Source organism: Phaenicophaeus curvirostris, chromosome 15 (assembly GCF_032191515.1).
Source record: "Phaenicophaeus curvirostris isolate KB17595 chromosome 15, BPBGC_Pcur_1.0, whole genome shotgun sequence".
Classification (NCBI taxonomy): Eukaryota; Metazoa; Chordata; class Aves; order Cuculiformes; family Cuculidae; genus Phaenicophaeus; species Phaenicophaeus curvirostris.
The window spans coordinates 10,839,827-11,128,184 of NC_091406.1; the positions used below are offsets into that span (position 1 = coordinate 10,839,827).

Here is a 288,358-nt window from a genome sequence, read left to right on the forward strand (position 1 = left end):
TCAGTCAAAAACGATGCTCCTACCAGAACAGAGGGCAAATCTGCAGCTGAAGCCCAGCGGAGCTGGGATTACCCACCGTATCACTAGGGCTGGATTGCACCAATTCTCAGCCTCCAGCAGGAACTATTTTTTCCACTCAGTATTGCTGGTTTTAGTTGTGTGGTGTGGATGACACCCATCGAGGTCATCCTGGCAGCAGATTGCACCCATCCTGCATGGAGGTATGATGGCAGGGAGAAGCAGATCTCGTGGAGGGGGTGCTCAGCTGTCAAATGAGGGGAGGCTGTCCTGGCACCCAGGAAAATTCCCGAGGACAACGCTGGAGGGTGGAGATAAAATACTGAAGCACCGATGAGAAACAGATCCAGTGAAAGGTGTCCCATAGTCAAGGACGGACCTTGGAAAGAGCGAACAAACATTCCAGTGGAAGAGGGCAGCTGTTCCAGTGTGTGTGCCATCTAGCGAACAAGAGAAAGAAGAGCAAGCATCACCCCTACATCCCTTGCAAGCCTCGAAACCAGGCCCACGGGAGTCCCAACAGGTCCTTGTGGAGGCAGATGTGGTGCCAGGGATACGTGTCCACGCCACCCAGCCAAGGGATGACAACAACAAACTCCATCAATGAGGCAGAGCCACCAGCCTTTGGACAGGCTTGGCTGGCTAGAGTCCTGGGCAGTTTGGAGAATTAAAGCAGTGGTCAGTGCAGGAGGAGAACACACAACAGCATTTGGTTTAACAAGGTGCAGATGGCTTTTGATGGATGTACCTATGGCAGAGCTCACCTGCAGCTGCCCTGCTGCAGTGAGGGAGGGAGAGCAATAGGAAGAAGGCAGGTTAGGGACAAGCTCCAGCTCCATGACTGTCCCTGCCTCCCTGCTTTTTCTCCCCCCAGAGAGCTGCATTGCCCCTATTGCCGTACAAATGCTGCAAAACCCCCTTTGGGCAGCCCGGAGCCACTCAAGAGCCCAGAACAGGGGAGGTAATGAGGAGATCTGGGAAAAGTGCAGCTTGTGCAGCACCAGTAACTTTCCAGGGCTGTCATTTCTATTTTAAAAATTAAGACAGATTTTCACTTTTGCTCCCTTCAGCATTGCGCCAGGGCAGGATGGTAGTCAACAGTTATTTCTGGAATACACAGTAATTTCCACTTATTTATAAATATAAGTATTCTCACAGTTGAAGCTCCCCTCAGGCACTGCCAAAGACATGCAGATGAAGTCAAGTACTCCCATGAGATCTTCTGCTTCACTGGGAGACACTGAATGAGGCCATTTTTGCCCATTGTGTCCCAGGAGATGATGCAGTCCTGGTACATGTAAATGACAGAGATGGCAAATTATGTGTCCTCAGCTACTTCATTTCCTACTATCTCATAGACTAAGGAGACAGGCACCCTCATGCTTTGCTCTTGTCCTTCTCTCACCAGAGATGCCCATGCAAACCCCCAACAACTTAACCACCTCACATCTGAAAGCACAGCCTGCAATATTATCTAACCAGGGTGGACATAGGTAGCAAGATAATTTCTCGCATGAAACACAAGGTAGAAGGTGGCAGGCACCAGAGCAACCTTAAAAATAAAGTGGGGGAAACCCTACCAACTCCCTGGGCTCACATCAAAGCTGCCCTTGTATACTGTGTGTCCTTGCTTGGCCTCGGACATCTAGATGAAATAAATCGTAACTAAACCAGCAGGTAAAACCTTCAAGTACAAAATGAAAACCACACAGACCCTGTAGTTGGGTACAGAGGTGGTGGGAGTCTTTCTTTGTAGCCCAGCGGAGCAAGCAAAGGTCTCCCCCTGCACTTACAGGGCAAGATGTGATCAAGTGTTCTGGCCTCGTAAGGCACTTCCAGGATCCAAGTGCTCCTCAGCTGAGGACAGAGTGAGAAGGTGATGGGGGGCATCCCTAGAACCTTCTTGCCTTCAAAAAACAAGAAGGCTAAGGCATTTAACTGGTATCTTCCGTTACAGCCAGACAAGCCAATAAAAAAAAACAAAACCCAAAAAAACACAGAAGAAAAAGCCAGATGCAAGTGGTTTGCTCTCCTCAGATGACAGGATGCAATACTCCCTCTTCACCAAGCAGGGTCAGCCGAGCACTATTTTAGCACACAACAAAGCCATGGAGACAAGGCTGCTTCACTCAGGTCTGTCAGAGTTTGACCTTCATAGCAAAGATGTCATTGACACTGAGTTGCAGCATGCAGCAAAAGTGTTTCTGAAGCAACTACCTCCATTTTACAGAACCGAAAGTTCAGCTTTGCAAGGTTCACATGCCAGAACTGGCTCTGGAGGTTTCTGTAAGTCAGCAAGAAAAGCAAAATTGATCTGGGGCCACAGCTGGCCTTCAGGCAGGAAATCAGACACAGCCCAGGGTTTCTCAGTCTGTTACTTTATTAGAAGGGTCTTTACATCATAGCGGTAGCCCCATGGAAGGCACTTTACAAAATATTAAAAAAACCCTTTTAATTCAAAGCCACATTTTAAAAAATGGCATCCCCTCAAAACCAAGCTGGGGTTAGTCATGGTTCCTTTTGAACAGGAAACAACTAAACATTTTCTTTTGAAAGGGAGGGGAAAAATATAACCACTCTGTAAACATGTACTCCCTGCCCTCTTCTAGGAGAGGGAGACATAGTACTGGAGCCCCAGCACACCCAGAGAGGGAACAGAGAACAGGGAAAAGGCAGGGGACAAAACCATTCCCACCCTCTATTAGCAAAAGTAGAACTATCTGGCTAACTCCAGGCTGCAAATAAGCTGGAGAACAGGACAACCGATTTACCATAAGGGCATCACATCAGCTCTTTAAAAGTCCCCAGAAATAGTTTCCTTCCTCAGAGCTGCACAATATTCAGAGAGAGCTGGGCTGGGGCAAGGCAGCAAAGCTCTTGAGCTGGAGGAGGTATGTTATGAACAGAATGCTACAGGATATCCTTTTACAAAGTCACACCTAACATGTGAAAGGACGGGCATGGGGTACTGATTTCTGCAACAACAACCATTTCACAGAATATGTCCAGCCTGACCCCAATGGGACCAGGAACAAAACTACTGGGGTTGCCAGCGTGCATTTCTGATGCAATTAAAAGGCTCAAACCAGCACATTGCTCAGGAACAACACCTTGCATTCGTTCATTTTACATCAGCTCCCTGCCCAGAGGTATCGTATCTGAAAGGGATACTCAATGCTTTTGGAGATGGGACAGGTGATCTTCCTAGGAGGGCAGGCTAGTTATGGAAACGCTGCTATGCAGTCTGCTTGCAAAGGGTCCCAGCCCTTAAGAACTCCCTCTAGGTTATATTCATTAATAAAGACATCAGTGGTATGGATTCAGAAGAAACTTGGACTGGCCCAAATAGATGTAGTCTTGCTAGTTTACAGGAAGCTTATTAAATATGTGTTATGACCTCTAAATGGGTAGAAAAGGTAAATCACTCCTTAGATAAAAGAGGTGTTAAAGATCTGGGGGCTGACTCCTTCACCTAGGTACCTAGAAGTGTAGCACATCACATTACCACCTTTTCCTGAAATGCCAATGTGTCTCTAAATCAACACTTGAGACTTTTTTTTTTTTTTTTTTTTTTCAAGCAGAGACATCTTTTTCTTGCTTGGGAAGCAGACCAAGAAAGGGAACCAGAGTTGTCCAGAGACCAACAGAAAGAAAAACCTAAATGCTATCTTACATCTTTTGGTTGTGTAAAAAAGAAAATGCTGCCAGTGAGGTCTTTGTTGGCCTACCCAGATCTGTGCTCTGGATCTCACCTAAAAGCTCAGCCAAGCACTGCTTCATGCAGGCAGAGGAAGGCAGCAGAACTGAGACACACTGCCACGGAGTAGAAAGGACAGGGAGCTGGACCTGCAGCTGCTTTGCTGCTCTGCAGCATGACTCCAAGCTGAAAGCTGGGCAAATCATCCAAAAAACTGTGGGACACAATAAGGAGATAAGACATTCAAGACTCTCTTGTTCCTTCCAAATGATGCTTTGCAGCTTATAAACCTGATGGCAGAGCGGTCAGGCTGGCTGACCTGCATGGCCCACACATATATAACACTTAAAAGAATTGTCTCAAGCACATGTGTGATCATGAGAGCTCCAGCTATAACAGCCTTCGGCCCCTTACCTGTCCTTACCAGAAGGCACATGACCGTAACTGATACCTCACTGTGTCACCGCAGGACTGAACACTGTTACAAACCTCCTCCTCTGCACATGCACATACATTTCTTCAAGAGACGAAAGCCTGCAGCCAGCTGAACAGTTTAATTATGCCATAGTCTGGTATCTGATAAAATAGTGTTTCCTACGTGCCAGAGGGACTGTGGTGCCAGCAATCATAGGAAATTAAAAAGCAGAAGCATCTTTGGAAGGACATTGAGCTGGTCCCTTTTCTGCACAGTCTGTACAAGGAGGAAGACAAAAGAAAAAAACCCGACCCTTCCTCCTCAAAGGAAGAATAAAACTCTTTTATCACTGTCTCTCCCTTGAGCAAAAAAGGGCCACAGCAGATAGAAATAAACCTAAGGCAAGTGTTGGGGGGCCACAAGGGCAAGGTTAGCCTAAGAAAATGCCAAAGTTGCCCTGCCCCATACTAGTCCTTACAGAGGACAGGGAGGAGGAGCAGCCACAGTGGAGAGAGGCTGATAACCCCTGCGCAGGGGGCAAGAGCCACTGCCTGTTTCTCCTGTTATTGCTTCAGTCTTTGCTGACAAGCCTAGTGAGCACCAGGCAACACATCCAGCTAACAGTGCAAGTACAATTGCAGAAAAGGGTCCTGCCTGGCTTCCCAGCATGGAGCTGTGCTAAGCAGGTGAGCTCCCGGGAAAGCCACCAAAATTTCCAGTCAGTGTCCCCCAGTGCTGGACAGAGGCCTTGTTTATCTCAGACAGAGTGAAGGGATAGGAAGGTGCGGCTGTGAGAACAGGCTGCTGAGGTGGTCTTCCAAGTCCAAGTTGCCCACCTGCAGCCCACGAAGACACAGCAAGTACCAGCTGGTGGCCTGCCAGCTGTGAGCTGTTATGAGCTCTCTGCGGAGCTGAATGGGAAGAACTTTGCATGTTTAGTTGGGGATACCGGTGTCTGTCCATCTGCCTCCTCGCTCAACTTGAAGAACATCTCCTGCTCACGCTTCTTCTGGTTCAGCTCATCCTCCAGTGCCTTAAGCAGAAGGGAACACACAGAAGAGATGTATTTGAGATTGTACTGGAACTACAGACACTGTTCCCTCCAACCAGCCCAGCAGAACACTCAGCTCACACCAAGGAGATACTACCTTCTTCCGAGGCCTCAGCTTGTCCCGCCACTCCTTCATGTGCTGGTTGTGGTTCTCATCCAGGGACTTAAGCTTCTGCGTTTCATGCTCAATTAAGAGGTGACACTTTTCATTCTAAACACAGACCACAAAACAGAACACCCATTAAGCAGCTGAGATTGTAAAATTCAGTGATCAAACAGAACTTGCATCAGCCAGAGGCATTCAGAGCTCTGAGCTCCAGGGCACGATTAGACATGGCCACAAAAGCCTCTCAAGGCAGAGCAAGACAACATCATTGTAGTTCACTGACAGTCCTCTGCAGCCACTTCTTACAATGTGCTGGAGCAGCAACAACATACAGGCAGCTCTGAGGGGTTGACCACAAGGGATGGATACCTGAAGCTGCTGGAGCTCATTTGTGTTGCTCTCACACTGGGCCTGCATGTCCTTCATCTGTGTCTCATGCTTCTGCTGTTGGTGCAGCCGCTCTGCTTTTTGCCTCTTCTCTTCCTGCTGAGCAAACTGAAAGAGAGAAAAGCAAGTGCTGTGTAGGTAGCTCTGATCTCTGAAGCTGGTTAAGACACCAGTCAGCTTGCACTTACATATGAAAGAAACAAAAGCCCCAAAGATGTTTCCTAACACTAGTCATGATGGGAGCAGTGCTGAAAACCACACCTGACGCCACAAAAGCAAGGACCTCTGACTCCCTACAGTACATTAAAATTCAGGAACTGTTGCCTTTTTCCAAATTCCCTTCTGCTGGTAAAGAGAAGTACTTCACCACCAAGCCACGCCCCAACCCTGGTGTCCTTTGCAGGACCTGACCTGTTTTATCTTCTCCCGCTGCTCGGATGCACTTCCGCTGGAGTGGATGTGAAGGCTCTTCTTGTACATGGCCATGCGTGTCTTCCCTTCGCTCCGCTGGATTTTGGGGAGCCGGGCTTTCTCCTGCTGCTGCCGAATTTTCAGCTGCTCTATCATGCGCTGGTTGTATCGCTGCATTTGCTCTCTTTCCTGCAATGGCAGAGAGACAGGTATCAGAGGAGGAGGGACATCTCAGGCCAAGAAGAAAGTGCTAAGGAGACCAAACAGAGCTGGAGAGCAGAATGGGGAGATGCATGGTGATGGCTGGTGATAGACATCGCCAAGGGGGACAAGAAGTGAGGGCAGCTACTGAACATGCTATGAAAGCAGAGGAGAAAGAGGTGGAAGGAAGTAGAATCAACTGTGATGTGCCACTCTTCACTCACTGCTCTGGGATCTACCATCCCACAGACCATACAGTGACAAATTTCCAGAAAAGTCCCCAAAATGCACAACTGATTCTTGTATGTTAAATGTGTGAAGCACAGAACGTGTATCACAAGCATGGAGGCTCATCTGAGTGTTATTCTGTCCCTTTTCAACAATGATGAACAAATCTCTTAACTCCTAACTCATGCTTCACACCCTACTTACAGCCTGGAAGGTACCCTGCCAACCAGCACCCAGCACCAGAGTAGAAAGGTGCTAACTTTTCACCTTCTCATGTTTCCGGAGCAACTCATGCCTCTGGAGGAAATACTGGTCCTTCAGCTGCTGCTTGATAAGCTGGTGTTTTTCTTGTTGCTGATGCTCTTCAAGATCCCAGATGCACGCTTCCCGGTCTGAGGAACGGAGAAGGGTCAGGAGACAAACCATCCTGGCCCCCCAGGCTTGATCATATGCAGTGCCTCAGGCACAAGTGAACTCTACACATGGGAGCAGCACAGCAGATACAGGGGGTGATCATTCACCTCCTGCTTTCCAAGAGAAATTGTTTGGAAACCATATCAGAGAATAATTTCTTGCAATTATGAAACCTAATTGGTTCATATTTGTAAAGTGCCTTGAAGATTAAAGTGCTAAGTATTATTATTGTTAAACATTTAGACAGGATCTGGCAAGACTGCTTTTTCTAATCCTATCTTGCCAGCTTGCAACTCTGTCACAGCATCTGTTGTGTGGGAAGAGCCAGCGTTGGATAAACCCATCGTTACAGCATTTGCTTCTCCTTTTCAGCCTTTGCCACCCACCTCTCATGAGCTGCTGCTTTTTGTTCAGGCACTCGCGTTCCTTGTCGCAGATCTCTTTCTTGTTCTGGGCAGTTATATTCTTCATGGCTAGCTCCAGGTCCTCCTTCTGCTTGGCCAAAAACTCCTGTTCCTGGAAGAAAACAGCAGTATCACCATGAGCCCTCCTTCTGCTGCAGCCTGAAAAGCATCTGGTGGTATTTTAGAAACTGCCAGTCCCTCAAGGAGGAAAGATACTTCTGCCTACTATGCATTTCCAGTTGTGGAGTTGTGACAGTCTTGTGTCAGCCTTACCATGGTTTGTTTTTTCTGGGCAAAGTCATCCATCTTCGCCTTCATGTTCCCTTTGCGCTGTTGCCGAGGCAGCTTCTCAACCTCATTCTTGACCTTTGGAGAAGGAAATGAGATTTATCAGCAGGTAACTTTAGGCCAAGAACAACCCCACTTAATGTCACCAAATAGCTGGACCTCGGGAAACGCCCAAATTTACCACAGAAAAGCAAGAACTTTCTGCTAAACACCAACTGCTTCCCTCTCAAGTTCTGCTATGTAGAAATGCTGAAACTCTCCTGGAAGAACCAAATACAGGAAATCAGCTTTCCTCCATCTTATCCCCATTTTTACCTCCTTCTTCATCTGTTTCAGCTGCTCCAGGAATTTGACATAGTCCCGCTCCTGCTCCAAGCGAATGCGTTTGGCCTCCTCCCGCCGGCGCAGTGAGTGATCTTGTTCCATCTTCTCAATCTGCTGCTTCTGTTGCCGTTCGAGGTTTTCCAGTTCAGTGTCATAGAACTTCTTCTTTGCCTGCATGGGAAGGGAACAGAGGTCAACTTCAGCCTCCTCTGTGCTTCGTTTCCTTCCAAAAGTTTAGAAGAAAAAAAGAAAAAAAAAGGAGAAAAGAAAAAAAAAAGAAGAAAATAAAGGCAGGGGGTGCTGGCCTTGCATGAATTGAGCCTCTTTACTAAACATAGGGGGGAGAAATTAAAAAAAGAAAACACCCCTTGAAACACACAGAGCAGAGCCAGCTCTAGTGTGAGCACAAAGCATTTAGAGCTTGTTCTAGCACTGATGCATCTCAGCCCTTTCTCCTTGCTTATGTCCTGATCTACAGCATCCCACTGGGACCCATGGCCCTAGGCAAATATTAGCAGGCAGTGATGCTCAAGAATAACAGTTCTTTCTCTGCAGACAAAGATTTCCAAGTTTAAGGGCACTGTTTCCATCATCACTGTTGTGTCCAATCTCTCCCTCCCTGCAAGCTGCAGGGATGGAGCACCCAGGTATCAATGGGGGTGGGTTGCAAACTGCCCCAGGGAAAGGGCGAAGGCAGCAGGTTTTGGGGCTTTTGCACATCACACTGCATGGTGAGTAAATCTCACAAATGAGAAGTGACTTGCTAGGATGGGAATTCACAGATGTGGCATGTCAAGGTTTCAGAAATATAATACAACACATGAATGAGTGATGGCTTGCAGCCTGCTGTGAGGGGATGGAGTTACCAGGTACACATGCTAGGCAAATTAATAAAGGGATATTTAAATATAGCTCACAAAAGCTTTAAAGGGACATACCTACAACATTATTTTACTTCAAAGCAAGCTGCCCATAGACAGACAAAGAATGTAAGCCCGGTTTATCTTCATTCAATTTACACTCAGACTTGCCAGTTTTCCTGTTCTTACATCCTGGCCACACTGCTTTCTGATTTAAAGGTATTTCTGTGAAATACAACAGCACTATAAACTGTTTCTCACAGTAGCCATGAAAAGACATACAAGAAAAGATCATTAAAGAAGGAAAATCCAGAACAATGCTTCCTCTGCTGCAGCATGCCAGCAACAGCAGTCAATGCTTCTCAAGCTACAAGACACATGTGCCTAGAGCCCATAAAAGACTCCGTCCTCCACAAACACATCCCATCCCTTGCATCCCAGCAGGGTTTCTCAGCTGTCCATCTCCCTCCAGACATGATGCCCCAGGACTGCTGCAAGCTAGAGAGCATCACACTGCATAAGGGTTTGCCGGGCATTTCCAGAGAGTTCAAACCACCTGAAACCCCACGAGCATCCCCTTCCCTGCCCACGTACTGTCATTTCTTGCTCAAAGCGCCTGAGCATCTGCTCCAGTTGCAGTTGGTGTTTGCTGTTGAGCTGTGCCTGGTTTCGGTGCTCCTCCTTCTGAAGGAGACGCAACTCCCGCAGTTCCTGGCGCCTGCAGAGGGTTAAAATCGAGGGGGAGAGAGAAATACAGTTTAAGACAAGTTCAGAGTCCTGTGCCTGAGCAGAGATGGCAGAATCAATGACCAGAGCACTTCAGTGAGGAGTGAAAGCTGCACGGCCATCCTATAACACCCTGCCACTTGCTTCCAGCACAGGCAGGAGGTAAATGCTGGCTGACTGATGCGCTCTTGGGCTCTGTGACACCTGAACGCTTCCAGGAAACGGGATGCTAATTACATTAACTGTTGGCAAACTGTCAGTTTTCACAAGTAAGGCCTATTAGCATTCACAGCTTCTCAAACAAGCCCTTTCAAAGCTCCTAAGGTGAGGTGATGCTGCTGGCACCACTCTCCCAGCCCGCATCCAAAATGCTTGGTTCTGCCAGCTGGGTTAGCGCACACTGGTCTTTGAAATTCAGCTCAGGTAAGGCTGTGTTACCTTGGCCTAGCTCCTGTGCTCCTCATCCCTTCTTGCCCACACCTGGATGGTAGAAATTGTGGTTTTCGCAAATCCTGACCTATCTAGCATGATTTTACACTGTTACCCAGTCACCCAGCTTCACATCCAGTAAAAGGGAGCTTCTGCTCAGATGGTTGTGTTTGTGCCCATTTATTGCGTATGTGCTCGAACGAGCTGGAAATCACTGATATACCATGCAAAAGGACCACCAGCAGCAGATTCCTTGTGCAGAATACCCACCATGTCCTCAGCTGCTGTGCATTAGCCTTACACATTGAGTACAAACCTCTCTGGGAGCCCTCCTGGGAGAATCACTTTGGAATGATTTCTTTCAAAACAAACTCAACCACCGTGAAATCAACTGGTGCAATGTGACATGCTGTCTTCTAAGATGGTCCTCAAATCAGTGCCTTGGCATGTTCCAAAAAAGCCAGAAACAAACTCCTTAAGTGCAAATCAAGACACCAGGAGAGTTGATCCTATCTGCTAGTTCCTCTTAAAGGAATAACTGCTTCTCCCAAAAGGTGTTCACAGGGACTCAGTGCTTTCCATCCCAAGCCTCTCCACCCCTTCCCCCACCTCATGGACTGAACAGGCACTATTTAAAAATTTAAAAGGCTGTTTTCAGGGATGCCGCCACAGCAGAGAGTGTGCAGCAGTGCCTATTCCCTGTATGCTGGCACACATGCTCCCCGGGTTTTATTTGGTTTATATGCACTTCTCACACAAAAAAACCTAATAAACTTCTGCATAGACACAGTATTTGGCCTAGGAAGGCTACCACAGGGACATCTAGTGCTTGGAACAGATTATGTTCTCAGGGAGGCCCTCAGAGCAGCACAAGGGAGCCTAGAATAGGGCATCAAATAAAACAATTTGTATTTTAATGATTTTTAAGTTTTTTTTTTTCATTTCAGTGCTGCTACTGACAGAAGCAGAGCTAGAAACAGTACTTCCTCTCTCTGAGACAGGGTTATGGAGGTTTTGAGAGCTATCAGATCTACAAAGAAGTCATAAAGGCTTAAGCAGAGAGGATAAATCCATGAATATTAAGTGATGCTCAAGGTGTTTACAATTCCCTTGGTCTTTCTGTTAGTGAACAAAACAAGAACAAAGGAACAAAAGGAAAAGGAGCATCTTGAGAAGATTTCTGTGCTTATTTCCATTAAGCCAGCACTTCTACAGCCTTGGAGATGCATTCAGTCATGCTCAGAGGACGGAGCCAGCCAGAGCAGAAGCTTCCCTTGTCATAGCCTTGCTGCATCTCATCCCTGAGATGCATCCCTTGTTCCCCTGCATGCCAACAGAGCTCACCTTATGCAGTACAGCAAGCCCTCTGCAAGACAAGGAAAGGCTAAAAGAAGTGGCGTGCACACTGGACAATCATCTTGTCCAAAAGGGACCAAGACAGTATATGAGAGGACTTTAGGTCACTCCCAGATTAGCTTGCAGAGAAGAAAGCTCTGCCCTGGATTGGTGCTCTGCCCTCCATCCCAGTGACCCACTTGCCTGAGAAATCTCATCTCTTCATCTTTCTTCTCATCCTCGCTGATGATCTTTGAGGTGGTGACGCTCACCTCCACTCCATCCACCACAAACTTGCGAGTGCGCTTCAGTGTCTTCTTGTGCAGCCGGGAATCCTGAGTTCCACAGGGGAGGAAAAGGACAAGAGGAGGCCATGAAGCGGCTTCCAGCCTTGCTGCATGAAGTGCTACAGCTGAAAGCCTCAGAGCAATTTTGATGCCATTGTTAACGAAGAACATAAGCAAGGAAACCACATCAAGCAAAAAATGATCAGCAAATTTGGAGCTGCCACTTAAACTATGCAGCCATTGCTGCCACCCCGCAGAACAGTGCGATTGCCACTCTATCCATCTCAGTCTGCCTGCACCCTATTTTCTGACTGTGTTCTGCCAGCTGCAGCCCCTTAATCTCACCAGTACATTTCTTATCCTTAATATATCTAAAAAAAAAGAGACATGGATACTTTTTGCCAAAAAAAGAGGCAGTTTGGCCTGTGATAAAAAGCATGTAACAGTTCATGTCTACAATCAGAAATGGTTTAACTCTTTACCACCCCTTGTCTTGCTGCTAACTGCCTGTGCATGCAATCCAGCAGCACTAGGACGAACATAAGCAAGGGCAGAACAGGGGAGTTTGACCCCATGAAGCTATGGCTGGGCAAGAAGCCTGGGTGAGGAGGGAGAAGCACAGCCTGGTACCTCCCCCATATTCACAACTTCTTGTGCAAAGCAGAGGCTCAGCAGGGCACCTTTCCCAGGGCCCTCCAGCACATCACTCCTGGAGAACAGCTTTACGTGAGCACCCTGCCTGGAGAGATGCCATTTACTTTGTTCTGAACATTGCCTCTGGCTGGGACAATTCAAACTGTGATCTAATGTGACCATCTCTTTGAAAGTTACTCTGTGTAAAACCTGAAAAACTCCTTTCCCCTTGCAGAGGACCAACTGGGGAGAGAATTTCAGGTGTGGCATCACATGCATCTTTGGCTGGCCTCAAGGAGACAAAGTGTCATGGGAAAGGCAGTGAGGAGGGGTGAATTGCTACATAAGAGCATCACACTTCCCTCATTAGGGATCCACATTGATTGTAGGCTCCTGTGGGGGATGCTAGCTCTCGTGCACAGCAGGAGACAGGAGGGGAAGAAAGTTTTGCTGAGAATGTTTTTCAGGCACGTTTCTGTGCTGGGAAGCAATCATTCATGCAGGCATTCAGATAAAGATCTTGTGCAACACATCAGTCTGCCCTCCCAAGTCACACACATTTCTTCTTCTGCAGCTCAGCAAATATCATTCCAGTTATTTTGCCTCTTCCTCTAAGCCATGCTGACCTGGCTGCCTTTGGCTCATGAGCATTCCCAGACTCCAGAAAGATTTAGCAAAAGCCAAGAAGCCTGGGAGGTCTTTGTGCAAGTCACTGCTGACACAAACCAGGCCAGATGCATGGCAGGTTGGAAAAACTGAAAGCAGCACCAGCTCAAACAAACCTTCTTCTTGGGCCAGGTGTTCTAGCTACGAGTAGAGGGAGTGAAGGCCAACAGGTAAAGTTTAGGAAATCACATTTTGTCCTTGCCCAGATTGTTTATGACTGCACAGCTCTGGTAAGTGGCATGGTTATTTCACACTTCTCAAGGACCCAAAATAAATCTGACTTCAATGAGATTTCAGTGGCCTGGGACAGCAGAGGACACAAGCATCTGCCGCAGCTCCACTGAGAGCTTCTCCTCCCTTTGAGGACATGCTATGTGCCCTTGGCAGACCTTAACCCAGCACCATGTGCTATACTAACTGTGAGCCCAGCTGAGGCAGGTATCCCATAGACAAGGAAAAAAACATCAAAAGGTTTGCCTGGAGATGGGCTTCCTCCCTCTTTGCTGGCCCTGTATTTATTTCCAGAGCTCCAAGCTGGACTCTGGCAGCTCAAGCAACCTCACAACCCTTACTGTCCTTCTCACTGAGCAGCACTCTGCACCAGGGTGACACCTGTCTGGTCCTCAGTATCACACGCAGGGACTGAAAGCAAGATTCCCAGATCCTAAGAAAGCACGCTGCTTTCTTACGTGGCTATGGCTGATGCATGCATGTGCACATCCTCTCAAGGACAGGATCTGAATGGCAGGGATTTGGCTGAAGAGAGGAAAGAAACCTTGGCACTTGTTAACAGGGGGTTGCTGCCCTTCCTTTCCTACATCCTCTGCCCACCACTCACCTTCAGGGAGATGGAACCACTCTCTCTGTTGAGGGACAGGTCAGCAGACAGGGAGATGGTGAGGTCCATGCTTTCGGAGGCTGAAGTGCTGCCAGAATCTGAATCCCCTTTGGACCGGATAGTGGAGAACGGAGCTGGGGGATCTAAGCTCCCATTGGCAAGCTTCTCCTCCATGAAGTTCTCCAGGTAGCTGCTTTCTGGTCGCTCCCCAACACTCTTCCTCTCCTTGCTGCCTGGCCTGGGCTGCTTGTCCCCCTCTGTTGAGTTACCCAGCTGTTTGGGCTGCGAGATGATGTCTGGCTTGCCCTGGGTGGCCAAGGTAGCAGAGCTGGCAGGGGATTTTGAGGATTGGTTGCTCTTCAGTTTGTCACTGTCACTGCTGATCCCTTCATCTGAGGCTTTATTGCTCTGTCCATCTGCGGTCTCCTTGCCAGTCCCCACAGGACCATTGACTGCTTTGGGCAAGGGAGAGTCTGGAGGCTTCTCCCCATCAAAACTCAGCTGACTTGCATCAGAGGGATCCCGCTTGTGCTTACCAGGGGGCTGGAAAGACAGTGAAGAAGAAGTGTTGGGTTTTGCATCACCACTTTAACACAACTGGAAGAGCTGCAAATCCCCATACTTCAGAGCAAAGTCATCAACAGCTAAAAAGTCATGGGGAAGAAATCTTCCCTTTTAGGACATCTGCCCTGGGATACTTCTACTTTTCTCCAGGTTTGTGGTCCCAAGGATTATGGACACTGGCTGGAAGGAAAGAGCACAATCAGGGAGCTCCAGAACCTGCAAATTCTGAAGATGCAGCTTAGGAGTTTGTATATTGCACACCTTTTCCCATTTCCTTTGCCACAGATGACAGAAGTCTAGGCATGTCCCCCAGCAAAGCTGCCTAAGCAGCCTTGAGGTGTAACCTTCAAAAGAGCCCAGATCAGAGGCAGATTTGCCCAGCTCCCTCCTAGCACTGATGGTGCCTCACCACTGCACCACGTGCTGCTGGTGTTGCTTCCACTCCAGTTTCTCCAGATGGTACCAGGCCCTATTTTCACTACTTTTTTCTAACAACACTTTTTGCAAGCCCCTCCTGTGAGTGGACAGCAGGGCCACACACCAGCATCATTGTTTCTCCATGCCCTTGGTAGCCACTAGAAAACAGCCCCTCCTCAACCAAGCAACTGCTTCCCTCTCCACCTGACAGGGCCCAGAATAGCTCTAAACCAGACTTTTAGAGCCTATAGCACTGCCAGGCTCTTCCCCCCTCCACAGCCACACTGGCAAACTTGCCAGCATGGGGCTGGGAGAGCTCACCGAGGCAGACTCTGATGAGTCATCTTCTTCCACATCGTCCCGACTGTCCTCAATCTCTTCCATCACCTCAGCCTTGGCCTCAGCCACCAGCTCGCGCAGGGCCCGGTTGCTGGTCACCTTGCTGACGAAGGGATGCTGAAAAGCCAAGCACAGTGAACATGCATGACACAGCCAAAAACCAGACCTCATGAGCTCCCAGAGACAGTGACAGCAAGGATTACTGCTTGCTTTAAAACAACTGTGAAGATATAAGGACACCATTCTTGCCAGTGTCACCAGGCTTAACCTCCAAGATGACTTTATGGATATGTGCTGCATATGTGAGGGAAAGCAAGAGAGAACATGGTGCTGAGGTTAAGCGCCAGCTCTGTACACAGCTGCTCAAAGCCTGGAGCTCTGCAAAGCTGCTTTATGTCAACATCTTCCAAACAAGAGCACCAGCTACATTTAAACACGGGGCTCTTGGTGCAAAGGAGACGTCCCTCTACACCGCAGGCAGGCCGAGCTCTGGGGTGCAGGTCTGAGCCCACAGACCATCACCCAGAGTGAAGCAAAAGCAAGTCTGCAGGATTCCTGTGTACAAACAGAGCATGAGGGAAGGTTTAATCACAACTGGTCTCAAATCACTTAGTGCATATGGTGAGGTGTTTGTGCTGAGCTTCAGCAAACGGCTGAGGAGTCCCTTGGGTTTGCAAAGATTGTTGCATGTTTCTTTCTGCTGCTGCTGGTGCAGGATGGGAAGCGTATGGCCAGTGTGACAGTATTGCAGAGTGTGAGCATCTGCAGTCAGTGGGGAAAAGCATCGCCTAAGTTCTTGCTGTTGTTTTTGGAAGGGGACAGGAGGAGAGGAAAGGAGTGGGATTTAAATCTGGGATAACCAGGTACAATCCAAGCTGGCTGCCACACAGACAACTTTAGGCAATGGGAGTCATTTCTATTCCACCTGGTATCCGAAAGGGCTCTGCAGTTTGCTGCAAAAGGAAACACATTGCTGTTCCTTTTTGGAGTATTTTAGTAGCTGAAAAGTACTATGAACTTTCTAAAGACAAAAATAATCTGAAATCAGCCCAGGGCTCATCAACACTTTTTTCGTTTGTTTCCCTCCTTAAAGATAACCATGGTGTACGGATGTGGGTGGTTTGGACACTTGCAGACCAAACACCAGCAGCAGATCCAGCCCAGGGGCTGGTGCTGGTTCCTACCTCCAGCAGCTGGGTAGCACTGGGACGGGTCTCCGGGTTCTTGTCCAGCGCCTTCTTCAGGAAGTCTCTGAACTCCAGGGACCTTAAAACACAGTCACTGATGAGAAGCTTAGAAGAAGGAAAGACCTCGAACACCCCAGGAGTCTCCTCGATCTCTCTGCAGGCCATGTAACAGTTTGCAGATGGTCACTATCACCGTTTCATTCCCAGCAGGAGAAACTCTGAAACCTCAGTGTTCAGTTACTCTGATTATTTGTAAGAGAATCAGCAATGTGACTAAGTGAAGGACCAGATTTTTCCTTAACTGTGATGGTAACAGACAGCAGGACTGAATGCCAGCTCCTGCGCCCCACAGCCAAGGCAGAGAGATAGGAGAGAACACTGGCAATTCTCCTTCAAAGGGAGCCCATGGGTGCAGCTGCTTGGGGACAAGGATGCTCCAGGACCCATCCCCACAGCTGCAGTGTGAAAGGATGGCTGTGAAGGACCAGGAATCCCATAGGAGGGCACCCTCAGCCTGCAAAGCGCAGTGCTGAATCATAGAATAACTAGGTTGGAAGAGACCCATCGGATCATTGAGTCCAACCATTCCTATCAAACACTAAACCTCAGCACCTCGTCCACCCGTGCCTTAAACACCTCCAGGGAAGGTGAATCAATCACCACCCTGGGCAGTCTCTGCCAGTGCCCAATGATCCTTTCTGTGAAAAATTTTTTCCTAATGTCCAGCCTAAACCTCCCCTGGCAGAGCTTGAGGCCATTCCCTCTTGTCCTGTCCCCTGTCACTTGGGAGAAGAGGCCAGCACCCTCCTCTCTACAACCTCCTTTCAGGTAGTTGTAGAGAGCAATGAGGTCTCCCCTCAGCCTCCTTTTCTCCAGGCTAAACATCCCCAGCTCTCTCAGCCGCTCCTCGTAAGACCTGCTCTCCAGCCCCTTCACCAGCTTTGTTGCTCTTCTCTGGACTCGCTCCAGAGCCTCAACATCCTTCTTGTGGTGAGGGGCCCAGAACTGAACACAGGATTCGAGGAGCGGTCTCACCAGTGCCGAGTACAGAGGGAGAATAACCTCCCTGGACCTCCTGGTCACGCCGTTTCTGATCCAAGCCAAGATGCCATTGGCCTTCTTGGCCACCTGGGCCACTGCTGGCTCATGTTCAGTCACTGTCAACCAACACCCCCAGGTCCCTCTCCTCCAGACAGCTTTCCAGCCAGACTTCTCCTAGTCTGTAGCACTGCACAGGGTTGTTGTGCCCCAAGTGCAGGACCCGGCACTTGGCCTTGTTAAACCTCATGCCGTTGGACTCTGCCCAGCAGTCCAGCCTGTTCAGATCCCTTTGCAGAGCCTCCCTACCCTCCAGCAGATCAACACTTCCACCCAGCTTAGTTTCGTCCGCAAACTGAGACACAGAGCATTTCCCTGATCCAATTCTGGCTTCTGAGTGGCTCCAAAGGAAGTGTTCCCTGCCTGCTGGGCTTTAACAGTGGGGTCCTGCCTGCTACCTAAACAATGCTTGTGACTCCGTGTGCTCTCAGGAATTTGCCGCTATTATGCAGCAGGTTTTGTCATGATTTAAAAACTAACAACAAAATAAAAACAAAAACCCAAAACCTGATGGGAACTGTTTAAGTGCAGAATTAGGCTGTTCAGATGCCAAGAAAGAAGTTCTGGAGCTCTTGAAAATCTCTAGGTTTAGAGGAAAATTTGCCTTTTCTACAAAACTGGGATGTTAAGAAAACAGCCAAGGGATCACCCCTTACCTCAGCAGGGCCACAGGTGAGCAGCAGCTCCCTCAGTGCAGCCCACACACCAGGAACATGGTCACAGTGCAGGCAGCACTGAGCTCTCAGCCCGCAGTGCTCAGGGGCCCCTAGCACACAGCTGGACCTAGGATGCAGCTAGGCCATCAGGCTCTATATTAGGTTCTCAAATTAAACAATACTGCTATAGACTGCTATTTTTCCTCTTTTGAAATACTGCCTAAGTAGGGAGATGCATACCCCAGGCTTTGCTTCCCAAACCCCCTCACCATTTGGAAGGGCAGCTGAGCGTGGGGGGGTCGGATTTGGCAATCTTCAGCAAGACTCTCATGGGGTTAAGCTCATGGTGGGGTGGCTCGATCTGGGCCATTTCGATCAGCGTGATTCCCAGAGACCAGATGTCCGCCTTGTAGTCATACGGAGTGTCCTTCATGGTCTCGCACATCACCACCTCTGGGGCCATCCTGCAAGAAACAGAAAAGGGCAGGGAAGGTGAGGGATGACACCACAACCACATGTGAGCCTCCCAGCAGTGAATAAATGCTTTAAATAATCCGCAGCTTTGCACAAGAAATGGTCTTTCCTCCCAGCTCTGGGTTTCAGAAGCAGCAGTATCTTTTCTAAGTGGTTTCAACCCCCTCCCCTCTTCCACAGACCAGCCGAGACAGCCATGAAAACCCCCAGGCCATTGACATCTGGCGCGGATGTTGCTTCAGACAATAAATTAATCCTCACTGATTCCATTCCTTCAGCAAGTCGGGTGATTTAGAGATTGTATTTCTGGAACGAGGAGCTGTTCCCATGTGCTTGGAGCTGCTTCAAAGCCCACCCCAGCCCCCAGGGTTGGGGAAGCGGTGAGTACACACATGCGAGCACATGTGTGTCCCTCGCTCCTCCAAGCCTGCATCACGGTGGCCCCTCAGCCAGCTCAGGGCACTGTGACACCAGGCAATGCTCCCACACTGCTGAGGCTGCTCACAGATTCCTTCAGGCATGGGAAACCCTTGCACGTGTGGACACTGGCCCAGACTCCTTGTGTAAATCTTCCCATCCAAGCTTGGTAAGGCACTATGATCCAACACATCCCAAAGGCCATCAGCTCACCATTTCTGAGCAAGCCTGATTTTCAGGGAGTGAAGCTCCTCATGAAGACAGGGTTTCTCAGCAACAGGTCACTCACCAGTAAGGGGTCCCAATGAAGGAGTCTCGCTTCTGCAAGGTTTTCATGTTTTTGGCAGACACTCCAAAGTCAGCTGCAAAGGGCAATAACGTTATATGCCATAGAAAAAACAGAAAAACCCTTCTGAATCAGCACACTTGGTTGAAATGCAGATTCAAAAGCAAATACCCTTTTAAAGTAAGAATGTGATATAATGTGCTGTTCCCTCTAAACTGGGCATCAGAAATCAAACTTGCTTTTGAGTACAGAACAACCAGGGACCTTCCCCTCCCCTGTACTATAAGACAGGGTCATAACAAGCCACCCGAACTGTAACCCAAATCCTACACATCTAGAGAAAAGTCAAGATCTTTTCCACAAACAAACAAAAGGTAGATTACTTTCAGGACTGCAACTTCACAGCACAAAGTTTCATTTTACACCAGAAACATCAAAGTGCTCTTACATTCTCTCACTTCCCCTCAGCCTCATGCATAGCAACCACTGCACGAAGCCTTTCCCTGATTTCACCCTTTCCACAGAGAGATGCTGAAGCCAATCAACCCAAATCAAATTGGTAAGACCTGCAGAGGGTACCAAGCCCATTCCAGGTCAGCTTGCTCTCTGAGATGGTCCTGGTGACCTCCTGAGGACCTGTTACATATCAGCATGCTAGGCTCAGGGTGTCCCTGACTGTAGGTCATCCTTAGCCCAAGCCAGCTGAGCACGTCTTATGTCATAGCAAAGCCCATGGACACAGGAAGGTTTCCATCTTCCCAGGCTGGCGGGTCTCCATCATCTCAAGACCCATCCCAAAAATGTCCCACAACTGCCAGCACCCCTTGCCAGAGCCCAGAAAGAGACCTGCACCTTTCTAACTAGATCATACAGACATAGCTACCTTCTCACCCCCCAGGAGGTAGGTGGGCACTAATTTAACTCAAGCCCATAGCAAGCTGGCAAATCAACCCTTTGGCAAAACTCACCCTGTCACCACTAGACCTGCTCTGGAGATAAGACGAATTCTTCCAGCTCCCAGCCCTGCCAACTGGCACCCTGCACAGGATGCGCAGCAGGCCAAAAAGTATAAAAATCAAGTTCAAAGAGGGATTAAATAAATAAACGAAAGGCAAGTGTATCAAGGGCCTGAGCACGGCTGTGGCTTTGGGAGTCTCCGTGCCTGGCTGGGGGTTAAACACAGCACACAGCTTGACGGCAGATTTGGCCTCCAACAACATGAAGTTCTCCCTCTACCTTTTCCTGACTGAGCTCATCAGCCAGTGGGCAAGCAGGCAAGCGAGAAGACAGAGTATCCCTCAATCACCTCCATGCTCGTGCATAGCCAAACACTACAATCCTGGTCCCAAAAGCAGCAGCATCACCCATGGCCTCTTTCCCAATGAGCTTGGCCATGCAAGTGCCTGCCATTCTCCTGCACCACGTAGCTCACCGAGCTTTATGTCCCCATCCTGGGTGAGGAGCACGTTGCCTGCCTTCAGGTCACGGTGGATGATCTTTTTGCTGTGGAGGTATTGGAGAGCTTCCAACATCTGGCGGCAAATCACTTGAATCTGGGGTTCGGTCAGGCCCCGGTCCAGCTCTGTGGGAGGGAGAGAGCCATTAAACAGGATGGGGTTATGAGAGATGCTCCACCTGAGCAGCAGGAAGGCATTGGCTACCCAGAAGACCACTTAAGGAGCACTCTCCATGTGTCAAAGCAGCAGGAGACCAATGCAAATCGGCTTGTTAAGGTAATTTATTCCTTAAGACACCACTTGCAACACAATGCCTGCCTGGAGCTGCTGGTTTATAGCTCCCTCCCAGGGATCTGCAGCTGAGGCTTCTGGCCCAGGAATAGCAGATGAGGAGGATGAGGAGGGGGACCCAGGTACACATGCAAGTTCCCTCCTGATTTAGGAAACGGGTATCCACAGACAAGCTGGATCTCACCTGGTGCAAGAATGATGCTGCAGAGAGGTGGGAACTGAACTCAGCTGCAGGTGGCAGCAGGGTGAAACACAGGCATGAACATTCTACAGCTCCACATGCAGCTGCTGCTCTTATTCCCCAGGGAGTTACCGCTGCCGCGGAGATGTGGCAAACCCCCTGTGTATCAGGAAGGACACAGCACTTCCCAAAGCAACAAGTAACGAACTGTTCACCAGCACCATCCCTTCCCCCTACTCTGAGATATTTTTCATTTAGCACCGTGTACCAGCACACCAGTTCATACCCTGCTGTCTGTCCCTATTTCTGAAGCTTGTGGGGGCACATGACCACCAACGTGACCTCTCTGCTTAGCTCTGCCTGGCCACCTTCACCATCTGAGACCACTTTCCAAGGCAATGGCTCTGCAAACCATCAAACCTCCAGATAGTTAGCATTGTCTGAGCTTCCCTCTCGCCCTCTACAAGCAACTCCAGCACAGCAGAGCACACCAAGCCCAGACCAAGCCAACCACCCTAGTTATGTGGCCAAGATGAGGGCTGATGGATGGACCCCAGCAACTGGGATGGATACTGCTTCAGAGTCAGGATCTTAACCACAGGCTGAGTGATGCTGGGTCAGCCACTTTGTGTCTCCTCCTCTTCTTTACCAACACCTCCCTTCCTCTAGGGGAAGATAATGATTTTCACTTTCCCTGGAACATCTGGCAAAAGTGAGGCTTATTACACTGCAAAAGGCCACAGGTTTTGTTCAAAAGATTTCAAAGGCAAATGCCAGTTGCCGGTGGGGATAGAGAGGTGGGATAAGCAGCATTCAGCAACTCTGAATTTAATAATGTCGGGCGCACTCCTGAGCTCTGACCTGCAGCTCCTCCTCTCACTCATTTTGGGGTGAGCGCATTACAGTGAGCTCATGGTTTTCTAAGCATTCCCTTCCCACTCTAGCTCCCATGTCCTCCAGAGGCTGACTGCCATGGAGACAGCCCCATGAACACAGCTTGGGGTAGGGTTTAATGTCCCAAGAGGCAGGGCACCCCTGTTGAGGTTTTCCACAGTGAGTCATCATTTCCTGCAGCATTTCAGCAAAGGTACTTCTACTCACAGTGATTTGGACCTGCTTTACAAAAAAGATCCCTAAGACAGGCACAAGTTTTGGGGGATGAATCAAAGATGACAAGTTTGGGTCCACGTTTTTTTTGGAAATAAAACGATGGTGAGCCCTTTGGAAGTATCAGAGCTGAAAGGCAGAAACAGCTGGGGAGACGTGGCTGTGCCACACGGGCTCCGGGGAAGTGGATGCCAGAACACTGCGTTCACCGTGCAGAGGGGACGTCACCCCTTGGGTCCGCACAGCCTCAGCGCAGATGGGCTGTGGCATCAGCCAGGGTAACACCCACATGTTCCTGGTCCCAGTGGCTCTATGTGAAAGGGAGAAGTTAAAAATGGGAAGATTCCTGGAATTACTGCAAACTGCAGTTTATTTGGACGCTTCTGCTGCTTTACCAGATGACAGATACCATACAGAGAAGTCAGCACAGAGATCCTGGGAGATTCATCATGACTGACACCCAGATTAAACATCTCAGCCTTGATGCTTTTCCTGGGAAACTGTGGGAATGGGATCCCAAGCACTCTGTGCCTCCAGTAGAAAAATATTTCAAGCCTTTTTCCTCCTCCAGCCAGACTCTCCCTTCTCTCCATGCCTTGTGATCTGCTGATCCCAGCAGCATTTAAATCACAAAAGGACATCAAAATAGCTCAAGAAACCCCCCAGGGCTGCCACATCTTCCACTTCAGTATGAAAACAGACAAACTCATGTGAGAGAAACAGTTGCTGGAGAAGCTGGGACACCCAAGTCTGCGTCCGTCTGAAGGACACCCCTGAAAGCAAGCCAGAAGGCTGGAAATGCTTTGTGGGCATTACCCTGAGCAGAGAGCAAAGACTGGCACCGCACGCTGCACTCACCCAGCATGATGGCATCCACCGCCCCGCCTGGGCAGAACTCTATCATGATCTGGGGAAAGAAAGAGAGGAATTAAAGTCAGATCTGTGCCTCACTGAGCAAAGCCTGTTGGAGTCCATTGGGTAGGGAAGAAGAGACAAAAGCATTGGGTTTTGCTTCCTCGCGTGGCAAAGCAGCTCCTTTGCCCACCACAGAATGCAGAAGCTTCAGTGCTTCTCAGGAGACATCCCCAAGGAATCCCCAGGATGATCAGAGCCCCAGGGCCAGATTGTGCACCCCACCTGCAGCAGCCATCTCGGAGGGACCATTCCCAACCCCAGGCTCATGGACCCCCCCAGCAGTTGTGCCTGACCCCATACCTGGATGCCCACCCTGAGCAGCAAACTTCAGCTCCGCTTCCTCTCTGTTTACATCTCTTCCCGTTGCATTTTGGAGCGAGAACTGCTCCAGAGAGCGGCCTTGCCAACAGGATGAGATAGCTGTCATAGCTGGGAGCTGACGTGGCTGGGAGAAATCAGGCAGCATTTTCTTTGGCAAATGAGAGATGGGGAGGGCTGTTGGGTGTTTTGTTTTTTTTTTCACTTTTGTTTTTTTCCCCCGCCATCGCTCAGTAGTTCGTTGCTCTCTTGATTTTGAGCAATTTGAGAGGAAACTGATGCTGTTTCTCTCTCCGGGATGTGCACAGACTCCTGCAAGTCCCCCACCCCTGCCTGGTCCCTGCTGCCTCCCACCTAGTGTGGGCCCTTCCCCATCACCTCGTGGATGCAGGTCCTTTTACCCCAACACCTCCTCACAGATTCAGCCAGAGCTTTCCCAGTCAGGAAGGGCTTGGTGCCAGCCCCAGCTCCCTGCTCACCTTCAGGACAGGTGAAGCTGCTCAGTTAAACAGATTAAAATTTCAAGCAGCCAGGGGTTATGAAGGACAAGGGATGCTTCACCTCCCTGACAAGCTCTTCTCCTTGTTGAGGCAACACAGGGCAACATAAATGGAGAGGTGAAATGCCAGAGTTTATTTTGAGGACAACAACAGAACAAACTGAAAGCAATGTTTACCAGCAAGCTCTCTAAGCCCTTCAAGTGGAGGTCATGTTACTAAACACTGCTTTAAGCACTGGACCAGGAGCCGAGGGCAGAAGGGTCAAGTTCCCTCTTTCCCATGGTTAAATCCTGCAGCTCCAGGCAATCCACATCCCTCCCTTTTGTCCTGCAGTTCCTTCATGTGGACAAGGGAAACACTATTATTGACCTGAATCGTGGTGGAAGACACAACTGCTTTGTTTTTGAGAAGAAGGGGGAGCAAGATCAGGTGCTAGAACACAGCAAACCTTGAATTGCTCTGTGAGAACTGGCTCAGGACCAGAAGTTGGAGGGGAGACAATGCCAAGAAAAGAAAACGAGGCAGCTTGGGCAGCCTGAGACAGGTACTGTCAGAGGAAGCAGAGAACAACCAGAGGCCAAGGCTGGGGAAGCATTTGAAGCATGTAGGTAGAGAGAAGCAACTGGGAAGATACTCAAACCATCTACAAACTGGGAGAATAAATCTACAGCCACCTGGAGCTGAGCAGAAGCCTGGCAGGGAGGAAAGCAGTGGGTCAGCAGGGCCCTCACACAGAAGGGCCATGTTGTCAACACACATTTTTTTTGTACCTTGAACCAGAGTATCAGTAGCTTCACCAGCAAATGGAAAGGCCAGAACTGCCTCCTGCCATAACCTCTCCAGGCACAAAGATCCCCTGTTGGACCCCTGTGTCCCATCATCACCCAAACACAGCTCTAGAAGGCCCATTTCAACCAATTATTTTCACAGTGTTCCTCATCGTGTTCATCAGAGCAGACTAATACTACCAGCAAATGCAGACCATCCTGGGCTCCATAGAGCCCAAAGTGCCAGAAGCAGACCCCAAGCAAGCCCTGTACCAAGGCCAGCTTGCCAACTGGGATGGCAAAGGCTTTCCCTTGCTCTGGGAGGCTGAAGGGATGCATGGGGCTCTGCTGGCACTACCAGCCTGAGGACAACACCTCTGCACAATGATACCATAATCCCTTCTGTGGGACCTGCTCTCTGCCAGACCATCCAACCTGCCCCTAGCCCAGACCAGCCAAGAGTGGTCGACTGCTGGCTGCGTTACCCAAGGCCATGGCACAGGGTTTGCAGCAGCTGCAGAAGGACAGTGCAGACTGTATCCCATGTAAACCTAAGTATCACAGCTTTACACTGCTCTGGCTGGCATAAAATTTGCTTGTACAAATGAGCCCATCTCATCACTGAGCCACAGCCCAAGGCTTTGTTTGTCTCATATGAAAGATCCCTTCCTGCTCCTGCTGATCCAGGCACCTCAGGAATTCACCTGTCCAAAGAGGGAGATTTCCAGGTTCAAGTAACAGCCTCTCTTACGTTCAATCAGTAGTGAAGGCTTGATGAGAGGCTCATCTGTACTATCAGGCTCAGCTCTTGAATCTAAACAGTCCCAAAACTTCAAACAACCCAGCCAGAATCAGCTGCTTTGTCATCCAGGTGACCCAAGTGATTTCACTGCTAATGCTCAGCCAGCAGCTTTACAGCTTTTGCCTCTGTATGTTCCAATTCAAGGAAGTTTCCTGGCATCCCACACAGCTTCTCTTACACAGTCTTTAGAATGACAAATATAGTTTTAATTTGAGGGGGTGCACACACATTCAGCAGCCAGCTGGGTGACAGCCACAGCAGCCCCTGTCAGCAGAGCCCCTGAGATCCTGATCAGATTTTACCCACAGGCAGATCCTGTCTTCAGATTTGCTACCATAGGCACAGCCAAAATGAGCTCTGGTCACACACACCAAGCTTTTAAAAGAGGAAGGGCCAAGTACAACACACCCTACTTTGGATCTGTATGGGATGCACTTCATCTCACGAAGTTTTGTTTGGGTTTGCAGTTTAGCAATGAGAAAATTAGGGAAATCAGTCCATCTGAACCAGCACAACTGTGGATGTTTATGCAGGCACATAAGGCTGCAAGCCAGGTACTGGGAATATGGGAAACATGGAAATTTTAAAATTATGCATTTTCGGGAAGGGCAGAGATGCCAAAAAATAATCATGGGTGTGGCCAGATAGTCTGAACATCCAAAAACCTAACGGGCTCGTTTCAGCCCAGAAAACCCTATTTGAACAAATGCAATTGGCAAACTCATAGCTCATTCACCATGCCGGTTTTCTACCAGGAGCAGGGCCAGCTTGAAAAATGTTTTACCATTGAAGCAGGTAGGAAGGCAGGCCTGGTGGCAGCAGCACACAGCTGTGTCTGTGCAAGCTGGGGGATGCAGAAAGCTCCTGGAGAGGGACAGCTGTGCAGTTACCCTCCCCAGAGCCACGATGGGAGAGGAATGGGTGCTGACACCCTGGGACGGGCAGCCTGCTGCTCCAGCCATGATGAGGAACACTAGATTGTCTTTTCCAACCTAGCGATTCTGTGACTCTGTCACGGAAAGCGTCATTGGGCACTGGAACAGGCTGCCCAGGGAGGGGGTTGAGTCACCATCCCTGGAGGTGTTTAAATGACGGCTGGATGAGGTGCTGAGGGGCATGGTTTAGTGATTGATAGGAATGGTTGGACTCGATGATCCTGTGAGTCTTTTCCAACCTAGTGGTTCTGTGATTCTGTCACGGAAAGTTGGGAGGATGCTAGAAAAGAACTGTAGAAAGCCTGTGCAGCCAGTAGGCGGATGATTTACCCAAGGGCTGCAAAGAGGGCTGTTGCCACGTGCTTGAATATATGGGCTGACTACACCTTTACCTAAGGTGTCCCCAAGCCATAGCTGAAGCAGTGTCCACCCTAGTGACAGGATCGACCTTGCTACTGCATTTCACCTCTCAACGCTGCAGCAGGCTGCTGCCTGCACTGCGCTTGGCTGCTCCCAACAATCGACCTGCAAGACCTGGGACCCAGCACAGTGCTTGCTGCAGAGGCCCAGCAGCGTTGTAAAACAGAGGGTTTTGAATACCTGGTCCCAAAAAAAAGCTCATGTGGTCTTGTGAACCAGCATGGGGGTCTCTTCCCTAGTGCTGACATCCTGAAAGTGGCTTCTTCATACTAATCAGAGCTGGCGGGAGCACCCACACCTCCTCCTCCTGGGTGACGGGGGCTGCGCACTGCGTCAGGGTTTGCAGGGAGCAGCCTGGAACAGGGCTGGAGCAAACATCCTGTTTGGAACAATTCCTTCCACACAAGAAATGAAGGAACTTCCTCGACAAAGGCTGCCCAGCCCCTCAACAGCAGCAGCTCCGCCTCCTGCCACCACCTTAAACCCATTATAAATCCTGGGGATTTATACCCACTATCAGCATTTTAGGTTTTGGTTCACAGGCATTTGCAGCTACCCCTCACAGGCATATGCAAAATTCACTTTTAGCTATCTGAGCAATGTGACCGACTGACAGCTGCCTTCCAGAACAGCCAGGGGCTGGTGGTCTCAGCTCCAACACCATGGCCAAGAAAACCAGCCGCCACGCTGGGCTCATTCACACCTCAACTTGGATGCATGAGCTGCATGCACAGGAACAGACTTGGGCAGCAGATTTATAGACAGAGAAAGGAATCGCTTTCACTACCTCTCAAACCTTCGTACCATATTTTGAGCACTGCTATTTAAAAAGGGCCCTTTTCTCCTATATCTTTAGTGAAACAGTATGAATGAAGACATCTGCATGGAAACGCCACATAATCTTTCCCTTTCAAGAACCTTTTGCATGGGCAAAATCACATTTAAACTTAAATTTGAGAGCTGAAGTCCACTAAAGCTAAAGGGCTTTATTGGTCACCTTGATTTTTCCCACAGCTCATCCTAATCCTGCCTCTAGGCACAGCAGCTCCTGGAAGTATCCTGCGGCCCGAGTGGGAGGGGGCACGCAGAAGGGCTGGAGCTCATTTTTAGGGCTGCTTGAGTAATAAGTGACTGCCTGGGAGGAGAGGCAGCAGAGTCCAATGAGCCTGGGGCTGCCCAGGAGAATAAATATATATATGAAACAGCTATGGCTTACATTAAACGCTCTTAAAGATGCAGGCTTGCAGGCTGTACCCTAGTGAGAGGGCAACAAATGTTATGAAAAAGCATTAGATCAGACACTTTGCCAAGAGAATCCCTCCAGCACCTCATATCAAGTGAGGGCCAGCTGTACACAAACCCAGAAAACAAACCTAAGACAGACTAGAGCCCAGTGCAGTTTCTGTATCTGACAAACCAGGAGCAGGAGCAGCATCTCCTGCCCAGGTACTGAAGTCTTCCCAGGTAGGACTGAGCGCCTGCGTGCTCCTGCCACCCTGGGCAGCACTGGTCCTGCCTCTTGGGTGTGTTTGAACACCTAGAACTTTCTACAGCATTAAAAAAAAAAATAAAAATAAAAAAGCTTATCTGGAAAGGTATTTTTACCAAACACTGCACAATCACCAAGGGTGGAACAGCTGATGTCCCTGAACTGAGTTTTGCAATTGAACCCCAGTTAAGAGGAGAGGACACACCCTCAGCCAGGCGTTACTCATCTGATTGGCATGTCACAGGGCAGAGCCCCATGAACTGTTCGCTCTGCAGCAGTGCTGGAGAAATGCCTCTTCCAGTTAAAAAGGGAGGAGAAAAAAAAGCCATCAGCTGGGAAAGTTGGGGGCAGCTCATCGCAGCAGCCCTGGGAAGCCAGGCATCTCCCACACATGCTGTAGGCTGCACAAGGTCCCTTCAGGATGGAGGAGCCCTTGGCTGGCAGCCCAGTCACTCCCAAGTCACTGGAGGTGGTGGGCACCTGCCAGCTTTTCCTGTGCTCTGGCAGCTGTATACTGAAGAGCCCCATTGCTTTGGAGGCAAAGCGGTGCTTCAGAACACCCAGGCCACTACTACACGGGCGCACACACCATGCTAAGCGCTCTAACCACCTGGCTACCTCCTTTGCCACCGAGCCCTAAGCATCAGCGCTGGCAGGCACAGGAGGTTGCCTGTGTCCCCACGTTCTGTCTGCCTCCAGATCTACCCTGCCTGGTGCAGAAATGTCTTCAAAACTGAAGTAATTCAGCAATTTCCTCTCCTAATCTGCAGCAGAGGGTTTCATTTTGTTTGTTTAAGCAGCTGCCCACTGCTGGAGAGAAGGTAACCCGCAGCATCCTGCTGCCACAGCAGCCTGTCGCCCACATACAGCCTTGTGGCTGTGCCATGTTTGTGCGGCAACTTAGAGGCATCTTTGTCACCCAGAGCAGAAACCACCCTGCAGCACAGCCACCACCTCGCCTGCCTTGCACTGGCACGGAGCGATGGGGGAGATAAAGAAAGTAAACATGGTAAAGTAAACTGTGCTCCATTTATAGACCGAGGTGGTGAAAGGAAATGCTTTCCAGGATGCCTTATTGCAAGCCATCACACTCATTCCACCTCCCCTCACCGGGATGCTGAGTAGGTACAAAGGAGGATGCTGCCATTAGCAGCAGTCACTTCCATCTCGGTTTTCTCTGTGGTCAAGCAGGGCATGGAGTGCCTCAGCCACGCTCACCATCAGAGGTTTTGGTCCTTCCCCGTGCAGAACTGCTATTGCAGGAAAACTGCAATGGGAGGAGGTCAGCGGGTCCCTGGGCTGCCCCCCATGCGCAGACCCAGGAGGGAGAGGCAGGAGGAAGGAGCTGGGGGCAGATGTGCCTGTGTGGGTACTACAGTGAGGGGAGTAGGGCTTTCCTGGCATCGCCAGCCCATTTACAGGAAAAGCAGAAGAAAGGCAGTAAACAGCAACCACTCCTGTAATTCAGAGGCAGCGTGGCAAGGTGGGGGGAAGAAATTCTTCACAATCAGCAAAAATGCAACAAAGAGAAAGGAAAGAAAAAGAATAAAAGGAGCATGAGCAAGTCGAGGGACCCGGCTGTCTCCAGGCTCTCCTAGTGCTGCAGAGGGAGATGAGCTGCCCAACACAAAGGGTGGGTAGGGAGGATGGTGCAGAAGAGTTAACAAGGACTCCCACCTAGAAACCCCGACATCCCCCTGCGTGCTGTGTTGGCATCCCCCCTGCTGTCAGCAATGCCACCTGCAGAAGCCACCCTTCCTCGCAGCGCTTCCATTTCCAAAGTCACCTTAGGTAGAAGGCAGCAGCTTGCTCAGCCCCATGACACATCCCAGAGCAGGGGAGCGAGAGGACCCCACTTTCACTGGGGTGCAGGAGGGAAGGAGGAAAGAACCCCTCTTACGATGACTTTTACAAAGCTGCTCTCTACGGCAACAAAGCAGGCCCTGCTTTTCTGGAAGGGGACTGCCCAAAGCGGGAAGTCTAGATCCTCCTCCGGCCACTGCAAAACTGGTGGCTGGGAAGTGAGACAGCAGCCGAGGCAGCACCCCGAGGCATCACCAATTCGTGTGAAAACCACAAGCCATGTTCCACTGCCTGAATTTCAACAGACAGCTGCATTGAGCAACAATCGCTGCCTTTGCAGCTGCAGAGCCCTTCCCTTCTCCCTGCCAGCCCCAGCCGGGCACAGGCTGGGGACATGCCACAGGTTGGTCCCTCCCGCAGAGTTCAGCTATGAAACCAGCTGCCGTTCTTCTGCCATCCCAAAGGGAGCCTGCAGGACCTTCCTCCCCCACCTCGATCCCTGCAGAGCAAACGCGCAGGCCAGGGTCCCAGGGTGCAGGAGGACCAGGGTGCTGGAGGAGAATCCTCCAGCAGTGCAGGAGGAGCCCACCTTCGGAACATCACCCTTGTGTGCACACCCACAACCCACTCAAAACATTTCCTGGTTTCAGCAGGTGATGACTTAGTCCCACCTTAGCACGCTGAGCCCAGGGCAGGATGGATGCATTCCTGGAGGTCCCTCACACAGGCCGCACGGGTACCACGGCCCCTCACATAGCACAGGATGACTCCTCTGGCATCACAGGCAGAAGGCAGGAGGGGTGAGAGGAAAGGGGGTATGGAGGAGTAATTGCAAGACAGAGCTCTCCTCCTGGCATTTGGATCACACACTGCAGGCAAGGTAAGCTACTTCCTGAGCCCTGCAGGACTGGTGGGAAGCTGAGAGCCGAGACACTCTCTAAGGCTTTTGGTCTCAACTCTGAGGCTGAGGAGACAGAGCAAGTCCAAGAAAGCATCTTCCTACAGCCCTCAGTCTTCATTCTAGAAGAGCAGAAAGTTGCCTGCCCTGTCGCCCATGACAGTTGTTCATCAGATGCTGAATGTCAGCTTTCCATCCAGTTCTTCAATACAAACTCCCACGGCAGCCTGCTGGTGGCCATCCCACACAACTGCTCAGTTCCATAATATACACACTGTGGGAAATAAAGGTCAGAGGAAACATCTAGGTCTGTTCTCAAACTGTGTTACTGCAGCACTGAGAGGACTTAGACAAGGTAAGGAACATCAGGGCAGGGGGTGCAAAATTTGCACAAAACCATGGAGAGGATGCCTCTGGTCCAGAAATGCTGGCTGCAGTGTGTACCACAATGAACACAGATGTCCATGTGACCAAAAGCTCCCCAGATAAATGACAGACCTGGACCTCAATCTCCCTCCTGAGACCACTCTGTGCCAGAGGCACACAGATGAAGCCCAGTCTCACATGAAGAGTGGCCACAGCCTGGCTACAGCCTGGACACATGGAGAGGCTGAAGCTCTCCCCATGAACACCTTGTATTCAGCCCCACTTATCTGTCAGGGCTTCCACCCACACTCGGCACTTCTGAATATTCAAGCTCAGGGTGGAGAGCCACTCCCTGTGGTTCCATCCTCTGGGCTTCCAAGCCCATCACGTCCCTGGGGTGATGGGCTAAGTCCATCCTTACAGCTCCAGCAAAAACTCTGGACACACTTTCTGCATCCTAGGACTGAGAAAGGGGCTTCAGCTTCTGAGTGACACAAACCCCAAAGGACAGAGCTGTTCCTTGCTGGTGGAAAGAACGCAGTGACATATTTAGGCACAGAAACCACATTCAGTCATGGTCAAGGGGCATGTCCTTTACTCTGTCTGTTTGACATCTGAACCCAAGTTCTGGTGCTTAACTGTGAAACTATGCTGTCCTGCTGGCTGCAAGAGGAGGGGTGATGAGCAATGCTGGACCAGTGCTCCCAGCAGCAGGTCCCTTCATCCCCTTATGGCACAGGGACATGGCAGGACCACATAGCCTGTTTTGGGGAGTACCATCTTTGTTTTTAAATACCATTCATTCAGATCTACTTTCTCCTTTAAAAATCAAGGCCTTTGCTGACCAGTGACTTTTTGTTTGTAAGCATGTCAAGTCTCCCCATTATCTCCGCCAGCCTGTCCTGCTCCAACTGAACGACTGAAGTCCAAGGATTAAGTTTACATTACAGAGCAGAGGGAGGAGGTGGTTCACATTCCTACGCCCGCTTAACTTGGCACTTTCCCTGCCACTCTCCTGCCCAATGCTTTTCACCCAACACACGTCAAAAGGCTAGAAGAAAGCAGGGAAGAGATTATTCTAGCGTTGCTCATAAACCAGATGGGCTGATTCAAAGCAAGGATGAGCTGCTCTGGCTATTTGCTGGGGGCTAAAGACAGAGCAAGCCACTACAGCAGCCTGCTATGCACTGAGGACACACGCAGTCCTTCCCAACCTCGCTTCCAGAGCCCCACGAGACCACAAGGGGATATGAACACCCAAAACCCACCAGCACATATAAAAGCCAGCAGCTCTGTGCTCCCCTCTGGCTGCCACTGGCTCTCAGCACAGACTGCAGAGGCCACAAAACAATACAGAAGCCACTAGAAGCCTCTTTGCTCCTACAGCGGAGCACAAATGTCAACAGCTTGTCTGACATGGCAAGTATGCTGTAGGTGGAAAAGAAATAATTAGCTCTCTGTAAGAGAGTCCTCCAAGCTTGCCAATTTTCCCTTACAGACAAGGACACTATTCAGAGACTTTTAATATAATAAAACTTTTATCCCCACTTTTCTGAACAGAACAACCTACAGGGAAAAATGTTTGAAATAAAAAAAATAAAATAAAAAGGTCCGTCCCCATAAACAGTGTAGGAAGGAAGATGCAGAGCAGCAAGTGGTGAAATCCAAGGCTTATGGAGTTTCAGGGCAGGAAAGCTTTATCAAGAACAAAATCAGGTAACATTGCATACCCCTCTTAAAATGCAGAGCTCCCCACTGATCACAGGGAGACTAGAGATGAGTTTTTCACACCTAAGTTGTTCTAAGATGACAAAATATTTCCTTGAACTGCCACCCCACAGGCTGGCAGAATGACAAGTATTCCCATTCCTACTGAAATTTGGGCAGAACAAGTCAAAACTCCTTTTAGGCTAAACAGATGGTTGTGATGTTGTAAGAAGCATCCTGTCCCTTGCTAGAATCACATGGGGCATTTAGTTTATTTTGTCAGGGGCTGATATCCAACCCCTTTGTATTCACCATCCCGGCTTGCTAACCAGCTTCCTAAGGGGATGAAAATCCAAGAACACCCATGGCCAGGAGATGCGGAGTAGAGAGGGTCAGCATGGCCACAACCAGGCAGCAGTACCTGGGATGCCAAGCACCGCAGGAAGGATTAACTGCAACACACACAGGCTTGTTCATGAGCCCTCCTTTCAGGGACCAGACCACAGCTCTATTCCAGGCACCTCAGGCTCCCAGCATCACGGTCTGTGGAGCTGGGACAGAAGGAGAAAAGTCACCACTCTGGTTTGTTATGGAAACCAGAAAAACACACAGGGAATGGCTCTCTGCCTAAGCCATTTCTGCTTTGAGGCTGTGACTGGGATTCCCCTTCTCTCACCAAGTTAATCAGCATTTAGAGGCCACTCAATTCACCAAGAGCATTTGTTCCTGGATGGGCAGCAAAAGGCATAAAATGTTTTCAAATATAAATAGCTAAAAGGAACAAGCTTCTTCTTCAGTGGGAAGATTCACCAACTTCAAGCACCCTAAGTTTGTGCCAGCACCTAAAATAGATGATGCATTTCAGAAGGGCAGAGCTCACCATGAGAGCTGGAGTTTAACCCAGGACAAGTTTCCTGATGTCTTTTATTAACAGCCAGCGGTTCCAACACAGCCTCAAAGCCTCGCCTGGCCAGGACTATGACTTAATGAAGGGATGGCAAAGGACTTTACAAGTTTTTCAGTCCTGCCTGGCATCTCCCTAGAAACAATTATTTGTTCTGATATCCCCCAAATCACAACACATGGTGCCTGGATCCATCACAGAAGACAAGAGTATTGCTATTTAACTGTTTCAGTGAGGGCTTTGAAGTCAATGGGAACCACTCCAAGCCATAAAGTCTGCAAAAGGCCACCCATCCCTCCCAAATAACAGCTTTTAGGCTATACCCTAAACAAAATAAATAAGTCTAAAACTGCAGCCTATTGCTTGTTCCAGGGAACAGGCTGAAGCTATGTTTCAAGGCGCTGCCTCCTATACACAAGTAGCTCATAGATATGCAAAAATGCAAACATTGTTCCTTAGCATTTCCCTTGCTAAGCCAGCCAAGTGAGAATGTGGCTTATTGCAATTCATTTCTAAACAAAGTTTTAAAGTGCTTTGAAAACTGATTTGCCTACAGGCTTCTTGTGTGTTGCTTTCTTTTCATAAAACTACGGCCTTATGGTTATAACCCTGGACTGGGATCCAACACAGAAGACTTATTCCCAGGTACCATTTACCTGCTGGGTAAACTTTAGGCAAATTCTTGTCTGTGCCTCTGCTCCCTTTTCTAATAACAAGGATAATGACATCAGGTCTCTTTTATAAAAATACCCTATGGTGTAGAGATGACAAGGGTATGTAATCACAAGGCATTATTTTTGCTTCAATAACTTTTTCTTGCAGCATTATCCCATATAAAGGATGGTAGACAAAGGTTCCTATTCCAGTTTGCGTTGCCATGTTGCTGCCTGTAGAAGCGTATTGAACTTGGCTGGCTTATGGTAACTTGGCTGCTGCATAAGTCATTCTTGGTGGTTGATCAAAATCACTCAATTTCCATCCCTGCTTTAAGGGAAAGCCCCAGTTTTACCCAAGATTTCCAGTGACTTGCCAGGAGTCTGAATGCTAGAGCTCACGTTCACAAGACAGAGCAGATACATTGATCCCATGCAGCCTGCTGGCAAAGAGGAGGGCAGAAGACTTAGACCTCCATGTCTTTGGGAAATGCTGTAAACAACCTGTATGAGGGTGACGCAGAGAGAAGCTTTACTGATTCACAGGTAGACAGCAAGTGGCACAGACCAGAGAGAAGAAGCCACCCAGACACCTGCTCCGACAGCATCTCAGCTGGCAGACAGCCCCAAGGTCAGCGAAGAAGTGACCACCCACTCAGACCAATTATACTGCTCTGAAGAGCAAATTGCTTGACCCTGGAAACCAAGGGAAGAATTAGAAAAAACACTGGGCTACATGGATTTTTCCAGTTTCCATCCCCGGCCAAGATGATGTGCATCCAGCTGACCCTAAGGACAGGGAGGAATCACAAGGAAATCTCTGCCTCACTCCCAACCTCCTGGGCACAGCAATGCCCTATCCTGATGCGTGCCGATGTCCGCCCACATCTGGTCGTCGCCTACCCACCCTGCAGAAGCTACTGTGCTCATTTTGCAGTTTTGCCCAAATTGTGGACTGGTAGGAATTCAGAAATTGATCCAGCAACCACCACCCCCACACCGGGTTGCCCAGTGGAGCTTATCCTGCTGCAGCTCATGGGTACCAGAGCTCATGGCAGCACGGTGCTGGGTGCTCTCGAGGGCCTGAGCCGGTGCAGCCAAACCTGCCATGGATTTAAGCTTTTGCAGCTGGGGGAAGGAGGAAGAGAACGGAAAGTCTTGCTCCTCTAGGAGGTTGGCAAGCTGTTTAACAAAGTTTGTAGGTTTGGGATTGCTTTATTTTTCCAGGTCTCTCCTCTACAATGCTCTAAGACTACGCACAGTTCAATGCTCGTGAGCTGCAGACGACTGTTCAAGCACTTTGGGGGGATGTTTGGTATAAGGCTTCAGGAGCACAAGGCCAAGCAGGAAGGGCCAGTTTAAACTGCAACTTTCCTGCCAAGTGAAATATGAAGAGCGCTCAGGTTCCTCAGGGATGGACGACTGAGAAGCCTGGAGAGCCCACTCTGGTACAGCATTCGTACAAAGGGGTCCCCTGCAGGCATCCAGTCAAGGCTCAGGCTGTGCACTCTGTGAGAGATCCCTGCAAGTTGCAATGAACTCCCTTTGCTTAGAAAAACTTTAGGGAATCTGGCAATGTTATTAGCTTTCTTTTTTGTTTGTTTAAAACAAAAGGTATTTCCAACTTAAGAGAACTAAAAGCTGCAGATGCTTTACATAACCCAGCAGTCTAGTGCATGGGATAATGAACATTTCTTTACGATACAGGATTTTCAAGAATGCCCAAATCTCCAGTCAACATCCATATCAAAGTGGTGGCAACCTCAGAAGTCCCTGGCTAAACAGGTCAGGGCCTGCCCACAGAAAATGCAAAGTGCTTTTTACAGGGAAGTACAAAGACCAGCTACAAAGCTGGTGCCTCTCTACAAACTGCACTAGTTAAATACCCACACAGCAGGCCAGTGAGAAGGACTTTAAGTTGATTAAATTAACCATCTCCAAAGCGCTCCAGCGAGGCAGGGTTACCTGCATGGTACAGTGATTTTCACTTTGATCTCCAGGAAACGTCTGTTTATTCAAAAGCCCGTTTGCTACAGCAACCTCAGTTTATAGAAAAGGAGGGAGGGGGAAGAAAATTCCCCAGTGCTTCACTAGAAAAGTTGTACGACCACTGGCAGAGTCCTGCAGTTAAATACCTGGGGCAAAATGACGTTTCAACTAATTTCCAGAAAACCCTTACAGACTTGATGCTGGAGCATCTGGAGAGGCTCCCGCAGGAGGCATCCCAGGTTTCCTGCCTCACTCTGTGGAGCAGCCACTGCAGCATGTTGGGTCGTCCAGCAGAGACACCCACTGTCCCCTGAGAGCAGAGATGTCCCACAAGAAAGTCAGAGTTCATCACTGCAAATGAGACTCTCCTCCTTGGTCATCTTATCACTCCTCTGTCTGTGAGAGGAGACACTCGGAAGCAGCAGAGATATTCAGAAGCAGCAGAGCAAAAGTTTCTCCCTTCCTTTGAGGTCTCAGTCTTTCTTTGTTTCTTTGGAAAAGGAAAAAATAGCTGCATAGCCCTCAAGAGGGACATAACACACAAAGTGTGCTGTTTTTCTTTCCCATGTACTAATAATTATCAGCACAAATTCATCACCGCCGATTCAAATATTCAAAACCCATATCTTGGTTCCATTTCTCAGTCACAAAATAGCTTTAAAGAATAAATTTTAGTTGCAAGTGTTTCGGGTGAGGGGGATTTGTATTTCCAAGTCCTACATCACACTTCAGAGAAAAAAAAAAAAGACTTTAAAATGTGGCCCAGCCACAACGCCTCAAACCAGACTTTTTTTTTAATAGCATGAGATTCTCAGCTTTCATTTGGTGCCCCCATTTCCAGCAGCTGGGATTTATGCAAAAGAACATCAAATGCCACAGGGCTTATAATAAAAATAAAGTAAAATCAGGAAAGCTCCCACCACTGCAGTTTTGAAAGCTTCCCTGGGCTGTTTTCCACCAGCAAACGAGTGCTTAGCCATGAGCAAAGAAAAGAAGATGAGGATGGAGGGGAATGGAGTGAGATAGCAACTGCTGGTAAGGGCACAGCATCTCTGCAGTTTATTTATATGCTGCAGGAGTTAATGCTGGATGTTGTTATCTCACCAGTCCTGGGATCTCCCAAGACTTTGCGGCTCACAGTTGGCTTCTGCTCTGTCCTGCGTAAGAACTCGGGCTTTCCTCCCTCAGCTTGATGACAGTCAGGTATAAAAGCAAGAGGAATTTTCTCGTTTATGCTTTTGTTTCAGTGCTATGGATTTCAAAGCAGATGCTGTAGGATAAGCCACTTGAAAGATTTTTAAGCACAGAAAGGTTTTTTGCTCCATAAATGTTGCATGTTACCTTCTGGTTACTGAAGTGAAAAGTTGAAACTTGGCAGAGAGGAGACACGGGGACCTAAGGCAGCTCAGAAGGACAAGGGAGCCGCTGCAGCAGCCACCACCAAAGGCCATGTTTCCTCACATATTTTCCTTGTTAGTTCAAGACTCAGAGAACAGTCAAAAGACTGATTTAGCAAGAGCTCTTCGCAGTGCCGAGCCCCTCTTTAACACTGTTGGCTGAGACTTGTGGCGCAGACCAAGCCGTAAATTATTCCGAGCCAAAGAGCTCCTGCACATCTGGACCCCTTGCCAACTTGTCTGCGTGCTCCTACTCCTGCCCCTTTCTCACTTTGAACATTGTCTTTCCACGCCAGGCTGTGAGGACAAGGAAACCACAGCAAATCACTGACCAGACATGCACCCACCACAGTTTTACTCAAAGCCTGAGCCACTTGAAGCTCAAAGTGCAGCAGAGTCCATCCGCCCATTGTGTGAATGGACCATTTGCAAATGGTCCAGGAAAATGTTGTGCAGACAGAAATGGGGATTGGGTATGGACAAGACAACGAAAGCTAGTGTCTATTTTTGGCAGCAAATTTTCCCCAGCAGTGCTGGTGACCAAGAAGTGGAAGCCTTTTGACTTTAGGGAAAATCTGGTAGTGACTCAAAGCCCTCCACAAGTATAACAGCCTGGCTTATTTACTTCCCTCAAAGCTAGTAAAACACTACAGCATTAATAAGAACAGCCTGAACAATGAAATGCAAATGCCACTCAAATAATTAAATAAAGGGAATGATCCTCCTCCCAAAACAACGGACAGGGCTGTAACATCTACCCTCATGGGAAAGCCTCATACAGGAGGCTCTTGTTCAAGTAGTTTCAAAGAGGCTGTTTAATTTTAGTAGGTCGGCAAGCATATGACATTACAAAGCACTTCTTAGACAAAAGGAGAGCCGGGGAGATCTGCAATCCATTTTCCCTACGGGAAGGAAGGCAAAGCTTCCTATTGCAGGGAGGAGGTGGAAGGGGAAAGGGGAGCGGGCTGACATTTTAGAGAGAATGAGCAAGGCAAATGTAAAAAAAATCAGGCAGACCAGGCACAAAAGAGGGAGGTAAAACAGCAGAACAGGGTGGAATATAAACTGGCCCAATCTCTCACCCAAGCTTCGTATACATTTGCCTTTTTAATTATGCAGAGAATAGTTTTGCTGCAGTTGCAATCTATCCAAATCCCAAGTCCCCTCCTAGGAGAGATGCTTGCCTTTCGCTTCCTTCGGAGGGTATATATTTACTTTGTTCTTTAACAGGGCTCAGCATCAGAATTAGCAACCATCCAAATGCCAAGCCTCTAGACAACTTGCAGCCCAGCTCCCTCAAAGCAAGAAGATGCACAGAAGGAGGCGCTCAGCAACGAGCATTGCAGGACTTGGAGCAGAGTGTCACAGAGAAGTTGGGGGCTTTATCAATGGATTTTAAAATAAAATTGGACACTGACCCATGCTGACATTGCAAAAGGTGGTTGCTGAATAAGCACCAGTAAAACATTACCTCTCCTGCATTGCTTAACTGAGGAATGAAACAGAGGATTGCGTTATTCCACCGACAGCCCTGCGGCTCAGCCTGCACTCTGGCCTCAGCCCCCTCGGCACAACAAGCAGGGACCAGTGGCTCTGACAGCTCAGCTCACATAAGTGCAAGTCTCAACAGCTGAGATCTCTCTCGTAAGATTACCCTCAGAGGCCACGAAGGCATCTGAAGCATGAAGAAGAGGAAGGAAAAAGTATCAGAGCTGCTGAATGCATCCTTTGACCCTCCCGTCTTGCCAGTAGTTACAAGAAGCAGCAGATGAACTGGATGAGAAGATGGGTTTGAAAATCCTCATATTCACTTGAGTTCTACCAGTTTGACAGAGGCATACTTCCATGCACACAAGTACACAGGTAATCCAGTCTAGCATGGGGCAAATAAACAAGAGTTCATGGCTTCACCTTGTCCAGGCCCCTGCACCTTTCCCGAGGCAACACGCAAGAAGGTGCCTTTCACACTCACCTTCCTCTGCTGCCAGGGACTCAAATAAAATAGTAAGCTGGGAAAAAAAAAAAAAATATATATATGCATGCCTGTCAGGCTAGGGGAAAGAGATGCAGGAACCTGCTGTTCCAGGTGCAGCACAACTAGCCATTGCACTAACCTGCTGGATTTTATGTCCCTGTGCCTCCACAGACACGGGAAACAGAGCTCTTGCTGTCAGCTGCCTTTGCATTAGCGCCAGAAATGAGGCACCAACTAAAAAAACAGGGTTATCCTTCCATCTGATCCTTCAAAAAAAGGACTGAGGAGATGGAAGAGATGCCCTTACTGGTGCTGCCTTTTCTACCTTGATAAACTACAAATGGTGAAAAGAACCCCCAAACAACTCCAGTTTTCACTTCACAGTGACGATCTCTTGATTTCCCCGGTCTATTTATAAACAGCTTTAGTTAGAAGACAGTTTTCTTATCAAAGAAACTGGGGAAAATCCAGGCACTAATCATGCAGTGAGTAGAGTGCAGCTTGTGAGTAATTTCTAACTCACATTGATGCTTCAAGCAGCTCCAGAGGTTTTGCTTCACCATAAATTAGCCATTTCCTCTCTACAGAGTGAGAAATGCACAGCTGTGCAGGTCACACACAGCAACAGCCTCTTACCCAGAGCTTGCCATCCCAATAAAATGCTCCCAGCAGCTTGACGATGTGCTGGTGATCGCAGGTTGCCAGTATTTCAATCTCCACCATGTAATCCTCCAATTCATCTTCGCTCTTTGTTTCGATGACTTTGGCAGCCGCTAAAGCACCGGTTTCCTTATTCTTAGCCTGCAAGACAAAACCAGCATGAGTACAAAAGCAAGGAGAGCCAGGAGCATACAGTGCTTGCACAATTCCTGCTCCTCAAATTCATGCTTAGCTTGACTGGTACCAGCCACAATACAAGCACGGAAACTTTCAGATGCATTTCTGCTTCCTAAAGCTGCCTGTAGCTTTGCAGACAGCATGAATGCTGCATTAGGGCCAAAGCATCCTCCACCCTCCCTCCAGTCTCTAATGCCCACACCACTTCCCATCATGGGGGGAAAGAGGCTTTTAGAAAAGGAGGTGCATGCTATTGTTTGCAGCATGAAAAAGATGGAAGGAAGAAAACCCCAGAGCACAGAGGCTCTCTGCTAATAGCATAGGTGATAGCTCCATTTAACAGACAATCCAGACAAATTCACAGTACAGCTGTGAACCACCTCCATCCTGACCATCCCTACACTCCCTTTCCTAACCAGGCCCGTCACCAGGGCAGTATTCTGTAACAAACAAGGAAAATGTAGGGATTATCTCCTTGGCAGGTAAACCGAGAAAGGGTGCACTTTGATTTTCCCAGGACTTGCTGGCATTCCTGGTGTTGCATATTAGTGAGCTCTTCAGATAACAGTAAGAAAAACACTACACATTTTCTCCCAGCTGCCCCTTCCATTTTATATAGTCCCTTTAACCAATGTATTCACCAAGTAACTAGAAAGCCATCAAAATCTCTTTGTCCTAGTCGCTAGAAAACGTTTGCCAACTTTCCATTCATTAGCAGCTTGCTCATAGAATCATAGAATAACCAGGTTGGAAGAGACCCACCGGATCATCGAGTCCAACCATTCCTATCAAACACTAAACCATTCCCCTTAGCACCTCGTCCACCCGTGCCTTAAACACCTCCAGGGAAGGTGAATCAACCACCTCCCTGGGCAGCCTGTTCCAGTGCCCAATGACCCTTTCTGTGAAAAATTTTTTCCTAATCTCCAGCCTAAATCTCCCCTGGCGGAGCTTGAGGCCCTCCTTCTCCTACAAACACCCTCCCCAAACACCTACCCCCAAGGAAGGGATCACCAATAGCTGCACATGTGCTGCTTTGCATGTAGGTGCCACACACGAGCAAAAGGTTATTAATGCTGGACTGGAAGCATTTGCAGACACGCGCCTTATCATCCCACTCTCCCTGTGCCCCCATCTCACATAGGGAAAGGACGGCTGAAGAAAAGCAAGCATCTGTACGCATGCAGCACCAGGCAAGCCTTGGAGCCAGTCCCATGGAGGAGCGAGCGCTCCAGCATCATCCACCCAGCACTGCCCATTGCTTCTCCCAAAATTGCCAGGGCAAGTTTCTATTTTGCAAATGCAAGTTGTACAAATTGTTGCAAAAATTAGAGAAGTTTGCAGCCAAACACTAAAAGGGTGTTTGCGAGACAGTCTGCACACAAGGGTTCACTGAGAGACGTGTCACGCGCTGCGAGAGGGGGCGAGGTGGGAGCTGTTAACTCAGGAACTCCCTGCTATTCCCACAAGAGCATTGAATCAGCAGATCAAGGGACAGGAGAAATTTCTATAGCTCGCCCACTCTGCTCCCCACTGACACAGGAGAGTCCCCATGGTGTGATTACGGTTCATGACCCATTTTCCTTCCATCACACCCATTCAGGGCTGCCTCTCTCCCAAGGGAGAAAGTCTCACCGTGGATGTTATCACCAGAGGAGCTGGGCAAGCTCTGATTGTGACCTTCCTTACTGTTCTGTAGTTTACATATCTGTGTTTGGAAAATCTACTTTGGGGCTGAAAGGAGGATTAATTCCTAATATAAATACAAGTCCTATGAACATTTTTGTATAGCTTAGGTGACAGTTTAACTGTGTACCAAGGAACAGGCTGGTGAGGGGGTGGAAGGAATAAGAGGAAAACCTTACAATGGAGGGAGGGAAAAAAGGTGACTCCTGAGTCTCTGCTGGGTTTTAAGACTTGCGGCACTCACATGAGTTGGCATGGACAGCCGTGTCCTTACCACAGGGAAAAAATCCATTTCCATCTGGGCTTGTTGCCCAAATGCAAGACACCAGCTCGTGTTGGTTTCAGAAGAAATTAGGTTGGCTTTTTTTTTTGTTCAGACTGGTCTGTTTCCTACCAAGTTGCCAGCAGACGCCTAGAGAAGGGCAGGCAGAGTGGAGCAGGGGGAGATGTAGAGCAGAGCAAGCTCAGGGAAATGCTTGGTGCTTCCAAACTGGAGGAAGAAGTGCCCCACTGTGTTTGCTTTGCACTTATGGTGTTGGGAGAGGTCCAAGGAGGGGAAGTAAATATTGTGAGAAGAGGTGGGGCTTCCCTTGGAGTTCAGCCATCACACGCTTCCCATCGGCAGGGTCGCAGGCTAGCTCAGCCCTTCCAGGACGCTGGGGCCCTCCAAGTATCTGGAAAAACCTGGGAGCCATGTGTGCCCCAGTCCCCACCAGCCTTATCTCTCACTGAGAGGTCTGAGCCAACCTGCCCATCATTCCCAAATCTCGAGGGAGCCACTTGGCAGCCAGGCTGCCACTTCTCATCCCCTCCTGGGCTTGCTAAGACACGCAGGGATGCCTGATGCTGAGCTGGAGGACATGGTTTTGCAAACTGGGCTGCAGCCCACACGTTCACTGTGGCAGCCTGACCTCATTCACTGTTACTCCTACGACTACCGGGTGAGCAACCCAGCAACACCCAGCAATTGCGCCTTTTTAGATATGAGTCTGTGCACACCCTGCCTGGTGTTCAGTCCCTAAAGATGTCCCTAACAGAATTAGCTGCTGCTTCTAGCACTTTAGACCATCCTGATGAATGTATTTTCCCAATTAATCTTAATTTCCTTGCCCACTCTAGCAGGGGACACAGCTAGGGGAGGGAGCCTGGAGAAGAGGAGGCTGAGGGGAGACCTCATTGCTCTCTACAACTACCTGAAAGGAGGTTGTGGAGAGGAGGGTGCTGAGCTCTTCTCCCAGGTGACAGGGACAGGACGAAAGAGAATGGCAAATGGAGAACCAGGGGAGGTTTAGGCTGAACATTAGGAAAAAAATTTTCACAGAAAGTGTCATTGGGCACTGGAACAGGCTGCCCAGGGAGGGGGTTGAGTCACCTTCCCTGGAGGTGTTTAAGAGACGTGTGAACAAGGTGCTGAGGGGCATGGTTTAGTGTTTGATAGGAATGGTTGGACTTGATGATCTGATGGGTCTCTTCCAACCTGATGATTCTATGATTCTACGAGCTGTGTGAGGTGTGCTTCCACCCTAAAGGGAGAAGATCACTGTGCTGTCCCTCATCCCCCCCAGGCCAACCAGCACAGGGAGGTCACACTGCTCAGGTCATATCACTGGAAGTGAGACCACCATCTCCAAGGAGAAGTCAGCTCAGGACACCGTGAACTCATGATGCAAGAACAGGAGCTTTTGAAACAGCAACCTCACGTGGGTAGGGGTGCCACGGGCACAAACCTTGTACTTTCCTGTCCCTGTGGTAATGTCACTGCTACAACTGAGTGCATTCACGGCACTTCCCAGATGGGACCAAAGTGCCCCGTGGAACAGCAAAAGAAGCTGCAGCAGGAACGGGACCTGAGACCACGAGGTCAGTAGGGGATGGGTCTCCTCCAGCACGGCTCACTGCAGCATGGAGAGGAGGCTGGTTGCCCCACACAGCTGCCTTTGAAAGAACCAACACTGGTACAGGCTGGAGAGTCTATCCCCTCCCAAGTTGTCCTCTGAACCCAAATCCAGTTTGTAGCGTTTCTGCCATATAAGATGGAGATGAACTCTGGCTGCTGTATGCACTCCTGAACCGAGCTCAGCAAGTCATGTTTGTCATTGCAAGAACTTTAGAAACCTAAGGAGCTTCGGCCCATTTTCTCCACCTTCCCTTTCTCTCCATCTGCTTGTCCTCCAGCCCTGATGCTAGGCTAGGAGCCACGTTCCCAGTGGCCTCCCCAGGAATGGCAGCTGCCTACCATCAGGCAGACAGCTGCATCACAGCCCCTCGTAGCAGCCAGCCAGCTCCAAAAAGCTGCACACAGCAAGATAGATTTGTACAGAGAGCATCAGATTGTGGCCAAGTACACCAAGCGGTCTCTCTGCAACTTGCATCTGGCAATTTCCTTCAGCTTCTCCACTGGTATTTTCCTGCAGACAATGTATTCAGCCGAGATATTCTTTCTGAAAGGTTGAGATCCTAAATGGGCCAAATGCAAACGTCGCCAGCCCTGGAAGCTGGTTTCAGACATCCCAGGCATGAAATGATGCTTTGGGGTTTAAAGCCCTTTCCTGATTTCTGCTTATCTTTCTGCAATAGATTAGAATCTGCCTCAAGACATTAGCAGAAAGCAAAACACAGCCTACTCTGACCTCAAAAAGTCAAGATAGGAGTTAAGCATAAGGAACCAGCATCTCCAAGTCTGTAACCTGCAGACCTGGACCATACTCTTCAAGGCAAGGGGTACACAGCACCAGGCTGAGAAGAGGCAGCACCTGCTGCTTGCTCTCCAGAGCTGCGGGAGAGAAGAAAAGGGTTCCCAGTAGCCTCCTTGCAGCTCCACCTCTACCTTGAGGAGGGATCATGCCCTCTCCTTGTAGGCAGTGAAATGAAAGCTTCTCTCATGTTGGCTGCTTTATCTTTAAATCTCAAAAAAAAAGGAAGAGACAATGATATGGAAGAAGAAAATCAAGAACTATCAAGAAAGCACCCTGGGGTGACTCATCAACAGTGAGTTCGTTAGACAGCCACATCATTTTAAATGTAATACTGCAAAACATGCAGTTTGTTCTACAAATACAAAATCTTCTGCAAGCCTTAAGTCTCCAACCCAGTTAAGTCCATGCAGAGAATGTAGAGACGGGCAGAGAGCTTCTGTTCTTAGGTAAAACACCCTAAGTGCTCAGCCTTTGAAGAATTCATGGTGTTTCCTTTTTTTTCCAGTGAAATTTGTGGATAGAAGTGAGAGAACCACCCAGATGGTGAGACCTCACGAACAGTAAGTGTTTGATGCCAGTCTGTGGCCTAGAGCTCGTCATTCAAAACCACAAATCCCGTTCCATCTTTTAGCTCCTCCACTCCTGGGCATTTTAATGCCATGGATAATTTGCCCTTGGAGTGCTAATTAGCACCAAAAAAAAATAGAGTAGAAGCAGCCAGCGTAGTGCCCAGGATGTGCTGCTGAACTTTAGTTAGATTCATTACAGTCTTGGCATTTAAAAACCTGAAAAGCCCTTCTGGCCACTACCAGCTTTGGTATCAACACACCACAGAGACCATGGCCAACAGGTCTACACAGAAACAGGACTGGAACACATATTTCATGAAGGAAAATATATACAATAAAAGTTATCCAGTAAACCACTTCCAGAAAGTCATGCCAGGAGCCAAGTTTCAGGATACAAAGCAAAGGATTTTGCTGGAGCCCTCTGGAGCAAGACAAGCGCTGTCCATGCTACTGCCAAACACACTGGGAATACCAGGGAACAGGAGATGAGTAGGATTATTCCCAGAAGGCAGAGCCACAGGGAAACCACTGCTCAGCTTATGGATTTAAGGGGCGAGAGGTGCCTGTTCAGGTGACAGAAGAGGCTGTTTGGCCTTTGCCTGTGACTCACCCTCCGTGCTATTGTGAAATCCAGATTGTGACAAACACAGGAACTATTTTAAGCCTTTAAAGAACGCATTACCGGAAGACTGGATTGTTCAGTCCTTCCTCGGGCAGGACCATTGCCGAAGGCACAGCCAGTTTCTAGGTGAGGCAGAGGAAAACCCTGCATGAACTCTCACTTACTAGCAGAAAGAAGAGAGCTGGCACCAAGAGCACCCCAATCACTTTGTCTAGGCTTACCAGTGGGGCCAGTTTCCCACTGTATTCCCCCCAAACCAATGGATGATCCTTTTGAAGCTGGTCTGCAATAGCTTGCCACCACGTTTTTAGTGTGAACTGCTCTATCAATCCTTTCAAAGCCTTCTCCCCATGCCAGCAGAGCTGATGCTTCAGATATCACTGAGTTAGAGAAGGAAGGGTAAAAAGTCCAGTGCTTGCAGTGGATGCTGTATCTGTGAAGCAATAGTTCTACTCCACACCATATTCCCATTGTGTCTTTTAAGCAAGCAAATGCTCACTTAGATCTTTCTTGGGGATTATGTAACGATTAATTGCCTTCCGATAAACTTCGCCTGAGCTGTCTGTGTCAATAAACAAACAGAGGCTTGAGTCAAATAGTCCAATACCATCAAATAGTCACTAGGAGCTGAAATTACTTCCATGCCTCAAAAGCCCCCTAGAGCCACTTCAGTTTGTCACCATAAGTGAAGCCTGTTTTATTTTGCAAATGCTGAATTCAGCCCTTGGTACCACCCAGCAGAGCGAGTGGTGACAAACAGGTATGGGTGCAGCAGTAAGGCTGGCACAGCCCTGGTTTAGCACCACCGGGTACCCACAGCAGCCCACGCGGAGATTCAACCTGTGGGTATCAGGTCAGGTACAGGTCCAGCTGCACCAGGCTGGACCAGCACTGCTGCTCTGGCAGCTTTGGCAGCACTTCTGCAAGGGCTAGGGGAAGTGGAAGTGGCTTGCAAAACAAGTGAAAAACCGTTAGTTAAAAAAAACAACACAGATACACCTTCTTCTGGTTTTACAAGCTAGAGGCAAGAGAGCTCAATCTACGGCCAAGGACTTGTTTTCAATGTAGACATGCCAAAACCAGTGTGAACGAAGTATGGTGCACACACCTTTTCTTGCCTCAGCAACAGCCCAGCAGAAAAGGAGTCAGAGAATACAAACACAAGCAGCAATATGTTAGTCAAGGAGCAGAAAAGCATCACACAAAGCTTCAGACGTGCACCCAAATGCAAGCAGCAGACAAGAGGCTTCTTTGCTGGTATACGACACTAACTCACCTACAGAAACAGAGCTGAGCTCATGGTCCCAGCATGAATGAGAAATGAACAAAAAGTCCTTTTCTATAGTAAAGGCAACCAAACCCACAAGAACCAGAAGTCAGTTAATCCCACTCCAGCAGCACTAGTGCCATCTGTCTGCTCTTCACAAGGGGCACACTGCCCCTTCCAGCCCTGTGGCCCAGAAGCAGCACACAGAGCTACTGCTTCTCAACACAACTGCATTCTCCCCTCTTCAATGGGAGCAAAGCAGCTGCAACAACGGGGTGATGCTCAGGCTCAGCCACCAAACCAGATGCTGAGCAAGGCAGCAGTTCACTGTGCCCATATGCTTAAACCTGGCATAGCCACATATGTGCCACCACTCCTCACTGACTTTATAATTTCATATTTTTTAAGTGTCCTTGCTTTTCACAGCTGAATTCTTTCTCACCCAGGATTTCAGGCTGAGCAAGGTGGAAAGCGCTAGTGGAGAGGAGTGCAGCCATCCACTGCAGGCAGACAGACCACACAGTATGGAGGTGAAGGTGGGTTGGACATGAGACTCACAAGAACTCAAGATTTACAGACAGCAGCACCTCAAGGATAGAAAAAAAAACCCTTTTTCCCCCAAGAAAGCTGCACACTCAAGAAAAAAAAAAAAGAAAAAATCATAAGACATGCTGGGCAGGGATTTTTCCAAGGAACGATGATTGCCACGTGCTTGAAGGTGAAAAGCTCAAAGCCTTCATCTAAGCTTTCTCTTCCATGCAGCTGCCCACAGTCCCACTGTCAGCAGCACTGCCAAGCTCTGGGCCATGACACTGAAGTCATTATCAAAATATTTAGGCCATGGAGAGCTGTCCCTCTCCCCTGCCACACAGATACAGCTCCACAGACTGCAAGACAAGCTTCGCTTGGACTCCAGCGGGGATGGAGCATCATACATTTCACACACATTTCACTGAGTTTAGAGGGAACATGAAGTTTAAAGTTCAGCCTTGTTTAATACTGTTAGGCCATTACTCTGTATGTAAGGGAGTGAAGTCTCCCTATTCCTCTTCTCTCCCCAGCTGAAACATTTTAAAAAAACCCTCTTCAGCTGTTCTAAAGGACAAGGCCATGATTTGATCTTACCCCTGCTGTAGTAGTTATTTTGATGGCCATAGTTACAATCAACTTCAGCTCTCCCCCTGCTTATGAATCAAACTGACAAGAGCTGAGCCGGATCCCTTGAGCCAACCCAGCAAAACCAGAGCTTTGCTGGTTCAGCCGGCAAACAGAGGTCCACAAGTGGCAAGGACTCCTGACTTTGCACGGCCCTGTCACTGAGAAAGCCAGGCTTATAAGGCAGCGGTACTGCATTTAACGACTAGACTTTTATTATCCAAATTTCAAACCAGAGCATTGATAGTCCATAGCCAGTACAGTTTTGATGCAGATAACCCAAATTCATCTTTTTAAGCCGTATCTTAAGAAGAAAGGAGAACAACAACGCAAAAGGCATGCGTATGAGTTGCGGTAGCACAGGGCTCAGTTTATCTCTCTAGGAGCTGGCACGGAGAGCCGTTTGAAGGCAAGCTCAAGTGAACAAACCCCTTTTTCACCGTGTTAGGGGCTGCAGGCAGCACAGCAGCCCACACTCCCACAGGGACAGCCTGTCCACACCCTGGCAGAGGAGAGCCTTATCAGGGAGCCAGCGTCTTCATCAGCGTGTGCTGGAAAGAGGAGATAGCATTTCACAAGAGGCATGAGCGCAGCAAGACAATCCCACCACGACAAAGGAAGCAACTCCTAGGGCTTCCTGAAGCAGAGCCCGCGCTTTGTGAGATGCAATCCATCCCCTGCTAGCTAATGTGTTCTCAATGCCTAGAAGAGCCCTTGTGTATCTCTTCCTGCTGACATTAATGCAACTACCTGCAGCAGTAAATGCTGCACCATCTAATGGGTTTTGCAGGACTAAGACATGACTCAGTGGCTCCAAGCACTCAGCCCACACTCCTCGAGCACCTGCATGGCCCCCAGATCAGCAGCATTTGCTTCAGCAAAGCAGCTCACGGGGGTGCTGCTACCACTTCTCCCTCCCCGCACACACAAACCCATGTCAACTTTGAACCAATAAAACCATACATTTTATGAATTGAAACTTAAACGTTTTTAAAGAAAAATAACTCTGCTTTTTTAAGGCTGTTTGGAAAGGGTTTGAGTTAGGAACTTGTATTTTTATATGCCCACAAGACTAGAGCTGCTGCTGACATCCCAAGGCAGCACACACTGATCACAGCTCCCAACGGCTGGCCTAATGACTGATTTAAGATCATCGATTTAATGAGCTTTGGATGAGGTGGGTAACAAAGCGTATTTGGCATGCAGTGCATTGCTATCTATGGGCTGCTATCGCTTCCTTATCATACCCGCTGGACTTAGCAAAAACAAGACGTTAATAGAATGAGAGCTAGAAAGAAAGAGTTTCTCCCCACCCCCTTTCTATTTTTCAGCTTCATTACCCACTGCAACACGTTTCACTGTTTCCTTGTACAATCAGATCCTCTTTTACTGAAAAAAGCCTTTGCATAAAACCAGGGAAATCCCAGGAGTTTCTAGTGGCTGCAGGTTTCTTAAGGTGTGTTTCAGGCTCCGCTATAGATCTGATTATTTTTAATTAATATATATTTAAATCAAGTCTGTCCTACTTTAGTAAACACTGTGTCAAAGCAGTTCGAGTTTGCTCAGCTGAGTACATGAGGAGTCTAAGACACAGGGCCCTGAGAGTGTTCTCCAGGGCCAGAATAAAACCAATACACAGCTGAGCTCTGCTTCTTCCTCCTCAAACTTGGTCTCATAAAACCAAAACCTACTAAAATGAGCATATTTCTTTTTCTATCCACACCTAAATTTCTCCCAGGTCAGACTATCCAGTGTACAAATCCCATTCTTTTGCACTGCTCAATGATGACAAGCTCTTTGGAGCAAGCACAACATATGGTGGGTAGGATGAGATGCAGGCACAGGCAGATCATATCACCTCCCTGCACTTCCGTGTGTGGAAAAGGGGCGGAAGAGAGGCAGGAACTTTCAAACATCCTGCAACTCTCACAGTCATACAAACACTCTGACTTGCTCTAAATGTTTGCTTTTATGTGAAAGCAAATTGACTTTAAAGTGACATCAAGAGAATGACTAAAATTGTCCACCGTGTTGTGGCCACCCATGTCCTCCCTGCTCACAAGGTTGGTTGGTTTGCAGCTTTTTTGGCAGCTAAGCAGAACAAGAGGGCTTCTTTCACATCTACAAGCTATATGCATCACAACCTAGGGTGATTTAGAAAGACGAAGGGTGACAATATGCAAGTTAAATCTTAGCATGGCAGGAAACTACTTGTCTGCAATAACACTACTGGCTATTATGTAAAATAAGGCACCCAAATAACTTAGGATTCTCAAACAAACAAAATATCACGTAAGAACTCTTCAAAACCCAACCATGTCCATCCGCCAGCCAGGATGAAGAACAGGCAGAGAAGAGAGCAAAGATGATGAAGAATTAAAACTAATATAAGTAAAACTGCTGTCCTTTGATTCCTATCACAATGTTAACCTCCACCCCTTGATCAACTATGTTAAAAACACCCCAAAAGCAAACAGTTGTCTACATGTACTAGCTATAGACAGAGTGAACTTCTGCTTATAAACACATGGCCTCCACTGTGCCATTTACTACAATCCACATTCTCTTTTGGGTCAAAATGGGAATCAACGGAGACAGAAGTAGGAGATAAGGAGATGTTACTATTTGAGAGGCTGACATCCTTAGCCTACAATACATAATGTTACTCTTAAGATTTTAGTATTGGTGAGAGGCTGGAGTTAATAACAGGCATTCAGGTATGAAAACACTCTTAAAAACCAAACCAGCCACTTAAAAAGTAGCTTTATTCTGAAAAGTTACCTATTTTGGATACATATTTTAAATAGGGATGATTTAAAACAGTTATTCAACTAAGTTTTCATTTATCTCAGAAGCCTATTAACTTACGTTTACCTCATTCCTATCGTTGCATGAGAAACCTAAGCAAGTGCAAGCAAAATTATCCAGGAGAAGAGTGAACATTGCTATATACAGATGGGTTGCCAATACACAAGTAAACTGGTAACAGAAGCACTGATTACTGCTGGTCCTACTTTCGGAAGGATAAATATATTAGGGATTTAAGCATGACTTTTAGGAATTACCTTCTATTAGAAGAAAGGATGCTTCACTAAAGACTTCAACTCAATGGATACTCGGGGCTTGATCTTTTAAAGCATTTCTATCAAATAACATGGTAGAGTCAACAGAGAGATAGAACATCCCAAGATGCTGTGGTAAAACACTTCTGTCCTGACCCGCAAGCAACTAGCTCCTCCCTAGCCTTCTCTTTAGGCACCAGATTGTAAAAGGCAACACCTTGTTAAATGTTACCTACAGAGACACTCAAAACCCAGCTGCCGAGCAGCCAAGTCACAACCCCAGCTCCCAGTTAGGAGTGTAATGCTGGTCTCCCACCCCAGTCGGCCCCCAGCCTCCTCTCCCAGCTGCTGGACGGGACAGGAGAGCTTTTCAGAGGCTGAGCCTCCCCGCCGAAGCGTTTCACAGGAGAGCAGAGCATTTCAGAGACTTCGGAGTGCAAAGTACAGAGTATTTGGCCTTTAAAACCCCCATCCTCTAACAGGATGGTTAAACATTCATAGCATGGGCATGTCTGCGCTCCGGGGGAGCTGGGCTCCTCTCCTGCTCTGGGGAGGACCCCACGAATACCAGCAACGTCACCCCTGCGGGCTCCCAAAACTTGGAGGCAGCCCCGAGACCGCCGCCTTCCAAGAACTCTCCCTCCATTCATTCACCGGCAGCCCCGGCAGGGAGCAGCTCCTCGCCTTAGCAAAGCACCGCTCCGCAAACAGCCGATTTAAGGGGAAAAGAAGCGAAAAAGCGTCTCTGCTCCCCTCGCCCCGAGCCGAGCGCCGCCACCCCCGGTCCCAGCAGCAGCGCCCGGGATGCGCGGAGCGGCGAGCGCTCCTTCTCCCCGCAGCTTCCAGGCTCGCTGAGGGCCCGGGGACCCCCAAACGCCCCCTCCCCGCCCCCGAGGGGCCGCAGGTGCGCGCTTCGCCCCCCAGCCCCGGACCCACCTTGTAGACCTTCCCGAAGGCGCCGTCGCCCAGCTCGCCCACCACCTCCCACACCTCGCCGGGGTCCAGGTCGCGGCGAACGTGCTCGTACTCCTTGGAGCGCCGCTTCTCGAAGGTGGAGAGGCGCAGGATGCGGCGGAAATTAGCGAAAGCCATCGCCGCAGCGGGGCCGCCGGGGAGCCGCCTCTGCCCCGCGGGACGACGGCGCCGCGGCCCCGGGAGCCGCGAGAGGAGCCGCCTCCGGCCCCTCCGCGCCGCTCCACCTGCTGGATGCGCCCCGCCCGCGGCAACGGCTCGGCTCGGCTCGGCCCGGCTCGGCTCGGCTCGGCTCGGCTCGGCCCGGCTCGGCTCGGCTCCGCTCGGCTCGGCTCGGCTCGGCTCGGCTCGGCTCCGCTCGGCTCGGCTCACAGGGCATGGCTCGGCTCAGCACACGTTGGCATGACTGAGCTTGGCCCAGCTCAGCTCTGCACAGTTTGGCTCGGTACGATTTGGCACGACTGGGTTTGGCACAGCTCAGCATGGTTCAGCATGGCATAGAATCACAGAATCACCAGGTTGGAAGAGACCCACCGGATCATCGAGTCCAACCATTCCTATCAAACACTAAACCATGCCCCTTAGCACCTTGTCCACCCGTGCCTTAAACACCTCCAGGGAAGGTGAATCAACCACCTCCCTGGGCAGCCTGTTCCAGTGCCCAATGACCCTTTCTGTGAAAATTTTTTTCCTAATGTCCAGCCTAAACCTCCCCTGGCGGAGCTTGAGGCCATTCCCTCTTGTCCTGTCCCCTGTCACTTGGGAGAAGAGGCCAGCTCCCTCCTCCCCACAACCTCCTTTCAGGTAGTTGTAGAGAGCAATGAGGTCTCCCCTCAGCCTCCTCTTCTCCAGGCTAAACAACCCCAGCTCTCTCAGCCGCTCCTCATAAGGCCTGCTCAGCACACTTTGGCATGATTGGCTTTGGCACAGCTCCACATGCCTCAGCATGGCACGGCTCGGCTCTGCACGGTTTGGCTTAGCACACTTTGGCACGACTGCATTTGTCGCAGCTCAGCATGGTTCAGCGTGGCATGGCTCTGCTTGACAGTTTGGCTCAGCGCAGTTCAGCCTAGCACTGTTTGGCGTGGCTCAGCATGGCTTAGTGTGGCACAGCTCAGCTTGGCACGGTTTGGCTCAGCACGCTTTGTCACAACTGGGTTTGGCATGGTTTAGCATGGCTCAGCATGGCATGGATCAGCTCAGCATGGTTCAGCTTAGCATAGTTTGGCATGACTGATTTTGGCACAGCTCAGTATGGTTCAGAATGGCATAGCTCTGCTCAGCACGGTTTGGCTTAGCACACTTTGTCACGACTGGGTTTGGCACAGCTCAGCATGGTTCAGAGTGGCATGGCTCAGCTCAGCATGGTTTGGCATGACATGGTTTGCAACAGCTGGGATTGGCATGGCTCAGCTCAGCCTCACTCAGCCCAGTATGGCACAGCTCAGCAGGGCACGGCATGGTTAGCATGGCTCAGCACACATGGCACAACTTTGTTCAGCATGATTTGACTAGACACGGCATGGCTTGGCACGGTTTAGCTCGGCTTGGTACCATTTGGCATGGCATGGCTCAGCTTGGCACAGCTCGGCTCAGCATGGAATCATAGAATCACCAAGTTGGAAAGGACCCACTGGATCATGGAGTCCAACCATTCCCATCAATCACTAAACCATGCCCCTCAGCACCTCACCCACCCATGCCTTAAACACCTCCAAGGAAGGTGACTCAACCCCCTCCCTGGGCAGCCTGTTCCAGTGCCCAGTGACCCTTTCCATGAAAAAAGCATGGCACAGCACAACCTCATCTGGCATGGTGCAGTTCGGCTTGGCATGGCTTGGCATGGTTCAGCTCAGCATGGCCTAACTCAGCACGACTTGGCACCGTTTGGCATGGTTCAGCTCAGCACGGTGTGACGATGTAGCACTACATGGTTTGGCATGGCTCAGCACGGCCTGGCGGAGGCAGGTAGTTGCGTGTCTCCCTGCCACCCAGCATGACAAGGAGGAGGCCAGAGCATCAGAGGATGATGCTAAACACAAATAACATCGAAGACTGGGAGGAAGCTCTGGAACTCCTCACGGCTGTGCTCAGCCCAGCACCTGGAGCGTGGTGCCCCACAGCATCCCCACAGGCTGTGCCTCGCCTTGTGGGATGTGTGTGTAAAACCAGAACCCTCAGCTGCCTTGGGAAGACAGGGATGTTTCTTTCTTCACCCAGCTGATCTTGTGTGAAAACAGCTGAACGCAAAGATTTTCAAACCTCCCAGCAGCAGGAATTCGAGTGTCTCAGCACCGCGGGCACCGACATGGATTTGTTTTAGAGAAGACGTGACCAGACTGATGTCAAGCGTGGGGGTTCACATTCTCTCCCTGGCAAAACTACAACCGACTTGAAATCAAGTATTAAATGGGGACATCTAGGGGAAACACCTGATGGTGCAGTCATGCTTGACAACATCTCTGGATTTAACACAAGTCTTAGTTGTAAACGCTTGGCCAGGCAAACCTTAGTGATAAAGGCACCGCTTACACCAGCGTGTGTGTTTTTCCCCATACACACATCCCATTAATGAGCCAAGGATGGAGGTACAGGAGCGGATGCGTCCATTCTGATGTGTAATGCAGGTGAAACGCAGAAGAGGCTCTCGCTTTGAGAATATCTGGGCTTGGAGATGTCTCATTAGTTCCCTCTTTCTATACCTTAGAGCACAGGGGCTGATCATCACCTCTCCTTGTCTTTGCTGTTAAGAAAATAATAGGTTTATCCTGGTCTGATCAGCCCTCAGATCTCTACTGGGAATTTTCCAATACTGATGCTTGAAATACTATTTAAAACCTCGATTCCCAGAAATTTGTAGCTGTATTAGAATTTCAGCTGCCTTGTCTGAAGAAAGTTTTGTGTTCCCCTACTTCTTCCCTTTTCCCCACTGAGGTGTAGGAAAAACAAGCTGAAAATGTAAGCCAAGTGTATCCCTCAAAAAGAAAGAAGTTGAAAATAATTGAGCACTGTTTTTCACCTAACTTCACTGGGTTTGGATCTGATCTGATCCAATGTGTGGATTTAGCAATACTAGAGTAAGAACAGACTAGAACGGAATCAGAGCAACTACTTTCAAAATGTCATGCATTTAATCTTAAATTTTCCAGTGTTTTAGCCATGCATTTTTTAAAGTTATCATTCTTATTAACAGTAGCATTTTTACTTTATTATACTAGGGGACCTCAGCATTATACACAACCATGGAAACTTTGCTTGGATGGGACCCCCAGAGATCATCTAGGTCAGCTTCTCACTTGGAGCAGGAGTGTCACATGCACTAGAACAGGTCAGACAACATTCTGTCCAGTCAAGTCTTGAAAAGCTTCCCAGGATGTTGCCGACATGACCTCCCAGGGTTACCTGCATCAGGGAGCACAAACATCCTAGGGGAGGGGTTTTCTTAATGTCCCACTGGACCTCGTAAGCTGCTACATGTGGTCATTATTCTGTCATCCACCACCCAGGTAAATGTTTGACTCGGTCATGTTTGTAATTGCCCCTATAAGAGCTGCAAGCATCTGTTGGGAATATCTATCCTTATCAGGTGCTGCAAAGATGTGGAATCCAAGATAAATCTTGGATCAGATCAGGGCCCAGAGAGGTGGTTTCTCTGCTGGCATAAATTTTGAACACTCAAAAAAGTGTTCAAAAGAACAGCTTCTAAGCAACTCTGATTCAGCACAGCTTTTTGAGGGCTGTGCCATTTTTTGTTTGGCATTTGATACCCTATAAGTAGTTTGCTTGGCTCTGCAGTGAAAGAGAATGAGCCATTTGACTGCTTTCCACACATTTCTTGCAGAAAGCTCCCAGGTGTCAAGCCAAGTCAGCAAACAGGGTAATTATCTATCTATTAATTACTTCTTCTTACCGTTTCTCAAGTGACAGATAAGAGAAAGAGAATATAAACTTCAGAAATGCAAAAAATCACTGTGAATCTGTCCCAAGATCCTCTGATCGTATGGACAGATGATCACAAGGATCACCCTTAGCATAAACTGTGACTGCCCAGAGTCAGCAGTCAGCACACATTAGCAGAGCCAACAACTTGCTCAGCATTACGACCCAAGGAGGAGGAACCGCTGAGCTGCCTGCAAGACTACACACAGCTCTGTGTTTTAAATGTTGAGTTACAGAGGGTCTGTTGACCAAAATAAGCCAGTGCAGTTTGATTTTACCGGTATTATTCCTGGTGTGGATTAGGGGAAAGATGAAAAGTGTTTTCAGTGGTTATTGCTGTGCTGGATTGGACTCATTCTGGGTTGGTAGAGGAGTGGGCGATAAACAGTTAAGGTAACTGTAAGAGCAGTTCGGCTTCCTAACAGCTAACTTCAACAAAAAATTAAGCATTCAAAAGCTGCCATCTCTGAGCTACAGCTCCCAGACTTGTCACACAGGACAATGTCAGGTACTGGAAACTAGAAACATCAAAGCCCTGGCTAAGATGATAAGCAAAGGCCTGCAGTGGCTGTTAATGTGGGACTTCCTCGGTACAGACCAACAGACTTCATGGTACCACTTGTCTGAGACTGAGATTTGCACTAAGTCTAAAATAATTCCTTAACTCTATGCTACCTTGCACATTTTAAACAGATTTAGTGCTTTCTTTACGGATATTTGTAAGAGTATGCATTGTAAGAATAACTGATTTTAGAATTATCCTTTCATGCTGAGCGGAACGGGGTGGGGGGGTCCTTTGCCTCCACATCCGAGGGGAATTCTTGAAAATCTGGAAAAAGCACAGAAATCGTGGGACGGAGGTTGTGTCTGGTTTCCTGTGAGGGGTCATTGCAATGGCACTAATTCTGTTCTGCTGATCTTCCATGGGCAACCGAGATGCAGCTGAAATTTAGGTGTTCAGCACCTGAGCTTAGATGGAGTTCGCTCCTTTTGGTCAGTAAGAAATGCTGTGGCACTGGCAGAGAATTTCCAGCTGTAGCATCGAAAGAATTACCTGAACAGTAAGTACTTCTGAAAACAAGATTAGCATTAATGCTCTAAAATTACAGGCCCCGCGTAATGTTTTGAAAAGAGATGTGCAGAATGCTACGCTGCTTAGGATTTAAAACCAGAGATCACAGACATTACAAATACTGCGCTTCAGATGTTACAACAAATGCAGCACTCTGTAATGCTAATTAACTAGCAGCCTGGTTAAGACAAGTGCTTGGCAATACCCCAGAAAGCTTTCAGTTACACCATATATCACCAGGTCCTCTCTGCTCTATCCTGCCCCAGCTGCTCTGGAAGGTTGCATGGCCTGGATACTCCCACATGGGTTTCTAAAATATGTTTGGCTCAGGAAACCACGCAGAGCCACTGAGATGCATTTTTTCAGCTCACATCAAAGCTATTCCTTTCCTCTTCCCCCTTCTGTTGCCTTTTTCCCTGCCTGTTAGACAGGAAAAATGTCAAAGACCCTATGAAACCTGTTTGATTTTACAGCACTATCATCCTCTGCATCCCAGCAGCATGCAAAGCCCCCAGGTCAGGCTTACTAGTGCTGTACAAACATGACAACCAGGTCCTGGCACAATGAGCAGATAATCGATGTAGGACAAACCCAGGCCAGTCATGAAGAGGATCTTTGCAGCTGTGCAAGCGAGATGCCAGGAACATGGGGCAAGAGGGGATTTCTGGCACACTGAAGCCAATTCCTTGGTACTGCAGCAACCTCATCATGTAATCCTTTCCATAAACTGATCATGCTCAGTGTTAGAAAACAGGTGGGTTTCTTGCCAGTAGTGTTCTCCACAGGAAGCTGGTTGCAGCCCCCTGTCACTGGTTCAGAGTTTCCCCACCTCCAGCCTGCTCTTCTTCAGTCTTTTCCCATGTTTTTTGCAAATCCCCCTGATGCTCCAGCTTGAACATTGCCTCTTCCCATGGATTTATGCCACTGGCAGAGATTTAGGAGTAGCAGAATCAGACCACGTTGCAGATCTTTTAGCAGGGGCTGTTTTCCTCTGTATTTGCACTAGGGTAAGTTTGAGGGAAATTCTGTAACTGGAGGCTTGACTCTCCCTCTGCACTGGAGAAGATTGTCTAGGACTGGAAATAATTGCTAGTGGATCATGAGTTAAAAGTGACACTTCTAAATGAAAAATCCATTATTTTCCCAATGTTTCTGATTTGTTGGAAAAGACCTTTTTTCCTCTGGGGTGGGGTTGAATAGAAGAAAGACAGAAAATTACAAGCACTTTAAACATTGCTTTCTGTGCAGAAATCGCATATGCCCCTTTCATAAATCAACCCATCTTATTAATACTGTCTATTAATTCTGAACCATATTTCTTGTCTGCTACTGTGTTTTAATTGCCTGTGCAACCAGTCTGAAGTGGGCATTTAAAATAAAATAAATCCTGCTAATTATTGCTCTCAGCTTTGTGCAGACAATGCTTGAGAGCTCACTGTTTTCCAGATCTGCAGTTTTATTGCTTTCTCCGTTGCGTGACCAATCTGAAAAAGGACCAGATCATGCTTCTGTTTGACCTGCTGGACCGAAATGGGAGGGGAAGGGTTTGCTCTAATGGGTTCTACCTGGTGGTGTGCATCCTCCTGTCCCACCAGGTGTGTACCCCACAAGTCCTGGAGTCGCTACAGGAACGTCTGCGTCATCCAGCTCCCCCGTAAAGGGAATCGGCTCACTAGAGCTGATCTTTGCTCACAGCATGCAAGGGATGAAGAAAGCCCCTGGGTCTGTGTCTGTGCTGCTGCTGCATAGAAAAGGAAAGCAGGGAAACAAGCAGTCCCACTGTTAATACTAACCTTGCTCCTCTGGCATAAATTCACCCCTGAACTATCTGAAGGTAGGAACCATCTGAACGCTCTTCCCAGCTCAGGCTCTTCATCTTAGCAGGGAGTTCTCAAAACCCAAGCCTTCAGCTCCAACTACCTATGGGGAAGAGGTTAGAACATCTGTTTTCACTCATCAGTTCTTGCTTCCTTGCAGGTTCAGCACATGCTGATGTGCTTCTTCAGCCTCCCCAGCATCACCCACAGTCCTGGGGAGAGACTGGTGCCTTTTCAGGGAAAAGCAGGCTGCAGTGAGGGAGAGGAGCGGTAAAGCCAGGGTTTCCCCAGAGCTCAGCCTTGCTGTTGGACACGTCCTGCAGCTCCACTCTGCAGAAGGCACCTGGCTGAGGGTCAGACGTCGGGGGAAAGGAGAGGAACCAACCCTGACACATAGCTCTGCAAGTCATGCAGCACACGGGAGGGAGGGGAAGGGCCCTCTCAAAGCAGCCTTGGAGCTCGGCTGGCTGTGGGATGGCTCCACCGCAGGAAGCACCAGGATTTTGGTATTTCCTGCAGGCGTGACTAATGGGAGGTCACCTCTATTCTCTGGATGTGAGCACTGGTTGGTATTCCAGTATTCTTTACAAGCAGGAAACCAGTGCTTATCATCTGTTTCTAAACCTTTCTGCCCTGAAACAGAACCATCTTGAAAACCAGTTCATCCTCCAGCACATGGGACCTGCATTTCAACCGCTGGATGTAGATGGGGATATGATCGATTTTTAACAAGTTTGAAGCCACAAGGTTTCTCTCCAACATCTGGAAAGAAGAAATTGGGAAGAAACTCAAGGACTTTGATATTTCTCGAGATAAAGTAAAAACAGAGAACTTAGAGTCAAAAGAGAGGCCAGAAAATGCCCTTAAAATCAAAATTAATCTGTGGATTCATCAGCTGCTTCTCAAACTTGGGTTTTCCTGTTGACTTCATGAGCAAGTCTTTGATGGTTTAGTGCACAGTCTGAATTGAAAATGTTTTAACAGTAAAATAGCAACAGGAAGAAATAATATTTTTGGGGTAAACCAGGCATATTCTTCTGTCTGAGGAGCCCCTAACAGGAGGAGGTGGGCAGGACTGTCGGAAATGGCTTTAAGTAATTTTCTTTCAAGTCTGCTTGTGGCTTGTCATTATTTTCCAAGCTCTCTGCAGTCCATTCTGAGAGCTGCTGACTGAGGGGTCCCTCACTAGGCACACTTTGACTTGCTCCTGGCTCCTTCTAGAAACATCACCAGTGCTGTTCTTTGGCTTCTGCCCATCCCGAAAGCAGTCCTGGAGACGCTGCTGCCAGGTACAAACTGTAGGGGAAACTCTCTTTCTTTTACAGCTACTTCATTCCAACTTTAAACCACCTTTAAGTTCCAAGGAGAGGTCGTAGGGATCTCACCCATCCCTGCTCCATGGTGGGGAGCAACTCCCTGCAACCAGAAAGGGAACAAAGCTGGTAATATCACCTCCCCTCCTGTTCCAAGTTTACACACTCCTTACAGAAATGCACATGCCCAGCCCTCACCAATTTGTTTTTGCCACCAGCTCACCTTTGCCCCTGTCTGGTCACCTGTGCTCTTTCAAATCCGTTCATGCTCTGAAGTGCTCTCTGATTAATGACCACCTGCAGCTACACCAGTAGAGAATCTGTCACTAATAGACTGCAGACATCTCTTCTCTCTGTCCCAGCTTCACACCATCCTCACGACTTCAGCTTCTCAGCATGCTCCAGAAACACATTTAGCAAGACAGGCATTAGTAACTGAGGGAGACCCCTTCTTTTTCCCTTCCTTTCTGCCGCTAGGTGCTTGGGTTACTGTTTTTACTGATAATTCACCTCCTATGTGTTCCACCACCAGTATCCACTTCAATTACTTGTTACAGACAGTTGTTCCATCTCTCCTGTAAGACCTGAAGGGCTTGCAGGCTGTTTCCTGTGTGGTTTAGTGTTCAGTGAGGTATCAAAGTCTCTGTTTTGCTCAGGGCCTGCAAATAGTTCTCTAATACCCTTAGAGCAGTTTCCTGCAATAAGCTGTTTCAGACCCTGGTTGCATTGATCCTGTCCTTTCATCTTGAGGCTGCCTGATTAAAAGGCCACTTTAAACAGGAGCAGCATGGCTGCAATACAGCCGTGAAGGCACCTTGCTCCCCCCATCCTCCTAACCACTGCGTAACCCCAGCCGCTACAAATCACTTCAACATCTGCAAGTCATTACACATGGTCGAGGAACAGCCATGTGCCAGGGAGGTGCCCTATAGCCTGTAACATGTTCAGGATGAGCTGGAGGCGATCAGATGGAACCAATTTCTCCTGCATCAGTTGGGAAACCAGAATAAGTTGGGGAAGGGAAAGAGAGGCTGGAGTAGGGGTCTTTCTCTGAAACAACTCTTTATAATGGGCAAAGCTGCCTTGCCAAGCTAAAGATCATAGAATCACCAGGTTGGAAGAAACCCATCGGATCATTGAGTCCAACCATCCTATCAAATACTAAACCACGTCCCTCAGTGCCTTGTCCACCCGTTCCTTAAACACCTCCAGGGAAGGTGACTCAACCCCCTCCCTGGGCAGCGTGTTCCAGTACCCAATGACCCTTTCTGTGAAAAATTTTTTCCTCATGTTCAGCCTAAACCTGCCCTGGCAGAGCTTGAGGCCATTCCCTCTTGTCCTGTCCCCTGTCACTTGGGAGAAGAGGCCAGCTCCCTCCTCTCCACAACCTCCTTTCAGGGAGTTGTAGAGAGCAATGAGGTCTCCCCTCAGCCTCCTCTTCTCCAGGCTAAACACCCCCAGCTCTCTCAGCAGCTCCTCATAAGGCCTGTTCTCCAGCCCCCTCACCAGCTTTGTTGCTCTTCTCTGGACTCGCTCCAGAGCCTCAACATCCTTCTTGTGGTGATCCATCTCCTTTCCAAAACTACAACTGAACTACAGGAAATCCAAGATATTTGCAGTCTTCTGCATTGACAAACAACAACAAAAAGAGGAAAGAGATCATGAACAGCCTCCCTGTGGGATCAGTGAGCTCCTGACAAGAACCCTTTACGCAGGTGGGAACAGCACAGCCTCGCTTTTCCATCCCCCTGGGCTCAGCTGACAACCATAGGTAGATGTACCAAACCTGCAGAAAGTGAACCAATCAAGGCACTGAAGGAAAGCCATTCCCTGTTCTGTTTTCTCCATTGGACCTTGCCAGTGCTCTGTCAAGAAGAGAACCAGAGACTGGCACCTGAGGAGCAGGAAGGAGTGATGCAACTTGGGACTTCAGCCTCGTACCTCCCAACTCTCCCCAGGCTGATGTTAGCGTTGCCTTCCTCAGGCACCACCATAGCTGTGTTTCCTTGGGATTTTAGACAGCCTCTTCCTGACCCCTAGGTTACACACCTTTAGCAAGTGCCCTCCTTCCTGGTGCTGTCACTTTGCCACGTTCAGATGCACGCCAAGCAAGGCTGGTTTAAAATGGAGCAGACCAGGCTTTCCAAGGCTGGAGCCGCTCATGCTACCAGCTTCCCGTACTGCATCACTTGCCTGCATGCTCCGGGCTTGGGCAGCTCCCTGCATCCACGCTGCGCCGCTCGTGAGGAACATCCCAACAACAGGAAATGCTGTTTGCTTTGCTAATGAAACCCCCTAATTAAGTCCATGTGGAGAGAAAGCAAGAGAGGCAGTTTAGTTTCTCTTGCTAAATATTGACCATTTATCCCTTGGGCACAGCAATCCAGTGAATTTATTCCCCACCCCCCTCACCTTACATGCAGGGCATCAGCACTGAGCCTCCTCCAACGTCACTGCCATTAGGGAGCTTCCCTAATGAAGCAGTATGGCTACAGCATAAGAGACTAATTAGAATAGAAAATTCCAGTCTCCAAGTGGTGCCACTGACCTCCCATGAAGTGAGGTTTAGGCATGCCTAGAAGGCAACATCCACCTCAGACCTTTGCCACTGCTCTGAGTCCAGAGAAAATAAACTACGTGGCTGAAATCCCAACTTTATGGGATTATTCAGAGAGAGAGTGAATACAATGAACCACTCTTTGCAGAGCTCAGTGCCTTTTCCACAAGTTACCTTGATGCTTTTAGCCTAGATTCAGAAGGACCAGCCACTTCCAGTTTTCAGCCAGATCCTCCTCACTGCATCCAGGGTGACTCTTGAGTTTCTCCACTGGCTGGGGCTGTCTCCCCAACATAAGAAGTAGCAGAATTGAGACTACAGTTAAAGATAATTTTCCTTTGTGCACCCAGTATTAACACAGAACTGATCTGCAGGAGCACAGAATGAGCAGGATGGACACGTTAGCCGAAGTGGGATGCAGCTTTAGCCAGCACAAAGCAAGTAGTGTTTGGTACAGGGCCAGGAGCAAGGGTGCAACATCCACCATAGGGCACAACCCTCATGCTACGTGTAACATGTTATGGAAGTTCATCCAGTGAGATACAGTTCAATGAAATATGATTATAGGTACAATACAAATATTAATTATGTTCTGTGTTAATTAGGAATGGAAACAAGGTAGTCATCATATAACACAGCTCTATAAACCACCATAGTCATCCTCTGTGAGCTTGTTTGTTGTGGGGTGTGAAGCAGCACATCATTTCACTGCAGGAGCAACAGAAAATTTCAGCTCTTGCGCTCTTCTGACACAGAGTCTTACATCCTCTTGGGGTTTTGTTTAGGTGAAGTCCCCCGGTGTTCCCCAGCACATTTCATACACCAAAATGAGCCTCAGCTGCTGACCAGAGACAGCTTGGTAGGGTGTGGGTATGCACAGATGTGACAACACAAGACAGACATCCCTCTGAGAACTTGACAAGTGACCACTTGGGTCAACGATAACAGAAGATGGGTAAAGAAAGATCACACACAGTTCTAAAATTCTCACATTTGAGGACATCACCTCCACGAACTTCTCTGTCCATGCTGGGGAAGGTAGAAGCAGGGTTGTCTCATGGGTCAGAACAACTGACTACAAACAAGCCTGGCATTTTACATATATACTCACACACAAAAGGGAATATGGATATATAAAAGAAATTAGATATACCCAAACATATACACGTATGGGAAAAGGTTAAGAAGTTCCAGGAAAGTCACATGCTTATTTGTTTATAACTCACATCATAAATTCTACCATGAAATTATCTTAAGAGAAAGAAAAATATTGAAATATTTAGCTGTGAAAACATAAGAACAAAGTGGCCTAAAAAAAGAAATTATTTTTACTCCTCTGATACATTAGGTAGTTAATCAAGACTGTAAAAGTGGTGACCTGAATTAAGACAACATGTCAGTTAATGTAATTATAGGACAATTACACAGATCCATTATTTTGCACTGTTCACCAAGGAGCCAGAGGCACATCTGCAGAGAGCAGGAGCTGGGCACGGAGGAGGTTCCCACTGGATGTGTGAGTGCAGCTCCAGGCCCTGCATTCTCCACGGATTGTACCTTATTTGCAAGATAAAATGTTGTCACACACCAAAATAATTACCAAAACCTGTCTCTAGGATATCAGAGAAGCAATGAAAAAGTTGTAGAGCTGCAACTCAGAATTAAAAGACCTACTGAAGAAATTTCAAAAGAAAAACACTGAGTTTATTTCTTAAGGCATCGCATTTTCAGGATTACTTTTATTTTTTAAATGCAGGGGGGAAAAATGTTTCTCCTTTTTTTGTTTTAAATACAGGAAATTTCGTACAGCATTTCCGATAGAAGTTCATGATGGTTTGTTCTCAATGGTAAAAAACCCAAACCACATAATTTAACAGTCTAAAGAGAACCTACTAGTGCTTTGCTGTTGATTAAAATATGTGCACACACTACTGCAATGTCAACCAAGAAACAGAGGTACAAGATAAAAATACAGAATGCATTTTAAAAGTTACCTGGTGTTCACAGCATCTTCACATCGGCTTAGAATTCCCCGTTGACTAAAGGAGATGGGGAGGGGAAAAAAGTTAAAAAGCATGTTTTACATAGCTGGTGTATTTGATTCTAGAAGATTTTATAAAAGTTACAGGGAAGGAAAAGGTCACATCACTGGAATCCCCTTGACTGCATGTTGGAACTGTGTATTTTATGTGTCAGCACCAAATCTAGCACCGTATCCTATGTAATGTTTGTTACATGGCACACACAAACAAACTGCATACAAGAAGTTTTACCATAAAAATGAAGATATTTATTCAAGAAGTACAAATTTGATGGTACCAGCCATCTTTGAAAGCCATTACCATGAGGCAGAGAGGACACAAACCAGAGTCTCTTGCTCAGAGCATATGAAAGCAATTGTCTTACAAATTGCCAGCTAATGCAGTCATTTCAATCATTGCTCAAAAGCCACCTCCACTTTTTAAACATTCCCTGGACTGAAGAGGCACAAACAGGGTTTTTAATACAAGACCAGTTAGTTATTTTAATAAAGTCATCAGCTAAAATTTATTTCATTTTAAATTTCCTTAAATTGTTTCCAGCCTTTGACTGGATTCAAATTCCCTAAATCAAAAAAGGGACTTGGGAATGAGCAGGTGGGGAATTTTTGGAGCTCAAGATTAACCAAAAGTTTTAAGGCAGGAGTCAGGATTTTAAGTTCTCTATTTGCCCCATGGTTCTGATCAAATGGTCTTCATCTGTAAAATATACAAATACAGAGTTTTACCGGATAAATACCCAACAAGTGGTCCTGCTTGGAGGGCAGGAACATACGTCTTCATAGACAGTCCCAGTGGACACGCTTGTTTTAAGTCTCAGTTCACGGTGAGAAGCCCGCTGGTTAGAACATCTCATTTTCCAATTACTTGACTTTTGTAGGCTCAGTGGCATGTATCTCCCTTGGAAGGAGAGCTATAGCTCCAACTCCTATGAACAAGAGCAACACACAGGTGGCGATGGAGTATTTAAGTGGATGAAATATGGAAGAGGAGAGCCATTTGCAGAACAGAGCAATCAAAAACACTTTATGAGAAGGAAAGTCTTAGAGCAGGCAGATTTGTATATACAGTCATTAACCACCAGAAGTGTTTGTAGCTGCAGATATAATAGCAGGACATTCATCTTCTTTGGGAGAAGAAAGAAGCACGGTTGCTGGAAAGTTTAACTCAAAGGCTTCCTAGATGAGTTAACTTGCAAGGCAGACCACCAACATCTAGTGGGGTTGAAGAGATTTTTTCTTTTTCCAAAAAAGTCTGCAGTGTGCATGAAGCTCATTCCCCCCCACTCAAAGCAAGTTTTCAAAAACGCCTTTCTCTACATCCTATTCCAGGAGAGCGCAAGCTGTCCAAGAGCTGCCAGCCATCATCCAGGAGGGAATCAGAATAACAGGGGAAGTGGTGAAGGGCAAAGAAAAAAAAAAGCCGCTTTTTCTAACAGAGACTACTTTCATTTCAACATGATGGGATCTGAGCAGCGCAGTGAAAAACCCAACAAAAAACATTTTTTCTTTTTTTTTTTTTTAAATGTAAACATTCTCTGCATAAGGTGCAGGGTCTTTGATGTATTTACAGTGACATAGAAAAAAGTTTGTAAAATATAGCTGAAGAGTCAGAAATGTAAGCTTACGCTTAAGCTTAAGCTTCCGAAGAAGTTAGAAATGGAGAAGCGTACAGCATTCAATTCATCAATACTTACACACCTAAAATGCTTTCAAAACTCCATGGCTAAAAGCATCCCACCGTTGCAACAAACTAAGATTTAATTTTTTTAAGTTTTTCAAAAGTTCTTGAATTATTTACTAAATGGATATAAATGCAGAAGCATGGCGTACTACAGCAGTATTTTATCCAACAGCCACCTGCGTTACCAAAGCTTATGCATGTTGCAATGTGTTGCCTTGTTGCTCCAATGGACCCCTTCTTCCCTCTCCTCCCCAAAGCAACTTAGGAACTTTCTGTGAAAGTCAAATAGGTGCTGAGTTCAGTTTCTCCTGGGGTGAGGTTTTTGTTGTTGTTACTACTTTTTGCCTTGAGTGTCTATTAAAAATCCCAATTTATTAACAATGCTGATTTGCACATGTTAGTTTTCTAAAATATTTACCAGCAAAGGCTTTCAAAAAACTGAAAGAAAAGCTATTCCAAGCTGTGTCTTCTGCAGAGGACACCAAACTGTGATACACAAAGAGACAAGGTAGTCAATGAAACTTTCGTGAGCTGGGAGCTCAGAAGGAGCACCTGCCACTTGGTTGTGGAAGACAACCCTGAGCATCCTTCTGCAGCGTACCGAGCAACATACCTACAGCATCTGCAGCTTTTCTCGTGCTCCCTCACCCCATCAGACTATGTGTGTTCGTGCCTCTCTGCCTTTCAAGATGTTCAGGAGTGTGAACTTTCACTAGATTATTACTTCTGGGACACACAGAAGCAACAATAAGAAAAGTACAAAAATTTGAATCACATCAAACAGACCTGTCGCTGACACAGTAAAAAGTGTTATCTGGCATCAGTTCGTAGCCAGAGCTAATTAGGAATGACACAAAGGGCTGAAGCGTCTAACAAATAATTAAAAAAATCCTTTTACTCCTCACTTGTCTGTGCTTGGCACCGCAGTTCATGGCTGTATATGTTAAAAAACTTGCTATGTTTCTTCACGGTGCAGGGCAGCACACCAACTGGAGTACCAAAACCCAGCCCAGGCCATGCTGCCAGCAGTGTTGTGCTGCAAGCTCAGCGTACACCCACACTGCAAAGGAAAGATGCATACAAAGTCTGCTTCTATCCATCCTCCCCATGAGCAGCCACTGGTCTCGGCTACACAGACGTGCAGCGGTCCTGCCTTCTCATCAGGACTGCCAGCTAAACAGTGGCTTAGTATGTGGTTAGACTCTCTTCAGACATGCCTACCCTGCTCTGCAATGAAACGAGCCTTCCCTGCCTCCTCCAGGCATGCAGGGAGCCCTGCTCTGCCCCAGGAACCCACATGAGTCCCACGGGAGCCCCAGCCTGTTTTCCTGCACGGGCGTTTGCACTGAAGACCATCTCGTACGACAAAGGCATTTTTGAAGACAGAAATGACTGTTCTCTGAATGTATACTGCAACCTCTAGTTATATACAGGGGATATGTTAGTCAACATGCTGTAAGCCTTCGTTACTGATTTTTTTTAATATATATTTTTTTGAAACTTAGAACTCTTTCCTAATACAAATCTTGTAACGTTTGTCTCCAGCAGGTTATGTGCTTAGCACATCTGTCATTTTATACAGAATAGGTTGAAAAGTCTTCACTTTCACATACAAAAGCATTTTCTCATTGATTTTTTTCAGTTTTAGATATGTGCTTAAGGGATAGGAGCAGGGGGAAGTTGTTAAGAGAAAAAAAAAACCCAACAGTATTTTCATGAATCAATTCTCCACAACACAGCCTTCAGATCACCTTGCTCCCTGCCATAAAACCAATTAATATAAAACACGGTCAGCTATTATAGCATAATAAAACTGAACCTTTTCCAAGTAAGAGGATGGAGAGGGAAAGAAGGAGCTCTCCCAGCCCCTACATGCTGTAATCTCAAAAGCAGTACATGGTGACAATGGCCTGAACAAAGACAGAAAAAAAAAATCAACAAAATATATCCTATAAAAAAAAGAGTAGTGTTTTAATATTCACAGTTACAGAACTGTCCCCTGGTTTGCTCCTCCTTAATCTATGACAATTTCCCCCCTTCCAGAAGGGACTGCAGGGAAATGACATCATAAAGACCATTTATACAGAGATGCAAGTTATGCCTTACGAGACAAGCACTGTCTTCCCGGCATTAAACCATCCTTTGCCCAGTGAAAATCCAAGAGATTTTCGAGTTGTTTATATATCAAGTATTTTTATCTGCCTCTAGAATGCAAAAGATCTGGCTGCAAAACTCCAGTAAATTGTATTTGTCTTTTAAAAACCTCCACAACAGAAAGCTTTTGTTACAGATTACTAATTATCAGCTTTAATTTCATCTTTAAAAAGAGAAACGAAAACCCAAGTCACTTTGGCGTTTATGAGAACAGGGAGCGATTTTTCCTTTACACTGCTCTGCCACTGCACTTCAGTCATCCTGTACCAAATGGGGGCTAAAGGAGTTGTCACAAAACCATGGGCTTATTGCAACACAGGGACCAAAAAGAAAGCTGTATTTATTTGGGGTAGGGTAGTAAATGCATATAAAATGTGGTTCTGTTTTCCAACCATCAATGTAAATTCTACGCCTGCTTCCACCTGCTGGGAAATACTTGTGATGATGTACAAGTGACTTCTGCTAGTTCTGGCTCTATGCTGATGCTCATGGGGCAAGAACTCCCTTCGAGTCCAAGAAACTGAGTTCTATGGAATTAATGAAGGAGCAAAAGTAACAAGTTTAAAATTGTCAGTGCAACCCACCAGTTTCACTAGCAGACAAGGAAGAGCTACGACAACTGTAGCTTTAGATCACTGATTCAGAGAAGGAAGACAGAAACCAATAAAAATAAGTTATTCATACCTGAATAGCACATTCGACTTTGGAAGAAGTGAAGTCATTTCAATGACAGCTGAAAAAACCAAGCAAACTAGAAATCACATTTAAGAGGAACAGGGCAATTGATGTGAACTAAAGGCATTACCAGCCAGGGGTGCAGAGCAGCCGAAGGAACACAGAGACACTGCTAACTGAGGAACAAGCAATTAGATTCCCTGCCAGATATGCTCTGATTCCGATTTTTGAGACTACAAAAGGATTTGTCATTTGCCGAAAGGGCTGCTCTTACATTCTGAATGGAAAGCACTGGCTGTGAACCACCACTGTCGAGCTCTGGGCTGCGGGTGCACGTCAGTGAGGATACCTCCAGTTGTTCTCCTGGAGAGTCACCAGAGCTCAAAGACTGGCTGCTGCTTCAAAGGACACACACACACAAAAAGCTGAAAATCATGTGTCCTCCTTACCATCTTTCATGCTTTGTGCCCTCTGGGAACTGAGCAGGGGAAGCTGCAATCCATTGCATCTGGGTGCAACTGTGGTATAACCTGGATCTGTTACACTGGTGCCATTTGAAAAAGGCAACACGCCTAGCGCTTAAGCTTGTTTTAACGATCTGAGTGACACACAGTATTTCAGCAGGCACCTACTCCAATGCTGGTCAGCCAGTAAACTTCAGGCTAAGTCAGTCTTGTAGCAAATAAGTTTACAGTACAGTTTGTGAGAGTATACATTGATTAAGTTATTGCCTAAGGCTCCAGAAGGCTGCATTCCCAGCTTGGGAGCCAGCAATGGCACAGGACTGCGTTGCCATCTTGGAATGTAACAATTGCTTGGTTTGAGCATCGCCAGGAGCTGCCCACCTGTGATAGAGCCCGAGCTCCCAGCCCAGCTCTGCTGCCAGGGGCCGGCTGTGCCTCAGTGGTGCCTGGGCAAAGCATCAGAGTTAGATTAAATGAGAAAGGATCCCTGAAAACAGGCAGCGTGGGACCTACCCAGAGCAGCTGCGATTCTTGCATCAACTGTATGTGGTGCTGATATGAAATCTTATAAACTGATTTTTTTTTTTTTTAAATAAAAGTGCTTGCTGTTGTTCTGGCTCCACAGATCAAGACACCACCTACAGTTTTGAGAATCATTACATTTTTTTATTAAGTGAACTACAATCTCTTCCCTCCCTCCTTGTATCTCCTCCCTTTTCCTTTTCCCTTCCTGCTCTCTTTCTTTGCCCTTGCCCTGTTCTGCTTGCTGTTAAATACGTGATCAGGCAAACTCCAAAGGCCAGTTTACATTTTTATGTTTTGTTTTTGCAGATCTCCATCACAGATGGAATTTTTGCTGGTCATTTCTTGGAACCAATCCATTAGCACGACAAACTGAAAGAAGAGAGGGCAGTGAAAACAAACCCCGTGACAGAGACAGAGGAAAGAAGAATCAATAAATGAGCAGAAATCAGTTTTCCACTGGGGTGGGATTTGCTAAGGGCTGGCTCACGATGACTTGCACCACGTAGTCCTTTGGGATTTTCAGCTCCTCCAGTTTCATTTTGTCTGCCAGTGGCCTGCCTGAGAAGAACCAGCGCTGGCTGCTCGGCTCTACTCCCTCCGCTGCATGCAGCCGCCTCTTCATGTGGTACACCGTGTCCATGCTGCGGACCATGAGTTTGAGGTCTTTGCCTGTGGACAGGCGCAAACGAAGCTGGCATTCATGTCCTGAATTGGGTGGGGGATCAGGAATATCCAGAGTCTCCAGGTCACCCTTCTCCTCTATCATGTTGATAGGTGGGGCGAGGCAGTAGACAGGAAGCTGGTATCGGTTGCCCAGTTCATCGTAACACTCTGTAAGAGCACCTTTAAGAGATAAGAGGGGAAAAAATGAGTACGAATGCCTTTCACATTTAACATTGAAAGAGCCATGCTTGGAAGCACTTGCCCTACTGCTAAACCATCTGAGTGATGAGGTCTGAATTCAGGTTTTAAAAGACTGACACAAAAATCCCGAGTTTTCATTAAAAATTGCTTCACCTTGTTTTCATATGGAAAGTTGGGGTTGAAGTAAAATCACCCCTGAAAGACAAATGTACCCTTTCCTCCAGATAAACCAAGATAAATTTCAAAAGCATCAGAAAGGGAGAAATGAGGGAGGTTGATGTTCTTCCCATATGTCTTAAAAGAGGAATATTCACTAGCAGCATAACCTGAGGTTCAGGACATGCGTACACCCAGAAAATGTTACTTGGATGAATCAGATTATCCTAAACCTGAGCTCTGAAAAGGCAAAATGGCAAAGACCAAAGGCAAAAGACCACCATGAAAGAAAGCTATTATAGCTTCTCAAACATTCAAAGACTGCTGAAACAGTTTCTTATAGGACTTGTGTTTTAGTGATCACTGCCAGAACAAACACGACCACCCAAGTCACACAACTCTGCTGCTCTGTATGCTGTGTGGTGTCACTGCCAGAGCGACACCCAGCACATACTTTACATTTGCACAGCATCTGTAACTGCCATATTCAAAGCCTTGAAGTTTCTGGGGTGATTTTTATTTCCCCAGACTCCCGAGAGGGTCCTCAGGATAATCTGGCTGTTCGCGTTAAGGACAAATAGGCAGCGGGGTGCTGCCTTGTACATGGCATTTCTTCTTACTGAGATGATGCAGCGTGTGCAGAACAGCTCAGAATTGTAACACTTACTGAAGGTACAAATACAAGCTGACTTCTTCACAGTGTGAGACACTCTTTATGAAGATGTTTCAAGAACTACTCTTTAAAAACGGCAGAGTATTTTTCATAATGCGTTAAGAGGTAAAGTAAGAGACACCTGAAAAGCAGAGCCCTGCTGCATACGTCACCCCTTGCAGCGAGCCAGGAAGACGAGATGCAGACGAAGCTTCATCCTAAATCATAGATGAAAGCCCTTTTTCACCGTGGTTAAAAAAACCCAGACAGGCACACTCAAGCAAATACTTCTCCCCGTCGTGCATTTACCTGCTATAACAATTTTCCACATTTTTGCCCCTAGAGGGGGCACATTCACTTGCAAGATTACCCTTCCTTTTGTAGTTGGAAATGTTTGAAGAGGAGCCAAGTCCTTGAGCTACAGAATATTTAAAAAACTCTTTGACTCGGCAGTTCTGCACATAACAACCAAATGCTCCTTGTTAAAAACTAAGGGTGGCTATTTTAGTTGGAGGTTTTTTTCATGCTGACAGTAAGTTGTCCTAAGCTTTGCTGTTTGATCAGCAAAACGAATGCAATATAGAATTATAACTTGGGGATACACTGTGTCACTGACCTCACTGTGACAGCAGCATCTTGTGCTGGAAATTTTTTTCTTTAAGACACAAGCCTAGTTTTTTAAGGACAATTTGTGCTAATGAAAACACACAGAGGAAATCTTTTGCTAAAAGATAACATTTCAGGTGCAGCTGCCTTTTGGAGGATTTTCTGTTTGTACAGATAGCATCAAAGCCCCTATGCCCTGAGAGTTATTGAGAAAACAAAACAAAAAAAGGATATCCAGAAAAACATAGTTATACCACTCATTACAGTTTTGTATCATTTATGAATCTCGGAGCAAACCAGCTTTTGTGGTACTTTGCCTGTAATTTACAAACTAAGGCCTGAAGTTTCCATACTTCAGGTTTGTTTTGCAATGTTCATTTCATTCCATACACCTGATCAACTCAGTAAATGTCACAGTATTAAATTCTAGGCCACAGTTCATAGACACAAGCAGATGTAGCTTGCTACTTAAAAAGAAGAAACATCCAAACTTCAAGAGCCTTTAAATTAGCCAGAGCAGCTAAACTCCTATCTTTCCTTAAAAGCCACGTGTCTTAAAAAAAACCACTCCTACTTTAGAACAGCATATTGAAGAGTTAATTTTAAATACAATAAGGTAAACTTGCTAAGGAATTTCTTCAGCATTTGAAGCTGAACTAACATAAAGGTTAAAGCAGATGCCATAAACAGTGGATTGCTTAATCAAAATCAGATAAGCAGTATTAAAAAAAAAAATCCTCTGAACCAGCAGCTATCTTGGAGGTCTGTCTTTAAAAAACAAACAGACAAACAGATACAGCAGAGGAAACCTCCTGCCAATAAAAACCACAGTCCCAACCTAGGCTGAGAAACAGTTTATAACGAATGGCTCACATAACAATAGGTTTCCGTAAACCTCAATGGTAACCCATTCTTCCATCGATACTGGAAAGTCTTAGGAATACTTTTACAAGTCCTACTACCTACCACTCAATGGCTTTCAAGACTGGATATAGTGATTAAAGCCCAGGAGATGATTACTGTGAGCCATAGAGACATTGTGATTGCACCACCTCCTTACCAGCACACCGTGCTTGCTGAAGGCCAGAGCTCCAGGCAGCAGATCAGGAGTTGGTCCTCCCCTTCAAAGAGATGTGGAACTGTGCACATACAACCCAGTCCTCTTCAGTCAGCTAATTCTCCCTGGGCTTTAAAGGCTTTGGAGAGGGTCAGCCTCTGCTACAACCTTCAAGAAGTAATAAATGGCAACAAACTCAAAGGCAGAGTATGAAGGGGTGTCATGTTTGTTGGAGTTCAAAAGTGAAATGATGGCTGAATGCATTAGCCAAAGGTGTGGTGAGTGTGGAGCTATTTTAGGCGATGCAGACAAATGCACATGCATGTTTTCAGAGAGGAAGGGGTTGAATTACCCACAGCCACCACAGCGAGGCCTATCTCACCAGCCAGATGGCAGCTCTTCTCCAAGGCACTCGCTGCAGCATCCCTTACGCAGCACAAAGCACGCAGGAAATTAAACATCCGAACTACAACAAAACCCTTCGTAATTTTGCTGCTATAATTGAAAACTATGTTCTGATCCTTCCTGCGAGATACATCAGCTTGGGCCACAAAAGCTATTCAGCAGGAAGGGGAACTAAATGAATGTCAAGCTTTTATGAGAAAACACAGCAAAAAAAGAAAAAAAATTTTTTTTTAGGTTTCTCCGTTACCTAGGCAACAAGGGTCCTCACCAGCCAGTTACAGCATAGGAAGGATGGAGCCTCCCTTAAACTGGAGAAGGCAAAAGCAATGCCAACAGAGGTTTTGCAGTCCAAGCAAGCAGCCCTGTGCTCTCCTCTGCTAGCACCGTGCTCTGCTGGAGGGCAGGGTGCTCAGAGTTGTGCGAGGACAGCTGTCCCACAGCCCCACTCAGACAGGTTGCCCTTTCCCTGCTTCCCCTCCGTCCCTAGATGCTGCAGCTGGATGCTGCATCAAGCAACGAGACCAGGTTCAGATGCCAAAGCCTAGGGGGTGAGTCAGTACTTTGAATTCTCACTGCTGGATCATGCACTGAAACCACGTAAAAGGGGCAGATTTCAGGAAGAATGCAGCACCAAGGATGGCTGGCGGGCATGCAGGTCTAGGTGGAGGATTCTGTACAGTACCTGAAAGACCAAGATGTTATGAAAAGATCTTACAAATATATTGAGGAGAGGACAAATTAAGCTCATCAACTTTGTATACTCGTGTTTTCTTTGTGTATTTAAATACTCCTCTAGTTGTTGACATGACTTTAATAAACTTGGACAGAAAACATCCTGGTAGCAACATGTAGAACTGCCCTTGAGGAAAGTCAATGATAGAACCAACCAACAAACCAACTCACCCACACAGACCCTAATCCCCTCCAACTTTCTACCATTCAGAATTAAGGTGCCATGGCATGTGATCTAAGGAGTGCTTTGAGGATCTCATTGACTGATTTATTACTCGAAGGTTTCCCAGCTAAAGACTTACCCTGTCAAGCAAGCTGCAGAGCATCAATGCTGCAACACAGTTATGGAGTTAATTTTATAGGCTTGATTCAAGTCAGACAGAGCAGAACATGCAATGCTAGAACTACAGTGGATGAATTATTTTAATATTCCAAAAGTAATATTGGCTTGGAGACGGAGGAATTCTGGAAGGAGCTGCAAGGCAGAGCTTCTTGTTGGTTGTTATCCAGGTAGGAGACAGCTTGAGAGTTTCGGGTGGAAAAACAAGCAGCTGTGATCATCAAGCATACAGAAATGGAACATTTTGAAATAAATTGCCCTGCAGGCCATAAAACTTTGTTTTACTGAGATTATTAGGATGGAGATATTTCACTAGATTGGTAAGGGAAAACACTAAAAAAGGACTAGCTGATATACTGCTTCTACCCCTGAGCAGTTCAGAGTTTGGACTAACTTGTCCTTCCACACATGAAAGAACTAGCAGTTTAAGAGATCTAATGACACAAAGGTAAACTTTTGCAGAAGTTATTACAATCAGGTGTATATGATTACCCTCATCCAAAAGTCATAAAAGGTTTTGATGAATTTTAATGGAATTTTGGCATTTCTTTAAAGATTCATACCACCCTCTTCAGAAAAGGCAGCAAATTTCTTGTTTTCTGTTCATGACGTACCTCCTGTTTCTTTAAGATTTTGAGCAATTCTGAGAAGACACTCAGAAATGCCCAGAACTTACAAACTGAGCAGATTTCTATTTCTTCTTCCCTTCCCCCAGACAGACTTGCTGCAGGAAGAAAAAGACGACACAGAGCAAAATTTAGCATTGCAATGAGACTAGCTAATTTAAGGAGCTTAAGTGTCTGTGTATAACACATTTGCCCAAGGAACAGCTGGTTCATTTGTTTTTCTCTCTGACAAGCTCTGTTACAAACCCAAGCTGAGCCTGGATTGCTGAATCAATTGTCAATAGTAGAGCCTTCACCTGTAGATTACTGGTTTGAATCCAATATAAGTCACTCATACCTGGAACTCATCACAAGCATCAGAAAACAAGTGGGTCTTCTTCTGGGTCCTACAGTACAACAGTTCCTAGAGAGCAATGACTGAGGTAGAAAAGCTGATCTCTTCAACTCTATCAGTCACTGATTCCAGGTCTCAGCTGGGAAACACAGGATCTTATAAGAAAGTGTACTGACATCACTGGCATGCAAGTGTGGTGGAAGGTGATTTCGCTCCGTACGTGAACAGGACTGAGACAAACAAGTGAAAACATGCAGTGCTTTGTTTTAGCTCACCTACAACCATCACAAATTGGGAGGAGTTAATAGGAAAGCTTTCACATTAAACTCTGTATAACTTAATAATGACTGAAACAGCTTAATGCTGCAGTTAACGACTGTAGCTCTCCCATTTTCTGGAGGGCAATGTGTGGGAATACTTGTGCAAGCCTGTGCCTTACACTACATATGGAAAACAATAAAGCAGCTGTAATCATTAATGATACAGATGAAGCACTGGGTAATAAAACACATATATGTGCCAGTTCTCATGCTTCTTCCACACTCAACTTCCATGGGCTATGCAAATTTAAACTACCAGAAAGCTACTGTACAAAGCCTTTAGAAATGCACAAGCTTGTCTCCTAAGCCATGGCACAACTGCTTCCACAACACAGCTCTGCTCTCATCTTCAGTCTCCCTTTATAACAAAGAACTTACTCCAGCTCCTTAAAGAATGGGTTTTGTAGATAATAAGTGTTAAGCATTTAATAATTCTCATTTCAAATTCACTGAAAAACAGCTCTTCCATTATGGGAACATTATTGGCCTGGCTCAATTCCACAAAGCACAACAACACCCAGAGCCAGCAGGAGATCCCAGTGCTTCAGGAGCTGCTTGGTGAGCAGGGATCAACTCACTCCCACTTGGGGCAACTGGCACAAGACAAGACTGGAATTGTGCTTAGTGCATCGCAACAAGGGAAAGGAGGAAAAAAATAAGACACTGCTACTGCTTTTGTAATCCTCCCACCCCGTTCTTTGGCAGGAGAACTAGCTCGTGGCTCGTTCACTGAATCAGCCATCACACTGCTCATACTCATCTCCATGCTTGGATGTCCTTCAGAAAACCTGGCTCACCTGGGCTACAAGATCGCTGATAAAATAACGTGCTTTCAGCTGCCTAAAAAGGCTCTGCAAGGCAATAACCTAAGACATACTTGCAGCAGAGGGCTGGACTAGACAGCCAACCCAAGTGATCCTAACTACCTGCTTTTTCTGTAATAGCACTTTGAAGAGCAGATCTCAGTCTGAGTATCTAGCCAAAGATCCCCCATGTGTCTCTAAGTCACCCTGCCTCAATTTAAGCACAACTCACCCTAGCACAGGGCAGGTTTGCGAACCAAACCAGGAATCTCATAAGTAAACCATTCCTAAAACCAGTTTTGCAACTCACGCCTGCATGCTGGCACAGGGGAGGAAAACCAAAACCACTATCACCAAATTGGCAGTGCCCAGTATCTACTGAAACGAGCGGGCAGCAGCACTGCCAACAGTGAAGCTTGAACTCTAAGAGGGCATGGCCTGCACTCGCCTGCCAGAGAAACTGAGAGGCATCTGAACAGCAAAGTGAAACAAGGGGTCTGTGCAGCTCCTTCTGCTGGTGCAGAGGGACATGCCACCATCACCCGGCCTGATGTATGTCTCATCCATGTGAGAAGGAGTTAATAGATTGGTGAAAGCCAATCTGCTGGCATGCCATTACTACCAATGTTTGTCAGAAACCTTTTAGTTTGGGTTGGATTTTGTTGGAGCTGGGGCAAGGGGTGTTTAGTTTGGGAAAAGGCTGATGCAGATATGCAAGGTGCATCGCTGCGCATAGTGATCCACTCCCTTTATCATAGCAGAGCACCAGCATCAGTTAATTCATTAGCACTAATTAACTAGGCTGAAGGTGAAATATAATTAACAGGCTTCTGAAAGACAGAAATATCTGCACTAGATAAGTAAGCCACTTCTCTTCAAATTTTTGCTGCAGTTAGTAGGTATGCATCCCTTACTGTCCCCTGCTGTGTTGGAGCGGAGAGAGCAGGGCAGGGAGAGGAGAGGGATTAGCTGTCGTGGGAGGAGGGAAAGGTGGGGATGCAGAAAAATTTGAGAAGGAGAACATTTGTTGGAAAGGGGAGCTTTAGGACTCTGAACCAACTCCCTCAAAATTCCTGTAAGGAGAACTGGGATCTGCAGCTCCATCATGACTGTCTGCCAGAGAAATGGGAAGCCAGAGAAGAGGGGACCTATGCCAGAAAGCTCAAAACTTGACGGCAGTGTAACTTACAGACCTGAGAGAATTCTTCTGTAATAGAGTTTTACTAAAGCACAAAAACCTACAGTCTACGCAGTTCTTTGGCTTTTCACCTGCTCTGGTTGTGGCAGACCACCAAGACACCCATTGGGCTGGTACACACCTGTAATCCACAATGTGGCTGAAGATTGCCAGTTATTAGATTGGACTATGAATAACAACTATGAACTAAACAATGCAAAAAGATGGTGAATTTTAACCACAGCCATGGGTTCAGAGGCTGGTTAACCAGTCACCCAGTCATGGCATCCTTTATGACAAATTTCCCCATCCCTTTTCTTGCAGGTTTTTGCCACAAACTCTAGAACAGACTGATTCATCAGTGAATCACTCTTTATCCAAATCAGGTTTGATAGAGAAAGTCAATTATGGATTAATGCTCGGTAGCTGTCATGTTAGCAATACCATAGGCACTGCCACTTCTGTATCACTCTGTAAAACTTGGATCAAATATTGCAAGAAGGTAACAGCTTCCAAGAAACATTACATCAGGGTTCAAAGATGACAAGTCTTTTTACTAATGAAGTATTCATGTACTATTCTGCTTTGCATGCCATTAAAATAGATGCCTGCCTAGACAGGCTTCTTAGATAAAAGTTTTAAAAATTCTTGTTGGTAGAAAAGCTTCTCTGCATACCCCCTCTGGACTTACATTTGCTGTTCTCCATTATCTACCTTCATAAAGGGGGTGAGAGGATTTGGAGAAAAAAAGAAAGCAAAGTATTACAATTGACTAAGCTTGCATCATATCCCTCCATTGACAGCTAACTTAGCGATGTTTAAAGTCACCCAGTCATGGCCATCACGTGGAGTCAGTCTTGGGTTGCTTTGGGGTGAGTTTTTTTTTCCCCACTCAAAGGAGTTAGCTGCACTTTCCTGGTCACACATTAATGGTAAAAAAACCCAAACCCAAACAGTTCTGAATACAGTGCTGTACAATCATCCTCACCACACCAGAAAACGCAAACTGAAACCAGAGGCAGGAAAGAGACAGCCATATGCTATGAGGGGAAAAGACTTCAGACAAGTCCAAGCAATTATGTTGATGAAGCTCCTCAAAATACCTTCCAAAAAAACAAGAGTAGAAGGTAAAAATACTTAAGGAAAACAACTGTAGGATGTAGCCATAAGTGGGTTTTTATTTGAAGAGTAGGTCGTTTCTAACCTGCATTTAGATATAAAAATATTTCAGCCAGCCACAACTGCTTTACATCCTGAGGACTGAATCAACACTCCATTTGAAGAAAACATGGAAACCCAGTGTCACTCAGAAAGGATCTATTTTAAAAGTATTAATCACAGCAGAAAGGACGGAAGTCATCATCTTAATTGTAGCTCCAGACTGAAGAGGCTTGTAAAGCACAGTGGTGTAACGTGTCTTTCACTAGCACCAACACGCTGCACCTGGGATGACAGATGGAGCTTGCACCATTCCTATGGAAAATACCCTGCACACAATACAGCTGCCATAGGATCACACACGTCGCAGTGCCACAAGCAATAGTGGAGGCTACAGTAAGGAAAATAAAGCAATTCCCAAAGGGGCACAGTTCTTCTCACCATCTTCCACAGCAGCCCTTTGATTCTATGCAGCAGAAGGTGCATTTTATACTGTGTATACATATGCTTACTCCTCAACATCTGGGTTCTGGCCCATGCATGTTAGCTTTAAGCTGGGAGGAATGGAACGAAAGAGTAAAGATTCCACATAATGATCTGGAAATTTGAAGTGGTTGGAAAACCAAATTCAAATAACAGAAAGGCGTGCACCGCTAGAATAAAAGTGCCTTCAGTAGTGATACACTAACCCAATGATTGCATTTAATTGCCTCATTGATTAGCTATTGTCACTTGCCCTCACTCTACTCAGAAATCTCTTTGCTCAGCTTTCCACCACATGCTATGCACAGTGGCTGCAATGCAGAGAGAAGATGAATATTGGCCAAATGTTAGCCTGGCTTCCCTGAGAACAGGTTAAACAACAATGCCATGGACCACCACGTGGCAGGCACTGCAGACACAGACTTCTCACATGGAATTTATCAATTACAAAAAAATTTATTGGCATTTCTCTAATTTTCAGTCAGGGGATCTCCTGAACAGCTCACTCACAAGAAGAATTTCTCTAATGAAAAATACCCCACAAAACACACAGCTTTAATTCAGCCACAAGCTGAATTGCAACAGACTAGCGATGGATGATATCCCAAGCATCTCTACCTCTCACTTCTAACCCCATGCCAGTGGAGCACAGTCCTCCCATGATGCCATGATGCAGAGGCTATACCCCAGCCCTTTTCAGAAACCTGGAGTCATAGCCAGCTCAAGGGATGGAAACAAATAACCCATTTAATGGTGCTGTTAAGTATCACTGTTATGAGACAGACCGGCGTTCCTCTGCAGTGCACTGCATTTTAAAATCACTGCTGGTTTACATCCTTGTCTTTCTAAAACACATGCAAACCACTGGTTGTTAAAGTAAAGGCCCTTCATAAATGACCCTTTCTCATCACTTCTGAGGCTATGAACGCACGGATGCTTTTATGAGCAACAAAACCATCCTAGCAGTTGCCCAGCCTGTTCCTGCTTTTGCAATACCCATTAAACTGACCTGCTAGAGGTCTTATAAGTGGACAGGGGAACTGATGAATGTCAAAAGCAACTCAATGTTGTGAGAGGGCATTTTAAAGATCTACACTGACTCTCCTCAGTATCCTGCAGCCCCAAAGATGTGCAAGGGGGACGAGGAGGTTGTGTAAAGGGAAGCAGGCAACCTTGCTCTGCAGCTTAAAGTGTTCTCGGTCCACAGCTCTGCTCAGTGTTGGGAAGCCAACTCTACTTTACCACTGTTCTCTCAAACTGAGAATAGACATTCTGTTTTCCTTCCATGCTGCCTCTCATACCTGAAAGAAACACTGAACACATGCACACACAGCACCAAAGTCATCAGTTCTCAACACTTCCCCTGCTAGGCTGCACAGTCTCCCCCTCCAAAGTTTCAACAGCTCTAAAGAAGAGCAGCAGCCCCATCCTGCTCTACAGCATTGCCTCCCTGCTCCCTTCCATTCCTCTTCTGACTCAAGTGAAAACAATCCAAAGAATTATATCAAATGAAAGAAATCAGCAACAGCTATCTTTTACTCTACTTTACATAAAAACAAGGGTTTCTCTTTCTTAGTTTATTTTGTGCTTTATAGGCACCTTCACAGTAACACTTCGCTTTGCACAGGTCCTTTCAGAGTAAAAATCAGAGCAAAGACAGGAAAACATAGCTCTGAAGAGCAAAAACAACAGGCTGTGAGACTCCAGGTCAATACAGAATGGCGGTATTCGCATTAACTCCCTGCCCCTTGCTCCTAGAAAGCTTTTGAAAGGGAAATGGGGAAAGTACTCAAGAGTGTAAAGCATTCACAACTCCACATAAACATAAAAATCAAATCAAAGGTTTCTCCAAAGCTTTCAACTCCCAGCTCTGAAGTGCTTACTATGAAAGGTGTTTCTACTGCACTATAGTCTGTAAATTAATGCTGCAAACTTGCCCTTTTTCACTGTGAAGATAAAAAAATGTATTGCTTTAAGCATCCAGGAACTGAAATAATGTGACGTATTTTCAGCCAGAAAGAGCTGTTTTCTCACTTTTATTCATAAATTGGATATCTCCTCCTTGAAGTTCCAGTTTAAGAAGAAAAACGCAGCTAAAGCGGCCAGTTGTGCAACAGTCATGTGATGAGGCTTTACAGACTTGACAGCACGGAATGACAACAGAAAGTGGTAAAAGAGAATGTGAAACAAGGCTTTAGAAAAGATTCCAACATTTTGCATGTATGTTTTCAGTCCTCAATTCCTTTTCCAAAGGACAGTAAGAGGTGAAATAATTGGTGTAGTAATTGACTCTTGCCTTTTCAAATTTCACACGGATCAAAAGTAAAAATGAAATACTTCTATTCATTTTACCAGATAACTCGACAGACCTTCTAAGCATCCAGTCAGTCTTCAGCAGCGACAACTTAAGAGCAAAGGGACCTTTTTTGCTTTGAGTGTAACATTTATAAGGACCTCACTCATGCAGCGGGGCAGTCGTGCATCTGCCGTTCCCCCGCACTGCGTGCACTTGTGGCTCCCTGGAAATGGCAATCCTCAAGAGCAATAAGTCATCTTTCCCAGCATGCTGGCTCAATGACAGACAGAGAAAATGCCAAGAAGCACAGAGGCAAGAGATGGCAGAGGAGGAGGAGATGCCACCCTGCTGGCTACCTCCCACCAGGAAGCAGGTTGAAGCAGGTTGAATTCAGTGTCCAAGCAGGGAGCACACAGCCTGGAGGCCACTGGTGGAAGATCCCTAATTTAGATGAAGTCTTCTAACAAAAAAGCAATTACTGTGCCTGACCAGAAATGAAACAGCCAGAGCGTTTCAGAGATCTCTCATCAGCAGGAAGTACTTTCTGAGGACAAAGGGGGCAGAAAGAGCATGCACAAAGTTGCTCCATGAAATGAATTTTGCAGATGAGCTGGTTTCTCCCACTGCGTTGCAGGAGCCCAGAGCAGGTGCTCATTCAGCAGTTGGACTTAAGATCTTTTTTTCCACTTGCTGCATCCTTATGCTGTGTCTGTGCTTCAGAGTAACATGATGACAAGATTACAGCAACCACAGCGACCAAAACTCAAGAGGCACCACCAAAACTGGGACTGCAAGCCTCACCTGAGTGGGCAATCCTCTCCCAGAGTATCTATCAGCGCTGCACGCACACGGAGGCAGAAGATAGTGAAACAGTCTGGGTGCAGTCTTGTAAAAGTTAGACTCAATTTATTCACTAGGCATTTTAGCAAAGATAAACCTAAGGAGCGAACTTGACATCAGCACCTTTTAAAAACAGGCACTGATGTGTAGAAGAAAAACCCAAACATAAGCACTCCACTAATGCACAATCATGTCTTCAGCACTAACAGCAGCTGATCTGGTTCCCTGCAAGATGCAAGCAGTTTTGGGGATTTAATCTCTTACTTTCAGTATTATTTTAGGTGAAGTAAAAAGAAGACAGAAAAAAACTCCCCTCAAACTAAGAATGGCTTTCCCCTGAGCAGAGCTTAGTACAACCCCTCCCCCCCCAAACAAACCAAAAACAAAGAGCAAAAGACTAGTAGCCTCGACTGTAAATTTTATGATTTCATTACAGAAAGAATTCAGAGTTTCCTTAACTTTTATGGCCTGCATGCTCATCTCAGTGCTACTGCTGATCATATTGACAGATGCGCTTTGATAGTCAGACCTCCCAAAGCTTTCGTAACTCTGCTGAAATCTAAAATTAGACAGCACAGTCACCAAAATACCATTCACTATCCTTTTAAAAAGACATTAGAGAAACCTGACCTAGCATTCTGTATCCATATACAAACCCACATTGTTTAACAACATTTCATGTGTGTAGACAATGTAACAGAATACAGAAAAAAGAATAATCAATGACAATTAAAAAGTCTCTTCAGACAAATAAGCCACTGAGAAAGCAATTCCTACAGTCTTCAGCCCCTAGCAAAGGTGAAGCAGTGGATACAGTAGCTTGCAGGCAGCGGTGGCTGAAAACACAAGGATCTTGTGGATTAATGGGCAGCAGTTTACAGAAGAAGATTAAATTTAAAAGGTTAAAGATGCCACAGCAAAATTTACTGTGCAGATTCTCTCAACCGCAGATTCATCAATACAACAGTTCAATCCAATACAGCCATCACACAAAAAATGCTGCAAAAATTACAGATTTCCACTTCTGGAGCTACTTATTTTAAGAGAGACATACATGAAATGGTCAGTTAAACATCTAGTATATCAATTCTATTGTAGATATTTCTGAATTATTGTACAAATTTAAAGACTAACTCTTGAGAACCTGTTGACTGCCTTCCACTGCTTCCTCTCCCATCTACTTCTGGCAGTTCCCTTTTAGTGATTCTTGTTATGGGAACCTAGAAAATCAGTAAGAGAGATGGATACACAGGGTTCATTGCAGAACGCTCATAGTCAGTAGCATCCCACCACTGGCATTCACATGCAGCACTTCTTGGATGATAATAAAGATCAGGCACGTGACATGAGCAGCCTTAACATTCACAAAGGAGCAGGGCTGGCAGATATTCCCATTTAACAGGTAAAACCAGAGCAGCAGATGTATTTTCTAAAAGGTGATTCACAATGAATGCAACAGAATAAAATTCATACCTAATCATTTGAATTAGAGACAATGTTTCAACCCAGATAAATCTGATTTCACTCCTGGGTGATATAAAGAAACCCATTTCTGATATAGGATCTAGCTTTAATACAAACCAGTTTATATGTCTGTGGTATATAATACATTTTATTAAATTAATATGAAGCGACACAGCCACTAATGGCTGACAGAGTGTTAAAAAACTGCTAGCACTTGGGTGCTAACTTTCCCTCTCTGTGACAGAGAACTGTCTGGTTCCTTTTCAATAAAAGTACTGAAAGCTATTTTCATCCTTAGTTACCGTTTCTACAAAAATAAGCTGTGATCACTCCTCCCTTCCCTCACTCCAAGTCATACGCAACCTGGGGCAGTTCTGTTGTGCAAAGGAGGGTCTGTGCACCCTTTCCTCTCCTTATAAGCCAGGACGAGGACGGCTGGGAAGACTAATCTACATCGATGGCATATACTACTTCAGCTCTCGCATCATTATCGTGTTCTTCAGCCCTGCAGGGAAGAAGAAAATGGCATTTTGCTTATGGCCTGCCTCTAACAGCAGTACAGACTGGGCTGTGCATCCAGACTCAAACACTGGGGACAACTGCTTTTAGCAAAACCTATATTCCTTGCACCAGCATGATCTTGGTACACAAACTCTTCATTAAACAACTGTAGAAAAGAAGCTAGACCAACACAAAACCTGTCTGAAATTTCCCCAAACATTAATAATCTTCGTAAGGATGGAAACAAGGTAATAGCATCCAGTGAACAAAGTTAATAAAACACTATCCTAACAAAGGTATCATAGGAACAGTCCATCTGTGCTATGCAGCAATAAAGCACACTGATGCCCACCATGAATAACCCATGTGCCCACTCAACACTTCTGAGCACAGGCATGGCTTTCATTTCCAAAAAACTTCAATAACTTTCTGATTACTTCGAGCCCAATGAGAGAAGGTGAAATACCAGCTGCAGCAGGCAGCGGAAGTTTTCCAGTGCTCCCAGTGACTTACCTAAGTAGTATAAAAAACTCCTCAAGACGTCTCACAAAATGAAAGCAGTCAATGCTAAAAGCAACAATGGCACCTTGACAAACACACCTGCACCAAGGGTTGCTCCCCCATTTACCATAAATCATACAATTCCATCAGCTATACCTATCACCCTTTCTCTGCTCCACCTTGCACACCCAAAGTCTTGAGCAACAGCGTGGAATTCTTCGTTTACAAAAACAGAGTTCTTGGTATAGCAGAGGGTAACTTTATAAAGTACAACTAGTAAGTGCTCACGTAGCACTGGCTAATGACTAAAAAAAACCCCAACTCAAACCTGATCGGCAAGGAGCATGTGCATCCTGATGGGTGAACCACTGTGCTGCACCAAGACACAGCTGAGCACTAAAGGAGGGCAGGTACAAAGTGATGTAACGCGTCCTTTCAGACAAAAACAGTCTCCAAAGCCCAGTGTGCACAAAGGGGAGGCAGCGCCCAGAGGGATGCAGGACTGCAGGCACAGCCATTAAAAGCTGCTCTTTAGCGCAGGGAACCATCACGCCCAAAGGCAGCAAATATCACAGTATGATGCTCAATAGGGAAAAGAGTTTTACTGAAATTAGGAATTTGTGTTTGGACTGGTGAGGGGTAAACAGCAGAGATGAAGCATGTTTTCCTCTACACCACTGCTGTTGGCATTTTTGTTTGTTTGTTTTTCTTTTTTAATGATTTTCTGTCAAATATCTCAGCCAAAGGGAAAGAAAATGCTCTACTTGCAGCAAGAATGTTTCAGTAATTTCACCTACTTTTCTCCAGCATTTAAGTTAGATACTCACATCCCCACTTCCCATGATCTCAAGCGTTAGACACAGTATAATGTGACAGTTCTGCTTGCACACAAAGAGCCACCACTGCAAGACTACTCACTGAAAAAGCACGCTGCAAGCTACAGGAGCTGTATTTTAAAGCACAGAGACGTTGACTGCTCCCAAGCAAAAAGCTACTGCTTAACAGAAAGGCCTTTTTATCAAACATCATTAAAGGAGTTAAATCAAACACAGTGCTACAGTGGATTAAGCGTCCACCCTGAAATTTAAAAACTCCACTTAACCCCAGACAGATTCCAATTAATAATAACTACTTTCAGGACAAGTTCAGCTCAACTCTAACATTTGGTGAACACTAATAAAATACTGTGCGCTCCAACATTTCCTTCTGATAGCTGAGAAGCATGCAAAACTGTTCTTCATTAAATTTAAATGGACTCATTAATAAAATATTGACTATGTGCTACTTTAGGATATCAGAAAAAAAGATATATAAATTGGCAATCACGTTATTTCTATTTTTATATACATCCCACAGAGATACCCAAGATAGATGAGAAGTGCTAAGCCCATCCCACAAGGTTATTTATTTATTTAATACTTCTTATGTGCTATTTTTAACTGCGGAAGACAGCAAAAGGAATCCATTAGAAGTTACATTAGTTAGTTTTCTTCACACAGGTTAGACAAGTGAGATATCTGGCAGTGTTAAAAGATGGATTTTCTTCCTCACTTTCCTAGAGGTTTCTGTAATTAAAAAAACAACTTTATTTTTGTAGCATCAGCTATGTCAGAATTTGTATTTGCAATCCTCTGTCAGTCCTTACTCATTCCACAGTCCCCTCTTCCCACTCCTTCACTTCCCGCAAGGTTTAATTTTGTAAGTAATGCACACTTTGAATGCATACATGACACGCTTACCACACAGCGACAGTTAAAATGGAGATGTATGGGTTTGGTTTGGGTTTTTTTAAGCCTCGGTTGTGCACATAGAAAATAAATGAGAGGAAATGCCATACTTTCATAGTATTGCATCATTTTGCAGAAGACCTATTCCTTCAGGAGAGAAGAAAAAAATTAGTTAGAAAATCTCCATTTTTTCAATACAGCTAAAGAAATTTATTTTAGTTGCGAGAGAGTGGAAGAACAGATCACCCCGCTCGGGATACGACACTGCTGGGCAGTTCCATGGGTAAAACCTTGGTAATAGCCTAAACTCCAAGGCGGCACTCTGGCACTCCCAGGCAGTTTCTACCAGGGTTTCTGGTAGACAAGAAGACAAAATTGCATATTGGCACACAGGTGCTATTTCAGGGGGCTCTGCCAGCATTTTGCTTCACATCATCACATTGCTACAGAAGACATAGCCTGAACTGGATGCATATCTAGTGCCTAGCCAGGAAAACAGCTGTAGACAATAAAGAGGGTGTAAAAAGTGAATTTGAGAGGTAGCATGGGTCCCCTGCCATGCTCTGGGTCCCCACGCAAAATCTGAGAGAGTGGAAGAAAAGATCACACTGCTTGGGATACAACACTGCTCAGAAGTTCCATGGGTAAAACCTTGGTAGTAGCAAAAACCAGACTGGGTAGTTAAAGCACATGCTGCAGCTGGATTTCTTAACAGCTGTTTTCCCTTCTTTTAAAATTCTGCATAAAGCAAGTTTTGAAAAACAAAATCTTGGAGGTTTTTGGTGTCACTCAAAACAAGGAGAGTTTGTTTGTCCTACCTGCCTGGAGATAAGCTCACTGTACTGACAACAAGCACCGCGGAATCCATAAATGTAAGGCCTTTATTCATAATCTATTCATACTTGGCACTAACAATGCTTGATCGCTAAGAAATACTTGAATTTTTAAAAGGAGTAGCTTTCTCTATAGTGGAAAGGTCATATTGCACAAAGAACTATGCAAGCAGCTGATGCACAGGACAAGTGTCACCAGTGGAAAGCTGGATAAGAAGCAAGTAATGCAATTTTACAGGTACAGAAACCTCTACTAAACTTGAGATCCTGGATAAATATTCAAAATATTCTCTGTATTAGGAATCTGGCCTCAGGCCAGGTCTGCATTGGGCAACAGAGCCTCTGATTACAGTTTGATTCCCAACATATTTCTGAAATATTCTGAATATTCTGCATGTGGGCAGTAGCAAGCATACTACAATCTGCCCATAGTGGGTAGGACCCCTAGCAAATTGTTTGCTGAAAAGCCAAATTTAAGAGTTCACATACTTCTTCCCCCTTTAGTATTACATTCAATGACATTAAAAGAGCTCATTTCCAGGACGTGGCATCCACCCTACATTCCTCAGACTGCCCAAAGAAGAAATGCGAGTTGTCTGCCCAGTTTCAGATTTTTGCCTGCAACCAGAAGCTGCTGGGACTTAAACACTTAAACTCTGAATAAGCATAATAAGCAGTTATTAAAAGATCTTAGAAATGCTATTTTTCAAAATTTGGAAATCCTCTCTTCTTGTAAGCAAGGAGCACAGACACACAAACGACTCCATCTCAGAACTTGAAGACAGATTCTTCCAGGCAGACTTAAAACTTTCCTACTTGAATAAAATCTTCCTCCACAATCACAAGTTGCTATGCCACTCTAACGAGAGGAAGCAGAGAGCTAACATGTCAAATGGCTTTGCATGACTTGATGCCATAAATCTAACATTTCCCTTGGAAGTGTGCACTTGTGCAATGTTAAACTGAATACATAATCTAATCCTGTCAAAACAGCTCATTATCAGGGTCTTGTCAAATTCCATAATCACAGTATACAAATAATATCACTCTTGCTGCAAAAGTATGCTTGTGATTCAAATTCTCACTTACTAAAAGAATTATGTTTCTAGCAGTCTTCTGTGTATGGCCACAAGTGGTCTCAGATCCTCACTGCAGAGAGGGAGCACTCAACAGGCTAAGCTAAAGTTTGATCCTGGAGAGCAACTCACACGAGCAGTAAGAGACCTTATTTTCTTAAGCCTGCCTCATGTATAACATTGAGTTCTCCTGACCTCTACTATTTTTATTTTAGCAACTAAGCAAAACAACGCAGCAACTACCTTAGGTCTGCAAATACTCAATTATTTTCATTTATCTGAATGGGGACATAAAATTACCAGTGTCTTCTGTTATCAATTTTGTCAGACCCCTCTCACCTGTACAATCCTCTCTAGCTCACAAGCTGCCTAAACACCCAGTAGCTTCCTGGACATTTTCAGCAAGGTAGATGTTTTGGAAGGACAAAAGTCCAGCAAAGCTATTGATTTAGAAGGACTTTTCTGTTGTTGTCTGGGCACAGAATAAATATGCTACTTAAAGTACATTATTGATAAATAAAATCAAAGAGCCTTTAGAATTTCCAGATTCTGATCAGCTTTATAAACTACTTCAAGGAAAGAAACATGGTTATGACAAGCACAGGAAGAAAGAGGTTTTCAGGTGCTAGTTCCACACTAGACATCCTGACTCCTTTCTCTATCTTTTGAAAACCACACTAACTTATAGCAGGAAAATTATTTCTCACTCTCCAATGGACTGGATCTGCAAGAGGTCTGTCAAAAGAGGAGACCTATGATCTCCTTGGCCTTGGCAGGTTCTGGAAATAATTGACAAATTTCTCTTTAAAACTACAGCTACTCCAGAAATCATTTCCGTGGGCGTATCTGCCCTTGATAAAACCTCACCCATTATCAGTCAAATCAGCAAAACACAAACCTCCTTGAAAACAAACAATGATCTGGAGGACCACAAAAGACTGCAGAGATCCAACTGGGAGAGGGGAAAACAGGACGCTGAGCCTCAACAACTAGAATAGTTTCACACTTCAGTATGGGAAAAGACAGACAGATCCCCAAACGCAGCCCTTTCAAACTAAATACATAATCAACTGTGACTTCTGGAGGAAACTGAAGTCCTAAATACCACTAAATAAATAAACAAACAAATAAATAAATAAATAAAGGTAATATGAGTAGCCAGTCTTACAAAGACTAGTTACCCAGGATCTTCCACACTATCCTCTTTCTCTTCCTAGGAGACCCTAATCAACACATATAAACAGCATTCAGCTCCACATGTATGGGACAAGTTCATTATTTGGTGCAAGGCTCTTCATGTCCCTTCTGAAGAGAGGACACCAAGCAGAGACTAACCAGAACATGTTACCCTGTTTCAGTTCTGTGTGTTTTGTTATGGGTTGTTGGCGGGATTTTTTTGGTTGTGGGTTGTTTATTTTTTTATTTCACCCTGATTCTTCACTTTCAGTTTACCGAAGCTAGTAATCTTTTTTTTTTTTTTTTAATGCAGAACTTGAACTGTATTTCTACTGTGAGTAAAAGGGAGTGACTCTTTTCAGAGGGTGGAATGAGAGAGAACAGAGCTTTAAAAAAAAAAAACAGAATTCAGAACAACAGAGTGAAAGTGGAAGCACCTGAAGTAAGTGCTTACAATTTATCTTATACAAGATCTTATGGCAGATTGCCAGTACCAAGTTTTTGGGAAAGTTTTTCATACTCTTCAAATATGAAATTTAAAAAAACCCCACCCAAAACAACTCAAGAGCCAAAGAAACCCATTAGATCAGGATAAAAAAAAAACCTACTCCCTTAGAAAGGAAGGCTTGAAAAAATTAAGAAAAATTACCTTAGAGCCTGAAGCTGTTTCAAGAGATTACAGAAAGTCACAAATGCTGCCTACACAGATAAGACTCTCAAATTGTGTATTCGGCCATATACCCAATCAGACATTCAAATGTAGGTAATGGTAGAAAGATCACTTTTCTTGGTCTCTCTACACACTAATGTAATTCTGCTTTGAAACACAAAATAAGATGACATTGTGCATACTGAAACACAAGTATTTGAAACTATTGCATACATGTCTCAATTGATTTTCAGATTAAAAAAAAAACCATTGGCCTTAACCTGCTGTTACACCTAGGCCACATATATCTTAAATGAACCTACCATGTGGTAGTGTTATGTTTGCACCATCAATGATTGCTTGTGCCAGTTCGTGATCATTGCTCTCGAAAGCATGTGCAGCAGCCTTGAGGGCATCCCAAATCTCCTTGCGACCTTCAAAAGCTGGTGCTGTGTCCCAAAACTCATCTCTCTTACTGCGCAACTGTCCATCTGTCATGGGGTAATCACTTTTCCATTTTGGTTTTTCTTTTTTCAAGGGCTGATTGCGACCAAGAGCAACTGTGGAGGAGAAAGAGGAAGGGAAATTAATAAAAACATTAATAGCATAAAATTACTGAAGTGCCCTCTGGTTATTTTATTTAGGATCTATAAAGCTCAACTTTTCTTTCTGGCAATCCTGATACTTTTTCACTATCTCCTTGGAGGCATCACCTTCCTTCCCCTGGGCTTCAAGTTGATTTTACATCTTAGAATAACTGAGGTGCTACCTCCTGCTTGCTGATTTCACCTGATGCAGGGAGACCACACTGCATCAGGATCTCTGCACTATGCTGCTAGCAACACTCTCTGCTCAGCAAACATGATATTCTGTTAATACAAGACTTTTAAGAGGCTAAGGATTTTTTTAAACATTTTTAAATTAGAGTTAGTAGATGCAAAAGGCAAATAAGATACGCAAGCCTAGAATTGTCAGAGACAGAAATCTCTAAAGAATAAATCCAGGAATCCAACAAGCTTTAAAATGTGGTTGCCTCAATCACAATAAACACAAAAGCATTGGTTTCATTTTAACTACAGCTCTTTTTGTGTAATAGCCAGTTAAGATAATCACATAGGTATTATGCTGATGGATTAAAACTGCTTACTCACTTTAAATTACAGCACTGCCAAGACTCTGCTAAACCCTTCTCTTCCATTTGTGTGTGTAAGGGGTTATTTCAACTTCTGCTGAAAGATCAAGGAAAAAGAAGGAAGGGAGCAAACTTCACTGCACACTGGGAAGAATTTCTCCCTGCAAAAGTTAAAACCCCATTTCCTTCATCCCCCTCCTGGCACGGAGAAACTCGAGAAAAATGTCACTGCAGCAAGACTCTGGGAGGACAGCAGGGGGAAGAGAGCAGTGACAAACCACAAAACCAGTTCTCATCATGGCTCAATACTGCAAAAACCTGAATACGTAGTTCAAATGTCTCCAAGGGAAATTAAGTGTCCTTCAACAGTTAAACTAAATTTAAGTGTATTTGCAGCTGAAGATAAGCAGCCCCTCCATGGAACAGGTCATACAAACTGGGTGAGTAGTACTGAATGCTCCTGGAACACCAGTCAGCTACGCAGGACTGAAGTCAACTAAGAATCCCATAATATATGATGCTGGTGAGCCATTCCCTCTGACACACTCTGTGAAGAGCCCTTACCATCCCAAGAGAGCAGAGGAACCCAGCTGCCATCAGACCAGGGAAGCATGAAGAGATGCAGACCGTCACCCGTGTCTGCATTACCAAGGCCAGAATGTCTCTCATGGAGACGCCACAACTTGACACCAGAGCTGCTGTGACATCAAAGCCTGCAGAGCAACGCTGCTGCTTACTGTGTGCTCCTGTTTAGTCTGGAAGGGCAGGAGAGCATCAGGACAAACATGAAGATTTGCATTTAGCACTATGTATCCCGTGTCCATCCTCAGAGACATAAGAAATATTTCCTTTCTTCAGACCCTTCTATTTTTCTGGCAGAAAGTTGACATTAGCTGACAAAAAACCTTGTACCTTTCCTCAAACTTCTAGGTAAGCTGTAATATTTTGCAAAACCAGCATATAATTCAAATATATTCTCTTTCCTTCCTTGATTTTTTTTTTCTGCCGCAGATGTACTCAGCTGTTTTCCAAAAAGCACACAACATCAAGCATTGGGTCTTGGGGCTGATTATCAGTCCCTGGTGCTGCAGAAGGCATTTTGACTTCACACAGGCTTTAAGGAGGCCAAAACACATACACGAGGTTACAACTCAAGCCCTTATACAATCTTACTTTATATGGCCAAAGAACTACCTAGTGCAATTTGTAACTCCAAATGACATTCACACCTAACAAGTTGAGACTTAAATAACTGAAAATACAATTTTTAAAAGAACTCCTGATGGTAAGGTGACATTGTCAACTACAATTCATAAACCTTCTTCAGATTAAAAAAAATCCACACAATTTGTATGAAAACAAAGTCAGATCATCATTAGAAGAAGCAAATGACACATGGGCAGTGTCTCCATTCTGTATCCCATGCAGAATCTAACAATAATAAACTTCTGAGTCCTTTCAAGTGACCACAAATATTTATTGCTTTTTGTTTCCATGGGATTGGTTCCATGAGATTGCTTCCACTTGCTTTTCAAAGAAGTGCTGACCATTTAACAGATTTCAGAACAGCAAACCCAAGTGTTTACAAAACACCAAGTTTCCTGGCAGAGCCCAGCCATTCCCAGTCCAAGTCTCTGCTGAGCACACACAAGCTGGGAACCGATGATGGTCCAGCCTAGAACAATGGTGAAGAAGGCAGACAAGATAGACTGCACGCATTAAAAAGTATGTTAAGAAATTGTAAAAACATATGTGGTGAAAGACTTAAACACGGAATTGTTTCCTTATTAATGCTCAGCAGCCAGGCCATGACAATTCAGACAGACTAAACAGTACACTGTAGACAATTTGGGTCAGTGGGCATCTTCTCTTCCATTCTACTTCAGCTAACATCTGTTTGCATGTACATACAATGAATGCTAATTTATCCCACTAGGCCCTCTCCTTCTCCCCAAACATTAATTATGAAAGTGGGTTAAAGGCACTTCCCGCAGTCCCTGAGCCCAGCAGCAGTCCCTGTGCATAGCCCTGTCTGTCTGTTATCCAGCACCACTGCAGAAAGGCCACTTCCCTCCTTTGCTTCCCCCTTTGTCCAAGACAGAATCTTCTAAATATATTCTCTTCACTAGACAATAATAGCAGGGGAGAGACTAAAGAGACAGAGATCCTTACAGTCACAAATAACTTCTCCCTGGAGATACAATCCTTCCTGCACAGACATCAGCAATGATAAATCCAGTGCTAAATCCTTTTTTTCAAGTTGGAAAGAAGGATAGTGGAAGAAAGTGACACTACAAATGCCTCTAAAGCCAAATCCACTCTAACAAGCCATCCATCCCAGTACTAAGCTTTTACACACAATCTGGCTTCACAAGCCAGTATTTAGAAAGGTCTTTAGCGTGTTTACCGCTTATCAGAAGTGATTCAAGAATCCCCTAAATGCTTTATACCCCCTCCGAAGAAATATCAATCTCGCCCTGGTTGTATGAATGAACAAACCAGAAGAGACACAAGAAACTTAAGACATGTAAAAAAACTAATGTGTAAAAGGGCCTAAATCTTTTGGTTTCCATCTCACATTTTTGTCACTCAAGAGGAACACTACATGAATTTCTTCAAGGTTCTGGACCACATCAAAAGACTTTTCCTTTTCCATAACAAGGCTGATAAAGACTAGTTGGAATAGGTGATGAAATATCAGCGGTTTGAAACACTTTGTCAGGTATTTACAGTGTCAGTTTTACATTCCTCACTTTGGAAATAAACTAGAGCTCAAAAGAAAATGTTGACTTCACTTAAGAGCACTCATATCAGAGGCACAACCAGCTTGCAAGATTTGGAAGACAAAGCAACATCCACATTAATTTTTCATCTAACATCACTTCGACATCAGTAAGTAATTATTTATACACTGCTTGAAAACATGAAGAGTTCTATAAATGCCAAAAAGACATGTTTTCTGTGAAGCAATACGGAAAGTTGCCCATCTCAATAGATAGTCATGGTTGGTATTTTTGGCACGAGATTTATTTAGAAGGAAATATGAAGGCCACTAACAATTTACTTTTCAACAAGGACAAGATCAGCACATCGGAGACATTTTAAAGTAATGTGGGCTGTTCTTACTCCAGTAGCTCACAGATATTCAGGTGTCGTGCTGTGCATCTCAAAGAATCTGCTGACAAGCCACATGACTTGGGAGCAGCTTTTCTCAGTGAGGAGCAACCACAGAGGCCACTATGTGGCCTTGCAAAGGATTTCCCTGGGCTGCTCAGAGGGGCTACTGCAAAGAGATTACAGATGGTCTTTATCCTCCTGGATATTGGATCTGTCCCAGTCAGAGAGTTGCCTTAAAGACGCCTCCTGCGCTGTTCCTGTTCCTCTCCAGTCTGAACTGCACCTACTGCTTGCATGGTACATTGAGTACAAACTCCAGATATCATTTGTAGGACTTGCTAACTTCCATTCAAGTTAACAACAGCAGAAGCAGTAGATAAGAAGGTAAGAACTCCTGATAATTACTAGCGGCATAATGAACTTCCTAGGACTCTACATGCATAGGAGAAGAAATCCAAACATATCTAGTTAAGCACTCTGGGATACAGTGGGGGCCAGGGCAAGAGAAGAGGTCGCAGTGACACGCTGTGGGCTGGATGAGCAGGCAAGCAGTAAGGCAAGTCTCATCCAAACTCAGCATTTGCCCATTGGCACATCTACTGTTCAGGTGTCCCTACACATGCAAAATCCAAGCACTGCTCAAGCCCCCACCCCAGCGAAGCACCCCTTATCTGTTTTAACCCTCAAAGTGACCTAAAAACATTGGTAGACAAGCAGCAGCCTGGTGCTGCCCATCGGTAAAATTCAACAGCATATAATAAGTTTTCCCTTCACAGGGAGAGGAGTACCCTGGGATCCTGGAGATACCTGTTACTGTCTGACCTACTAACCTTAGCTCCTGGCAAACTACAGTGTCTTATTCTTCAGCAGTAAAGACCTATTTATCCAGTCCTTGCAGAGTATTTTATAACCTGAATTACTGAGGTTTGTTTCCGTTCCACATAGCTTCCCATCCAAGCAATGGAATCAGTAAGGTTATCTGCACTTCTTTTAAGTGAGCTTACGCAGATAAATCCAGATATTTAAATCAGTTTCTTAACAGAATGTCAAAAAAATGTCAATGCAGAAATTTTTTTTTAACAGCTGTTGTGTTTGTTATGTCACTATCACTGTGGATCACAGTACTGCTGCCTCCAAAGGCAACCAGATGAGCCGGAGCAGCTGGTAGTAGAAGAGTTTCATACTAAAATCCAATATGCAGCTAAAGCATTCATAATTCCTCATTTATACACCCATGAACTGTAGCACTCAATAATCAAATTGGATAACATCTCTGCCCCAAAGGGCTTACTGTCAAATCAAATAACACAAATGCAACAGCTGAATGAGACATCAGACAGCTTATAGCCTTCAGAGAAGGGCAGGTAGACCTCTGCTTCAATCATCAATTAGATTTTCCTCCTTCCCCATTATTGACCACACAGGTAATCCTCTAGCAGAGGCCACAGGATTTGGTCCCCTGTCACAGCCCAGAGTCACCTCCAGCTAAAGTGAGCTAAAACTTAAAGCTTTTAGAGAAATGTCTCTTTTGCTGTCAGACAGCCTTATGCGACCCCATTTCTTCAAGTGTCTTTCACCTATTTCTTAAAATGTTAGGAATAAAATTTGGCACGTTAAATTCATGCAAGTGCTCCACAGTGAATTTCTTCCTCTTCATTTGAAACGGGAGCATATGTTGCTTGTGGCATTCGTTTTTTGCTGCTCCTGTAAGAGGCAGGAGAAAATGGCTCAATTTGTCCAAAGTGTGTGTTGGAAAATTCTCCAGGCACACACAACCCACCCAGGACATGGAGAACCTGGCACTGCAGTTCCCAGGAGGAGACATCTGAGCTGGACATGTTCCATTTTAGGATACTGAGGCCCAGAGCTGTCAATATCCATGGATCCACCAGCAGCTGTGTGCTGGAGTTGCAAGAACTGGTCTTTTCTGTGCTTTCAAATCTCTGCAGATGCATATGAGGACCGATAAAAAACAAGAAAGAAGCTCTGGGTAAGCTGGCATGGAGGGATCCTCAACCTGTGGAGCATGAGCTAAGAGCAGATACAGGCAAGTGTTAAAAGATGTCATGAAAACATTGAAATGACACTAGTATCAAAAGAATCTGGCAAGTTCTGGTAATATTTTAATTGGGTTATTTTGTTTAGGAAATTATCAAAAAGATGAAGACCACTGCTTAAGTGTTGAGAGATGAAAAAGATGTTGAATGAACTGCAAGGAAAGGCAGAAGTGCCCAGCAGAAGTGCTAAAGGAAGGACAGAAAATTCACCAACACAGAGTTTATCTAAAGAGGAAAGATGAGAGATTTTCAGAACCTGTTCTTGGTGGAAAAAGCGGCATTTGATGACTGTCAGGTTCCATGGGAGGACAGAAACGATAAACTGTCAAGGAAATAACGCAGACCAAGACTTGCAGAGGCTGAGGCCAGTGAGGAGAACATGGCATGCAGGTACTGTTTGGTTTGTTTAAACTGTAGACACACACAGCTTCAACAGCGGAAGCAAAATCCTCTCAGGAATATGCAATCTCTTCCTTCAGAAGAGATCTTGTAATTTGGTATCAATATCTGGACGCATTCATCCTAACCATTTTCTTTGCATCATTCTCTAGCATAATCCTTTCAGTAGCTGAATCGCGATAGCATTTAGAGGAAGAGTCAGTACAAATGAGAGGTGCAGAAAACCAGCAAAACTGGGGGGGGGGCAGGGGGAAAATGTACTTCACCTAAGAAGCAGACAATGTGAATTATATTAAGTTGCACAGGCTTACACAACAGCTGGAAAATAGCAGACTCTTTTCAGTTTATTGTTAGTTTTCAGCATTTTTATTTCTTAAGGTGGTTACATTTTCACAAGGCAAAAACAGTATTCTGGAAAGGAAGTGTTACCAGCCAATAGTAAAAGGCTTTGAGCCTTACAAAAGACATATTTCACTGAATAATTACATTTCCCTATATTAGTACACTCCTATCTGTACACAAGAAATAAATTCGCTTCTCAACTGTGCCAGCACAACTGATGTTGCAAAGCATTTCTCAAAGCAGGAGCGGGAAATGCACCTTCCCCATTTCTCCAGTCTTTCCTCAACTTTTACCCAATACCTTCCTCCAAAAGGAGTTAATCGCACAGAATAAACTGTAGTGAATAAAATGCAAGTTACATGGGTAATTACAGGCAGCTTTGGACAAGTCATACGTTCACAATGCTTCCCTGCCTCTTCGCATACACAAGGCACTAAATCTTTGCCAAAGCAATTCAGAGGCTTCACAGCATGAGATAAAACACATGAGACGATGAGGGTGTATGAATGTGCTGGACAGAGAAAAATTGACTATAATTATGAGCTATTACACTGTATTTTCTGTTTCTCTCACCATTTTCAACAGAAACTGCAGAAGAAATCAAGAGAGTTTGGTATTACCAGGCAGTACATCACCCCTCACGTTTCAAAGAAGCCAGCAGTACCGCAGTGAGAAATAGAAGTTTCAGACATTCGAGATCTGTTCTGTAGTGAGATACCAGATCCAAACACCCCACTCATTCCAAAACATGCAGGATCTATACAGATTACCAACAGCTTAGATGTGTGCTTTGCGCTGGGACATGCTGCAATAACATAGGATCCCTTTGACAGAAATTTAAACCATATCAGTGTATTTTGTCTAACATGAGGTGCAAGTCACAGCTGAGAGTCAGCTGGCAAGTGGTGAACTTCAGCTTCCTGGCTGCTCATGCAGATTTTATGAGGACGATTCCTCTGCTCCCAGAGCTGCAAGCGCAGGACTGCAAACCCCAACAGCTACAAACACTTTGAATAAGGAGTGCTGGATAGAGTAATAATACAAACAAAGCCACTGTTAAGTTCTCTACTGTTACACCAAAATTTAAGCTGTTCCTGTCTCTAGTAGGTGCATGTTTTCAGCTGGATTCAGAACAGGATAAAGATTCATCCATTCCTGAATCACAGCATACAACCATCAAGACTTTTAATCTATACCTTCTACAGTGCACAGCAAGACCATCTTTTCAGAGCCTATGACAAGAATCATTAAGGAAGCTTTAAGCAACACGAAAAGCATTTTATTTGAGATAGGCTGTATAAAGTACATGCTTCTCGCTTCTGCAAAGCATAGTTTGAATTACAGCTCGACTGCAGCAGACAGCTTGGCATCAATGCAGCCCCTCACATGCAAAACAAAATAAGCAGAGTACGCAGCACAGCAGAGCTGGAAATGGTTGGGGGATGCAGTGGGAAGCTGCACAGAGATTAGTTTAAAAAGAAACAACAACCCAGTGCTTTCTGTCTCCCCTCAGGAGGAAGAATGCAACTCAGCAAATTCACATCTAAAGTACTAAAACTCTTTTGTATCTTCCCCACAATTCAGGGGGAACTTTAGACATATCAGATGAAACGGTAAAGCAGTGAATTCTTCCAGCCGGTCAATTCTGTGCCAGTCTATTGCTTTGATGCAGGCACCCGCAGGCTGCTCCGCACCAGCAACACCTACTCATCTGCTACCATGAATTCAGTTTTAGAAAAGATCTAGTGTTCCCAGCTGCAAATGAACACTGTCCTGGCTCAGAAGCCCCCCTCCTCTTTTATAATATTCTCCTTCTGACCACCGCATAACAAGCATCTATATGAACTGCTAAGGAAAGATTTAAAGATGCTTACTGAAAGGTAACATCCCCTCCTGTCAGAAAACTTACAACTGGAAACACTGCAAGTGTTTTTCTGTATGCTAATAGTCAAATACCGCACATTTTAAGCAAGGCACAAATCGGGGTCTGGCTCAGCGGTGCTTAAACTGAAGCTTTGCTTTTATGTTGGACTGAGACATGGGAGTGATGCGGCCAGCACCAGCCCCTACTGTGCAGCCACAGATCGACCACCCAAGGTCATCACAAATTCTCTAAGTTCACTTAGCGACAGACAGGACACCTGCTGTACATCTGGCCTGTGGTTAACGTACCACAAGTACTTCCAACACTAGCACAATTTTAATTTAAAAAAATAGAAAAAAATTCAAAGGCAGCCTTATCTTTCATCCTGCCAGAACTGTAAAAAATTCTAAGTTGATAATTTTCTTTAAACAATGCAGTTGGCTCCACCCCGTTGAGGTGCAACTGTGGTGGAAGCCAGCCAGTACACCCTCCTCAGCTGACCCACGCACAGAGTGTGTACACGTCGTGCTGCACCTCCTGAAGACTTTTTGGAAGATGCCACCAGTGAAGTTACTTTATTACAACAAGGAAACACAGGCTTCTGCAGCTCTTGGCCCATCAGGAAGGGTAGCAAGGAGGAGCTGGGATACTGGTGTGTCCCAAGAGAAACAAGCTCTGCCAGTGGCACAGAGATTCAGAACTTGTTTCAATGTAATTTGAACCTTTTTAGGTCACCACTACAGCTCAGTGCTAACTAGGAATATTTTAAAACCAACAAAGAACCTAGAAATCCATAGGGTTGCCCTAAAGTAAAATTGTTTCAAGGAAGCTGCAGAAGTCAGAACTATTCTAGGTTCCAGCTCACCACAGTGTTAATTTGCATCAGGCTATGTGGCATTAAACCCTTCCCCCAAAATCTGAAGTTTAACACGATCTGTGTAATATAACACTTAATTCACAAGAGAGATGGTCAATTCAATGCTCCTAATGAATACTTAGGGAACACAGCATTGCTCACTGTGTGACTTCTCCCATGCACAGTGACAGAAGAAATGGGACGACACGCAATGATCAATATGATCCAAGTGAAGCCGTTTTAATCAAAGTTCACAACACATTTATACCTAACTTAGCTGAAACAAGCTATTGTGTAACAAGCTGATTTGACAATTCTCCTTTAGCAACAAGCAGTCATTAGTTACATACACTAATATACTTTCCCATGGAAAACAGCTATGTGAGCACTCCGGTCTACAAATTGATAGACTACAAAGTCACAAGTCAAGGACTACGGAGGAAAGCTGCTGGTGAGAAATGAAAGGAGTACAAGGCAGAACAACTCCCTAATGTTACCAAGAGAATCCTTGAGCCTATGCATACACGGGGTAGGTGCAAAGCTGTGAGGCCTTATGCTAAAGCCCCTTTATTTCATTTAGCATGAGTTGCTCAGTGCTTGCGGTGCTCATTAAGTGACCTCTGGTCTGTAACCACCCATCAGCACAGCCGTCAAATTCCAGAAAGGAGCGAACAGAAAAACCTTCAAGTAACTGTTATTACAATAACCAATGACTAAATTAGCTTAGTTACAGGATCTAACACCACGTCTTGAATTTATTCCAGTGTCACAGTTATTGGCAGGGATAAAATTTCACATTAGCCAATTAACTACATGCACTATTATCGTATCTCAGCTACTTAAGCTCATCAGTTAATTAAGAGATCAGTATAAGCTGAAAATAGGAATCTTACCTGACACACATACCAAACATACATTATCTTAATGATTTAATTTTACCATTCTGTATTGCATTCCACAGGTGCTATTTGGAAAACTAAAAGGCAATTACTCAGTTTAAGGAACAGGTGAAAGGTGCATAAGCAAACATTTAAAGATTTAATCTAAGAAACTGTATTTCTTAGAATGCTACTTGCTGCTTTACTAAGCTCTATTTTGCAAGGTAGTTTTTCATAAAACAATTACCATTTCACACTCATTACAAATTATTTCAGTATGAATTTAACTTGGTTCCCATGTTTTTTATCTTAATGTCCAAATTAAACCTACCACTCCCTTTCCCAGGGACTATTCCTTGGTGGCTTCTGAGAAGTGCTTCTGCCAGTGTCAGCTAAGCCAGAGACAGACCAGCAGGCACACAGATGTGCTAAACACCTGCATCTGCAGACAGAAGTATGACAGTGGCTTCATACATTCTTGATGCTCCTCAGACATCAAGCTCCTTTCTGCAAAGTAATCTCTCACCCAGCTCTTAACAGTAGGTGGTAACACCTTCTTTAACAGCCGTCATGTTCGTCTTGCCATACATACTAGTGGTTTAGGAGCAGAAATCTGAGCACCCTACCTGTGATGTTTATTCTTCAGGGTCACACAGCACAAATCATGACACCACAACATTACTCAAGACTCCCCCGAATATGGACCTGATTTTCCAATGACCACCAAGCCCATATTTTTGGAATATCTGTGCTTTCTGGTAAGTTTATAGACATCGGACTAAAAAGAACCCAAGGACTTGCAAAGTTAAGACTTCATTTCTGCTGAGGGTTGATTAAAAACAAACAGCACCTCCCAACCTAACAAGCCCACACCCTCTATATTTCTTCTTCCATTAAGCACAAAAGGCTCTTCATCCACAGAGAAGGTTTCTGCATGCTACAACATCTTAACTAGCAGGATTCATCCCTTCCTCCTTTGTTTCACATCAGCAGACTGCCACAACACATGAACAAATCAGTATGACCACAAAACCTACATGATCGCATCACTGAGCCCCCAGGTGCTCCCAGACAGTGAGGTACCAAATGAACTAGGTCCATTTTAATATTCATATATTTGTCTGTGCACAATGAACTCCTGCAGAGCAGAAGTCTGACAGACTGGTGGCTTAACACATCAGTGAAAACCACAACCATTAATTTACTTCTCCTCTATAGTCAATACTTCCTGAATCCAAAAATCCAGTCAATAACCTTGAAAATTTATTCACAGAGGTACATACGCTCACAGCCTAAACAAACTCCAGCCTTGAGCTCAACAGCATATCATCTAAAACAAGCAGGAGGAAAAACAGCTAAGGAAAAACTATGAGGCAATTCAGATTTTTAAATACGCAGTTTTGAAACGAAACTCTTATCTGTTCTTCTGGACAATTACTCTCCAAGAAACTCCAGCCCCCAAGAATGGAAAGTGCTCAGCAGCTGGAATGTCTACAGATGGTTTTAAAGGCTGAGCAGCACCAACAGCTCAAAGACGCAACACTCGAGTTTCTCAGCCCAGAGTGATATAGAGAGATCAGCAGTTGTCTTGGGATCCTGAGGAAGTCTGCTGCTCCCCATGAAACATGTGATAAAGAACAATGAAGATAAGTTTGTGGAACTATCTGCTTGAAAATTAACTCCTGCCAAAATCTGTGGTTGGTCCAACTCTATGCCTGATTTCCATCCCATGTGAAGGATAGGAATTTGCCTAAAAACAACGTGTAAAAGAGCCACAGAATCTAAGGTGGACACTGGAATCTGCTTAAGTGACTGCATCAGGTGATAAAACGAAAGCAGTTACTTACAGGAGCTGTGCAGACCCAGAAGCACATTGTATCCATCGACTGACAGCTCGGTTCTCCAACTGAAGATGCTGGAGATTACACAACATGGGAGGAAAACAAAAACTAAACCGTGAGAGCAAAAGCAGTTCAGGGAGAGAGAAGCTCCATATCAGGAACACCTGAGAGTATGGAAATAGGATAAAAACTACCTTCTGAGTAAAAGAAAAGGTAGATATTTTCCCCAATGGGCATCCATGCATCCCACCCCGTGTCTGATGGTACATACAATTCCTCTCCCATGACGTAAGGTACCACATCCCTTCCATGAACTGCTACTCTACACCGACAAGGTCAGATCCATCCTCTTGCCTCTCCTTTTCCATGGATGTTTAATTATACAGATCTTGGAAGAATGGCTAAAACATGTCATGAGTTGAGTTTTTATAATTAAACACAGGGTGATCAAAGTTCCCACTTGTTTTCCAGTACTTACAAAGGAAGGGAAAGAAATCATATCCAAGAATTAAAAATAAATAAATAAATAAATAATCCACTAACTCTTCTGAAATCAGACTCAAGGTTTACTTTCTGCAGTGTTTTAATAAGTTACAAAGTTTAACAATAATAATTACATCACTAATTAGCACAATTACATTTGAGCAATTATTTTGATGGTAAATGCAGAGAATTCCCTCTTCTGTGCACTCCTTGTGTATAATGCAAGATGGCAAGAACATAGTAGCGCACGAAGATGAAGTGAACAAAACCTCTGCATTCAAAGTTTGGGGTGTTTTTTGTTTGGTTAGTTTTTTTTAGCAGAGAACTAGTTTAGCTGCTTCTCACTGTTGTTCAGATTAATAGTGATACAGTTTACAGGACAGACCGGATATTTAAAAGCCTTTAAAAATAATTTCTTAACGGGTAATGCTTCAGTTTTATTAACTTCCATCTGCAGGCAGGTTTTTTTTTATTGTAGATGCACGAAGTTTATCTACAATACTTTATGTACTCTTTACTAATAATGCCCAGGCAACTAGAGCATTGCTCAGATAATTAAAAAGCTATTATCCATCTTCCTAACCTAAAATGAAATATACGCAAGCCTTTGTTACAACCTGTATATGTGTGTGTGTGTGTATATATGTATGAATGTTTCCTACGTCCAGTCAAAAATAAAACTCTGCTATTAATGGGAGCACTTTAACAAAGTAGCCTTAAAACTACATCCATTCAAGGCCATTTTAAGCCCCTGTGGATGCACTCAGGGGAAAAAAATAGACCTATTATAGCTTATGAATGCAATCCAACTTTAAGCATTTAACTGAAAGTGCTTGAATTAGAAGCATAAACAAGGCATCTGAGCACAGATGTCAGCTTCTGCTGCAAATCTCCTTTTTGCAGGAGCCTGCTGCCCTCCATAAGATGGAAGGACCTTGGAATAGGCATGGGTAACTGCCCTCTTCATTAAATTGCTCAAATAAAAACAGATTAAAGTATCCAGAGCCTTTCCACCTTTAGTATATTTATTTGATCTCTTTCAAAAGTCCCTAAGCACAGAAGTCTTTAGCTCTATTAATGCACTGAGCAATGCTTGTTCTGTACTGAAGGGCAGTGTTTCCAACAGACACAACAGCACATCCCTTAAGTCCTCTTCCTTTCAAACAAAGGGATCACTACGGAATATAATTTGATTTAAAATGCATTTCATTCTCAACAACTCAGAGCAAGCTAAAATCTGGCAGTGCAAAGATTACGTTAGCAATGGTATTGGCTTTTATGTATCCAGTAATAGCTGAAGTAGGTCTTGACCATGGGCTACACTTGTCTTTTCTAAAATGGTACTCACTCATACTCGAAGGAGCTTATTTCTTCAGTGTCATCATTTACTCATAAGCAATAATGGTATCATTTGTCAGGACAGATACACTTTTCCTACTTTTTAAATGTAATTTAAGACAAGTTGCGCAATAGCAGGCTACAATAAGCATACGTTGAACATGGACTTCAGAGTTAAGTTTCTGTATGAAAAATCTTTGGTTCTGAGTTAAAGCAGAACTCTAAACTATTAGACACTCTCACCCCTTCTCCTCTTAGTTGATAGGAAAATAAAACTAGCTTCAAATTTAAGGATGAGAGTTTTGACTAGTAATGAGTGAGAATTCATTAGCAAACAGAGATTCTGATTTCAGCCATCTGAAAACAAGAACCCATATTTCCGTCTTTTTTTCAGAGCAGATGTACTGTTTCATTTTGGTGGAGGGACTTCAGAAAGCACTGGAAAAAAAAACCACAAAAACCCAAAATACTGATTGCTGGCTATAGCAGTTAAAAGATGCAAGTACATTGGTGACTCACCCAGCTGGCTGTGCTAATTACTGTCTCTAATGAGCAAATCATACCCATGAAGTGTTGCTTCTGCAGCTCTGACCAAGGGCTCCTCAAAACCCAGACCCAGCAGAACTGAGGCTGCACTTTGGACTCCATCACAGCAGCAATCGAAGTGTAAACATGAAAGAAACCCACTTGCATCCCCCCAGCAAACAGGATGAATTCACAAAGAAAGTATTTAGGTCTCCTTCCTTTTAAAAGCATTTATCAAAACTGGGAACAGAAAGCATACTCTGGGACTTGAATAGACCAAGCAGAGCTGTTTAGGGTCAGGCCAAGCCCCAGGCAGCAATATCTTCTGAGAGTACTTTCTCTCTCCTGCTTCCTTTTTAAGTAGCTTTGATTCATAAAACCACGACAAGTGTTCAGGACCCTCCTCATCACAGCAATACTCAGGCACTACTAGCAACAGATGCTATTAGGAATTACAGCCAGAAAGGCAATAAGAAGCAAGAGACTTGTTTTCTCTGGGAAGAGATCTTTGCTGGGTTATGTCCAAGATGAATACCAACTACTTAGAGATGCTTGGAAAAATCAAGTAGGAAGAATACTCCTCTATGCATGTTCTCATCATACTAAACCTGGAAGTTTGATCTCTAGCATTCTGAACAAAGCCCTATTTTTATGATAGGGCTGTAATTTCACTTCCCCAAATCACAGTATTTTTGTCTTGGCTATCACAGAAGATGCTGTATCTTCCACTTCGTTAGATATCTACACCTGGGACAGCAGGAGCTGATTCAAACACATCCCAAGCTCTCAATCCAAATTGCCACTCCAAGAAAGCCATGGAAACACCTGCATTTTCAGCAATCACATCACTTGGAAGAGCTACTTCAAGGAATATTTAAAAACTGGTCAATAAAGCACACAGTACTCCGTTAATCAGCATCAACTGTATTTCCACAGAGAGAGAAGGCAGTAAGATTAGCCACAGGAGTAGAGCAAGAAGGAAAAACTGTGTAATCCAAAGGTTTTGACCTGTGTAAAAGCTAAGGATGAGCATGAGCAAAACGCACTAGAAAATGTTCATGTCCAAGCAGCACTCCCTCCACCTGAAAAGACCTCATTCATAGGGGATCATAATTTAGCATCAAAATTGACTTTAACACATAATAACCTGCACTGAAATATCTTGATAGAAAATATTTGTTTTGTGAGAAAAAGAGTTCCTTCAACATAATCAAGTTGGAAAGTTTCAAAATAAGAACAAGGAAACAAATAGTACAGATACCTAAATCTGACTTGTATAGCAAGAGTTCCTTCAGCTGGAAAAAATCCTCATATTCATTTACAACAACAAAACGAGACTTGAAAGAAGGAAGGGTGACTGCACTGAGCAGTGCACTTTATCAATGGAAGATGAATTCAGCTTGGAAATTTGGCAGACAGAGCAATCAGATAGCAACAGCATACTTGAGTAGGCAAACCTGGAAAGAGTTTTAAGCCAAGATGAGATCAGCTGGTGGAATTTCTAAGACAGAATATTCTGTTTGACACAGCACTGAACTAGGAAATACAGAAGCTTCTGCTGGCACTGACATCTTGGACTTTGCACAACCTTGCTTTAAGCTGAATTGCCATTACATAAAAATGCTACTTTATTGATGGGGCTGATGAGCAGATAGCAGCGCTCTCAGTATATCTCTGGATGTAGCCTCCCAAGAGACATTTACAAGGTAGGACACTGGCAGGAATTGAAACACTTCCTCCCCCACCCCCAAGTATCTGTAATACAATATTTTACTAACTGATGTTGAGCTCAATGCAAATTATTAACTCAAGGTAATAAGTTCCCCACCACAATAAGATAAAATGCTAATGTTGTTTTTTCCATACTCCTGCGGCATACCATTTTCCCCGACTATAATCATCAGAAAGAACATAACTGGAGTAAAAAATTGCACTTGCGCTCCTAAGATAAAACATCCGTCTTTTAGATGGCTAAAGCCAGAAAAAGTCATATTCCATAAATGAATAGATACCTAGAATGCAGAAAGCATACTTGCTATTTTCCAATGTAATATTTTGAGGAAGCTGTGGTAAATACTGTTTTAAATAAAGTAAGTTCTGTCACAGTTGAGAAGCACGTGGTGTGTTTTCTAGAGGGTTCATTCCATTTAGAAGAAAAAAATATACCCCAAGTACAGTTAAATTGTTCTTAGAGGATTACAACAAATAACCTTTCAGTATGCTGGACTGTTTTTTTCTCATTTTTAGAGAGAACACACTGGTTTAGAAAGCCTCTGTCACAAGGCAGAGTTCAAGAACTACAGGATTATTTACACCTAAAGAATTCCCATTCCAGGACTGTGTTGCAATACTAAACCACAATATCCATGCTTGCTTGTTCTGATAACGTTGCTGCTCCTTTTCTCTCCCAGAGGAGACAAAAAATGTGTATTCCCTCTTGTTCTAATCCAAAGGAGTTTCAGTTAAAGCCAAAACCTGAGCCTGTAGTATTTCTGGAGCTATTTTTGTGCTGAAACATCAGTGCAGAAGCTGGAATGTCCTGGTGACATACAACAAATGTGCTTGTTTCGGGTGCATTAAGGCAGTGATGGGATGTTGCATTAAATACCATCAGCATGAGGCTATACAATACATGACTGATTTGAAGCATGTGACTTTAATCAAGCAATGCAATTTCAATACACATGCATTTTTTTTTTGTTGCAATTCAAGCTGTTTTGGCACCAGAACTAGTTTAAGATTTGGAAAAAGATACAATAGAGAACTACAGATGTGAAAAACCAACACACAGATGAGTAAGAGAAGAACTTACCTCAAATGAGCATTTAAACTTCTCTTAGAATAATACCCAACACAGGTAAGCACTTTACCAAACATATTTTTGTTCAATAATTGCTTGTATTTATAGCAACTCATGTGCTTTTAATGTACTTCTGTAGGCACAGAGCAAAAATAAACTGACAAAAAAAATCAGTCTGTTTTATATTTTACTGAGCCAAGTCATCAACATGCAACTCAAGTAAATTCCATTTCTTAACAAAAAAAAAGTTTAAATAGATATTTCACAGCTTTCCCCTTCTCCACCCCTCAAAGTGCTAACCCTCAGATGGGACCTGTGATTTACCACCCGCTCAGCAGGTTTGCTCATTACGTGCACTAGATGTACAAAATACACAGGCAAAGGAAGAGATTTGCTCACCCTCAGCAAGCAGGGCATTTGCATCACATCCCCAACAAGCTTCCGACCAAATCCAGGAACAGCGAAAGATGATGCTACTTAGAGGTGTGAAGGACTGGAGTGCTAAGCTTCATCTGAACGTATGTTTAACTACTGCTGCCACCAAATATAGCCTCCTTGTGAACACATCCAGCAAGAGTTTGTGAAATTGTTAGCCCAACCTTCAGATAACTCTTACGGTTTCCAAGCTATTTAACACGTATGCTATGCTGTGCTTCCCATTAACACTTCCAAACCGCTTATTGCCTGTGTCTTCTCCTTGCTTCAGTCTGTGTGATAAGAAGCCTGGAGTAACCAGAGCCTGCGAAGAGCAGAACCAGGACTTCTACCTGCAGTACAGTGCTGCACCAAAAAAGTATCTAAAACACGCTTCCACATTCAGAGACATTGAGCGTGTCCCCCTTGCCACTTCCAGCACAGCCCTGCACACACAGAAGGTCCGTGGGGTACATATAAGCAATGCAATGATTCACGCAAGACAGGTTCAGAAGCATTCATCATGTGGGAGCCCAAGTGAAAGCCAAGCATCCTACATTAAAGAAATTATTTTTACCTACGCAGCTTTTACTTGCATCAGAGATGAAGCACACATGTCTGAAAACACTCTGAAGGCATTAGGAAGTCCAGCATATACAACATTTCCCTATACCTTTGCCAAGAAATACTTTGCACAGTACATATGAAGCATATGAATTAGCAGTTTTTACTTAAACCACTTACCTTTTCACCAGCCAGCCATTATCCTGTGATTGCTGACGCTCTACAGAGGGCTTAGGTGCTGAAGCAGCAGCACGTTGCCAAAAAAAATTGGCAGGAGAAAATGGCATTCACCAGCTGCAGGTATTATCTGCTATTTTGAAGGTACTCTTTTACAAAAAGACTGTATTTACCCATACAGACAAGAAATCACAGAAGATGATAGTTCTGTGGTGGAAAAGTAAAGCGACAAAGTAAATGCCATGAGAGATCCTTTTCATGAATCCCGAGTGCCCTTGATCACAGCGTGAAAGCAGAAATTGAGCTCCGTGACTGAATTTTAAAAATGCAAAGGTAACGAGCTTTCAGGCACAAACCAGTGTAGTATGCTCCCAATGCCATCTCAGATCCAGAGTGTTCTCAAGCTGGGAAAAGGTGAAAAACACCTTTCCGCATAATATGTTGTCTGAAGTAAGAAAATTATTTATAGTTGCCACATTTATTGTAAATTATTATAAATTGTAAGTTGTTATGAAATACAAAATGTTAAAAACTGCAGTTTATTAGAAGTATTTTAGTTATTTATAGAAAAGCATCAATAACAGTAGATTTAACACATGTATGTTTCAAGGGTAAACTTTCCCAATTAAACATGTGCAAAGAGAACATGCAACCTACAGCACTGTATTATCTATTTCCAATGTTTTCATCTCCAATCTTTTTCCCCTGGGCAGCCCCTGTTCTTGCTAAAAACTGCTGAAGCATTTTTCACTATCATTTGTAAAGGGCCTTTTCTTTCATGTCTGGGAACATGGAAAAACCATACAATAGATCAGAAACTCCCCAAGCCCCCTCCCTTCTACCTAATCTTCAGTACAAGGATGTCTTTTTATACTTATACATATATAAAATCCTTCAACACATCTGAGTATCTACAGAAGTGAAGAATCATTTCTTCAGTACTGTGCCCATCTCCTCCTACAAACGGCTTTCAAGCAAGGCTTTGAATTTTTCCTTTTAAATCATGTTGGCTAAGGAGGGGGGAGGTGGGACAAGAAAAGGACGTTGAGAAAAGGGAGAGCTGTTGAAGTTATCTAATACGTGAGCACAGCAGCAAGGATCCCCATCCTCACCAGTATTTCTACTCTATGAAGTACAGTTTTAAAATGCTTTACATTAGGCCCTAATAGGTCAACTGGATGTAGAGCAGCTCCTGCAGACTGATAGCATGTATTAATTGATCATGCACTTAGTACCTGCAGAACCCCTGCATCCCTCAGTATTGCGAAGTCTCGGGATGAGGCTACTTATGTAATTTTAAATATGTAAGGTAGCCTAATAAACTCCAGCCCCACTCAGCATGTAAAACATAGTTTCTAATTTACTTCAAAAGAAACAGAACAAAACCCCTTTATGCAGTTTTCAGTGCCCCATCTTTTGTCTCTCTCATTTGCACAAACTTAAGTGCGCCAGGAGTGAAGCAACTTAAATGGATAACAGCTATGAGATTGCTTGGGGTCAGCAGAAGGCAGCAAATGCAAAATTCAGGTTCCAGGTGAACCCTACATAAACCACATTAGACATCCTGCATATTTTACCACAGGTCAAGACAGTAAAATATCAAGTTACATACTATGCTACAGGTGTTTTCCACAAGCAGTGCAGTGAGCAGTCATGCTGCTTTTGGATGCACCACTCGGTTGGTATTGGTAACCAATACTGGTAACTCAGTATGAAACACTGAATTAGATTCTGCGCTTACCACACTGGAAACAATTACAATGAGAGGGAAGAGCTTTTTTCTTTTCTCCTTAAGAGACCCAAACAAAAACCTTGCACTTCTTTTGCTCCCCAAGCACTGGAACATTTCTCTTTCTTCAAGTTTTAGTTTTCAGCCAGACAGCACACAGGCAGCAAATTAAGGTGTAACTGAAAACCTCAGAGTGCAAGAGAAGTGTTTCATTCAACAGCCAGAAACCAGGTTACTTACTTCACCTTTTTTATTCTTCCTTGTACTCCACCTGCTTCACAGAATGGGTCACTTCATAGCCATTCCCTTCCAATTTCAGGTAATTGAGTGTTGTCACTCTTGCCACACTCCCAAGCCAATAGAAGCCTGACACCAGCCTCCCACCAGCAGGACCAGCAGCCACAGGACAGGTGCTTCCCCAGCAATTGGATCTGATGTGCCCCACATGCTTGCTCCCAACACATGGATTCACCAGCCCTGCCAAGTTGCGATACAAACGCCAAAGGCTTAGCATCGCTGTGAGCGAACATAGCCCGTTGGTTTTCAGTAAACAAAGCAAGCAGATGCCTCTGAAAGCCCACCGTACACACACAACACTCACATCATCCTGGCATCCATCCAAGGTCAGTGCCCTTCAGCAAGCTGAAATTCAGTATCCCCAACTGGCAAGAGATCACTGAGGACCACCTCATCCACCTGCTTACTCTGTTTTTACTTCAATTGCAATGACTATAGCTGTCTAAATGGAGTAGTGTTTAAAATTACAATTAGCAAGATTTAGAAAGGCTCAGTTTCATAACATGACTTTCTCAAAAGAAAGAAAAGTCCTACAGAGCTCTGAGTTGAAGAAAAATTCCCACAAACCTTCACAAACTTCACCCAAAGCACCTGCATGTAGAAAAGATGCAGGTGAACCAATGGCTCCTGCCTTTGAGCTGCTGCTTAGGTGCTACACACGCAAGATGTGCCACACACAGACTACTGTGCTTCATCCCAGCTGCTGAGTGGAAGAACTCCCCTGTAGAAACGTTCTCCTCTTTCCAAGACAGGGATGCCACCAGCACCAGAAAGGGAAAGCTCATGGCCACTCACCCAGCTGTGCTACTTCTCGTGGAACAGCCCATGGGAAGGAAAACCAAGCCCGTCCCGCATTTTTTTTTCAGAGCAGCACATGGGAAAACCATGTTGCATGGCCACGGACACACTGGGATCTGGCTTCTCAGCAGGAGAGGATGGACATATTGCACCAGCCATGCTCAAAAAGTCATTCTGAATCTGGCAAGAAAGAACTGGGAGGATCAGGAAGCACTTACTGGCCAGTAAAGCAAACTTTCCTGCAGCAGGCATAAGCAAGTTACAAAAAAAACGTCTAAGAGGAAAAAAAACATTAAGCATTTGCATCAAAGGAGTCTGAATTTTAAGGCATTTGAAGCAGAGGTAGGAAATTGGAAACAACTGCCTAAAACTGTAACTGACTTCTACACAGAGCACTTGTCTACAAGACAGGGTTAAAGTGCTTTTTACATCAAACCCTTTAAGTATCAGAGTCCTTTTTTTGCTGGTACAATAGCAAAAGAGCAGTTGTATTCATTTCTCTAACATGGTTATCTGGTCAGGAGTTTTTCAGAGATTTATTTTCTTTGTTTTCAGGAGCTGGGTAACTGGACCAGCTGTGGCCAACTTGATTGTTCTTTGTACCTGCAATAAGACTTGCAGCCATTGGCAAGACTTATGAGGCAAATCTTTATTTCTGGCTTCAACTGTATTGTAATTTGTGACTCATGAATTATATTATTCAACATTCATATGAAAAATAACAGCTATCATATTACCTGCTGCAACAGGACTGGATCGCTGCTCTTGGGAGCTTATTCAAACAGGCAACTAATAATATTTTCCATTTACCAAAAATCTCCAAAGCACAACCAATGTTCAATTTATTATATTTAATATTCAGTGAAGGAGGACATTGTTGCTTTCAACACTGAAATCCCACATAGAGAAATTAAAACAAATCACTTCATGTAGAAGCCAAACAAACAATTACATGGAGGAACAACGCCAAAAAGGAAACGGAACAGCTGTGTTAGTCCGCCCTTATTAACAGTAAAAGTAACACCTCATTTCATTTTCTAAGAGTTACTTGTTATCACCTGAAAAAGAAAACAAGGTCTATCAGTTCACAAATGAAGAGCATCACACCACCAAAATGATATTCCAGTAGAAAAATACTTGGGACTGAATTATCAGGGTTTCTCAGCACAAGATCCACGGATGCTAATAATCTCAAGGAGGCTGTGGGTGCCCAGCCCTCAGGACACCGAGTCATTAAAGGCTACTTATACTACAAAGCCCTGATAAAAACAACACATACGTTTGTGGAAATCATGAGAGATTTAGAGCAAACTCTGAGAGCCATGCTAAGCTTTTCTCATTATTCCATTAAAAAACCAAAACAAAACATAAAAGCCACAGTAAGACCTAACAGCTACTGCCAGCTCTGATTTAATATTACTTGTGCAAAAACGGATTCGGCACTATTTGAGAGTTGCATTACAAAACAGCAGGGACTACATGAAGTCTAGAGCTACCTCCCTCAGATGGCAATGAAACCCCAGAAGGGTGCTATGCGCCAGCACGCACCGTCACAGCTTGCAGCTAACAGCTATAACACACTGCAAAATGCAATCTGGAAGTGGGGGATTCTTTGTATGCTCCAATACCAGGGGTAGGCACCAAATGCTATTAACTCCTCAGTCACGAGATGCTTGTTTAACCCCCCATGCAAGCCGTGCATAGCCCTACTGTATTAGTCCAATTGTGAGCAACAAATCTGACTACTTAATATGCAAATTCCCTTGGTCAGTCTTCCATAGAAGCACCATGAAAGCAGTTATTGTAACTTCCAATTAGGCATGTGATATGCAGCCCGGCACAGCACTCTAAAGAAAATATTTAAGAAACTATTGTCAAAAGCAGAGGTTGAGGACAATATTTGGCTTTCTAGAAGTTAAGGAAGCCCTAGTACTGCATCAAATACTGCAGGAGGAATTAATATTTTTAATAATCTCCTATTTGTGTCAGTCAAATGTGCAGCCTTATTTCCACTTGTCACTATTATCACTACTGGGTGATAGGAGCAGCAGTAAAGAAGACAAATTTCAAACAGAATCACCGTCTTTTATAACAAAGAAGGGTGATAAGAACTCCAGCAGGCAGACGAACATCGTGTCAAGGAGAGCGCAGCAGCAATCAGACAGCTGCAGCCAAAAGGCTTAATCTGTAATGACTTGTCATGCCCATACTTCTAGACGCTGGATTTCCTGCCCTTTCGTGATTCCACACAAGTAACAGTCTTGCTGAACTTTACCAAGTAAGACAAAGTAACGTGCAACTTCTACTAGCGTTAAGAGTTTGCCAGAAGAAAATAAATGGGTTCCAGTTTTTCCTTTTCCTTCCCACTGCTCCCCTTCAAAGGATGAAAAGAAATTTATGAAGAGCCCTCCAAAATGGACTTGTCTATGGTGATGGCAAGTTGGCAAGGCAAGTTTTGCTGTTTTTGCTACACTGAACATACCTGATAAGCTATGAAACCTTACGTACACCAGTACAGGGTTTTCCAGTAGTTCCAAATGCAATGCTCTTCTGAACACAAAACTGAAGCAGTCACACAACCTGTAAGCGGCCAGACAACAGCTATTTCTCCACCAGTCCTCACAGTCCTGCAGAAACTCATTTACCTTGGACAAGACACAGCAAGAAGAAACGTGGTGCTCAGCTCCTGAAAGCCTGGAATAACTGATAGGAGATAGCTGAGTGAAAGAGTTGGGGAAAAAGAAAAAAACCTGTGTCTATGAACAATGTAATGATCATCATTTACGCTTCTGTGTACCTCTTTTAAAATAAATCCATCTCACCATCCAGGGCACCCATTACAACACAGTTCTGCTGGACTGCAACAACCTTTTCCTTTCAATACTCTCCTGAAAACTTGTTAAAAAGAGCAGTGATAATGAAACAGCTGGTACTAATCTGCAAAGACCATTTCATTTCCAGCAGGATGGGCAGAGCAGCATCTGTTTAATTCCTCCTAAGGAACTGCCTCCTCCTGCTTTGGTCAACATGAATAGAAACATGCAATAAGCTGGCACACGTGTAGGTGAGCTGGTATTTCTGACTAACTCAAACTTACACACAGAGACACACCTGAGTATATTAAGCAGCCCTTTGGATACACACCAGCATCTCAACCTTGAGAAATAGCAACAGTAAAAGACAAAGGAAGCACACGTGGTCAGGGCACACTGTCAGCTTTGCCGAGCAGCAGAGAACTAACGGGAAGTGCCAGTGATTGACAAAAGGACCAAGGAGAATACAGGGATGTGACAAATCCTCATCTCAACTCCGGTGATACAATCGAGCAAGATTTCACCAGCTCCACACAGCACTGTAATAGACTGAGACTGGTATGAATTAGACTTGAGATCTTGCTCCTGTTTTCATGCAGCATCAAGGGCTGCTATTACTATCTCACCAATCTTGTGACCACTTGTAATTCTCCAAAAAACTTCTCCATTTGGTGAAAAGACAGAGCCTCTCTAAAGCAAGTCCATCACCAGCAACGTTCTGGTTAGAACTCAGACATTTTCTGTTTCAAAATAACCTCCTTGAGATTTATAAAAGGATCTGGCCCTGCTCATTGACAGCAATCTCAAAGCAAATATACCAGACTGGGTCACAGCCCAGGAACTGGAGGAAATAAACATATGGGAAACAGGAATAGGTTGCCTTTCTGCACAGGTCTAGTCCCCAAACTGCGTTCACTTGTGCTTCAGCTGGTTTGCTTGCTGATGCCTCAAGACATAAGCTCTCTTGAGAGATCAAGTCAGATTTCATACTTGGTGTGGGCACGTTTGCAGAATCCGTAAAGCTAAGAATTGGTGCCAGCTGGACTTCCATATCTCAGGAATTATATTTATTAAAGATATTCTGAGTTTTTTCAGCTTAACCTAGACCCCCCTTTTTTCCTTGTTGAGAGGCAGGAACAGATAGATAACATTACAAAACAGCCTATTGCAAGGCTATTGCACACTGCAGCTGATTGTTTAAGACAGCCCTAAGAAGCCTGTAATCCAAGTGAAATTTCATCACTTCTCACTTCAGCGAGACAACCTTAAGGAACATTATCCTTAGAGCCTGAATCAACACGACCCAGCTAACATGCATTTCACATCTCTTACATCTTGAAAAACCCAGCTGCTGTTCTAATGTACCAAGCACAATAGGTTATTTAACCCCAAAGCAGCAGTGTGTCATGCCGTGCTAACACCGAGCAGGAACGTGCTCCCAGTACGTCCAGATGGGACAGCAATCTGTAGACAACGTGGATGGAGACTGACCACCTCAGGTGCTGCTACTGGGTGGGTTAATAAAAATATTTGACAATATCAGCCAAACTCTTGATAGTTTTTTTCCTCTTATCTCGTTAATTTGCCATCACAGGCAAGATAAGAGGGAGGAAATTAAACGAGGCTATTTCTGTGACATGATCTCACCTCACAGCACCTAGCTCCCAAGGCAGGTCTCAGAACAACATTAGCGTAGCTTTTGATGTTATTTTTCAGTCAAGATTTTTTGGGTATGCGATGAATCCTACCATTCTTTTTCTTTGACTCTCAGTATGCTCTGGCCCTTTCCACACTGACACTCTTGTATTTTTTTACTGGTTGGTAAGTCTGCTTACAACATTTTTTAGATAGCTCACTTCTTCGCCTGTTTTTTTTTTTTGATGGGGGGAAGAGTAAAGAAGACTCACACTAGGCAAAGCTAAAAAATTCCTGTTAATGACAATGATGTGATTAAACCCTACACAGTTCTTCGCAGCTTGACTTTCTGGTATTTCTATGAACTATGCATTGGGCACTCATCAGCAGGTGGCTGCTTCAGATAAAAATGTAAGTAAGTGATGTGTTTTTCTACGTTATGGAACGAAAGCAAAGTTGTCAATATGACCCAACACGTGTCGGCTAGGGCATCGGAAATAAAACCAGGCAGATAAATAATATTCCACAAGACACAAGAGGAAAACGTAGAGCTAGGTCAGCATTTTCTACCTCAAATACGTGGACCCTGCAGGCGCGAGGGCTACTTTAGTATCAAGTGTCCTGTCGGCAGGCTGACTTTAAAGGGCTTATAAGGCACATACAGCTCAGCTGGGGAACATCAGGGGTCCACAAACCCAAGAACACCGAAAAAGCGGTCGTAAAGGGGTGTAGGGAGAAAAAAACATAAAGGGAGAGGCCGCTTAGGGAACGGCCGAGGGAAAGCAGCGAGCAGGCTGCTCTCCAGGCTGCCCCACGGGTGGGAACAGCCGCTCCAGCCCCCGAAATCGCTGGAAATGGATCCCCCAGCGCGGCTGGCCGAGCCCGGAGCCAAGCATCCATCTTTCCCGGGGAGAATAAGAAAAAAAAAAAAAAAGAGAGAGCGAGAAAGGCAGGCGCGTTCCCCGCGGCGCCCCCCGCGAGCGGCTCGGCCCGAGGACAACAAAGTTGGGGAGCGCGGGGCAGGCCCTGGGCAGCCGCCCCGAGCGGGGACTGCGCCCGCCCGGCCCCGCCGCGACCCCCACCCCCCCACCCCCGGTCCCCCGCTCACCGCCGGTGCCGTCCGAGTTCTCGTTGAGGCTGCCCGAGGAGTCGTGGTGGGAGCCCACACACCCGCCCATGGGGCCCGCGGACCCGCGCCCCCCCGCCCCCCGCCCCGGCTCCGCCGCCGCCCGGGCAGGCGCGATGGACGCGGGGCCGCCTCCTGCTCGGGCCTCGGCGCCGCCCCGGGACCGCCCCGCCCCGCCCCAGAGAGACCGAGACCGGCCCGGGGACGGGGGGCGGCACCCGCCCAGGGGGGACGGGGACGCTGGGGTGGGGGACAAGGATCCAGGGACCCTCGGGTGGGGGACGGGGACCCTGGGCTAGGGGACAGGGACGCTGGGCTGGGGTCAGGGACCCTCGGATGGCAAACAGGTACCCTGGGCTGGGGGACAGAGACCCTGGGCTGGGGGGAAAGTGTCGCTGGGCTCGGGGATAGGGACCCCCGCATGGGGAACAGGGACGTTGGGCTGGGGAGCAGGGGCTCTGGGCTGCGGAACGGGGACTCTGGGCTGCGGGGACAGGGACCCCTAGCCCCGTATCACCCTCAGATGGAGGACGGTGACCCCGGGCTGGGGGACAGGGATCCTCAGCTGCTAGGACCGGCTGCCCCGCACTGTTGGGCCAAACGTCTCCTCGGCCGCGGCACCAACCGCCCCCGGCTGCGGGACCAGCGGCCCCGGCCTGTAGGACCAACGGCCCTCAGCTACAGGGCCGGTGCTCCCCAGCTGCGGGGTCAACGGTCTCCTGGCTGTGGGATCAAACCATCCCTTGGCTGCAGGACCAACCGCCCCAACTGCGGGACCAAATGCCGCCCCAGGCTGTGGGACCCACCGCCCTGGGCTGCAAAGTCAACGCACCCCGGCTGCAGGGCCAAGCATCCCTAGCTGCGGGGTCAAGTGACCTGGGCTGCAGGGCAAACCTATCCCCAACTGTGAGGCCAAACCATTCCCCAGCTGTGGGGCCAATGCCACCAGCTGTGGGACCAAATGCCCTCCAGGCTGTGGGACAAGCCACCCTGGGCTGCAAAGCCAATGTCCCCCGGCTGCGGGGCCAAGAATCCCTGACTGCAGGGCCAAGCATCTCTGGCTGCAGAGCCAAGCATCCCTGGCTGCAGGGTCAAGCATCTCTGGCTGCAGAGCCAAGCATCCCTGGCTGCGGGGCCAAGCATCCCTGACTGCAAGGCCAAGCATCCCTGGCTGCGGGGCCAAGCATCCCTGACTGCAGGGCCAAGCATCCCTGACTGCAGGGCCAAGCACCTCTGGCTGCAGAGCCAAGCACCCCTGGCTGCGGGGCCAAGCATCCCTGGCTGTGGGGCCAAGCATCCCTGGCTGTGGGGCCAAGCATCCCTGGCTGCGGGGCCAACTGCTCACAGCTGAAAGATCAACCAACCCTTGGCTGCAAGGCAAACCTTGGGTGCAGGAGGTGTTTATTTCACCCTGCTGTGCAGTCTTGGACTTCCCCATGCTTTTTATGCCTGCACGTGAAGAGAAAGGACAGACGCATTCAGAGATAAATCCACATACCACTCAGAAAACTGCTGCTGTGTTAACAGGCCACCCGATTAAATTAAAATAAAAACTAGGCAAAACTGGTGTTTCTTGGTCAATAAGCGCCTGGTTTCAGTCCTCTGAGAAGAAAAGTTTGACTTTTGAATGCTCGGTGCATACAGAGGCACCTTCCTTTCAGCAGCACCTTCACCCTGGGTGAGTTACGGTTTGTATGGGATCAAACACACTGTAGCTCTTTGAAACAACCAGCAAAGAGTCAGAATGTTGAAAAATGGAAGCAGACAGTGCAAAAAATAAAGCATGGCAACAGACTGTGCTCTGGATTCCCCACACACTCTGCTATACATGGCAGCTTGATGTTCTGGTACACAAAACAGCAGAAAACAAAACTCAAGTTGAGCATGTTTTATGTCCTTAAAGATGACATTGCTAATGTATTTTTTAGAATTAAAATAGCATAGCTGTCTGGTGAGCTCATAGTCACCACAGTGAAAGGAATGGATGGGCAAATCCAATTTTGTATCATTCATTTTCCTACATAATCTCCATACTGAAAGACCGACCAGGCTTTGGGAAGGCAGTTGTGTTGATAATTAAAATCCCAAATGTATGAGATAAGCTGAGAGCAAAATGCTGAGCACTTTATCATTTGAGACCAAAAAGACGTAGAGCTGGTCTGCTTTCCGGATCCAAATAGGAAGGTCAGGACTGGTAAGAAAACCTAAGGAAAGATCATTAGAGTCTGGACACGTGCACTCTAATTACAAGAAAAGCAAAATTTCCTTGTCTGCACAGGAGTTTAAACCGGATAAAGGTAACAGGAAGAGCTCAGTTGTTCTAGTTTTCTTTTCAGGTTGTGTCTGAGGGCCACATGGGAGTTTGCCTGAACATAGGCAGATATAATCAAAGGCATGCGAGGTATATATTTTTTTATTTTTAATTGAACGTAATTTGTTCAAAACTCTAAGAATGCAGAAGAAAGTTAAGGATGTATGCAAATTTTCTTGAGAGTAGGTGTGGATGTGGCTGTATCATCATCAGAGTACAGTAATTCTGCAGGGGAAGCATGAATTGTGGTGAGGCACTTGGGATGTGCACTTCCACCTCTGTCATCCTGCCCAGCGAGATCCCAAAAATGTCCATCAGCAAGGCTGAGGGGATTTAAACACAGTGTGAGACTGTTCCGTAAGAGAGCAGGACGGTGACCTGGAATGAGAAAGAATGTCCACACTGAGACAACAGCTGGCTTGTGGAGTTTTGCAATAACACATTGATGCTTGTGATTCTGCATATTTGGTATTAAACTCTTTATACTTTTTTGTTCTCATGCACACTGTATATAATACATATATGTGTATTTGTGTGTGTATAAACACTCAGTATGGGCCAAAGCCGACATTTACAACTTGACTCCGTGTATTGGGATTAACTGCCAAGCACTAATAAAGCACTGAAGACAAACCAAGACTTTTTCTAAATGGCTGATTTATTTTGAAGATTATATTGTCCTCAAAGTAAGTTTCATGAAAGTCAAGGGTTGGGCTTTGCAGCTGGGGTTTTCTGCACTCTAATCTTGGCTCTGCCCTAGATACCCACTGTGGCCTTGGAGAAGTCATAACCTCGCTTGCTCTATTTCTGTTGGTAGATTAAAGTTTGTCTACGTATCTCTTGGGGTTATGGCTAGGATTAATTAATTCTTACTCATTATTACTCGTTAACCGCCTGCAATGTGTGGGATGTAAAACACTTTGAAGATCAGAAGCGTCATTTCACAAATTAAATGGTGTAATGAATTGACTATTCCATCCAGGTACGACTACTCTATGTGGTTGGAAACAATTCTTTGTGGGTCATAAACCCTACAGTGCTAACATCTAAAGGGTTTTCTTTTGGCACAAGATGCTACTGAACTGCATGTTGTACCAGGAGGCCCACAGCAATGGGGTTCATGGCCCAAGAAAGGCAGCACGTAGAAAAGCCCTAAGTGGATCTACATTTGATTTATCAGGCTTATTTCCTGTATAGTCCTATACGTAAGTTTTCCTTCACCAGTTTTCCTCCCCAGCTGGGATCTCACTGTTTGCTTGCTTTCAATGGTGGTGGGTTTTGCCATCACATGATGCTACAGTACGATAAATTCTTGTTCTCTGATGATTCATCTTTGTGTGGGAACTAGTATGAGATACTGACAAATTGCGCCAGTGCTGAAACTTCTGTCTCAGGCATCAACATTTTGATTTTTATCAGTGCTACTCATGACTGTAGTGTCAAAGTCTTATCACTGTAAGTGAAAGTCTACCCGCAGCCCTTTCATCCTCCTTCGACAGATGGGAAAGTCAGACACAAGAAATGAAGTTATTTGTCAAAGGTCCCACAGGAAGCAGAAGCAGGGAAGAAACTTGGAGTCCAACTGCCATGGGATGTTGAGCCCATGTTCCTCCTCAGAGAGTCTGAAGAAATTTAGCAAGCTGCTATTTTCAGATTTACTTCCACATGGATTTCTTCCTGAAAGCTAATGAGGCTGTAGCCTCATTTTCACAGGCGATGTGGTGGAGGTTTCCCTGCCCCCATATGGTGCACAGCATTTACATTTAGATGCGGTTTTGAGGAATGCTGTCTACCATTCCAAAACTCCCACTAGTGATTTTTAGGCTGATTCCAAGCGAATACAATCCATCTCATTGAAAGCCATACCAAAGTGACTGATACCAATCTCTGCTACCTATGACCGCAAAGTTGTGTCAAAACAATGTTAAACTGGGCAGAGTTTGTTCTCCTGGAATGACCAAGGGAAAGAAATCTACTGCACAGAGGGCTCCCTGTGGTTGAGGAACCCCATCAGACATCAGGACGTCCAGAGCTGGCTGGCTATGGACAGACAACATGGATGTCTGCCTAGTTCTGCCTGTGCCACTCCTCTGTGCTCTGCTAACGTAAGTCCTTCTGCACATCTCCAGGAGCACAAACACACCACTCCCAGTGCCTTGGCACACATCTCTGCTGCAGGAAATGCTGGGATGGGAAGTTTGAGCTTCTGAGGGAACTTCCATTGACTGAAGGGTGTATTGCTGTGAAGAGCAGGTTACAATTCTCTTGTGACCTCTGCAAAGCCCAGCTCCTACTCCTATGGACTACTTTTGCAGGATCTTTATGATTTCTTTGTTAATAACAGAAGAAATGGTAATGTTTCATCCTTCTTTTATACATTTCTGCAAAGCTCTGTGGTTTCAGTCCTCAGTTGTGTAGAAAAACATGGTGTATTCTACTGCAGAAACCGACACAATTTCCCCAACTATTCCTTGTTGGCAGTTTTGCTTTGCCCAGAATGTCCTGGTGGCACTACCCACTGCCGCCAGCCTGTCTGCTGAAGAAAGACTCATTCTTCATTGAGTGTTTCAGCACCAATGTTATTTTACAGGCACTATGGAAATATTTTGGGTTTTAGCCTGAAAAACCTTAAAAACAGATAAATGAGTCACCCCTGAGTTTAATCAGATATTTCCCTCTTCATTCATGTCTTTAAAACCAGAACTTTGTGAAGTTATGCTTGTCAAATACTTAATTTCTGCAGGAAAAGAGTTGCTCTAACTTCAGGCTACGGGTATTATACATAAACAAGCCCCCTACAAGTTCCATTTCTTGTCTGCAATGGAAATCAAGAACTTACAAACCAATTTTTTAACCAGGTAGAGGGACCATATATTTTAAAGTATTAGCTGTTGGCCAGCAGGTACTGTCATGACTGTCATGCATGAAGGCAGCTGGCAAGTGACCTGTCCACTTTAATTTCATGTTTCATGACAGCTTTATTGCTGCTTCTCCCTTTAAAATGCTTCTCATTTTTAATAAATTCTGAATTCTGCAAGCTGTTCTGAAAGCAGGGGTTTATTACCCCACCGTCCCAAACAGCTCCTGTTAACTTAAATTCTCTAAAGAAGAAATATGTATTATTTGTCCCATCAGGGAGATTTTTCTAAGGTTTAAAATATACATTTAAAAAAAAGATAGCCTTGACTACTAAAGAAACAAAAGCAAAACACTGCTTCCCTCCTGTGGTGACCTTCCTGATTGCACAGCAGAACTCAGTACTTCTATAGACAAAATATATTGCACATTTTAAGTGATTTTTTATTACTATTATTCTGATGACATATGAAGACTTGCTTTCTTGCTAATCTGCAGCCAAGCAGTCATTCACATCCTGCTATTATTGTTACAGCCCTGGATTTAAGTTCTCTTTTTGAAGTTGAACAGTGCTGTTGAAGCAAAAGAAGTGCCAGCTTTGCTAATCAGCTGTGATAGGAGCCGCGAGAACCTTATCTCATTGTGACCTGCTGTTTGCGAACAAGTTCTCATCCTCTTTCAGCTCTATTTGGATTGATTCTCTGCCTGTGTGGGTGCAGGGGTGTTATGTATCGGTGTGCTAAATAATGAAGAGGCTTAGTGGCAGAGGGACAAAGAGAACGAACGTGGATGAGGGCTCTCAGCCTACCTACAAACTGCTCAGATGCAGCAGGAGCTGTTTCACAGGCTGCTGGGTCACTGAGCCAGCACAGAAGCACAACCCACACAATGGGTTCTGTTATTACCATTTCTGTGTTTGCTACTATCATCACTATTGCATTAGTATCTGGAAGGCTCACACAGGAGCCCGTATCTCCACCTGAAAGGACATTGAAGTTTCAGAGAGAAGACATGGGGATGTAGGATGTGCTTTACTCTAGGGAAGGAACATAGCAGAGGGTGTGCTAAAAATATCTGTGGTCATGAATAAGAGAGAGGAAACAGGACAAGACATTTGTATTTCCATTTTCCTTTTTTTTTTTTTTTTTTGTGGTGCAAGGATGAAGGCATATGCCAGCAATGGTAACAGGGTAATTCAGGGCTGATTAAGGAATAATTTTTTTTCATGGAGTCTGTAATTGAGCAGAGAGTGGAAGAGACGCAGAATACCTAGGACCCATTAATTCTCTCTTGGCTTTGCGCTAGTGAACACCAAAAACTCCTTAGGGAAAGAAGTTTAGGTGTTCCTTTCTTCCTGGGTTTTAGCTCTGCTTCCTAAATGCAAAGCATTTGGAATCAAAAAGCTATTTCCTAGACAGAATACAGACAACCTTCTCACATGGGACCAAAGTTTGGGTTCATTTGAGGAGAAATCATACGGTTTTTGGCGGGAGGAGAAGGAAGGGTGGAAAAGAAAAGATGTTACCTCCTGTCAAAATGCTTCTGATAAAATTAAAACTGAGCCAGATGGTAATGGTACAGGCTAATGTTACCATATGGCAGGATCAGTCATGCAAGAAATATGCTACTTTAAGGAACGTGTGAAACTGATAGATGCTAATATTCCAAATATTTGAGATTCGTATCTTGAGCATTCTCATGGGCTGTGGGGCTGGGAGAAGATGCACGTTGCTCAGGAAGTGTTAGCTTGGACTACAGTCCTACTCCAGTGGGATATTTGATTTTCCTCTGCTCTCCTCAGCAGCTGGAAACATCAGGCTGAGCTATTGCTTCGCTCTCCGGCTCCGAGCTGGGAGCACATCACAGCAGTGTGTGTGTCTAGGGAAGGGCTTGTCCAGAAGGCAAATGGAGACAGGGAAAGGGTCAAGGGCACACTGCATATGCGGGGCGGGGCAGGTCAGGGACACTGGCACTGCCAGGTGCTCCCTGTTCTGCAGGTTTATGGGACATCTGGAGGAGAGGCACTGTGGGACACAGCCACAGGGGTTGGGACATCCTGCACCAACCCTGTGGCAGTAGAGAGAAAAAGAGTGAGAAGTGAATGAGCATAAGCTGCAGACCTGTTCATTTCTATCAGTCAGATGGAGAAAAGCAGAGATCAAGACAGTGGCAATGGTGGCTGTTGTTGGCCAGATGCTGCTACAAAGAAGAGGAGTGATATAACTTCTCTGCTCCCAGATCTTGCCAGCTCTCAGTTCCTAATAGTGACAGGCAGTATTCAGAGGTGAAATATTTTGTTCTCTTTCATATGACTGAGCTTTGCGTGTAAGGGACAAAAAACCCAAGCCTGAACAAGATCCCCAGTGTGGCAGGATACATTTACACTGAATTGATGGATGACTTTGCCTGGATGTATGTCAAAAGCTTGTCTCTTCTTATCACTATTGTCCCTGAGGAGAAGCTTATTTCATATATACTGTAACTCTATTGAGTTGGTGGAATTGTATCAGGGATGATAAACTTGGCTGAAAATCTGTTTTTAACTTTCGATGATGATATTAATAAAAACAATCATGAAAACAAGAGATCTTGACTCATCGTGACTAGTGTTTGTACCCTACACTGTATACTGTCTTGGGATTTAGAATAGGATCCTATTGTTATATTTCCAATAAACAAAGAGGCAGTTTCTCCTCTCCCTTTATGAGATAGTGTTTGTATGAATTGAGGAAAACAACATGTCTGTGTGAGAAAGAGCACGGTGTAAGCATCCCTCCTTGGTTTGTCCTTGTGGAGATGTTGCCCCCAGTGCATGCAAGGAACCCTGGCAGGGACGTACAGAGCCAAGTTTAAAAATCCCTTTATTCAGGTAAATAAGTGGTGCTTTAATTTCCTCTTCAGCACTCTGCACTCTTCTACAAAGCATTTCCAGCAATTTAAACTGCAGAGATGCAGGGATTAGAGCGACTCTGGCAGGGTTGGAAATTTGATGGGAAGCCAGTTCAGCAGAAGTGGCTCTAAGGAGTGATGTGCAGTATTTCGACTGGGAAACTTTCTCCATTGTCTTAGGGTTAACACTACAGCCTGGATTCATGTCATCTCCTGTACTCTGCTGACCAAAGATACTCATGATAAGAAAAACGCGAAGAAACGGGGAAATGGTTTAAATGTTGGTATTAGTAAATGGAAGCATTGTATTACTGAGTATGGAAACATGTAAGACCTCTTAAACTTATGCTTCAGGACCTTTGTTGCTGGATCTAAAAAGAAAGCACCCTTTTGGGAATGTTGTCCAAGGTTTTGTCTGTCTTTTGGCCTAACCAGCTTGCAGTGCTAGGAACAGAGGCTGAGCTGGATGAGGACAGCAAGCTCCATCCTTTGGGTGTGGACAGCCCAGGGCTCAGAGGGTTCATACTACTGCTGACCCAAGAGTAAAACTCTGCCTTAAACAAGAAGGGCATCACTTCTACTGTGAAACACTTAATTTCTCTGCTCCCCACCCCCAAGTTAGTTTCTAATGAATAAACCTTGGAAAAAGAAATTTTCTTTGCCAAAAATAAAAATATCTGAACTTCCATCAGCTCTGTCAATATCAACAATACCTGTACACAGCAGTAAATTCTAGGTTAACCATTGTAATTTGAAAAGAAATGCTCTGCACACAGACAGAAATGATACAGTAATTGGTATCATCACCTTTTCAGTGATGCTTTGTTAGTTATTTCTCATTTTCTATTTGTCCATTCAAGTTTTCCTGTCTAAGCACGGTATTTTGCATTTGTCCTCATTGAGTTTCAGCTTACATATTTAGTCCCATTATCTAGATCAATTTGAATTCAGAACCTGTCCTCTACACTGTTTGCAATGTCTCCCAGCTTATAAAAATTGTATTCTCTCTGCTATCATACAAATCAGTTATTAATGGACATGATGAACAAACCAGACTCCTCTGTCCCCACTTGAAATTGCCTGTTTGTGAAGCATTTTTTTCTCCATCCTATGCACTCAAATTATGGTGATTTTGTTTGTGTTCCTGTTTTGCTTGCATGTCCCTAATTTTCTCATGAGACTGTCATGTAATGCTGAGTACACAGTCTTTTTACGATCAGGATGTATCACATCTGCTTCTCCCTTCTCCACCAGGCCTGTTATTCTGTCATGGGGGGAAATTAGATTGATTCGATGTGATTTCTTCTTGAGAAATCCATGCTGTCTCTTTCTCGTCATTTTATTATCTCCTACATGTTTATATTGATTATTTAATAATTTGTTACGGTATCTTTCCAAGAAATAGTTAGGCAGCCTGGTGGATAACTCCTGAGGCCTCCTCTTCTCCTTTTTAAAGATAAGGCACTATTTGTTTCTCCTGTCCCTTGGGGCCTGCCACCATCGCTCCTCAGAGATAATCACTAGTGCTTTAGAAATTTTCTTGCCTGGTTCCTAGGTGCTCTGGGATGAATTACATTAGCTCTGCTGACTTAAGGACATCTGCATGTGCTCTTCCCTTATTCTAGCCTGCACGTGCAGCTCCTTCCAACCCATGCACCGATTTATGCTTTGTGTGAGGAAGGACATCGTGATGGAGCAAAGCAGCGTCTCTCTGAAACAGAGCCCAGAGGCAGACAGGGAAGTGCCCAGGCAGGGAGCGGGGAAGTCCTGGTCTCCGTGGCATAAACACTGTCTGTCTGATCATAATGAACCTCTGAGCTGCTTTACCCACCCTGCTCATTTCAATAAATGGTGCCTCTCACACAGATCAGTATCAAAAACAAGACTGTGATTTTGCAGCCGTTATCCCTAAAGCTTATGTTACCGAGCAGGGATTATTTCCTGATCGTGTGTTTATTCACCTGAGCTGCAGAACACTATTGTAAGGCTACTGAATTATAAGGTGGATTGTGAAACTATCTAAAATGTTAGTTATATACCCTAACTTGTTTATGAGGACATCTATGGTCCACAGAAGGATGGAGATGCATTCAAGGATTTCTGGAAGTTTTGAACTTGCAACTATAACATTGAAAATGTCTTGGTGTATCAGAGCACAGCTCCCCTCTGCTGCTGGGGGCTTTGATACCCTTCTCTCCCTGATTCATTCATGGTCCAGATGATAGCTCGCATCTTTGGGCTGTTGTTTGGCTATGGCATGACCTGCAAGAAGGACAGGCACTTTCTGAATCTTTATCTGGCTGTATTCTTGCCCATATCTGAACCCAGCAAACTCACATTAGTGCAGCTTTACAAATAGAAGAGATACCACTGGAGCCAAAGACAGAGGCTTAATCATAGTGATATGAATGCATGCATCACTCCACATCTTTATTTGGGTAGTGTGCCTGGTTACACTGGACCACAGAGGCATCTGAGCATGTGACTTAAAGATGAAAGTGTTAATTATCGTTGGACAGGCAGGTGGGGAGAGCAGGGTGTAAGCTTGAAATTTCCAAGTAATTTATTGCTTTTATTAATTATTAACTCTCAGACTGCTAGGAGTACATTTACAAGGTCTGGGAATAAGAGTGAGCAAGATTAGATCATGCTCATACCTTTCACAACAATTCAGCTTTTTATTAAATTTCTGTCCAGGAGGAGACTTTATGCTGATGAAATAATTTGAGGAACTATTAAAAAGAACCATAAAAATCCAAATTACATTCACTGCTGGAGAAAGAGGAGGTTTTATGAGATTTGTTAAAAGGCATTTATCACCTGGAAACACGCTATAGTTAGCAAAATCCAGTTTGCTTTTAATTTAACTGCTCTAAAGTGACTGGATGGATTTTTGTTAATACTTAAATCACCCAAGGCAATTACAGAGTATTACATACATCTCATTAAACTTCAGACCACTAGGGTGAGCCAGACTATAGCCAATGCCAACTGTCCCGTAGGTTAAAATGGAAATGACATATCAGATCATGACATTCAGAACAAATAAGTCAGAACGTGTGATGAGAGCCCATGTCCATCATCTCAGCACTGGGGTACTTCACCTTTCTCCTTGCCCTAAGGGCCAAAGGGTAGCCTAACTCCTTTAACAGTCTGGTTCTGCCTGTGATGAGCAGTTGAAACAGCTCCTGCAAGTGCTTTGGAAAATGTGCCGTCTTCATGCATGAAGCACATTGGCTGCCCAACATCACCCATTTCTTGTCCTGGGACTGTCAAGGTGCTAATTTTCATTTTTTGTGTTTAGGGAGCTGCCTATTATCATCTGGCATCTGTGCCAGGAAAAAAAAACTTTTAATAGGTTTTAACATCGCTCTTAACTTAGAAAAGTTAAGGTGTGTAACTTTTGCAAGAGCAAGAATTCCACTCATCAAAGTGCCCCCTTTGTCACTTCAGTCTATGCTAGATATGAAGTGTGGTGCTAGAGGGGTTAATGTGAAGAGCAAATTAAGAACATTTCAGTTCAGATTTAGAGTCTACTGCCCTGTGTAAGGGCATGTTTTTGTGGCTGGTCTGAAGAAGCTGCTTTGCCTGTGATCTGAGCCAGCCAGCTGTAAGCCAGTTCCAATTTGGGACTTGTGTTATGGCACTGAGTGGTCACTGAGCCAGAACACATATAACCTGTCTTTTAGCCAGTATGATCACATGGCTGGCAGCCCCCTAATAAAGAACCAGTCTCATCCACTGGCAGAATGAACTGTGCAAAACCAAGTTCAGGAAAGAAATGAAGAAACTTGCTTGTACTAAAAAAAGTTGAGTTTTGAATGCTTGGTAGTAAAGACTGTATAAGTAACATTGATGGTCTAAGGGTGAGACAAAACTGGTAGAGAAAAATAATAACTTTTATTAGATTGATATCACAGGAAAAGAAAAGCAGTTGAACTCTTGAATGCTCAGTGGAAATCTGGAAGAGAAAGAGAAAATAATGCTATTTACAGTTTGGTATCAATGGCTCTAAGTTTAATTTAATCAGTAAGACAAGTAGGGAGAAAGGTTGGTGCACATCTTCCTCTGCATTCCCAGTTGCTCTACAGGACCACAGCTCCTACCCGAACCTCCCAGAGCAGCTAAAAAGAGCCTAGTGGGCTGCATGTGTGCATCCATGAGAGATGTTCTCCCCCTTCGCCACCTTCTGGCCCCTACGCTGTGTGATGTGATACATACGTGTGTAGTGAGAGCGCGTGCCCCTGGGGGGCTGTCCCCTGTTTTGTGACCCAGCACGGGGGCATTGCCTGTTGTGGCAACGAGTGTTGGAGGCTGTGTGCTTCTGAAAGACAGCTACCTCTCCTTAGACATCTGCCTGCCTGATTTCATGGGAAAAGGTGCTGGCATCAAATATGAAGCAATAAAAACATATGAAGGAAAACAGTGCCCCTTCCTCCTCATTTTTTCATACTGAGTGGAATTTGGGGTGATTTGTAATAATGTTCACTGGAGAAAGTCTATGAATATTTGCAGTAGAAAACACTGGGAGGGACAGTAGGTCCCTCTTATTTAAAGAAACACTTCTTGAAGTAGCCTGAAAAAAGCCTGCCAAATATTTGTGTATAGCATTGCTGGATAAACAAACAGGGCTTGGCAGGTTAGCATAGTCAGCTGTGCATCATTTAGGTTAAATGGTTACATAGTTCTCCCTCTTCATGTTGTCTCAACACCAGAAAACAAAGCTGCAGTTTGCTATTATTTATCCCCTGCATTCGTTGATGTCACTCACTGAATAGCTCTTCAAGGGGGTTTACTGCCCTGAACAAACTGCAAAAAATGTGGTCTATTATCTTAGAGCAGGTTGAGCCCATGGGTACTGTGGGACAGTACTGCATCTCTTGAAGCACTCCCCTGGAGTTGAGTCCTTGTTGATGAGTCCTTTTGTACAGACCCCAGGTGGCTGAACTGGTTTCTTTCCTGAATCTTGACTCAAAAATCCCTGCTTTGCTGTAGTCAAACAGAGCTTGGAGACTCCTTTCCATGAAGGTCTGGCTCCCAATACAGTGAGAAATGATATTAGGAAGCCTGTCATTTAGGCAGGTACAGGGTTGGCAGTGTGCTGCAGCATGTTTTCTCTGCTTCTCTCAGTTTCTGAAAAACTGATTTCAGTTTTAGGAGTTGGGATTCCAAGCCCTTTTCTGCTATTTTGTGACAGCGGGGATTGGAAGGACTGAGACCCTCTACCACATCAAAACAAATCTTAAGGGAATCCTGCATCATAGCCACAATTTCCATCTGTTTCTTGTGTCTTTATAGCACACTGCAATCTCATATTTGCAGTGAGCAAACTCATTCTCAAGAACTTTGCTTGTCCTAGAGTCTATGTGGCCACATGAATATGTTATCAATATAACTCATGCATCCAATGACATCATGCTCAGGAGATGTATCGTGCTCATACATCTACACACAGTAAAGGAGCTGTGAAGGGCAGGTGAGCCCTAAGAGGAAAACAAGCTTTTTGTGTTGGCTTTGCATTCAAGCTGGCACTGTGGCTGTGAAAAGCAGTCACTGCCTCCCTGCAGCCTGGTCATTCACTACAGCCACCGTGCCACCCCCTCTGCTCTGCGGCTGTGAACGGGCCCGGGTAACAGAGCATGAAGGGGAGGTGAACAGCCAGCTGGATCGATTCACTGGAAACCTCTGCTTAGGGACACCTCAATGTAATTCGTCCCATGGGTACATGGATATTTGTGCCTGCAGAGTACAGGAGGCATCATTGAGGGATGACTACGAGTGAATCCAGGATGAAGAATGCTGAGACCTTCATAGCAGTGCTAAGTTAAATATATATCAAAGCATGGTCTGATTTTGATTTCTCTGCTTATGTTTCTTCTTAGTCCCTTGCTACCCATGGTAGAGGATGTTTGAAATAATTTTACCATGTGTATATCATCTTTGCACAAGGGGAACTGTTGTCTTCTCTGTGTCTTTCCAGTCTGCCTGCCTGGACTGATGCAGATACCACCTACAAGGCTGACATCCTCCGAGATGTTTGCTCAATTGATTGTATCCGATCCCTATCTGTGTTTGTGCTCAACGTCCACTGCTGCTTTCAGCGGCCTATTCTCCTGGAGTGATCTGGCAGATGCTTCTTAACTGCTCAATTGTGTCACTTTTTTTCAAAGCAAAATAATGGGGGAAATTGACACATTTTCCTCCATATCCAACTGCCCACAGATCCATCAACTACCAAACGAGATAAAGTAAAAATGTCCAAGCCCATCTCCAAGTGCACTAATCCTCTCACATGGCCGTCTCCAAGTCCAGCTTGTGGTGGTCATGGAAGCTGCAAATGTATAAACCTCAGTGGAGGGCAGCTGGTACAACTTCATTCTTCTCATAGTTTTTGGCATTTTTTAAAAAACCCACAGCTCAGTTTAAACGCCTCAGTTTTCCTGCTAACTTGATTTATGTTGAAAACTCACCTTAGGAAGAAAAACAGCAATAACAGCAGGCCCAGACAATTTTTTCACTTGTAAAATAATATTTACTTGCAAAAGCTGGATGACAGCTCCAGGAAAACATGACCGTAAACAACCTTTCTTCAGCAGAGCCATTTCATTCTGCTTTATGGCCCTGGCTTTGAACAGCTCCACGATTGTCAAAGAAGCGACACTCAGCACAAAAAGATAAACATGGGACGTGTTGAATGTCAGTACATCTGTAGTGATGGGGTTTTGGGGAGGCTATTTTCAAGAACAAGCCATCGTATTTGCTTCTTGAAAGGGGCAAATATACACCAGAAAAGCAGACACCCATTAAATCTTCAGTGTTTGGTTTTCTTGGACAACAAGGGGCCACAGGGCCATTCTGCAGGTCCTGCATGATGAACTGTGAATGGTGAGAGATACAAATTGTCCTTTGTAGTGCACTTCTTTTGTATTGCTGTTACACAATAGTAAAAGCCATTTAAAATTGTTTTCCTTTCTTCCATGCTCTCCACCTCCAGTCCTTAGTCCTGTTTGCAGGAGAGTGCTCCTCATCCCAGATGCCTTCAGTGCTCTCAGAGCAGCCTCTGTATTTCATCTGCAGCATTTAGATGACAGCAAAATAGACCAAGGGAGTAGGTACCTCCATAGCTGCCTTTACTGCCAAAAGGAGTAGTTAAGTCACGACATTCTCGGGTCTCTTCTTCATATTTTTCAGTGTAAGTTTTCTTTCTTGTACACCTTCCAGTTTCTGCCCCATAAACGCCTCTTACATTTCTTATCTCCTTCTATTTCTTATAAATATTAGCTTAGAAATTATTCATTTTCACAAACAGTGTTTCATTAGACTTAGCAGAGAATTCTTCAGGGAGTCTGAAAAACAGACAATTCATGATTTAGAGCTAGTCTTCAAGGTTGGCCTGAGACCAAAGGAAGGACTGAGGATGCCCTGCTCTCTGATGCAGTTGCTCCCCTCTCCTGGTTTCTCAATCATGTTGTGTGGACCTGATTAAACTCCTGGATTGATGAACAGACTGCTGAAGAACGTTTTTTCCACTTTGCCAGGCAGCGGAGAAAAAGCTCTCCTGATGCTCTCGGTGCCACGCGGTGCCGTGCTGCATTGCTCTATCAATGCACTTAGTGGGCTTTTGGGAACAAAGCATAAATATTTCATAAGAGTGCTTTAATAAGTGTTTGCTGAAAAGCTGTTGATTTCTTCTTTGGTAGTTGCTATGGTAAAACACGTTGATTTAAACAGGAAAATGAACTGGCGAGGTTCACTCCTAATGTCTGTATATATATTAGCTCTTGAAACACATCTCACCAGTGAAAGGGATGGCTCTGAGAAGGCAGTGAAGCAGCTCTGGATGTGGATTCAGCCAGGTAGTCACTTCAGTGGTTCACTCCCAGCGAAATACTACTTTAGACTACAAATTGCATTCATCCCACTTTGAAAGCAAGGTTTGCTGAATGACCTGAAGAGTGGTGTGATGTCTCTCATGCCCCTGCCACCTCCACTACTTCTCATCTGCTCTTGGAGAAGGATCCCTCTGGCTGAAGCAACAAGGCTGGGCATGAGCATGGCCTTGAGGATGCTCCTTGCAGATAATGAAGACAACACCAATTACTATCACGGTTGAAATCATCCTTTTTGGCCTACAGAATAGGGCTAAGGTGGAATGGGATTTTTTGGGGGTGGCACTCAGGACAAATAATTCTACTTAATTTGCTGCAGTACGAGCAATAAGCCACGAGTTTCCCCTGTTCTCCTACTGCAGAGTAGCAAAGCAAGCACAGAGCACTTATGAAGTGATGTAGATGGTGTGCTATTTCAGCTCAGAATTAATACTACAATTAGACTGCTTTAACAGCATCACTGGACTATGAACTTTTGAAGCATGCTGTGTATACTAAGCTGTCATGGTAACAAACCCGACTGTTATTTGTTGTTATTATTACATTGCCAAGAAGCCCTCCTGAGACCAGGACTCCTCCAGGAGGGCACTGTGCCAACGCAAGGTAAACCTGGCCCTGCTGCCAGCCTAAGTGCGGGCAGCCAGAGCAGAGCACAACCAAGAGAGAAGCAGCAGATAATGGTAGGGACTGGATATATTTCCCTCCATTCTGGCCCTTGGCTATTCATATAATAGGCTTTTTTTAATTGTGAAAAGATCAGGAAGCTTTCCAGCACCCTTGGACTCAGAACAGCAGCAAAACAGTGCTTAACAAGGCAGAAAAGCTTTGTGGAGCACTTTGGAAAGCCCTTGGAAGTTCAGACCACGTCTAATTCTCTGAGAGACATTATGGTGCTGCCTGTCCTAGCCCTGTGTCAGGGGTCGAAGGCATGTCTAAGGCATCAAAACTCTCTACTGTCTCCCTTTCTGCAGGTGAATGTCTAGAGCACAGAACTTAGATTGAAATTCATCCTCAAAGCATGTTATTTTTGGATGTAAAGATGATTCACTGCCTTGAACTGCTCAGTCTGCAGCAATGAGAGGTGTCATCTCCCGGTGCATTAAAGCACCTTTAGGAAGGGAGCTGGAGTTGAAGCCAGAGACCTACTGCCAAAACATACAATATAAATAAAGAAAACAAGCTACAGCATGAAGAAACAAAAATAGGAAGGCTAACTTAGATGAGGCCCTGACAGGAAGCTAGATGGACTGTGCCACTTCAGCTCTGCTTGTTTAAACCTGTCTTTCTGTATTTATTCAATAGATTCCAGCATCTCCCACTTGGAATCTGCTTCAGAAATTCTGTCTGATTTCTGCTCAGCAGGAGCACACAACCCTGTGTCTTTACCACCAATAACAGCATTTAGCAAAGAAGTGTTAAGAAGTGTGACCTGGAGAGGAGAGGAAGTGTCCTTTCTGATGCTTTAGGGTTGTTGACATGGGAACGGTAGCTCACCATACGGCATGTTCCTTCTTTTAAACCAGCAGGGAGATTTAATTATTCAGACTGGGAAACAGACTGAAGGAACTGCTCAAAATGCCTTGTGCTGAGGCCAGCCTGTTCCCCTTGGTGATCAGATGTTTGGTGTCTCTCTTCTCCATTTATATTCCTGCTCTGTGCCGGAGAAGAATGGGGGTTGGCACATGGAATGTCAGCAGGGTAGATGCTTGCTGAGATCTTCAGCTGAGCCTCTGTGTAGGCAACAGAAAACCCATCCTGGTTCTTATCCTCACTCCTGTCTGATGCTCTGTGATGTTTGTACCCCTGGAATCCATCTAGAGAGCTGCTGGTTAGCTTAGAGGTGATAAAAGATCTTAAGACATATTAGATACAAAGACTTCAACACCAGGTGACAGTCCTGCAGTGTCCTGAGAATCCTGCAAAGCTGCGGAGCCAGTTAGTGCTTGCTGCAAACAGGCACTGAAGTAGCACACCTGCACCTTGCAAACATGGTCATGCTTCTTAAGAAATGATCATTTTTGACATTTAATCTTCACAGCCAGTTCTCTTCACAGCTGGTTCTCTCTCTGCTATATGCTAAAGCCCTATTAACAATAATGTGACACCTATGAGATTCTAATAAAAGCCCCAAAAGTTTAGATCAATAGTTAATTACTAGAGACCTCTGGCAGACGGTGCAGTCGGATGGAGTTGTCAGACCATAGCAGCCTCCTGTATTAGATCCTGTCATCTCTGCATTACTGAAAATTTGTGAAGAAGATGGCATTGTGAGCTTGCTGTACATACAGGAAACCACTGCATCCATCTAGACATGGATACAAGGGACCATTTGGTGGTCTCAGAGGCAGTTGAGATAATGTGCTTATTACATCTCTACATCTCCTTATTTCAGCTTTACAAAATGGCATCTATGTGCTTTAAAGCAATTTATAAAAATCATGTGTGTCTTCCTTGCAGCTGCTAAGATTTGATCAAATTATATTGTCAGAAGTGAAAACACCAAAACCTTGTGAACACCCCATAGAAAGATGCAATAATCATTTTATTGAAACCCTTTTCACAATACATGCAATAAAAATGTTATATTTTGAGCGACTTCTTTCTCTCTTTATGTAAGCTGCAAATTAACTCAGATATAAACACTGCAAAAATCAATAAATACTTCATCCTTTTGCCTTTGGGCTTATTTATTCACCAACAACTCACACTGCATAGCCAAAGAAAAACAATTCTCTCTTCATTATTTTCTGGTTGAACAACTCTGAAGTAGCAGAAGAGGACACACACTGCTACTGTTTCCCTCTGCTGTGGGAGCCAAAATCGCCCTGATCAGTTTGAGGCAGAGCTGGGCAAACAATTTGCAAGTGATGCCAGGAACAAAACACAGTAAGATGTCCTCAGGGCTCTCAACTTGTATGGGCTATTAGTGGCTGAGACAACAGAGAACTTTCTGAAATTCTTCTTCTTTTTTTTTTATTTTTTTTTTTTTGCCAGAAAATGGTGATCTACACAAATTGGAACTTTTTCTCAGAAAGGTTCTGAATGGGATAGTAGAAGCACCAATAAACCTCAGGTGTTGGGTTGGGAAAGCTGAGAGAGAGGATGCTCTATGGGATTTGCTGATTACATCCATTCCAGGTAGGTGTTCATGGATTTCAGTCTTCCCGGATGACTGCCCTGCTGCCCACCAGCCTTCTTCTTTCCCACAGTGCCCTGACAGGGAACCTAAAGGACAACTAAGAAGCCTGGAAATGTTTTCCATGGTGGAAAAAAACTCTTCCACACCTATTTCTGAGAATGGCTGTCTGGCTTTAACCTGAAAACAGCACAAAAAATAGGGTCAGCAAGGGGCCTTCCAAGCAGAGCAAGGATGTTAGGGAATTTTTTTGGGGAGCCTCTGGGGCTGGCTTTGAGGGCAGGAGCTTTGCTGAGGACTTGGTGCTTCTTCAGCACCTGTGCTGTTACAGGCATTGCATCAACACAGATTGGAGCTCAATTTACCTGGAAATCTATTTTTGCTCCCTGCAGCTGGAGGTCAGGCTCAGGTGGAATATTGTTCAGTATTTCATATGCTGAGATGACCTGTTAGAGTTCCTGTGCTGGCGATTATGTTCCTCAAGACTTGTGTACTCTGGCTGCAGTAAACCCATCTCTAGAGGCAGTGCAGCTTATGAATGCCACAGAGTAAACTTCATCTACTGCTCACAGGAGCCCTCTCCAGTCTGTATCGCAAAATATCCATGTGATCTGAATTGGCACAAGTGGTCACTTGGGCCACAGAAAGGCTATTTCAAGTGGTATGAGGACCATGACCCACACTTGGGTAGTTTCACTTGCCACTGGTCCTTCAAACCAAAGTGACAAGTCACCTGCTGCTGGATGTGCATTGAGAAACACCCAAACAATTCCATCGGGACCCACCACGAGACAGTGCTGCACGACAGCAGGGCTGGTGCTCCATGCTGCAGGGCGTTTACCAAGTAGCTCTAGAGTGAAGTCAGTGCTGAGAAACCTCCACAGATCCACTGGGGCTACATCTACCTAATAATGTGGGCTGAGGGAAAATGCATGAGAGAACTAATAGGAAGCAGGGTATGAGATGACACAGAGCCCTGTAGCTTGCACTTAGACACAGGGAGCCCTGTATCCACAGCTGATCACTGTGTGTATACTTAGTGATACAGCAAAGAGCTCATACTCGAAATGGAGTTTGTGGTTTACTTTATGAATTACAGTCCAAGCCAATATGAAAAGGCTGCCAGGTGGGAATGTTTACAAACTTTGTAGCTCCCATTGTAACCTCTAAAATACTAAGATGAGAAAATCCCTCTTAATCCCAGTGGCTGGGCAGACTGTTCATACTTGGTGCACCACTTCTGTTTCTTGTTAACAGTTTCAGGCAAAAATATTTTGTTGGGTATCATAGTACTAAAGAGCATATGCTTTAAACACAGCATTAAAGACAGAAAATGGAAGAACATTTTCCAGGCTTAAGGAACTGGAGGCCTGGACTGGCTGCAATGGTATCCCAAGGGATGCTTCTTCATTGTCTCCCCTCTTTGAGAGATATTTGGGCCAGAAGCTCCTGTGATGTAGACAGAAACAATCAGGAAGAACTCAAAGATAAAGGAGGAGCATTTTCACATGGCTAGATTTGTCTGAGTGTATGTTTGTTAACATCACTATGACCACTAAGTCACAGTGGTACCACTAGGTACACACAAGCATGTACCTTCTCCTTGGTATAGTCGAAACTGCCCCAATACAACCATAACCCTATGCAGCTAAGAGAGTTTTAACTCACATGTCTGAAGACCTGTGATATACATATGTGTATTTTGTATTTATACATGCATCTGTGAACCCACTTGGCTATATGCACATACATTGGAACAGCCTGGAGAAGCGCCGAGTGGTTTTCATCCAGCAACCCAGAAACTGTCTTTATGAAAGCTTGCAGAAAGAGGTGGGATGTCTTAGGAAGGGGAAAATCACTGGGCTGGCCTGATTATGGCTGTCAGCAAAGCCCTGTCAAGCGGCAGGAGGGGTGATTGCGCTTAGTTGCAGTGCAGGGCACTGCTGGGCTGACCATGGGATGGTGGGTTTGAAATGTTGGTGTCAACTACTGGTTTTTGCTTCTGAAGAGAAAATGGAACTCAGCTTGGCACCAACATCAGATGGCTCTCACAGCAGCCCAAAGTAAATTCATGCAAGTTACTCTGCCCACACCACGGAGACAGGTATCACCTCAACACCTCCCTTCAGAAAAGGGACAGAGTTACTCAGTGAGAGCAGGCTGGGATGCAGGAACAGACTGCTGTGCACACAAAGGGGTGTGCTGGCATGAAGGACCAGCCTGCAACGACAGGGACCTGCAGGTGGCACGGGAGGGACAAACAGGGGGAGAGATGAGAAAGCCTTCACCACCCCCATGACCAGTGCTGATGATTTGACAAGACAGTGCAGACCCCAACCACATGGAGAGAGTGATTAATAGACAGTAGAGACTCCTCCACGTGGCTGCTTTTCTCTCCTTTTCTTTCCAGAAAGCAGGTGGCCATCATTCCCCCTCCCCACCTGGGTGGGAGCTACAACCTTACAAAGCACAGTGGTGATTTCAAACATTGAAAAAAGAATGCACTCTTCCTTTTCTCCAAATGCAGAAACATCTGAGGGCCAATCAGCTCATTCTGTTCCTTCCCCAGAAGCCATGGAGGAGTTTCTGAAGTGCTCTCAAGCTCTTTGAGACCATGTCTTGACAAATTACTCTATGTCTGTAATTGTTCAGGGCCTGGTACGTGCAGCCCGAAACAAGCAGAACAAAACCCTCCTCAGTGGAGGGCTACAGCCTTGCACCGCTTACGCACTATGCATCTGTTCACCCTGTGGGGGGTTGGCAGAAAAAGGTTTTCTCTCACCAGCTGCAAAATAAAGATTTCCACCCTCCCATCCCAGTCCAAAGCCAGAAAGAGTAAAGAAGGAGATATCTTTTTTCCTGGCTTCAAAATGCTCTGTGTTTCTGTTCACTCTAGTTCTTCCAGTGGAGAAGGACGAGGTGTGCGTGTCTGGCAGTTGCATCTTTCTTGTCTCTCTGACTTGCTTATGTTCCCTGTTTTCCAGCCAAAGCAGAGGCTGGGCTTTCTACTGCACCATCCACAGGTACTGCAGGTCAGAGGTCCTTCTGAGACAGCAGAGAGGAGCCTGCAGAGCACACTACACGTGCATTAGCTTTTCAGGATTTGGGGTTTGCAAATGAGGAGGGAATAACTCAGCTCAGCTCTCCATGCAGCCTTTGGAAAGCTGCAGAATGACCTCAGCCCAGGCAGTCTGCTGAAGCCAAGCAGAGGGTCAGTGGCTCCTTCAAGACAAGGAAGCCAACCCAAAGATGTGGTCACCATCCCTGAAGGGATTGAAAAGACGTGTAGCTGTAGTGCATAGGGACATGGTTTAGTAGTGGACTTGGCAGCGTTCAGTTTACGGTTGGACTTGATCATCTTAAATGTCTCTTCCAACCTAAATGATTCTATTTCTCCCCCAGGTAAACTTTGCGCCTTTCAAAACATGAGAGGAGACCAGGAAGGAAAAAAAATCTCTTTTTCCTTCCAGAGAGCCAAACAAAATTGCTAACACAGGGAGGTGTGTGCTGTGAAAGGAACAACACGGGCACATTGAGGCCTGTCAAAAACACATGTGAGGAAGGGGAAGATGCCAGGAAATGGTCAGATGTCCCCTGCACTGCTACACGGCACCAGGCTGTCAAGAATGGAGCAGCCCTGGGAACCCACAGTGTAGCAAGGAGGCTAAGGAAAGGAAAAACTGGGATGTGCCTAACATGGGAAGGCTGATAAATAAGGTGAAAGGAAAACAAAGGCAATGATGGGCCAGAGCAGAGATAACTTTAAATAAACCAAAGAGATGAATCTCCAAGCAATGCTTGATTCAGATAAGGTCATTGTTGACTGCAAGACCAGGGCCAGCTCTTGGCTTTGCGAGTGTGTTTGTAACAGACCAGGGACACGGATGCTTAAAGAAGAGCTCCCCAGCTTGGGAAAGAACTACTTGAGAGTAGGGATGGGGTGTTCTCTCCATTTGCCTCCCCAGTTTGCTGAGTTCATCATTCCTGCTGCAGAGGAAGGATGAAACATTGCTACCATTCACCCCTTATTATTCCAGGGCTGAGGATCTCCTCGGACCATTTACCAGATACACACAAAGGACGTTACCTGCCTGCCCAGTAAGAGGGACAAGATGTCCTGGTTCTAGAAGCCTTCTTTCTGGGGTTACAGGGATCTGTTACCACCAGGAATAACAGACATCCTATTTTCCTGTTACGGACTTGTCGGTCATCCCTTCTGTGAGGCCCTGTGACTGCCTCCAACCTGGCATGGAAACCCAACCCGCCCTCCCTAACAAGGTGTTCTTTCACCGTGTGGTGAGAAAGCTGGGTGTCCTCACACAGTACGTGACATGGGTGGCTGGCAGAGGAGCTGTCTTCTCAGGCAGAGACCTTCTTTGTAGAGACAGGCAGTGAGCTGTAAGAATTAATATATAGGCAAACAAAGTGGAAACAATCAGGAGGGAACATGATATCTGGAGTGCGTCACGAGTAAATATACTTTCCAATTAAATGACTACAAAGAAATGGAGGGGACTACACAAGAGGAGGGGAGGGGGGAAGGGAGACCTTCCTTCATCATTGCTTTTTTCCCCATGCGTCATCTTTTATAACTGTGGAAAATGACCACAAGAAGCAGGTACATCAAAATGATAACCTTTCACTCTCATTCCAAACAAGCGAGATGCTGACTCGGAGCAAGGACATCACAGTCTGGCTGCTTACACCTTAGAGGCCACCTTTTCAGCCTAGTCCTGCTCCTTGGTCTTACTTCTTGCAGAAGTATTAAACTTGTGATGTCGGAGGGCTAGCTGGTGATTTGGACTGAGAGTTAAGTTTACACTTGGTTGCAAGATTATTTTGCAGACTAGAACCCTCTTCTGGTTAAATGTTCGTGTTTGAAGTTGTTTTGGAAAATCTCGTTACTAAGAAGAGCAAGGATAAGAGTTTCATAACAGTTCATGCCAATGGTTACTGGTGTCAGGGAGGACTGCTTCTTTAATAAGCTGACCAGGGAGATGGAGTACTCTTCTAAGATATTGTCATTGTAAAATATACAGCATTTTCAAGAGAAATAGAGCATCTGTGTCCTACAGGATTCACTCTGTGCTACATACTCCACCGTTCTTTTTCTTTGAGATTTGCTGAGTAACGAGACTCAGCCTCTCACCCCTCTGTGTTTGTACGCCTCCTTCACTCCAGTTCACTCTGCTGTATTTAAATTATGCTGTGTCAGGTTTGCATTTCAGGAATTTAAAACAAATTTCTGTCTACAAACAGAAAGACTTAAACCTGAAGGCTCCCATGCAAACCAAGATCTGCATTCTGTTCTTGCAGCTTTGTCCCTGTGGGAATGGCTGCCTCATTTAGCCATTTGTCCATTCATCTTACCAGTAATGTGAACAAGAAAATCCTTTGCGAGGAATAAGTCTGACCCTATTTGTCACCTGGAAGGCTTTGTTTGTTATGCTTGATGGCCTTTCCCAAGCTGGAGGATTATGGAGCTGAAAGCATCCCTAAAATACATCCCCAAATCAGTACAGAAATGCCAATGAGTAAACTTGGATGCAGTGTAAGAGAGGGGAAAACAGCCCTCTTTGCTGCTCACCTCTATAGAGAATAGGAATCTTTGCATGCAGCATCCCTGTGCCCTCACCAGCAGGTCTCAGCTCTGCTGTCCTGGTCCTTGCTTGCCCACACTGCTCTGTCGAGTGCTTCTTCCTTGGCCCCCCTGCACCATCCCAGTTTCCTCTGGGAGGAATGTGCTAAAGATGCCAAGTTATGGTCTCATTAAGTGGAAAGTTTATTCGTGATATGACATGATGAAGCATAAATGGAAAGCTGGTTCTCGGGGTTCTACTCTCTCTGCTCTGCCTCCTGCCAAAAATGCTCCTAATTAGCACAGGGGGAATAACAGGGCTTTTTTCTGATTGATGCTTGAGTAGAAAAATCTAATGAAAATGTTAGCCCACACTGAATCAAAACATTTTTATTTCCTTCTGAAATGAAAAAAAAAATATTATTTTGGCTCAACTCAAAACCTTTCTTTTAGATTAGTTTCTTTAAAATTTAACCCTTTCAAACCTCTATTTTGTTTTATGTTTTCCAAAGAATAGGTCAATTTTGAAAACACAGGACATTTCAAAATTAAAATCTAACCACTTTGGTTTTAGCCCCTGAAGAAATCATCTGATTTTGAAAATGTTGAAACAATGTTTTCTGACTTTATTAAATATTTTTTTCTTCCACCTCAACATTTGTGTCTGGAAGGACTCAGAGAATTCAGCCCTTTTTCTCAGAGCAAGGGCTGTAAATCTACTGTTCCCTGAAATACAGTTCCCACAGCATTATTCTCAACTTTCTTAAACTTCAGCTAGTCTTAGTTGACTCACTCTCAAATGCTACTGTAATCACATGCTTTTCACAGAATAATAGTTTACAGCCAACTCCTACCCATTTCCATCTGTGCTTTATCAGTAGCCGCTACTTAAAAAGCATTTTCTGTCAATAGCTGTCATGAGTTCCCAGGATACTAATGTGTTTTGGCCATGCAGATGCTGAGAAGCTCACAAAATGTTGGGAGAAAAATCAACCATCCAAAAGTTCCTTCCAAGGGGAAAAAAAAGGCCCCAAAAAGAAAACTCAATGGTTAGAAGAGGGGAAGTGTCACTGAAGAAGAGGGAGCAGTCCACCCAGCTGCTGGTCCTTCACACCATCAATGTGCTTCCCAGCCTTTGGAACCCTCCAGGGTACAAGGGTGATGGGGGCAGCTTCACCAGGAGCAAATGAGAAGGAAGAAGGAAGAGCTAAGTTAATCTCAGCCATCATGGCCATATTTAGGTTAGGGTTAACCTTACAGGCATCCTGGTCCATGAAAACAGGGGCAAGTGCAGAGACCTGCTCCGGTCTTGAAACATGCGCTACCTTAGCATGAAGATGAAGGCAATTTCCCTACCTCCCACTTTTGCTGCATGATGTTGACAAAGTCGCTTCCCCTCCCTCTGAAACAGGGAGTCTGAGCTGGGCGCTAAGGAGAAGGACAGTCGGGGAAAGCATTACGGTTCGGTTCAGGCCCTCCCGAGGGCAGCTGGCAGCCTCTGAATTTGCTAACTCAATAACGGCGATGCCCTGCAAATCCTCTTTTACTCAAGAGGTTTATTCAGTTACTCTCTGCTATTTTCAGTAGGGAAGGCATTTTTATTGCCACAATTCAATAAATTAGCAGGGATTGGTGTCAGTAACCTCCTTGCAACGTCAGAAATGCAAAGCTTCATGTGGCACCAATCGCATTATAGGCTTAATCTCATCTACTTTTCTGCAGATAACTGTGTGATAAGGGGTCAGATTTCTTTGGCTGCTTTTCTGAGTGTGCTAAGCTTATTATCCTCTCCTCATCCCCTACAGGAGACAGGCTTTCACCTCCTAACCCCTCCCATAATTATTCACTCTGTTAGTGGAGCATGGCAAATCTGAGTCTTGAATTCTGCTTAATACGATATTATTTATCTAGTTGATATTCCCCCCTCGGTGGGTTTCCACTGATGGCTTTTCTCTCTGCTGCTGTCCCCCCTCTCTCTCTGCAGTTCTTCCGGCTGTGTACTTTGACCTTTTAAGTATTTCAAAGGCCATAAGGTTCTTCCTGAAGAAATGGAACTTACAAGGAAGGAAGACAAGAGATGAACCGTCTTTTCCAGTTTGTGTTGGTTATAGTGGTGTGAATGAGACTGTGCACAGCCCAGGCTGAGGTACTGCCAGTTTCCTCCCTCTCTTCATGTTCCCCACCAGTGATAAATATTTACTTTCTCTTCCTGAGGCTGGATCTTATCAGGTTTCATTTTCAGAAAGAGTTTTTACCAAAAAAAAAAACCCCTTTCTGTTCAGCAAGATGACTTTCAATTTCTGCCTTCAGCTATATTTAGTTTGTAGGGAATTTACGGGATGAATACACTTTTGTTGGAGAAGAGGAGGTTGCAAATGACACTGGCTGGCAAAAATGGTAACTTTCCTGTCAAGAGTGGTTTGCAGGACAGGGAGGGGAGTCGTACTTTGGCAGAATCCTACTGATCATGATAAGAAATGCTTCATGAACACCCTTCCACAGAAGGGTTCTCAGCAGCACCTCCCAATTACATGGTGAACTACATATATTGTTTGTAACGGATCATTCACACATCTGCAAACTGTTATTTGTACTGTATGCAGAGCACAAGACTGCATTTTTCGTGCTCCGATCCTCTCCTTTCATCTGCATGCATGCTAGTTATCATCACAGCGCTTCTGTTACAATTATTTTCATCACCTGAACTGGTTGGGGAGGAAGTCAGGATGCTTACTTTGGCCATCTGTATGCAGGATGCATGTGGATGGGAAGGCAACTGTCAGCAGAATGAACACGTCTAAAGGTCACTGCTGATGCTTCAGATGCCAAAGATCCTGCTCTCATTGGGGTGATCTGAACACAGCAGTGAAAGAGAGGGGAAACTCCCACAGCTCCTTCTCATGAGCCTGAGCTCTATCGCCTGTGTTGGTGAGTATTTCTCTTTGTCAGATGCATGCTTAAGCTAAAATACGGATGTGGCTGCTGTTCTAGCTCTCATGTGCCTGATCTGAAGGCATCAGGTGACAAAATTACAATGCTTGGGTATTTCTGAGAGCAGGGTTCACTCCCTTCCCTGCTGAATCCCCGAGGGATGGCGCATTCCTCTGCGAAGACACAGAGCTGAGCTTCACTCTGGGAGATGTCTACAACCCTCCATTGATGGTGGGAGGAACTCGATGCCTGACTTTCAGACAACTAATATAAAGTGAGAGGAATCCTTTCCTCCACCTTTCACATGTTCATGTCCACAGCACTTCACGCTCCAAGACAGACTTGACATAGAGCTACCACTGACTCCAATGACCATTGTCTTCTCTTCTTCCATCCTGGAGGCATCTCCCATGTTTGCCTTCCCATCCTTTCCCCAAAGGCAGCCAGTGCTGACTGCATACCCAGCTTGTATATTGAGCTCCAATATTGATTAATCAGCTGAAATCATGTTTTCTCATCTTGGAAGTTCCGTCCTTTCCTATGGATTGGGAAATGCACTATGAGTGAAACCCTCCATCCTTTGCCTCTGTTGCTGCTCTCCTTGGCACAGAAGAGCTGACCAAGAGAGCAGAGCAAAGGAGCAAGGACAAATACATGTCTTAGAAGACACCTCAAATCCGTAGCATGCTCTGAAATAATTCCTGGAGCTCTTCTTAGTCCATAAAAAAGAATAAAAAATAGATTTCAAAATGGTCTACAAATATTAACAAGCAACCCCTTAGTGATCCATGCTGTTATTCTACTGCTACTAGTGGGAAAGTGGATAGAGAGCAGTGAGGAAACCTGGCCAATCCTGCATATTAATATTAAATTAATAACAGAGCTAAGCTTAAAACTTAAGACCTCTAACATGTGGTGCCTGAATCTAACCACAGCATAGCACAGTTTAGTATTTTCCTATCTGCATCTACTTTTATAAAACTGAGTTTTATTTCTCTGCCTTTGTTTAATCTCAGAGGACAACCAGATTGTTGATGGGCATCAGAGGCAGAGGCAGTAAAGGGGAGAATATAATCTCCATAGAGACTCTCATGGTGCCTTAAACATACCTTGACCAGAGAGAGAGGGATCAAAGCAGCACACTTCCTTAGCCCTTCATGTGCTTCTGAACATGACCTGCCCTGCAGAAAGTGGGAGCAGGAGTTTATTGGCAACTGCCAAAGCAACAAAATAAATGAATCCAAGAGCCCAATATTTAATTTTCACTCAGAGCAGAGGCTGGCTCCTGTGAAAATGAAAGACCTCTTACCCCAGGGACACCATGGGAATTAGCAGGCTGGCTCCTTATCTTTCCACTCATTTTTTAATGAAGTGTGATGGCATGGTGGGGGAACCTAGAGGCTGTATGGCATCCTCAGTCCTCAGTGACCTGCAAACAGGGCTGTTTATGAAAGTGAGATGAAATGAAAGGAAAACAGCAGGGCCATGCCAATAAATGAACGTTCTGTCCTGCACATACTTCCTCCGGGACACGGGGAGGAGGGGGATTGCTAATTGACCGGCTGTTTCTCACCATATATTATTTGTGGTTGCAAGATTGCTCATTTGAAGCCACTATGTATGTAAAAGGTTTGGGCTTGAGTTTGGCTGAGGAGATCCTACATTACCAAGAGCTGCCTCTTTTAAAACATTGGAAGCAGCAACAGATTGGAAGGGCTGTTCCTACCCAGTTAGTCTTAAAGTCCCTTTGAATCTCTGTGATGTGTATTCCTCTGCTCCGGAGGCTACATGGACTGTGAAAAATAAATTCCCACTGTTTGAAAAGGGATCATTAAGATCCTATCATTACAGCTCACCAGGAGGGGAGGACAGTAACTGTATAAATTAACACTGCAGGGGTTTTTTTTTGTTCATTCTGTAAGCAATGCCAGATAGTCTTTTTCTCCAACTACAAATTAAAAGCTCATTTCCCTGTTTACTCTTAGCTCAGACTCAGCCTTGGGATGTGGAGCTTGGTAGATGATTCCTACCAGTGAGAGATGTCCTAGGTTGTGTGTTTAGCCGGGGGTGTTGTGGGGTAGGCTGGCCTGTTTGCTTCCCTGGGGCTTTGCTGGCTGTGCAGTATTAGACAGACAGAGAAGAGGGGACCAGAACGTGCATTTGTGGAGCCATTGCATTAGTGCTGTGGACGTGGCTGCCCCCTGCTCCTCATTGCTACTTTCCCACTGTGGGTGAGTGCAGTGGCAGAGGGACAGAGGATTTTCCTGGACCTGGGATGCTCCATTTCACAATCCAACACTTTTGGTGGCTTTGGGTGTGATGCCGATCTCAGAGCTGAGGGAGGCCCTGGCAAGTGGTCTGTTCTTCAGAGCATGTGATATGGGTAGAAACCTCACATGGTGCTGTAGGAGAGGGTTCTGTGTCTGAAGCACCACATCAGAGCTCAGTGGGCTGCACCTGGTGCAGATCCCCTGGTCCAAACCCTGATGTGGGGCCAAGCACACTAACCAACCACTGGACAAATAGATTCTGACTATGGCTGTGTTTTATTGTTCAGGGTTTTGAGCTGTGTGCCAGATGCTGCAGTCATTATAAGCAGCAGAGTGAGGGCAAACCAGGTTGGACCTACAGAAAACAGCATGGCATGCAATGTACTGCCACTGTTAATTCCTTACAGCACCTGTATGTGAAATGAGAGAGCGATTCAATTTGTGAGTGACCCAGAGCTGATCCCAGGCTCTAGGCAAAGCCCTTTCATAAGGGAAGGTTACTCCAGCTGCTGTCTTGGTGATGGGTGTTGGTGCAGGACCCCTAGTGCTACAGTGATTATCCCTTTATCACAGGAGATTTTATCTCCTTCATGGCCAGGTCCTCCTGGGCAGCAGGCAGACAGAGTTTCTCACTCTCATACCCCAAACACCCATGCCGAGCAGCTAGGGAAACAGGCTCCTAGTTGACTTTGTGGCTATTTTCTCTCCCTCTTTCCATGCTGGGCATTAAACAAACCACCTAGTGTAGCAGGGCTGGGTGTTTGCCACCATGACCGAGGACTGGAAAGCTCTTTTGTTCCATGTTGATCTTCTTGCCTTTCCATCCATCACAGGAAGGACTCCTTGTTTCATCGCCAGGATTAGTACTGGCGTTGGTCCTGATTTGGTCTGAATGCCCTGCTCTGAGAGCAGTTTGCTCCTTTCCAGGAAGGATGCATGTGGATATAGTCTAACTTTCATTTTATGGCCAAGATGAGGGAGTGTGTAGCCAGATACATCTCACTGATCAGCTAAGTGTCTGGAAAGGACTTGGAATCACCTTTCTGGGTATCCAGGAGAGGTTCAGGACCCAGCTCTGAGGGGCTGGAGTGACACTTGGCATGTCTTCAGGCTATTCTTCCACTAGCTGAATGCAGCTGTAATAAATATACCCAGTAATTCCAGATTGGGTGATAAACAACATAGAAAGGGCTTTTTTTGTTGGTATTTTAAGAAAACAAGACTTACATGCTTTTTTTGCTGTCATTCCTCATCCCCCTAATAACTTTGAACTTTTTGGTTAAATTCCACCAAATTCAACAGAGGTGTACGTGTGTGAAAGAGAACAAAATTCCTAAAAATATTGTGAAAAATTATGCCTGAGCATCAGAAAGCAAATCTATCAGTATCCTCTCCAAGGAAGAGATTGCAGCATCAGCACAATGTTTTTTATGTCTTGGAGGACTGTCAAGGGCATGAGATGTAGGAAAGTCTCCATCAGTGGAGTTGCGGGTAGGAGCTTGTGTCTTTATTAGGCTTGAGTGATTCCAGTCCTCCAGCCAGGCTGGTCTCCCAGGCACACTCCATAGTGCCCTGTGACACAAAGGCAGGGCAAGCTGAGGTGTTTCTGGCTTTTTGCCCTTTGGTCTTTGCTGACAGCCCCTTTCCATGCCTGTCCTTCAAGCCAACAGCAGTCCCACTCCAGGAGAGCCCCACTGCATCACACTTATCCATCCCTCCCCTTCTTATCAGAGCCATCTGGCTTCTTGCATGCTGGAGGCTTTCCTGGGAGCAATTATCCAAGTGCAATCCTCAGGGAGCGGGATGTGTACTAGCAGGCACTTAGGCAGCTTATGAAGGCAGCAAGTCTCTGCTCTCTCTGGTCACCCTTGGCACATTAACGTGACAGCTTTAATGGGAGTGAAACTCCATTAGTCATCAGCAGCCTGACACATCTATCCCTGGACTGAAAACACTTCACTCTGAGTAGGTGAGTAAGGAAAAATTGTTGTCAGAGGATTCAAAGCTACAAACAGACTACTTGAGGACACTGACAGAGCTCTGGAAACCCTCTGAAAGTGTCTGAGGACTTGGGAGAATATGGATGATTTTAGTTAAGATTTACCCTAGTTTGACTTTTAGGACTGACTTTGGAGCAAACATGACCAGGTATGTTCAAGTGCAGGCTTGGAGCCCAGAATGCGATGTACACCAAATTTTGTGGGCCAGCTCTGGTTCAGTGTTTCCAAAGCTCCAGAAATCAAGCTGTAGACTAAAATTTTAAGTAAGCAAAAGGCTTTTACAGAACATATGTGCTAAGACACATTTTGGACCTTAAGGTGTCTGTTAGGATGCAGGCTTTGTAACTTGCTGTCCATCACCAAGCAGGTTCCCCCCCTGAATTAATCTAACGTGTGCTTAATAATAAAACTAAAAGCTCCGATCCTTAATTCGTTGCACAAAACAAAGTGTTTGGGGAAACCTATTGGTTCAGGGCCATATTCACTCTGTACACAGCCTTCCTTGAGCAATCTCTGGAACCCAGGAACAAATGTACACAGGGTCCCTCTACCCATGCTGCATGCAGAGGGCAGTGTGAGAGAAGCTACAGAGCTGGCAGCACTGAAGAGGCAGAGCTGACACACTTCAGAAGCAAGCAAACCACCTCAGAAACCAGGCAGAATTGTAAAGGTCTGGGTTTACACAGCCAGTGATGTCCGGTGTCCTGAAACTTATTTCCCTCACTGTCTGCCAATAGCACAGCTGAGTTTCTTCCCTTATTCCTCCCTTGTAGGGTTTTTAGATTTCATGGACGTACTTTACATCACATAGCCTCGGGTCCACAGCGCTACAGATCCACAGTTCCTTATCATTGCCTTTAAAGAAGGATGATAACAAGAATGGTCTGTTTATGTCTTTGTGCCTCTGGTAATCAATAGGTATGTTTTTATCTGTGGCACCCAGGAGACTTATGTGGGCAGGTCCTACCTTCTGGTTAGAACTGATGGAGTTTTAAAGATCTTTCTCACATTGGTGTTGATGCTGTCGTGTTTTTCCAGGCAATACTTGCTGCTCCTTTGTTTTTATAGGGTTGCTTGTACACCAAAACCATGGGCATTGCCTGCCTGCCTTAAGGCAATCAGGATATCTGCACTTTGGCATCCAGACTCAGCAGTTACATGCCAGGCTCTCACATCCCTGCGTACATCTTATCTACCAATGCGCTATAGGGATCCTGGAAACGTTAGCCAAGACCGTTGCTTCTTTTGTAAGAGGTTTCATGTTCTCAGCAAAACACTTCATGATTATATAGACCATTATGAATCACGTAGCATTTCCAAATCAAGAGGCAGTGAAAAATCACTGGATCATATTTCTTGCCTTTTTTGTCTGTCTTAGACCAGGTGTCCTCTGTCCCATCCTGCTGACCCAGCCAGCTTGGCTTGCTGCACCCATAGAGCCAGGCAATAAACAAAGATATACTGACAAGACAGAGCTTTTGCTGACTCAGCATCTGTAACGTGGACAACATCTGTTGTCATTCACGGGCTCTTCTTGTGCTGTTGTGAGGGAGGGTCTGCAGCACAGACTTGCTCAAGTGCAGATCCTGTGTATCTCTGGCTCCTGTCCCCCGCATCTGACTTGCAGGGGGCTAAAAATATAGTCTGGTTCATAGATTCTATTCTGGGGGCCTCTGTGTTTTTCCTTGCTTTAGCTTCCCAAGCACGCGCTGCTATTTTTTCCAGTGATGATCAGCATTACCCTATACATTTCTATTTAGAATACATAATTTTAGACCTGATTATGCAATTATTACCAATCTAAATTACTTGCTATATGATTTGGTTTCTTAATTAAAAACAATAACAAATTTGGGTTCATTTATAGCACTGCTGAGTGGGTTTCCCCAAGATTAGAGTTGGCTTCTCCAGGGACTGTACATTTTCCAACACTCATCACTGCTATCAATGTGTTTCAGCTCTGTGTTCCCTGCAGAAAAAACACCAAACTGTGCCAGCTTTCATACTTCTGCACAAAATGGAGAAATACTTACAGGAAAGGAGGACAAGACCATTTATAACTGTAAGCACAATTACAACTTTACCAGTCTGGGGCGGGAGGCAGGGGGGTGGTGGAAACAGATTGCCAGAAGCAAAATAACTTCGTTGTCTTAGTAAGCTGTGATTTTGTAAAAGCACCACAGAGTCTGCTTTGGGTTTTGGTGGGGAAGGATGGGTCTCCAAGCCTTATGTGGATTTGGTTGGAGTGGCAGAGTGGAGCCACTTTGGGACTCTTCTTAGTATCTACAGCCCCTTGGAGACAGGTCCAGAGGAACTGCTGCCTACTGGGATGGAATAGGGAGGGGATGTGAACCTGGGCATAGCTGCGAGCTGGGGGATTGGATGTCCCTGAGGAGACTGATCATGATCCAGGGTGCTGGCAGCTGCTGGTGTATGGTCCTGAACGGAGGTGTCTCCTCCTTCCTGGGGATCAGAGAATGAGGGGGAAAGTGAGGGCAGGAGGGTGCTTGTGCATCGATATCACCCAGGATAGAAGCCAATGTGCATCATTGACGTCAAATCTGACCCCCGTCAGAGCTGAGTGTCCTGTTACAGTCAAGTAGCATTTCACTTTGGGAAAATGCCTCCATGCTAAAGCTGTTACTAATGCGATAAACGGCGGAACTCCCGGGAGACTGAATAATTACAAAGCCCTCAAAGGGAAACAGCACAGACCTCCTTTCAAGTAAAGACAAGATAAAACTTCAAAGCTGTGAGAAGTGAACTGGTTCTAAATATGTTGTAAACTCTGGAGATAAACCTGCCTCTTCACTCTCCTTGGTCTCTCATAATCACTGTGTTAAGAGGTTCAGAAGTTGGTGCTAAGAAATCCATAGTGCTATTTATCCAGATGTGGAAATAATGATGATACTGCTCATGAAAGACATATTTGTTCTTGGAGGTTTGTGGAGCAAGGCCAGCAGCCACTGCCCCAGTGTTTCTGCTTCAGCGGAGTCTGTTGCTTCTCAGACATGGGCAGTTTGCTCTGGTACCCGGATGGAGCTGAGCCAACAGGACAGGAGATGGTGCTCAAAGCCTGAGCAATCCATCCAGCCCTTTACATCCCAAGGCCTGGCAATCTGTTCATCTTAAAGCTTGATGTCAGGATAGCGGGAAATAGGGAAGTTTTTGTGTAGGGCTGGGATTGCACTGTGATACTCAGGACCAGGATTTCTTGTGCAGGAATTCTTGCCAGACAAGCCAGCCCTCCTCCAGCCAGAACTGGAGGTGAGTAGCCAGGGCTTTGCTCTACTTCTGGACACACCTGGTGCTGGGGAAGGGCACTAAGGCAAAAGAAAAGAAAATACATTTCAGGCTGTCCAGGCAATAGCATGAGGGTGTATGGGAGAGCTGCTTGGAGGCACCTTTAGCTCCCACACAGTATCTTGGTGCCAGTGGGTGTGATATATCAGTGTAAGGAGGAAAGCACATTTGACCTGCACCAAACTGCACCTTCTTTCCTTTTCCCTTACTGTTTCTTGCTTTTGCATCAGAATGCACTTTCAGCCCTTTAAAGTGTCTTTTCTGGGAGAGGGATGATGTGCCAGGGAGGTGCTGGGTACTGTCCATCCCATCCTTGTTGCCAGCAAATTCAGCACGGTTATATATAGGCTCTGAGCTGAGGCCTTCGAAGCAGCACTTGGACCTGAGTTCCTCGAACATGGCTGGAAAAATTCCACTTGGCATCAGGCAATTCACCGTATGCTGCTATTCCTTTCTGTATTTATCCAGACAGTACCTCCGTGCTCTGTGCTGTGGAATAGCTGCTATTTTGGGGACACCATTTGATATCTTTCCATTCCCTAATCGTTCTTGAAGGGGCTGTCTCCCCTCCTCCAAACTTCCCAACTCACTGCACCTACCCAGAGTCACTGGGTTGCAATCGTGCATGACCAAAGGCTGGACCATGGGGGCTCTGAGAGAGCTGATGGTCTCTCTTTGTTTTGTGCCTACATGTTGGGAGGTTGAGGCTGGCAGGTACCAGAATATTTACCATCTGCGCAGGGTTTTCTCAGATACAACCTGTAGGGCTAGCAACTTCCATGCACAATTTTCACTTCTGAAGAGTAAGTCTTCTGCTTTTATGTTTTGAACTGCTGGTTTTCTGTGAAGTTGTCTAGGAAGGAATTCTGCAACCTTCTATTTCTACCCAATGTCTACATTTTTTTAAAGATATTTTGCTTTGAGGAGAAAGTGTTTTAAGCATTCTGTTCAAACATCAAATCACACACAAAGTCAACATACACCTAAATCACCAAAACACATTTAGACCACTCAATAGTTTGGCCTGGAATTGCTGGAGAACATGGGTTTCATAGTAGGGCTGATGCCAAAGTGGTGTAGGTAACCTGCCTCAAATCTTGGGGTGACTCTCTAGCTGAGTGTTCACTATAAAACTTCCCTTGCCCATCACTGTCCAGCAGCTGCAAGGCAGGGTGAGCCCTGCTCAATTCTGGCATACAGTGCAAAAGCCCTTAATTTAGAAGCATTAGGACAACTCTACTTGTCAAGTCTGGAATAAACTTCTCCAGACAAATATAGCTTTCTCAAAAGACAGGAGAAAGGTGCCACCCTGCAGAAGTGTGGGAAGCACCAAACATTTCTTTTGACAACCTGTACACTACTCTGATACCCAGTTTGACACCTTTGCAAAGGTCCTGATGCTTTTGTCTGAGTTGGCTCCCATAGCTAGACTCAACCCTCAGTGCTGTTAACTCAGACACTTATGTGTGAGAGTAAGGAGACAAAGATGGACTAACAAACATCAGGTGACTTTTAGAAGATTGATAGAAGTGAGTTTGTGTGTTGTAAAGCATCAACAGGGAGAAACATACTGACCTGAGGGGCTAGGCACTGCCCCACCATTCTAGCCGAGGTCTTGTGCTGTAACTATAGAGTCACTGGCATTTTTAGAGACAGAGTCTGGCTAGGGTCTCCTCTGCTCTGCTATTTATTTACCTGGATGCCTGACAGTTTCCCAGCTGACCATGCAGAAAAGGGCTGTCTGTTCCTCAAAGAGCTCTCTGAACTCATTGTTGCAGGGGCTGCATCTAGCAAGATATTCACTTATCCAGATTTTCCACCCCAAAATGAGGACAAGATAATACAACTTTCATTCATAGCATCCCTCTCTACTTGCTTAAATGGAAAATAATATCAGAGAGCATATGTGTATTTTTAGCTACTTTTAATTGAAATAGCAGCTGGAAACAAGGAGGAGAGCCAGCACCACATTGCCAATCAGCTTTTCACAGTCATCCAGCAGCTGCCACACAGACCTGTGCCCGCAGACTCTTGGCAATTTGGGAGAGGTCCATGGGCACCTGGGGACATGTTTGGGACAGCTCTGAGAAAAGACACAGAAACCAGGAGCTGTAAATACTGCATGTTGTACCACATACAAATCTGAGCTACAGGTAGTTAAGGTTGTCACCCTTGCCACCATCAGCCTCAGCAGCACAGCCAGAACTTGTCTCCCATGCTTCTGGAGGCTCAACCAGTTTACAGCAATAAGAATCAATATTTACCACCTCTTGGGTTTGTTAGTGTTAAGAAAAAGTCTCACTCAGGGATGCCTCCTTGACTAATCCATGTCAATGCTTCCCTTTTAATGAAGGGGGGTGACAAATAGGTGGCAGGGGGTAGGTGACAAAATTGCAAAGAGTGCCACCCATAGCACGAAGTGAGAAGAGGGACTGCACGCTGCTGTCAGGAGATCAGGAACTATGGTGGATTTGGAAGAGCAAAAGAAGAAAACTCAGTGAATGAAACATCCAAATGACTCTGAGACCCTGGGAGGAGTTCAGCTTCCTAATGGACAATGTGTCATCCTCCTTCACTGCTGGTTTCAGCAAACAAAGCACGTAATTCCTTGTGGATGAAATGTGGCCTAATGTATATGCATTTGTGTGTGCGCTGTGTGGACTGGAAAGCCATGAGGGAATCTCCTCCTGTTTGCAACTCACCTGAGGAGGGTTAGCAAGGCAGGATGTGGAGGGCAGGGTCCAAACTGACAGAGGGTGCACTGGGCAGGGTCCTGCTGGCTTCCTGGGGGGGCTGGATGCCTTTCTGGATTGAGATGGGGTGAGAAGTCAGGTCTGTAGGAAACTGATTTCTCTGCAGCCTTCTTCACAGATCTTTGCATTTCTGAAAGCAAGACACGTTTCTGTTCACATACCAAAGCAACACGTGGACTCCACCTGTCTTCTTTGGCCTGACGTCAGGAATTTAGTCCAGAATTCACATTTTGGTCTTCTGATTTTTATACAGAAAGGCAGCTAGACTAAAGGAAACAGATCCTAAGGTACTTCCATGCCCCAGTCACAAGGACTCTCCTACCAGAATAAAAATTGCACAACTTTAATTAAAGACGTTAAAATGTACAGCCTCTGTAAATAGCAAAACAGGCTCATTTTCTTAGAAGTCCTCCCTTTGCTTGAACTGCTTCCCACAAAGGTCTACCTTGAGAGTAAGTAAAGCTGGACCCACAGCAGCAAGCCCATACCTCTTCCCTGAGTGCTGCCAGCCTCTCAGGCTCTCTCCACCACAGCCCCTCAGCCCAAGGTGAATACTAGCCAAGCCTATGAAGTCTGCACTTGACACTCTGGTAAATTCATGCTTAACAGCCACTGCAGAGGAACGAGAAGCCCAGTAAACTTTCAGTACACCAGTCAGAGGTCTGGGTCTCATCCCACTGGGGATTTGTCAGCCTGCCATTTTTATTCATGTAAACACCTCCTACAACCATCAGATTTAGTGGCTGGCAGGAATAAATAATTTCTGAAAGGCAGGAGCATGGAGCAGGCTGGTAATTAGGAAAATCCAATTCCAGCTGAGAAAATACGTTTTGCAGGCAAAATATTTGGCAGCAGAGGAAAGGGCTGCACATCTGGCTGAGGCAGGCAGGAGGCTGGCCAGCACACAGCTTCAGGAAACATCTGGGTGAGTGCAGCTGAGATTTGGGCTGTATCTATGAGTAGAGTAGATCCTAGATAATATACACTCCTTAGCCTATGTGCACTGGAAAATCCACAAGGAAATTGGAAATTCATATGGCTTCCAGCCTCTTCCCCTCACCCACCCCAGGGCAGAGGCTTTTTTCTCTCAGCATTGCTGCTGCAGTTTCCTGCACTGCTGCACGCTATTTGGGGACACCCACAGCAGCTGCAATGAGGGCACAACTGACACCTTGCAATCCTTTCTCTCTGTGAGAGGATACCAGATTTCTTCTCTCCTTCCTCTACACAAGTCAGTCTTTAATGGGTTGTTGGGAACGGTCTGCAGGTGCAGTACTGGGTGTCACCCTGTTCAACCCCTAGCAGGCAGGGCAGAGAGGGGACCGGGGAGAAGGTAGTGGGATGTCTAGTTGCCCTTGGAAGTGGGGTGACCCTTGAATGCCATATGAGCCAGACAGCAATAAAAGCTCTGCTCAATGCAGCTCTGCTGTTCCTCCACAACCTCAGCCATGTAAGTGTCCACTATTGACCTCAGAGCTGCTGTCCTCTGACAGGAGGTCCCTTTCACAGCCAGAGGGCTGGTGGCCGCTCTGGTTCTTGCCTGTGCCACCCATATGAAACAGGTCTGGCAAATTGTTTGTCCCTGGACACGTTCTTGGGACTGGGTATCCACCCCATCACCAAAGTCCCGGTGAAAATGTGTAATCATTCCTGAATGCTCTCTAGGTGACCATCTATTTCTTTACTGGGCTTAGTGCCATTCTCTGCTGTGACATTGAAGGTAGCAGAGCTTTTCTTGCTAGTAGGGATGTGATGAGCATGAAACACCCAGCTGGACTCTTTGTGTTTGCCAAATGAGTAGGCTCAATCTGGAAACGATTTGGAAGAAAACAAATGGGAATCGTTGCAACGGCTTATATCTGATTTTACCTTGAAGGAAAAAATGCTTTTTCCCAGTTTTACATGGTACAAGGGAAGTATTCCCAGAAACACCTCTGAAATAGGGTGGTAAACACAGTAATGTAAGGACTAACAGCCACAATTAATTCTCTCTGCAATTTCTAGCAGCTGGAGAGGCTTTAATCTAGAAGGATATACCCATTTCAAGGCAATTTCCTTTATTATTCAAGCTTGCAAATTGCCCATCGCTATTGTTCCCTGGTGCAAGTCTCTCAAAGTTTAACACATCTGCAATTTTATAAAGTCATTAGTTTTAATTAATAGATAAAACTCTTCCATTATTCTCAGAATTAACTCCAACCGAGAAAAGTCACAGGGCCAATACATGGTTGTGTGTATTCACTAGGAAATTCTTTAGAAATGCTGTGATTAAGGGCAGAGAAAAGGATTTGGTCTTTATTTGGCAGATAAATGGAAACGCAGTGCAAAGCGTTCTCACAAAATTCTATAGGACTTAGGAGGCAATCTCCAATGTGCTATAATTTGCTGCCAGAAGGCTTTGTATTCTCCTCTTTATGCACGTCCAGAAAGACTGGCCAGTGGGTTACATCTGTGTGTCCATGGGAGGTGGAGGGGAGTCAGCGGAGCTTGTGGCGCCAGCAGGCAGTGAGGCATATGGTGCCATCCTGCTAGGGTCCTGGCGGACACAGTAGGTGAAAAGTCAGATGTTTCCTCTGCTGGAAAGTGTCCTGGGAATGGGAGTGACTTTTCACTTAGAAGGACTGGTGAGCTGTCTCTCTCCTGCTTCCTACTTCTGGACCCTCATCATCAGGCTGAGCTTGAGCTGAGTACACAGCAGCTTCACCTCTGAGGTCTGAAGTTACACACAAAGGGTTAAGAAGGAGGAGGAGGTGGAATAAAACTGGATTTACTGAAGACAGAACATCAGGTGGTCAAACTTACCACTCTCAGCCCCAAAACCTGGAGCTGCTCTTCTCAATGAGCGTATCTAAGCTGAGATGTGTGTGACTGCTCCCATTTGGTGGTCCGCTCTGGACAGGAGCTGGCTGTGCAATTGTTTTTCTCTCTTCTGTGCTGTTTTGGCAGTATTTAACTCCAAGAAGCCAGACCACAGGGATGGCTGAGCAGTGAATAGATTTCCCACCCTATAAAAGGTGATGAGCTTTTACTAATTCAACTGTGCTCTTAAAGGGGGACATATAAGACTGTTTATCACTGTGGAGTGACAGACTGGGCATTGTTTCATGTCTGTTGAACCTACCTATGAAAAGTTGTGCCTTTTTTCAATAGCAGCATTTCATTCTATGCAGAACAGATCATCAGATATTCCTCCTCCCTGATCCCAGCCGGATTGATCCTCTTCAAGCCTGAATTCCAGGATGCAGCATGATTTGAGGCCCTGAAGGGCCATGCAGGAGAGACAACCCACACAAGGTAGAACGAGAAATCCTGGCATTTTTCAGCACAGCTAGCGGCTGCTGCCAAGCAGGTCTTCTCAGCTGAGGTCTGCTGATTTGATCCTTTCCTCAGTGTAAGCCAAAGAAAGAAAAATGGCCTGGATATAATCAAATCAGCTGCCCATTTGGTGGGATAAGGCTAGAAAACTCAAGCAGTGAAGGAAGGTTGGAGCAGACCTCAGGGGATAGCTGTGCTGTGAGAGAACCATCTCTACTCCTGTACTGATACAAGGCCCTGTGTGACATCCACAATAAGGAAACAGGCTGACCTTGTCACCCAGCGTATCAATTCATAAGCAAAGAATACAGGAAAACAAATAAATGCCACAAGGCTTAACTGGGAATTAATTCTGCAGAGCAGAAAGCAGCATGGTGATGACAACTCAGCTGACAGGGCTGAACTGTGAGTGGCAGCGTTGGATCACTTTGGGCTTAATGTGACAGTTCCAGTTCAAAGCAGAAGTCACTGGAGCTGTCAGCACCTTTGATGGGATAAAAAATGGGGCTCTGCAATTTTTATGCCTCATTACATGAAAACAAAGAAGCATCTGGATGATGGCAAATGAAGATAAGAACAGTGTAAGAAACAGGCCTCTGTGGCACAGCAGGGAGAGGGTCCTTCTCATTTTTATGGTGGCAAATTAGAAATCCATATGTATTAGGCAGAAATGGCTGGCTCAGAAAGAAGTTGCCTCTTCTTAGCAGCTTACAGAGTCCCTGGTCTTACTCAAAAGCTCCAAAACCACGGCTCTGCCCCTGTGAGGGAGGTGTGATGTGTTGGAGCAGTGCTCCCCACAAGCAGCACGGGGCAGCGCTGCATGCAGCTCAGTTCATGGGGTTAGCAGCAGCTTTTGAAAGCAAATAGAACTAATGGTTGGAACGTGCTCTTCCTTGCCTCACCAGAGGTGGAAAAGGGTGGTGGAAGGTGCCTGGGAGTTGAACTGCTTCACTGCATTGCCTCATCCTGCAAGTCACTGCCACCCTTCAACTCCCACTGCTTTGAGTGAGTGTGACAAAAAGCTGCTTGCGTGGACATGGGGCAATACAGAGGCAAAAGTGTTTCTCAGGTTCTACAGATCCCAAAACGTGTGATTCCCAATAGGACGGTCTTACCTAGAGCTTGCCAATAGCAGTGCTAAGGCCTGGGGTGTGGATCCTGGCAAATAGGAGCCTTAGGGCTTGTCTGAGTGTGACACCTCCTGCTCTTGTAAAGAGAAGGGTGGGCCAATAGCTCTGTGGGGTTTGCAGGACAGAATAAGCACCTGGAATTATGTAAAAAATTAGAGCTGCTTGGTCTACTCCCGAGGTTATTGGGAGAAGTACGAGGAAGCTAGAGATGGCACGGGGGAGATGTATCTCATCATTTGGAGGCAGGATATCTTGTAGCAACTGCATGCCCCAAGGTAACAAGGAATGAGGTGCATTAAGGCTTTCTACAGGTCAATTTGTCAGTGTTCAAAGAGGTTTCTGCTATTCGCATGATGGACACGGACAACGATGCTGATGCAATGCTTCACTGCTCTGTGTTTCTGTGTTGTCCCATTGCTCCTCAAGTACCAACTGGAGATATCTGGGACATATCAACAGTCTAGGACAGACAGGAAATGGTGTATGGTCCAGGGTCTTCTGCAAAACTACAGAGGCTTATATTTAAGCTGGGGCAAGTGCAGTCTAACCCCTTAGGAGACAGGGAAGCCACTGTGCTGACTTTTAGGAAGCTGCAAGTGCCTTCCATCGCCGTTCTGAGCCATTTGAACTCATGGAAGGCGTTCACCCGGTTCTGAATACTATTATCCTGGGCTGTTCCCTTGCTGTGCCCTCATTTCCAGAACACTGAAAGCTCAATCAAGTCCTGCAGTGCTGGCTGCATTCTTTGGCTATTTCAGATGAGCTTGCCAGAGCCCAGCAGCTCCTCGAGTCACCCTGAGCGAAGAGTGCCAAGAGGAGGGCTGGTCATGCAGAACAGACAGAGAGCATATGTGATTTGCAAGGAGCCAGGGGTATCCAAGGAGCTTTGGGGCTCCAAAAGTGCACACAAGAAAAATGCAGGAATATTTAATTACAGGTCCACAAAGATGCTGCCAGCCACCAAGGAAAAATGGCAGCTGTAAGGAGGCTGTTACTCATCAGGGATTAGAGAACTGGAAATGGCTTTTAGTCTGTGACTGCCAGGCCCAGTGTGTGAGCTTGGATAGGCCAAAGCAGAGATATTAAAGTCCACAGGCAGCTTCCACTCAGTGAGGTCCCACATGAGGCCAGTTTCAGCTGAACCCCTGCTGCAGTGGGGGTGCACCAGGCTGCTCCTCCTGCCCCCAGACCCAGAGCAAGTCTGTATTATGTAGAGGACATGGAAGGCATCTGTCACTGAGAAGATTAAGACCCAACTCTCTAGCAATAAACAAGAAGTGTGAAAAATTTTTAAAATACTTAATCTGCAGGAGATGTAAAGCAGCATCAGCAGACCTGAGGCAGCAATACTGTAGTGCTTTACACAACTGAGGATCTGACCACCAGAGGGTTGTTCTCTGAATTCACAGTGTTGGGGAGGTTTGCATAGGGCTCATAAATAGCACCAACAGGAAGGAAACGTAGTTGATATTTCAGTTCTCAGAATTCAAAAATCTGTGTTTTTATTTTTAACATTCTTGATAAAAAATGGTCCATGGTAATTTCCTCTGCTGCCATGTTACCTGTCCTGCCCCTGTGCTAAATACTTAGATCCCAAAGCCTGTTGCGAAACAAGCCCTAGACTGCAGGAACAAACTGGGATGCTCAGAGCACTCAGCTCTTGTCAGGGTGAATCAGGCTGGGGAAAGCAGCCCAAAGTATGCAAGTATGAGGAAGGAAAAGAAGAGAACTGGAGAAATGAAGAAGGAGGGTGAGGATGCAGAAGCCCTCAGACAAGTGTAAGATGAGGCAGAAGCATCTGTCTTTGGACTGTTTTTCTGTATCACTAACCTCAAGTATCTAGACTTACAGATCTGTTTCTATTCTGTTCTTCCTTCCTTTTTCTTGCAAGAAAGGATTTTTTTAGAGGTACTGGGGCCTCCCTTAGTGCCTGATTTTTAGCATTTGAATGCTTTCAACTTTTAAGCTTTGCAAATGCCTAGAACCTTATTTTTCCCCCAAGAAATCTGAGGTCGTGATGCAGCTTTTCTATTGCTGAACTGAGGCCTGCACAGCAAGGAAATCACAGGCAGTGTCTTTAAATCTCTCCAGTGCCTCTCAAAGCAGTCTGATTATTCCTGCTGGCTTTTTAGGAAGATTTTCTCAACACTTGGCATGCAACTTCTTGGCTAGAAACCATGACTAGGAGTGTCTGTGCCCCTGCAATCACTGCAGTTGAGTGATATGAAGTCCGACACAAAACCCCTGAAACTAACTCCATAGCTTGGGAACCAAGAGTGGGGACAAAGAGACAGTTAGAGAACATGTTCTAACCTGTCACAGTGAGACAAAGCTCAACTTGATTGCTTCACTTAGTGGAAGTGGACACATGTTCAAATAGAGACGTTTTCTTACTCTATGTTTGAAAATGTTGGTATGCACCAGCCCGCAGCACTTTGTCTGTGAAGCAGTTTTTAGCTAATAATGTCACCGTGCTTGAGCACCTACCCTATTTGACAGACCTGGCTCCCTGCAATTTCTTCCTCTTCACCATGATGTAGTCAGTGCTCAAGAGAACGGAATCTTCTTGGCAGAAGGTGTGAGAGTAAAATCAATGCAGATCCTCAACAGCCTTTCCGAAAATGACCTGTGGAATTGCTTTGAATATTGGCAGTGTTGCCTGTAGCTGTGTATCAGCTCAGAAGGGAACTATTTTGTAGGTGATCATAGTTGATTTTCTTAATTTGTTAAATAAGAAGAGTTACAGGCAAGTTTCATTTTCTTTGTGTCAGATCTCTAGCTGCTACCTTTGTGTTGTCCCTGGCTCACACCTTCGTGGGGACTTTGAAAAGAGCAGATGAACGCTCCATCTTTTCTGGAGGGCTAAACCAGCCTCCCTGGTTTAAATCAGCCCTGCGTGGTAGCACCTAAGCAGCATCCACACAGAAGATTCTGCAGGCTCTGTGGAGGGGCAGGTGCAAGACAGCCATCCACTGCTGCGAACAGCGGTGCTTTGAGGAAGATAAAGTGCTGGTAAAGCAAATCCAGATTTAAACCTAAATCAAATCCCTTTGGCTGCCCTGCAGGTCTGCTCCTCGATGGCAAGGGATTACTTCATTAGCAGACAACAGAGGAAAAGCAAAATGAAGCAACCTCAGCCTATTGTTAGACAATATCAGATGTCATTCTTGGTGGCTAATTACCCTGATGAGTGCTCTTCATGCAGATTTGGAGGTATTTTGGGCTTTCTGTTTGATTATCATCACAATCCCATTCCTCCTGGAGTTCTGGATAATAGGTCTGACTGACATTCCGGCTCTGAAAATCCAATTATGTGTGGCTGATGTAACCGCAGCAGCTGGCAGAGGAGGGCAGTGTGTTAGCTACAGACAGCACTGGAAAGCAGGGGTGTGCCTTGAACCCCAGGTGATCACAGGCTCTATGCCTTGGTGTGTGTGGAACGTTGGCAAAACAGAAAGGGGAGAATTTCAGAGGGTTCACGAAGAGATGAGTTGTGGAAGTGGTGGGGTTTTTTTTTGGTTTTTTTTTTTTTGAGCTGACACTTTCCAAGACTTTTGCTTTTTCTGAAGCCTTTCCTCATTATTTTGACCTTCAGATGTTTGACTGTTGCTCAAGCTACCCCTATCGTACAGGTCTCCATGTCTGCAGGCCTCCCAGCATTTTGATATTGCAAATGTTTTTAAGGAGAGTAGTTTGGAATTGGGACACCCACTGTATTCTGTTTATTCCTGGAGGATTCTGGAAGACTCTTCTGACTCCTTGAGGACTCTTGTAATTACAAAGATTCCTTTCACCTGGCAGACTTGGAAAGTCAACAGTGGAAAGAAGATCAAGTTTAGGACAATGACAATTATACAATTATGTTTCTAATCAATGATCAGAAGCTGAAGGGTAATAGAGTCTCTGCATATTCACCTTAGAGCACTCTCCCAAGTACATTATTTATACATTAAAATAATTTCTGAGTCTTCCTATGCCCTGCATTAGTTTCACAGGTCACTCTCTTCCTTTTCCTAGTCCCTAACTTTCCCTAGCCAAAGATCTTCTGTACTTCAAAACTCAGCTTCGTTTTCCCCACTGGTAAAATAAGAGGACTTGTGGTTGCCCTGGGAAAGGCAGACCACAGCCTGGCATTTTGGGAAGCCCTTGGACTCTCTCATCTTCACATGTCCCAGCAGCTACAACTTCCTTTGTGGGCTGGAGACAGCTCCACATGCACATTCCTCACACACTTGAGGCCGTTTTGCTCCTCTTCAGCCAGTAGTTGTGGGCACGGTTATTCTTCTAAGCAATAGTTTTCTTCACCCTTCTCAGCCACAGAGGCAATGAGGAGAGTAGGGAAGCATTTAGTCATGAGAAATACCTCCTTCTGGGAAAACCAACAGTAGGCTGAGTCCTGCACACTCTGCTCTAGCGCAGCTAGAAGCTGTAGCCTTTTGGGTGCTCCTGCATCAATCTGGATCTGAGGCACAATGTGACATGTGCAGCCTAGTCATTCCAGCCCTGTGGATGATCTCTTTTTACATCTGTTGTCCCTGCTACCTAGCAAGCCTGGTAGAAAACAAGGTGGTTAAAGTAGCTTTGACATAAGCAAGCAAGAATACCATGCCAGAACACTTTCCTTCGGCTGCCTGAGACTACTGGCTGCTAGGAAAATATAAGCCTTGAGCCAAGATTGCAGTTGGTCTGTCCCACTTGAATGGCTTTGGTAAAAAGAAAGTAATAGCTACATCCTGACCTGATCCCCAGCTGAGTGTAATCTTTGTGTGTGAGAGGACTGCTCTAAACAGCAGAATGTAGAGTCACTCAAGTGAGAGGGGGAAAAACACAGATAAATAAGAATAAGGTTACTATGCGAGGAAGGCTCCAGGAATAGGAAATGTGAGCCTTTCTACCCATGCAGCAGCATGCCAAGACTCTCTGCCCGTTGGAAGGAGGCAAACTGGCTGATCAAGCTGCCCAGTAAAGCCCTTTCTCAGCTTAAATATAAACTCAGTCTCACCCTTCCTTAATTACTGAAAAGTTTGTCCGTCTCATCAGTGTCTCACTGGCTCCAGACAATGAGAAATGGTTGATATAGCTGTGCTGTCCAGAGCAGCGCATGATGAAATTCAGCATCTTCGCAGAAAGAGTTGTTCCCTGGGAATGATGCTGTGTCCTGGCTTCAAAAGGAGAGATCACAAAGATGAAGGGATAAGGGAGAAGCTCCCGAAGTCCAACTGCAGAAGACAGGGTGTTGGCAGGCACTCTAGCACCTTGTAACATTCCGTCTCATGGGAAATGAGAGGCAAGAGGGAAAAAAGCAAATTAAAAAAAAAAAACAGTGGAAAGCTGGCAAGCTTTAAGAATCTACTAAAGTCAAATAAGTATCACTCAAAACATGAAAATCCTGCCCAAGCACAGCCAACTCTAAGGAAATGACATCGGCAGCTTGAATGTAAGACAGAAATGAGATTGTCTACTTGGCTCCAAATTCTACCTTTCAGGATAGTCTTTTCAAGTAATAAAGATGAAGAAATCATCTAAAATAGAAATGACCAAAGAAAGAAGTGTTATTAACAGTTTATGTCTTGTTTCAGCGAAAGGACTCAAAGCAATGTGAGAGCTCCCATGCACTGGACAAGTTGGATTACTGTTACGAGCAGAGACTGTTTCCCCAGATATTCATGGCATGTTACGTTGGTTCTCAATTTTACAGATTTTAAAGCCAGAAAAAAACATCATTATCATTTGGATTTCAGTGTAAGGCATTAAGTTTCACATGACAGCTCCAGTTTTGTTTCTTTATGCTCTGATTACACCGCAGAAGTTTTCAAGCTGAGGTTTGCAGATAACCAGAGCCCACAAAATGTCACTAAGGGAGGCAGCTTCGCACATTCTTCACAGCAAACCAGATATGTGAAATTGATAAAAAAGTCTCTGTCTTCATAGGGAATTTTTTTGCTGCCTATAAATAAGAACAGTCAAAAAGCACTTGGAAAGACATCAAAGTTTAAACTAAAGGCCAAAAATGGATAGTTTTCTTTGTAGCTGTAAAGGGTGAAGTAGCCAAGGCACAGACGAGGAAGGACTGTCATTAAACAATCTCAGTAGACCACATGATGGCAAAGTGCTTGTCTTTGGCTCTATTAGTTGCCTGCAATGAAGCTAGGGTTAAACCTATGAGTGCTTTTTGGTTTTATGAAGTTATACAGGTTGGGTTTAAGAAATTATATTTTTTATATAGTTTTGGTATTATGAAGTTATATAACCCCTAGATAGATGTGGCATGAGAAGGGAAAATAATTTTCATTTCTATAAAGGAAATTCATTTGACTATGATGATATAAGTATAGATACCAGAGAAATATAAATCCTTGGATTTCAAAACTTAATTTAAATTAGTCAGGCCAGGAAGAATACTGATAAATTAACAGAGGATGTCAGACACCAAGGTGAATAAGCAGCACAATGTCATCTCATATGCCAAATACGAGGTCACATTGGAAGGAATGAATTGAACACCTCACACAGTTAAAGCATCGCTGAACTCCATATTAACAGTATCCATAAAGGGAATGGTTCTGGGCATATGCACACAGCTAAATAAAGAGCAAGCAGCCCTACTCTTGAAGAGTAAACAAAATGTTAGCATGCCTAGAGGTTAGCGTAGGAAATATTGTGTTGCTACTGTATAACTTGATGAAGTCCTGACCTCTTTAACCTTGCTTAGCTCTGACTATCCTTTCCCAGAAAGGCACATGCTGGGAGGAAGCACGTCTGAAAGTGCTCAGAGGCTGAGGAAACCTTGTGAAAATATGAGAACGCTGGTCCTGTTTGTCAGGGTTCTGATTGCACTAACAGGCTTTGGGTTTAGGTAAATCATGAAGAGCTAAGAAGGAATACAATAAAAACACACTGAGAAATGAGCTAATTTGTGTTTTCTACAAATGCAAGGCAAGAGGGGAACTAACAGAAACAGAGCAATAATAGGCTTTTTATATGGCAGTTCGCAGTTAATCTGTGGAACTCTTGCAACATATCACAAGGGCCAAGAAGGATGAAAAATGCCTCTTCAAAAGATCCATACTGTATAGTGTGACCTGGGGAATATTTTACAGCTGTCCTAATTCTGCCAGGCGTATGATGATTATGAAAGTACTGAAAGTCTGATCTCAGCATGCAATGGCATTTGCAGTGTAATTCAATGTTATGTGCAGTACAATTCAAACCATGGACACTCAAAGCTTGGAGCACAGATCAGAAAGGAAGATGCCGTTTAGGTCTCTTCTCATCAGAGCCACTTTTGCCATGTATTCATAAAGAGTTCTGCCAGCCAGACTCCCTCTGAATAAGATTAACTAGACCTTTGCTGTTTGCCAGACAATTTTTCTTCCTGGTTAACTTCCTAGGCTTAGAAGCCAGTGACACACCAAGAAAGTGGCAGCTCTTATACCAAGAGCTCCCCACCAGAATGGACTGAAACTCCAAACATCAATCAGTGTCCACACACTATCTATTGTGGCATCCTCCTGCAGAGAGAGCAGTAAATGTAGTGACTCTTTACAGCTTTGAAATGTGCTACTGTCTATAACATCTAAATGCAGCTTTGGAATTGCATAACAACACTTTGTTTACTTGTTTTCTCTATAAACATACCATGCGTAAAGCCTCCTCAAACTGGAAACTTTTATGAACAGCTTCCAGCCTGATCAAGATCTTTATGCAACATGTCCATGGATGAGTGCTGAGGCAGCTTAAGAGCAAAGCAACATTTAGGGACAGGACAAAGCCAGCTCTGTGACTGTAATAAGCTTGTTGTGAACATACCAGGGGCATGAAGCCTGAAAAGAGATTTATGGTGTACTGGCATATGACATATGGATCTGATGTTTAAGAGAGCTGTGGCATAACCATCCCTGGGTCTCTGTGGGATGTACCTGAATTCTGAAGCCATCTCCTTGTTTCAGAGCAATTTTTCAGGTATCCTTGGGGGAAATTTAGGCAAGCGATGGTAAACGAAGTCAACTATGAAGAGGAACAAGAGGGTTGTGAAAACCTAGAGAGACACCGGGAATTACTGAAGTGCTAGAGTTAATTAACAGCACACTGCTCACAGTTCCACTTCTTTCCACCCTCCTCCAGATTTGTTTGTCTGGAGGTAAATTCAAGCTTCATTTCCTAGCTAAAAGGGTTGATGATAGCAAAGATCTTTATCCTCTGGTTGTCTACCAGTATTCTGATGAGCAAAATAGACAAGTGCTGCCAGAGAATAGTCTGTTCTATGTGCTATATTTGTAGCTGTGAGAACACAAAAAGATATGCCTTTGGAATACAACTGCCTTATTTCTCAGATGTCCTTCTGGATCCTGGCCTGGCAGCTAATTTTCCTATCTCCAGGTTTAATCTTCAGATTCTTCCCATAGGATCTCCTCAGGAGGCTGAATGGCTTCTTGTACCTGGTGCAGAGCCTGAGTGACCTTGGGAGCCTGGACTGAGCTCACCTCTTTGAAGAGGAGATAGGGCATTATTTAAAGCATCATAGAGACAAAGCTCTTAATAGTGTGCATTTGAAATCCTGCACACAGCACATGCCAGAGGCTCTGTGGCCTCAGGTGTGTGGATGAGACCTACCCATGGGACACAGCCCTACCCTCAGCCACTGCTTTTTTGGGGGGAGGTGGATACAGAGCCCTGTTTAGAAAACAACACAAGTGACCACATTTGAGCTCCAGTTCATGCTGGGTATGCCGTCCCTCTTCCTAACCTGTTGTGTTGCAATTTCCCAACAGCCAGCCCAGCCCTCATTTCCCCATCTGGCAACCAGCATCCACAGATCTGGGCAATCCTCAACGCAATTCCTCCTTTCTATCAGCCTGTATGTTTTGTTATTGAATGTCCCATAGCCTGGGCTCAGCAGCTCAAGGAAGACCTTCTGGGTGTGTCTTTTTGCTTGCCACAGCAGAATACAAGGTTTTCTGCCTTCTTTCTTCCCTTTCTCATTTGGAGAAAAACAACAACCAAAGGAAACTAAATGAATCAAGTTGGTGACTCAGATGCAGCAATGGGGATGGAGCAGTATGTTGGGGCTGTGCACACAAAGGGATGAGGCAGCACTTTCTCCAGCCCAGAGCACTGAAGAGGGGCCAGTGTAAGTGAAACCTACAGGCTGAAAAATGATGCTGAGAAGACTAGTTAGGCGGTTGTATGTGCTGGGTAACAGCAGTAATCACACCCTTGGGCAGGCCATTAGAAAAACACTTTCACCTGCAAACACATTAGATGTCTGCTCCTGATCCAGTGTTTTTTGACTTTGCATGTAGCTGGCTCCCAGCTGTACGTGTGAGGGAGTGGACAGCCACTGTTGGCCTCAGCCAGAGGTTAGCAGACAGGAACAGCCAGGGAACATCTGTCCATGGGGAAGAATTTGGAGCACCAAGCTCAGGCCGCTGCATTCACTCTCACTCTGCAGCTCGCAGATAGGAGAGCTAGCCAGAAAGGCCTTGTCCCAGGATGAGCCAGGAATGGAGATACAGGGGAGAGAGGTGAAGTGATGATAGAAAAAAAGACACTTAACACTGGCAACCTACAGGAATGAGCCAGGAAACACGGCAATGCAGGAGCCTGCAGAGGGAATGCAGCTGGAGGTGAGAGGCCCCAAGGTGGACATCTCAAGAAGAGCTGGAGGAGCATTGCCTAGAGTGTGTCCCTCTTTCTGCACAGTGTGCCCTTCACCAGAGGGATGGTCCCAGAGCAAGTACCAGAAGATGGCACTCCTGGATGCATGGCCACGCAGATGCACTGAACTGTCACTGAACATACTGGGGATGTGCACCACAAATCCCATTGAGACTGCCACCAAATGTAACTCCTTCCCAGTCCCTGGGAAATACATAGCCTTGGGGCTGTGTGGGGTCCCATCCTGAGGCAGGGAGTGCTATGGTGGCAAAACCACAAGCCCAGCTTCTCCTAACTGTGCCTAACAACTGATGCATCCACCCCAGGAATGAGGTCATATCTTGGCTCCTCCCTCTGTTGTAGACTTTAACCCAGGGCATGAGACCCTTTACCCTCCTGAATTGCCTTTTGGGCCTGGAGAGTTGAAGTATTTAAAGCTCTGAACCACCAGTTGGTCATTGGCTCCTGGAGCATGACCAGGGCTTGCTTTGGTTGGAGCTGACCTTCGAGGATTCAAGGTGTTAAGCCTTAGTAGCTCAGACTCACCATGTCACTCCATAAAGGACAAAAAAGGAGAGAGCAAACCAGGGAAAAGACATAAATGAACAATAGGATGTCAGAGGAAGAGAGAGGAAAAGTCTCCAGTGAATATACATGGAAAATAGGGCAAAGTGAAAAACAGATCCAAAGAAAATCTGAAACATGGAACACAGTTCCCATGAAAACTATTTTGTGTCCAGGGCAAACTCTAGGCACGTTTGGTCCACATAACATAGACTTTCTTCTAGCTGAAAAAAAAACCAACCACAATTGCAAACCAAATACTGACTCACTCTTAGAAAAACAAAATCCACAGAACTTTCATTTACAGGAGCAGATGTCAGAAAAATAACTCACAGAGTTCAAGTGGAGCTTGTCACAATGTGGCCAGGTCCAGGCTTGGCAGGAGTGGGAACTGGGCTCTGGAAGGAGAAGGAGGGTTTGCAAGAGCCTAAGCAGGCCAAGCAAGAGCTCAGTAGGCTCAGGAAAGTGATGTGCTTCTCCCTCTAGGGGTGATGGTGGCTTTACTCAATGTGCCCTGTTGGGCCAAGACTTGGTGTCCCTGAGGGTCAGCTTTGCAAAGCTCTTGAGACAGCAGCTGCCAAAAGAGAGGTGGATATGCCCTTCTTGGGGATGTGCTTAAGAGGAGATGTTATTCTGTGGCTTCCCAGCATCTTCAGCTCAGCAAACAGCACAACAAGGAGCTGTCGGGCTTTGCTGTGCTGCGGCCAGGAACCTGCACTGCTTTGCTTTGCTCTCCCAGGCAGCAGCGTGGTGACAAGCTGCTAGCAACTGTAGGTGGTGAGGGGCACAGCCTGCCCCAGAGTTCATCTAAGGGGGTGCTCTGAAAGAAAAGAGATGGCTGAGCTCTCATTTCAGCCTGACAGACCCAGGGACACATTCACAGTGAGGACACATGGGCAGGTGATACAGAAATAAATAACCTCTGCCACCAACCAAGGTTAGGCAGTGACAGGGGGAGAACCCGTTTTGGAAGAGCACAATGAGTTTTAATCAGCACACTCCTTGCTGGGAGTGCCAGGCTGAGGAGCAGCAGAAATCCCTCGTGTTTGATCTCTGAAAGCCCGGGGACCTGTTGCCAATATTTTCAGGGTCACGATTTCCCCCCTTTGCGGGTGACAGTTGCTCTTGCTGGGCAGCAGGGTGGCTGGAGGAAGCTATTAATTTGTTTTCCCACTGAAGTTTAAAAAAGAAATGTTTTCTTGCAACCATGACCAAGAAAGGAGACAACAGCACAAGGCAAATAAACAGTCATTAATGTGCCTCAGAGATATGTTTACACTTCGTTTGTGAAAAACACAGCCTCTCAATAGCGTAACGCTCTGGGCTAGAACTGAGGAAAGAGTGAGACCTGAGGAAAACAGCACGAACAGAGCACAGGGGGGTCTCTGTCACTGTCTGCCCATGCAAAGAGACAGCCACTGACAGTGAGCATGGAGTTATATCCAGCCAGGGAGAGATGATGTGCAAGAAGATGATGGTCACACTTCTTCTTCCCCTTTGGTTTGATGGTGAGGCTTAATGTGGGGCTCGTACGCATTCCCTGCCAGAGACTAAAACCCTTATGAATTTGCCCTGAACTGCCATCCTCACAGGAGAGAAATGCGTCATCTTTAGTAGGAGTGAGGTCCAGGTTTGGAAGGGCCGAGTGTTTTGCCAACATTTTATATTAATTCCCACTCCCACTCGGAGCCTGGATGCCTCTCTCACGGAGGCAGAGAGCTTGCCCTGCAGACAGGATATGTGCAGCCCCACCTTGCTGGTCTGGGAGCAGGTATGAAACAGTCAAGCCACAGTATGTCACTTTCCATGTCCCCAAACAGCAAATACAGCGCGGAAAGACATCGAGTGCTGAGCCCAGGCTGGGCTGAGAGACAGGGAGAAGGAATGTGTGGCCAGGGTCACATGTGTGACCTGAGCAGGAAGGTTTTTGGGGTGAGTGCTGTTTGCAGAGAAATGCTCTGCTCTGCACACCCTTGTTCCGTGTGCTGGGACCCAGTCAGACAATATTTATCCCCTTGGAGATTAAGTGATAAATGGCCGCATCTGTAGCTCTGGTCTATGTAACCTGAGTCATATAAAACCCACCCCAAAAAGCTGGGCTGAGATTCCTTCCCTGGCTTTGTTTGTTTGCAGCTCTTGCCTGGTTCTAGCGGCGTCCTGGAGCAAAGCATGGGCAGGTGCTGGGCATCTGCATGCAGGCTCAGGGGCTTTCCTGGCTGGCTTTGAGATTCTCTTCCATGGCCTGGGTGCAGAGTACATGAAGGAGATAGTTTTGCTGAATTATCGGAGAAGCAATCACTGCACTAAACTGCATCTGAGAGACAGTGTTCCCCACCATGGCGCTTCTAACCCCTAAGGGGAATTTACAGAGACATTTGGAAAGGACAGTGCTGGATCACCTTGGTAGAGCTGTAGCGATTTGCCTAAGAGAGGCAAAAATCATGGTCCTAACTGGCAGCATTCATCGAACAACTTTGCATTTCTTACAAGAGACACTGAGCCCCAACTTGCTTGAATTCCCCGTAGGTCAAATACATTCTTCTTCTCCCAAATTGTCACGGCCCCTCTTTGGACATAAAACCTCCCACTTCTTGACCTAAACCTGCAGAGCACTCTTTCCATGCCCTGCTCTCAAAGCTGTTGTGTTTCAGTGATGAGTAAAGTAATCCCTGCTCATAAATTACGTTTATAGCTTGCTTTTTGGATCTTAAAGGATGAAAAATACCGAAACAATGTCAGTTATTATTTTTCCCATCAGTTCAGAGCACTGAGTTCAGTCCCCTTTAGGAAACTCTTCTCCATAATTAGGAAAATGTCCGAGTAACTGTTTATTTTAATCAGCAAGTCTAGAAGTGCAAACACTACAAACTCCAACCTCCCTGACAGGCTGGGCTTTTCCGAGATCCCTGATGAGCTTTAGTGGTGAGCAGGGGAGGGAGGGAGGGCTGTGCAGCATAGCAACTGAGACCTCAGCTCACCTGCTCTTTGTGGAAGAAGACACAGTCAGCTGCTTTAATGCCACTGGCCTTGCAAGGATGGTGCTTTGCCAGTCCGAAGGGTAAAAGTCCTGCTCAACACTGTGGCTCCTTGTCCCTGCTAAGCAGTCAAACTTGAGAGCTTTGTTGCCATAGTGGACGTGTTTGTTTAGGTCACACGTTCAGGAAAGCAACTGAGTGCAAAGTAAAAATACTGTGCTATATAAATGTTGGGGGTGCTGTGCGCAGTCCTGGGCACTCCACCTCCAGCACAGGGTTCAACAGGGACATGGAGAAAATCACAAAGAAGCTCACGTACTGCTTATTGAACATGAAGGTTTGGAGTTCACCTCCTTCAGCTCAGGAAGCTCCTGAACTGCTGGTTGGCCAAAGCTGGATGGGCTATTAGGGGAATGACCCATGGGCGGCATGGCCAGTTCATTGCTCTCTTTCCCTCTTTCTGCTTGCTGACTGTTAGAGACACACAGAGATGTGCAGCACATCTTCAGAGACCAGTCTCCTGCTCCTAGACATGTCAGTGAAGGGCATAGCACAACTTAGTGAGCCCAAGCCTTGATGGGGCTGACAATGTCCCTCAGCCATGCTGACCACTGTCCAAACATTGTTTTGGGTCACCTCTGTGCCTTCTGATGATCATATTGAAGCAGAAGAACAGTTACACAGGATAGGTTGGAGATTCAGGTAGCACAGTAAGTCTGTAGTAGTTGATGAGACATAAAGAAAATACATCAGTCTAGTAAAGAGACCAGCAGGGGCCATGGGTTTTTTCTGAGTGTCTTTTTAGTTGGGGAATGTGTCTGACTTGTTATTTGTGTTCCATGTAACTGCGATTTTTGGTTTTGAGAGCTTTCATCAAAGCAATTTATGACCAAGAGCTGCACCAGTTTGGAATCTTCAACCCTTCCTTCCCTCTGCAGAGCACAAGTCACCTTCATGGACAACACTGAGTGCTGACAGGAGGTGACTGAAGAAAGACTGAAATATCCCAAGCAGACAGGATCATGCTAGGGATTTTTTTAATTTTTCCTGGCACCATAAATGGCTCCTGGAAGCAAAAGGTGGAAAAACAAGCCTACAGAGCATGAACATGAGAAGCAAACAGGAGGATGCTTGGTTTTTAGTGATGGGAGGCTGATGCAGCCGATGGGCTGAGTCACCACCCTGGCCAGCAAGGGACATATGGTGGGATGGGTGGAGGTGAGGGGTAGCAGATGGCCTCTCCAAACTAGCTGGCAAATGGTCTGGTAGGAAAGGTGAGGCCTTTCTGATTCAAATTTGTATGAAAAGGCCCTCAGAATGTAACTCAGGGAATGACGTGACTGTAGCCACCTCAGAGACCCAGTGACATTTGTGTCATGCCAGGCACCAAGCCCACTGCCTCCACAGAGCTTGATACATGTGCTACAACACCCCAGTGGCTCCTATTTAAAGCTGTCCTGTGCCTCTATGTCAGCTCCATGTTCCAGGATTTCTCTTTGAAGAGCCATTCCAAGGAGCAATCCTACCTCAGGGAAACATAAGTCCTTGCTTGGCTGTTGCCGATGTATTTAAACTTGGTTTGCGCCCTTTTATATTATTGCTATTTCTCAGACAAGATAACCACCTCATTAAATCCAATCCTGCCTTGACAAAGCACTGGCAGGGAGACTGCAGACATCAGCTTTGTCCCTGGGACAACCTAATCTGCCTTCAGGCTGTAGCTGTTATGGAATAATAAAGCTCCCCTGCTCCGATGTGCTCTACAAAAGGTCACATCCCTTCCCAACACCCTCTACAGTAGCCCTGGGCTGTTGTGGGAGGGAAAAGGAGCTCCTTTAGCAACTAAGAGATGTGCTTCCTGTTCTCTGCTCCCATTTCAGCATGTTCCCTCTGCCTTGCCCTGCCCTGCAAGCTTTCAAGCTGATACAGTTTTGGACTGGCTCTGCTGCTAGATGAGAGTCAACCCAATCTGAACACCCACGGCTTCACTGAGGCTGGATGGTTCTTGTTGGCCATTTTTTATGTGTTCCTCACGTCTTCCTTTTCCCCGCTGCATCCATCTGTGTACTTTCTGGAAGATGCTGCTTCAAGGGCTGGTGAACAGTGCTGCTGTGGGCATAGCCAAGGCTGGAATGGATAGAAACGTCCGAAGTGTGGAAGAGGCACCGGCTGTCCTGGGTGCACTTGTGTCAGTGTATCTTAGTGTGTATGAGCTTTGGTAAGACTGGTCAGAAACTGATATTCACTCCTACATATGATGTTGATGAAAGCAAAGAAAACAAGGCATGATCTTGCTGAAGTTTCCTGTGGAAATCATCATTTCATGTTCCAAACTGAAAAGTTATTGATCAAAAATGCTAATATGTGTTTTCCCTGATCTTTCTGTAAATATTTCCAACATGTAAAAACGCACCTTTTTCCTTTGGACAAATGACAACATTTAAGTCAGCCAAATATCCATGTTTTTCAGTGGATAATATTTCAATAAGTGTGCATGCTTCTCATTGCACATTGAAGTTTCACACAGTCATTGAAGTATCGTGACATCCAATTGCTGACCTGATACAAAGAGGACTCCAAAGGAGCTACAAGCCATAACACAATTGTCACAATGAAGCTGCTGCTGCTGTGACCCAGACTACTTACTTTTTCTCTGATTTTAGTAAGTGCCTTCTAAGAGCAGGGCTAACTTTCACTCTGCTTTTCATACGGCCTTCATTTTTTTTCTCAGCTCTGTAACACATCTATCTCCTTTGCAATGCTACTACTTCTGCTTTGATCTGCCTTTGCAAAGTTTAATTGGCCGGAAAATAATTAATTTGAGCTTCTCTCCCCGTTGTATAACAGGAAGGCTTGTAAGACCAGCCTGAGCTCTGGCGCTGGGTTTTGTCACAGTCCTGTCACCCCTACACCTGACTGCAGTGGCATTGCAGCTTACAGTTCCTGGCACCAGTCTCCTCTTACCGAAGGGAATGCTATTATTGCAGGGATGACTCAAAACTGCAGTTCCAGGAAGACCTCACACAACACTTCCAGAATCTGGTGGTCAATACTGAATTTGAGAGGGGTAAAGAACATTTTCTGACCTTGTTTTTGAGGAATGTGGCCTGGATCACCTTGAGGCAGATCACCATCCCTTGCTGCTGATGTCCTTTCTGTGTAAACTAAGAAAAACCTCTGTGTCAACCTATGAGATAGTTGGGGAGGGGACTGTTTGCTGGTCACAGGGACTAGCACTTTGGCCCTACGGTGGCACGATGGGGCAGATGGAACTTTTTAGAAGTGTGAGGCAATGGACCTGTATCGGGATCCTCCCACAGCTCTATGCTGGGGATTTATTTTGTTTGCCATTTGACTAAACTGTCTATTTCCTTTTTTTTTTTAACTTTGTAAAGACTCAGAGAGGCTGTCCTAGGCTCCTCCTGGCAGCCGGTACTACATAGCCATTTATTACTAGGGACAGGACGACTGATGCTATGAACTTCAACCGACATGGTACAAAAACACTGCTTGTTGGCAGTGCAGCTGGCTGAGGGGAAAGCCTGCACAGGTAAACAATATACCCAGTAAGAGAAGTCCACGTTGTTGAAATCTGGCCAACCCGATGGGAAGAACATTGACAGACTGGCTTGGACATGAAGGGCTTGATAGACTTTGGCCACAAATTCTAATGCTGCTTATCAGATATATATTGCTACAGGAATTAGAAGCAAGGGGTTTGAAGCAAAGCTATGAAAGGAAATACTTCAGAAACACTGCAGTGCTGAATTTCCAGCTTGCTTGGATCTGACAGCAAATGTCATACAACCTCCAAATGCCTCCTGTACCTGTCCTGATCTAACTGCCCCGGCCTAAAGACAATACCTGCCCCTCCAGGCATTTGCTACATACTCCAAAACTGTGCGGCCCATCTGAGATCCCAGGTCCATATGCTGTGCTGTGCGGTGAGTTTGTGGTGGGGGAAGGAGACAGTGAGGACTAAGCTGTCCTCTATATTCACCTGATAGCCTTCTGGTCTCTGGAACTGAGCAACATCAATATTGGCTTGAAAGGGACATTGCATGTGATGTGCACATAGTCACATTTCAGGCCAAAAGGGTAGATGTGTTTGATCTTCTCCTGGATGGAGGAGATAGTCAGACCTAGACTTTCCCTTCGGTATCTCACATAATGTGGTTTTTTTTGAGAGCCCCTAAATTCTGCACAAAATTTAAGGAGCCACTGTGTCAGTGGGAAATGAAGGCTGTAGAAAGGCAGTTAACATTTTTCAGCTTTGAGATACTGTCATCAGCTTTGGTAGAATTCTGAGGATCTCTGTGACTTAGGAACTCTGAGAACCTTACTTTCAGAAAAGAGTTAGGGTGTTTACTGTGAAAGCATGAAGATTTGGGGGACGTTGTGTATGAAGGAAATGAGGCATCGGAGATCTGAGTAGAGAACGTGACATTGCTAACAAAGATACTACTGGAGAACTGGGTCATATATTTTGCAACATTTCTTGGAGGACAGTAAGGCACTTCTACTTCAAAACATTATTTCTTTGTGAAGAAACTTGCCTTTTCTCTACAAAGTTGTTATTTCCATGAATATTTAATATTTAATGTGAGCCAGAAGAAGTAGCAATGTATAGTTAGCTTGTGATTTCATCCACAGGCGATGTGATCATATTAGAAAACATGTAATGTGTAGCTTCTTATTAATTATGCAATATCTAATCAATTGCTAGATACAGACTGAGCTCAAGTGTTTCATTTTTCCCGTGCACAACAGAGTGGAACTAAGCTCTGCCAGATTTGGGTTTCTTATGTTTTAATTCCTCTGGGGGGAGCATGTGAACATTTCTTATCAGAAACTAAGGAGAGTGAGAAATAGCCCTCCACGCTTGTCACTGACTCCTGGACCCTATTCAAAATCCTCTTTGCTGTGGTATGACGTTCAGTAATGCCTGACTTAGAAGGAAACTCATTTCCCTCCATGACTTCTTCCATTCCTTGTTCTTGGATGCTCTCTTTATCTACATGTCTTGGTATCAAGGACTTCCTTCTGTGTTCAGATCTATCTCTTAATCCAGGGTAGCCCTGCAAAGGAATCTTGGCTATGAAATTGAATATTTGTCCTCAGTGGATTACAAATCTTGGGAAGAATGCAGTTCATGGGAGAAAGAAATTGTTTACACTTTTTGGGTTAATTTTTATGAAAAATCCCCCCTCCAGGATTTCCCTTCCCCTAAAGGTGCTAAGTTTTTCATTTTGACATTTTAAAAAAACCCTTTCGGCCTGAACATGACCCATTTTTTTGAGAAAAAGAGCGAAGAAGGAGAATCAATGCTCCCCAAACAAGTCTCTTGGTTTGTTCATCTTCTTTATAGTTGTTGTTTTGCAAAACAGCTGGGGGAAAATACAGTTCTACTCGGGCTGAGCTAATTCATTTTTCTCCGACTTCTTTTTTCACCAACCAAACTGAAAAATTGGCTGTTCCTACAGCTCTATGTGCAAATGAGCTGGAAAAGCTCCTTATTCAAACAGCAATACTGTAAGAAATATCCAAGGGACCTCAGGAGAAATAGTACCAGGGGACAGCGTTTTATTCAGAAACATTTTTATGCTTCAGTGTAGAATTCCACCTTTTGCAAGAGAAACACAATGCCCATAATTTAGAAAAGGCAAAGACTATGTTTTAAGATGCAGGCTTGAGCAGGGCAATATAAACCACCTGATGTGCCAAAGATGGATCCTGTGTCGTGGTAATATCATCATGCTAGTGGGTGAGAAAGAAGCAATGGACTGTGCAGGCAAGGCGGAAGGGAGGGACCTTGGATTGACTCAGGCTGATCAAGAAGCAGTTGGAGCAACTGAGGGACTCCACGACAAGGCTTTGGCTCTGTTTTTCCAGAGTTATTTTTGCTCCTAATGAACCCTTGGCCCTGGTGGAAATGAGCTCAGTAGTACAATGCTTCCTGTGGTTACCTGCCAAGCCAGAGGCTCTCATCCCATCCCACTGGGTCCTGCTAACCCCGGGATGCTGCAGGACCCTGTTTGGGCACAGCAGCCACCACAAACCCCACCATGCTTCCCCACTGCTGCCTGTGAGAAAGCGTGTCTGTGGGATGGTCAGTGGGATGTGCTGCAGGTGGAGGGCAGGCAGAGGGGACAGCCTCCCTCTGTCTAGCTCAGAGGACCAGTGCCAATGCAGTGGCTGTGGCCCCATGTCCCAAGCCACAGCCAGTGTCCAGCTCTAGGACAGCATTACATGTCTCTTTCCATGCTATCTGTACTGCCCAGGGCTCTGCCAAACTCTGCAAAGATGCAGTAAGCACGTCTGCATCCTCCCAGAGGATATTTACACTCCCGAATCATTTCCCAAAGGAGCACTTTTTTTTTCCTAAATCACTAGAGTGGATTTGAGAGCAATTTCACAGAAAGCCTGCAACAACTGAGTCCTTTCTACTGTTATTTGGACCCAGCCATGACTTAATTTAACTGTTTGGACATTGAACTCACGGGACATTTCAGTTATTTGCAAGTGGTGATGCATCGGAGGGCCTTGGAGATGGCTTAGCAAGCTGTGCCCTGCCTTCTCTGTGGACAACATGCAGGTAGATCTTGTGAGTCATTATGTTACTGGCAATAGACCATCAAAGGTGGAGAATAGAATCCTCTCACCTTTGCAGTCTTTTTGTCTTCCTCCCCACCAGCTCATAGTTTCAGCTCCCATCCTTGGGGTCATGTCCAATAGGTCTCTCCAGGGACAATGAACTTCCAGGTCTTATCACCGACCTGAGGATTTCTGTCTATTTCTGCCTAGGAATCAGAAAACAAAGAGGTTCATTATCTTAATCTTTCCCAATGAACCTGTAGATTGCTGAGTGTGTGAAGGCAGAGGAATCAGGTCAATGCCTTTTGGGCCACAGCAAAATTCTTCAGTAATTCTCCAGGTCCCATGAACATTGCATCCCATATCCTGGAGAACGTTTCCACTGGGGACAGCGTAAACAAGACAGACTTAATCTCATTAGCTCAATGATGCTTTTTATTAGCCTAAAGTAGGGTGGCATCCTTTTGATGTCTGTCCAAGATGGATTGTATCTCTCTCTCTCACTCATTGGAAAGACCATCAAGAATTCTATTCTTAGGCTGTAAATACAAGAAAAAAAATTCCTTGTTGATAAACTATTTTACTGGCAAATCAGCAGCCAGCACAAGTGGAGCAACTGAGAAAGTGCAATGATCAGAGGCCAAACTTTCTGCAAACCTTGGCTGGATTTTGGGAGAACAAAGTCCCTACACTCAGTGGTGAAACCCCATTAACTCTGCCAAACCTCCAGTCCTCGGTGAGCCTGGTGTCACGGGCTGGGAATGGCTGAATGACCTGACTGCTGCGACCTCTGTTTTGTGACTACCTGTGGGTAGCTTTCTTGCCAGCCACCTTGAAGCAGAAGAGAACGCAAGGCAAGGAGAAAGGAGCAGAAAAATCAAGAGAGGGAAATGAAATTAAGGCAAAGCAGGAAGGGACTGGATGCAGGATATAATTTTCCTGGGTTTGACTACTGGTCCATCCCATCCACCATTGTCATCATCCTGTCCCTGGCCAGATGCATTATAGGAAATGTTGGTAGGGATGGCACCCCAAAATGGGAGCTTCTTCATCCCCAACACTGTATGTCCTGCTGAATGCAGTTTTGTGAGTGTGTGAGGTTACTCGGAAGCATGAAGGAGCTAGTACCTTGTCCTATATGCTGGAAAACTTCCTGGTCATCCTCTTCTCTCCAAGTACAATCCCAGCTGTCTTGCCAGGAGACTTACATAGCTCTCAAAAATGCACACGGCAAAATGATACAACAAATGCCTTTCTTTTTCATGTGCAAGAAATATGGAGAGGGAAATTAATCTGTATTAATACATTAATGGCAGGCCTACTGTTTCTGTAAGGGCTATCTTGGTGGTAAAGAAGATGATGTTCACGGGAGTCCATATCTTAAGCCTGAGATGTCTTAAGTAGCTGCTTTTCTCTTTCTTCTGCTAAAAGATAAAAGAATAAAAGACCTGCATTACTCCAGTGGGTGGTGGGTGACACCACACATTATATCACTGCCTCAGCAGTGCCAGCACCTTGGTTTCATGGCACAGCCCAGTGTCTTTCCAGGTGTGGCATCAGGAGATGTTATCATCCCCTCTTTACTCTGTCCTGCCTGAACATCACAACATGAGACCGACTCTTCACCTAGACCTCGATTACCATGGGAAGAAGAGCTCGGGCTGTCTTCAGCCCCACATTTCAAACTGATGTCAATTGTGCCATTGTGCAAGTATTTTTATTTTTTTAGACATTCGTTTGATACGTTTATTTTAATCAATCTTTTCACTGTTATATTTAAAAAGCTTGAGCCAAAAAAAAAAGAGGTGGGCCAGAAAGCAAAGTGAATCTGCCCAACCTCACTGTTCAGGTCACAGTACTAAAAGCAAGCAGAGAGAGGAAACACAGGAAGATCAATTAGATTTTCAGAAATCTTTCCATGTTATGAGTATTGCTATTAATGAACATTGATAAGGGAAATACGTATTTTGAATTTTGCTTCACCAATATAAGACACTCATTCTTTGGCTGAGGAAGCCCCTTTATAAGAGGAACTCAGTTCCTATGGGTTTACATCTGGCTTCACAGCCTTAAACATGGGTGTTGAGGGTGCTCAGATTCCTGGGTCCTTGTTTCAACCCAGGCAAGTTCAGGGCTATGGGTGAGTAGAGGAGCTTTGCAGGAAGCAAAAAAATAGGTAGAGCAATCCAGGTTATATTCTTGCACATCTGGTGGCTGACAGCTGGTAGAAACTCCGGATGACATAAGCCAGTCGCTGCTCCTGGGATGCAGCCAGACAGTATTTTCTATATAGGCTCTGTAAGAAGGGCTAAGCTCAGCCTATGGTGGACCTGGTGGAGTGCACACAGATCAGCTTCCTGGTCTTGCTGGCTAGCTGGCAGCTATCACCTCTCTGAGCACCTCAATTTTCACATCTGAAAAAATGGGGGTAATGAAACTCATCTCCTTTGTAAAGTGGGTTGAAGTTTACTGGTGAAAAAACCCTGGGCGAACACTCCCTGCCACTCTCAGAAAAGCTACAATGCCTGCATGAAGTATTAGCTCCTTGACAAGTGCTGCTAAATTTAATTCTTACAGCCTCTTCCATAATAACAGGGAAGATACCATGCAGCTACCTTAAATTAAAACTTAATGGGATTGTTTCGGCACATAGAAATGAGTCGCTCCTAAGGAGCCAAGATTTCTGATGTGAAAGTGCTGAAAAGGTTGAGTCTCTTCATTGCAGCCTGCTGCTGCCTGGAAAAAGGCAGCATGAAAGAAGCAGAGATGACTTCTCTCTTACACTGCCTAACATCCAGACTAGATGAGGGGCTTGTCCTGGGTTTTACCCCAGAACTGGTGGGCAGGGTATAATTTAGCACTGTTTGCAAGGGTAATACATTTCTAGGAACTCTACGCTTTAGGGTAAGGTTATAACTTTCTTGATTTTCTCTAGACTGCTGTCCCTGAGTGTCCTCAAAATGTGTCTGTGATGTGAATACTGCCTGTGGGCCTCTGTCTCAGAGCTGTGCCTCTATTTGTTGTAATTAACTCTTCCAGTGAAATAGTTAATGATTACACATCACTGCCTTGGAGCCTGGAGCTGGCAGAAGGCTGTCCACAGAGGGAAAAGGGAGATGGTTGCACAGACTGTCTCACGATACCATGTCCATTTGCTATCAATTCTCAGCTTTTACTGGGGCACTGATTTGCCATAAATTTACTGATTTGCCATAAATTTAAAAGCCTGCTGGACTCCAGAGTAGAGAAATCTCCTTGGCATCAGGAAAGCTTTATCCCTCAAGTGTGAAATTACTGCATGGGGGAAATGAATGAGGAACACTAATTCATGTGATAGCTTTGCTGTGTAAAGATAATTCATGTTTCCCCTATGCAAAATGTTCCAGACGTATTAATGGCCCTCAAGCGTAGGTACTGCTGTTAGATTCATATTTTGTTATTGGAATGAAAATAATGGACTGGATACAAGCCAGTGGCCAGCAATGAGACTACCAGGAGCTGGGGATTGTCCCTGTTATTTCAAGAAAAATATTCTGGAGCTGACATTTCTCACATTTTAATAAAAGATTTAAAATTTCTAACAGGTGAAGATGCTCACTTGCACAGCAGGTATCATCTCTCAAATACTTTTGTCTGGGCAGATAAGGAAACATAATCTGGTGCTAAGGAACCTTTATTTTTCCTTTTCTTTCATTATATTAGATATAGACTACATTGGGAGCTAGTTCATCCTGTGCTGCCACTGTTCTGTCTCATTAAACACCAGGAAAGTGAAAAATGCCACCACATTAAGAGTGTTTTCCATCAGTTAACAAACAGAAGCAATCAGAGCAGGAACAGAGGTGGCGATGAAGAAGAAACACTTGACTGAAGGCAGCAAAGTCTCAGTCCCCCTTGAGGCTTTTAGGAAAATCAAGAGAAAAGCCAGCTCACCAGCTTATCTGATCTATAATGCTGAGTGATTGAATTATTATGCATTAATGCAGTAAATGTGTCTTTTGCACAAAATAGTTACCTGAATTCTCATTTGCTGTTCTCTCTGCTCTGGGACCAATTTCAAGAGTGAAACATCTGTGGTGTCCACTAATATCTTTCCTGCAGGCAGGAGAGCTTATGAGCCTGTCAGCTACTAAGCAGAGATCACAGGAGTCTTATAAATAAAACGATGGAAATCTGAAACAGGACTCTCCTATGCTATAAGAAAAATTAGGGCAATCTTAAGTGGAACATATAGACACCTTCTAACAATTTAAAGTTTCAACTCACTCAGCAGGGAATAGCCTATGGAACCTTTGGAGCACTGTGTAAAACTATTGGGACTTCACTTACCATTCAGCTTGCACTGAAGTTTAACTTGAAGTCCTGGAGCTGAGATAGGGAATTGTATCAAATCCATGAAATAATTTTTTAAGAAAAGGAATATTTGTGGGTTCATATTATACCAGAGACCTGCATATTTGTCCTATTAACTGTTAGATGCTTACCAAAGATAAACTCAAATTTGGAAAGAACAATCTTTACAAAGCAAACTCAATACTAGCAGGTCTGACAGAAAGACAAAATACTTTAGGAACTTAAGAAATGGTTGAATAACATTGTTAAATTGGCAGGAAGTGATATTTTGATGTGAACAGTGGGCAGAATAAATATAAATATGTATGGTCCAAGTTATTCAAGGTCTTAAAATATCCATTTTGATATTTTATATATAGCACATGGTATTAAAAAAAAAATCAATATTTCCCAGTAGAACTCACATAATTGTATTTGGACATAGCCCAGTTATTTTCCACTGTATATATAAAGATGAGCTGTATTATCTCAGAGAGCACCTGGATGGTAATGGTCAGCAAATATTGCTTTATTGATGGCAACTGTTGTCAACATTAACAAAAGTAGATGGAATAATGAAACATTTATGCTGACATTATCAGACAGAAAATGTGCAGCCTCCGTTTGACCACCCCTTGGCTGGCAAATGAAATTGGCTACAACCTGAACAAATTTAGAGGGAAAAATTATCTGGTGAAAACATGCCAAAATTCACATTATTCTCTTTGTGAATATAATCAGCTGTTGCATTACTGCACTGCTACGTTATTGCACGTGTTACTAGCAGAAGATGGTTTTTAACACTATCATGTTAATCTTGTATTTAATGGTATAATATCTTGTTCTGAAAAAAAAAAAAAAGATGAACAAAACCAATAGGAGCCAATATCTCTTCTTCCACTGTAAATGTTTCAAAGTCATGAGTAAGTTCTGAGACCCACCATAAATACATGACATAAAAAAGAACTAATTGCTGTTTTATCTGAACTGAGACCCAAACCCCTACGTACATGGGAGGATGAACCTCTTCCCTAAACAATTTATACAAGTGTTGTGGTTATGTACACTGTGGCTGGAGGGAGGAGGAAATAGGGAATAAATTCTGAGTTTTCCAACCATTTTATTTAACCAGGCTTTCTCCCGCTCTGTTATTCTTGGATGTGGTTGATTTAAGCTGGGTGAAATATGCCAAAATGCCATGGTTTCTCCCTTCTAGACTCCAGGAATCTGGTTTCTGTTGACAAGTTGCAAGTCATTAGTGTAGACAGTCCATTTAGGAAACAAAAAAATCCTGGCCTTTGATAATTGTTCTCTAACTTCTTGTGTTCTGAAGAAAAAAAAAAAAAGCAATTAAAATAATTTGGCTTCTAATTTGCTTGATCAGAAGCAGCAACATTTATTTTATTCCCTAGGATAAAGCGTCCTGCTTTGGATAGGAGAAGATACTCCTAGACCAGGCCCAGCACGAGCTCCAGAGCAGCAGAATGGGTCAGTTTGACCATAAAGGTGCTGGTTGTGTGTCCATAACCAACACCAAGACTCAAGGAACTGACTGCTGAAGCCAACAAGCCAAGCTGAGGACCAGTCTTCTCGGTCCCAGGCATTTGTAAGGCAAAACAAAAGCAGGTGATTGTGTTATAGCTTTCAGAGTTGCTGGTCCTTCAGGGTATTTTTTTCTCCGCAGACGAGACTGGGTGCTCACAGTTACCCGCTGGCCTCACAGCTGCATTGCTGCCAATGTGACGAGCCCGGAATGTTGGCTTTTATATCAAGCACTCAGTCCCCAGCCAGAAACACTGTTTTCAACAGCTCAGAAACACTCAGCAATTAGGAGAAAGTAGGAAAAATAAAATTAGGAACCTCCAGATCTTAGATAGATAGAAGAAATTAACAGCCCTCATTGTTTTGCTCATGGCAATCCCCAAATCATCCTTAATTGACTGTGATACTGCTGTGATAGGAACTCTGCTGGCAGCAGGTTGCCTTCTTGGAGACTCTGCGGAAGTACCTAAATCCTTCAGTTGTCTGAATGCCACATTTGGAAACCCAAGCTATACCTGACCATAAAAAAATCCCCAAACTAACAAGAAAACAAACCCCAAAACATGGTGAGATCTTGTCTGTACAACTGATAGGAATGGTCGGACTTGATGATCCAATGGGTCTTTTCCAACCTGGTGAGTCTATGATTCTAACTGCCCAGCCGGGCTGGGGCTGGCAGAGATCCCACCTGTGTCTTAGCCCAGCCTGTCCTCTGCAAACCCAGCGGTTCTGGATGATTTCCCTTCAATCGCACCTCACACCAGCTCCTCAAGCTGCCTCTTAACCAGGGCAGGAATTGGTGCCTCTTTGCAGGGGCTTTGTTGCCAGGCTCCGTAAACCTTGCCGCAGGATAAACAGCTTTTTTGGGGGGTTGATTTAATGCCTCACCATCACTCCAGTTATTTATCTATTCACAGTGTAGGTTTATTGCTGTGTATACCACAGGCTGATAAAAATTATCACTGCATTAATTCACAGCTAGTGTGTTGTTAGGCTTGAAGCCAAATGCTCTGTGTTATCAGCGTGAATAAAAACCGCAGAGTAATTTCTCAATGAGCCTACCTTAAATGGACTTCTAAAGTAAAATCTTTTAAAACAAACCATCTTGAAAGTAAAAAGAATAAACACTACCATGGTCAGGGTGGCAAAACTTCTTGCATGACATTGTATATATGTGATACTTCTGATACAGGGCTCAGGGTGTCTGCTACCCAGTAATTTTACCCAGTTCTCTGGACTGTCAGAGAGCTTTTCCCTTAGCCCCATCATCCGCATCCCGCTGTAAAAAAAAGGTGCATGCAGGGAATGTGCATCCTTCCTGGTTCTTGAGCATTGACATTCAAGGATATTTCTATCTTCCCACGTCTAATTTCTTGGTAGAGTAATGAGCCTTCTCTTGCACTTTCAGTTTCTAATAACAGGCAGTGAAATGCTCTCTCTCTTTGCTGATCATTTGTAAAGAGCAGGCAGTTAAAAGAGATACTAAAGCTATAGGGGCTTGTGATGAGAACACAGTTCAAAAGGAGCCAGAAATGTTTGGGCATTGGCCAGAATAATATTATGTTTATGCAAACGACGGAGTGTTTCCATCATCTGTTGAAAATGATGTTAAAAATAACTTTCTCCTGAGTGTTGCATATCCAGAGAGAGACCTGAACGGGTGACATGGATGCTGGCAGTTTAGAGGCCTTCACCTGTGAAAGGAAGGGAAAAAGATGTGAAAATAGGAAAGGCCAAGACCTTTTTGGTGCTTCAGTGTTGTCAGCTGGGTGGTATTTAAGGCATATTTCATCTGAGAATAGGCAAGACAAGTGTGCATCTGCTGTGTATGGCATCTCAACAGTGTTAGGACCATATTCTTGGTGTCTAGGTTTACACCATGAGGTTCTGCATAGCATAGTCTTGCACTGGAGGAGAAGAAACTTTGCACCTTCCTTCAGTATGGGATAGGCATGAGTTCATCTAACCCCTTTCCTTCCAGGAAGAGTCACTTCCCTGGCATTATGGTGAGATGTCTCAGGAAACTGCAGTGAATCTGGAAGAAATCCTCCACACGAAATACTGCACAGGAACATTTTGGAGACGAGGCAATACCTCCAGCTTCTGTTTTATCTAGAGGCTCTTTCATTTAAGATGCCGGAGCACCAATGAGCAGATGCTATCATTGAACCTGCATGAGTGCAACAGGGAATCCTCAATGAGCATCTGTATGTTTGAGGAGTAGCTGTTTCTTCAAGGTGTGGGTGTGCTGCTAGGTGAAAGTTGTGGGAGAGAAGTGTTTCCCTGCAGTAATGTTTTTCACAGCAGTGCTTCACAAACAGTCTTACAAGTCAGCCCGTGATTTATTAGGGGAAGGGAACTTGGCATGTTTGCCTATCTGGGCCCAGTCCCACTGTGGAACTGGCTTCTATATCTTAAACAAAACTGTCAAGGAAGAGCAACATGTCTTGTCTTTGCACTGGAAGACATCCCAGGGCAAGGTCTGTTTGCCTTACTTTGGAAACTGTGGCTGAAAAGGAATTTGTGAAGGGGACTAGCAAAGAAAAAGAAAAGTTTCGGAGCCAGACAAATCCAGCTATCGCCTCTGTGTGCCCAGCAGGTCAGGCCCTGTTGACATGTGCCAAGCCCTGCTTCAGGGTGAGCACTTGAGCACAGGCCTCGAGTTCCTGATCCCTGCACAGGACATTAAGGGATGATGGAGGCACACAGAGAGAGATGAAATGTGGGATTTGTGATTCAAAGGCTGGCACTGGCAGAAGAGTGGAACTTACATTTGAATGGTCAGCGTGTCCTGGTGATCTCAGCATTTGGAGAGGGCAAATGTCTATCTACCTTCGTACTTTTAGGGACAGCGTTAATTTGTACAACCACACGCTTGGTAAATTTGGGCTCCTGAGGGAAAACTAAAGGCTCTTTGTAAAGTACCACTTTAGAGACAGCTAAGCAGGAATGAAGCTAACAGACTTCAGACTTGTCTCCTCCAACCTTTCCTTTGGAAGAGTAGTGTTCTAAAAAAAAGTAAACCTCCACATTTGGTACCATTTTTAGTTTGGATTCAAGAAAATATGTTCCCTTCAGTGAGACTGCGCATTGCTGGAAGGGTACTAATGGCTGATTGCTGAGGATGGTATAACATGATTTTTAGGACAGCAAGAACTTATTTACTATGGCTTGGGTCAGTATTGTGGCACCTCCATTGTGCCAATAATAACATGTGAAATGGGATCACTTCCCATTGCCAAACACTGCAGCAGGCTCACATGTTTGTATTAGAGATGGCAGCATGAGTTCAAGTGGATTAGTATGTTTGCAATTGTATTAGCCATGAAAACATATTCACGGTCTTTTATGGAGCTGGATAGAGCAGCATTTGAGTTCAGCTGGCTTTTCTCATTTCTCCCAGTAGGAATGCCAGGACAGCACGATGGCATCGCCAGCTATCTCTCAGTCATGCCTAAGAGTAGCCAGCGTAGGCAAAAGCAGACAGCAACACATCTGTGTCACTTAGAAACCAACATTTGCCTTGGCTTTCTGCTGGATCCATTGTCCCACTGTTTCTTCTGCTTCCCGAGAAGACTTTGTGCTCCTTAAACTGTATTTGAACCGAACTTGATTGCTGTATAAGGGGATGGGCTTGAAGCCCAGCAGAGCAAGTGGCTCAGTTAGCTTGTTTTCTGCACTGGACTCACCCATAACTGCTTGCACCTCCTGGGGTAAACATGCTTGCTCTCATCCATGGAGAAGGCAGGACTCCGGTACGGATTCCAGAAGCCTGATTAAGCTGTAGGGCTTTGAAAACAATGAGTAATTAATTTATTGCCAGGGTTTCCCACTTTTCTTAATTTCTCCAGATCCTCCTGTTTCTTTTAAGTACTCTTTGAAAAACAATGAACATTGGAATGGAGAATCTAGATCCTTTCTTGGGCAATTTGCTGTTTGAAGGAAACTTCTTGATCCCCTTCTGCCAAACACTCCCTCCTCCAGTAAAGGTTAACATCTGCAGAGGCAATGACTAGTTTAAAGACCTGTATTGTTCCTTACATAGTCCGGCCGTCAGAATACATGTATTGAACATCTACCAAAGTAGGTTTGATACTCAGTACAGATGTGAAAATGAGAGGGAAGGAGAATGATGAAAGATATAATTTGAAACATGGATGCCTGAAGTTGGCTCTTTGAATAAATATTTACAGAGCTGGGAGAGAAATGATTTGTGGCTGCGGGGGATGAAGAAGAGCTATAAGCCAGGAAAAGATCGGGTCGCAGGAGGGAAAAGAGTTTAGGAACTTTTGTTCTCTGCATAAATTCAGTGTCGGTAAGTCTCACCAGGCTGCTGCATGGAAAGGAAGTGTGAACCACCCTCCTAAAGCAGCTGTTCTGGGTGCAAGCCATTGTCCACCATTCAGTGCAGATGGAGGTGTTAAACTGAAGATAGCAAGTGTGTTTCTTACATTGCAAATCACTGGAATTATACTTGACTTCTTTGTAGAATCTGGAGAAAGCAGAGAGAAATGTGAGGAAAGAGGGAGCAGGAGATGGAATGGATGTTCCTCTATACATTAAAGGTTAGGGAAAGCTTCCCCAAATGATAGTGTCATTAGTGCTTCAGAATGGGCTGTGAGAAACCCCAAATCTCATTCCACCAACTCCCATTGCAGATTTTGAAAGGGAGACTGAAGTTGTGACATGACTACAGTTTACCATTAACTGCAAGAGAAAAATGCTCTGCTCAGTTAGGTAGAAAAAGACAAAATATTGCTGACATTCCTAAGGTAACCAAAGCAACAAAAATTTAAAACTGAGGAAGAAGTGCTGTGCTACAGGTTCTTCCACGTGTGTAACCTGTTGATGTATATCACGAGGTAGTCTACAGTATAGTCTCAACCAGAGTTTCTCACCAAGATTATATTTCTTCTTTACCCAGAAAATTATATTAAAAAAAATAACATTCATAGTCCATGACTGCCAGGGTGGGGAGGCTGCAAAGCATCCACACCTTGTTCCTCCTGCTGCTGTGGTAGAAGGCACCACTGTAGCTGCATCACCATGCTAGCCAAGCAGTAGCCAGGCTCTCCCCTCATCCTTTTGTTCTAATTCCCAGGCATGTGGCAATCAGGCTGTCCCCAGAGAAACGGGGCGTAAATCACTAATTAATGCCTCCCATCTGCACACAATTCAAACCCATTTGTGCTTGACAGAGATACTGCACAGGCTCCCCAGAGAGATATTCTATAATCTGTTACACTGAGGCTTCAAAACCATTTAAAAGAATGTGCCTGCAACTTGTCCCCATGCAAGCATCAATTATACTTTCTCTGATGCCATGTCCTGAAAGACTGCAGAGCAGGGGAGGCTTTTAAACGCTTGTCCCCCAGCCCTGACATCCAGTTTGTTTGATTGTAGGCGGTGATGTTATTTAAGGCAGCTGTGGTGCTCCCTGATGTTTGAGGGATGGTTGAGGGAAGTTCATGAGAAGACACTGTGGCACAGTAAGAGACAGAAATCGTTATGCTTTTCCAGGATATCATGTAAACAAGTGCAGCAGTTTGTAGTAAGTCAAAGTTTAATGCTGCACACACACTGTCATGTGTGTTAAATGGTTCAGGGATCCTGGCCAGAACTGGGACCCAATGTGTTAAATGTCAGTCAGATGCAGAGGAGGTGACACTAAAGAACTCATCCAAGAATTCTTTAAGCCATCTATTTGATGCCCAAATAAACCAAACTCCTCCCTGGTTAGTTCTTGGGTGTTAATACAGTCTTAGGCATTTAAAAACCTTAATGTTTTACCTAATATCAAACGTTTGCTATAAGGACTTCTGAGGCAGCCAGCAAATCTCATACACTTCTGGCTTTAGCTGTGAGACATTCACATGGCAAGAATCATGTCCCAGCAAATATAATCTGGAACATCAGAGGAAATCAGATTTTAATTACTCTTAGCATCTGGTTGCCAGCGGCTAGCCTGCTGGAAAATGACATCACCTGTGATCATAGCAGAATGCCAGTCTGTAAAACCAGTTTGCCAACCTGTTTTCCTGTCACTAGGAGGAGTTTTCTGTCTGTATATTTATGTAACTTTTCAACTTTGGAACTTCAAATTTATAGACACCATTAATCTTCTTGCACAAACAAAATAGGCTTTAATTTTATGCCTGCGATCAACTATGGGCATAAATTTTCCCCAGAAGCATTTAGCTGTAGCATTAGCATATACAGATAACCTTCTATACATCCAATATTTTCCCTAGGAATTGAGAATTAGAGTTTCTTTGCCAACAGTGTTTCCATGAAGGCAGCCTAACTGATTTCTTTAATTAGTTGGCAATCACGCAACATTGTATTTACAAGTGTACAAATACCAAAGATCTGAGGATTCATATTGAGACAGTGGCATCTTACTGTATTTCAAATGTGAAAGTTTCTTATAGTCACAGGTAAACTGGAGTTTCAGCTCATTCCTTATGGACCATGTCTAAGCCCTATACAATACAAGAAAATCTCTCCCTTTACAAGGGGACATCCAGTCTGGACCTGCAGAGCTGTTGTAGGGAGTGCTGGAAGGGACCTGAGCAGGTCTGTGCACATCTATCCTGTCTCCTGGCCAGTGCACCTTGCTTCTGTTGACCCATATTGCAGAGAATCACCAAGGCTGGGCAGCACAGAGAAGATGGGCTGGAGAAACTGAACATAATTGTATCTCAAGCCAGGATTAACACTCCAGCTGTTTCATGAGAACCAAAGCAAATATTTTAGAAGTTACTTATTCTTCCCCAGAGATTAAATGCCAGCAAAAAAGAAAAAGTTTTAAAACCTATTTTTATTGCCAATTTTAAATGCTCTTCTTGCATAGATATTGTGATGACACCTTAATAGCCTGTTGCTTATCTCTATAATCTACAGGACTCAGTACACTCTGCTCTTCACATCACTGGCAATTTAGGGGAATCAGTCGTTTATCTGCCTCTATAAATAAGGAGGCTTTTTCCTTATAAGTTGCATAATATTGGATGCGATCCTCTAAGGATTAGACATGACTCTCTGCACTCAGCCAGAAATTCTTCAAGAGCTCTTGGAGTCCATCACTGCTTAGAACTTCTCTGCTAGCTGTTTCTTTTGCTGGTTTTTCCTTTCTTTCTTTTCCCTTTATACACTCCTGAAAGAAGGGTCAGAGGTGTTATCAGCAGGCTCCTATATTTTATCCTATATTATTTCAGGACTCTTCAGGTCCAAAAGTGTGAAGGAAAGCCTTAGCAGAGAATCTGCTTGGTGATCTGTGTTGCAGCCTTTGTAAAACTCTCCATGGAAGACAGTAAAGTAAAAAAATCTTTATATTGATTAAGGTGCCTCCACTAAGCTTATTCCTGATGGTGTTTGAGAACAGAACAAACAGCTGAATATTTTAACCAAAAGTCATGTGAGACTCAAAAAAACAAGCTACAACCTTCTGAGCCTTTCATTAAAGTTGTGCAGCCAAAGGCTGGACCACAGTGACAATTCAGTCAAAATCCATGGGTTGCCATGGTCATGCCAGGTGTCCTGGCAGGATTGTTTGAGAATGACAGGTGCATCTTGCTAAAGAATTGGAATTTGTGTCTAGTAAAGATCACTAATTTGGTAAAGCTTCATAATCCTCAGAAACATTGTCTAGTGCAGATAGAACATTTCGGGGAGGAGACAGAGAGGGTGCAGTGTTTCTGGAGCCCTCAAGCAGGGTCTGACCCTCATCCATTGTCTGCAGTTAGGTTTGCCCAGACAACTTCACAGAACTCATTGGTAAATGCTGAGTAGTGGGTGAGGGAGAAAACGGTATGTGTACGTGTAACAGGGGATTGCCTGAAAAGGCACTGTGCTCAAGGTGAGTGAACTCAAGAGGTTCTAGGCTCAGCATCAGTATCCTCCGGGAGCCTTAACAAATCTGGCCAGAGGCACAGAAGAAAATGCGGAGAGAGACCTTGTTCAGCAGCTTACTAGGAGGGGAAAAGAGCCCTGGCTGCTGCTTTGCCTACAGCAGGACCTTGGAAAGCCAAACTGGCTGCTACGGTTCCCAACACCGGCAACGTGATGTGTCGTGATGTGTGCACATAGCACAGTAACCCTTCCCTCCAGCACCAGCTAGATCTTCTCTCTCCCATCCCAAGGGTGGCAGTGGGAGCAGCCAGCCCACCTCCTCCAGATCTTTGCCAAGCTCTGTTCTTTCCCTTTCTCCCCTTTCTTGGGAAGGAATAGCCTAATCCTTACCAGCCCTCCACTCGTCATTGTTGGGCAGCTAATATCCAGTACTGCCCATGCTGCAGAGAAGCTGTAAGTTTGGCTGTTGTGGTGTGTGTGTGTGTGAGCATGTGTTGGTGTTGAAATCATTTCTATCCCTTCATCAGTATTTGATTTATTTAAAAAATAAATAAAAAGTCCTGTGAGCCATAATGCATTGTGTGATCAGCAGAGAGCTAGTTACCAAATGAAAATGTGTTGGCTGAGCCAGTTGCAAAATTCTTGGAAATAATTCAGTGATTTCATTGGAAGGAAAATACCCTAGGGTATATCTGCCCAAAGGGGGAGTGCAATTCCATTTCTGCTCAGTTGTCTTTGGGTAAATGAGGACTATCTGGATTGGTATTTTCAAAGAACAGCCAGAGAGGAGCTATTAATAAAGGTATTGAGCTACCTTTCACATTGGAAACTGGTTTCACTTGGAAGCATTTTAAATTATAAGCTACACCACAGTGAACCTCAGAGATAAAGGCTTTCAGTGTGTCAGGGCCTCGCTGTTAGAGAACAGCTTTCACTTACTCCAGCCTATTAAAGCACTGGCACTAAATGCTTTATCTATTAGCTCTAGGAGGATTCAGAGGCACGTTTTCAAGCACAAGTGCTGGAAGGAAGGAGTCCAGCTCCTGATCTCCAGTGCATATACAAGCAGCTACTCTGACTGCCCTCCAGAGGAGGGTCCCCTTGTACACAGCACAGCTTCTGCACCACTGGGCCCAAGGCTTGGGATTTTGTTTGGCTTCAGGTAGTCCTGGAGGCAGCCTAGAAATGAGCACGGAGAGCCTCTTGCTGACATTGAAGGGCACCCTCAGCAAATAGTCCAGACACTAGTGCTAGTGTCAGGAGAGTTTTCTGGTGTTTGGGATCTCTGGAAATTCAGGAAGCTGTTGTCAAATTTACTTTTCTACCTACTTATCATCATCCCTTTCACAAACTTTGTCCTGGTGGCTGCTGAAATCTGCAGCCTGTGAAAAGAACAGAGCAAGCGTCCTCAGAACCTCTCAAAAGTGGCTGACTGGTCCCTTACTTGCAGCCAGCCCAAAAGCCTTGGGCAGCTGATGTCCAGAAAGACAACAGAGAGGCAAAGCTAAGACCACGCTGTTCTAGCTGATTCCCAGCACAGCCAGAAGCCAAAGCAACACGGCACATACTGGACGCAGTGCCCTGGCAGGAGGGAGCAGACGGCTGCAGGACGCAGGGTGTTCACGCTGAATTGGCAGGTTGTGTGTTGACTGGGCAGGCATGAAGGGGTCACGAGGTCCTGGCGGGCTGTGTCCATACCCCAGCCCTTTGCCATGAGGCAGGAAGGGAGACTCTGAGAGATTGTGTTTTGTCAGCCCAAGCCCTTGTGTCAGCCTGAATCCTCTCTGGGCTCTGAAGTCATTGGGCAACTTAGAAGAGTGCCAGGTTGAGGAAGGTCCATGAGGAACAGAGTATCAGCAGAGTCAGAAAAGCACAGGCTTAGGTGATAGCCTGGGGCAGGGGGATGGGCATGGGATGGTTTGGCAAAGATCTGCAGGAGGATTTTGCACAGGGCCTGCATGTTCTCCACCCCAGCCAGATTTAGGCTTGTTCAGCTCTCTCCAACATCTCTGGTATTTTCCAAGAGTAAAGAACTAGATGACAAGCTCATGGTGGCTCCATGGAGTGGAGCAACCGCTCACAAAATTTTTTCATGAGAGGCTCAGAGTGAAAAGCAGGAGCTATTTTGCCAAGCACACTGTCTGATGGGGCTGCCAGAACAGGCTGCTTTACTATCTCAGTTTTCCCAGCTCTGTTGCTGGAAAAAGGGGCAACTGCTAATTTATCTGTTTCTGTACCATGAATAGGATCGGGGAAAAGCCTAGAAACAGTGGTACAAACTGACACTGTCCCTAGCAATATACATAGAGACAGACAATTTATGTCTGAAGCAGTGGAGCAGTTCCAAACATTTTTTTGTATACTGTATCCTGCCTTTCATGTCTCCATCAGTAGGAAAAAAAGTTTTCTTTACATTTCTGTCTGGAAAAACAATTATGAATGTTAATTGCATTGACCAGGAGGTGGAACGAGAGTCTGCCAGGAAGGTCTTTCCTTTGCTCATAAACAGGAAGACTCAACCTTTCCCGCTACTCTCTATGTTTTGGAAATGAAGTTGTCCTGAGGATTTCAAAGAGCTGGAAAATGGGACTTCAGTAGGAAAAACAGCATAATGAAGCTACCTTCCCACTGGGGATAAAAGCCATGAGAAGGGTGCAGGCACCTCATCGACACTTTGGAAGTCCTCCAGGATTTTCTAGTAACCTAATGGCCTTCTTTGAGAGGTATGGAAACACTCAGCAACCTCTTACCTCCCTAAATTGCAGAGATCACACAGGCATAAGTCTGAGTTCTGTGCAGAGTTCTGTGCCTCCCTGAGCTCCACAGTTACAAACTGAGGAAGGTCCCATGAAAAGGGATGTCCAGGAAGAAAACTCTTCTTTTTTGCTTAGGCACGTCACTTCATCACTCTGAAGCCCAGTGTTTCTCCTCAGATAAGGTGGGTTCTGGCTTGCTAAATGTTGAGTTGTTGTGGGTTTTTTAGAAACAGGGCCTTTATGGTAAAAAAAGTGACTTAGGTTTTCCTGGTTGCAGGTCTTGACCTTTGTCCCTCTGCTAAGTGCACCACCATGCAAGACTCTCTGAGAATGTGAACTCTGCCACTGCATTCTCTGAAAGCATCAGAGTTGGGTCTATTTAATGATTCCCACCTTTTTTATACTGCAAAATATTCTCCATTTGCGTAACTTGCCCCATAATTTTCCCTGCCAACAATTTCAAGCCAATTTTGCCTAAAATGACTGGGCACCCTAAAGTCCTCTCAAAATTATTTCAGTGAAAAATTGTTCTTTTTCTAATCTTTGTTTTTGCTATGACAACTAGATTCCTTCCAGTTTGGGGGGCTATTTTGTCTAAAATCACTCCCAGAGCTGCTATCTGTTCAGAGAGCAGAGGGCCAGGGCCACCTCACCATACTGAGTACAGTGGCAGATGGCTCTATCTGCTGGGCATGTGGCAATCATCAATGAAAGGTGTCCTCATGGTATCATCTGAATACAAGAATATGGTGCTGGCTAGACACGCCACCACTTCAGATGCCTGTGCAATGGGTCGAAATATGCTTATGAAATATGTGGTCTGGTTACTTGTGTGTGAAAAACAAGGCGAAGTTGCAGGTTTGAGCCTCCTGTTATGTTACATTTCAGGGCACTTGTCTTTGGCTCTTTCCAGAACCCAGGTTGCTAGGGCAAGGCTCTTAGATAACACCAAGAAAGTAATTTCCCTCACTTTGCTTCCTCATTCTCATCTGGAAAAGGGGAAATAGTAATATTAGCTTCTCCTTGAGGGTATTGTGAAAATGAGCTGGCTGCAGTAAGCTGCAGGATCCTGACCTGGCAGTGGCTACATAGACAGTGTGTTATTATTTTATATTGGATAAACAAAGTAATTTCCCCAGGGTTGTCAAGATAGCATTACCATTTAGGGAGTGTTAATTGACTTTTCTTTAAGGCACCCAATTTATCCCTGTGCCATTAATTAAAACCATAGCTATACGGCTGAAATGTTCCCAGGACAAGGTAAAATTTTTTAAAATTAAATTTCCATTACATTCTTCTTTTGCCAGAAGTGGCGACTTGTCCTTTGTGCAGTGATTCACCGTATCCATTCCCCTTCCTCCCAGAGCAAAGTGGCAGTGCCAACCAGTGGCTGAGCAGCCCTGCTGACGTCTGGGATGTTCTCAGGAACAGTTCTGTCCTCCAGCCTCTGCAAAACAGGATTTGCTGTTGAGGCATCCCAGGTGGGATGTGCTAGTGACTAGACATTTAGCAGGGGAGGGACAGAAGATGCTGTGCCATAACAGTAGTTTAAAAATGAAATCTAGAGGTGGTGTGATTGGAGATGCAGATGGTGCTACAGAGCCCAGGTTAACAGTATCCCACTTACCCACACTAGTTTCCAGGGCCCATAGCCACCACTTTGAGTCATGGCTGTATTATGATGGAAACAGATTTCCAGCAGCTGAGGATATTTGGACATTTCTGTCCTCTATGTCCATGCTCACAGTATCGCAAAGCTTTTGGAGGATGTTCTGGAGTACGCGACTCAGAGAGAGCATCCAACTGCAGGAGAGGTCTCATGGCAAAGGGCTTTTAAGGCCATCAGTAGTTAAGGACATACCCTCATTTGTATCTTTTGAGGAAGAGCAGATGGCTCCAAGTCCTGGGACTCCAAACAGAACTTTCTGAATAGGGAATAGAATTTTCCTGGCACCGATGAGTGCCGCCTGCCTGCAAATGGAAAGGAAGATCACTACTGAGCAGCTGAGACTCCTTGTGTACTTTTGGGGAGCACCCATCAGAGACCCTTTTTATCTTATGAGTCTTTTTCTTCCCTTCCTGGTGTTCCGAACTGTCTTTTCTTGCAAAGCTCTGCAAAGAGCCTGGTGCCAGCAATGCCTCCCACTGGCTTTAAATAGGGCTCAGCTGCTCCCTGGGGTTGCTGTGGGAACAAAGTGCAAACTGCTTGTCTTGAAAGTGGGTTGTCTTTGGTGCAGGCTGTACCCACTGCTGAGACCCTCTCCTGCTCCAGAGTTCAGCAGAGCAATAACTGGGGAGCAGCTGCCCTGTGCTCACACCAAAACCCCCATGTGCCATCACGTAGCTAATAGAAAGTCCATCATGCACGGATTATTTCTGAATGCTACTTCCCTCGCTGCAGCCAAACTTTGCAAGACTCTAGCTTTCTCCAAGAGCTCTCCAAGCTGTTGGAACCTGCCAGATCATTAGTGAAGCCAGTCACGAATTGGTTCACAGCCTCAACTAGCTGCTGCCTAGAAAGTGTTTTGCTTGTTTGCAGAAAATTCCACAAAAGCAGCTGGTTTTTTTTCATGACTACCACCTAGTTAGGTTATATGCTGGTTCAAGTTATTCATGCCAGTGTAAAAGCCCACTCAAATGGGTGATTTTTTTCATGGATTATTCAAGGAACAAATGCATTTACACCAAATTCATGCACCCAAGCTCAGAAGTCAAGTAAATCTGTCTTGGGTGATTAGAAATGAGATTGTGATCTGAATGCATTTCTGTGACATCTGTGATGGATATATAGGAGTCACCAAGGACTTCGCTCTTCAGGAAGTTTCTGGAACTAGCAGTTTGCTTCCAAGGCTTTTGCTATATTCTTGACAGTTCTGAAGGAATTTAATTCATTGTTGCAGCTAAAACTTTTAGGAGAGACTCATGAGGCCCTAAAGTGCATGACTGAGTAATTTAACTGGAGCTTACCTTTAATGCATGCTTTATTGGCAGCCAGTGGAAGTGAGGGATTTCAAATTGGAAATACTGTGCAGGTATTTCAAGTCTCAGTGTCAAAGTTATTTCAGCAGGTTAATTTACTTACTGCTCCTTCCTGGGTTCATTTTCAGGCACTTGGACTCATGTTATAGTCTAATCCCCAGCCTTCAATCTTTCTTCTGTCCTAGAAATACAAAAGTGCAGGATTTAAGAGGGTATTTTAAAGGACTTGAGCTTGCCCAGAGAGTCAAACACATACACAAAACTTTAAGAATTCATTGTGAAAGCCCTCCTAATAAGGCATCCTACTAAGTCTATCAAAACCAGCAGGAGCTTTTCCATTGACTAATGGGCTTTCAAAAATGCCCTGTAGCACAACAGGGAGTACTTATCTACCAAAATATGTTCTTCTAAAGAAACACCATGCTCTTTCTTGGAGATTAGATGTGTGAGCAACTTTGGTGAACCTTGGTGGCCCTTAATTCATGGTGCTCACTGTTTTACTACTCCACAAGGAGAGCAGACAGGTTCTGCCAAGAAAGAGCTGCTGGGGGTATCTGGCTGGGGTTGCTTCGATAACAGACTGATGCCACATGGAGAAGAGGTTCTTGCTGGAAAACAAGGGGAAGGAAGCTCCCTGATGTCTTCCTACTTATTGCTGCCACTTTATTTTGATGAAATCCATTAGCTCTTCAAGGAGAACATTGAGGCATTTTATGCCAGGCTGATGTGCATTTGGGAAATGGTGAGAATGGGAAAGATCTGGTAAATCCCCATGTAGGGCTGGAATTCCAGTGCCGGGGCCAAGTGGACTAGCAATGGAATAATACTGGGGCTGCAGGGCACTGACAAAGGGTGGCAAGGCCTGTGTGTGTGCACTGGACTGGGTTGTAGCAGATTGGGTTGACTTGTGTTGCGGTAGTTATGATTCAGTCAGCTGCCCCTTGCTAATGCCAAAGCGTCATTTCCACCAGCATTAAAGAAAATGAACAGCTTATGAAACACTCCTCCTTCCCATTTCCCCAGGAATAAACATCAACAGTCACATAACTTCTGTTGTTCTTTTGTACCTTCTCGTGGCTGGGCTAATTTAAGAGGTCAAGTTGCACACAGTAACTGTATACACCTTCCTTCAGATATGGACGTCACTCTAGAAGCCAGTCATTCAAGTCTATTTATAGACCCTGCCCAGGGAGAGGAGAGGGCAAGAGGTTTGTTTTAAAGGAAAACAGGCAGGGGCAGTCAGAATTATTTGACAGCGCTCTGCTTCCTGCAAATTCCAACCAATGCTAGCACGATTTTTTTAACTGGAGCACTAAGAAAGAGGTTATCAAAGAAGAGGGCTTCTTTTTAAGGCCTTTATAACATATGCATACCCAAAACTCCGGGGAGGTGAAGTGGGGGGAAATACATTCTGATAAGTTGTTTGCAAAGCACCTTATTGACATAAACTTCTCCCTGGAGCCTAATGTTCCCAGAGCTTGTACAGCTGCCTGGCTATAAAATAATAGGAAAATGCAAAGAGGAACCTTTTGGCTTCTGGCATGAAAATAAACAGCACCATTTAGCATCCCACTTCATGTGCGAATGAAAGGTCCAATCTGTATCAACAGAGAGAAAGTGGAACTCTCAGAAACCCTCCTAATTAGACAGAGAAATTCCCACTTTAGGAGACCTCCTTTGCTCCCAGACAGATGTAAAATGCTTATATATACTGAGCTCTATAATGCTGCCAGCACTTCTGATACTCATAACTACCACTGCAAAGGCACGTGGTGCTTTTCCAGCCAGCCTGGCACCCCACTAACATGACTGCATCCCAAGGACCCCAGGCTGATGGGAACCCCTGGAGTTACAGCAGGAGCCTGCGAATTGCTAGCAGAGGTAGTGACAGATGGGAGGACAGTCTGGGTAGGAAGCTGCACAGGAAAGGTTTACAAGGGCAGAGGAGAGATGCATAGCATAGGGTCTTCAAAAGTGGAGAGAGCGAGCTTGAGAGGGAGCATGGTGGTGAGCAGCAGAAAGAACGGATCAGGATAAAGGTCTATGATGAACAGTGGGGAAGAAGGGATGAAGCAGAGCTGGGACCAGATGAAAAATCTGCTCAGTGGAAAGATGAGAAAGCAAGAGTCAAGGAAGGGATAGCCTGGGCAAATACAGGGGGAAAAAAAATGAGGCATCTGAGTCCCATTAGACACTGCTACAACCAACAAGGATTTGTCTGGGAATGGCAGCATCCAAAAGACATTAAATGCCAGCAGACTGCATTTGAGTAAATTGTCTGTGGTAAAAAGCAGCCCTGGCATCCACCGTATTCACAGGGAGTGAAGGGAGTGTATGCAGCCTGCTGTCCAGACCTGCGGGGTGAAGGGCATTGCACTTTCTTGCAGGAAGATGCCAGGCAACCCACAACCAGCACAAAAGGAAACACGCCTTTTGCAAAAACAAAGAGGGAGGGCTCCACTTGCTACATCTCAGTCACTGGGATTTTGGACTTCAAAGTTCCATGCTACACCCAGTACAGTTTGTTGCTGTATTAGTGGTGGCTGGGAGCCAGAACCAGGAATTAAGAGGAGAAAAACTGCATTATCTAGTTCTGCTGAAAACCCATGTCAGTGCTGCGAAGAGAGCACTTGAAAAAATGGAGTCTGTAAAGAGGGGAGACACTTGGAGAGGCGAATCTCCAAATACATCAATATCTCTTAGGACCATGAATCCGCTTTAAGAGCTGAGCTGCATGAAACTTAGTTTTCCATATCACTTTTTAGAAAGTAATGAAGTCACCTAGATGTGAGCACTTAGTGCAGCAGCCCCAAAATGCATTAAAATTCTGAGCTGCGAGCTCCCAGACTGCAGATATGTCTCAGAAAATGGTACCTCAAAGCCATTCTGCTGTTTCACGGGAGCTGAACGCAAACAAGAATAGTTTGGAAGATAACACTTGAAAAGGTGAACTTACAGAATGGATTTTTTCGGAGAGAAATTAAAAGTCCAGCTAAAAAAAAGATTGACCCATGTTCACAAATGAATAAAATTAAACTGCTGCCATTCTTAGGCTCATACTGTTCCCAAGGGTCTCAATTGTAGTCACATGTAAATACACAATGATCTTCAAAGTTTATTAATTGTGATATAAATTATTAATTTTTTAAAATGTGTGCCTGCAGAGCAGCATTCAGAAATTGCTGTCTGCAGCGCTTAAATTGACCAGTGAAGAAGCAAAGCGTAGCTTTCCAGAGTCCAAAGCCAATAATCTTTACCATGGCCATGCAATTTGCTATGTGTGCTTTTGTAGTGGGTTACGTGGCTCAGCTGATGCACAGTGATGTGTTGAGCTGCAGTGACTTGCCCATGCAGTGGAGGGTTTTCAAGTCATCGGTTTGGGCTGTGCATGTGGGAACAGTGAAAGGTAACTGTTCCCAGCTATCTGTCTACCCCTGTTTGGTCTGGGGCTGCAGGAGGGCTGGCAAACCTCTTCTTTCTGATGTGATTCATCACCTGGGAACGAACCGCAGTTCACCGTTACATCTGCCAGTGCAGCAGCTGCAGCAGCTCGGGTGCCTCGGGAACAGCCCTGCCGGCACAGGGCTGGTCATGAACATCTCTGGACTCTGCAGTGGGAATTACTAGAATCCCATAAATTAGAGCCTGAAGCCTTCTAACCTTGCTTGCGTTTCAGCTTAAATTTTCTTAACCAATTTCAGCCAGTGTAAGCCAGGCTAATAGGAAGCAAGATGGACATTTGCAAAATGTCTGTTTGGCTGCACTCTCAAACATGTGCTCGTGCGAGCAGGGCTGCTGAGAAACCAGGTAGCAGCTGAGCCCAGTGCCTTTTTTGGCACTGCCAGCACAGGTACCGGCAGCAAGGATCTCAGTCCTGGCTGTGGCAACCAGCCAGGGAAGCAGCAGAAACACCTGGGCAGTGAGCTCAGCCTGTGTGCCAGCCCAAATTTGTGCTGCATTGTATCATGACTGGTGCTCGCTGCGTTACGCTTAGCAGAGCTAAGCTCCTGGCCAGAGCCTGGGCTTCGTCCTCTGTGCTGAGTCCCAGCACGCACACAGCTAAAAAGCCTCAGGTTTGTGGGAGTGGGGTGAGTCCCCTGTTGGCCCTACTGGAGCTGACTGTGGGAGAAACTCCTCAGTGGAATAAGTAAAGGTTGCACAGTCTGGTGCTGACTGCGGTCAGATTCATCCTCATTTGGCCCTGAGAAGGCAGGACCTACTGGCTGTAGACTGGTACAAACTGTGTTAAAACAACAACTCTAGATTGTTTTTTCTTTCTGTTTGCACCCCTCTGATTGCCAAGGAGGTGCTAATCTCCTTATTGTCCCTGAAATACCAACCCTTATCCCAAGAGCCTTACATGGGAATTGCACGCCAGCTATTCCTAATCATTTATTTCTGGGCACTGCGCTCTCTTCCTGTAAATTAAAAAATGATCGGCCTGAAGATTGTGCTTGTGGTAATTTAAATAAGCACATGAAAAAGAAAAGGTTAAACACTAAAACCAAAATCTCCTTCAGTGCCACAGCTTCTCAAGCAGCAGCATGGGATTGGCACAGCCCTGCAGCAGGGCTGTTAGGATCAGCGTGATTGCCCCACTCTGTGCACCATCCATCATCTCTTCAGCCTTTGCCTCCTGAAGTAGCTGAGCTGGGAAAGCACAAATGACCCCCAGCCTCAAATTCAGCCAAGGCTGGCAGCCTCCTTCAAGCATTCCATGGATAACTTCTCACCCTAGAGCCGTGGGACATGTAAGTGGGATTGGGGGATGTGTGCTTATGGGCTCTGAATCACAGCACCGCTGTTTTAGCTGAGGAGGTTTAAATGTCCCCACAAGGTGTTCACACCTGCAGGTTCTCCAGGGCAGGCTGTAACCACTTAAAACTGCACAGCTAATGCCTGAAGAGCTCCTTGAGTCGGAGATGTGAGTAAATGTGAAAACACTGTGCAAGTAGAGCTTCTCTACTGAAAACACTCCCTCTTTCACACACTTAGACTATTTTTTTAATAAAATCTGAATGAGTAGAATACAATATTGGCAACAGCCAAGCAATTTTTTTGCCCATGTGCTTGCTACCTCTCTTTCACGCCTCTGTTCTTCTGCAGCTTTGCCTGTTGTACAGATCTGGGTAGAGTGGGGTGAATATACATAACTTTCTTAACAGGAATGCATGCTTTTTTTTGTGTGATGTGGCTGCACTTGCACAGCTTGCTTAGCAAGGAGGGGAGGAAGGAAGAATCTGGGGGAACTTGCAAGAAGAAAAGCAGGTGAAGAGTTCTGAAGTAATAACGGCATCATCTTCAGATGAAAAGGCTATATAGAGCTAAGATTCTGTGCACATTTTTTTTAATCTTCCCCCAGTTATTAGGTCTCCTCCTGGAGAGGGAAGAAGATTTAATACTCAGAACAGCATCTGGTGCTCAGGCTGGGCTTGGATTTGAATTTATGCACCAATGAAATCCCCAAAAGAGTGACAATAGAGCTCTTTGCCAACTTCCAGAGTGAAGTTTCTCTTGTTATGAAGTCCTCACATGGGAAACTTCTCGGAAGTAAGACCAAGGGTTCTCCAAGCTAAATCCAGCCTAGTAGAAACCAGTCATCAGTGTGAGCACATGGCAAAATACTGTGCATCGGTATCTGGGTGTAGCTGGATTTAGGGATTAGCTGAGATCAACTCCAGCGGCTGACTCCAGGGCATCAGAGAGTTGTGTCTGTGAATGGTACCTGTGAGAACTGTCTGGGAGTGACTCAGACAGACAGTTCCACCACCCCTTCAGAAACGATCACACCTCATTTCCCTGCTTTGCCATAATGCTGTGCTAGTCTTTGAAAGCAAAATTGCCCAGCTGAGGGGAATCGCAGATACATTGCCAGCCCTCAGCTACTTGGGACCATCCCTGGCTTGCATCAACTAGACTAACTGCTCTTATTTTTTACCCAAAGTAGGGCATGGAAATAGTCCCGGGAACACCTGTGTTGTTTTTATCTGAGGTTGTGGGAGAGCACCAAAGGCTGGGAAATGCCACTCCTGAGTCTCACTGAACCTGTGCTGACAATGGGATAAGAGACAGACCAGTGCTGCGGGTGCTGAAGCAGCAATTTATCTTGCTACCCTGGAATCCTTCTTTCAAGCCTTTTGTGGGTGTGTGCTCAACATTTCTTTTCAACAGCAGGCTGTCCAGAGAACCAATGTGAATGGGAAAATGGCTTGGTTCATTTTCAGCTAGGCTATTTAAAGACTATAGGGATGAGAAATTTTCTGTATGCTTTTCTTATGCCAACAAGCTGAGGATGCAGGGGGGATTAATGAGATGCTTTATTTCTTCCTCCACCTATGTTGTCTCTCCGTCTGCATTTGTTTGCTCCGGGCATGAAGGTCCTGCAACCAATGGGTCCTTTACAGGCTATGACTTGGGGACTTTAAGGCAGCATAGCATGCTCTGCCTTTCAGGATTGATTTCGAAGTGTCAAATACAATGTAATGACATGCAGAAGGCAAACTTTTTAGGTCCCTGTGGGCAGAGCTTTTGTCCCTTTAGCCTCAAGTATTTAAACGGCAAATAAAATCCTATAACTTTATTTGCTGAAAGGGAGGTGGCAGTGTCCCTCACCTTCCTTGCCAGCATGGAAAGCAGCACCTCATGTGCTGACATGAGGCAAGAAATCTCCTTAAGCTCAGACCAGAGATGTTAGTGCTTTTTGCTCAGTTGTTCTTTTGAGTACGTAACCATTCTATGGAGGGGGGAGCATGCCTGCTTTCTCCAGTAAGAAAGCCAGAGAAACACAATAAATGGAAAGCCTTAAGCTGTTGACATATGAAAAAAAATGGAAGTGGTACAAATTAACCAGTGACTAATAGGGCACTGCAACCATCTGCAAATACAAGAAGGGTGTACACACTAACAAGAAAAGGAAAGCAATTAGGAGAACATTAGGAGTATAGTTAAGAGAAATAGAATGACTAATTGAAGGAAAGTGTAAGCTGAATGTCAGGAAACAATTCCTAACAGTGAGCTGTGCAGGGCTGTGTAACAAGCTCTTAAGAAGAATGGAAATGTGATTTCCTGAGCTGTTCAAACCTGCATCAAACACTTGAGGTCTGAACCTGCTGGCAACAGACCAGCTCCTGAGCCAGTTCTGCTTGAGCCTCTCATCTTGTCACAGTTGTTTTACAAATAAAAATTATATTAATGTCTTTAAAATACATTACATTTCCACTCAGCCACATGAATCCTTTGTTTCTTCAAACTCCTGGTGAAACACAGACCTTTGATTCCATAAAACAGCAACTGAAAGATCTCAAACACTGATTGAGTGTGTTTGCCTTGAACGCTTCCTTCTCTAGATGTTGAGCAAAAACTAAACAACTTCGAATCATTATTGTATCTTTATTGTCTACCCTGGAAGGTGCATTCATTTTCTGATTCTTTTACTCCTGTGATCAGTGCCATCTTGATCTCTTAAATAACCTTCTAGCAAGCTAGTGCCCATCTGAGAGGGGTAGTGTTTTCCCGCTCTGATGGTTCTGTTTCTAGGTGACCCCTGCTTGCCATCCCGTTCTCAATGTCCCCTGCGATGCTGGCAGTACTGTCTAGTCCCAGCAAGGAAACTGTGCCGTAGGAACAGGAAAAGAAAAGGCCTCTTGATAAAACTTAACTATCGTGAAATTCTAATCTCCCGGGGAAGATGGTAAAATAATTGGTAATAAACAAAGGCAGCCCAGCATGAGGAGTTTCTGTTGATCTTGAATTCTCTCCAGCTTCTTGAGGAGGGCTGAACTTTAGCAGAAGAGAGAGATACAGCCCTCAGGAAAACAGTTTGAGGACAGTGGCCATCCCTGCCTGGCTTCGTGTGGTGCCATTGTTGGGTGAAGGGATGGTGTGGAGAAGCACTGGTAGCACTGGTTGTTAAAGGAGAACATTGATCACCCCTGTTCCTCCATATATGCATCAAAAGGGCTGAGAAAAACCCCAGAGGAAATGTAATTATACTTGTGTACCTGAATGTTTGATATCAAGAGATTAAAAGACACCTATTAGATCTTCCCTTCCATCCTCTGACAAACACAGGACAGCTCTGCAAGTCTTGGCTGTTATTGTTCACATTTTCTGTGGAGTAACTTTCCGATAACCACAGAGTTTAAATTCGTTGTTTCTGATTTATGGCATAACATTGTAAAATTTAAATCAAGTTTTGAATAGAAAACTTGGGGGTATAAATGAGTCACAGATCTCATCAGTTACAAATAAGAAACGTTACGTTGATGAAGCAAGAGACCTTGCCTGAGACTGGGAAAATGTGAGAAAGGCATCACTTTTTGCATGCCTGTAGCTTAATAGCTCAGGCAATAAAGCCATAAAGACTTTGGGTGAAAGTGAGTAACATTAGGAGAAAACAAAGCATTTGCTGAAAAGAAAAAAAGGAAAAAGCTCTGGCCTTTCTGCAGATCCTCTTATACTTCTACACTCCAAGTCATTTCAGAATGTACTGTTAGGATATCAGCCATATGGAGACTGCACTGGGCTATGTTAGAAACTATTAACTCAGCAACAGCAGCTGCACAACACTGCACAGCATCGCCACCCGCTTCGCTGAGAAAGATTTCTGTGTTTCTTGGATCACCGATTAAAAAATGAGTCTCTGCCTGTAGCAAATGGCTGGTGAACGGCACATGATGGATGTCTGTTCAACATTTGGTGTGCTGGGTGCTAAAAATATTCTTGGCACTGGACACCAGTGCTCAGCACTTGACACACCTCTGCCTGTGTCTCTGCGCCGTATCATGCTCCTGTCTGGGCTTGTTTTTTCACTACAGTGGATGGGGGCTACTCTGAACTCACTGAAGGGCTGAGCCCTCAGTAGGTTGTTATGTTTAGGTGGCCTTGAACTTTCTGTCCTCTTGAAATCTGTAGTGCGTCCCATCTTGATAGCCAAGAATAAACCTAAAGCACTTTACAAACACACTTGCAGAGCAGAGCAAAAAGCGCTTCAGCAGGAAGTAGGTTATCTGCCCAACTCATCTTTCAACAGGCTCTTCTGCCTCAACCAGTCAACTCTCCAGGCTTCCCCTTTGGAGCAGCCATGGTGATTGGGCCAAGGAGAGTCCATAGAAGCAGCATTTCCAGCCAGGGCTCCCAGGTGATGAACTATGGCCTGCTCCCCGCTCTTGTCGTAAATTCAGGTAATACAGAGGTATAAATGGATCTGTTGATTCATTAATGTAAGGGAATCTGGAGAGAAGGGCTGTGTGCCCTGCAGCAGTCCCCTGGAGGATGAAGACCTCCCTGACCTTGTCCAAGGCTGCAGGACAGTGCCTGTTTGCCCCTTTCTCTTCTTTGCACACCACTGACACAGAACTTTTGTGAAGCTGTTTCTTCAGTTACCATCTTGACTGGAGCTTGGTATCAGCATTTCATTTGCTGCAGGAGAAGCTGTTTAGCAGAGGGGCAGCCCAAGAGAAGTGCAGATGCTGACACAGACCTGATCGCTGCAAGGGCTCATCATTGGCCTTGCCTCAGAAATCCTCACTTTCCCCCTCTGAAACACTGCAGTTATTTCAAATTTCCTCTCCCCTCCATTCTTCCCCCGTCCTGCCACAGACTTTCTGGTATCGTATCTGTTACTGGAAGCACTGTTCCTGGAATGGTCTCATTGGGGTCATCGAGGGACTGATTTTGAGGTCTCATGTGGGCACCAGTACCAGAGAAACTGCTGGCTGGACTATCTGTCCAGCTGCTCTGTTAGCATAATTGCGTGTATCTGTTAAAAAAACATATGTTACTATCTGCTGGCACTCAGTCATGAATAGAAGAATAAATGTTAAATTTGCCATCTACTATTTTTGTCTTCAAACTCTTTTAGATTTTCATTCAATCTCTGTGTACCTTGTCCTCAGCAAGACGATAGTTCCTCACTTTCACATCTAAGGATTAGAACTGTTTGTGCACAATCCTCAAAGAAGCCCAGAGAGGGGTCTCTGGGAGTCTTGCCTGGGACAACGCATGGTTTTGTGGTCAATAGCCACCAGCTTGGCTCGATGCTGAGGTTGGAGCAGGCCCAGGCTGCATCTGAGTGTGATGCTGCTGAACTACCCAGAGAACAAGACACGCTGCTTGTGCCTGCTGAGGGGGGACAGACAAGAGCTGATAGAGCTGAGTTTACCAGAATAAGCATTCCCTCATTCCTCAGCATTGGGAACAAACTGAAGCTGGCAGTGTGAATCTGTGACAGTTCAGGGATCTTCAGTGCGTCTCTTCCTTCCTCTAAAATGAATTAAAGTCACAGTGACAAACCTACTTTACCAGTGCTGGACTCTGGCCAGAGCCTGAATATGTGTCTGCTCAGTTATTTTCAGCTTGGAATCCCCAATCGTTTTCTAGCATGTTTCTCCAGCCAAAACATTGCATTTCAACAGCGAGATAAATGCAAATATGAGCTGGAAAAGGTCTACCTAATCTTAACTGTGCAATGTGAATGACTTGACATATGATACTTGTGCATGAATTTTATCCAAAATGTGGGTTCCTGTGCTTCCAGATGCTGTTTATCAACTTCCCCGAGGAGTCCCTTGTGAGTACAGGGACACACTCTGCTCTGAGCCACACCAGGATATGTCTGAAATACTTTAGACGTCTGTAGTAGCATAACCGGATTTTTATCAATGTAACTGAGAAGAGATTCTGTCCAAGATGTTCTAATAAAAACAAGAGTCTGCCCTGGGAACAAAGAGCATGTGATAAGTTTTTTCCAGCTCACTCAGCAATGAAGAGCTGAAAACAAGATGGTGCAGCTTACAAACTCATGGAGGTGCTGACATTCCTCATGCCTTTCACATTACAGCTACAGGGCTACGTGAGGCTCCCGATGTCTTCAGGGATGGAGATTTTACATGGACATGAACTTTGGTACTGATGGACTCTGTAACTGCCTGATGAAACACACAGTGGGGACAGTGAACAATAGGGTAATTTGGATTTGTTGTATGTACTGACACTCATGGCAGTGCAACAACTAAGTGCCTGCACGGTTGCATGCTATGATTTCTAGCCCATTACTATGTCGGCAATGCCAATTATATTTTCTTTAATGTCCCTGGATCAAGAGAGGGCTAATAATGCAAAGGTGAAGTATTGGCTGTACAGTACTCTGGCTGATGGTGAATACATCACTTCTTAGCTACTCATGTTCTGATAGTCCTCTGCCACGGCTTCCTGACACTTTGTAATCACATAAGTAGTAATAATCAGTTCAAAAATGAACCTCCATTAAATTCACTAAATAAATTGCAGGAGCATGGCCAGGTTTTTCTTCCAGTGGCAGACCTAAATGATGTGAAACCAAAGCTAAAATGCAGAGCAAAACACACAATAACACAGAGCTCAGGTGAATGTGTCTCCTTCTAAACACAGATTATCAAGCAAGCATCTGATCCACAAAACTTGTAGGGAGAGACCAAATGGCAGGGACCAGACTCCCACCCTCCTGGTCTATCCAGAGAGGTCTTTGTTTTCTTTGAGAACAGCTAGTTCTTCTCTGCAATGATTGTACATTATAAGTAAGTTTGGAAATCTTACTATCTCTGGTGTGTCCCCTCTGCTCATGCTTGTGATTTGGATGCAACCTCTGGCTCAGGAAGACCTTCAACTGCTGACTGCCAGAGCTGGGAGTGCCTCTGAGAGAAGTGTTCGTGCAAATTCTGTTCTGCTACTTGTTTTCTCTCCCCAGTCATCCCCAATTGGTCACAGCTGGAGGCGGAATACTGGGCAAGCTGGACATTTGCTCTGAGCTGTTCAGCTTTTCATGTGTTTTCCTAAGCAATGTCCCACAAGAGAAAATTTGTGTCATAGTGAGACCACGAAAAGGCTTTTTGACAAGGCAGAACTTGTTGGTTTTTATCTTTTGGGATAGACAATATGTTGAGGACCATGCAGCTAGGCGGTGAGGAAGCAGAAGGGACTTCAAGGATGAAAAGTCCATTTCTGAAAGCTGTGAGGAACTTCTCAAAGTTCAGATGGCTTGCCCAGCTATAATGGATTTGCTATCCAATGTGTCAACGATCAAGGATTCACTTCTGCTGGTGTCAAATCTGCTCAGTGGGAATTTTGTTCTCATATTACAGTGGCTTCCATCACAACAGAGGTGCTGAGACCTCTCTTGCTTAGTGTATTCTCTTTGGCCCTTCATTTGCTGTGTTGGCAAATGTCCGTATAGGAATGAGGCGGGAGGCACAGTGAGAGCCCCTCTGTACAAATCCCTTGAAAAGCCTCCAGATAAAGGGAAGCCATATGAGACTGGGGGGAAGCAAAAAATAATCCAGCATTTCAATTACTAAGCTTCAGGTGTGACCTCTGTTCTACATAAATTGGTGATCAGCCCTTGGTATCTTCTGCTGTGGGAAGACTGTGGGGTCACAGCTGAATGGAACATCCTGATGGGCAGTTCTGTGGATGCTTGTTTACTCCAAAGCCTAAAATGGCCTGTCTGTCCCTGTCCTCTGTGACTGCCCTGCCACCACCCACTGTTCCTCTTCTTCTTGGAAAGCAAGTACCATGTTGCGGAAGCAGGTCAGGGGAGATGACAGCTTTATTGCTTGAAACTCTAAGTACTGCATCCTGCTTCATGTAGTGAAAACTGGTTTGCACTTTTCCAGAGCTGCTTCATACACTTTCAGGTTCACAGCAGCTCAGCCTCATCAGGTCAAAGGCAGCTGAGTGCTTATGTGCAAAATTGTTTCATAGTGGAACACGAGCAGAAATTCAAGGGGATGGATTGACTGCCAGTAGAGATCAGTACGGACTGTCTTGCCCAACTGGGGAAAACTGCAAGGAGGGGATGGATGGAAAGACTGAAAGGCTCATGAGCCGGGAAAAATGGAGTTACTGTGTCAGGGAAGAGAGTAGTGGGACTACTTGTACTCCAGAATTCCAAATTACGAATGTGTTGCAATACTAGTGATGTTGATCCTGTAGATAGTGGCTGACATGAGAAAACACCCAGCAAATTATCAGAACTTGCAGGCTTAGGCTAGATTGGGGTGTGATACAGACAATTCTGGTGAGGATATCCAGGTGATATGGTCATGAATAGGAACCTGAATGCACGTGTACCTATTGTTGTCAGAATATGTATGCTGACATTGCCTTGGTATCATTTAATGCCAACACATACACATCATATTCTGATTCTAATTAGTGAATTCTAATCCAGATATATCCCAAAACATCCTGCCAAGCCAAATTTTATTTGAATGGTCTTTCTGCTCATTCTCCTTTTAATGCCAAAACCCACTGGATATAACTCAACCCGTTTGAAATTAAAAAATACATTTTTTTTCCTGTTTCATCGCTGCATTATTGGGTCTCCAGGATCTACAGAAGTTTCTGCTTTTAAGACGTGAAAGAATGTCTTCCTCACATTTCCAGAGTACATTATTCAGAACTGCACCATACGTAGAAGTGGTAACATGGCAATGAAGTGTTCTGGTTCTGTTCCCAACAGTGACACTAGTCTTAAGCAATCCACTCAAAACTGTTCTGATCCAGTTCTCCCACCTGGACAGCGTGTTGATAAGGGGGCTGTGATGATGAATTGACTCTGAGCAGAGGTTCCCCTGTGCAAAACATCGCATGACAGATTCCTGAGGTCAGAAGGCTATGAAAAAGCCTACGATCTCATAAAACATTGCCAATGTCTCTGACAAATGGCCAGATCCTGCTGTCCTGCTCTGACAGCAGCAAATGAAAACAAATGCAAAGGCTAATGCCTGGAAGAACATGTTACCCTGGGTATGGTGGAGTGCTCTTGTTCTTTTCCTGCTGGGACTGGAACGGTGCCAATCTGACAGGACTTTGCTGCCTGGTTCAGCAGCTTCAAAGCCTGCTGGTATTTCCTTTGAGTCATGTTGGTGAAGAAGCTGATAAGGCTGAGCCAAGAAACAGCACAATGCTAGTGCCTCTCTATCTGCCTGGGAGTGCAGATCTCTCCAGGCACTGTCACTGGGAACCCACCTGTGTATGAGTCAGGACTGGAGCCTCGGCTTTCGTTCCTGCTCTGTACAAACATGCATCTATGTGTACTGGCTCCTTTTGGGAAGAGCTCCATATAAAAGGTCATGCCAACAAGAACTAGATGAGAAACAGACCTCTTCCAGTGGATGAGAATGAGGATTTTCCATGCCCATGTCTCAAGACTTTCCAAACTTCCTCAAGTCCCCCCAAGATGTTTCAATCTTCAAGACTGGGTCTGATGCACATTTTTTGACCCTCTGAATATGTAGGAGCCTGAGCATGCTCTGAGCATGCCCCCAGAGGTCCTGCCAGAGGAATCCTGAGTGCCACATGTGCAGGTTTTCCAGGAGCATGGGAACTGCACAGGCACCCTGCAGCAGTCCAGCAGCAGTGGGGCATGAAGCCAGGACCTCTGCGAGCCAAAGAACAAGCTGTGATGATAAAGGTGTATGTCAATGGAAGCTTTCTTTCAGGGATGGGCAAAATTTGAAGTATATTCTAGTCTTGAAGTCAGTCACTCTGGGCTAGGACAACCTTCTGCAATTGCTTTCATGCCTGGTTTTGGGAACAAACTTCTCATTCCCACTCCTGGGTCTGCTTGTGGCTTGTCGTTATCACACACAGACACATTTAAGCTGAACTCATTGAGCATTCAGGAGCAGCAAGGATGGGATTTATCAGGATTTTCACAGAGAACAAACCAGATCAAGAAGTAGTCTGACCTATCACTGCCTCCTCTCAGGTGCCTTTAAAAGTGCTGTTTCCAGAGGCCAAGATGTCCATGGGCTCTGACTGACCACTTGTGCGATAAAAAATCAGAGCAACCTCAGCTAAGCTCTACAGTGCACTGCAATTCCCTGCCAACACAAAGAAACTCCTTGAAAATTAAGAGGTTCTAATTTGGTCTCTTTTTCCTTTTTTTTCCCCTAACTCTCAAAATTAATCATCCTTGCCAAGCTCTCTCTACAAGATAGTTTTATTTCAAGCCTGCCCAGCAGCCCTCAAATCCTGAGTATTCCTCGCAGCCGACTCTCTTGCCGAGCCATTGGTATTTGGCACTGCTAGAGCGTGCAGAGCTGCCATCCTCTGGGGAGGTGCTGGGACCATCACAGGGTCAGGAATACTGCTAAACACTGATTCCTGAAGAGATTTGACTTGGGCACTGGCTTCAGTGCCAGAAGTGTCCCAAAAGCTGTCCCAAAGCTGCTTGGAAATTCCTACTCCCAAAGTGAAGTGTAGTAAGCAGCATACAAAGGTCTGCTACCTGGCTAGTGCACCTTTAAGGACTTTTAAAGACAATTTAATGTTCCATGTTTGAATGAGTCAGATATGCAAAACACCCCGATAAAGCTTTTGGCTTGTATCTCTGTGCCTAAATTGTGCTCCGATTTTGGTGGGATTTAATGTTTTTTGCAGCAAGAAACATCTATGCTGTGATAACTGTAGCGGGAATGGAGCTGTCTAGTTAGAAGAGGTACAGGGAAGCTGGAAGAGTGACAGCTTCAAACAGCTTCATGTAAAAGGCTGGATGGGGTCATTTCCACCACTTCCAGCTGTCTGTGTGATTCCCTGAAGTTCTTCCAAGACAAACAAAATCCTATTTGCTGAGGCTTTCTCAATCCTCCCTCTGACATGAGAACTCTCTTTAGTGGAGACAATTCCCTGAAGCTCTTTGCAGCAACTGCTGCCTAATGACTATCATGCTGGTGGTTCCTTACAGATTACTTCAAGATGTTGAGAGGTCCAGCCTGTCTAATCCAATTGGCTTCACTTTGGATGCCTACAAGAGATGAAGTTGAACAAAATTAATGTAAAACAAAGCAAAGCTCTGATGCATGCTGCTGAGGAATATTGCTTGTCATGTAAAGGTCAACTGCTGTCAGATCACTACTAAATTACAGCATTTTCTTTCTTCTCCTGTCTGAGAAACAAATTGAAACAACAGGGCAGACTTGCAGCTGGAAGAGATGCTGATTCAAGGTGGGGCTGGAGTGGGGTGTATCTTCCCCACTAGCAGTGGGTGCTCCAGACCATGTAGCTGTGGGAACCCACCACCACCTCAGCAGTGGAAGAAAACCGTTTTTAAGGGCATACACAGAATACCTGGGAAACGGGACCTGGAGGCTCTCCTCTGCTACTGATTTCCTGCATATCCTTGAGCAATTCACTTAACCTTTCCATAGTTCATCTTCTCTAGGATGACAAAAAAGAGTCTCGATACTGTCTTTATGCTTCTGCAGGGAGCAGTGAGGACAAGGGCTGTAAGAACCGGCTGCTATGCTTTGGCCTGCAGGACCTCTTAAGTCCTGTAGATAAGCATCAACTCAAATTCATGTCAAACGTTTTCCATGGTGCCACGCAAAGAGATAGAGCTTTGCATTTGCAATGGAGAGGTCGCCACAAAACTATGTATCGTTCTGGATTGTGCCAGAAACTGCCTTCAGTTGTATTTCTGTAGCAAGGATCTCTGTTGACATCAGCGTGTACAAACTTTAAAGAATCTTCACTCTTCCTGCACCACGCTGGGAAGCTTGCAGCAAAATCCCAGGGTAAGACTAATATTGACTCGTGTCCAGGCCAAATGTACTGTACAAACCCCAGAGTTTTCTGCACATTCCAGTTATATCCAGACTAGTTTACAATGTTCAGGATGTAGGAGACATTGCAATAGGCACTATGCTAGGGATGATCTCCTACAACATCACGGGAACATCCATTCTGCATGAGGAATCATGCACTCCCAGGTGTCACCACGAGATAACAGAAGAGAAAACCTGCAGAAGATCCTTGTTTATCTCTCTGGTTTAAGTCTTCATAACCCTGTTACAGCTCCAGTCATAACCACTGATTCCTGTTGTCACCTTTCCTATACAATGTATAAAGGTCCTTGACAATGAACTGATGCTTTAATTTGTTTTCTTATAATCTGAATAGTTACAAAATCTTAACTTGATATTCTCCTAATTTGCCTTCAGCTGGAAGAAAAAAAAAAGGAAAAAAAGAAAAAACACCTCTGAGGAGAAAGATTGATCTCTGTAAGCAACAGAAAAAGGATGCCAAAGAGACATTTATAAGTCTGAACAAACTTTTACCTCCATAGACAGTATGAAACTTTACTTTGTGTGCACTGCGTGCCAGAACTAGGACAAAACAATCTTGTTTCTGTGCTTTGTTCACAAAGGTGTTTCTATCTCCTTTAATATGGGCTTTGGATAGAGGTCAGCACTAATAATCTTCATCTATATGTCAGTCAGATGCAGTCTTATCATAATCAGACATCAGCAGTGCAGCACTTTTTTATCTTGCCTTTACAGGGAAAATAAACTTATTTTTGCCATATATAATGGACCTTATCTTAGCACTCCTGTTTTAACCTTTTTCTAATTTGTGTCTAAAGTAGGAAATACCCAGTATTTATGGACTTACCTTTCAGATAATGAAATATTGCTCCTGGCACTTAGAAACCCATCTAGTTTTGGTTTTCTTGCTGCAAACAAGAAGTGATATAATCCCCACCATAGCTGACGTTTTTCTTTTATGTTAAAAGTGCTTTGTCTTCTCCAGGAAAACTAGGGATGTATTTGAAAGATCCTTTCCTTGCATTTTGCAATACGCAGCTGTCCACATTACCTGTAACCACAGAGTCCAGCCAGCATTTCCACATGTTAATACAAGTTACAAATTTGGAATATTCTAGGATTTAAAATGCAAGAAGCAATTTCTCCATAGGATATATAGCCACAAGCTCATTTCAATGCTTGCAGACACAAAGTTTCACTGGATGCAGCATATGGATTTCATGTTGTTTTCTTAGTAAAACAGTTTTGGACTGTGGACCTTAATACCCTATATGGTCAGATATGAAGACAATTCACTACTAGGAGCACTGCCAACTAATGTCCTAATCATTCCTCTGGTGCAGCATATTCCATCCCTTGAAGACAGAGTATAGAATAAAAATCCAAAAGGATGAGTTGAATTTCAGACCCTCTACCTTGAGAATGTTTCAAACTCAGCTCTGAGTTATACTGACTGCAGAGCCAAGTTGAGCTCCACTGTGACGTGGGATTTTATGAATATCGCTAGGAGACTAACTAGAAAGACATCTTCTCGTACTGTATGACAAGAAGTCGTAATAGGATCCAACATGGATAACCTTCACTGAGGCAGAGAGAACACAAGATTCATGCATATGAAACAACAAGAACACCAGCTGTGAAGCAGGAAAATAGAAGATTGAATGGCTTATAATTTCAGGTGTTGATTGGGCACTAAAAAATTAATCCAATTATTAAGCAGCCCTGGCTTGTCAACATTGCAAAAATTCCCTCCAACTGCACTTTGCTTCTCTCCTCTCATTCCACCTTTCCTCCACTTGTGTCTTTGGCTTCCAGTATTCTGGCTTCAAGCAAGAATCGGAGCAAAGTTGAGATGAGAGCACCAGCAAAGCACCTGCTTGTTCCCAGGATGGAGGCCCTGCTGCCACTGTAACAGCACATGTAACTTGGACATGCTTGAACAAATGGGGCTGCAGTGAGTATTCAACATTTATTTAGTAGCTCTGAATCAAGCAGCATCTTCCAGAGAAGTTAATGTCAGTCACAGAACGTTAGGGAGAGAAGCCTTAGGCAAGCAAACATTTTTAAAACAAGTCATTGATCACAGTGATTTTCACACTGCGGTGTCCAGATTATGCACAGGAGCACGCACACCCCTCCAGCATGTCTAGAGCCTGCCTGGTAAACACAGGTGTGTGATTCGTGAGCTCCCAAAGTTTTGGCTTGCATTCATGCTATGCTATATGTGTCCTCCCTGGTGGCATGTGTCCTCAGTACACTGGGTCCCTGCTCTGCCTTGCGAGCATTTAGAGACAGATATCAATGATGGAGCCTGTGACAGCGTGGAGGAAAATAAATGAACCTTCAATCTGAAAGGAAGAAACTCCCCCCAAAAGTAAAGAGGTTCTATCTTGGAATTAGGTGAAAACATTTCTTCAGCAGTTATTTAGTTTCTTTCTTTTGTCTACTTCATTAGCATGTTTTGAAGTTGGTTACAGTATTCAATAGCCTGTTGACAGCATATCAGCAAAGATTCTAGAAGAGTCAACAGGGAGTCTCTGGTCCATGCTAAAGCCAATTTTACAAGCTTTTACTTTCTCTCCTGAAGAACAGCAGGGATAATTAAAGATCTTTCCATTCTGTGCTGCTACTAAAGACAGTGCATTACAATTTTAATTCACATCAGGCATTCTGAGTTATCTCCATTCACAGAGGCTTTCCTTGTTGAACAGAGGAGGTTCATTCACATGCACAACAGCTACTCCAGTCCAGCCACCCAGGCTGTGGTGCTTAACACCCTCAATCATTTGATTTGACTCTTCAGATCAAATTATTTGAACTCTACATTAATAAAATCAGTGCTCACCCTTGGGTGGATTCCTCGTTTTCCTAAATCTTGTCTCTTTACATTCCAGATCCTGGATACTCTGAAAGCCGTTACTTCCAATTAAGGCCCTTTAAGGCAAATGACTGCTTTATTTAGTTCTCCTCTGCTATCCTGAACTATATGAGCAAAAGGGGTTTTAACCAATATCTCCCAGCTATGAGAAGCACGGTGCAAAAAGAGGTGTAGGGAGCAGCAACAAGACACTAAGGCATTGCATGTTAATTTAGGTTCAGGCAGATGCGTATTTGCTTACATTAAGGCAATGAGACATGAAGAAGTGGTGGATGAGTGAAATGGGAGAGATACCCAGTTGCTGGCTTCTTCTTCCTTCCTGCTACCCTTCCTTTTTAGCGGAGTTTTTCCTTTGTAATCTCACAATGAAACTTGTCCCTGTGAGTGAGTGAACAGCACCCTAACCACATGTCCCTTGCAAGGTGGTAGACAAGCAGCAGATGGAGGGAGCACAGAAGAAAACATTTCTTCCTGGGGAAAAAGCGTGGGGAATAAGATCTCAGGAAATCTTTCCAGCAGTACTACAGATTCATAGTAGTCTTCATCAAAATGGCTTTAATCTCTTCCTGATCCAGGCAAACCCCATGCTCATGCTGAAGAGACAACAGTGCAAGAACAAGACGCCAATCACATTGTTGTGCCTTTGCCCTTTGTCTCTGTCCTTTCTCTGCTGTACCAGACCTTAGTCCCAGCTCTAGATGGCATATTTATGAAAGGACACTGACCTACTCAATTCAGCCCTTGAAAGACCTAAAAAGCTGTTGTGCCAAACCACAACTAAAAGCAATCTTTGAAAAACAGATTAAAAAAAAATCCATCCCTAATCCTTCTGTCTTGGCAGAGCTTAAAAATCTGCTTTAATGCATAAGTAAGTCTTTAGATGTCTCCACGCATCTTATTTTTGTCCTAGCCACCAGCATGGTATTTAGAAACCTGTCTGTTTTGCACTGTGCAGCGTGAGGAGCCAGCTCTGAGATCTGGGATTGTACTTTGCCATAGCCTGCCAGGAGCCTGGAGATTGTCCCTGGGTGTAACCCCTCTGCAGAGACGTACCTTGTATGGTTGTCATCTTAAGCTCTTCAGGTCATGAGCTGAGAAGCACCAATCACAGTCACACTAAAAGGCTTTTAGTTCTGCCTGTGGCTTTACAAACTGCTGTGCCAGGTGAAAGTGAGTTTGAGAGAGGTGTCAAAAGCTGAGGTTTCCTTGAGTGTTGTCAGATCTTCTGCTGTGCAGAGATAAAGGATGCTGACAGTGTGTCCTTCTCCCTCTGACTAACTATTAGTGTCTCCCCACTGTGCATCAGGAGTCTTGCTGAAACTAAAGACCAGCCGGGAGTAGTCTTTGAAAGAGGCAAATCAGGCTCATTACCTTCCACTGTCAGGTAATAGCAATGGGCTGAGCTCTTGATTCAGCTCTGCAGTTGCCACTACATCTTTCTTTTCTCTTATTTTCCCAGGAGAGCCCCCTCTGACAGAGCAGAACAAGCAATCAGCCTTTGTTGAGCAGCTGCACAAACAAGAGCTGTCAGCAACATCTCAGACCATTGAGGAACCATGGCTGCCAATAAGCATTTAAGAAACTGATGATTTATAATTTGCAACAGGAATTACACGCTCATTTCTCCCTCCTTGGGTGAAGGATCCAAAGCTAACAATGCTGAGTCCTTATCAGCAGCAACATTTGCTGGGGGAGTTGTCCAAAAGTGACTGACACAAGGCTCCATTCTCTGAAGTACTTTATCCTATTCCCAAATGAAGTATGCTTGCATCCAGTTAAATCCTTTGAGCTTTATCAGTGGGTGTATATATAGACATGAGTAAAAAAACAGTGATAGACACAGTGGTAAAAAAACCCTTAAGGCTCCTGCATTCCTTATTCCAAATCAATACATTATGTGGCCAATGCCTAGCCATATTTGTTCTGTGTAATTAATTTTAATAACCATATAAAGCATCCACTTCCCTAGTCGCCATTCTAGAAGTAGTAGGTAGCTACTATCAGTTTCCCAGTAACAGCAGAGATAGGAGACACCAGAGATGAACAGACCATTTATAGAATCATAGAATCATAGAATCACCAGGTTGGAAAAGACCCATCGGATCATTGAGTCCAACTATTCCTATCAAATACTAAATAATGCCCCTCAGCACCTCGTCCTTATAGTTGAAGAACAGATGACTTGGCTCCATTGACAACCTGCATAAGAAATTCAGTAGTCCTTCCACCAGTAGAATGGAGGGAACCAGAAAGGACTCATTCGATACGTGTAATTTCTTTCCAGGCTTGTGGATCACAGGTCATAGTGCACCCACCGCTGGTCATAGCCTGTGGCTACTGGGTGTTGTAGCTGCTCGGAGCAATTAGGAGCTGGGATTATTGAGCCTTGGCTCAACCCAGAATATGCAGGGAATTTTCTGTCTAGAAGGCAGCTTTTGAGAAAACCAGGATATGCCCTATTCTTCCGCAGTATAACTGATGGCAGTGGTGTCTTTCAGGCCCTTTTTCTGCCCCTGGCTCCTTGGCTCTCCTGTCCCCCTGGCTGTGTGTTAGCCTGTGCAAAGAAACCAGCTTTGAAGTCACCTTCTCTGGCAAAGGAGAAAGAAGCTGGGAATTAAATTTTCATCTGGTGTTTCTTGTGAAGGGGATAATCACGTGTGCATCTCACAGATCAGAAAGCCTCCCTGCAAGCCAGAGCTACTAATGAGGCATTTCCCTTGTGGTTGTTGAAGAGCTTGTAATGAAGTTCCTATTCTAGTCCATCTCCTGGCACCGGTTTTGATGGCTATCTGACAGAAGTCTTCTCTCAGAAATATTTTATTTCTTGACCTGCTCTATGGCTGCCCTTCTTCATCCCAGGTACAGACGATATGTTGAGTTCCTCAGCTGCAAGCCCTGTGTGGTTTCTGGGCTTAACCCATGGGATTTGCTCTGTGGTACAGCTCCAGTGTTGGGTTCCAGCACATTCATGTGGACCACCCCAGCCCTCACACTGCCAAAGCTCACCCAGACATGCTGCATGCTGCTCAGCTATATTTTTTCCTTAAACAATTGGACTATTTAATTTAGATTAGTATTTACATAATGAATAGCCGAGCAGTGAACTTGCTTTTAATTTAGGAGCAGAGCCAATGCTAAACGGCTATCATGTGCTTCTTTTTTTTTGCTGAGTAATAATGGCAATGGAAATTAGGTGGCTAAAATTAAGATTTTGCTTTTACAGGGTAGAGAAGACACTATGCATGAAGTGAAAATTGTTTGAAAGTGATTTACAGATCACGTGCTAGGTATTATGTTCTTGGGTCTAATCTAGGGGCATCAGTGGAAAATGGTATTTGAAACAATACCCCAGGAAAAGGTCTGCATTTCAAGAAATCCAGACCTCAGCAGGATAATGATAATGTCCTGATAATGAACTTGAATGTGCAGGAGAGGGACCTGAGAAGTGGCAAAAAACGAGACAGTGCAGTCTAGTAAAGAACAGAAGTGTTTGTCCTTTAAAAAGCAAAAGTGTTCCAGACTCTGTTCTCAGCTGCAATTTTGCCTCCCGTTTTGCATCTTCAGGGTTCAACATGAGGCGTCTCCTTCCTGACGTGGGCTCTGCTTTGAAAGATTTCAGTTTCAGAGAAACAGTGACTGGGTGTGAAAGAGCCAAGAGCTGGGTCACAGGGCTGAGCCAGATGCTTTCATTACTCCCCTCATAGTGAAGCTCCTGTGAACCGGGGTCTTCCACCTCTCCCACAAAAGCTGCTGACTTCACTCATAATGATAATAATAACACAGACTGCGAGTGTTGTTTAATTAATGAGCTTCAAATTCTTGGGGGGAAGGAAAGCCTCAGAGACTTGGCTGACAGAGTGAGTGATGGAGTCAGGACCTCTTGGTCCCACATTCAGTCTGTAGGAGGAGGTTGTTACTCTTGGCACCAGAGATCAACAAACGCAGCCACCTTTGCGTGCTCTGGGCTGCTTTACCTGCTGCAATAAACCATCTACACTCAGCCTGGCTGGGAAATACACTGCTGAAGTCGAGTTGGTAACACATAAAGGATAGGGTTGCTGTTTATTTTATTTTTGTTTACTTAAAGCCTTTGTTTTTCACATGGCTATTTCATTATTATTTATTTTGGACTTCAAGCAGGATTTTCCCTTTTAAAACTGCACCCACTCAGACACAGCAGCTGCCTTAACTCATGCAACAGGAATGAACTGAGATTTACAAGGAAAGGGACTGCATACCTTCCTATAAAATGCTCCCCTCTTATCAGTATCTAACAATCACAGTCACCTCAAACTCTAAATCTGAGAAGTGACAAGGCTTTTTCCAAGATGAAGAATCATCCTGTCTGGGGTAACCTGCATGTGACAGTTGTAGCTGGCGCAGCAGACATCAGACACAATGAACCATTAGGTCTCCTCCATATCTCTGTCTTGCCTATAAAATCATCCATGGTCTTTTAATTTCAGACACTCTCTTTGGAAGCTATTTAAGTTGTTATGGAAGCTGTTTTGAGGAGTGAGTTACTCTAAAAAGAAGCCTTCACCTCAGTCACCTTTTATGCTGGGCAACCCAGCACACCAGCTCTCATTTGGCATTGGGATACACGTAAACCCTTCAAGCTGCTAGATTCCCAAGACTTTTATTTTAAGGGTTAAATCAATTAATTTGACTGCACCCTTGTTTTATAGCATCCCACAAAAATGTACAGCTCCATAAGGTCCATGCATGCTGCTCTTGTTAGGCTGCACAGCAGAGCTGCCAGGCACATGTATGACCTTTTGGCAAGAAAAGCCTTCAGACCCTGACTCAGAGGGACCTGGCAGCAGCAGAGAGAAAAACTCAGTATGATTTTCAGGGTAACAAGCATCTCAGCAGAGGAGCCACATGGGCTGCAGGAAACCCCATGGATGAAACCACTGTGGCCTGGAGGGAAGATGTCACCCAACAAGAGGACAATGGCTTTTCTGCCTACTCCTTCACTCAATCCTCACACCAGATGTGTTTACTTCTAGCTCTGATTTCAGGAACGCAGGATCTCCCTCCTTGTGCCACATACCGGTCCAGGTCTCTGGGACATCTCTCTCTGCTTTCCACTTCCATCAGAGGGTTACGCAAGTGACTATGGAACCAAATTGGTTTGACCTTTGAAGTGGGAAATCAGTGGCTGGGCAGGGCTTCGTTCTATGCGGAAATATGTACATCAGGAGCATTGTATTAATACCTTCCATTCTGGGTGGAAGGCACGGAGCCAGCCTGTGTTATGCTTGATTCATAGATTAAGATCTTCATTATGACTCTTGGTTTACCAGCCTTGGCCTTCTGCCTTAGGAAGCAGCTCAGCTGCAGTGTGGAAGTCAGAGACATTTTTAGGGAAAAAAATTTCTGGAACTGGAAATGTAAATGAAGAAATCTTCTTCCTGGGGGTGTCTAGTGGCATAGAGGTCCCCATGAACTCCAACAGCTGGATGCTGGAGGCTGCATCATAGAAGTGCAGTCATCCAGTCTGGGTTCCTGGAGATTTGCCCTGTTTTATGTGCTGACTGACAGAGCTGACCCATCACTGCAGCAGCATCTCCAGGGACGCAATCAAAAAAAGTCCTCAGGCATCATAAACAACCTTTTATTTTTTCATAAACTGAGTCTTTGGTCCTTCCATGGTGAACTGAGGGAGAGCATGTCTCTCCTCTGGGAATGGGGAGGAATTCTGGAGGATACACTGTTCTCAAAACATTGAGTCTGTGCCCCCCCGTAAAAGAGGTTAATAGCTCGAGTAGGAGAGGAACCCAGGCTTGCAGGTTCTCTGTCTATTTAGCTGGTCGACTTGCAATCATTTTTTATCCAAGTGTTCTGCCATGAGCTGGCAGAAGGGACAAATTTGAGTTTGCCAAGGCTAATTTTAGTAAGAGACAGCCTTACACCATTTCCCCCCAGGGCTAGCTAAATCTAAAAAAAAATCAACCACAAATTAAAATCACCCAATCACCTTACTCTAGCAAATAAAAACACTAGCCAGAGATGTAATCTCAGGTGCTATTAAAATACACTAACACAAACCCAGCCATTCACAGATACCATCTCCTAGATGAATGCCACACACAATAGCCCATCTAAAAGCCATTATTTATATTGTTTAAGGAGTTACACGCAGTGTTTGTTCTGACATTCCAGAGTGGGCTGGGGTGTGTTAAGAGTCTGGGTGCCTTTCACTTTCTCGTGTGCTGCTCTGAATTTAGCTTGACGTTCATTAATGAGCAGAGAAAAGGAGAAAATGGGATTTGGAATATGAGCTGGATTTGTGCTGAGTTTTTTTCCCCAGAGCTAGGGATTAAGTTAAACAGGGTTCGCATCAGATATCATGACCAGGATGAGGGGGCAAGTGATGTGCCGAGCTATGGAGAGTGAATTCTTCCTGACTTCTTCTGTTCTAGTAGAAGATATCTTAGTGTAGCTCTACAGGGACTGCATAGCTTTTGAAGGATGGTCAGGTATCTGCTGGCAGTGAGGACATGGCAGACTTGACCTACTCTAGCCATGGTGGCATAATCTCCAGCATGAGGTGTCCAAATCTGTCAAAGACCTTGACATTGCTGAAGCCTTTCCTCCTGCACCCTTAATGCTGCTGTTGATCCTCCTGGCCATGCACACAGTGCAGAGCTACAGTTAGAGCTCAGTCCCGTCTTCACCTGGCCATCTTCTCCCTTTGCACATCTCAGTTCCCTCGCTACCTCTGTCCTGCCAGATCAGGACATCCAGGTGCCAGATACTGGCTTGGCACCAGAACATGTAGGTGTACCTGCTTTCAGACCATGCCAAGGGCCTTGCCCACAATGGTAAAAGTGATAGAACTAAACTAAAATCCCTTGAGTTTGCATCACGTGAAGTGTGCACACACAACACCCACCGTGGCCACACCATGTTGCAGCAGTGTGTTAGCAAATCCTCCTCTAGCTCTTGAACCATCCTGCAGAGCTGAGGGAAGCTTGGTCTCACCAGAAGCCCCACAATCTATTTTGTGTTTGATATGCAGCAGATTTGATAAGAAAGTTCTCAGGAAAAAACAAATTTCCTCTTTGACTCACTAGAATTGGGCACATATTCCGGCACACAGAGTTCCTTTTCCTATAAGCTCATGAAGTAGCCTTCTAAAATTAGGAATGAGAGGCGAAGCTCTGGCCCCACTGCAAGCAGGGATCTCTATCCCCAGAATATCAGCTTAGTGGTACAGTAGACTCTCATTGATGGTGTACAAGTGAAGAGGGCAGAGGGCCCGGTGCTTTCTATGTTGTTTCCCTGGTGTGCCTCCTATGTACCTGTCCATTATTTATGTGTGTCAGAGGTTTACCTTGGGTCAGTGTAGTTTGACTCCCATCTGATGATACTGAGGATTATCTGAGGAGCTCAGACCACCTTGCAAAGCCAAGGGCTGGAAAGAGGCTGGGAGTGAGAAGCAACACACTTCAGTGTGGCCACTGCTTGGTGCATTTGTGTTTGAATCAGACTTGTCTGCCTCACACTATAAGTGTACCATTCAATGTGGCTCCAGCTCAGGCTCATGTGAAGTTATGGCTACATTTATGTAGCCTTATACGCTCTTTGGCTCTAGGTGTCCATTGCACCTGACTGGTATCTCCTCTGATCTGCTGTGTTGAGGTGATGGAGCAGAAGCAACCTCGGTTTTGATGGTGCCTGGAGAATGGGGTGCATTTTGCACTTGAAAAAACTCCATTGTGTGGCAAACTCCCCTACTGCAGCCTCACGCCACGACTTTGCACCACGTGGGGAAATGAGATACGGGGGAGTGGACAAGAAAAAAGCGGCTGGCAGCATGGGCTCAGAGGTCATTGCCAGAGACAAGCTGAGAGGGAGGTGTGGGTTAGAGGCAGTGATCTTCTCTGCTTGTGAAAATGATGTTCAATTATGGGAAAAACTGTAATGAGAGGGGGAAAAAAAATCTTGATAGCAATCTTTTATTTCCCGCTATTATTCTGATGCTCTCTTTTGTTTCCAGTGTTGCCTTCATGTTGTGTCATTTTGTAACCTGTATTCACCATCAGTATTGATTTACAGAGGAGCAGTTCAGTATTTGGCCCAGGGACAATGAATCTCTGATATTCAGCTGTTCCAGCCAGTGTCATGTCCCATATAAAGCGCCTCAGTTTTCACTGGGCTCATATTCAGCAGTTTCCTTTTTCCTTGGTCTAGTCTAAAATAAATTTTCAATAAGGACAATAACTGCCTCCCTACAAATGCCAGCACCTCAGAGGTTAATAGACATGATCTCTCACACTCAGCAGATGCACAGAGAGGAGCAGCGGATCCAGTCGAATGATTTTCTCACTCAGTTTCTCTTTACACCTCCACGGCACCCTCACAAGGGAGGGTGTAGGGACAGGCGCTCTGTAACAGCGGTGACACTTGTGAAATGCTCCCCCATCAGACCAGCGCTGTCTCAGGCTCTTCATGCCACCCTGCAGCCCCCAGGGTGGAGAAGAGCCCCTCCACTGCCCCATTCCCCTGCACAGCGTGAGGCGGCACAGCCCTTGGCGATGCAGGGAATGTTTCTGTCCTCCCTGGTGCAAGCAGGTGCCAAAGGGACCCTTGGGCTTCTCCACGCTGCTGCAGGCTCATGGAGCAAGGAGACACCTCAGGACTCCCACCAGACCGTGCAGGGAGCTACAGGAGAGAAATAAGCAAACAAAAAAAAATAAAAATCACTTTATCACTCAAATTCTGATTTCACTGTTCATCCAAACAAGAGTAAATGAGATATTAACGGGGAGCTGTGAGTCATGGGTGGCTCCCCCTCATGGCTTATCATAGAATCATAGAATAATCAGGTTGGAAGAGACCCACCAGATCATCGAGTCCACGCCACCCAGTCTCCTGGCTCCTGAGTTTTCTTCCTCTTTATGAAGTAAAAGAGGAAGAAAACTCAGGAGCCAGGAGACTGGGTGGCGTGCTACCACCTCAGGTAACCTGCCACAAGCTCCCTGAGCCCTGCAGAGCTGCAGGAGAATGATGAAGCCAAAAGCCCTCAGAGGAAAGCAGAAGTGACCCACCAAAAGTGTCCCCATCCCTGTTCCCCCAGGCTCATGAGCTGCTCTGCTGCAGCACTTCCGAGTGCCCGCTGACCGCAAAGCCAATGGCATAAATAAACACAGCAGAAAAGAAGGGGAAAAGAAGAATGATGCCCCTCCAAGCAGGTGCTATCAAGATAGTCCAAAGGGTGCCTGGTGTGACTCAGACCAGGGTGGACTGATCACCTTCTCCACAGCCCGGGAACAGGAATGCTTCCATGCTGTCTACATACTGGTTCTGCTGCTCTACAGCCCTCCCCACAGCGACACGCCAGATAAATGCTGTTATCAGTTCTTTGCAAGAAGAGAATTTCAGAAATTCCTCTCCCACCAAACACTGTATTTAAGGTGGTCGCATCCGAGCACTTGCCAAGGGCCTGATGTGGCCATCTGCTTAAAATCAGAGTGCTTTGTGCTTTCCAGCTTGTGATAAGCATCAGGGCAGGCAAGATTAAGGCCAGCATCCCAGCTAGTCACAGTCCTGAGGAAGGTCTTGCATGCCCAAAGGCCTGGCTGTTTTTTCCAGTTATGTCAGGTGGGCTAATAAAAGTGATTACCTCTTTCTACCAGCCCCGTCTTTCTCATTGATCCCACAGGCCATTCTTCAAATGTCACCCAGCAAGGAAGGCGCACACATCCAATTATAAAACCAGAAAAGATTAGCGCGATGACAAAGCAGCGGGGTCAGTGGTGCAGATGTGCTGCATGAAACAAATGAGATGTACCTGGGTTTGACACCCTCCAAACCCTAGGAGCCCAGAAGGAGGCATTTTGGAGTGGCTGTGGTTCTCCCTAGCACTTCAAGCAGCATAAGAGTGCAAACTTAACTGTCTTCCTAACCTCTCCTCTGACATTTGGTATGATGATTGTTTAAATGAGAAGCTTTGAACATGCTGGAAAGCTAATAACTACTCAAAAGCACAGATAAAGGCGTGCAAATCTCAAAAGAAACTCACAATTTAGGTGATGACATTTATTTTTAAGTAGGGCAAATTGCTGCCTTTAGTTTGAACTCCTACTTGATGTGGGTCACTGCAGCACAGAAACCAGCTCAAGCCATGGGTTCGCCCTAACAGATCTCATGTTTGTGAACAAAGATTGCCAAGGCAAGCAAGAGCTTCAGAATCAAGGAAGGAAAATCAGCCTTTCTCTGCTTCCTCCACCACACCATGTCAACCAAAGCAGAGGTTTGGGTTTCTTTAAATAGAGTGCAACAAAGATAAAATATTTAGATATAAGCTAGGCTGACTCTTTTCTGCACCCTGGGCAACAGACACTTCCAGAGAAGCAGACTCTGAAGAGGGCTGTAGGACTGTTACCAGCTTCATGCAGAACATATAGATGCCTTTGATAAAGCACTTGTTACAAAGCAGAGAGCTTAGCTTTGACTCTCCCAGAGCTGGTGTTGCCCACTAAGTCCCCAGTCCTCCTTTAAAGACTCAGTGTCTCATGCAAGAGTGACCGTTTGCATGTCTGTAGGGTAGGGGACCTACTGCTTTTTGAATGCTTTGGTCTGGTGTCAGAATATTCCCAGGTGTTAGCCTAACCCAGAGGGAACAGCACAGCAAACTCACCAGGTTATTACCAGAAACTTACTTTAACCACTTTCTAGACCTTTCTTATCAGCTTTTAGAAAAGAAGGGGGAACAGGGAACTGGAACAATGTGTTGTTTCCACACATCCCATTTTTCCTTCTGCATTCTGCTCTGCTCTCCCACTATCACACCTTGTCTGTCCCTCTGCTTTTCTAGCAGTTTGTTCCCATGCTTCCCCTGCAAGGCACGTGCTGCTGGCCCTGAGCAGAGAGAGTGTGTGGGGCCTGTCGTGTGCATGGGAACCAGGGAATGAATATTGTATCCAGCAAGTGCTAAGTGAGCCTGCGCCTGCATGTGGACCAGATCCTCTGCTGGTGTGAAGTCTGAAAACCAGTGGCTGCACACAGTGATTGATTACAGTCCGACCTGTTGGTACCCATGTGAAACATACATTTAGCTCAAGGGTGGGCAGTGGAAACTCTGGGTAATCAGCACACATGGCTCCTCCAAATGCTCCTGCTTTCCAAAGGCTGTGCGTGTCTGCAGTGGGAACGGGTGTCCTGCAGCTCTCCTGTTCACATCTCTTCATTTTGGAAACCTCTGAAGTGTGTAGATGCAGAAGTGGAGCGTGGAAACCTCTAGGTTTTGTGTGAGGAAGCCTCTAGCCAAGGAAAATCCCTGCCTAGACAGAAACCTCATACCACTGAAACTGTCTTTCATGTTATTTCCTGATTCCAGCACCTCATTTGCTCCTCTGTTTTAAACCACAAAGCTTCCTCTCTATAGATAGCACGGGTGCGACACAGATGCCTAACAAGCCGCAGCACAGGGCTGGTGGGGTGAAGGCTGCTCCCCACCACAGCCCAGCAGTCACAGCCAGAGCCCGGCCTCGGTGCTGCAGTACGGCCTCATTATCTGGAGACTGGGGAGCCCCATCAAACTCTGGCAGATGGGGAGTTTCAAGTAAGATCGCTAACAAAGGTGGGAGTCCTCCACTGCGGCTGCCGTGGGAGGGCCATGGTGCAGCACCCCAACGAGAGACTGGAAAGAAGCAACTCTTTCTGTTCTCCCTTGATGTGGCACAAGGCAATTTTAGAACCACAGCCTTCAGGCTTGCTGTCACCTCAGCAAGCTCCCTGCGGGCTGCAGGCAACATCACGTATCTCTGCGGGAGTGCAGCACGAGCCCGGGCAGCGTCAGTGCACAGCAACAGGCAGAAATGAAACTCCAGCAGCACTGTTATCTCCCATTAGGTCAAAGGAAGTTTGCAGGATTCCTTATCCCTTTTATAGTAAATTTGTTTGCTTTGGAGGGAAATACTTGTGATAGTGTCCGGGGGTAGCCACCCGCTCGGCTGCAGCATGGCAGCGAGCAGCAGTCGCACAGCCTCCCCAACCAGCCAGTGCTCCTGGGATGCTTCAAGGGTCTCTGTGTCCTAGATCAGCTTCTGGGGTTGGGCTGTGGCTCCAACGTTTTGATGCACTCCACCACCCTGCCTACCTGGGCCCTTGCTGGGGTGCTGGTCTGGGGGTGAAGCAGGGGGCCAGCAGGGATGGAGACTTGTGACATCCCAGCACAAAGTGTCACTGGTGAGGAAGGGGGGGTCTCAGGAAAGCAAGACCACACTCCCCAGCCAGGGACAAAATCTCTGTGAGCGCTGGTGTCCTCAGGATTCTGCTGGTGCCATGTATCCTGGGGACAACCCGGGGTAGGAGTGTTCAGTTCAGTTCACATGGGCGGGGTGGGAGATGTGGGGCAGGGAGCTCATGTGGGGTGTGGGGGACCTGTGGGGCAGGGGGTACAGGGACACCCTGAGGCAGGGCATGTACGTGTGGCACTCGTGGGTGGAAGGCATGGGGACATTGTAGGGCACACAGGGTGTGGGGTAGTGTGTAGGGTGGAAGGCACAGGGACACCCTGAGGCGGGGACCATGCACGGGTGAGGGGGAGCACATGCAAAACTGGGGGAGACCACGGGGCAGGGAGCACAGATGGGTTGCGGAGACACCGTAGGGTGTGGGAGCATGTGTGGAGCTGGGGGACACCACAGGGTGGGGAGCATGCATGGAGCATGGGGACACTGCGGGGTGGGATGTATGGAGGAGGGGGAGACCATGGGGTGGGGAGCATGTCAGGGGTGTGGGGACACCACTTGGTGGGAGCACATGTGGTCGGGGGGAGACCACAGTGTGGGGACACATGTAGGGCGTGGGGACACCATGGAGTGTGGGAGCACATGTGGGACGAGGGGACAGCACTAGGAAGGAGCAGGTTTGGTTGCACGGGAGACCATGGTGTGGGGGCATGCATGGGGACACGGCAGGAAGGGAGCACGCGGGAAGCAGAGGAGCCCATGGTGTGGGGACGCGTGTGGGGACACCATGGCGTGGGGACACGTGTGGGCTGAGGAGACACTTTTGGGTGTGGGGAATGGCATGGGAGCACGCATGGAACAGCGGAACCTGCAGGGTGGGGACACGTGTGGGGACATCATGGTGTGGGAGCACACGTGGTCAAAGGGAGAGCAGATGAGGGGACAATGCTCGGTGGGAGCAGGTGTGGTCAGAGGGAGCCCATGGTGCGGGAACAGGGGTGGGGACCACGCAGGGTGGGAGCACACGTGGAGCAGGGGAGTCTGTGTCATGAAGAGTGCGTGGGGCAAGAGGACACAGCTGAGTGTGGGGACACGTGTGGGGACACCTCGGCGTGGAGCAGCAGAGCCCGTGGGGAGGGGACACCTGTGGCGACCCCACGGCGTGGGAGCACGCGTGGTCGGAGGGAGACCGGGTGAGGGGACCCCGCTCGGTGGGAGCAGGTATGGTCGGTGGGAGGGGACGCGCTTGGGACCCCGCGGAGGTGGGAGCACGCGTGGAGCAGAGGAGCCCGTGGCGGGAGGAGTGCGCGGGGCGAGGGGACCCGGCTGGGTGCGGGGCAGGGGACCCGGCTGGATGTGGGGCGAGGGGACCCGGCTGGATGCGGGGCGAGGGGACGCGGCTGGATGCGGGGCGAGGGGACACGGCTGGGTGCGGGGCGAGGGGACACGGCTGGGTGCGGGGCGAGGGGACGCGGCTGGATGCGGGGCGAGGGGACGCGGCGGGATGCGGGGCGAGGGGACACGGCTGGGTGCGGGGCGAGGGGACCCGGCTGGATGCGGGGCGAGGGGACACGGCTGGGTGCGGGGCAGGGGGACCCGGCTGGGACCCCGCGGCGTGGACGCACACGTGGAGCGGCGGAGCCCGCGGGGCGGGGACGCGCGGGGGGCGCGGCGGGGGCTGCGATTGGCCGCCGCGGGCTGATGTCACGGCGGGTGTCGCTATAAGCTCCGCGGCGCCTAACGGGCTCGGGTAGTCGGGTGGGACGGGACGGCGATCGGATCGGGTCGGATCGGGTCGGATCGGATCGGATCGGGTCGGGTCGGGGTGAAGCGCTCCCAGCGGGATCCCCGGAGCCTCCATCCCGAATGCGCGGTGCCCCGGGCAGCGCTGCCGCGGAGCAGCCCTAGGTGAAGCCGACCCCTCCCCGGGGACATGGGGGTGGCAGGTACCGAGCTACCTGGCAGCAACGCCAGCGCCAACCAGAGCGCCGCTGACCCCTCGCTGTCGCGGGACGTGTGGACGGTGGGCATGGGGATCCTCATGTCGTTGATCGTGCTGGTCATCGTCTTCGGCAACGTGCTGGTGATCACGGCCATCGCCCGCTTCCAGCGCCTGCAGACCGTCACCAACTACTTCATCACCTCGCTGGCGTGCGCCGACCTGGTGATGGGTCTGGCCGTGGTGCCCTTCGGCGCCAGCCACATCATCTTGGAGATGTGGAAGTTTGGGAACTTCTGGTGTGAGTTCTGGACCTCCTTGGACGTGCTCTGTGTCACGGCCAGCATCGAGACCCTCTGCGTCATTGCCGTGGACCGGTACTTCGCCATCACCTCCCCTTTCAAGTACCAGAGTCTGCTGACCAAGAGCAAGGCGCGCGTGGTCATCCTTGTGGTGTGGGTGGTTTCAGCCCTCACCTCCTTCTTGCCCATCCACATGCACTGGTACCGGGCAGACCGTAATGAGGCCATCCTGTGCTACGAAAAGGACACGTGTTGCGATTTCTTCACTAACCAAGCCTACGCTATCACATCCTCCATCATCTCCTTCTATGTGCCGCTCGTGGTCATGGTATTTGTGTACGCCAGGGTCTTCCAGGTGGCCAAGAAGCAGTTGCAGAAGATAGACAGGAGTGAGGGGAGGTTTCACACTCAGAACAAGGAGCAGGAACAGAAAGGGGGAGCTGGGCACCGCCGTTCCTCCAAGTTCTTCTTGAAGGAGCACAAGGCTCTCAAGACCCTGGGCATCATCATGGGCACCTTCACACTGTGCTGGCTGCCCTTCTTCATCGTCAACATTGTGCACGTCATCCAGGACGACATCATACCCAAGTATGTGTACATCCTCTTGAACTGGCTGGGCTATGTCAACTCTGCCTTCAATCCTTTGATCTACTGCCGGAGCCCAGACTTCAGGTATGCCTTCCAGGAGCTCCTGTGCCTCCGCAGGTCCGCCCTGAAGATGTATGCCAACGGCTACTCCAACAGCAACGGCAAGAGTGAGTACAACGAGGAGGACAACGGCTACCCCTTGGCATCGGATAAAGCCTGCGAGCTGCTCTGCGAAGAGGGCTCTTTCCCTCACCCCGAGGACTTTTTGCACTGCAAAGGTACTGTGCCTAGCGGGTAGCTTTGAGATGCGATGGGCTCTGGCGTGGCACACAGCACTTACAAAGAGGAGCCTTTCTCTCTAAGGAAAAGCAAGCTCCCAGTGATGATAGTAATAGTAATGGTCCTCTCTAGAGCCCACCTAAAACTCAAAGGCTGCAAGGACCACCAAACTTGGCAAGCCTTCTTCAAGCCGGTGGGGGGTGGCCCTGGGCAGGGGCAGGCAGGCTCCTGTTTGGGGACACGTCCCTTCAGCAGGAATTTGAGGGGAATTTAAGGCTGGGCTCATCCCAGGAGAGGCTTAGTGGTGGTGGCCGATGTGGAACTACCTCATCCCTGCCCATGGCAGGGGGGTTGGAACTGAGTGACCTTTAAGGTGCCTTCCAACCCAAACCACTCTATGACCGTGCTGTCAGGTTGGAATGGGACTGGGGCTGCAGCTGCCTGCCCCGCTCTGCCCAGGTCCCTTCTGGTAACCGAGCTGGTGGCCGTGGGACCCGGCCAGGGGGGAGCCCTAGGCGGTGGTGCCAGTTTATCAAGCCCAGGACACTGTGCCATGGTGGCACCCTGCAGCAAAATCCCTGGGGAAGAGATGCTGGGAGCGGGGCTGGGTCTGATCTGCGACTGTTGCCATCAATGGGACAGTTTAAACAGCGCCCAGAAACAAGGAATGGTTTTTTTGCCAAGTACTGTAAGGACTTTCTGCTGAAATAATAATAATAATAATAGAAATATATGGACTGTTTGCCCAGAATGTGAGACTGTGACTGTGGGACTCAGGAATGTGGTACTTGGGAAGCTGGGCAAAATGCTGCTACAACCACAGACCATCCTTTTCTCGAGACTCCAACCAGAGTTTTTAAATTTCAAGTCTCGAATGCCAGTGAGCCCAAGGAGGTGGGGAGAGGGGGGAAGATGCTTTATTTTCTGTGGCAGACTGGGAGCCCAGCTCCGGCCACGGGGCGGCTGTGGGTCAGTTGGTTCGTGGAGGGTTTTTTTTGCTCCTTGTGCAGGCTTTGCATTTTGTTGGCGGTGTGAGAGAGCCGGTGGCAGCTCGCAGGGCTGTCAGCGGGCAGACATGCGTGGGCAGGTGCAGGACAGGGACAGGGACACGGCTGGCACCGGTGCCCAGGGTTTGCTCTCTGAATGCCTCCGAATTCTGCTGCCCAGGGTTTGCTCCCCAAATGCCTCCAAATTCTGCTGCCCAGGGTTTCCTCTCCGAATGCTGGCGTTGCAAATGCAGTGAGGTGACCGGCTACATCCCCGGAGCAGGGTCCTCTCTCCGCAGGCACCGAGGGCACTTGGGGCAGTGTGGCAAGGAAGCAGCGTGCACCATTCTGGGGAGATTGAAGGCTGGGAGAAGGGATGGAGCAGAGTTTCTGGCTGCTGACACCTCTTTGTAGTCCCCGTGTGGCTCTGAGAAGGACTTGCCCAAAGTGCTGGTATCAGAAGGAACAGTCCCAGGGAGCACTGGAGGGGAATCATCCCCTGGAAAAGCAGTGCAAGGAGGATTGCAGGCTGCTTGCCTCTGCTGGGGCTGCTGCAAGGTGCAGGGCAACACCAAACTCCTTTTCGAGCTCTCACACCCCTCCTGGTAAAGCTCTACATGATTTGTTGGTTTTTTTTCTGTTGGGCTGGTGGAACCAGAACTGTTTAGAAACTCCTGGTGTTCCCTTTTTTTCTTTTTCCTTTTTTTCCAGAGTAGTCCCGATCCTGCTTGGAAATGGTGCTGGGAAGGAGGAGTAGCTGTAAGAGGCCTCTCCTCCTCTAGCCCTGTGACAGGTGCTGGCTCAGCTCTGCTTGCTGCCTTTCCAGCTCAGCACTACGCGCTCTTTCCTCCTGGCTCTCGCTGTCTGCTTTGATGCCTGCGCCTGTCAGTGGTGGGGTTGTCAGCAGTGCCCAAAGTCCTTTGAGCGCAAGCCACTTGAGCAAAGGAGGGGTGTGATGGTGTGGTGTGTGAGGCTGCAGGTCAGCAAAAACATTTGCTCCTCAGATAAACATTAACAGGCTGTCCGAGCAAGGGGAGACCCAGTGCGGGACTGGGACCAGAAGTCAGGTGCTATTTGCTTCATACTGTACAAGAACTGAAATGCAAGAGGCTGCTGTGCTGTGGAGTGGGTGTGGATACACGTGCTTGGGTTAGCAATGCACTTCAGCTCGGTGTGGGCCATGATTATTTTGATCTTGCCAGTGGCACGCCGTCTTTTGCAATGCCCAGGGGCAGCGTAGCAAGGTAGCAAGGGCACAGAGGGAGGAGGTGCCTTACAGCGACAGCCAGCTCCTGACTGGGGGTCAGGTCAGCCTCCAGCAGGCTCAGCAGCCAGATTCTCACCGCCTTTGGGATAGGAGACTCTGGCATAAAGAAATACAATGTCCATATTTCAGTTGCGGTCTGTGTTTTTTGTTAATTATTTGCATTTCATTTGCACATGTTGTGGACCAGGACTTTGTTGTCCAAATAATTGCTCTATTTGTTTGGCTGCCTGTGTTTATGCTTCATATGTTGCAACTGTGTGTAGCCAAAGCTGAGAGATGGGAAGTGGCTAATTGCAGAACCACCACAGCATCCAGAGGATGTGGATGTGGAAGGGACAGGGGACATCGGGCTGTTTGCACTGGACAGTGGACCTCACTACTCCAATGCTCAGCTACAGTATTAGGAAACCTCAGGCTTGCAGTGAGGTCTGAGTGGTGAAGAACTTCTTTCTTTCTTTCCTCATTAGTAAAACTGGTGAAATACAAACTGTAAAGTTCTAGGGCCAGCTGAAATCAAAAAAGAGAAATAGTGGAGGAGAAAATATGGTGACACCAACAAAACTGAACATAACAAACCTTTCCTGTTCCATGGTTTAAAAAAAGAAAGCTGTATAAAGAAATCCTTTTGCCCTGTTAAAATATTTTATAATAGAAAGAAAATTTTTTAGATAGGTGCTGGGCATTCAAAAACAGAGCACTGAAGCTGGGACACTAGCTGCTTAAAGTGATTTTATGGTACTTAGGATTTTACCCTAGCAGAGACTTGGCTCAAGTTAAATACATCTGATAAAAAACACAGTGGTGACTTCATTTGAGGAAAATCAGTGTGACAAAGTACCCAACTCTTACTGCAAACAGAGCAGCCTGGTGTCTGTGCTGCTGGTTTGTACCTTGTGCCACTGCGACAAAGGTGCACGGGGCATGGGTGGGATGCTCTCCACCCCCAGGGAACAGTGTGTGCAGCTAAAGGGAGCTTTGTGGTACACTCCCTGCTTTTAGTGATTTTGGCTGAAGAGATTGTTATTGTTTTTAAAATCTTAGTCAAGATGAGTGTCAGAAACGGCTTTGGTGTTGTTACAAAATACTGCCCTCTCTGTAGGTCCTGCTTGTGATTCAGGCAGCTGTAGTTTCCACATCAGGGTCTGTCATTGCTTTGTCCTCCACAACAGGCAGAGTACTGAGAGCTGCCGAGTTATGTCAGTCCCTTGCCTCTTGGGAGCATTTCTGGAGAGCTTTAGCGTTCTTGAAATACTGTGGTACTGGGGAAGTATGGAAGTGCAAGGGGAACTGACTGAGGGGACAGGGTCCAGGTGCAGATTCCCAGCTGGGAGCGCAGCTCGAGCATCTCTTGAGGATGGGCCATTCCCAAAGCACTTTGTATCCCAAATTGCTCGGCAGTTCCCAATGCACAGCATTGCCCATCAGTGCATATCATGTTGCCATGAGGTATTAAGGTGGGCATGGAGAGCTTAGCCTTGCCTGTGGAGCCGTGTCTGCACCTGATGGCCTCCCTTGTGGTTCAGGTGAAGGTGAGACCCTTGCCTAAGGACACTGCCGAGGCAGTGGGTACAGCAGAGAGGGAGGGAAGAGAGTTTAAGTTACCAAATGCACCCAAATGTTTGAAAATAGGCCAGGGATTAGTATGTAGAAAGGAAAGCCCAGCTTGAAAGGGAGCAGATGTGTGAGCGAGCACACAACGTGCTCTTCAGCTCTCCCATGTCACAGTCAGTGGGTTTTTCAAAGGGCTTATTTATGTATTTATATACTGTAAGGGACATGTTTTTACTGCAGAGGGAAGATTATTGACAGGTCTGGCTAGGAGTAAACAACAGGCTGCTTTCTGTGTTCCAGCATCTCTTGCCCTTCTGCTGTTACAGTTCATCCACTGCCAGGAGTCTCAGTCACCTGCATTGTCTAAGGGAAAGGCTCTTGTCCCTCTCCCTTTGCCAGTGCTCTGTCTCCAAGTGTTTTTTTCACTGATGTGAAGAATCCATTTCCCAAGGAGATGGGTTTATGAGCATGTTCATTCTTCTGGCAGGAGCGAGGATGTCGTTATCTTGCATGTTCCTTTCTCTGCGCTCTGTCAGCAGATAGAAAGTGCCATGCTAAAAGCAGCAGAGAAGCAAAGGTTTTTTAACTGACCATGGCAGTGCCTGGCTGTCTACCTGGCAGTGCCAATGGCAAGGGAGGCCGGGGAAGGTGGGTGTCTGCTGGTCTGCTCACCAGCATCACCCCAGCTTTCCTCCTCCCCAGCAGCCTTTGCAGAGCATTCAGCCCTGGTGAAGCACTGTGTACCTTGGTTGATCCACATTGTTTTCTAACTTGTAAGACACAATCAGTGCCTACCCTTCAGGTTTGCAGTGTGTGTGGTACCCAGGGTAGTTCAGGTTCAGATGAGCAAGGGCTGTTTCAAAAAGCCCCCCTGGCCTTGGGTTGTTCTCAGCAGAGAGGTGGTGTGACCCCAGGCTCCCTGAGACAAGTGTTCTGCAGAGATTAAGGTTTCTTTCATCCTTGTTTTTACATTTGTGCTTGGTTTCTAAGGTGCACGAGCAGGACCTCAGCCACTCTTTGGCATCTCCTCCCTGTGCAACCAAGTCTCTTTCAATGTGAAAGCTTGGCTCTTTCTGAGACTTGAACCCAGCAGCCTGAGCATTTCTTCCTCTTGTTATTCTTTCATTGAAACTGTTTTAAAAGCAAGCATTAGTCCTAACCTTTCTTCCTAAGGGCAAAGAGAACATTTTGCAATGAATACACATCCAGGGCTATGAGGACTGTTATTTGGCAGCTGGGGTAGCTACTCCCTCTTATCGGAGACATACCTGCAGTGTGACTAGCTGCACATGGGGACCTGTAGGTACTTGTCATATTGCAGAGTAGGGTGGCAATATTTCACCCAGCGCTGCCTCTTGGGAGATGCTCTATAGCTGCTCCTCAAGGACCCAAGCTGCGGCTGGTGGCGTGGGTGCAACTGCTCCCTCTCACACCCTCAGCAGAAGGACTGAGGCTCGTGTTTATCTCCTGCAGAACAAAGTACAGCCAGCTCCATTGGGAGCACAGACCTCTGGGGTCTCATTGACACAGCCTGGGTCTAGACAGAGCAGCGCACACTCGAAACTCAAGTTCACACAGAACTTGGAAAGAGGTTATCTCTCCTGGTAAGTGTTCTAAGAGCAGGACACAACCCCGATTGACGTGGATTTGGCAGTGGGTATTTTGGAATTGCTGTGTGTAAGAGTCATGAATTAAGCAAGAGTATTTCAGGGGGGCATCAAGCCTCTAACGTTCTTCATCATGAAAAACAGTGGATTTGCTGCTTCTCCATGCATGCATTTTCAGTTTTCTCCTGTTTTCTCATCCTACCAGTGGCAGGAGTACACAACTGAATTTCAGTGTAATATTGCCAGTGCCAATGAGAGTGTACTGGGAAATATTTATTTATTTGCTGTCCTTTTTAAGGTAAATTTTGCATAAGTGCATATATACTTAGATATATCTTTGTATATGTGTGTATGTGTAACTGTCATCTATATACAGTGATATATAGATCTGTACATAAATAAGGAAATGTAAAGATGTTTTGTCATGCTAGGTAGCTACATAGATGAAGATTTGTATGTTGAAAAAGCTCAAGTATTTATTGCAGGTCCTATTAATTGACACTGTTTAAATAAAGAGTATTTATGGCACGCTTGTAGTCAAGTGTCCTTGCTTAGAGCTGTTTGGCTGGCTGTATTCCCCCATCCTTTCCCAGACTCTTCCAGTGAATCCTTCAGGATTAAAAAAACCCAGCACCTGAATATCCTGGTGCTGGTGGGGAGGCACACACGCAGCCTCCTCAAGTGGATGAGAATTTCATTAGTTTATGCAGTGCTTTGATCCCCTGGAAGCAGTAAGGAAGTTGCAGGTGCTCAGCATCTCGCTGTGAAAGGGTTTCTTTGGTTTTCACCTCAGAATTCACAGGCAAAGTGGTTTTTGAAAATCCACCTGCTTTTCTGCCTGTTTAGACTTGATACAGAGGCAGCCTAGGATGGCTCCTGCACCTCTATGGCAGAGTAGGTCTGAGTACAGCTGGGAGCTTTAATCCTCTGTTGCTGGCCACCAGTGCCAGTGTTCCCTGGATCTGGGAGGAAACACAGATGCCCAGTGCAGAGATCATTGGCATGGGAAAAGTGAAACACCACAGAATAGATGCAGAGCTTTTCTGTAAAGCACAATGCAGTCTCTGCTCTGCTCCGGATCATGCTGGTATTGTAGCAGGAGTAAATGATGACTCTGCTCCCTCTCAGCTGCCTCAGGAATGTCTTACCTCACCAGGGATGAGCACTGCACACCTCAGCAGGGCTCCTTAGTCCTGGCTCAGCACAGTGCAAACACCGTGCTGCAGCTTCCCAATCTGTGCTGGTTTGGAACTTGGACTGCTGGCGGGGGTAACGGGATGAATTGCGCTGCAGGGACGGGGATCATGAGAGCACAGTGTGGTAGATCACTTCTGTTTGTCCCTGGTTCCTTTGTCTCCTAATTAGGATTGGAAAAGCTTCTTGGGGAGGTGGCTTTGGAAAAGTATCCTGGTCTTCTGGCCTGTTCTCTGTTACCTATTGTAAAGCCCTGTTGTCCTGGCGCTCTTGTTACTTCAGGCAGGGGTGAAGAAAGAGCATGGTTAATATAAAGTAGGATCCCAGCCCAGCATGTTGCAATGATAAGTGTTTTGCATTCTTTATGCCACTTAAGACCATGATGAAAGCTTTGGCAGCATAGGCCAGTGCGTGTCCTGCACGTTTTGAGGCTTCTCCTTTCGAGAAACAACAGCGGGGAGTTATTGTGCAGCTTGAACAGGGAAGGATTACTCCAGGCACTTCCAAAACATGACAGATGCCCAAATTTTAGTAATGTATGGATTTGTAACTTTGTGCTTTCAAGGGATAGAAGCCCCAGCTAGAAATGCAAGCTGTTGCTGACTGCAAGGGTCCTGAAGAAGGAATAAGTCAGACCTTCAGCAACTGTGTGGGGAGCCTCAGCTGCTATCCCGTTCCCCTCACCCCTGTAAAACCAGGACATTCAGACTGGATAACATTTCACATCCTATCTTGGAAAGGTGCTTGATCCCAAGAGATGCTGAGAGACCAATCCTTGCTTCCTAGCACTTTTGGTGGTTGCCCTGAAGCACCTAGCAGCCCCTCCTGGCTCTGGGCTTCCAGTGATGCCAAAAGAAAAGCATTAGGAAACCGTGGTGGCCCCTGCCAGAGCTACCTGCAGTCTCTCAGACATGACTTCATTGCAGGCATAGGCAACAAGGAGCAGCGGCAAGATGATCTCTCACCAGCCCTGAGACAGTCTGAACATAGCTCACCCTTGCACCACCTCTTGGGTGGCTGAGGGGGTGGGGGTTCAGGCTCCACCGCTGAGCTCTGCAGCTTCAACCTAGTCCTGAGAAACGCATAAACAGCAGATGGCCTCTGGGAAGCTCATGCCAAGTGCTTTGTCCCTCATGTAAATATTTTTTCCTCTTAAGTGTATGCAAGTGTGAAAAATCCCTTCTTAATCTTTTTCTCTCTGGCTGAGGGAAATGCTTGTTCATCTCTGGGTGGGGACTGCCCTCGCCTTGGTATTTTGCAGCCATCAGCCCAAGAAAGAACCCCATAGCCGAAAACATTTCTTATTGCCCCCAAAGCCATACTGCCCTTCCTCCGAAACCCACTGTCATCAGATCAAATGGTGTCCACCACGATGGGTGCCTGTCTGGCTGTTACACTCCTTCTTGGCTCTTGGATGGAGCAGCGTGTAGGCAGCAAATTGGTCAGCCAGCCTTGAAGAAGCCTTCACGGGGTTGCAGGGACCCTGCTTCGATGCCTGAAATTGCTGTCCTGTTGTGTAGGTCTCATGTCTGGAAATCGGTGGCAGTTTTTCCCCAGGAAAACTGGAGCAGAAGCCCTAGATAAGTTTCCATAGGCCTGGCCCTGGAAGGAAACAGCTTGGTGAGAGTGATGCTGATTTTCTCAAACACACTTTGTAGAGAAAGGAAATGTGCCTGCATGTAGCAGAGGTAGTGGAAGCCTGGATATATCTGTGTGCAGGGGAATGGGGTGGAGGTACTGCATTGGTACCTACTCACTGGGGGAATCTGTTCTCACTGTTCAGATATTTTCTTACTCTCCGTTCACCTTACCTGGCCGTCACCCCCCTCTTCCAGCCCTCTGCTTGGACCTTGGCGCAGGTCCGTGTCTCACGAGAAGAAGAAGTTGTTGATGTTGGTGGTTTCAGAGAGGAAGCATGTCGGCTTGGTAGCCAGCTTCACACAAGAGAGCTATTCTGAAATAAATCTCTAACCGCCTTGGCTGCAGGTCTTTTGTGGTACCTCACTGTAACCCAGATACTGCTGTTGTACTCTGCCTTGACATGAGTCTGGCTGAGCATGGGGCCTTCTTTAAAGAGACAAGCTAGCCTCAAAAGCTGGCATGCAGAGCTGCTGAGTGTGAAGGGCTGTATGAACAGTGTTATAGCTAAAGAAAAGGAGAAAGAAACAGTTCCCTTGAGCTCACAGGAGAAACACCTTTTGTAGCAACCCAGCAATTCAAGATGGAGAGATGTTGACCTTCTAGGTTGGGTTTTAAGATGGTCTTGAGCTAAATAGTTGCTAAAAACTTAAAGCTAAATAATTGTTATTCTAGTCAACCTTAAATGTTGGAGCTTAAATATCATTGATTGTTAGTCCCCTAGCCCTGCATCAATCCCTAGGGGATTTGGTGTGCTGGGCCCCGTAGTGCCTTTCCTGCCCCTGCATCTCCTCAGGTCCCTGCTAGTCTCTGTGTAAGTAAGCCCAGTCCAAGTAGGACCTCTTTCCACCCAGCTTGCCATATATGAAAGATATCTGTGCTGTAAACCATCAGCTCACAGATTTCTCCATGGGTATGTGTGTTACTCCGTTCCTGTGCTGTTGTTGAGTTGACTTCAGTACGAAACGCAGTGATGTAAGCTGGAAGGTAAATTGTGAAATCAGTCATGACAGTGACATCACATGCTGTACGTGATCTTGAAAGCCTGCTTGTAGCAGGGTCAGTATCTGATTACAGAGGTCTTTGGTGTGGAAAGGTGGAAGGGGAAGAAAGGTGATGATTGGGCTAGGGGTAGGTGTTACTCAGCATGACAATTTTTTCTAGCACAGACATTAGACCATTGTCTTACTCCAGATGGCATTTTGCTTTGGGTTGCGATGGGTGCTGGTAGGGACCTGCCTTTCACCAGGACCAGCCCTTTGAAGTGCTGTGGCTCAGAAAAACCCCTCCCCTTGTCTTCTCCTAGCAAGCACAGGTTGCCCTCTTCCTTTCAGCTTCATGAAAGTGTAGTTATTTGGGAACTTGCCATGGTTTTACACAACTGAGATGTTGGCACATTCCCTGCCACGGGAGATGGGGCCCTGACCAACGTCATTTGTGGTGGTAGTGGAGAGGCAATGAAGTGAAGTCCTACCCAGACCTGGAGGTCTTGCTGTCTCCAGCTGAGATACAAATATAGATGTACGGAGTACAAGTTTATACAGGTATAGGTGTAGAAGCAAGGAAAGCACTAAGCTGGAGGCACAGCCCGCAGTTATTGGAGTTAACACATAACACATCAGCATGGCAGCTGAGGCAAAGGGGAGCTGTAGGGAGGAGACGCATGGGAAGGAAAATGAGGAGCAGAACTGCAGAAAGCCATTTAGTGACTCAGAGAAAGAAGGCCATTCCTCAATAACTGCATAGCATGATTTGTTCAGCTCATTTAAAAGCTGGCTCCATGGCTCCCTGTCCCTCTGGGGCTCCCTGCTGCAGAGAAAGACCCTTCTTAAAAGGGGATCCTTAAGGTACCTATTTATAGCATGGAAACCCCTCCAGGGTAGTCATTCAGCCCTGAATGAACATCTCCTCATCCCCGGCAGCAAAGCGATGTACAGGCTGTTCCTGCTGCAGTCCCAGCCCCTCCTTCACAGGCGCACGGCTGACATTTGCGAGCGGACTGTAAGAGAGAGTTGTGGGTACCTCTCCCTGGCGCAGGAGGTGATGACACACCGGCTGCTGCCGTGCCGGGCTGGCTGGGACAGGAGGAGGCAGGGAGAGGGGCAGGGTGCTGGGCTGCTCCAGCGGGGCTGCCCCTGGCTTGGCACTGGGGGAGAGTCAAGTGATGGGAGGCGAGGGGTGCATGCTGTTCCCAGAAAGGAAAGGTCAGGGCACAGAGCTGTGGCATGATCAGCCTCCGAACCAGAGCTGGTGGCAGCAGGGCCAGAGGGGACTGTGATTTCTAAGCATGACTTGTGGAGATTGGCCAGGAGGCACAGAAATGAGTTGGAGAGGAGCAAAGGATTATTGGCCTGGAGTGAAATGTGGGGCTTTGCAGAAGTGCTGGCTAGGGCCATGATGAGCTTTCCCTACCAATCTGCAATGCCCCCCAGGTCTTAGAGGGACCCCAAGAGGGAGTGCTGGCATTGCATCTACTTGGGTTTGGGCTCCGGCTGGGCTGGCTCAAGCCCTTCCTGCTGGATTGTGCTGAGCAGCACACTTGGACTCACTTGTTTCGCTGCAGGATAGGATTTCAGTTTGCTGCAGTTAGACGGCAGAGCTTTGTGGATTTTCCTTTCTGATATGATTTGCAAAGCCAAAGGCTTATATCAAACTCAGAATGATTTCAGGGATGTTTTCTTTCTCTGACTAAGAATTCCCCTTAACATGCAATACTCACAAGGGGAAAAATAATTATAAACTGTTTGGACAGGGCCAACTATTTTAGCATAGGTTTGGACAACACAGCTTACTGAGTGACTGTGGCTGGTCGGAGGCTTCCGTCAATTCTGCCAATAAAGTCATAAATCCAGTACAGACTGGTGATGAAGAGTGGACAGGAAGAGAAGGACTTGAAGGAGAACAGTTGAAGGGACAGATAGAGGCAACTGAAGAACAGAGGCAAAATGAAATATAGCCCAAGGAGTGTAAAAAGATGGCAAAGAAACAAACGGAGATGAGAAAAGGACCCTAAGAGGGACAATAACTCAAGCATCAGCAGAAAACTCCAGGTGGAAAGCAAGAGGCTGGATGCCACATGGGAGAAGAGGGAGAAGATGGAAAACGATTGCAGAAGGAGAGGAAACAGAGCTGGAAAATGCTGTGACAGTGGGATCTGAATTTCAGTGCAGGCAGCCTGACTGGTGCCTCTTCCCTCCTACATTAGTAGTTTCCTTGTCTGCTTTCAGCCAGGATGACTTTGATTTAGCAGATCTGGCAGGAGGAATGTGGCAGGACAAAAGGAGAGGGAACAGTTTCTCAGTGATACAGAAATGCTAGGAAACTGTGGGTGAAAAGATGGCTATTAGAAAGGCGATGCATGCAAAGTTTATTCCCTGCACTGGGGGAGTTGTCCAAGGCAAGTGTCCAGTCTAATTTATCCTCCCAGACCAGGGAGGTGAATGTTGTTTTATTTTTAAAGATGGTTTCCTCAGCCTCATTCCATGATACCTCCTGCAGTGGGATTCCAGTTTCAGGAAGAGCAAGGGAAAAACAACACTAACCAAATTAAAACATTCTTTTACCTGTAAATGGCATCAAATATTTTTATCTCAAATCATTATTCATTCCTCTTGCCTGTCAAAGCCAGTGCTGGAAGTGCTTACCCTGCAAGCCAGCACCTCGGGAAGGTGACCTGGACAGGGAGCAGGCAGTTGGTGGGGCAGGACTTGGCACAGGGCAGTGGGGTTGTGCTTAAACCCAAATCACTCGAGCGATGAGCATGGTGAGAAAACATGGTGCCAGGTAGTTTCAGACCTCACCGGGCTGAGCCAGGTGGCCATGCAGTGGGACCGCGCCAGGGAACGGTGACAAACTGGAGCTGGAATTTTTCCACCTGAGACAGAACAAGCACTTGATTCACTAACCCAGAGGGGTTAGTGAGAGATAAAGGGAGACGTTGTCTGAACGCTGCCTCAGCTGAGCATTTCAGAGGGAAGGCAGGCTGCTAGGTGGACTGTTCATCCCCTACTTGCCAGTACCTTATGCAGGGTTTGGTTTCTTCTGGGAATGGGATGCTAGTTCATTTCAAGCAACTGGTATGCAAGGAAAAGCTCTCTGCAGCTGTAAACGGCAAGTAAGGATTTAAGCGGCCCAAGTTAGGTGTTCAGATGATGCTAGTGGGCAGAGCCTTGTCCCTATTGATGACTGAGTAAATCAACTGGGACGAGGCATTCAGAACTAAGGAAGGAACGGGGAGGGGGTTTCAAGTGGAGGTGAGTGACAAAGAGACAACAGGTACAGGACTACTCAAGACTGCAGGGACAATAAACCCTCTGGAGGTTTCAGAACCAAGCACTCCCATCAGGCACCATGGCACCCACACAACTCTGAATGCTATGTAGGAATAAAACAAAGCTCACAGGGCTTCATCCAGCACCTGGGAGCCAAACACTGTGTTATTTCATGGTGAAATTAGAGAGTTTCCCAGCATAATTCTGCTGGAGTCAAGTGAAAAATATGTCAATCTCTCCTTGCATTTTTTAAAGAAAGAGCTTCTGTGGATAGGATTAAGTGCTAGTGAAAGTATCCCTCAGAGGGCCACAAATCAAATGGCCAAGAAGAGTCCCTGCCAAATACATTGCCTTTTATAATAAATAAAAGCCATAGCTGGGGACAGCAGCATCTTGATTTGGAAATTGGAGCAGACACGCTTAGGCAGTGCCTGCTTGTTCTTAGCTGGCGTTAGCCAGGGGTTTTAACTTCTGATGACCATGAATGCTGAAAGAATTAGAAGGTGGTGTAATAAAACCATTTTTTTAATGTGTTTTCTATTAGAAGTCTCCACCTGTAGGTAGAGGTGCCCAGAGAAAACCAGTAATGGACAGCCTGATGTTCGTACCTTAATGCAGTATCTTTTACTTCCTTTATTTTCTGACTCTCACCTTCTAGAGCTGAGGCATTTGAGTCCTGCAACCAGGTTCTTTCCTGAAGCATGTATTTTATCTTCTTCCTTGTAGAAGACATGAGGACAAACTTGTGTGTTTGGAAAGCGTCCTCACAATCCTTGGCACAAGGCAGGATTATACAAAGCAATAATTCACAATTTCCTCTCAGTCCCTACGTTCCTTCCCTATTTGTCAAAGCTTTGTGTAGAACAATGATTTTCACTAACATGAACAGCAAGCTTGCTTCCTTCTCGGAGGCTGCTCTGCTGCCTGCCAAGGCACAATTAGGGAGGGTGTGGAGCAGGCGTTTCTGTCATTCTCAAGCACGCGTGCCTTTGCAGTGAGCGTGTCTGACAGGTACAGAGACAAATCGGGACAGCCGTCTCCCTCATCCAGCACAGTGATGGCCCTGGCGAGAAGCAGGAGATGGAGCTGTGAGGTGCAAGTGGAGAGACAGGGTTTTCCCAGGAGGAGAGCTGTGGGAAGAGATTGGGTACCTGGGTGGCAACAGGGATGCTGCTTGGGCTCTGGCATCAGCATCGCTCCCAGAAGTTTTGCTGCTCTTAGTTTGCTTTTTATTTAATATCTTGAGGTGTCTCCACAACACAAGATGTGCCAGCCAGCAGCTATGGTTTGGAAGGGACAAGTCAGCATAGCTCACCACTCCTAGTATGCCCATCATGCACGTTTGTCAGTGCAGCGAACCGATCTGCCTTGCTACAGCCATGCTGTTTCCAGTACTTGAGGTAACAGGAGCGTGTGCCGTGTGGCTAGCGTTAATACCACTTTGCTGAGTTGGTTTTGCCATGAGCAGCTCCAGAGGTGTCTGCAGCTGCACCGTGCCCCGAAGACAGTCAGACCTCCTGTGGACAGGTGTGAGCCTGGCAGGACTGGGACCTGGGCAGGACCCTGGCCGTGTTAGGGGTGTAATCCTATCTGTGCCTATCCGTGGGATGGAATTATCTTGCTGTGCAAGGTGCCCTTGGGGTAACACGGAGATAAACCCAGTCTCCAGTGTTCATAGCCGTCCCTGAAAAGCAGTCTGGATTTTATTGTCACTGCGTAGTGATTGTGCTGTAATTGAAACGCATGTGACTCGCTGGTGCCAAAATGTTTGCTCAGGCTTTTTACATAATTCCTCAAGACCTCAATCCTCTTTGAAGCACAAAGGCTTTTATGTGAGGTGCTTGTTGAGTTGTAGAAAGAAATACAGCATGACAAGATCACCATGTACCATGGTGACAAACATCTACGATGCAGTATCTAGATTAGAAACCGGGAGCTGAGGTCCTCGCTCTGCTGTGGTGACTCATCTCACATCTTGATGCCTTGGTGCCCTTGACTGCAAAATGGAACTTGCCAGCTACATGGGAGGGCAGCGTCTCTGCAAGTGGTGTCCAGGAGTTTGGAGAGAAGACTTTTCTCAACTGACAGATATTGTCATTTCTTGGCTTCCATAGCAGGAAGCTGAACCTCAGCCTGATCCAATTTCACTTAACAATTAAACCCTTCTGTTACTTTGCTAAAGCTTATCTAGGGTAGGGTGAGGTTGTCTGTAAGACAGCCTATAGGTCATTACACCTCACAACTGGAGAGGGTGAGAGGCCAGAGGCCAGAGCGGGATCACCAAAGGACAAGACAACCCTTTGCAGCAAGAGGACAACCCTTGCTTAATAGCAGTAGACAGCCATTTTTGTGCTGTATTTGTCAGGTAGTTTTGAATCATCCTGCCTAATCTAAAAGTGATTGCATCCCCTGAAAAAGTGCCCCATTTTCATTAACCTTAATTACGCATTAAGTTTCCTTCCTTCAGCTGATGACAAAGAGGGTTGTGTTTGCAGAGAACTTTCTTCCTTTCCCCCTACCTCTTGTATGATTCATTCAGGGATGCCTCATTGCTCTGTCAGTGACACAAGAAGCCAGTCTGAGGAGACAATTGCATCCAGAACATCAATGAGGGTGTTAATGGGTGATTTTCTGTACACATGCTAATGACAGCATCAGCTAAGCCTGGTCCAGCTATAGCTCTGCCTGAGGAAATCCCCAGTGATTTTAGCCAGGAGTTCCAATTACTGCTTGTTACAAATGAATGACTAATAGAAACTAGACCCGCTAGGTCATCTTCTGCATCTGTGGAGGATGCCTCCCCTGTAGTGTGAACATAGGGATGGCTTTGTTATGTTCAGAAGCCACTCAAAATTTTTTTTTCTGTGTTTGGCCTGTGCAGTATGATGGGGAGCCCACCTCTTCCCTGAACAGAAGAGTCCAGCACACCCCAGAGGCACACTGTTTTCTAGGACTGCATCCTCTCCGTTTTATCCCTTTATGCACAGTTATTCTGTTTTGGTCCTTCCTCCTGAGCATCACTGTTCAAGAGGCATGCCTGCACCTGCCTACCCTGCTTGTCCTGTGCCATGCCTCTCGCCACAGGCATCTTCATCCCTGGATGGCGATGCAAATAACGAGTGCTTTGTTCTTAATAATAGAGCCAATTATGAGATTAGAAACTGAGTGATTAAAGGGGTGGCTGGACTGGTTTTTGAGGTGAGAACAGTAGAGATTAATATATGTGTGCGTTTCTTCCGCTCCACCTTTTATCTTCCTTGTCATTCCTGCAGATGGACCATCCATTTTTAAATAGGGTTTCAGGTGACAGCTGGACTTCACAGATTTCTTCAGGGTCATGATGATGATGTGAGGTAAGGTTTGGCCCTTCCTAAAGAGCAGGGAAATTACAGTAAATAAATCAGTGAAATGGGAACCTGTTGTCCTTTCAACATTCTGCCCCTGCCATTTCAGCATGTTCCTGGCGAGGTTTTGCTGAGCTTTCCTCTCCTTTGGTTAACTTCTGCAAGGACTGCCTCACTCTCAAACCCCTTTCTAAGGGCCAGGAGGACAGGTCTTGCTGTTATGTTGTATGCAACTGAGATTTGCACTGGAAAGGATGGGTTAGGTGATCCCAGCCTCCCTGGCTGAAAACTCAGCTGAAGACAGAAGTAGCTGATGATGGAAGGCAAGGGCAGGGGCACTGGAGGAAGGAGTGCATCCATCAAGTGCAGCAGGTCACCATGACTGAAACCGTGAGATCATCAACAAGCCGAGCTCCACCTCCCAGGGAAGTCTTATATCTCCATGGCAGATGCCAACCATTTGCTCACTCACTGAAGAAGATGCTTGCCAGAGAGCAAAGCAGAAAAGCCTGCTGTGAGGGCTGCTGTGGTGCAATCACTAGCTTGAAGCCAGGATCTGAGAAAACAGGCCTTCTTGCTGCAGTTGTATTTACCCAGGTGCAATGCCCGCTCCACCCATGGATTCCTGTCCATTGCCTTCATGCTGTTTGCACTGCAGAACTGGGTTGCTACCCACTGCAGGGCTGTGTTGTGTGTCCCTGTGATACCATCAGCCGTCTGCAGCATCTTAGCCTGCCAGCTGCTGCTCAGGAGGCTGTTGCTTTGCTTTGATGAAGGAAACCAAAGTTTAGTGTCAACTGGGCTGTGGTGAAGCTGAGCATTTTCTGCCCTGGTTTGGCCCTGTAAGCCCTGTGAGTATTTATCGGCCCTGGCACAAACATCTCTGCTCCACCCTTTGATGTGGGTGAGCAGGATACGTGAAAAAGAATTGGACTTACTTTCATTATGTAACATCTACTCATCTACAAGTGAATGATTACTTAAGGCAATTTTGAAAATGGGACTTCAGCTCCAGAGCTGCTTTTGAAAATATTTGTTACACAAGATAAAAATAGGACAACCAGGGACAACATCTCTCTCCCTGCCCTAATAGTTATGTATTTCTAATATGGTTGTCACCAATTTAATATGACAATAGAGCCACAGGGCTTCCCAAGAGCAGTGTTCTCCAAACACCAATGATATAGCCATGACTGCAGATAATTGCCACTTGGACTCACCTTGTCTGTATGACTCCAGCACACACAGAGTGAAATGAACATATTTGTTTTAAGATTGCTTTTGTGTGAGGTGAAAAATGGGTTCGTTCTTTATTTTGTTAAGTACCGTAAGGAGGGGATGGGAAGGAGTGCAAATAGATGTTCTACACTGAAGCCGCCGTGCATGTGGGCAGTTCAGAAACAATCTACGGGGAGAATGTCTGTGGGGCATCCCATGCTGCTAAATCTTCAAAGTAAGACTTTCCACTTCTTCTTAGGTGGGAGACAGCATCATGGGGGTATCCATCTGCCTCAGGTCCATTTGCGGTGCTGTGCTCTGCAGTTCTCCATGGCTCCACCATGTTCAGCATCCTTTTCTGATGCTTCATTGCTCCCTGGCTGGTCAAGAACAGGCTACTTGTATTGCTGCTGAGGAGTCTCCAGGCTTTCTCTAGTCTTAGGAAACAGAAGTGAGAAACTGTTGCTGTGGAGAAAACAGGCTGAGAGCCACAGCATGGAGAGGAGCTGCTTTATGATGTGCCCTGTGTGGGTTAGGGATGTGTGTAGGGAGGATGTCAGCTAAGAGAGGGTTAATGCCACCTCCACCTTCTCTGGAGCCACTGTCCTGTGGGACAGTCACTGTGCAGCATGGCTATGGAGAAGGGGCTGTGACGGGGATGGCCATGCTGTTTATACTGATTTTGTGTTATTTACGTACTCTGTTAGTCAGAGTCGCTGCTGCCACCAGAGAGGAAGGACTCACAGTCTCCAGATGGTTTTGTTGTGCTGAATCACTTACACTTACGTAACTGCCTTTGCCCAGGCACTAGCAAATCATATGGGCCCCCGAAGTCTGCCTTAAGAAAACCCTAAAAACCTGTGGCTTTTCTTCCTCATCCCTCCTGCATTTGCTTTCCCCTGTTCTCTTTGCTTGCTCCCTTCTGAGCCATTAACTTTCGTGCCAGCATCAAGTTTTTGAGCTGCCACTGACTATCCCAAGGGGCACCAGCATATCACTTACTTCCCAGTGACAGCCGCAATACCTTGCCAGGTCAAATGTTGTCAAAATTTAAGGCTCCAAAAAAGAAACCCTGACCTTTACAGGCGCTTTAACCACTCCTGAGAAGAGAGAGCACTTCCTGCCCTGCTGCAGCATTAACATTTCACCAGTTTCTCTCTCGATTCCCATTCATCAGAGAAGCTTCCATTTAAAATCTGCCACACAGTCTGAAGGGAACCGCAGCCAGAGATGTGGAAATATTTCAGAGGCAGCCTGAGCCCCGAACAAACCTGATCTGTTGTGGGTAGACCCTGAAATATCTCCGCATCTCTCAGTGTGGTCCCCCTCCAGCAGAAGGACAGGAGCAGAACAGAAACTGGTGACTTCTTCCTCTTTCCTTCCCAAGTGGTGATGCTTAAAAATACATCACCAAAGTTATATTTAGGAACAGCTGCTTCTGACCTGTCCATGGCCTGGATCCTCTTGTCAAATATGACTTTGTGTAACACAATGGAGCGACTGAAATCGCAAGAACTGAACCTCTCCATAATCACCTCTCACAGGCAGCTGCTGCCCTGTCCCTTGTCCTCTTTGCCGTGTCCCAATCTGAAGAAGTCAAGCAGATGGATAATACACAGTTTGGGGGAATAAATACTTATAAGGAATTCTTATTTGCATAAAGAATTTTATTTGTGGGTGAAATGGCATCTGCTGTGTATCTGACTCTGAACTAGTATCCACATTACCTCATTAGTCATATAAGTAATAAACTAGCATTAGAGTTAGCTCCCACATTCATCAGGGCATCTCAAAGCTGTGCAGAAAGTTGGCGGAAGATTGGAAATTTAAAAACTAGACTTATACCACTAGTGGCTCTGGCTTGCGAAGCGACCTTGGTCAGATCCTAGCCCCTTACCTGTTGGGTGGGGGACATAATGCTTCTTACCCAACTGCTTTGAGATCAGCAGATGAAATGCACCATTTTGAAAAAGAGGGAAATACTTTTGTGTTGATAGAAACAGCCTTCCCTTCTTCCTTCCTCGCAGTGGCTAGGGGGACAGCACTCTGACACCACAGCTGCGGTCAGGAACACCTCCTTCCTTCTTGGGGAGGGTCACAAGAGCCATTTCCTCCATGTGGCTTCACTTCAGACTCTTTCTGGCACCATGAGGAATCAGCACCCAATACATGTCGCACTCTGGCTTTAATCAAGGAAGGAGAAGTGCGGTGCAGAGGAAGGCTGGGTGGCAGGAGCATTGGAGGTGGATGGACACAAATCACCTGTTTCCTTCCCTGGTTAGGCTCTGCCAGGCTCTGCTTCTCCCTGGCAGGGAAGGAAACTCCAGTCCCTGCGAATTCCTGGTGTATGAAGCAGGTTGCTGCTACTCAGCAGGGCACAGCAATCAGTGAGGGGAGTGGAAGTGCCTCATTCAGCCTCCCTCCACTCTGCATGGTTTCCTATATGCACCCGTAACTGACAGTCACAGCTCCTCAGATTGTTCTAACCTAAATTCTGCCTCCTTGAACTGAGCGTTTTCAGGATGGTTGTCAGCCTTGAACAAGGGGTGCGGACACAAGTGGGATTTATGGTTGGACTCAATGATCCAGTGGGTCTCTTCCAACCTGGTGATTCTATGATTTGCACCAGGTGCATTATCATCTCCTGGCTTTGGAAAGGCAGAGACCTAACATTCCTGTTTGTGCTTTGCTGTGAGCTTCTGTGATGCTGCTGTGGTTCCCTTGAGACTCTTTCAGGGGAGAAGGGGCAGCGAGAGAGTGCGAGACACACTGCTGTCTCCCACGTGCAGCTCTGTGTCTGTCCCTCTCACAGGCGTCGTTCCCATGCAGGGCTCCAGTGCAGATGATCTCTGATCCCGAGGTCATGAGTGGATCGGCCTCGAATGTGGGAAATGGTTTACAAGTAAGTCACTTATCCTCAGGCAGCCTACAAACCCCACACTAGCCCCAGGGGCTACACAGAGTGCAGGCAGGCTGAACAGAAGCATTTTGCAGAGAAAAGGAGCAGATTTGCTTCTGCTTGTTACCTGTTGGACCCTTGCACCAACAGAGCATGGAAGTGGCATTGAAGAGCACTGCGAAGGTTTTGTGATGGCTTCTGTTAAGCCACCTGGCCTTGGCAGCCTCAAAATAGACCTTTAAGAACAATTTAGTACTGGAATGTTGTGATGGCTGCTGCCAACTCACGGAGTCCCTCAACAGAGCTGAGAGGATCCTCTCATGCAAATGTCTCCCTGTATCACAAGGTAGTACGGAGACGATATCCCTGTTTTCCTTGTGTGGTAGAAAAACAGACCTTTCCTGTGTGCTTGGTGAATTTACTAGAGAGCTGCCTCTTGATACTATAGGACTTTCTAAAATAAAAATTCTTTTGAATTTTCCCCCGATCCCAGATTATTTTGCATAAACAATTAAACAGATGACCCAAAATCCGTTTATAAGGTTTGCTAGAAATCCGTGGAGCATTTGGAGGAAATCAGAGTTCAGACCTGAATTCCACAAGTGATTACGTCAAGTCTGGAGAAGGATTTTCATTGCTTGAAGCCAAATGACCATAAATGTTTCTTACAATGCAGGATTTTTTTTCTTTGGTGGGATTGTAAGTGGGATCTCATCTTGTCAAACCTGAGAAACAATCCTGCTGTGCTGTCTCATCAGACTGTCAGCTGTCTTCAGCTTAACAGCTTCCATCAAAGGCTGGTTCTTTTGATTATTTATTTGCAAGTAGGTCACACAACAGATCACAGTGTAGCAGGAAAGTGGAGAACTTCTGAGCTCATGAGGCAAAACACAGTTGTAAAGAAGTGAGTGGTGGGTCTCTGCTTGAGCTGGTATGGCCCATGTTGCCAACACCTTGTCACTCAAATGCTGGAGTGACACTTAACTGAAGGGTCCTCATTGTTCTAATTCACTAGGAGCCTCAAGAGCCCTTAGGGAAACAGCTCCTGGAAGCCCCCTTGTGCCAGCCTGGCAGCTAATGTGTTTCCACCACCCTGCAAAGCTCAGCGTGCTACCCAGAGGGCAGGAAAATTTGGAGGTAGTATTCCTTCATTCACAGGTAAATTAGGAGGTAGTATTGCTATTTCACAATTGGCTGTCAGGAAGACGAGATGGTGGTGTCTTCATGTATATCCTTTATTTCACATTTCATGACCTTCTGAGCCTGGCAAAAAGCAGTGCTCCAACCTGCTGTATTTTACAAAATTGCAGAATAGTTGGGGCTGGCAGGGACCTCTGAAATCATCCCATTCAAAGCCCCTGCTCAAAGCAGAGTTGGTGAGAACAGGTTGTCCAGAGCTGCATCCTTTAACTGGGGCAAGAGGGGAGCTAAAATCCCATCTCAGCACCACAGGGTTTGGAGTATAGAAACAAGTGGAGGAGTAAGGGTGCTGTGTGGATATGCTGTTGTTCCTGCAGGTAGAAGGATGTATTGCTCATTGTAGCTTATTTTGTTTAGTTTTAAGTTGGTATTAATTGAAATAACTGCGTAGGAAACTAGGTGCAAACCCAACTTAAGGACAAATCTATGCTATGTTGTCATCACACTAAGTAGAGGAAATTACACCGTGCCAGAAAACAAGACGAAAGTAGTGTCTGCTTTATCTGGCATGTAGGGCTTTGGTTATAACAGCGCAGTTATTTCTGTTATAATTTCAGGTCTGCAGAACGCTGATAGGATGTGGTTTTTTTGTGCAGTCATGAAATCACATTTCTGTACCTCGAGAGTGTGGGAGTCCACATGCAGCGTATTTTACACTTACATCATGTGTACATGCAGTAGGTCATGTTTCAGAGCTGACCTCCTTCATTAAGGCTTCAGAAAGTATCTTCCTTTCCTAAAGTCCTACTGCTTGCCCTGAAAATTAGCCTAACAGTTGCAACATTTGAGTGAAGTCTGTCCACTGCAAATAGTTTAGTGCACAAGAGCAGCACATGCCTTGTGCTGAGGGCAAAATCATTATTTGCCAAAAAATTATAAAACCCCAGAAAACCCTTACACAAGGCTCCCAGCTCTCCAGTGTTCAAGACCTCCTGTTAGGGGATTGCAGGATTTTGCCGTCTAATTTAATAGTTTCAGAGAGAATTGTTTTTCTGTTGGAAACCATCTCCAGTCTATTCGATGATTAAAAAAAGCAAAGCAAGCAATGTCCTTCCACTTCCCCAAAAATCAAAAAAAAAGAAACCAACAACCCCTCAGAAAAGCTGGGGCAAACTAACAAGAGAGAAGTAAGATAACACAGCTTTTAAAATACTGTTGATTTGCAGCTGTTCCACATTATGGCTACTTTCCAGTGTTACTTTGATGATCCTCTGCCAGGAAAAAAAGAAGTTCTTCAAATTTAGAATTTGGTGAGGACATTATTTCTCAGCAAAGTAAATGAACAACCAATTTTGAGATTTAGTGGTCAATTTAAAAGCCAGTGGTCCTCACCAAGACCCTGGTGGATTTGGGCGATACTGTAGTGGTGGGAGATCTGTGTTCTCCAACTGGTGATGAAGGACACAGAGGACTTGGGTCTTCAGAGGTGTGTGATACCATAACCAACAAGTGGAGATGTGGAGTTAAATTGATGCCTGGCTAATGGGGATCAAACTGGACATGTGCTAAGAATTGGTGGTAACTGGGAAGTTGTGTCAACGTTTGACTTGGTTACATTGGCTGCTGAATCCCTGTCCCATAGGAGAATTCATGGGGAAGAAGTACAAAATAAGCACAAAGTGGCACAGGGGAGAATGACAGGGAAGAAATACTACCCCTGAGTTAATGGATGCATTAGAAAGTGTTCAGAGACACTGCCAGGCATTCCCAAGGCTGTGACTTGTAACTAGGAGTCGTGGATGAGCTCTGTAGATGAAAGATGCTGTGTCAGAGCCCTGCAGTGAAACAAGTAGCAGCATCATGTGTTATCCAGAACATCACTGCATGCAGCCAACTATGGAGAAGTCATAAGGCACAGGTTTGGGTTACAGCAAAATAAAAGGGCTGAGATGCAAGTTTTTCCTTTCTTAAGTAATTGTGGTCATAAAGTAGACTAACTCTGGGACTGGTGCTCTCTGGGGCTCCTTTGTACTTATGTTACACCTCGGCTTCTTACCATGCATTAACTGTTTCTTTTACCTTGATCTGTGAAGAAGCAACTGATGGTTCATTTTGTGTTGTTGCACCCTAGGATTCTTTTTACATCCTGCACTTTTAACATATGTTATTTAAACATTATAAGAAAATTGTTGGCAAATGGTAGATGACAGGTTGCTGAAACATGATAAAATATCAAGAGCTTCCAATAAGAGATTGAAGAGGCAGGAAAGGGAAGAGGGGAGAATCTGGAGGCAATCTGTGCTGATCTTTATTGGGTTGGAAGGCCTCTGTTTATTTGCAGAGACTGTAAACGGAAGGCTGACAGATTGCCTTGTTTGCTTGGGATGCAGGGAGGGTATAGAGTGAAACCTCGTTTCATCTCTGCCGTCATTCCACCCTATATCTGGTAGATGCTTGGGGAAGAGCAGCTCAGCTGCCTTGCAGATAGCTGCATTAGTCAGAGGACTAGGCTGGAGAACTCCACAGCATGCATGTCCCAAATTAGGTGAAGTTAATTTTATGAGCTGTAAAACCACCTAGCAAACCACTAAGAGATTCCACTGCCAATCTATAGCCTAGGACCAGGGAGGGAATTCTTTTCTCTCTTCATCCTTCCCTTGAATCCTTGGGAACTGTCCCTCGGGGGGCACTTCGAAGTCCCACTGTAGCGGTGTGTGCAACAGTCAATTAAAATGGTCATTTTTACTTTCCCATCAAATCTTCACTCTGCAGAACGACTGCCCTTGAGCCTGGGATGTATTATGACTAATGAACAAAAATTATTTCATCATCAGTCTTCCACGTCTTCTAGGACTCTGCTGAAACAAAACAAGGGAATGTAAATTAGTGATACCCAGCTGGCTACGCAGTTAACAAAACAAATGCATGTGGCCTGTCTCCACACATCCTTGCTTTGTGGGTTGCGGGTGGTCCATCTGTCTTGGTGTGTTCAGCTTGTGAGCGAAGCCAAGCTTCTCACAGGTGAATAGGCATTGGTCAAGAACAGAGGCTGCAGGGTTTCTCCAGCCAACTTTTGTTTTGAAAATTATGTTTTGACTTGTGAACCCTGAGGAATTCAGATCTCAAGGCAGAGGAAATGTTGGAAGAGGTCAGGCGAGCTGTCCTCCCTCTGTTATTCGGAGCAGCAAATAGCATGCGTTCCAGGGCAACATCTGATTTTCTGCTTTTACGAGGCAGATGTTTAGGAGAAGTGATCTACTGTTTATTTTAATTGCCATCTTCCAAACCTCCTTCCTCTGTGCACAGACCATTTGGAGGCAATAAATAAGGATTCTTCAGATTATGCTGTTAGTTGGGGGGCTAGCCCTGTCTTCCATCAGTGCTTGGGCAGAGCTGTGTGCTGCAAACCCAGTTCCCCTTTCACACTGATTTTACAGTGGTGTTAATCAACTGGGTCTAATTCCTTTCTCAATGACACTAGCATAAATCTGAAATTGCTCCACTGACGTCAGTGCTGTAATGGCAACGTAAAGGAAAGTTAGAATTCTTTGACTTCAGAATGTTGCTGCTGATTTACACCAGAGCAAGAGCAGAAGTAGTTGAGCTTAGCATGTCCTAGAACTGTGTTACTGAACAGCAGGCTGGGGTTTGCTCTAAGATGATGGAGAGCAATTCCATGGGTTTCACTGGCATTACTTTGATGGAAATGAGTTTTACCTTCACCACAGTCTCGGTCTCAAAGAGTTCCATGTAATAGGCCATTAATGAAAAGAAATGATAAACCAATACTCCTATGTAAAGTAATTAGTTCCATTGCCTGTCACTATTCTGTAAGAGTCATATAGGGATAAAAATGGTCATTTGGCTTGTGTTGTGATGATGATGATGGAGAGCAAGGCAGCTCTTGACGGACACCAAGTGGGTCCATGGGGGAAGTGATGGTCCTAGCTGAAGATAGTGGGGCACATGGAGGAGCTGCCCTTGCAGCTGGTACTTGGGGCTAGTCTGGAGGGATGGGAATGCTGGCTACACTTTTCCCCTCTGAGTGGACACAAGCAGTTGTTGCAGGCATTCTGTTCTGGCAGCATTCAGGGTGTTAATCCTTGTTTTTTCCCCTCAAATTTCCCACCTTGTCTCTGAAGGGCTAGAAGTAAAAGCCTGGCTGTAAAACGGGGTGCTAGCCCCTCTCTCTGCTCTTCCGTGGCTTCAGCCTGCAGACTGTGGATTTAAGCAGAAGGACACAAGAAACAGATATTTCCTCTTGAAGCTGTAGGACTTCCCAAACAACCTTGCTCTTTAAAGAGACTTTGGCAAGAAGGGCCTGGATTTCTGGTGGCTGTTCCTCAGGAAGCTAGAGAGCCCAGTTGTCGCCTCAGAGTCCATCAGCCTTGCTCCATTAAAGCCAGTGGAGACAAGCTGATTTACACTCTTCTTTTGTTGGCATCTAGCCAATCTCTTAATTGTTCGTAAGTGACTTTCTTTTTTAATAGCACACGTTCGCTCTGAGAGGCTCAGTTTGCACATAGTGAAATGCAGCCATGTGTGGCGTAACTGCTTTAAAGCCAGTAAGTTGATACAGGGTCCAAGTGAACCACAAGGTGCCACAGAGCAGAACAGGTCCATGGATGTCTCAGGAAACTGTGCCCTCACCTTCTTCCTTTTTAAAAAAAGATGAAGCCATGCTTTACACACCCCTCAGCCTCTCCTGTGCTGGCAGAGGTGGGAGGCAGGAGGAGAACCTCAGAAACTACAGAAGGACTGCAGTCCATCCCTTTCCACATCTTTTCCAAGGGCCGAGCCACAGCTATAATTGACAAGGCAGGAGAAATAAAAGCATTTTCCATGTTCTCAGTCCCAAGCAGCCCCAGCTGGGTGGATGAAATGGTTCCCACATCCATGCTATACAGCCATGGGGATGGACAGCTGCTCCGAGATCCAGACGTGAGTTTCAGCAGCACATGCTGAACCTGTGAGCTGGGCACCTCAGAGAGACCTTGCTCACACTCACCTCCTTGTCCATGCACTTGGCTGGAAGGTGGCCCTGTGGAGATGAAATGAGAGCTAAGGAAGCGTGGTCCCAGTTTTCCCACCCGTTTTGTTCTGGCTAGTGGTGAATAACTAAGCCAATGTGTTTACTGGCGGGGAGCAGCAGAGTTTAACACTAGTGAAACAAAACTGTGATTATTGCCATAGAAACTAGAGCTCATCCAATGGGGCAGCAGGAAGAGGACATTGGACTTCTGTCTCCTGTCAAAACTCATGCATGTGGTTTGGATTAGGAACACCAGAAAGTCAGTATTTTAGTAATCATGTCATAAAATATCTTTATATCAAGAAACAAAGACTTTATTTGGGTGCCTAGGAAGAACTAGGGGACTTTGGGGAATGGCCTGTGGGGGATTGGAGTGGTTAGTAGCACCACTGTGGAGCATAAAGCTCTTTCCAATTAGGAAAAGAGTCATTTAAATCACAGGGGCTGAGAGGTGCAGAATCAGAAACATAACCTTGCTCTGCTTCATGGCAATTTTTCCTGAACGCAGACGTGCAATTTGTTTAGATAATTTCCCCCTCCTTCCCCTTTGAACTCTCTACAACCGTGGCTTTGCCCTGGGAATTTACAGGGTGGTTGCAGTTTTCTTGTCAGCTTACAAGCTCCATCTATAGGATAGTCGAAGACGAGTCCTTTGGCTTCAAGCTAATTAAAAAAGGGCAGAGAAGCTTCGCTCAGAGATTCCAGTTTTGTTCTGGAAAAACTCCAGCATGTTTAGCATACTGCATTGCAAAAAGTCACTGATTTCATCGCCCTTACTTGATGATTGGATAGAGCTTTCCTCCCTGGTTGAACAGCTAGTCCTCAGCTCTGTGCTACATGACATCGTGCCCCATGTACAAACTGAACAGTAGCAATTAACACATCCAAATTATCTAAATCCAGATGATTTATCAAATCAGTTTCTCCTTATCTCAGTGTATAATGATTGCCAGCCCCAGCTCACACTTCACTGCATAGGCTGCACCAGTACAAGTAATTGCAATCTACATGGGGTTTTTTAGGAGGAGGAAATGCAAGAGGTAAAAGATTTTTCTTTCTTCAATGAAAGCTTTGCAAAGTGTAATAGGATCCTTTGTGGCAGTGGGAAGGAGGGAAGGAGGGAAGGAAGGAGGGAAGGAAGGAGGGAAGGAAGGAGGGAAGGAAGGAAGGAAGGAAGGAAGGAAGGAAGGAAGGAAGGAGGGAAGGAGGGAGGGAAGGAGGGAGGGAAGGAAGGAGGGAGGGAGGGAGGGAAGGAAGGAAGGAAGGAAGGAAGGAAGGAAGGAAGGAAGGAAGGAAGGAAGGAAGGAAGGAAGGAAGGAAGGAAGGAAGGAAGGAAGGAAGGAAGGAAGGAAGGAAGGAAGGAAGGAAGGAAGGAAGGAAGGAGGGAAGGGAGGAAAGGTGAGCAGACACACTTTGCAGGGCAGATAGAGTATGAGTAGCCTTTTTAAAGAGGTGCTGTCAACTGATGCTGTACCAAATAATCTCTGTCATCTTGGAACTTCATCTTTGATTTTCACAAGAAATACAGCTTCGTTTTGGATATCCAGAATTTCTCTGAGAGAGGCGTTGTGTTCCCAAAGAACAGATATGTTTTTTTCTTTCTGCAGTTCCTTTCTGGTTTTAAATGATGCTTTCTACCTACACACACTCAGACCGTAATCTGGCATGTACTTATTAAAATGCCACTTTCAAGTAAATAAAAGCACGGGCATATCCAGTGCTTGTTCCTTTCTCTGCCTCAAGATTAATTTCCCATTTTTCCATCTAACGTGTCTGTCATTCAGGTATCTCCACATTCAAGAAAAAGACTTGTTTCTTCCTTTTCGTAGATTCACAGATATTAAACCCAGAAGGAAATATGTTCTTATCTCATGGGCAGCTGACCTGAGTGTGTATGTAGAGATTCATCTGTCTATTCCAATTATTTCATGCAAAGAAGCTTTGCTTTTTGGCAGCTACTGCAGGAAAATCGTTGGTGAGGTACACCAAGCTACACCAAACTGTCCTGGGGATGCAACCCAGGCTGAATGCTTCTGTTGATCATCCCGCTCACACAACTCAGGAGTGCAATGGCACTGTAGAAACATCACTGCAAAATGTGGGAGCTGAAGCTCACTTACCTCAGTGCGGTGCAACATCAGCTTGCAGTGGCATGGGAGCTCTGGCCATGGAGAGAAGGGGCTGCTCCTGGTGTGTGTTCATCCACCAGCTCCTTCAGGGGGGTGTTCAATAGCACCTGGGGAGGGTGGCTGAAGGCTAAGATAGAGCTAGTGGATGTGGCGCATAGTAGGCAGGACCAGTGAGTCTCTCTCCTAGCTTCAGTGTCTGAATCCCTCCTCCACCCTGAATTTTACCACATAGATTAATGCTTTTTTTCCTTTATATCTCTCCCACAGAGATCCCTGGGTGTCCAGGAGTGGTTGAGAGCTGAATGGGCTGACATCTCTTCCTCACCATCCTGAGCTCAAGAGAGCTCTGAAGAGATTGAGTGGGAGAATGACCTTGCTTCTCTGAGCCCGGGAATGCCGTGGGAAGTGATTGCCTTGGCGAATGTCTTCATCCCAACCCATAGCCCATTGTGCATTGCCTGAAGAAGAAGCTGATGAAGGATAACCAGAGGACCAGGAAAGGCTCTACTAGCCTCAGAGGACACAGACTGGGGACCGGCACTAAGAGAGGCACTTTGCAGGGGTCACTGTATATGAAATTGGCTCTGGAAAGAGGCTACAGGAGCCCTGTGAGCTGAAGGAGGTGAATGTCCAAATCGCCACAAAAGGTGTAGATGGGTTTCGCTGGCACAGCATCCTTGGAAAGCACTTTCAAAAGGGAAAGGGGGTATTAGGACCACCTGGCCGTCTCCGGTGGCTGGTTTGGGAGAGGCACAGAAGGGTCACTGCCTTATGGTCAGGTCAGGCGACAGAACATGCTCACAGCTGCTTGTCCATGTGCTGGCTGGGGCTTCAGATGAAACAGGAATCTGACCAAGACTGGGAGAGGAGGAGTGTGGAAGATTTCTTTGATTTATTCTGTGCTTGTTTCTCCTTCTAGTGTCTTCTCTGTCTACCTCTTTTTCTCTCTAGGCTTACGTCTACTGCCTGTGGGGCACAGACCCCTACAAACACACTTAGGTGTTTTAGCACAGGGCAAATCCTGTCCAGTGCACAACCGTGCTGCCCTGTGCATTGCTGTTGCTAGACAGGGCTGACATTGCACAGTGCAGCTGTAACATGGCCTTTGTTTGCACCTTATGCCAACAAATCTGCAACTGCGATGCCACGACTTCAGGCAGAGAAAGGCTTGAGCCTGACAGTCCTTTGATATGTGAGCAGTCACATGCTAGCACAACCAGCCACACTTGGGAGACAAGTTTTAACACCACAGACCGAAACCATTATAGAGCATCATCCCTCTCCTGTAGCTGTGGCTCCTGCCAAGCTGTAGCACTTGGCTTCTGTATCGTGGATTGTAAAAAACACATTCAGCAGAGAAAGAGACAGAGATCAAGGGAGTGATGGAGACTCAGACAGAGAGTTGTAGGAGAAACCAATTCAAAACTATAGGAAAATTTTCACCTCCTATTGCACATGGTGTCCCAGCTGCATACTGTCATGCCTAGCTGGGTGCCTGCAGGTCTCTCTTCACCAAGCTGCTCCCAGAGGCCTGGGCAAAATGTGCCGGTACTGAACTGTGCTGGGAGCCTCAACACAGACCTTCTCACTTAGGCTTCCAGCTGTAAATCCCTTCCTTCATGTGCAATCGTATTTATTTATTTATTTTCTTGCTGCTTGATGCAAAACTGCTAACAGAGCGCCCTCCCCACAGACATCCACAGCTGAGAGAGGATGGAGAGGAGTGTGTGCTGTGTGTCTATGTGACCAGAGCGGGCAAAGGGCAGGTGTATGCTATTAAAAGGCTGGATCTGGCAGGAGGAAAAGGTTGCAGTTAAACCAGAAATACTTTCCCTGGGGTAAGCGTGCAGTTTGGTCTTCCAAGAATTAAGAGCAGGATGGGCAAACTTCTGTTGGGAAGGGAGAGCAAGCCAGCTGTTTAATCTGATGTGTGGTCCTGTGGGCTAGTTCTTTGCATCTCAGAGAAGAGGGCTCTCCCATGCCCTGTTGCTCGCACAGTTCCCATGCTCAAGAAGGACACTGGGCAGCTGGGCATCCCTTGGCACGGCTCCCGGCTGCTCCAGGGGAGCCTGGCTTCTCCCATACCCTTCCCTCTGAGATGCCTCACCAAGGTTTGTCCAAACCTGTGTGACTGCTGAATCGAAATATTTCCCAACCAAAACCTGTTCCTCAGAAGATTCCTGGCTGGCTATGGTCACGTATTATGTACTGGAAATGCTGCCCTTGGGATTAGTTTTCAAGTTAGAGACACACATGGGATTATTGTAGTTCTTTTTCTCACAAATCCTTTCATGTGCAAGGGCAGGTTGCAGTAAGTGAAGTGAATACACTTCCTCTGATAATCTGCCAGCGTGGCCCAAAAGCAGTGACCTGCTTATTGCTGAAAGCTTCCTTGCAGAGTTGTAAGAGTTGGAGATGTAAGAGGTGTATTACAAATCCATCTGCCTATAACTCTTTAGGCTTGTTCAATGTATTACATTTACTGCTGGTGCGTTGGGTCTATTTTTAAATGCCCTAACCCCAGGGTTATTGTGCTGTCCATTGGGAGACTGCTCTGTAGTCCAACTCAAGAGCTGCTATTAGTACTCCACCTGCATTTCTTCTTGAAAACTTCATTCCATTATTCCTAGTGATGCTCTTCAAATACCTGCTGCTCATTATGTCCCAGTCTGGCTCTACCACTTGACCTGTACTCCTCTTCCCTCTTCTTTCTGTCTCCCTGATTGCTGCTGCTCCCTGTTCTTCCCATAGTTTGCCACAGAATGAACCTATTAATTCAGAGTTTGTCAGGGATCTGTACCCACAAGTAGAGCAGCCAGCACCTCTGGCAATGCCTGGTCTACCCAGCGGCTGTGGAGCTGCTCTCTTGTTGCAAATCATGTGGGGTGCAGGAAAGACGCAGACGTAGAGATGTGTCCAGAAGTAAACCGACATTGGCAGTGAGCATTCATATTCCACAGGGAGTGAACGCCTGCTGGGGACAGCATTCAACAAAGTCTCCATCTCAGCAAAACCCAAGCTGAGCAATGGAGGTGGGTGATGCTCCAGTATTACCTGTGCAGGTGTACCAGGGACTGGTGAGGAACAGAGATCCCTGCAGTGGCAGGGAGATGTGGTATCTGCTACCTGGAAATCGTGTCTGTGAGCTGGAGCTGCATCTTTGCACAGAGGAAGCCTCACACCCTGCAAGAAGCACGAGGGCTCAGCAGGCTCAGTGCACGTGCAGCACTTGCTTGGGGAGTCTTTGTGTACAGAGCTCGGTTGGAGCACCATTATGATTGTAAGAGCTCTGTTCTTCTCACTGAACAAATTGTTTCTACAAATAAAGAATGAAAAGTCCTCCTCTTCCCACTCTTCTTTTTTATGCTATTTATTGAGTGGTGCCAGCGAAAGGGACTGCACCTGAATGGTGGAAGTGGAAAGTTGCTGTGCTTCTGAAGATGCCGGGTGCACTGGTGGGGAGGTGCTGGGCTGCCTGGGGGAGAGGCTGAATGCGGGCAGAGCAGCCAGGGGAAAGCAAAACACAAAGTACAGCAGAGCAGCTTGGGTAACAGACTGCAATATCTCCAGGCACTGTGGGAAATGGGCTGTGGGATGAGGCTAGAGAGGAGCTAAGCAACAGCAAGGCAGCCTGTGAAGGTGGCAATTCTGCAGATGCTGTGGAACAGAGTAAGAGGAGGACAGGTCAAAGAAACCAAGGAGGAGAAAAAGGCACATAAAAGAGGGAGCTGGATCTCCCAAGGGTTTCACAGGATGACAACAGAGGAATCTGGAGTCTCCCATGTGGCAGTGTGTGGTCCTGTGGGCTAGTTCTTTGCCTAAACATCACATCAGTGTTAGAGCAGAAGGGTCCATAAGTCCTTGCTTCAATCCCCAGCTGTTCTCCCCGGTGATGTAGGGCAGGGTGGCAGTGACAACATTACAGCATTTCAGAAGCAATTGTCAGGGGAAGAATTTGATCCCCAAACAACAAAAGAATCAAAATGACACATTTCCAACTGAATTCATAATTAAGCAATTAATCATCCCAATTTAAAACATTGGAGGGCCTGCAGTGCCCTAATACATAAAGATGTTCAAGGCAGTGTTTGGGCTGCGTCTGTCAGCAGTCTGTTTTCTGGTTGCAGCATTCACGCGTCTGGTCCTCGCAGCCTGGGAACCATTCCTCTGGTGGGACCTGCATATAGAACTGACTGGGGAATTCAGTACGTCTTTTATCAAGGAGCAGAAACAGCCTTGAACTGCCGCATAACTGTGTTCAGGTCTCCATGGTGTCATACCATCACTTTTTAGCGTGACCGTGAACCACAAAAACTCAACACCTCACCCCTGCTTTGTAAGGACATTTCCAGAGTCACTTATGGCTCAGACACACACACGCCAGCTATGTGCAGACCCAAGTACCTCCAGTAAGCTAACAGGATGGATTTTCTCCATCTCACAGACTTTGTATCTGGATTTACTGAGCTCTGGGGTCAGCCCTGAGCTTTGGGACTGGATGAATTCTGAGTTTTATTCGCCAAGAGCACACACAACCCCACTGCCTCCAGACATCCCAGGATGCATCCAAGTATGTTTCTAAAGTTCCTAAGCTTTAAAGCAATCTGGGGAAAAGAGCTGTGAGGAGATTATTGCAGCACATAACTGCAATAAACCTTTTCTTCATCCTTTCATGGTTAGCGGTATGAACATGAATTATGGCAACTTAAAACTCTTGAGAGCAGCATATAAAATCACTTTCTCAAATGGCTGGTAAAGAAGCTTGTTAAGTTAAGATGTCAACACTTGCAAATGCTGTTGTCTGAATGGGGCTATTTTACAAGTCAGTTTAATCCTTCCAGGAATCAAATGACCCTATTCCACCCCACCAAGCAGCAGATTCATTCTTTCCTCCTTGTTTTCTGACCTGTTTGTTCATTCAAGGCTCTGGAACTGTCACCTCTTGTAGCAGATGAGATGCCTCATAACTTACAAATGTAAACAGGTTAATAAAAACCTCCACATCTGGCTAGCTTTCACACTACCTGGCAAATCACAGAGGCTACAGAGAAGTCAGGGTCTTTTCATGTGCAGCCAGCAGCAAAATAGGAGGAAAGAAATGTTCACTTGCTCCAGCTGCAACTTTTAGGGTCATTTTGTTAGCTGCCAAGCAAGCAGGTATCCCGGAACCCACCAACTCTTGTAGGATACATTCCTGCAGTGCCCTGTTGTTTCTGGGCATGGTTTTTCTTGGAGGATAGAGGAGGATAGAGGAGGATTGAAGGGACTGTACTCTCAATCATTGCTCAGGTCCCACACTGACTCAAGAGCCACAGTTGCTCCCAGATGCAGCCACATGCCCTTATTTAATGATTCTCCATCTCTTAGCATCCTTTTAAAAATCACACAGCTGGGCATAAGGAGCAAGTGCTTTCCTGCCTTATATGCCTTCTGGATAATGCATCCCTTTTCCTGGTCACGCTTCCCTGGTCTGGCACCACCCTGAAGGGCGCTGCTGCCACAGCACCAATAATATTCCCGAGCCCCTCCCGACAGCCCCATCAGCCCCATCTGGCAGAAGCTGATTTCTGGGTCTCCCAGACACATTTGCTCTCAATTCTATAGGCACAAATCCCAATAAATATTGGATTAAATAACTTTGTGCTGGTAATTTACCATCATTCTGATTATTATGGGAGAACATTCAAACCCCGGATGCTCTGTTTTGGTCTCCATGGATATTGATAGAAGAGGTCAGACTTCAATTGTTGAATCCCTCTGCTGAGGGGAATGGTTTTGCCTCATCAGTTGGGGAAGAGATGGGGGCTGGGTTATTTGTCTGCTTTTCTTTTTGTATGTGTCTGTCAGTCAAATTCCTAATGAAAATGTGAATCTGCACAGACCAGACTGTCATCTGACAGCAGGAAATGAAAAACGGGAAGAAGGGGTGTTACAGAAATGGCAATTATGGTAATTAAAACAAAAAAATAACAGCAAAATGTATCTAGGCATTACAAACAACAGGCTGGTTTATTGATGCTGTTTCTCTACAGACTGTTGTGACTGAAAACTGAAGGAGTAGAGAAATATCTAATGTGGTTGACAACCATTAACTATTTTGCTGCTAGTCTTGACTGCAGCCTGCATAGGGAGCCCGTGCTTTTAGGAGTTAATCCTCATTCAAAGACCACCCAAGCCAATTAAGAGGCTGTACAGGCATCTGGGGTGAAGATGATTATTGCCTGTGTTTGGAACAGCAATAGCAACCAGAAAACCAAGGCAGAGAGCCTATGGCTCTGGAGCCATGTGGGGAAGGGTCTGGCTCAGCAAAGCTCAAGGTCTCAATAGGCAAGAGGGGTTAATAACCAGAATAAAAGATCAGCAGAGGAAACATCCCAGGGGTAGCAAATAGCATCTAAGTGAATACCTTGGTTAAGCACAGGTCAGCTATACATCAGGAAATTATGACTATCCTATGCTAGGATAAACTGCCTTTCTAGACAGGTTATTTTTCTACTGAGATTACAAAATTGCTTTGGAGTAGCTCAGCGAGAGACATCTGCATTTGGTCAGACAAACCCTGGCCACTTGCTTTGCTTTCTGCAGCCTTTACAGTGGCCCTCCATCGGTGCTAGAATGTGGACCTGGCTCTGTGGCAGAGGTGTATTTTGGCACTGGTGCCAGCATTCCTGGGGCAGCAAATACAGTAGCGCCTTGCTCTGGGGGACTGGACATTCCCATCTGGCTCCCCACACATGCCTGACTGCTGTGCAAGCCCAGCAGGAGCATCAGCTGTGGCTTCTTCGAAGAAATGTGCAAAAATTGTAGAACCAGAAAGCAATTGCACAATGAGCAGCAAGCTTGCAAATGCAGATTTTTTGGGAAGGTTGTTTGTTGATTTTTAAAGGGAATATTTGAAACTTTGAAAAATAATTTCTGATGTTTCTTTTTAAAAAACAAATAAGTCACATCTCTATTGCCACATTTTTCCCCTTCCCCTTTCTAATGCTGAGTGCACTGACACTCTGACTGTTCCACTTTCTGCTACGCCCTTGGGAGTGGGAGTTTTATGCTATTTTTTTAAACAACAAAGGAGGTGTGGTGTGGGACGGAAATGAGAACCCTCAGTGTCATTTAGACAAGTGCACTCAAGGACAAAGCAAATGCAGAGGAAATGAAAGTTTTCAGTTTTCTTTTATTCTCAACACAAAAGCAAAATGAATGCATCAATCGAAAATGAAGCTTGCCATGTTTCAGAGACCCCCTATGAAAGTGTACTCAGAAATCGCGGGTTTTGAGAAAACAATGGTTTTGATGGAATCTGACTCTCTGATCCCCAAACTGTGCCTAACCTGAGTTAAATGTCACTGTCCTGTGGTGGTAGTTGAATATTTCATGCTGCTCCTTGTACAAACTCCAGATGGTTCTAGTAAACAGCCTGAAGATCCAATATAGTGATTGAGATCCAGAGAACAGACGTTCTCCTGTTGCATAGACCGGCTATGCCACGCTCAGCCCCCAGGACACAGCCATCCCTGGGGTCCCCCCAGCACCGTGAATGAGACCGGCAGGGCTGGGGACATTGGTGTGCAACGGCTACCTCCAATTTCTTCACTTTCTGTCACCTGTCAACACCTGCAGGCAAAAATTACATTGTGTCCTGCCTGATTTTCATCGCATGCCTCCTGTCATTTTAACCTATTTGCAGCTTTTTTTTCCCCCTGAGGTGGTTCAATGAGAAGTGCAGTGCTGGAGAACGTTTGCCAGTGGCTGGTGGGCTCTGAGCAGCCTGGTCAGCCACGGCAGCCCATGCACGGCACCTGTTGCTGTCGAGGCTGTGCTTGGCTGCTGCTATTTTTGGAGCATGCATGAGGGCAGGAAGGATTAGCATACCCCAAATGCAGAAGAGCTGGACTTGTAATGAAAAGAGAGGGCTCAGATTTGCTCAGCAGCAAGGTCTGCCCAGGGCAGAAAGGAATAACCTGGACCTCCTCAGGTACAGTGGGTACAGGTCTAGAGCAAGATGCTCAGGACTCACCACTGACAGCAGCTGGGATGTTAATGGCAAGTTTGCAGCAATCTTGGGATGGCTGAAAGGTGCCAGTCAGAGGCTGAAGCTTTTCTGCGTATACAGTGCTGAGCAAACTGTCCCGCATCTACACTGGGCTGAGATGCAAGAGAAATACACAACCTCTAGATGGGGGCTTGAAAGAGGGAAGCAAGAAAAGGAGTTGCTTTTTCCAGCATCAGGGAGGTTGACTGAAAAGGGACAGACATTGCACAGATGAGAAAAAAAACCAAGAGGAATTTCACAGGAGAGGATTTTCATGTCGATAAGAGCTACATCATGTGGTGGCACTCATGGATGCCAGAGGAGCTCCAAAGCTGACGCCCTTAATGAAGATCAACCAGCAGGGCAGGTCCCTGGAAGGCTTTCAAAGAGTAGTTTTCATCCTGCTGCAAACAAACATGCCACTTCTTCTGCTACCTGGAGCCCTGGCTCTACCTGCAGCCTCCCCTCACTTTTTGGGTCCTGCAGGGAGGGGTGTCTTTTGGCCCACGTGATGCTTGTGCCAAGTTCTGAAGCCTCATTAGTACTTCTTTCCACACCAATTGGGCAGCTTCCACATCTTGTCTCCCCAGTATCTGAGGTGTGTTTCTCCAAGCCACAATGATTGCTTAAAAAGTGATGGAGAAAACATGGCACCAGTGAGGTGAACAAAGGCAGTGGCATTGGGCAAAGGAGAGAGAGCAGGCGCAGAGAGGCTGAAAGCAAAGCAGCTTTCCTGAGGCAAATGCCCTGAAATCTCAGAGGAAGTCCATGGTTCTGGATTTCATCCCATTTTCTTCCTCTTTGTAATCAATTCATAAGAAACACTCATGTAACAGATGCATCCCCCCAAAAATAGTGGCCAACACTCCTGCTATCCCTAAGCCCTGTAATTGTGAAGCATTGTGGAGTAACAGAAGCAGACAGGTTTATCTGCAAGATGCTGCTGCAAAGCTGCCATAGGAAAGATTTCAGCAGATGCAGAGCTGGGGAGTCGAAACCGCTACACTTCAGCTTCAGTACATGGAGAAATCCAGGATAGTTCTCAGGAATAAGAGAACAAGCCTGTCCCCAGAATAGAAATGATCACCCATTTCATTAGCTGAGTCTTCCCTGTGCTTATTTCAGCATCGATTTCTGGGGCAGTTGCACGCTTTATAGTGCTGATTAACAATTACAGAATGTACCAGAGCAGCATCACCACAGCACAGCTGGGGACTGTGGAGCTGACCGGGGTGATGCTGTGTCAACCTGGTGGCTGCATCTCCAAGGTTACTTTTAACAGGAAACCACTTGCTGGATAACTTTGAGGGAAACAAACATGTTTGTAAAGTCTGTTTTCTTTTTCTTTTCTGTAATTTCCCATTAGCTCAGCACTCTATAGCTGCCTGATGGAGCAACTGCTTGAGCTGTACCTCCCTTTCTAAGACTATTTTGTCTTCTTGTTCTTCTTCTAATCTGGGGATTTATTTCCTCAAAACAACCCTCCATTTCTCTGCCACAGGCTGCAGAAAGAGCCTTCTAGCACAGAACTGATCTCTGCAGTCTTCTACATGGCTGGTGAGAAGAAACAGAGTTCCTGTCTATCCACAAGCAAGTCTCTAGGACGTTTCATGTCCCCTGCCACCCATACGTTGACAGCTTAGGCACTCCAGGTCTGAAACTCCATACATTTATCATAAAAGCTGATGAGGACTTATTTGGGGTACATTTGTCCTGTCCACTGGGAGGTTGAGCTTCCAGATTCAGCCAGACGAGGGTATCAGAGAGCAGTGCCAGGGGACTTTCCTCCACCACCTTCCCATGGCCAGGGAACCAGCCTGGTGTTGCAGTCTAGTGGCTCCCCTGAATGAATTGAGACCAGCTTAAAATACAACGTGGCTTTCTGGGTTTGAAACCTGCTCTATTATTAACTTGGCTGAGGAACAGGAAAGCCTTGTGCAGTTGGCCAGGGCTTGTTTGCTTTGTATATTCCCCATCTTCCCATGGGACATCAAGTGCCTCTCTATCAGGGACAGGATATTGGCCTCAACGCAAAGGTAGTGGCAAGTCCCCCTCTCCCAAACTGTCCTTGTCCAGAGAGGAACCTCCTTGTAGTACCACAGCAGCATCAGAGTGACTTCCTACCTCCCACTGGGCAGGGACTCAGAGGGTAAGAACTTATATCCACAGATGTCTGGGTGCGTGGAGATCCCAGGAGCTCAGAGTCCTTCTGGCCTGCCTGCAACAGTGCTTCTGGGTATGCTGGTGCTGCATGGGGAACGTTGGCATTTCCAGAAAGTCCAATAAAATAATGGCTTCATCACTATTCATTCCTTCAGTGCAGACTTTCTTGTACCCATGTGAATCCTAACGCACCGATAGGGTATTAATGTGGGTGCCCTGTGTGCCCCTGGGAAACCGGCACTGATGCAGGGTGTTAACAACCCATCTTCAACTCCACTCAGAAGTTGTTACGCGTGGTCTGCACTGATTTTAACCCACTCTGAGCAAGCTCTTCTCCCAGGCTGTGGTTTCTTTCAGCTGACAGCAGAGGCCAGCTGCATTGGGGCAGAGTCCTGCAGTCCCACAGGGAGCCAGGCACAGAGGGGAGGGACTATGGACATGCTGGCACTACTCACTTCTGGAGCAAGAGAAGCCTGGTGGAGAGTCCTGAATGTGGGGTTTGTACAGCCCCCTGTACAGATCCTGTAACATCTCCCCATCTGTTCTAGCTTCCCCCGTGCTAATTGCCCTGATTTGCCTGTATCAACCCATGGTGCCTTTACATGCAGTGGGGTAAAGATTCCTGGGCCAGCAATGCTCTGCAGAGCAGTGCTGGGCATGGCAACGATGTCCCCAGGCAGAGGAAGGGAGTTTCATCTCTTGGTTGCTCAGCTCATGCCCTGTTTATGGCCTGAAACCCAGGGTCTGGCTCTCTGCCACAGCCCGACACACTGAGCTTCCTCCTTCTGATCTGTGCAGGCAGCTGCAATGTCAAAATGAGATAGTTTTAAATAACCTCAAAGAAAAAGACAGTGTCTGGGGATGAAGAGAGAAAAGAGAATTTACACTCCTGGTTACAGAACCAGCTGAGGGATGTCTGGGACAGCAGGGAGATGGGGGAAAAAAAGACTTGAGAAGAAAGAGTTCCAGAGACCTGGGCTTGGAGATGAAACATTGAACAGAGTATATCTTATACGTAAAACGCCTGCTGCTGCAGAAACCCAGACTATTAATTGGACTGACAATTTCTTTGATCTTAGATATATGTCTCCTGGCTGATTCATGCTGAGACATCCTTTTGACCTTTTGAATATTCAGTTTTTGGGGGAGAAGCTTTCTTTTAACAGGCTGAGCAATAAAGCAGTCACTGTAGCAGTCCTCATTTTCTTCAGCATAATTTGTCAATATCTGACTAACGAACGTAGTCAATGGCTGAGTAATTTAACCTGGTGAGAGTGTGACCCTGCCACAGAAAGCTAGTCTCCCATGAGCAGTAGCACCAAGCAGGCAAGGGAGCAGGACAAGTGGCAGCTGTTGTTCCAGGTATTCATCAAAGGTGACTCCATAAAGTGGGTGTTGGGAATAGCTCAGCTCAAAGCTAGGAACTGTCCGCAGCAGCAAGGTGAGTAACAAGATGAGGACAGGGCAAACATGCCAGCATCAGCCCAGACCTGTGGTAGTGTAGAGCACAGATAGAGCCCAAGGAGTGTGGGTGTAGTCTCCAGCCCTCTTCCTCAGACAGGGAGGTGGGTAGCAAGCCCTTGGAACTTCAAGGGAGGGGGGTTTATCTTCACTAGCAGCCCCGCTGTACAGTCATTACGCAGATGTAATTCTCAGTGGCACTGTCACGTTTTCCCCTGGTATGGCATTTACAGAACATCCCCTCACATCCCTGGGGGGCAGGGGACCAGGGAGCTGGCAGACTTGCCTGTCCTCTTGGCTTGTGACAAAGGTTTGTTTGTCATGGGAGCTCCTAACAAGCTCTATTAATGGTCCCCTGGGAGACACTGAGACTAAAGTCTTTGGGAGATAAATAGAGCTCCTGCCAGGCTGAAGGGATTACTTTTTGGAGCAGTAATTTATCCTTCACAGCTTTCCCCAGTGTTTATTCCCTGGCTTGTCTTCTGGAACAGAAAAGCTCCAATGTGGGTACTTCTGCGGGAGATCCATGGGCTGGAAGGGTGTCCCTTTTAGGGATGCTCTACCCCATATTTGGGGTGGTGTGTCTTGATAAACCACATCCGAACTGGATATCACCTCTCATTTACTCAGGTGTAAATCTAACATCTCTCCAGCCCACGCAGGGCTGAAACACAGCCAGACCCTTTGGAGTTACTAAAGCTCTGCTTTTTCCTGGAAACCTCCTCTGTTCAGGATGCCCCACGACCTCACATAACCCAGTCCCAGCTCCCTGAGACCCTTCTTGGGGTGGTATTATTAGAGGGGAGAAAAAGGAGGCTGACTCACCAGGTTCTGCATCTGCGGCTGAGTTTCCTTGCAGACTAACCAGCAGGGAATCCAGGTTCGTGTTAGGGCTGGTTTTCCATCCCCTTTTTAGGGTTAATCTCTCCGGGGCAGTGCCTGCTGGAGGAGCTCCCTGACTCTGTCCCAGATGTCTGTCTGATGACAGAGGTGCCCTTCACGCCTGTCTGTAACCTTCACCTGCTGAAACGCAGTCCCTCCTGTGCTTGGGGCAGGTAGCAGGGGGTCACAGCCCAGAGAGGAACAGCAGCAGCAGAGGTGCTCAATCCTTTCCTCCCCCCAGCAAAGCTCAAGTGGTGACCACAAAGGGACAGGACACCCAGCAAAAAGCCCTGTTGCTTTCTGCCAGAAGCAGATGGACAAAGCTCAAGTTTCAGCTGAATGAATCTTCCCATTTTCTTCCATTTCCCTCCACCTTCAACAATTTCAAAGCCAAAGCAAGTAAAACCAGACAGGACTTCTGAGGGGAAATTTCCTTCCAGCCCTGGATGCAGAGGGTTGAGATGTATCTGCATTCCCTGCTCAAGTGCAGCGATATATGTCAGTGGAAGATACACTTCTGTCTTTTAAGTGATTAAAGCAACCTTCAGAAATATCTAACACTTCTGCTGAAACAACAGAATTTATAAACAAGAGGATCATTTGCTACATTAGGAACGGAACCATAGGTTTTTTAACTCTCCCTATAACTAAATTAAATTGATATAAGTGGTCATTCCCCTCATGACAGGGGCTCCCTGAGGGCTCTTCCACAATATCTGGGATGGGGGGCAGATGTCTCCAAGCAGAAATCTTAGCCTTGCTCCTGCCTGCAGCCAGCTGATTAGAAAGCAGCTTCGGAAGGGCACAGGTTCACTAGCAGCACTGGAGGAGTGCATGGGTCATCAGAAATACCTAGCCGAGAGAGACATGAGCATCTCTGAAATATAAAGAAGAATAAACTTCCTTAGCTATAACCCTACAGCTCAGATCCCAACTGAACTGCATTAGAAACAAACTAAGGCTTTATATGTGGGTAACCAGTGCTGCCTTCCCTCCATTCCTGCCAGCAGCCACTCATGCACAGATGAGTCTTTAAATTATTCTCCACGGCTGGCCTTAATCTACAGCTCTGAGTGTTGTGGGTGTGCTGGGGGTGAAACAGGAGCTGCAGCTGTGTTTTCTAAAGTATCTCTGCAGGTGAGTAAAAGAGAAGTGCTAATGGGGCAACACTTAAATCCAGCTCAGAGGGAAAAAGCGTTGGAGGTAGAGGGAGAATTAGGGGTTTGGTTTTTGCTTCTTTGGTTAAGGGATGTTATGGGAATGTGCCTACTGTTAGTTATTTGTGGAGTTTACTGTGGTGGTTGTTCTGGCATTCCTTAGTCTTTCAGAGGTGGTGAGCTTGGAGAGATGAAATAAAGCAGGGTGGGAGAAACTGGAAGGGTTTTCTCTTGTATTGGCAGCAGTGAGAAAAATGAAGGTTTTTTTTTTCCCCTGGGAATGTGATGATGAACAGTGTGGCAGAGGGCTGCAGCCTCACTGCAGTAAGAGGCCTCTTCTCAGGAGCCAGAAATGGTTTCTGGGTGCTTTTGTTTCCTGCTCATCTCCAGGTGCCTTAAGAGAGCTGAAAACCAGTCTCAGCAGCACCATGCTAGGTGGCTGGAGATGTGTTTTCTGGTAGGCAGGACTTTATTGGAGCCCTTGACAATCAAGCTGTTTCTGGGAGTAGCTTTGTTAATGAATCATCAGAGTGTGACTGGCTAGAATCATGAGCTCCCTATCCAAAACCACCAGTGGTTTTGAAAAATCCCACTCCTTGGCATGCAAAGTTCCCGAGAGCATCTTCCCTGTGTCTAGGCTGAGAGAGGAAGAAAAAACCTAAATTTGTGATTAGAATAATGGAGGCCAAAAGCAAAAGTTGAAAAATACATCCAAACCCAGCTCACAGCATAGCTGTGACAGTGCTCAGGGTTAATTGAGCTGTTTTGGCACCTTCTAAATGAAGCACTAACTTCTTCCTTTGCCTGTTTCTTTCCTTGGGTTTTAAAGCTAATATGTCAAATGCATCTGGTGTCATGATGGCCAAGAGGAGCCTTTGCCTCCTTAAGCTGTTGCTGGGGAAGCTGGCAACTATGTGGTGGTAGCTTCCTCTGTGACAGAAAGTAGAGTTCCTTAAGAGGAAATTTGAATCTGAAACCTTGGAGAAGATAATGGGGCAAGAACAAAAAAAAAAAAAGTTAAATTGAATTAATTGCAATATAATCTTGAATAGTGTGTTCTTGACTGCCTGATTACTCACTTGATGAGAAACTGTACACCTACTTTCCCACACCAAGAGTTTATTTCCCATGCCAATTGCAGCAGGATCTTTCTTGAGCTGGAAGGATTCCTCCTGCTCTTGTATACAGAACACATATATTTGCTGTGTAGTCTCTGTTTTAAAATGCTTGCTGTTCCTCTGTTATGTGTTTTTCTCCATGTTATTCTGAGATAAGCAAAGTATACTGCACCTGCAGTGCTCCAAACACCACTGGCTCTGTACACGCAGGCTTTGCTGGACCCAAAGCCCAACTGCCTATACAGAGGTGCTTGAGGTCAGCTTAGCTCATGCTGCTCAAAACCAGGGGAGCTGTCACCTATGGCAGTAATGAAAAAGAGAAAAGGTGAAGTAGTTGCATAAATAGCTATTGTGGAAGAGGAAACCCAGTCGCTGCTGGCTTTATCTTGGTACAGTGGGCCACAGCCAGGCTAGACCTGCCCAGAGCCTAGGGGTTTCAGTCTCTCAGTAGGCTTGACATCAAGACTCACACCTGGAACTTAAAGTACTGTGTTTTGGCAGGTCAGAACCCAGCTGCTTTGCCTGTTCGTGTATGACCAGCACACAAGCTATTTCACTGTGTTGAGAGACTCTCCATGGTTAGATGAAGAAGTTATAGAATCATAGAATAACCAGGTTGGAAGAGACCCACTGGATCATCGAGTCCAACCATTCCTATCAAACACTAAACCATGCCCCTTAGCACCTCGTCCACCCGTGCCTTAAACACCTCCAGGGAAGGTGACTGAACCCCCTCCCTGGGCAGCCTGTTCCAGTGCCCAATGACCCTTTCTGTGAAAAATTTTTTCCCTAATGTCCAGCCTAAATCTCCCCTGGTGGAGCTTGAGGCCATTCCCTCTCATCCTGTCCCCTGTCACTTGGGAGAAGAGGCCAGCACTCTCCTCTCTACAACCTCCTTTCAGGTAGTTATGGAGAGCAATGAGGTCTCCCCTCAGCCTCCTCTTCTCCAGGCTAAACAACCCCAGCTCTCTCAGCCGCTCCTCATAAGGCCTGTTCTCCAGCCCCTTCACCAGCTTTGTTGCTCTTCTCTGGACTCACTCCAGAGCCTCAACATCCTTCTTGTGGTGAGGGGCCCAGAACTGAACACAGGATTCGAGGAGCGGTCTCACCAGTGCCGAGTACAGAGGGAGAATAACCTCCCTGGACCTGCTGGTCACGCCGTTTCTGATACAAGCCAAGACGCCATTGGCCTTCTTGGCCACCTGGGCCACTGCTGGCTCATGTTCAGTCGCTGTCAACCAACACCCCCAGGTCCCTCTCCTCCAGGCAGCTTTCTAGACAGACTTCTCCTAGTCTGTAGCACTGCACAGGGTTGTTGTGCCCCAAGTGCAGGACCTGGCATTTGGCCTTGTTAAACCTCATTCCGTTGGACTCTGCCCAGCGGTCCAGCCTGTTCAGATCCCTTTGCAGAGCCTCCCGACCCTCCAGCAGATCGACACTTCCACCCAGCTTAGTGTCATCTGCAAACTTGCTAAGGGTGCACTCGATGCCTTCATCCAGGTCATTGATAAAGACATTGAACAGGGCTGGACCCAGCCCTGAGCCCTGGGGAACCCCACTTGTCACTGGCCTCCAGCTGGATTTCACACCATTTCCCACCACTCTCTGGGCCCTCCAGCCAACCAGTTTTCCACCCAGGAGAGTGTGCGCCTGTCCAGGCCAGAGGTGACAGTTTCTCAAGCAGAATGCTGTGAGAAACTGTGTCAAAGGCTTTACTGAAGTCCAGGGAGATACATCCACAGCCTTTCCCTCATCCAGCAGCCGAGTCACTTTGTCATAGAAGGCGATCAGGTTAGTCTGGCAAGACCTGCCTTTTGTGAACCCATGTTGACTGGGCCTGATCACCCGGTTCTCTTGCATGTGCTTCATGATAGCACTCAAGATCACCTGCTCCATGACTTTCCCTGGCACTGAGGTCAGACTGACAGGCCTGTAGTTCCCTGGGTCCTCCCTGCGACCCTTCTTGTAGATGGGCACAACATCAGCCTCCAGTCCAGTGGGACTTCCCCAGTCTTCCAGGACTGTTGGAAGATGATGGAAAGGGGTTTGGCCAGCACATCCGCCAGCTCCTTCAATACCCTTGGATGAATCCCATCCGGCCCCATAGACTTGTGGGTGTCTAGTCGGGCTGGCAAGGCTCTGACCACCTCCTCTTGGATCATGGGAGCCTCATTTTGCTCCTCTAGCTCCTGGGTTTGTACACAGACGGAACGACTTTCTTTACAATTAAAGATGGAGGCAAAGAAGGCATTAAGTACCTCAGCCTTTTCCTCGTGCCCTGTCACTGTTGTTCCTTCTGCGTCCAATAGGGACTGTATGGTCTCCCTAGTCCTCCTTTTATTATTTATATATTTATAGAAGGATTTTTTGTTACCTTTCACAGACTTTGCCAATCTGATTTCAAGTTGAGCCTTAGCCCTTCTGATTTTTTCTCTACACAATCTCACTTCCCTCCTGTAGTCCACCCAAGAGGCCTGTCCCCTCTTCCAGAGCCCATAAACATTTCTCTTCTTCTTGATATCACTCAAGATCTCTCTGTTCAACCAAGCTGGTTTTCTCCCCTGCCAGCTTTTTTTCCGGAACATGGGGATGGCTTTCTCCTGAGCTCCTAGGATTTCCTTTTTGAAGAGCTCCCAGCCCTCATGGGCTCCCTTCTTGCCCTGGCTGGCTCTCCCTGTGGGAGAAGATAACAGCTCAGCTTGACAAGGCATCTCTCCAGGAGAAGCCTTAACTCCTCTCCTGTCCTTGGGGATGGGCAAAGCATGAGATTTGCAGCTGAATCCAAAACCTGCAGGTAGATGTCGCACAAAGGATGCAAAAAATCAACCCACAGAGTCCAGGCTGTAGCTATGTTTGACAACAGGGCTCAGAAAAACCCTTTCTCATTCAGGCTTTCCAGTAAAAACACAGCTTTCCATGTGCTCTGCTCCAGGAGACCTCATTTGACACGATGTGAATTCAGTGCAGAGGGGAGGTGGATACCAAGCAGGAGGTTTCTGTTTCCTAAAATAACCCTGACAGGTGCCCTTGATATCCTGGTTCCAGTCTGACACCGCCAAGTGAGGGCCATTAGCCATCCCAAAATGGATTCTTTCTCCTTGAGTCTAACCAGATGTAACCCCAGACCTCTGGGTCACTTCTGTTTGTCCGTCTTTTATCAGGTGCAGAGACCTGGGAGCAGAAACATGTCCATGCCCTCGCTTATACAGCAATTGTCACACTGCTAATGCACATAGCGCTGGGCTGGAGCAAGCATGCCATGAGTCCCCATCCCAAGGCAGGCACACTGCCAATCCCTCCTGATCAGGCAGCCCCAGGAAATGCTTGTCTCTGCTGCTCCCTGGGATAGAATGTTCTTTCTGATCTGCAATCTTTCTTCCCTCTTCTGCTTCTCATAGGCTTTCTGTGCTTTGTCAGGTCAGGGCTATTTTTTTCCTGAATCTTTGATTTCACATCTTCTTTTTAAACTGTCATGAACTAGTAGCAACTCAACAGCTTCACTGTTGTGTTCTCTCCTTGCTTTTCCTTTCTTAACTTGTGTGGTCAAGTCCTCGTGTGCCATCTCAGTTGCAGAGAGAAAAGAGAAATAAATACAATGGCAGCTTTCAGTAAAACTATGTCCCAGTTCACCTACAGCTATTGCCCCAAATACGTACGGCAATTGTATTCTGCTGGTCCTACATGGAAATATGTTCCTCCTTCAAATTTAAGTCTGAATGTTTCCTATAGAGGCTGGGACTCCGTGATGGATGGACAATGTTTGGATAGATAATAGGAAGGCAAAACTGCACAATACATTGCTCTGAAGTTCTGAGATTTTGGGGATTTCTTCCCAGTGATGCTAAGATGCTGTTGGAAACATCAACTAAATCACTTTGTTCAGCGTTTTGTCTTCTGACTTCCTCTGTAAAAGCATGAAGTTCTCCACAAGACAAACATCAGGTTTTGCAATTGTTCTTCTCCCTACCCCAGGGAGCCCTAAGGATTTACAATTATCTGCCTACGCTGGAACATCTTCTGTCCCCTGTCCTCCAGCCTATGGTTTCTGGGCACAGTTGGCTGAGCCTGTTCTGCTTGTGACTGCTGCAGGGGAAAGGGCCTCAGGGATGATGATGGGGTGTGCAATGTATCTATTGCCTGATTAAGCAGGAGGATGTGTATCCTTCAAAGATGGAAGTTTTTATTAAAAGGCAAGAGGGTAATTCTTAAGTTGAAAAATTACATGATGTTCCACAAGGTAAAAAAAAAAAAGAAAAAAGAAAGACCAGCAGTATAACTGAAAACAATCCACCCAACCTCAAAACGGTAAATCCAATAAAGCTTTCCTGTTAAATGCAGGCTTTGAAGAACATCGTATTTAATCATTAACAGTGCTGAATCGATGTGAATAATCTGAAGCGACTCAGCAGCAGGGGCAGTTTATATTTACAAAGAGATGAATATTGATGCAGCCATTGCAAGTAGAGCCTCAATGCTGCAAAGCCCTCTCCTGCCACGGGCCATACATAAGAATGGTGACACAGGACATGGGCCACTGTGGAAGTGTCCCCACAGCCTGCCAGCTGAATGCAGGGAGAAAAAGTGCACTGAAAATATGCAGGAGGCTGTTCTCTGTTGAATGGAGACCCAAGCTGTGCTGTTGTGTAGGAGAGCCCAACACACAGGTTGTTTTCTATTCCTCTTCCCACTGCTACTCTAGCTGATAACAGACATCACATTCATGACACCATTGAGGACAAAAGGATGCTCTCCTTAACTCTCTGCAGGCTCAGCTCCCAAGACCAAGCAGTTACCTCATCTGGACCTGCTTCCCATTCCATAGTGGCAAGGAAATAACTCAAGGCAGACTTCAACCTCCTGACTTTTCCTGGTGGGACTGTACAATGAGTAAGTTGGCAAGTTTACTCTCACAATTTAAGTGATATTTGTAGGTTTAGAGTATGCCAATTGACTTCAGCCTTATCTTTCACTGACAAATGGGAAGTGCCAGGGCATTAGAGTAATGTTATCTCCCTTGAATCATTTGGTGGGTGTTGATGTGTGCATCACAAAACTCATTATTGCGGCCCCCGTTTAACAGGCGACTGCTTAAGTTTTTGTTTTGTTATGTTTGTTGTCTTATTTTTCCTTTTTGCCCAGCCATCTGACAGTGTGTTTTCATTAGAGTAGTTTTTATTTGGACATTTTTGGAGCCCTGTTGCCTTTGGCTCTGGGGTACAATAATTTTTTAATGAATTCTCATGAATTTCCCCCAGATGGAAATTAACAAAAGCACTGGAGGAGAGGGTACGATTTCCAGGTTCTGAGAGTGCTTTACAAACAACTTGGATGATTAAAGAGGCAAGGTTGCTCTTTTAATAACAGGTTTTGTTAGGATTCAGCCAATTAATTTCAAAGAAAAATGAGCCATTTTGTTAAAGCAGTCACTTGAGCTTCCTTCTCTGTTCAGCTTCTCTTCAGCTTCACTATGCCTTATGGCTTCAGCATCTAATTTAAAGGGTGTTAATGGAAGGAGCAGAAGAGCTCTCCAATTCCCACATGGGCTTTGCAGAGAACGGCTGTTGTTACTCCCACACTGCAGCCTGTCAGCTCCTCCTTCTGACAGGGCAGCTTTTGTGAATGTTTTTGGGAAATACTTGTCAGTACACAAAGAGATGCTTCAGCAGAGGGCAGATGTGGGTGACCACCAAGACCAAGATCTTGCCTCAGCGTTACTGGAAGGAAAATGGGTCTCAGCCATCTCTGGCAGCAGCCACCACCCAAGCTATGACCCTGCTGGTAAACCACAGCGGGTATCATTGCCATCTCTCCCTGGCCTGGAGAAGCGTTGCCCATCATCCACGGGGAGGTAGTAGCACTGGAGGGAGAAGGTTCAGCTCTGGGATAACCAGCAGGGAGATAAAAGGCAGTGAAAATATGCAGGAGCTGGTTCTCTGCCCAGCTGCCAGGGCTCCCCATGGATTTGGATATCAGCAGCTACTGCTGTGCCAGGTAACTCATTCTGATGTGAGGAGTTCAGAGCTGCTGATGACTTCCAAGAGCTTTCCACCACAGTCCCCAGATCCCTTCCCTCTCTGATACGGTGCATGACTGTGACGTTACTTTGCTACCTCACAGTACACAGAGACCAGAGCCAACTGTTTTCTGTCCTGACTTCTATGATTTCTTTGATTTCCTTTTCTCTACACAGTTCTTTTCCCTCAGCATTTCAGACTGGGGGGGAAAAAGCGACATGTTGCCAGATGAAAAGAGTAAAATAAATAAATAAATAAATAAATCTTACTCAACATCATTAACTTGGCGCGGCTTGGGCAATTTCCTTCTCCCACACAGACACCTCCCAGCCAGACACTGGCAAAGCTGGGAGTGAAGATGGTTTTGTTCAAAAATAAACCCTCAGAAAATGTTAGTTTATTTCCGAGGACTGAAATGGGCTCACTTTTATACTGGTTTTCAAATGCTTTGTCTGTATTTTTCCAAATGCCTTACCTCCCAAAATGAACCAACAGGTTACAATACAAGAAGCTGAGTCTGAGTTTAGCTAGTGCTTCCTGGTTGTTTCTGTTCCTCGAAAGAGGTATCAGAAATGAAAAAGAAATTGCCTTTGGACGAATCATTAACATAAAAATGATCAGTGACTTGGAATTAGTGGTCTAATTGTCTATCTTTTGTGAAAATAGAATATTTTGATGTGTTTTCTCCAATCTAAAATAGTTAAGAGCAGTATTGATCTGGAAGGACAAGAAAATAACAAATGTCTAGATGACAATTGGCAGCTATTTGAAATAAAACTTTTCTATCTCTCTAATCTCACAATCTGCAATCATATGAGTAAGCTTCATCAACTGGGATACAAAAGAAATAAAGTGTACAGCTTCAAAGAGAATGTTAATGCAGCAATTAAAGTGTGTGCTTCTGTACTGGTTTCTGGGTTTACAGAACAAAAGGAACGAGAAAAGGAGGACATTTAGAAAAAGTGCATTTTGCTAATTGTTGAGGGAGGTGTTAAAGACTTAATTTCTCCACATTCCCCCTACCTTCACAGCTTTTCGCATGTTTTCTCCTAGTCCTCAGTTAGGATGCTGCCCTGCTTTTCTGCAGGCACTGCTCATGCTGGCTGTATGCAGCATCCCAGATACCAAAGTCCTTAGCAGTGCAGTCAGCAAAAGCTGATGATCTCCTTGCAATATCCTTTGCATGGGTGGTGTAGAAGATAAATCACAGGGTTGGAGAACAGTGCGGGTTGGAAGGGACCTCTGGAGATCATCCAGTCCAGCCTTTCTGCTAAAGCAAGGCCACCTAGAGCTGTCACACAGGAGTGCATTGAGGTGGGTTTTGAGTATCTCCAGAGAAGGGGACTCCACACCCTCCCTGGGCAGCCTGTGCCAGTGCTCCATCACTCTCACTGTAAAGCAGTTTTTCTTTATGTTCTGGTGGAACTTTCCTGTGTTCCAGTTTGTGCCTATTGCCCCTTGTCCTGTTGCTGGGCACCACTGAGGATTCTGTCTCCATCCTCCTGACACTCACCCTTAAGCTATTTATAAGCATTGATATGGTCCCCTCTTATTCTTCTCCAGGCTAAACAGACCCAGGTCTGTAGGAAATGTGGGCAGGGTGAGAACCACGTACTCTCCATGCTGTGGCCTTGGTATCCTGCAGGATAACACAGAGGAAAAGATGCTTGCAAAAAAAAGAAATGAGATGGGCATGGTTTAGTATTTGATAGGAATGGTTGGACTCGATGATCCAATGGGTCTTTTCCAACCTGGTGATTCTGTGGAAATTAACCATGCCTGTACTCTCTTGCTGCATTGGTAGTGGCATCTGTCTCAATACACAGCCAGTGAAGCTGTTAAGAAATTAGGCACAAGAAAGGGATTGGGGAGAATGAGCACAGAGAATAGGGACAGAAGGAGCTGGGCGAGACAGGGGGGGGGGGGGGGGCTGCAGGAGACAGGGGGGAGGGTGGGGGGGGGGGGGGACCCACTCTCAGTTTTGGCTTGTTTTCCTTTGGTCCTTTATCAACCACACAGCATGTTGCATACCCAGAGAGGTGCCAGGGCTGGGAAACACCAGGGAGTCTCAGGCAATGTGAACCCAGGGAGCTGGTTGTGACCCAAAGCTCTCACCTGCACACAGCAGACAGCAAATAAACAGGATATTGTATTCATCAGGTTCTGCTCAAAGACCAAAGTGCTGGTTAGTTTGCACCATAATCTGCATCTCCTTTAGAAGATGTCAGCAGACTGCTGGTCTGTCTGCCTGTTCTGCTGCCTCCCTTGTTATACTTGATGGCTAATTGTGCTAGTTCTACTTGTTGCACGTACGAGGTCTAGTTTTGTGCCAGCTGGTTTATTCGCCACGTAATGCAGGAAATAAGTTGTTTATGCCAAATGGGTTTATTGAAGCATCAGAAAGCACAAATCAATTTACAAATGGAATTATGTGGTACCCCAGGAATCAAAACTGACAAACACAGAGATTTCTGTTAAATTAATGGCAAGCCAAGATAGAAGGCAGTGCAGACTATAAAATTAGTCAGGTACAATATACTCCCTAAAATTTAAGGCTCACAAGCACACCACTCGTTTTCAGAACTAAATAACCAGCAGACAGATTTTAAAAATCAATATTGCAGGCCACATGGCAAAGCAAATTCCAGAAAGCACTGTATACATTTTGCACTGGAGGGCTCTGCTGTGAGCCTGGGACAGTACTGATGTGCACACTGCCTGTGGTGTGGGCTGCAGGAGGAGAGCACTGGTAGAACTTCTACAGCAAGTTCTTTCACTTTTCAAATTTATTTGGGCAGAGGCAAGTTCAGCGCTGCCTGCTCTGCCTCTTGGGCAGAGGCTGAGGATCTCCTCACATCCTTCTCTAGTGCCCCTGAGGCCAAGAATCAGTGCTTCCCTGGCTGGTTGTGGTACAGAGCTGAGAGCGTACATCACTGCAGAGCTGGGGGAATACCATTTGCTTAGTAAATGAATTGATAGAAGAGATCAGGCTGGCAGAGAGGGCCCACAGCAGAACAGGAGCAGAGCTGCCGTGCCAGCGTGGGGCACTCTCTGGAGATGCTCTGCATTGAATCATACAATTATAGAATCATAGAATCACCAGGTTGGAAAAGACCCATCGGATCATCAAGTCCAACCATTCCTATCAAACACTAAACCATGCCCCTCTTCGCCTCACCCACCCGTCCCTTAAACACCTCCAGGGAAGGTGAATCAACCACCTCCCTGGGCAGCCTGTTCCAGTGCCCAATGACCCTTTCTGTGAAAAATTTTTTCCTAATGTCCAGCCTAAATCTCCCCTGGTGGAGCTTGAGGCCATTCTCCCTTGTCCTGTCCCCTGTCACTTGGGAGAAGAGGCCAGCTCCCTCCTCTCCACAACCTCCTTTTAGGTAGTTGTAGAGAGCAATGAGGTCTCCCCTCAGCCTCCTCTTCTCCAGGCTATTGAGGAGGGTCCCTGCTGAAAACCAGGGCCATGACATTCTACTGACAGTCATACTTGGACAGCAAGTGCCCTCGGGGCACAGTGCAGCAGCGAGGCGCTGTGCTAAGTGTAGTTTTCCACTAACAGAGCTGTCCTGGCACGGCACAAGCATTTGCCTGCACTCTGTGTTCATCCTGAATGACAAGAACAAGATGCCCAAAGTGCTTTGCCTTCTGAGCTCATTTGACATTTTCACACATGTTTTGCAGGGCTTCTCTGACTTCCACCGCTTGCTTTTCTGTCCTCTAATTAACTAATGAGACATATGATGAAGCCGTGATACGCACAAG

General features: G+C 45.9%; 5 protein-coding genes across 6 annotated transcripts; 2 read left to right on the forward strand and 3 right to left on the reverse strand.

Moving 5' to 3' along the window:
- Positions 1–2,380: 2,380 nt before the first annotated feature.
- On the reverse strand, positions 2,381–53,037 carry STK10 (serine/threonine kinase 10). Of its 2 annotated transcripts, XM_069869244.1 has the most exons (19): positions 52,861–53,037; positions 40,667–40,831; positions 23,051–23,099; positions 20,589–20,738; positions 19,160–19,232; positions 18,249–18,443; positions 16,223–16,304; positions 15,021–15,155; positions 13,719–14,261; positions 11,499–11,629; positions 9,399–9,522; positions 7,936–8,115; positions 7,606–7,698; positions 7,315–7,444; positions 6,782–6,906; positions 6,086–6,274; positions 5,657–5,782; positions 5,279–5,392; positions 2,381–5,163 (listed from the first exon to the last, which is right to left on the reverse strand). In XM_069869244.1, the coding sequence occupies exons 1-19, from the start codon at positions 53,014–53,016 to the stop codon at positions 5,023–5,025; spliced, it is 2,901 nt and encodes a 966-aa protein (XP_069725345.1). In that variant the 5' UTR covers positions 53,017–53,037; the 3' UTR covers positions 2,381–5,022. The 2 variants fall into 2 exon arrangements, with proteins under 2 accessions (XP_069725345.1, XP_069725347.1); XM_069869246.1 differs by lacking the exons at positions 40,667–40,831; positions 52,861–53,037 and adding an exon at positions 23,408–23,489.
- A 6,312-nt stretch (positions 53,038–59,349) lies between these two features.
- On the forward strand, positions 59,350–60,649 carry EFCAB9 (EF-hand calcium binding domain 9; the record flags this gene model as incomplete). The annotated part of the gene is made up of 2 exons (XM_069869538.1): positions 59,350–59,502; positions 60,458–60,649. Coding segments are annotated over 2 exons (345 nt in total), but the record flags the coding sequence as incomplete, so codon positions are not given.
- An 8,614-nt stretch (positions 60,650–69,263) lies between these two features.
- On the reverse strand, positions 69,264–119,196 carry UBTD2 (ubiquitin domain containing 2). The gene is made up of 3 exons (XM_069869249.1): positions 119,078–119,196; positions 92,234–92,470; positions 69,264–71,977 (listed from the first exon to the last, which is right to left on the reverse strand). The coding sequence occupies exons 1-3, from the start codon at positions 119,145–119,147 to the stop codon at positions 71,580–71,582; spliced, it is 705 nt and encodes a 234-aa protein (XP_069725350.1). The 5' UTR covers positions 119,148–119,196; the 3' UTR covers positions 69,264–71,579.
- Positions 119,197–232,505: 113,309 nt separating this feature from the next.
- Positions 232,506–234,237, reverse strand: LOC138727245 (uncharacterized). The gene is made up of 2 exons (XM_069869539.1): positions 233,748–234,237; positions 232,506–232,699 (listed from the first exon to the last, which is right to left on the reverse strand). The coding sequence occupies exons 1-2, from the start codon at positions 234,235–234,237 to the stop codon at positions 232,506–232,508; spliced, it is 684 nt and encodes a 227-aa protein (XP_069725640.1).
- Positions 234,171–267,099, forward strand: ADRB2 (adrenoceptor beta 2). Its single transcript, XM_069868988.1, has 2 exons — positions 234,171–235,483; positions 264,028–267,099. Exons 1-2 carry the CDS (start codon positions 234,310–234,312, stop codon positions 264,060–264,062), a joined length of 1,209 nt encoding a protein of 402 aa, XP_069725089.1. The 5' UTR covers positions 234,171–234,309; the 3' UTR covers positions 264,063–267,099.
- The last annotated feature ends 21,259 nt before the right edge of the window (positions 267,100–288,358 follow it).

Excerpts from the sequence above, each read along its gene's own strand:
- UBTD2 (XM_069869249.1), bottom strand. The coding sequence starts at position 119,147 with ATGGGCGGGTGTGTGGGCTCCCACCACGACTCCTCGGGCAGCCTCAAC. Across the intron at positions 92,471-119,077 it reads GAACTCGGACGGCACCGGCG|TTGCTCTTGGTCGCAATCAG; the intron begins GTGAGCGGGGGA and ends TCTCCTCCACAG. Across the intron at positions 71,978-92,233 it reads AAACATAACACTACCACATG|GTGCTCTTACAGAGTGTTAC; the intron begins GTAGGTTCATTT and ends TATCTCTTAAAG.
- STK10 (XM_069869244.1), bottom strand. The coding sequence starts at position 53,016 with ATGGCTTTCGCTAATTTCCGCCGCATCCTGCGCCTCTCCACCTTCGAG. Across the intron at positions 40,832-52,860 it reads CCTTCGGGAAGGTCTACAAG|GCTAAGAATAAGGAAACCGG; the intron begins GTGGGTCCGGGG and ends TTTGTCTTGCAG. Across the intron at positions 5,164-5,278 it reads AGCTGAGGCCTCGGAAGAAG|GCACTGGAGGATGAGCTGAA; the intron begins GTAGTATCTCCT and ends CTTCTGCTTAAG.
- LOC138727245 (XM_069869539.1), bottom strand. The coding sequence starts at position 234,237 with ATGGAGGCTCCGGGGATCCCGCTGGGAGCGCTTCACCCCGACCCGACC. Across the intron at positions 232,700-233,747 it reads CTCGCCCCGCATCCAGCCGG|GGTGTCCCTGTGCCTTCCAC; the intron begins GTCCCCTCGCCC and ends TCCCCGCCTCAG.
- ADRB2 (XM_069868988.1), top strand. The coding sequence starts at position 234,310 with ATGGGGGTGGCAGGTACCGAGCTACCTGGCAGCAACGCCAGCGCCAAC. Across the intron at positions 235,484-264,027 it reads GGACTTTTTGCACTGCAAAG|AGATCCCTGGGTGTCCAGGA; the intron begins GTACTGTGCCTA and ends TCTCTCCCACAG.